The sequence below is a fragment of the Anopheles bellator genome, chromosome 2 (assembly GCF_943735745.2).
Source record: "Anopheles bellator chromosome 2, idAnoBellAS_SP24_06.2, whole genome shotgun sequence".
Classification (NCBI taxonomy): Eukaryota; Metazoa; Arthropoda; class Insecta; order Diptera; family Culicidae; genus Anopheles; species Anopheles bellator.
In genome coordinates, this window is record NC_071286.1 from 30,037,974 (window position 1) to 30,323,808 (window position 285,835).

The window sequence follows — 285,835 nt, forward strand, 5'->3', positions numbered from 1 at the left end:
TGTTGTAGACGGTTTTGTTTCTGCGTTTCTCCAGAGGAGGTTCCCGGAGGACTTTTGAAGGCAACTTGTTGTGCTGTGCTCTCGCACGTACTTCGTAGCTGCAATTTTTAATTTCGTTTTACTCTCCATCAAATCGAATTACCGTTAACACCGTCGAGTACTGCGCCACACCGCCAGATGTAGTATGGCCCCCGGTCGGCGCACACAGACCGGATGCAATCGTTAAGTCGCCCGAGAGTGTTGATTAATTTAATTCGTGGGTTGCGTTTTACGAAGCACTGTTTTGTGGCGAACCCATTTTACAGCTCCGTCCGGGGCAACAGAACTGAATGCTGTGCCAAACGATAGCGCAGAAACTTTGCTATTTTGCACTATCGAGCATCAAGCGTACGCTTTTAGATGAAATTTAACTGTGGGCAGTACTTTAAAAAATTACACCACGTTTGATAGCTATAAACAACATTTGTATAGTATTTATTTTTTACGATACTAATTAAAATTTCCATTCTCCACACTTTCAGGTAAGGCACAGTGAACGGGATGTTTTATGACTCGTAAGTAATAGTATCAGAAGTACCACAGTGCTGTAAGTATGCACGTAATTTTAATCCACCACTACCATACGTTGATTGCATTTTTGCACATGGTAATTACGCCAAGGCCTGGTGTTTGGCCGTTTCTGCAGAATGAACATGGTAATTCTCGGTTAGTTGTATTGAACCACGGGTCATGGTTTCCCATCGTGTAACTTAATGATTGTGTTATCCTCTTGTATGACGGGAAAAGCCGTAGACCCGGGAAAGGCTGGTTTGCGACCACCGACCGGCAACATGGCTGGATAAATTCAACCTTTCTCAAGCATCGCTTTTGCGGTTTTCCCATTGCACTGGTTGCCCAACTGGTTTATTATTAAACTTGTCGAATGAACTATTAATTTTATTGCAAACTCCAATTAGCAAAGTTTAGTGGCAGGAGCCAGCCAGCCATTGAACATTGATAGTAGAATCGAATATTGATCGATCGTACGTTACTAGTCCTGGTGGTTGGAAAGGCGGCTTTGGCAAGACAACGGCGATGAAACCCTTATTCCCTGAGCTGAACACTTAATTTATTTATGCGTCTGACCATCAAGATTTTTAGTACCTTATAGGGGCGTTATGTAATTTAGCTTTCACTGATCAGTCTTGACACTTCTTGCTTCTTCTTTCGTCGGTTGCTTAATGACTTTTATGATCATTGCTCTTCTTTGTCGCAGCGTGATCCGTGATGAAGCCTAATTTTATGATCATGTACCATCGTGTCGTGCCGCTTTGTGTCAAGTTTCTTTCAGCCTTTTCTTGTTTGTTCGCTGCATGCCTCATTTTATGACCGATGCAGGTGCACATTTCGTATTCAGCTTTCATATGCACGAGGTTCCCTCGTAGTTGGGATATCGTAGGGATACCCAATCGATGTGTTCAGCACTTTCGTGTGAATTAGTGGACGCCGGAATACAGGATGAACTCTGACCGAGATCCCTTCTCGCGGAAACGGATAGAGAAAGTTTCGAGATTGAAAAAAAAAGTCTGCACCAAGATTACTGTCGTCAATGACTGCATGCATACGCAACAAAGACGGGTTGCTGTTCTGTCGAAATTACCCTAATTATCGAGAATATGCTACCTTCCAGGGGGATGCCATGACACGTGACCTGGGGCTCGTAAAGGAAAACCCATTCTGGGAAAATAACGACAGAAACCCGTAATGATGATCGATTGTCTGTGTTTTATTCTGCCGGCATCGGAACTACAGTAATTACGGGGATTGTGATCGCAATTTACTCCATTGTTTGGGACCGGTGTACTCCTTGCATCGTAATTTTATTCGTTTTTAATGTGGTGATTTTTGCATTGCTGCAGAATGCGTGCTTGGGAAGTCCCATCACAGGATTCGAAGGGGACCCACCATCAACCGACGCAAGACGAACACAATTATCGCTAGATACAGACCCGAGGGCAGTGTAAAGTGTGAGAAATAACGCAAAGTAATAATGCGTTAATAGAATCTTTTGAACCTCGACAAGTTAAACCAATTTCCCAAGTTCCAGTTCCGGCACACCCGGAAGAAAGGATTGGAATCGGAAAACGGCTTTCCTGTTTGCTGTTTCGCAAACTTCAAATCTTTGATCTGCGTTGGTTTGCTATGTTTTTGGCAAGTCTCCTGGCAAACCAATCGTAGCAACCCAGCAAAGGAGAACGAGTGCACTTCAAAAGAAAACTTCAAATCGCAGGCGTTGTCGATAGAGCGACGCGCGCTCCGTCGCGTTTTCACCTTCACGTTCCCCCGTCGAGCATGGCTATGTCTGCTGCGTCATTTGTGGTGATGGTGTATGTGTGGATGTGTGTGCTTCGAAGCTGAAAGTTTTAAACCCGGCAGTGGCTGTGAACAAGAAAACTCAAAACGTAAAAACAACCGCGCATAATCCTCCCGTCTCGGTGCCGGGCGAAGTCCGAGGGAGCATAACTTGCTCTTCTTGCCAGTTTGCAGTCTTCATCGGGGTCCGTGTCGTGCAACGTTGCCGTTGTCGAACGATGCTTCTTTCATCGCGGGGCTGCCTGCTGAGAAGTGAGAAAGTCGGTTCGTTAGCGTAAAAGATTTAACACAGGGTTACATACATCGTTGTTCAGCGGAAGGGCCATTGGACACAACATAATCACGGGCTCAGCTTCCTGGCCCGTGGTAATTACATTCGATTTCCTTCCCGAAGAGAATCTGTGGCGCGCTAAGCGGAAACATAACGTCCGGCTATTGATTGTTAATTTAAAATTCGTAATACATGAAACAGGAAAAGAACCACCCAATATTGCCGGAAATGACCATGCGGAAGTGCCGGGGTGAAGTGGTGCTTAGTGACCCACCCACCCTGCCGCCAAAGGCAATCAAACCTTTTGTGAGGCAGTGTAATTAAGAGTGATGTGTGTCTGCAGTGAACAAGCGCCCCCACTGCAGCTGCCACCTTCGTCAGCTTCGTGCCAACTTAATGGGAAAATAACTTTAGAAAAATCGCTAACGCCCGACCCCATTCGGTAGCAATTCCGAAACGGAAGCGAACTAAAGTCATCATAATCATTGTAGTAGCTCACGCTCACACAAAGGCACAGATAAATCTGGCTCCGGTGCTCCGTGTATGGGTGTGCCTGTGTTGACTGTCCATTGCCGGAAAGCTGGGAAATGGCGGAAAATGAACCTCCGGAAAAAGAACCCGCCCGGGGGACAATGGTTCTTTTGTTTTTTGGTTGTGTGAGACGCCGTAACAAATTGAAACTGCTGATCCATCGTCATGTGGCACGATTTTTATTACTCGGTTTCTTGCAACTCAACATTTTTCACCTTTGTATTGTCGAGTGCATGAAAATGATAAAAGCGTCTTTCCGTTACTTTCTTTTAGGCAAAATGGTACGTTTTTAGAAAGGTTTCATGCTTTTCAGTGCAACGTTCAAGTGAAGGTACTCGACGATTCGCGATCTTAGCCCGAAATGGCATTTCGCTGTCACCTGAGTCGAACTGAGCCTTTCAAATCCCGCCCGATGGCTGCTCCAGGTGGACTGCGGAATCTCGAAAGTAACAAGACCTTTACACTTCGACGTTCGTCATAACAATCCTCTTTTTGAGTTTATTTTCTGTTTATAGTCAGATGCCGATTCCGCGGCTCATACATACCAATGAACTCTATTCCAGCGATAATGTATGCGCTAGTTTTAATTTTCCTTATTTGAGCCGAAATTTCAGATGACTTGTCCATGTCTCGTGCATGTTGGCGATTCCGATGCTTTATCATTCCAACAAACTCCTTTTTCTATTTTTCGGTCGTCTTTATCATACTTTTTTAATGCGACCGTATCTTGAACCCTTATCGGGTTCTTCTTGCCTTTCGATTCATTTTCCTCTGATGGGTTTTCAAGTACAGGCCGATTTCATGTCCGGTATCCTTTGTTGCGTTGCCTTTGAAGCGTTTGAATTGCAAACAGTTGCATTTGTTGAGTGCGTCGCCGTTTATCCCTTTTAGCTCAATCGGCGTTGAGACAATCTTGCTAACTGATAACGTCTTCCGAGAGCAAGACGTTTTTATGACCGCGGGTGGTTTATGTGCGGGAAATTCATGCGTTCCTTTGGAGAGTTGGATTTATGACAACTTCGTTATCATGTTACCCGGTACCTCATGCTGGCCTGGTTTTACGAATCTGGTTTGGGTCACATGGTGATAGCGTCTTAGGATAATGATAATGATCAGTATCCAGCCAAAGGTCCTTTCGCCCAGCACCTTGATGACCGAATTACAGAGCGGTCAGAGGGTTCTACTGTGCGGATGTATATAAGCTTTCGACACCGGGAACTGAACCGAAGCTGATGTTGCTCTGCGGAACCTCGGAAATAAAAAGACCTTTACACTTTGACTTTCGTCATATCAATCCGCTTCTTAAGTGTACTTTATCGGTTCTTATTTATACTACGACGTTTATCTCGCGGCCTGATCAATCCACATCGAATTTCTTATCTTGAGAAGAATTGGGACCGATCCCCGCTTTGAGATGCAGCTGAGTAAATAACGTACTTCTGGTTTCGATGGTTTTGTTTATGTTGTTGCCGTTGTTCCTTTGCACCTTTGCTAGGGTTCAACTTTTTACTTTCCCTCCGTTAGAGCGTCGCTTTGCTTTTCATGGGATGCATACTTAGGAGACTGTTTTTCTTATCATCTGGTTTCTTTCATTCCATTCCTTTGGGTCGCTTATTTAAAATTCGAATTTTTAAGGACACTTTTTCTACGTATCGCGTTTCAAAGAGCATTGAGTTGTGTGTTTTTCCACGATCCTTTATTTGCTGATTGATTTTTGGGTCCTGAGAGCCACCGGCAACCTTACTGCCATGCGGAGCGCATGCGTCTCGCAAAGCTTTGGTGGGCTAGTCATGTCATGAGAATGGCGTACGTTGTACGTAAGTCCGTACCGTCTCTTCTCCCGTCAGTGGACGCGGTTGATCCCACTCGGGATGACGGGTTATGTACAAGAACGAGTCGGCGGGCGAGGACACACGAGGACACTTTGTTGCTTCTTCTTGGATCCTAATCAGCACAGAATTTCCAATTTCCGCAACGTCTGGAATTACTCGGGGCTTTTGTTTGCTGAACGTGACGATGTGGCGAAGCGGGACCCGTTCCTGTTGTGGAGCTACCGCACACCCAAATCATGTTCTCCCACGGGTCGCCCATTGGGCGGGTTGCCCTGTTGCCAGTTTTGGCCTCCACCTCTGGTTCCAGTTGCGTTTGTTTACACTTGCCGATCGGAGCTTTTAGGCGATTTACGTACGAAAGCGCACGGCAAGTGTGTATTTGTGCTGTTTTGCTGGATCGCGGACGGAGCGTGTTTGTGTGGGTTTTCGTATCAATCACAAAAGAGAAAATGAACGGAAAGAAAAGCCCACACGAACGCGTGCTGCCGCCGACAAACGTGGCAACGTGGCGTGCGCAGCGTGGCGTGCTGCTGCTGCTGTTATTCATGGGGCCGGTCGTTGCGGGAAACGTGCGCAGCCGTCCGCAAGTTTTAGAAACGCGTTGCTGTCGTACTATTTTTTACGATGCCATTCCCCGCCAGCGTGCTCGTGTGTGTCTGTGGTACGTGCTTGAAACGGTTTTGTAAGACCATCGCGAGGAAGGCGATTTTTTTATGAACACCACTCAGAGTGCTGCGTTTGAAAAGGGATCGTTCAAGTCCGAATGTCGTCCAACCTCTGGGTGGACGCGGGACGGACGGCTACACGACCGCTGTCCGTCCCTTGCGTGTGGAATTCTATCTTTACGACCCATCGGCTGCTGTCCTTTTTCGAAAGACATTTTATGGGTTCCTTCGTCTGCTGATAATATGGGTGTGTGGTCAAGATTTTTTTCCTTTCAAATTTTGTTTCAACTCCTCTACGTACGAACTAGCCTTTATTTTATCGTTTTTACTCCTTTTTTTGTTTTGACTGAAAATATTCAAACGGCTATCCTCCGTGTAGCGTTGGCCATCACTGGTGCCAAGTGAAGAGGTAGGGAGAGAGAGAGAGAGAGAGAGCGCGAAGCACATGGTTTTCAGAAGTACATTTTTAGAATTCCCTTTTCCCCTACGCCACGGACGGACAGTGGCCACATAGCAGAGAGGTGGAAAATGTACCGTTTGGGGTAAGCTTCTTCTTTCGTAGTCCCCGGCCATAGCCATAGTTTCCCCTCTATTACAGCACCTACAGTCACGACGGTCGGTCGATAGAGGCCTGAAATGTGCCAAACTGTTGATCATAAATTGGTTCATTTGGCAACGCCAAAAGAAGAACGATGGTGCGGGGCTGGGTTCGGCGTCAAAACGTCAAAGTCAGAAAATAAGGAACCTAAAACCCCCGGGGGGGTTAGGTTGGGTGACGTGCGCGCGCCGTTCGCTCCCCGCGCTCGCTTGTTAATAAATCATCGTGACACGCAGAACGGGCACCGACACCACCACAGTCGCGCAAACATTTTGACCGCTTTCGGAGTTTCGTGTGTATGTGTGTCAAGGTTTCCGTTTCATTTCGGCAAAGTTGTGCGTTTTTTTTTATCAAACTTTAGCCTTCGGTTTCGAGGCGTTTGACTTGTTTTTTTGCCACAAAAACGATCGAGTTTAAAATTCATATCAGCCTCACGCGCAGGACCGTGCGCTTGTGCGTGACCAATAAATTACATACAATTACTACCCCCACGGGGGAGGGGCCATTTATAATATGCTGCCTTCCATAAAATGTTGGAGGGGCCACAGGGGACGGCACGCCGGAAGACTGTTCAGCGGACTGGAAAAATAGCCAACTGAAATTGAAATCGCGCAAAAGAGAAAGAGACATGCGCGCGGCCACGGCTAGGGCCGACTTGGCAACGTTGCACAAGTTGCTCGTGGTTAATCTACGCCGGGACGGGAAACCGCCAGAACGACGGGGGAATGAATATCTGGTGGTCACGGTTGTGACCTTCGTTGCTCCCGAATAAATTGAGGCGCTGTTGAAACGAGCATAGATTTTATGAACCTGTATCCCGTTGGGCTAACGTTGTTAATTTTGAATAGTATTCAACTGAAAAATAATTTGAAAACTGTCATGATGTGGTCATGTTCTGAACGGTCTATCATGAAAGCCATTCAATAAGTTACACCAAATTATTCTTGTAAAATCATATCATATTGTATTGTTCGTGTAAATGTATAGTATTCTCTTCCCGATATGTTCCCCTGTTAAGAATGCAAAACGAAGTGATCCGGTGTCGTGTACCGCACACAAGTGGGTAATCGTCGGAACCTTCCGAGACCCCCGGGAGAGAAGGGCTGGCCAATGGATTGGTTAGTGTTTTTTTTCTTCGCCCAGGCGCAGCGACCCGTTGCGCCGACGGCTTCATGCTCCGTAGTTGGCATTTTTCGCTTTTTACCAATCGTTTGGCTCTGTGTGCTGCCAGCGGCCTATGCGCAACAGCATTCCCGGCGCGCACCGCGCAACGCCATGCCTGGCGGTGGCGGCTGGTCGATCGCCTATCTCTCTCACTCGTCTTTCGAGTCTCGAACGTCACGCTTGATGCGCTGCTTCGCGTTTGTCGTCCTACGCGACGCCACAGTGCGCTGTTGCCGTTGTCTGGCGCGTTGAGTTTCTGTTGAGGTTTGAAAATGCGTCCCGTGTCGCGACACTGCCCCGTTTCCTCGCTCCCGTCCGAGGACGGTAAAGCGAAGCATAACCTCTAACGTTACGACGCACCGGACGGACTGTAAAAATCCCCGCAGAGAGAAGGGAGGGGAAGAGAGAGAGAGAGCGCCGAAAGCCATTGAGGAACGCCGCAGGCAGGCGCACCGCATGTGTTCCCAGCGGCAGCGGCGCTCGACTTTGCGCAGCCCGCCGTCGGCCATTATTAGCTGCGCAGCTGTCGTTTTTCCGGCCTCTCCGGCGCTCCTGCTCTTCTGTGGGTGTTGGGTGTCTGCAACAGGCGGAAAGGCTTACCATTCCACGGGGTGTCGATGTTTTATCGACGGCAGGGACACTGTGACCGTCGGTGTAGTCGTGTTGCAGCTTTCGTGCGATGACACCAATACAAAAGCGAATCTTGTACGTTGTCGTTTTCATGTGTTGCTTGGCTGGTGTTTATGCAGTTTGATGCTGTTTATGCTATGCTGTTGTATCCTTTTCTTATTGGTTGTGATTTTTCAACAAGGGAAGCTATTTTCTACATTTTCCGTTTCAATTAGTATGATTTATTGTACGTTTAATTTGAACTCTTAATTATTTCTTTCTTTTTCACTTTTACGTGATGTTTTGATATTTTAGAGGTTAGAATGTCTATCGATCGAGGCAGTTAAATTACATTTATTATTTCACACTTTTTACACCCTTCTCACATTTCGTATGAAATGAGGGCGAGTGTTTTGTGGAGATGTGCGTCAAGTTTCGCTCCACAGAGCCTCGCGATTAATTCTGTAAACATTATTATCTTTTTATAACCCAAATTAAATGCCGGCCCCAATTAGACGAGATTCGACGTCGTGCGATTGCCGGCTGCGTGGTGGTGTGCGTGTCGTGTTTCTTTCCCCATAAAATTTTCATGTGCGCGCTTGAGTCAGCATAAACAAAAGTGGAATCCTCATAATGCTAAGCCGTGCGGATGAAGGACGCCACAGAATCGAGCCTCTCGACCAGCACAGCCATCGCGCCGCAGCGTTATCGTTAATCCATATTCATGAACTTAATTTGCTGCTCTCAGCTGCCTGTAGGGAGAGAGTGAGAGCGATTGATGCCGTATAGCGAATGCTGGCTATTGTTTATTGTTAGCATAATCTGAATTGCCCGGGGTTTTCGAACCGATGTTGGATTAAATCAACAAACAACAACGCAGAAGAAGACGCTTATGCTTGCGTGTGCCTCCGAAACCGGTGGAAAATGTTGGCCTTGTCCCCACGTTTATGAAACGATGTTGGGACGGTTTAAGCCTCCACTGGGGGTTTTATTATTTTAATACTCTCGCCGTGAGATTAGGCTTTGTCACCTTGCGGTTCGCTTCTGGAGACCTGGGTGAGCGATTGAGTCAGCTACATTATTCATCGATCGGTTGGATCGGGTGACCAACTAGACGAGCCTGTATCGTTTGGAATGGTGTAAAACAGGAAACACCAAAGTTTTAATTTTTCAGCATTTCCAGACTGCCGTAAACCACTTTGCATCGTAAGTTGATACGGCCTGATTTAAAAATGGTATCGCAGCATCGGCTGCTGCATCGTTTGCATCACAATGCGTGCCGCGGTCGCATATCCGTTGTGCATAAAAGAGTCAGTGTCCCTGTTGTTTCAGTCCCAAATTAGCATTTTTGTCATTAGATGCGACATTTTGTGGTGCGACACATGATTACAGCTCGAGCCACGTGCTCGAGGATGGTGCTGACTATGGCCATTGGAATTATGCTAAAACACTAACAAGCGGCGGACAGATAGAGAGAGAGGGAGAGACAGCGACCTAGAGGGCCAAGAGATAACGAAACACCAAAAAGCCGCACGTTGGAAAGTTGGAAAACCTTATTTTGTATTCAGAATTTTTATTCATTGGGTTTGCTTGGCACGAACACCAAAATGGCATACGGTAATGGCTATTCATCTCACTCGCTTGGTGTGGCGCGGCGCCCTGTGTGGGTATTGGGAAATGCTAATCGGTCGCATCACGAGGCTCTGCAGTTTGCATAAATTTCTACAATTTGTTTGTTTCTTCTACGGAAGAAAAAAAAGTGTGTTTGCTTAACGGGGGTCTGATATTATGCTGCAGGACGAAACACCAGTCCCTCGGAAGTAGTGATCTGCAGTTCGGCGTTCGTCCTTCAACTGACCTTCTGCCTTACCCTATCGTCTGTTGGATACGATAAATAAAATTATGTTTCCTGTTTTTCATAGACCACCTATTGTGGGACTTCTTTTTCTCGCGCAAACGCCATTTAAATATCAAATCAAATGTCCGCCTGCCAATTTGTACTATTTGACGTTTCGCCATTGCGCACAAAATGAAACCGACCGATTGATGAAATTTGCACTGGCTTTTGGTGTGGTCGGTTGACTCCTGTAGCCGTCAACCGCATCCGATCGATGCTGGGATAATTCAATTTTATCCCATCAAAAAATCGACCTCAAGTCGAGGGGATAAGTTGGATGGAAATGGATTTATTAAAAGATTTCTTCATTCATCCGCCGTTAGGCCGTAGTACGAGAAATCGGGGAAGCATAAAATGGACGACAAAATAGGATACTGTTTCGCGGCTTGAGGATTGTACATTTTTATGTTCTGCTCTTCGCGGGATGGAGGCGCAGGATTTATCGTTGTCCTTACTTCCCCGGCGAGTATTTCGGGCCAACAATTGCGTCAATGGCCGTTTAATGATCCGTGCACAGCTGTCCCGTTCCGCGATTGCTCTATCCAAACCACTGCAAGAGGGCAACAACGAGGCTCATTGTATCCATTGGCCCTGCTGACCTTAGCCGTTACGAAATGTGGCCCGCTAGTGGGGTCGTTGAAGTCGTAAAGAACATTCAGACGTGATTCTTGTTATGCAAATATCATCAACCGGCTCACGGGGCCGCGGAGCCATTGTGTGGTCAATAAACGGGAATGCTGATTGAATGTGAAAGTGTTGCGCTACGTTTGCATTCGTTCAATTTTCCAAATCCCCGAATGCTACGAGAACATTAGAAAATAACGTTGAACAATTGTTCGTTAAAGGGGCCCTTGAAAGGCTAAGACTATTCCATTATATTATCAAGTTTTGTCTGGAAGCAGTTTTGCTTTAGTATTTATTATTTAAAGCTTTTTCCTTCTTTTTCACGTTTTCTGTTGCTCTTTTCGGCTTTGAAAACGACTATAGTTTGTCTCTTGCCGTTTTAGTGCTTCCTTAAACTTGCGCTGACCAAAAGGACGAACAGAAGCGGTGTCCCTATTTTCTTCGTTCGTTCACTTTTCTCGTAAGACGGCCATTTTTGAACCCTCCGCGACTGCTCCGACATTATAATCCATTATTTCAGACTGCTGCCTGTTTTCTTATCTTTTTAGCGTTAGCTTCCCGGCACAGGCTGGCTGGCTGGTTAGGGAATGATGAGAAGATTTCCCAACCCTAGTCGGGAAAAGCGTTTCGAAAAGCACTTCAAAACAATCCTCGGCCCGGTGCTTGTTTTTCGTGCGGCTTCCTTTCCGCTTGGTGCTCCATTTTCTTGGCTTTTGAAGTAGCTCACATAATTTAATGATAAAGTCGACGAAGCTTGGCACAGACACAGGACCGTTCACTCCATGTTGGCGACGCCACTGGAGCTGGAGCGAATAATGGCAGCATGATATAAAAACATTTGATTTGCCGTTCCAGTGCTTGGGCACCAGTGCTACCACGTTGGCGTAGTTGAGAAAGTTGAATTTTATTTTAAATTCGTTTTTAAGAACCCATTAGGCGGGCGAGCGAACGAGATTGTCTAGCATCCAATTGTGATTCACGGTGGCCATCGGGCGAGACGACAGGGGCCGCAAAGTGGTCGAATTAAATCGTGTGTAAAATATTCAAAGTGTAATTTTCAAAAAAACATAGTCCCACCTCAGGCGCTCCACCAATTACGATCAAGCGGAACGGCGGCGGCGACGGCGAATGGAAATGATTTAAATTAACGAACATCCATGATTTATGCCAGCGGCGGGGAGACTGTAGCAGCCTACCGCCGCCCATATGTGACCACATCATACAGCATTTGATGAATAATTTCAACCTGTACAGGGTCCGAGTGGAAAGTCCGGTGCGCCCGGAGGACCTCACCAAAGTACCAAGTTCAAATGCCTGGCTCTTGTATGGCCCACAATCACGGCGAAGGAGATGAATTATTTATTTACCGTACACGGGATGAATTATTAATGCCATCGTCCTGTGAGCCGCCCCGGTTAGAGCGAGAATTGTTGTGTTTGCCCCGTGACCCTTTTTTGCACTCTCCAAAGTCATTTGCGTGGCACTTTCCGGACCCGGAGGCACCCGGAGGTGAGTGCAATAAACATCACGTCAAGGGAGCTAATACTGAATGCAATTTACATATAGTCCTTTCCGTTAACGTGTCCAGCAACGGCGCGGACGGCTCGGCTTTTCAGCAATAGTCGCGAAGTCCAAGCTTTTTATTCGGGTGGCCTCGGAGTTTTTTCTGGCTCTGGCAAGCCATAAAATTGGCGAACAGAAAATCCAATCACGGCGCACAGGAATATAGGCACCCCACACACCATCGGAACCAGAGCGGGCACCGTAGTTTGGAGTTTGGAAGGAAATCCGCTTATCGGAAGTCCTCCTCCAGAGCCGGTGTTGGGGGAACTAATCGAATTCGGTACTCCTCGGTTCGGAGCATAAAACAGCCTTATAAACGAAAGCCCGCGCTCGCCGCGCGGCGGTTATGCGCGCCTCCAGACGTCCTGGTATCAGAAATGACGCGAATCTGGAGAACCCCCAATCTCGTTGTCGCACTGTGTAAGAGTATAGAAGTTATGGCAGGTTCACAATAGTTTGTGTTTAACAGCGAACCATTCATTGTTCAAGATCTAAGAGTACTTGATTGACAGATCAGAAACTTGACAACTGCATTCTTTGGCTACGAGCGTTTTTACCGGACCCCCCAACCGAACAAGGAAACCTTATTAGTTGAAGCTGAAATTAGAATAAATTTGCATCATCACTGCCGTTTTTTTACCACCATTCGCGAGGAGTGTCGTTGGAGAACGACAAACCATTAGCTCAACTGAAACACATTAGTCATGGTAAGCCCCCAATAAAACAGGATTCCACTGAGTGATGGGTTTTTTTTTATTGCTGTTGTTGTCGGATCCTCGCCTAAGTGAACCGCCCATCAGGGAAATTGATGAAACGTTAAAACCATGTCCTCCCATACCTCAATTAACTTAGAAGTAGCGCTCGGCACGTGTCTTTGGCTGTGTTTTTATGTGCTTGTGTCTGTTTTTTCTCAGAATGCCAGTGATGCGATACGCATCACGAACACATTCCTCCAATTGGCATTTTAATTCTATTCTCGGAATGTCACTGAGTAAATGTCACAACAGCAGCACTAATCCATCCATTAAATTGTCAAAAAAGTAGACAGAAACTGATTGGTACATTGCTCGGACCCCGCAACGCAAAGGTACTGTGAGAGAGAGAGAGAGAGAGATGGGAAGATTAGCGGTTGATTGATGTGTGTAGAAATGGACACATGCATTTTACATAAGAGCCTCTCTAAGCGTCCGTTGGCCTTCACGAAGCCGTGACTCGTTACGGGTACAATATTAGTTGCGTGGTTAATAAATTATGCTCGACACAGTTTTTATTATTCACAACAGCACTCAATTGCCCATCGAAGGATTCTGGGTGGGTTGCTGTAGAAACGCGGATTTTTTTAAGCGCAAGGGAAACGGCCCGAGCATGACATCACTGGCCACGTTGCCGTTGTTTGGCGGGCGGTGGTTCGTGATGGCGTAGCGATTGCTTCTCCCTGGGCGGTTCCGACATTGGCAACGTCGCAAGCACGTCGTGTTGCGTCCCCGAGTAAAGCGGGAGGAATAAAAAGAAAAACATGGCCCCTGCCTGTTAAGTGGAACACTAGTGTCTTGTGTTGTTAGCTTGGATGTCTGCTTGAAGTTGCTTTTCTTTTTTCGTTCGCCTCAAGGCATTTAAGCACAAGATCGCCGCGAGGCAATAATCATTTCGCCCGCCACACACGTGCGTAAGGGATGCTGCGCATGCGCCTTTAACCTAACGTATGGCGGCGGAGTCGTAAAAACGAGCCGTAACTTCTGTCCACCTTCTCGCAGGACTGACCACAGGCCACAGGATGGTGCCACCCACGGAGACCGCCGCGCGGGGACAGGTGGATCTGTTCGTTTGATTTGTTGCCGTTTGTGGATGTGTTGGTTTTGTGGGAATTGGTTTTGGATGTGTGGTGCTGAATGTCGAAAGCGATAAAGTGGCGAACGGGATCAGCCGTGTCGTCCCCGGCGGTGGTAGTAGTGAAACCCGTGTGTCTTTTTTTGGGGTTAATGCTTGTCATTTATTATTATGAGTTGTTGTGTTATTTATTTTTATGTGCCGTGCCGTACTCCCCGCGACCCCCTTATTGCGTGGAGTTCGCGTTTCTGGCCCGTCGCTGATGAGATCGTAAAATGCGATTTGCTATGACGTGTTTACCTCTTCCGTGACGATATTTTTGTCGTTTTCGCTTTCCGCTTTCCGGTGAGCGATTCCGTTTTGTGAACGGCAGAAGTTTGCATTTTGACGGTGTAAGGACACGGCGCGATCCGTTTGTAGCCGGGTTTTCTACTCGCTGGGAGCAAAACACATTTTGACGGCACCATAAATCATTATTTTATGTTTCTATCGTGTTCGTGTCGTAAGACACTACCTCGAAAAGGGGAATATTATTAAAATAATTTAAATTAATGAGCATCATATCTTACGTACCACAAGTTGTTATAATATTGATCATAATAGTTGTGCCATACATCAAATCGTCTCAAGCTTTAAAATACTATTTATCTCATCAGTAAGAGAACCGCCATAGAACCAAATAGAGAGAATGACTAAGTCCTACACGTACCAAGGCACGTACAGTCCCAAAATATTGCTCCATAATGAAAGTACAAAACTGCATTGCCCTCTTCTAAATTTTAATCCCAATGAAATATGACCAACTGAAAACCTTCTACTTTCAACATATAAATATGGTTCCGCCTGTCTCTCTGTCTATCGGTGCAATATTGATAGCCTTCCAGTAAATGTGCACGGATTTAGCAAGATTAAATGGGCCGGCAAACGGTACGTCCAACGTATGCGAGAACCAAAAGGGATTACAGAAACTTACGCGAGTTCGTAATGTATCTCTACCCTCGTACCAATTGCTTATTTTCGTACGATTTTTCAACCGAGTCCCACATGTCCGTTGTCGGATTTGATTTTGACGATTATTGATCGACGCTTTATATTTCAGTTGTGTTGGGCAGGTCGTTAGAGCCACTGGAAACATTGATTAACTATGCTGCTTAGTGGGGATTAAAAAGGAAACCGAACGTTTATGTGCAACATTCATACGATGTGGGGATAGAAAAACAATACAAACGATCGATGCTGAGGATTGGAATGAATCATTCTATTTTATTCGCCGTCGTATCGCACCACTGTCAATTTTGCTGCACAATCACCACTACCATTCGTAGGGTTTCGGATGCTTCGCTGAACAACGCCATTGTGTTCGAAGCTGATGGACGGCGGACTAAAGCGGTCTTGCGCCGCGCCAAAGGACACCAACATGATGTGGGAGGGGAGGATACACGAGATGAGGCCATACATCACACGGTGCTGCTATAATAACGGTCCAGGAAATTGAATTTGATTAATCGGATGCTGCTGCCGTGTCAACAATGGCGGCAAAATCTTCAAAGCAAACATTCTGCATTCTGGGTTACGGTGGATTCTCGGCAATCCAGACAAATGTTGTCCAGAGCGTATGGAAGTGAAGTCCATTCCGGGGCCATAAACGAGTGAAGGCTGATGGATAATCGAGAATCTACTATCAAATGTTGGTTCACGATCGATTTATGATTAGCAAAGGATTTAGCCGGCCTATTGCAATCTGGCCAATACTGATTAACTTGATTTTCGCACGTTCATGGGATGGTTTGGGTCTCTTACAATCTTTTAGAACTGGCTTGAATATCTCGTAAGATTGGAGGTGTAATATGATTTGAAATCTCGTACAAACATTATCGGCACAACGTTTGATCTATGTTTATAAAGTGCAGTATCAACATTGGTTCCACGTTATCGCAACCAGCCCAACCATGGCTGGTGTCTGGTGTGGTGTATTTAAGCTTGTTATAACAACCTTTGACCATCCCCGAAAACCCGTGTTCGTGTGTTTTGGAAGAATTTATAATACCCTTTCGATTAGATAACGCCAAGGTATAGGAACCGAGTGGTTGGCTTTCTCAAACGGCGATGGTTTACGACGCCGCAAACCGTAAATCACGTCTACTGAAGAGTTTGGTGCATATGTATTTTCTCTATTTGTTAACTTCTAAATAAATTTTTTGGAATAGTCTTAATTTTTTGTATCTTTAGCCCATTTCTTGTAAAGATAAGAAAACACATCATCAGAATGTTGAGAAAATTTTGAAGCGGTATGATTAAATGTTTGCTAGTGTCTGTGGTGCTGTCACTCGCAAAGCCGAACGCCATCCCATCACCGCCGTCAAGTCAGCGCTGCCATTAATCCGTGGATAGAGCTTCGGCGATGAATTGATTACGGCACATTCATCGAAGCATAATGTTTCGCTCCGTCGCGCTGCATCCACAACACAGCTCTTCGCTTCCATTACCATGAAGTTTCCGTACACAATCTCCATAATCCGGTTATTTATGGCTGCATCCTTGCGCGCGAGGCACGCCGAACGGCAAGAATCTCATTTCAGTTAAAAGGATTCCGAAGGACAGACGGGTGAACAGCTCTCGGTGCGCTCAGAGGGTGAGAAAATGCAGCAAATGTTGCGCGCGCGCGTTTCGCCCTCCTGTGTACATAAAATCCAGGAACTCTACTACTCGCCACAAGCCCCGGCCGTAAGAGGATTTCTTTCTTCGAATTCCGCTTTAACTGTTACCTTCTGGGGAGAGCATAAAAAAGCTGATGGGAAAAGTTGCCAGAAAAAAAGATAAAGAGAGAACCGTGACAGCATTCATTTTCCGAATGCGTACGGGGAAAATCTGTCAGTTGACGGCAAAACAACTAGCGCAGGGCGGCCGGTCGGCCATTTGTAAATATTTTACCTAAAGTTTTGCGCTATTTCAAACCGTCTCCCAAGACGGCGGTGGGTTTGGGTGCAAAACTTTTCTCGAAATCTTCTCCGAGTCTGTCGCGGAGGGGGCTTTGTCATCGGTTCCGCTCCTGTTAGTCCGTGCGTTTGGCCAGTGTACAGAAACTAATAAAAAACTTGTACCTGTTTGCACAAGTCGTGCCGCTTCGCTCCGGTTCGCAAAGTATGACGAGAAACTTTCATACAATTGAAATATTTTCTTTATGATAATGTTTCTCAGCCTTTTATTAGAGCGCTATTGTGAAGGGAAACCCCGTTCACAGAGACAGCTGATGGGAGTTTTACTATGGGGAACACTGTAACAGATAGTAGCTGGTCGTGGAAAATGGAAAATGCATTCGAAACGAAATTGTACATCCGTATTAATTACAGCGGCCGGTGTACGGTGCCAAACCGGATCACAATATTTCAAGCTCAGCCAAGCAGAATTTTAACTTTTTCCATAAATTCGGTCCCCCGGAAGCGAAGGCAGCGGTTGTCTTTTGGGCGCACTAGACGCCCGGTGCGAAGATCATCTATCCGAGACTTCTGTGCTTCTTCATCGGGGTGCGCCTCCACTACGGGCCGGATGAAGAAGCAATTTAATTTCGTAATGATAGAACATTAATCAGATTATGGCACTCGATTTTTGTGCAGCGTCTCATTGGCCCGAAGGCGCCACATTTTATGTTTCGCATTCCAATTCGACGAACTGTCGAAAAGTTCGCGAAAAGTTTGTTCATCGCATGGCTATTACTTGGGAATAGTTGAAAATGCACTTAACTCTTTCCATAATCAGATTTCACAAATGTGCCGTAGGGCCACCCAAATGTTTCCCAATCTGTTTTTATTACTAAAACTCTGCCAACTAAGCACCTTTCTAATGGTTCGTTTGGGGGCGCAAAATTGAAGTTATCTTTCATCGCCAACACGAGACGCTCTCGATCTCCGGAGCGAAACGATCGCGACCCAGAAATGGAAAGTAAAAAATAGCATGCGTATCCTACGCTACTCCTCGTTCAATGGAGAGACGGAATGGCGCGTGTCCGACGTACAGCTCAACACGTGTAGGCCGCGAGTGCCACGACACTTGTCTAGTCCTCTCTGCTGTCAATTGGTGTGTGACTTCCGAACAAATTACAGAGGGACCACGGCGGTACAGCAAGGAAGGCATATGATCGGTTGTGGTGGGCAGATATCCGAAACAGAAACTCGACCTTAACGGTCGAGAACATTTTCGACGTCGGAGGTCGGCATAACCTCCGGTAGTACAGAGGCGTAGCACTGGCATAGCGTCGATTGGAAGTAACCCTGTTGGCTCGGGACACCCACGGTCACGTTTCAAATTTGGCTGACACCACCAGCACGAGCAACGTGCTCTGGGTAATAGCAGATTTAGTGTAGTCTTAGTTTGGAGACAAAAAGCGGAAATTTCCGGTGCATTTCCGGTGTTCCATCGCAATACTAGGTCATTGGGATGTGTTTGCTTCCTTTAACGTTCTTTGCGTAGCAATTCTGTGGAGACGCCGCTCAAAGCAAAGAGATCCCATTTAGTAGTTTGGTGGATCATTTGGAGCGAGGTACTGCGGAGGACGAGCTCCTCACACTTGTCAACCTTTTCGCCACACGTCACATCAGAGTCGCGACCGTTCACTGCCCTCTGGTGACACTACTGCGCCTTGGCGTGCGCGTGGGATATGGATGCTTGTGTCTGGATGACGCCAACGTCTCATATTTTCCCGGTGGTGATCGTCACATGGCGACGATCCCACGGCGACTTTGTGATGTTTGATCGTCGTTCGTCGTTCCCTCACTAAAAATCCCACTTGACACGCGCTCTGACACGAAATTCGGATTTAATTCGTTTGAACGTGAGTTGGGTTTCGTTTTCGTTTCCCCCGCGCCATAAACACGTCCAGGCGATGGTTCCAGCGTGGTGCGGGGTGTGGGCTGTGGAGTGGTTTTTAGAGCAGTCATCGGAGACACGTTAAAGCACTTGACTTTGTGCACTGCACAACTGCGTGTGGAGAGCCAGGAACCTGTCGCTGCCCGAGAGGGCAAACCTTCTAGTAACTGTCACGACGACGAACGTGACGGGGAATAATCCAATTTGGTACGCCGCTGAGATTGTTAATGGAGTGCGCTGTGGTTAAATTTAATTAGCGGATGTTGGAAAGGGAGTTTTAATATTATGTGTGACACCGAAATGCATAACGTTGGGTAAAGATGGGAAAGAACAAAATAATGTCATCGATTGGGTACCTACAAACAGCTACAACTACTCAAAATGAACGCTATTAGGCTATTAGGTACGAGAATTAGTGTTGTACGTTTTCGGGTAGTTCAAGTGTTTTGAAACACTGTTAATTGACTCGAATCGTACCACTGGAAATTACCAAAAACATTAGTTTTTTTTTGCATAAACGATAACGAAAAGATAACGGAAGTTCAAAGAAAAATGAACGGTTCAGCTAGTTGGAACTGTAGGGTGTGATCTACAATGAACTACATACTTCTACTGGTTGGTTGTGGTATAATCTTACAGCATCATTTTTCTCTCAGCTTCAGGAAGACTTTTAGCGGAGAGATCGATTCTAACGATCATCATTACACTGGCGAACATAATTTTCAACTAAAAATGCGTTTCGAAAACACAGCAACACACAACAACACAACAAAGTTATGAAGTTGGTATACAAATGCTAGAAATGTATTTACTAATGTGTCTTGTCGAAACTTGTTTGCTCACTCAATGATTCCATTTCAATCAATCAATCATTAGACAAAACTATCACAAATGTCATAAAAACTTATAAAGTTGAGTGCGAAACAAACCAATCACGCGCTAGGCGACCTTCACACACCAATCTCACGAGTGAAAACGATAAAAGGCTGTTCGGTAATCGTTTTATTACAGAGCCACGTAAGTTGTTAGACATTTTACAGCTTTACAGCAGCCCATAAATTATGCGAACCCATCCAAATGCAGCCTTTAGAACTTGTCGCTCTAATCGCGAGTCCTATGTGTTAAAACAGGCCAAAAAAGGGGATTTCCTATTAAATTTGACATTCGCCGCGATGCTCTAACGTCGTTGATGTCAGTTGATTGCAGTCAATAATGAACGGAAAAGTTTTCAGACAGCATTTCTTAATTTAACCTTAACGACGTTGGGGGGGCGCTTACCAGTAAACCCAGTTATCGCAGGTCTCATGTTGTCTTTCAAAATTACGTCGATTAGTTCTATTTTCGCGGTCGTATTTGGCAGTTCGCGACCGGTATGCAAATGAATATTTATCACACAGACCGACGAACGGAGTGAACTTTTGTTACCATTGCTCCGCTCGTTCGATGGTGCGCTGCCTGTCTCTATATCGGCACTTTCGACTCATTGGGCGCGGGTTGATTAAGATGAATGATGATTGATGCGTGTTCGAGAAGTCATTGTTGCCGTGCGGCGTTCCGCGAAGCACCAGCTGCCAGACGCTGTTTAAAGACCTTTCGCACAAGATGGCGCGAATGGGCGCTGGTGCTTTATTGCGATGTGCTTCCTTTATGGTTCATAAATTTCAAAAACTCCTCGGAGTCAACCGACAATAGTTTAGCGAGCGATAGTTTAAAGCGCGCACTGCATAACATTAATGAACATTTATTATCTGTTTTAGTTTGGGCTGTTTAGGTTTTGGTTGCAGGTCCGAACAGCAGCGTGTCAATCGGGGAAGATTCGCCTGGAGGATGCTGTCGACGCGTAAAAAGGGTAAACAAAGCGGAGAAAGATTGATTGCTGGCAGGCGTTAACTGAATTTGGATCAATCTTCATTTAACGTTGCTGCGTTTTCGTCAAGTAATTGTGTGTGCCCGGACCGGACCAGACAAGACCTCCCAAGCGTTGTGATAATGAACCGGAGAGTTTGCTGATTGATTTAATTATTTTCTCACTTATTGATTCGCTCGTGCGCGAAAACACGCACGTTGTTTGGTAACATGTGCCATTTGTCGGTACCAAGAGGCGTCAGTATGATTAGATTTGTAACGTCGTTGGTAACGCAACATGCAACGTTGCCAAGCTGTGCCTTGGGTGCCTTTCTCGGTGGACTAAGCCCTGTCGTTCGATCGCATTATCAGCAATCGTCAGTAATTGCATCGTGCTTGGAACGTTTACCATTCCTTCTCCGCTGTTACTGATAGTTACTTTAATCCAGAAATCAGTAACAAATATTACTTCATCGCTTTTTGTACGAGAAATGCCATAAAACTGCAGCTGTCAACTGCAGAGGATATTGAATCACACCGGATATCAGACCCTTATCTTATCGTCTATACTATCACTCCACTGACGCCAGCTGGCTTAAGTTGGGAATTAATGGAATGGGCACGGCCACAACTCCCCAGAAATCGTGCTTTGTGGATGAAGAACTGGTGAATTGAATTGGGCGTGGCGCTGCAGGGAATGTATACAAGATCATTTATATTAGGCGCATAGAATGTTGATACCGTGACCAGCTACCTGATCAATATTGTCAGACACTAGAGCAACGTTGCAGCAAAAGAACTGCATTGAAACACGCTTTTCTCGTTTTGTTCAATCATTTATATTTTTCAATATCGGGTTTCGGTCGCCTTTGTGGTGGATGCAGCCCCAGCTTAAGTTAAGAGTTACGTTAAGTTATTTCACCTTGGTGCGCCATCTGTTGATGGGTTCCACTATTCTGCGACTGTTCGACTGTTCCCTTTAATTTTTGGGGTTCAATTCGTATGGTTGGTAGTTCCAAACCGTAGTCGATAACGGGGTTCGTGAGGATCTCCAATTTAAAACGCCCATTAAATTTATGATTTATGTCTGGTCCCATTTTATTATGGACGTAATTGGCGTTCGGATGGGGGGCCCAGTCGTAAATCTGCGCCACAGAGTACTAGGGGGCACCTTCTGAAGTTTTACATGTCCCACTGGAGCGTCATGTGTGGCGTTCCGGAAATTCCTTTGAAATACCCGTTTGTTGACGTGGCTGACAGCGATTCGTCCTGGTATCGCAACGTGCGATGATTTTTTAGTCACTAGGTGACGTGGCGTCGCGAGTTTCTCATGAACTACTTTCAACGCAGTAGACCAGTGTGGATTCCTCGGTGTCGGGAAACCGTTTCAACAGCTGCGACGCTTCCCTTCGACTACGCAAATCACCTTCCGACGGGAGGTCAAACGGCGTTTCGTTCAGTACCGCGAAGGTTGACCCTTGGCCTAGGTGCACAAATTGAATTGCAAAACCAAGATGAAGTAACGGTTCCTGTAGTAAGTGTTTTGGTCTTAAAATGAGCCATTAAGTTAGATTTAAGGCATGGCTCGTGATGGTGGCTATGAGTTGATAGTTCGTTTACCGGCCGATGTGGGGTATGCCGTGATTTCCTTGGTGCAATCGGATGATGTAGGCAATACCAATATATTCTTATCTATTTTGTAGTAATTTCGGAGTGTCTAATTTTTTTAAACCTTTCCCTTCCCACAGATTGATGCACCAGAGACGGCAAACCAATCACCGGCGCCTACTATGTGCGTCTGGTGTTCGCAGACCCTCACGACCAACGATCGGCCGAAGCTGCTCGAGTGTCTGCACATTGCCTGCCACGCGTGCGTCAAGCAAAAGTTCACCGATCAGCACGGCAGCTCCGCTCTGGTGTGCCCGGTGTGCAAGATGGAAAGCCGGCTCGACCACATCATCGACAACGTTTTCTTGAGCGAGACGACGACCGCCAGCAGTGGCGGCGAGGACAATCCGGGCAGCGTCGAATCGACCAAGGATCTCATTAAGTGCGGTTGCTGCACTGAGGATGCGATCGCTACGTCGTGGTGTGTCCAGTGCAGCGAATTTATATGTGACAGCTGCGTGCACGCTCACCAGCGACTTAAGATTACCAAGGAGCACACGATCAAGTCGAAGGAGGCTGCTTTCAGCGAGCAGTCAGGAAAGATAATGTGCCACGTGCATCCACAGGTAGGTGATCGAATTCTGGCAAAGCAGCGATAGTGGTCCACTGATAGCGACTGGATCGATCTCTTGAATTTTGTTGATCTTTCCATTACCGCCGTTTATTTTGTCGTTATGCCCGTACGTCCACCGTGACCTAGTTATCAGATTTCCTTCGTGATTGACAAGTTGTGCAACGGGAGACATTTTTTATTGGCTTCACGAACGATACTTTAGACAAGAGCCTAATATTCCCCTGAGCGGGTTTTATTTTTATTCTATGTTACTCGGTTGACCTTCGGTTTCAAGTACGATGCTTTTTGATCTGCACTAAAATTTTCGGTAAATGAAAATTTCTTTTCCCGCAAATATTTTAATCCATGGGCTGTTTCCATTTGCGTGGTTCCCACATATATTTTTATTATTTTCATTTTCGTCCCTTCTATATGACTTATTGGCTAAACTTTGATAGAACTATAATCGCGAGCTGATATAGGAAAAGTGCATTAAATCATGTAGCTAAATTAATGAAATTAAAGCATTTAATTGTTTGATATAGAGATCAATGTAATTAATATAATTACTCTTCTCCCAAACAAGTATTGTAGAAACAAGTTACACAGAACGCAACCCATATTTAACTGTTGGCCATGGCTCAAGTGGCAGACTCACAAACCAGACTGCACCCCAGCAATCATGGGTTCGGATCCTCGTCGTAAACAGCCAACCTGCAGCTGTCGATGGGCTTGTGGTTGTTGTGTTTGTTGATGTACGAAATCGTGACCAAATGGTCCTTCGAAGTTTTAAACGCGGCGGCGCTCCTTTGTCGCTACCGACAGCGAACAATGCATCCTTTTGTGTCCTGTCGGTCAGTAATCGAGGTTGTCGCGAATGGCGGCCCACTACACTGAATTGTGGGACTTGTGGGTTTACCATCAGCGACCGAGTGTCATCGTCAGCATAATTATCACCATGAAACGAACTTCATTGTTTGACAGCTTTCTAGTGCTCCAACGGATGCACCCGGAAAGTGTATAATAATACATTTGCAACTTCGGTGGCCAACAATGCGCTACATTGTGGTGATCCAATGGGAGTTCATCGTCAGGCAATATCGTCAGTTCGTCCAGATATTGGATGTTGGGGACGAGATGCTGCCGTTTCACCCGAATGAGGGCACGTTTTTATTCGTTGTCGCCTCGATCCGTTCACTCCTTCGTTCTTTCATTAAGCGCGTTTAATGAACGCGGTTAAGATTGTGGTCCATTGTAGCGGAACGGATTGTATCGGCCGATGGTTGGATGGTATGCTGCAAGCATCATAAACATGTTGACGTAACAATGGATGCTTCCATAGCGTTGCGAAGTAAAAGTCAAGAAGGTACCATCGTCTCGTATCAAACCAATCTGAGTGCCCTTCAGGAAGGATTCCTTATGTTCGGCATCCATTGTGCCCTTCATGACGTGCAGTATGTGGAGTGTCATTGTGGCATACGAGGTAATCATATTCAGCCCACCGCAAACCCCACAAAAGCTTCGATGGTTGCAGCTGCGGCAACCAAAAAGGTGATTCGTTGTACAAAGCCCACGTTCGAGAGTCCGCTGATCACAGTGATGTTGTTGTGGTTACGTTTTGTGGTCCTTGGAAAAGAAAACTAAATCGCGAACGAGGAGGAAGTCGCTGTGGCATCCTTTCGTCATTCAACAATCTCTCGTTTGGCTAACATTTTACAGTTGATTAGAGATGATTTAATCATCGGGATCGGGCTTGCTGAGGTAGGCAACTCAAGGTAAACGGCATCCTTCCCTTTTCGTGGCTTTCCCTTCTCACGATCGATCGATTGATTGGATCCGGAAGCTCGCGAGGCATTGCTGCTGCAGCGTGTTTGATGAAATTGCAAAAGGTTCACAAAACAAGTTGTTTTGATTGCCCCTGCTGAAAATGGGAGAAAACCGTGCAAATCTGCCATGTTGCAATGTTCGCTTTCGGGTCGGCGAATCGTAAACGGAGAGCTTTTTCTGCACTGTTTATTCAGCAGTGGTGGCTGTTATTGTTATGGTTCGTCTTGTTTTGGTTTCACAATCGCTGTTATTTGCGTTCCTCCACTTTGTAGATCGTTTCATTTTGATAAAAAGCAATGGGTTTTGCTTTTTGTAGGGTATTTATTTGTATTTGTGAACTCAATGGAACGAAATCATGCCCATACTTCGTTCCTATTATCCTTCTAAACAATGTTTCATTATTTTGGAAAACACTATAAATGGGAGTTTTTAAATAACTGTGTTTCCTCTTCAGCAAAAATCAGTGCCACTGAGTCGCTGAAAAATGTGTTCGGCATTCTCGACCGATTCTGCGACGGAAAGGACCCTTCCGATGCGTAGAATTAGAAAGCGGGCCCCAGCGGTGTGTTTGTGTCAATCATCGGGCACATTTTTGGGGAGCGGCTCCAAACCGGAAAAGGAAGCTCACCTCATGCGGGTCAACATCAATATTTATAAACCCCTCCCCGAGCTTACCGGGAACACCATATCGTTAGGAGCAGCAGTCTGGAAACGTGTTCCGGGCGCGAAGCCGGCAGCAAAAAAGCTTTCCGGTTAGCAGCTGCCGAGTTCCTTCGCGCCACGGGGTGGCCGCAGATGGATTGGAAGCTGCACTTGAACGGTGCACGCCGCACAAATCCTAACCTCACCACCGTGTCCGTTAGCTTTTACGCGCCCTCTCTTGCTCCTTCAGTCGCTCTCATCTAAACTGCATGAGTGTCGAAAAAAAAGTGCAATTGCAGCTGCAGATGTGCATCATGCTGCGGCAGCGCATGAGAGGCACACACGGAACGATGGACCGACAGCTTTCATGTTAAACGAGTGCGCAATGTGTACCCTGCCCTGCCCTGTACCACCTGCCGTCGTCGAGAGTGCCGCAGCAGAGGATGGAAGATGTTCAACAACACACCACCTGCCCACCTGCCGTTCACTACTGCTGCGCCTGTTCCGGTGCTGTGTGAGACGGCACGGTGAGCTGGAATAAATTGGATTTCAATGAAATTTATATGCTACACGCCAACCAAACCTCCGCCATGTGCTGCTGGGCCGTGGCCCGGATTCGCCGCGGGCGCTGGCAACATGGTGCGCGCAGCATCTCCATAAACCGAAGCGCAGCGCACACCCGCAGCAATAATCCTTGCCACCGGTGATCGGTGGTGGTTTCGCATGGATAAGGATCTCGGGTTTGCCGTCGGTAGTCCTAGTCGACTGTGAAACCCGTGCCTTCTATAACTAGTGGGACCCCTTTCAAAAGGGGTCCCACCCTTGTTCCCCTCAGCAAACGACGGACTTTCGAAAGCCGCGACTTTCCGTTCAATAGCCGGTCAATAGTTCAATAGCACATCTCGATTCCGTTGGAAAGCGTTTTTCGATTATCAACAAAACTAGAAGCAAACTTCTTTCGACATGCGAACAATCGCGGCTAGCAGTCGCGTTATTAAAAAGGGAATGGATCACTTTTCCAATCAGGAGCGCGCGCCGTGTATCAGGAAGCGAGAAAGAAATAATTCCGCAAACTCGCCCAAGCCCCAGTTTTGGTCAGTAGCAGTGGCAGCGTGATGCAGGGAATGTTTATTGGCATCCTGCGTCCTTTTAGACCCGACATCCCGACGGTGGTGTTTCCTTCGGCGGACAAACCGAACCAACCTTTTCGTGGCGAAGGGACCTTCTTACGGTGAGGTTCCAGGCCCCCCCGCAGAGCGAAACATGTTGGTTTGTGGTGGGCATTCCTTGGATAATTTCACTTTGGTCTTCGTTTTAATGTCTGGTCTGACCACCGCTGGTTTGGGTGGCCGGTAGAAAAGAATTCCAATTCCACGAGGGTAGCATTCTTCCATTTCTGGTTGGAGTTTTGTGGACATTCCACAAACACAAACCTGGAGGCCTGGGTGATTGTTTTCGTGAAACCCACACGAGAAAGCCTTTGAATCGGCAACACTAATTACTCGAAGTAACTTTCAAATTTAACTTTCCAAAACGCGGAATGTAAAAAGTGAAAATGGACTGAACCCGTTAACTGGTAATTTCATTTGGAGAAAGCTATCGCTTGCCGGAGAGCGCCTTTATAGTCAGTTACACTTCTACTCGATCTTGTCTCTTTATTTGGCAGCCGCAACAGATCGCGGTTTCGTTTGTTTAAGATTAAGAAAGCCACATGCCGGCATACGAACCGACTCGCCTTGCCACGTTGCCATGTTTGCCATTTGCAGCTGGTTTCGCGTGCACCACTCGGGCACCGGAGGGGCAACTCAGACCCGCGAATGTTGAAGGAATTTGTCGGGTGATGGAAAAAAGATGTTCGCGCAGGGCAAAGACGTTGTTGTACCATGCGATAAAAAAGACGCGCCATTAACGCCATCACCACTCCATTAATGGTTGAAAAACGGAGAGCAAAGAATGCTCGGTTATTTTTATTTGCCCTTTCTAGGCTGACGATGTGGTTGTATTTGGAGGTTTCTCGTGACTGTGGTTCTTTCTTACTATTGTCATGATGATAAGATGATTCGCTACATTTTTATTGAAAGGGTTTATTTAAAAATCATTTTATTGCGTCTCTTCGATCGCTTCGATTCGTCAATAGCCTTTTTTCTGTTATAACCACATATTTTACATTGCCTCCTCCTTTAGGAACAATTATCTCTCTACTGCGAAACGTGTGATCTTCTAACGTGCCGGGACTGCCAGCTGGCAGATCACCGGGATCACAAGTACAAGTTCGCGCACGAAATAGCGAGCGAAACGCGCGACACCCTGAGCGGGTTGCTCAGCGAGATCAGCTACAAGAAGGTGCTGCTGTCGAGCGCGATGAAGGTGATCGACGACCGGCAAGCACTGATCACGGAGAAGAAAAAGGAACTGTCGAAAGAGATCGCCGACCTGGTGGTGAAGCTAACGAACGCGGTGAACCAACGGGGCAAGCAGCTCGTCTATCGGTTAAACCAGGTAAGGCGCAATCCTTTTTGCGGCGCACGCCGCAATCGACCGCCAACTAATTGCTGTTCCCTGGCGTGGGTTTTTGTTTTAGGTGTGCGACACCAAGCTGCAGGTATTGAACGAGAAAAAGGAAGCGCTACAATTACTGTCCGGTCACACGGACCACTGCATCGAGTTCGTGCAGACTGCGCTCGATAAGGGCAGTGACAGTGCGGTGCTGTACAGTAAGAAAACACTTGCCCGCCACCTGCAGAAAGTGAAGAGTCAGCGGGCGGACATTCCCAATCCGGAGATTCCCGTGCGCGTCCAGCTGTTGCTGTCGAACGTGCAGGACCTGCAGAATGGTGAGAATCAGCTTCGGAGTGCCCAAGCGCCGCACGATCCGCGCAAATTTCTATTCCACTTTTTTACATTTTAGTTATTGCCCGCATCGGCACCATTCTGGTTGACGGAAAAATCTATCCGCCTCCGCTGTCACCGGCCAATGGTCCACAGGGAACGCCACCCAGCGGTGGTCCCAGCGGCACCGGTGGCCCGGCGCCGCCACAGAGTCGCAGCAAACAGCCCAGTCCCAACATAACACCGCCCCTGCGGCCCGGCATGCCCGGACCGGGCATGACGACACTCTCTTCCAACGGTCCCGGTCTGTCATCGAGCGGGCCCGGCTTCTCACCGGTACCGCCGATGTACAACGGCAGCGGGGGGGTTCCGGTGGGTGGACCGTTTCCACCGAGCCACCCGATGAGTCGATCGTTCCCACCGGAAAACGGCCCGGGACCTGGATCCGGTTTCGGGCGGTTCCCGATGGGACCACCGCACGGAATGCCGCCTCAGCAGCACGTCAGCTCTTCGACGCACCCCCAAAATATGGGTAAGTTCCCGAGAGTCGACGGCGGAACATTCTTCGGCCAGCCACAGCTTCGTCATTTCGCCAACTCATGACACATTTTCCCGCCCTTTTTTTTTTTCTCACTTTGAGTATGGTAGAGTTTAGTTTGGTCTTGGTTCTTGCTGTTTTTTCAAACGTATCCTCGAACGCATTGTTATTGAAGAAGGATTCATTCAAATTAAATGGGCTCGGAGGATTAGCTCGCCGCTGTTTTTACAACTCCTTTGAGTGTCTTATTTAGCTTTGATTTAGCTTGAGTGGCTTTATTAGGGTGACAGTTTGGCGTAATGTATTTCTTTTGCACAAGCTTAACTCATAACGTTCGATTCTTTTTTGCTTATCACACAATTGCGACCCGGATGCGTAGTAGTAAATGCATTTCGAAGCTTAGTTTGATATTTTAGCAGTACTTTTTAGCTTTCTCGCGTAAATAATGTAGCTGTAGCTGTAACAAACTCTATAGCGAATATTAAACCATATTTCATAGTTTTTGTGGCTTAACTTGTATTTATTAAAAGTATACCTTTGGTTCGGGAACCGCTGTTTTGATTAACTGGTTTATTTTTGTTTCATTTCTTTTTTCTTTTTTCTGTCCTAACAACCCTCATCGACCGCCATTGATTACTTACAAAATTCTCCCTACCGTTTATCACCTTGACACTACCTGCCATCTCTCACACACATCCCTTAAAACCCTTTTCGCTTCATCAGACCTGAGTTTACGCAATTTGTTGAACCAAAAGTCCAGCGGACCGCCGCTGCCACCACCCGGCATCGGTAGTGGCAGCGTTGGTCATCTAGCTGGTCCTGGTAGTGGCGGTGGTGGTGGTGGGGTTGGTGGTGTTGGTGGGGGGATTGGTGGCCCAGGGAATAATGCTGCCGCTGCCGCTGCCATTGGCAACAATAGTGCAATGGCTAATAATCAATTTACTGCCGCAGCGAACTTCATGGCGAGCGTGCCACCGCCCGGGCCCGGCGGGCCATCGTCGCACCGTATGGGCGGCCAACACGGTGGACCTCCCGGTAGCTTCCTGGGTGGTCCCGGAAGTGCGCATCAAAACTTTGGCCAGCAACCACCCGGTCCACCGCAGAACAACAGTGGCGGCGTGATGGGTATGGGACCGGGCGGACCGGCAGCCGTTGCGGCCCGTTTCCAAAGCTTCCAGCGCTTCACGATGCTTCCCTCGATGCGGCACATGATGGGCAACGTAAGTGTGTGGAGAGGCGTTACAGTTTCCCGATCCTGTTACTGATGCCTGGTTTCTCTCTTCCAGAACTCTTCCACATTGCTCTCTCCCAAGCAACAGTCGATGCGATGCCCCCCGCCCGGATACAACCCGAATTCGCCACAACCACCGCAGCTGCCACCGCAACTATCCGGGGGCTCGGGACCGGGACCGGGGGTCAGCGTTTCCGGTAGCGCTGGCGGAGGCAGCAGTGGAAGTCCCATCGCCAAATGGCATATTCCTCAAAATATGCAGTCACAGCATAACAACGGTACGTTAAATAAAAAAGAATACCTATTTCAATTGGACTTTCGAAAGTACACTAATTGTCGTGTTGTTCCAGGCTACGGTGGACCATCAGGATTGCACCTTTTTGGCAGTGGATCGAACGAGTCGTTCAAGATTCCTCTCAAATCACCGGACACCATCCGCAACTCGATGTTGCAGAACGGTGCAGGCAGTTCGTCCGTCCTAGGGCTCGGTGGAGGATCGTCTAGCTCTGGTCACGGCTCGCACGGCAGTTCCTCAACCGTGCACCATCATCTTCACCACCACCATTCGTCACACCAGCAGCAGCAACAGCAGCAGCAACAGCTGCAGCAACAACAACAGCAACAACAGCAGCAGCAACAGCAACAGCAACAGCAACAACAGCAGCAACAACAGCAGCAGCAGCAGCAGCAACAACAACAGCAACAACAACAGCAGCAGCAACAACAGCAGCAGCAACAACAGCAGCAACAACATTTACAAAGCCAACAGCAGCAACAGCAACTGCAAAACCACCTGCAGCAGTTACAGAATGCACTCCCAAACGTAACCTCTACGAACCCCAAGACTCCGAGTCCCAGCACGAACGAGGTATATCCTGCGGTGGGACAGTGTGTGGACAACGAACGACGCATAAATCTGGTTAACTATTCTTGCATTTGCAGCCTGGCAAAGATTTTGCTGAATCGATCGACAAAACGTGCGAAGACTCGGTGAACGATCTGATGGCGACGATCGCGAAGCTCGATTCGAACGGCGTACAAGTGTTGCCGGAAGGTCACAGGGGTAAGACGACTTCACCGCAGGTACACAGTTCTACCGATCTCAACACAAGCGGTGGTAGCGTTCTGGGTGCAAACACCAGCGGTACAAACTTGAACAACATCAGCAACAGTAGCTCCAGCAGCAGTGGCAGCAGCGGCGCCACCGGTACCGGCAGCAGCAGCAGTGGAGTGGTCGTACTGGACGACAAGAGCATGCCGAAGGAACTCGACCCAAACGAGGACTGGTGCGCGGTGTGCATGGACGGTGGGGAGCTGATGTGCTGTGATAAGTGCCCGAAGGTTTTCCATCAGACCTGCCACATACCCGTGATTGATTCGCTGCCGGACGAGAGCGAAACGTGGCAGTGTTTGCTGTGCTACAACTTTGCCGATCTTCCTGCGGGTATGTCAGCGATCTAAGCGATGTTTAAAAATGCATTTCTGTTTATGCGTTACGATCCTATTGGATTGCAGAGCCAACGGGTGAAAAGCGCAACATTGGTATCACGCCTCTGGAGTTGAAGATTTTGCAGCGAATTGTGTTGGAACTGTTCTGCCAGTACGAGACCAGTATGCCCTTCCGGCATCTCGAGCCGGAAACGAACAAGGGCTATTATGATATCGTACAAAGGTACGTTCGCGTCGACCGGCAATGGTCGTCACCTGACGAAGCGATTCAGTTGAATAAAGCCGTTCTTCTCTTTCGCAGCCCCATTTCATTGACGATCATTCGCGAGAAGCTGGAAATGAGCAACAATGATCACTATATTGACGTAGCGTCATTTATCGCAGACGTTAAACGATTGTTCGATAACGTCTACCTTTTCTATCAGGTATGTTAAACTCAGGAAGCTACCGATCCTAGGTGGTATTTCATTGATTCTAATGTGTTACCTTTCTCGTCATTAATAGGAGGACAGCGCCACGTACAAGAGTGCGCGAAAGCTGGAGAAGTTCTTCGAACAGCAGGTGCTGAAGTGGCTACCAAAGTACCTCGAGATGGATTGCTTCGCCGACGACTATCTGCCCAAACCAAGCAAACGCTCCAGGAACCGCCAGAGCGACTAACAGTCCCTGCAGCATGCCGCCGTTGTCCAGAAAGGCACCGAGCAGCAGCAGCAGCAGAAGCAATTGCCCCTTAACGACACTCAACCGGAAGATCTTTCGTTTCATTCGACTTCTAACGGACGATCGATGAATTCCGCCAGCGCCGATGGGCGGTCATGCGAGGAAAAATGCTTGAAGATGAAATTGGAAGAGGACTCATTGTCAACGCATGGTACGGAGTTGATGGATACTGATGTGAGTGCTCCTAGCGATGCTACTGCTGCTACTGCGGTGCGCTCCATCGACGACAGTGTTGGTGAAGGAAGTAGGAGGGAAGCTGATGATCCTGTCGCCGGTAACGGGAGGCCTAGTGCACGGGAGACCGAAACGGAAATGTCGACAGCGCGGCGGGTTTCTAATGGATTGGGACTTGCTACTCATGTTGCCACCGTCGCCAAAAACACGTCGTCCTCGGGGACGGAAACGACGACGCAAGGGGAACGATCGCAGCGCAGCACAGTAGAGGTCGAAGGCGCTTCGAAAGCATGAAATATCGTGGCCGAAACAGTGCCACGAACTTCTCGTGCTGGATCGTATCGTTGGAAGAATGTGAATGTGTTTAATTCAATTGTTTTAAAGTTTTTCAAACAATTGAAAACATCCGGCTGTAAATATTAGGATTTGACAAAAAAGCCCTTCGCGGAGGGAGTTCAGGAAGCAAAGAAATTCAATGGTGGCAATCGGAGGGGAATTGATATCGTGGCGAATAATGGCAAAATTGTACCATATTCGTCCACATGGGCACATGGTTTTGATTACACAATTGAATTACTCATTAGAAGTAGATATTTGCTAGTGATAGAATATGCAATTAATCGTGAAGTACCTCGACGGTTCCTAGCGGGTGACCGTTCAATATGCACACGAGGACAAACATTAAACGGTGATGAGGACAAAAGCAAAAAAGTGTTAGAGAAAGAGTAAAAGTTATAGAAACTCGTAACGTTTTGTACCGCAATAGAATCGACATTTGATGAGTTTAAGATTTGCTTTCTTCCGGAAGGTTTTCGATGCCAATGATTGCGTCTCAGTCATCGATTGCGTAAATGCGGTAACAGAATGTACGATTTGCGAATGCATTCAAGTGTTGTACAGAATGTTCAATAACTGAACACTATATTTAAGTGTGGGTTCTTCTGTTCGTATGCAAAACGAACACATTACAATCGACCTAGGGAGGGCACCTTGGTCCACCTTTGAGGAACTTAAAATTGGTAGAGTTATCTTTCCTAGCGAACGCAATATAGGGGTAGAGTACTCGTTCGATACGGTCTTGCGATTCAACTCTAATGTAGCAATAAGTTTGTGAATATTTATGGTCGGCCGTCAATCGTCAGGATTCCCGTGTGCAAAAGTATACGAACGAAATGAAATATGATTCAATGGTCGAGTTTTGGAAATGCACAAGGACTTCAAACCTGCAGTCGTTACGGGAAGACGGTGGTCCGCAGGACGTGTTAATGTTTAAGACCATTTTGCACCAGAAGCCGAGCACAGCTAGAGGAACTAATGACTCATTCTGTGAAGCGAAACTTGAGTGCCGGAGTGGTGTGGACGGAAGCTAATGTAGCTGATAGGTTATGGATCAAACGCAATCAGCGCCAGCATACATTTATACATACTTATACATACTTCCACTCATTTGTACACCGTAAGATGATGGCAAGCTCTCTGCGTGTTGCGACAAACGGCCAGATTGATTGAAAGAAAACCCACACAGTTGTAATAATACTTGATGCAAGTAAAGTAACTCGAACAAAAACCTACTACCAAAAGTGTGCTGTAGGAAAAGGCGGCACGGGTTAAAATATTGCAAGCAACTGAACGATAGAATAAAAAAGTATTTCACCAACAAACTATCGTGGAGTCAATTTGAGCTTTATCACACCTACTTCTAGTTGCGTTCTAATTTTCAATCCTTAACGCCCAATTAAGAGCCCAGTTTTCCACTTCCTCAAACGTTTCACCTGCCACCGGCGACTTGAATTTGAAAGCGAACGGTCTTATGGCCGGTCTACACGCTACGACAACGATAACGATATCTGCGTAAGTGACGTCTCCGGACACGTCATTAATGTCACTGACGCAGATCTACAAATCTGAACAAACGAGCATCAATTTGTGAACAAATGTCAAACAAGTGCCAGTTTGTCGGTTGGACATGTTGGAATCAGCCATGGAAGTAACACTGTGTTGGTTTGCCTTAGCATTGTGCTTTTCGGTTAAAAAGCGAAAAAGAACGTGCGAAGAGGTTGCAGTATCAAGGAAATGGCTTTTAAATGGCATCGTATGCCTCCGCCTTTTTATTGCGATCACTATATTTTCTATTTTTTAGTTGCCAAAGACATGGCAGACTTTCGTAAATTTTTATAAATATTCAGTTAAAAACTTTCACGAACGTTGACGTAGCGTCCAAAATATAAATAAGAGGCCAAAACAAAACATCAACAAGTCAACCGACAAACTGGCACTTGTTTGACATTTGTTCATAAATTGATGCTCGTGTGTTCAGATTTGTAGATCTGCGTCAGTGACATTAATGACGTGTCCAGCGACGTCACTCGCGTCGACATCGCATCGGTATCATAGCGTGTGGACCGGGCATTAGTTCGACTCGTTTCCGCCAGAGCTCTTCCGCTCGCTTGAAGGGCCCGCGCTTTGCTTTTCTCTTTCGTTCTCTCTCTCTCTCTCTCTCTCTCGTGTTCGTGCCGTGGTGTGCGTTGGCATGCGTTCGGACTTGCGTTGCATTGCCATGCATAAAAAACGTAAACATGGCAACCCATGTAGCGTAGTGTGCGTGGCTCCTGTGAGTGCCGCGTTTTACGCTGTGAAATCGCACCGCGACCGCTCCGGCCAGTCACTCGCCGTCAGCTGCCGCGAGTGGAGCTACGTCCGACCCGACTTCCGCTAAATTCTGACACTAGTGCGGCGTGTGCTGTGCGCGTGTGTGTGTCCAACCAGGCTCGTGTTCGCGATTCCCGTTGTGCTGAGATTGTTTCGTGCGGACCGCGTTGTCTCTCGTAAGTGCGTGTCTGTCGACGCTGGTGTGCAAGTGTTTGGCCGGAATGAATGGCGAATCTGCCCAGCGGAATCCCGTTGCGAATTGTGTTTCGTTCGTCGGTGAAGGGTGAAGGGGTTAAAGAACCCGACGGACGAGCGAGCCGCTCTCTCTCTCTTTCTCTCTCTCTCTCTCTCTCTCCTGGGACGTGGTGGCGGTCAGAAGGAACACTCCTCCTGCTTTGCATTCAAATCGCTCTGCTTGGGTGTGCGTGTTTTTATCGTCTCTGCCGCTTGACGGCCGTCTCTCGTCCTGGTTCCGTTTGCCCGCATTCCGTGTTCTGGGGAATCGTGGCCCCCCGGTGGTGCTGTTCCGAGTCAAAGTACACATTCGCGGAAAGTGCGGAACATCGGCATGCTCCCGTGATGATCCCGTTTTTCCCAACCAAACAACAAGGCCTGCTGCTGTGGGGTCGGTGGGTGAAAGGTTATTTTTTGTGTACATGCATCGTTGTTTCCACGGGAAACAGCGTGATCCGCGGGAGATAGCGAGCGCATGTGCATGTGTGCGCTTGAGTCTGTCGGAGACGCGTACCTTTTGTATCGCGTTTCTCTTTTCGTCCAAGACGGAACGATTGTTTGTCACCTACAGAAAGGTGGGTGTGTTTGTGTCCATGTGGCGCGTCGCTCTTGAAGGTTTGTCCCATTTTTTTTTCTCCGGTGCCCCTTTCGCGTACACTTGCTACGGCCACGGATTTGTTGGCCCTTTTTGTTGCTTCCCTTCCCCGTACGCTTGGCGCCGTGTGAGTGTGGCTGTGTGGCGACGTGTGTGGTGTCAACTGGCGCCACCGATGGAACGGGACGTGTTTTTTGTGTGTCTCTTTTGTCTCGGACCTCTCTCTTCCTGTTCGTTCGCGACGACCGTCGGAATGCACGGAACGTGCGGCATAGTTTTTTATGTGTAGAACAAAAATCAATGCTTACTGAGACGGCAATCATGCTGTCCGCTGTTACTTCGCGAAATCGTGTCCGAATGATTCTTTTTGCTCGCCTCACGATGATGACTGTCGTAATCAGGCACTGTTTGGCGATGACGGCGCGAATACTCTCAGCTGAGGGTGTAAAAAATCGGTAATATTTTTTTGTTTGTTCCGTCGTATAAAGGTAAAGTGGATTGTATGGGATTAGATAAGGAGCTGCTCCGTGGTCTCGGTTGCTTCGCTTCCTCATCGCTCACTCTTTCGCTCACTCTCTCATCGTAGGATCCTACACAAACACACTCGAACAGTGAACAGTGTATGTGTTGGTGTCGCCGAACAGGACAGGTTGAGAGTGTGTGCTGTGGTCAAGCGGCGGCGGCGGTCTCGATGAGTGTCTCAGGCGATGGAAAGAGGTTTTTTGGCACGCTGACCACACACAGCCTCGAAGAATGTCCGTGCTGAATGAATTGACATGGTTCCTTTTTAGCGATGATGTTAGTTTGGACGCCCCATTGCCGTCTACCGGCTGTGGAAAATTCCTCAGCACCCACGACTAGGCCCACAAATTGAGGGTGGTCAGCAATGCAGTTCGAGCCCGACGGGTTCTGACGTTTACGGATTTTGTAAACAACTCGAACCCTTCCCGTGGACACTCATCGCCGCCCGATTTCGCACGCGACACCGCCACTCAGCGCGATGACGGTAGCCACTCATTCGCCACTTCGGTTTTGAGAGGCCGAACGGCACTCTTCTTCTTCCTCCTGTCTTCCTAACAGAGACTAGGAACGCAGAAAGAGAGAGAGAGAGAAAAGTTTCTCTCTCTCTCTTTCGTTTCGTGTTCGGCATTTGCGAAGGTTGATTCGGGTTTTTTCGGGATTTTCTTGAATCGGGTTTTCCTCCCGTTGATCTGGCTTTGGCCGTTTTCCCGCTCGGAACCCGGCCTGACGATCGCGCGTAAACTTCGACATTGTGTGCCAACTAACCCGCTCCACGTGGGTTTTACTACAACCATCACACAGCTTCAGGTTTTCGATCCTGATCTAGGTTCTAGGATTTTCTCAATCACTTTTCCGCTTGACACCGTGTGCGTGGAAAATTAAGAACCGGTTTCGTGCACGAGCCATACCGGCGAAGCAACTGCTGCACCGCAAAAAACATCCTTAACGAGGTCCGCTCAGCTAGTGCCGTGAGCCACGGGCGAAAGTGGCCAACGCCCGTTCGCCCCGTAGCTTCATGTAAAGGGTGCATGAGCGAAACAAAAACGAAAGACGACGGGAAAGTAAAAGAAAACCCCAGTTTGCCCGGGGGCACCGGCAGCGAAAAGTGGCACAAAACTAAGGGGGCAAAATAGTAGCAAACGTGTGTGTTTGTGTGTGGAACAGAAGCGCGATAGGCCCACCTCTGGCTCATGGCTGGCCGGCCGTGCCGGGCCTGGTGGGTTCACCTTTTCCCGTCGTAGGTGTTCGGGACACTAACCGGGTGTGCGTGTTGCTTGAGTGTGTGCGTTAGTTTGGCCGGAGAAGAAGGAAACGGGAAGGAAAATCGTACCCCATAACAGCCGCGGGAGAGGGCTCGAAGGAAAAGGAAAAATGAATGCCTAGCGCGCGACGTGTCTCTGCCAAGAACTCGTGCCGGCGGAAAACTCGACTCGGTGGAACCAGGGGGCACCGGAAGAAAACTGGTTGTTTGTCAAATCGAAAGCGGAAAAGCGGGAGAAAATAGATCAAACCAAGGCTCGACTTCGTCGTCGATGGCATCGCGGAATCGTCGGTGCCCCGCGTGGAATGCAAACGTAGAATAACGTTTTCTGGGCGCATGGGACAGTGACTGCCGTTAAGGGGTCCATAATTTCGGAAGTGTGAAGACGAGCGGGTTGGGAAATCGGTTACCCAGAAAAGGACGTTGCCAAAGCTGTGTGCTCGGCTGAACTGTAGTCATCTTCGATTTTTGGCTTTAATTTTCGTTAGAAGTATACTCGCGGTCAATACACTCGCCGTCGGTGCATCCTGTGTGTGTTTGTGTTTATAAAACAAAAATGATGCTTGTGCGAAGGTGACGAAGGTGTAAGCAATAGAAACGAAGCTAATGGAACATGCAGAACGTCCTGGGGCGAATTCTGTGCTAGTGACACGCGCGTCACTCATCTGACGGTGCTGTCACACCTCGGAGTGGTGCTCCGGCTTCGATCGTCCCAGCCAAACACACTCTCTGGTGGCGAAATATCATTGGCGACAAGATTTCCCATGGGGTACGCAACGGTTTTTTCCTAAAGGTAAGTCAGCCGCCAGTTTCAGTTCATTATCTATATTTAGTTCGTATTCATTTGTGGTTAGTACATTTGGTGGCAGTTCGGAAATTTCTACAGTTTTGGGGGAAACAGTCTTAACAAGTCGATGCCGTAGGAACTGTTGTGTTGTTTGAGTACAATGTTTCTCGCGGCTCCTGCAACATCCAGCCCACGGTGTTGCTAATGTTGGCCACTAGCTGGGCGTTAGAATATCGTTTAACCTGTCGCCACTCGTTGCTTGGGCGGGGGGCAGTTTTATGGTGTGGTTGGATAGCGATTACTGCAACCACACACCGTATTCAATTTTCGCTTAATCCCTATGATGCGCTTATAGAGTTTTTGCTATTCGCACAGTGCCCTGGCAGTGTCCTATTCGAAATTAGAATTTAATTGTTGAACATATTGCTGCCCCTAGAACACTGTAATCAATTTGCCATTTATTAAGCGCACCCAGCGACACAGCAACCAACATCATCCGCTGGTGCGGTCATAAAATGCACAAATCACCATCAGAGTTCCGCCACCATTTAGCGGTGGTTGCGCTTTTGCGGCCTGCTAAGACCCTGGTCCCTGGTTGATAACTAAAACAACAAAAAAAGATCACCATCAACATCGAGCTCTGGCAAGTGTCCGTTCCCGTCGGCCATCAGTCCGCACCCCCTGATACCGGCGCGTTCCAAAGTCTGGCGTGAATTTTCCCCAACCCTGATATTCAGCAGGTGTGCATGTGTGTGCGCTTTTTGCCACCAGAAACTCGTTGGAAAAATGGGGCCGTTCCGTCGGGAAATTCGCTCCCGTTGGGTTTCATTTGTTTCGTGTAAGAACGTTAGAACGGCAACACAGAAAAAAACCCCGCTTTTGTTTGCCATGACGGCGCGAACATTCGTGTCACATTTCGAGCGTTGACGGGGGCGAATGCTGTGACGGGCAATTGTATTGAGCATTTGAGAATTTTCGATATTGTCCAGCGATTGGGAAATTCTATCTCGCCGAATGGGCGCTAAACGGAGAATAAATGCGTGATGCCGGTTCGGTACCGCGGGCTTTCTGGGCTTCATTGTTTTGTAAGCCCTGGCACGCACCACGTGCAATTCCGGTACGGGGAAAAAATGGGAAAAATGATAAAAAATAGCCGACCGCCGCACATTTTCATTTGCCATTCGGAGCCATTGGAGCTGATATTTGAAATGTTTTTGATGGGGCGAACCTATATTGGGTTTTTTGAACTGACAGAATGTTGGAGTCGGAAAATTGATATCGAATATTTCACATCACACGAATCCTTTTTCATCCATCGGAACTCGATTGAGTGCGATATCGAACGTCATTCCCGTTTTCCTTTGTTGTTTCGCGCCGGACTGAACCAGGTTGGTGAGCTAACGGATTCATCAAAAGTATCCTCTACACCGTGCGTTTTTGTGGGCAAACTTTTTTGAATGTAAAAACTCGTGTTGATGCTTGGTATAGCAGTATCGCGTTCCACGCGCAGTCAACATTGGATCACCACCGCCATGTTCTCCGGTGGCTTATCGTGTGGCTCAAGGAGCCTGCGCCCCAACATGTCGCAAGATTAGATAGGGGTTCCCGATTGAATGCCACTCCAGCGGTACCGTTATCTTTACCTTAAGCTTCTGCGCACGTGGTGTATCTGCGATGGTGAATCATCGGAACTGGAGGACCGTGTTGTTCTACGTGTCTCGATTGTTAATGTGTGTTTGCGACGGCTAGAAAGTTGACTGCTGAGAGATTGGTTGTGGCAACTTTAATCCGAAGCTCCACGTGAGCTTCAGTTGGGCCTCAGCGTTTTGCACAGAAACATGTGTTCTGCCACCGTGCGTTGATTTAGTTTGCCCCCATTTAAAGTCCATTATCCACGCGTGACAATTTCAGCTTGAAAAATGTGTAATGTACGCCACGGCAAAGCACGGCGGCCTGGCATAATTGAGCAACAGCTGCTCAATGTTCGCGACGATTTATGTTCACCGTTTTCTTTCCCACCCGCCGCCGTTGGTGTTACTTTTTGTCGGGTGCGAATGATACCTTTTCCGTGCTCCCATTAACGTGGCAGCACCAGTAGCATCACCCAGCCCCGCGAAGACCGGCGTAGGTTCTGCGCGCGGCCCCGACAGTAATAATCGTGCAGTGCATCGTAGGAAAATTACATAACTTGATAAACATAAATCAAACCCGCCGGCCGGTCGGCTGAAGCCGAGAATCTACGCTGCTGCCCCCTGCCCGGTCGGTTGAAACGTGTGTGAATTATGATCTTTCTTGACTGGTGCCGCGGAGGCACAGGTTGCTACTCCTCCGTGACGCTACAACGGACGGAACAACTTGCTACTAGGCGCTTACCGCGCGAAATGGAGCAAAGTTCATTGTGTAATATTTCTAAATACAAGAATCTTCTGCTCTGTCTCTCTCTCTCTCTCGCTCGGGTTAGGAGACTGTGATCATCTTATCCCCAACAGCGTTCGGTGGGTGGCCGCAGCACCCCAGCCGGTTGAGTTCTGAGAAATACTACCGCATAATGGATCGTTTTATGAATTTCGATTCGTTTTCGATTCCGACCAGATTCCGATCGAGTCACGACCGAGTAAAGAAATCGTAAACAGATTTTGTTTCGCGAGGGCGGATTGTGGCTCCGTTTGTAGATGATCCGTCTGCGCTGTAGTGATTTTCCGATCCTACTGTGCCTTTAGCGGCAATAAATAAAACATAAACTTTTCTTAACTAAACTTTTCTTTAAAACTAAAACAAAACTGTCAAATCATAAAAATGCATTTAAAGTTTGATCGGAGAAAGGTAGAGACGATTGTTCATTCGAGTAGAGTTTCCAACTCCTATCATCCGACTCCGATCATCAACGGCAAGAAAAGGGACATCATCCCACGCTCTTGCACCACCGTTCTCTGGCCACCGTTCGGGTGCAATCTTTCCAACACTTTCGCTTGCTTCCCATCACCCAGCACTTTGGCCCCAAAACGTCAATCCCAAGATCAAGTGTCAAACGGCGTCGACTTCATCATCACCGCCGCCGCCAGCACTGCCATCGGCCACCGTCACTGGGTGGCTCGGTGACCCATCGACCCATCGTTTACAGAATGTTTGTTTTTCTTACTCGTTATCACACCCCCCACGCCCGACAGCTTCCCTCGTGCCTCAAGACCGCGGAGACACTCGACGTTGGGGAACTGCTGTAGGTTTTGCCTCATTTCTTAGAGCCGCGTGAAGACGCGTAATCGGACGTGTGTGAGCGAGAGGACATTCGCTAGTTTCGCCCCCCCATCCCGGCGGCGGTAGGCCAAGCGTTTCGTGTTGTGTCGTGACTCTCTGCAGCGAACGCGAAAGGTCAATCGAACGATCCGACGTGCTCCGTCGCAACGACGAAGCCGATGACGATGACGATGATGGCAGCGCGATGATGAGATAGTGTGCCGCGAATCGCACGGGAAGAACTCGCCTACTCTAGAGCGAGGTGGAACAGCATCTTTCTCGTGGTAGGTTCTCTTGGTGGTGGTGGTCGGACGTCTTGGGACGTCTTTACAAGAGCCCGTAAGGGGGCAGTGTTTTTGTTTCTGCGCCCTAATAATGGGCGGCTGGAACTAAGCGGTCAAAGAGACAACGACCCAGGGGATCGTCGCTGGGAGCGGGGCCGCAAGCTCCCATTATGTCGGTCAAGAATCTCTGCTTCTTGGACGTCGCCTTCGTCGGGGCGCTCCGATGCTGCGATGGACTTGTTGTTGTTGTTGCTGTTGGGTTGGAATCGGTGTTTGGCTGTGGTTGTATGTGTGTGGTTCCTTCTTCGTGCCGCGGCTAATCAAGATCGACTGGGAGGGCGCCAGTGCTTCGTCGTTAGCCGGTCTCTGTCTGCTACCTTCACATAGACATAGGGTCACTCACCTGCCCGGGGTAATCATAACTCCCGGGGGGGAAGCTCCTGGGTGTGGATCTATAGGGGATCTAGCGGAACCCCGGACGAAGGAGGAGTATCTTCAAACTGATTTAAAGCACGCAACATATGTTCTGGCTTTCGCTGTTTCTTTCTCGCTCAAGATCTCGCGATCGCGAGTCAAGTGCCAGCGTTCACATTGGTTTTTTCTAAGATGAGTAATCTAGCGAAGAGCTAGCAACGAGAAAGAGAGAGAGAGAGAGGGCGAGAGATCGAGCGAGACACAAGAGCGACTAAATTTAAAACTATTTCGGGACCACGTCATATCGGCGATGTGGCGATCGTGTGCGTACGGCTTTGATTCAATTGCGTACGCAATCACGTGATTGCGGCCGGGTGCGACCGTCTCTGTATGTTCGGAATGAGAATTAATCATCTCCCACATCTTGGTGTCAACATCGTGTAGTCGTGGTGGGAACCCTTTTGGTGGGTGGTCAGCCCGACCCTCCTTTTTGTCAGTCGCTTTCCATCAACTTATCAATCGGCAAGGCTCATTTCAACCGCGACCGGTGGCCTCGATGAGTCAACGTGGCCTGGTCACTTACCAACCACCAACACGTGTGCGTGTTTGTGTTGGTGCGTCTTCCGTCAGGTTGTCGGATATGTTGCCGGGTGGTGGTGGGTGGTTTGCGTAAACAATCGTTCATTTCTTTGCGATTCGCAACATGCGAGCGTAACGACGCCCCATTGGCTGCCGCAATCGCCGCCGCAATGTAAACAGCGCCCATTGTGCTCGGCCAGGAGTATGCTGCTCGGCCAGAAGTATGTGGTTTGGGCGTGTTTACATGTGTGTGGCGTTTTCCCACCTCCCGCAGCAAACGGTTTTCCGTTTCGGCGCCGAAAGATTTGTTCTAGTTTTCTCAATTTTTCGGGGTTTGGGTTGATTTGCGATTTGTTTTTCGCCTTTCGTCGCTCGTCCGCGGTCCGTTTCATTCACCCGTTTAAAGGCGCCACTGAACCAACAACCAAACGGGATTCAGGCCTCAGTCGATTGGTGATCCTACAGGTTGTTTATAGTATTATTGCGAAATTCAAAATGCTGTTTGAACATTCCCTTTTGGGGCTTACAAGAATTTATTCACCCCCAACGATGCTTTGTAACACTTGTTCCGAAAACGTAGTAACATGTAATAAGTAATAGTCAATCGCACCCGAATCTTTATTGTTTATAGCACTGTTTTACGAAGTGTAAATTAAATACTAAACAGTTCAATCAAATGTAACTAAAGCAAACTGATTGGCCAACATTGGCAACATAAAAAGGTCTTTGTTTCCTACTTATGATTCCTGACGACCTTATGAGGAGAATCGATTTTCGGAAACTTTCGTTGACCAACCGTATGCAAATATTGTCACCGTGGTGTAGTTGTCTGCATTTGTACTCCACACGCGGCATTTGTACGCAACCGTCTCACGTCCCTGTCTCCGGCATCGAAACAAATCGAGTTGGTTAAATATTTCGTTTCAAATGACGTGGAACTGTTTGACTTTGCTTTCCAATCCGGAATGTGCGAGACGTTTGTCGATGTCGAGGAAATTCTAGCGCTGCACTAGCGACCAGTTTTCCTGCGAAGGACGAGCGTGTCCGCTTTCCGGTACCTCCGGTTGGTTCGGTCGTTTGGAGAAAGACATTGACAAGTCCGTTGCCGGAATTTGGCTGGAATAGTTGATCCCCGCCGGGCGAGTTGGCACTTCACAAGCCCTTTAAAGGAAATGAAAGTTGTGTACAGCACCAGCAGGTCGGCCGCAGCGATCGTAGCTTGGCCGGGGCAGAGTTGTTTGTCCTTTTGCGCTGCTGAACCATTGAATGCATTCCTTCGATCGTGGTGCATTCAGAAAAAAATGCATCCCTCTGCATTCCGTGATGTGTGGCTCAAGGGAAACAAAGCGAAGTGCAGGAGATGTTTTTTTTCCGCCGTTGGTCGATAAAAATGCACACGACCGCAATCAAGCAAGTAGGGAATGTGCAGTGTGCAGAGAGTATCATGTAAAGGGAAAAACCTGCGCATCCGTAAAGGGAGGGTGCATTGTAGAGAGTGGTGAATCGTTGAAAGGAAAATGCAAATTACTTCTGTTACAGATTCTGACGCTGTACATATTCGACGTTCCGGTCGCGCCAGTTGTTTTTTGTGTTTCTGGTGCCACTGCTACTGTTGTCGCCATTCTTAGCACAAAATACTTTAATTTAAACTGACTTCTAGTCCGATTGAGTTAGGAATAGTTTTCGGAAAATATTTACTTCTCCATTCGAATTGCGCTCCGTTCCACTGTCATAACTAATTTGCTTAGCGGAGGCGCTCTCTTTTTCTCTCTCTCTCTCTCTTTCTGTCCGACAGTTTTAGCGTTAGCCATCATTCCGACAGTTCGGTAGATGCAAAAAACCTAATGAATTAAATCTAGCAAATGGAAGTCAAATAGAGCGAAGTTCTCGTAGCTCGCCGTAGAGCTACGGCCACGTCGTTCGGAGAGGCATTTTGAAACAAATTTAATTTAGACACGACAAAAAACGAACGAACAGAAACAAGTATCAAAAACTAGCCCGCGCGCCGAAACGCTATCGAGACTGGCGCAACTTGTTTGAATAATTTGCCTGATTGCATTTATAAAATTGGATCGATGGAGCGAAATTGGCGAATGGCGCGCGCGCGGTGGCCGCGGATAACTTTTTCACAACTCTTGTTGCCGCCTTTTTGACGGCCCCGCTGCCACTGTTGACCGAAAGCACGCGCACGGGCCATTTTGGCCGATGGAAATCGAGAGGCCCTTTCGAGGTTTTGTTTGTTTCGTTCTGGAGGACGTTTGGCGTTTTCGTGGCGGCGCGCCAAGGGGTTTTCCCGCGGGAAATTCGTCCACCTCCGGCCCAGTCGGGGATGCATTTTGTGCACCAAATTTATGGGTGGCCCCTCAGCGGGCGCGCGGAAGAGAACAATTGAACACCGGGAACCGGCGGTTGAAATATGTCGGCGTTACTTTCGCTCCGAACCGTCACGGGGCCCTGGGACTGTCTTCGGGGTTAGTTTCCTCGCCACCCGCCATATTAAGGCTCGAGCGATCCGTCCCGACTTCTAACGGTCTCGATTTCTCACGGGATCGCGGGAGCGGGTCGTCTTCAAGACGCTATCGAAACAAAAAAAAATAAAACCCCAAGACGGAGCTAACTTTTGCCGACGTAGTAGTCGCGCTTCCCACCTGCGAGAGAGCGGATGGCAGGAAAGTAAAATTTGGTTTTTTGGCAACCACCTTCGCCGTTTTGCGGAGTGGCACACCAAAAACCTGGCACAGAAGTCGATGGGTGCCAGCTCACAAAACTGGGAACCCCCAAAACAAGATTATCCATCCATCTGGAGAGTTGCGCGAGATATGCGCTGTAAATTGAAAATGTGCTTTTAAAAGTTGCTTTTTGCGTGCGATGGTTTATATGTTGCCATTATTCTCTGGAGATCAACGAAATAACTTTTGCTTGCCCGGCGGAAAGAAGCCTACGCTCGATGCGAACGTGTTTTTTTTTGTTACCAGCAGCATGAAACATGTTAGCACAAGTTAAATTAAATTATCCTACAACCATCTAGATAGGGAACCGAAGGGAAAAAGACTTAACGCTGTTGTTGTAACTTGTTGTAACGCGAAAACAAATAAAAACACCTTAACATGTAAGACCTTATTTTTGCTTGAGTCTGAGCCTTGGGTCAAAATGAGAAAACAAGTAAAGGAGTTTCTTTTAGTTTGATGCCAGTTTTGTGAAGGTATCTGCTAGACTATAAATGTTAATGTAAACTCAGTAGAGTTTCTAATTGAATTTAGACAGTTTATGTTAATTGCACACCACCGTGGATCCGGTTCTCTGGCCCGTGCTCTTGGTGATCTCTGGTTTCTTTCGGTATTATCTCCGTTCGCATTAAGATATGGACTGGGGTCGTAAGCATCGATTCTTGGCCAGACGAGAACTAAAAATAAAGACAAAAAAAACAAGAAACTAACGGTAACACGTTGTGCCGTGGTAAAAGTTTCTGCACGAGCCACGGGTTTTTTACCGCCACTGTAATCGCAGCCGGAAGTTACTGCTCTCCCGGCCTGCGGAAACGGTTCGCGTAAATCCCGTCCTCGAAGATAAAGCCCAAAAGCGCCGTCACTTCAGGTCACTGTGCAAAGTAATACACGCCTTTGGCTGGCCGCGCGACGCGTCCTGGTCCTTGTGAAGTCATTTGAAAGTTTAAACTTTTATGCCGGAGATAAAAGTGAAAAGTGGGGAGAGGAAGTGGAAAGCACCACGGCACCCGGGTCGTGTCTCGTGGTGCTCCACGGGAAGGCCGGACCCTACCGCATGCGCCACTGACCCCCTCAACGGGATGTGCCCGGGGAAATCAGTTATTCTCTTTGGAAGCTGGTGCTGGGAGCGTACCATCCTCGAAGCAATTGAAGTGTACGGGAAGAAATCGCTTGCCATCGCTGCTACTGGAACCAGCCCTTGTAAGGGTTCTTGGTCCAGTCAACCGAGTGGAGTCACTTTTGTGGACTTTACCCTTTACCCCTGAAGCTTTTCTTAGCCGTTTTGAGGGCAGCTCCCTTTGGGTGGGTCGCAACTATAGCTTAAGCGCTTTCCGCGTGCGTGACCCCCATCAACACGAGGGACTTGATTATCGTGAGCTTAAATCAGCGAGTTTACGGCGCGATCGCTGAAAGTCGCCTGGTCGCCTTTTGGTAATTTTATACACTTTGTTGCGCTGATCGTCAACAAGTTTTTGAAAGCAGATAGCCATCGTCGGTTTCTTTTTTTGGTGGTTCGTATTTCGTACCTAACGGGTTTTATGGCGGATTTCATCACGGTCCCCGCTACATGGATTTTTAGGCTTTATGAATACGGATAAATCATAAAATTCAAAGGACTTTTCCTAAAGCCTTTTGCATTTTCGAGGGGAATGTTTGAGGCAATGGTTAAATAATTTAAGAAAATTCATGGGTGAATTTGGTCATGTTTTTAAAAATTGTGTTCAACACCAAACTGTGATATTGTACATCGAGCTTGACGTTCTAGGGCTGTTTTTTGAATAAACATGTACCAAAAAAAACATTGCCACCACAGAACAGTGCCAGAATTCGATGCCAATGTCTATGTCGAAGCCATGAATCCTAGCATCGATTCTAGAAACAAACATACACACAAGGACGACGGCGCGTATCGGGAAAGCAGCGTTTCTGAGCCGTTTCAAACGGTCTCCGTCATTGTTGGGCCCGCTTCCCGGCGTTGTTGTGCCAAAAGCGCGCTACAAATGCCCCGACAGCGGCCCTCTCGGTGTGTCTGATCTGATTTGTTTTCGTTGCGGTTGCCGGTTTCGGCGGTTGCCAAAGTGCAATCGCCAGAACGTCAACGCCAACCGTCGGTTTGGGGCACGGTTTTTTCCCCCGTTGAAATCGTCACAAGGTTTTATGTGGCCAAACGGGTAAATAAAAAAGACCGCGTCAAGTGCATGCTGCATGCTGTGTGTTGTTTCACCTCACCGCTGATGATGCTGGTGCCAAATTGTGGTCTCCTGGAATGTTCATGACATCAACGCGCCGTCGCCGTCGTCGTGCTTCGTGATGGATGTTGCCAGTTGTCCGTTCCGCGCCATCCTAGACATCCTTTTCTCTGGGTGGAGTGATTAAGCCCGAAGCGGCTTAAATCGCCCGTGCTCTGTTTCGTCCGGGTTTTCGGAAGCATTTCCAGTCGTCCGATCATGATGCTGTGTGATGCGTTGTTTTCATTCCCAGCCCCAGTCGATGATTTATGCTGCGGTGCATCACGCGAGCCGCGTTTTTCCTCCAAATCGACATCTGTCCATCGTGTGTGTGGTTTCGTTGGCAATCAATCGCACCCACTTCCAATGGCCACTGCTTCTCTGTTGCTGCACTTTTGCAGTGGTCCGATCGCTGGATCGGATCGAAATGAGTGCATAATGCGATACGCCAAACATAAAGTGGCAAAAACCGGGCATCGGGCTTAGTTTGCATTCTCCGGCAGAACAAAACGCCTTTTTTCGGTGCCGCGTCGGCGCGTAGGATTTCAATTTGGCAACATGATGATGGCTGCGCAAGTAATCAATTTTTAATTAAACTCTTTTTATGTGCGCATTGAGCGAATGGGTTGAAACTAAAAACCAGGCTTAAGAAGACGTAACAAAAAATGAACCATAATCCCTCTGCATTTGTGTACCATCAAAAAGCTTGCGCCGGCCAATCGTTAAGGTTCAGTTGCGCTTCATAGGCGTAAAAAAGCTGATCAAGAAACACAGAACGACGCAAAATAGGCAATCGGCAAACCCGCAAGGATCCGTCCGTCGCTAAATCCGTCTCCATAGACAGCTGTTCAGATTCCAATATTCGTGCCATCGATGCCACTCCACTACAGTTTGCCAGTTTCCCGGCTCCCGGCAGGAGGAGACGCTGCTGGGTGGGCTGCTTTTTCCGTTTTATTTATGCTTCCTTTATGCACTTTTCCAATTCTTGCTCCCGAGTCGCCAGCTAAAGCGGTAACGATTCGGGTACTTTTATGTTGCGCAATCATCCTTATCGTGTTTCGGGGATATTGTGCCAGACCGGCTTTTTTTGCTGTTTGCTGGTCACCAAACGCTCAAGAGGAAGCCATTATGAAGAGCATGAAACAATCGTGTTCCATTAGCCGTCGCTGTCGCGTGGGCGGCCAACCAGCCAGGAACCAGAGCGGTAGCGGCTCTGGCGATATGATCCTCGAGAAGCCACGCTCCTTTTCCGATGCTTTTCGTGCCGGCTCATCTGTAACGGTTTTCGGGTTTTTTTCGATTTTCCTGCACCGAGTGCGCTGTGTCTAGCTGTCACATCTCGAGCTTTTTGATAATCCGGATCGAGATAAACACACGCGAATGGCGTCCCCGGTCGTACGGGGACAAGATTAGAGCGGCTTCTTCGGTGTATGGAACAGACCACCAGATGGGAGCCTGGCCAAAAGCCGATTGCGGATCGGGACCTCGGTCCTGTATGAACCGTTTGGCTCTTCTCCACATCCGCGGAGAGTACTAGGGGGCGCAGGTTAAATGCTGCTTTTGTCACATTATCAGATCGAGATCGAGATCACGAAGCTTTTCCGGTGCTCGTTGGCAAGGAGCCACTTTATGGGCGCCAGGAAAAGGCGAACACACTCTTTGTGAGTCACCAGGGAGGCGTTTTAAGATATGATTAGCGATCCGAAATGCTCTCAAAAGTTATGCTGAACAATGAAAAAATGGGGAGCATGTGGATTAGCTTAAAAAAATTTAATTTAATTTAAGAACTTCAAACCTTTTTCACACCAATTTTCATTAGGACCCTGATATATTCACGATTCGGCTTTTCCTTTATTATGTTTTAAATGTTATTTTTGTAGTGGTGATGATTCGGCCATCCCATGCCATTAGATTGGTTTCGGGGATGCGCACCAAATTAGGCCGACATGTCAGTGGACTGCCATCATTGCAAACGATTCAACCAACAAGTTAACGCACGTGTTATGCACGTGCAAAAAAACGCGAATACGGCTGGCTGACTGTGCCGTGGACCTTTTTTGACGGACCTTTGCAATGTTTGTCGCCGAAAATCTTTCCCTAACGGCCGCCGCTGACTGATCGTTGGCCAGCTTGTCTCCGGAGTTGTTTCGGTTTATCCTTCGCTGTGTGTGGATACAGTTTTCACGGTACGTGACTTCATTTTCTCCTCACTGCCCGCTGGATGCTGCCTTTTTGACCGGACAGATTTTTGGGTTTAGCTTGGTGCCCTGAATTTTTGCCGAAAAACACATTTACCGCGTGCGTTGTTAGCGCGTGGTTTGGGGCTCCCCAGCAAAGCACCCAGCGACAGATCGGCAGAAGAAATATGTTTCGGTTCATTTATTTAGGGCCACTGCATCATCTTCCGCAACGCGAATTTTCGGGAACCCTCGGTTCTGGGGCCGTCCGCTGCGTAGTCCCTTTATTCGTCCTTGTGTCCGCCCGACCAGAATAAGCAAAGCGAAAGCCATCCCCTCCACATGAGCCACATGAAAGTGCTGACGACGACAAGGGGGCAGGTGCCGAAAAAACGGTCTAAATTCAAAATCAAATGCTGTAATCTGGCGCGTCATTTTACATTCCTCATCCGGCGACCTTTTTGTACCTGGGGTTTGAAATTAGATTTCCTTCTCGCTGCAGCAGGACATCATTAACGCTGTCGTTGGATCCGCCGCAGGTTGGTTGTTGTGCGACGAGGGACTGTCGGTCTACTTTGGTATCCTTCTTGAAACGCTGCTCGTCCATCCGGCGTCCTCGTTTATGATCCTCCCGGGAATCCCTGTGCACACATGTGCTGACCATGCCGCAAGGCAGGGGTCTTCCGCCGGAAGGAACGAATCATGTTGGGTATATAAAAGGTTATCGCTATGCGATCTGCAAACGATCTCGTTTGTTGACCTCGGGTGTAAACTGATTTTAAGGGCAATCCCCGTCGTAGCAGCTTACTCGGGATGAGCTTTCGTGGGAGTCGTTGGACATGTAAGGAAATCGTCCTAAAGCACCGAAATCGATGCCTTGCCATTGTTTGTTCAGCTTCTTGTGGCCTTCCCGAATCATCGGCCTGGCGCCACACCCGTGTGTTGTAGCGGAACGAAATAAAACACACAAAAACGGAACCATCATTTCGGTAAACGGCAGCATATAACGATAACCGTTAGCGCGAGGTACTGGCGAGGTGTAATGAGCCTTTTTAAAAGCGGTATTGCTTCGCGTTATTGCCCCCACCGGAGGGGGGATCATCATTCGTGTGCAACAACTACGGTTGTTTCCCGATTGCTCCATCTTAAGATCCTAGCGGGAATTGCGCTGTTAACGTTGATTTGATTTTCCGATTGTGTTGCGCCAAATGTTTGGCGCGTTTAAGGCGATAGCTTTAAAATTGTAACGGGATCACCGTGGCCGTTAAAGATTGTAACACTTTCATTGCTCGTTAATAGTGATTTCGTTTTTTTTTATCATTTATTAGCATTTGATTGTAGTTTTATTTGTCACTCGAAGTTCAAAAAGCTCCTTTGCTCCTTTTAATATTACATTGGCGAACTATACATTTTACGCGAAATTTAGAACTTTTTTTATGTTGTTTGAAATTTAGAATTTTTTATGTCGGCATGTTGCGAAAAATATGCACCGTTTTGTTGCATAATTTTGAGTCGAGTCACTACTGTGTTGCCTTCCGATGTTCTGATTGAACACAACATCCCTTCTGTGGGCCAATTCTGTTCCAGTGGTTGGCGATCCAGATCTGAATTAGGCGTCTTGCCATACGATAGCAACTCATAATAAATTATTCTTTTCATGTCCCACCAAATACACTGTAGAACCTTCCTGGACCACAATCGTTTTCACACAGTATCGTCGCACTCATTTCTCATCGACAATCACCATCTGTTTACGAAATGGGTCGATTGCTTTGCATAAATAATTTGTTGAAATTATTTGATCGATTCTTTACGTGTTATCGATCACTACAGCCTTCTACTGACAAAACAATGGATTACTTTTTGCTCGACCTAACATAACAATACATCTGTTGTAGTCTGACTGCTTGATCCATTCGCTACAAAGTAATAACACCAGACCACAGTATACTACTCGGAACGACCGGAAGCTGCATGTTTTCGGTGGCCAAAAGTAGCATCAACCATTCGGTACACCTGCGCAGCGCTCGTTTGCCATTGTTTCGTACAATGCCTGTGCTGTTAAGGATTAATGTTGAAAGTTATTAAAAGGCGCGTGAACACGCCAGCGCCGAAAAACGGGTTCCGGTACACCGCGATGTTGGCGGCACAGCAGAGCTGCCACAAAACGGTCCAATGTTTGCACTTTCGCTTCGTCGGTTCATCCATCATTCGCGGTTTGATTGCAAATTATAGGCGAAATTATCGACATTAATAATTACGATAATCATAAATCGGCAGCACTGGGAGGGGTGGGTGTGTGTTGGTGTGCCGAATGTGCCTGGAATTGGTAAGCTGATATCGATAAAGGGGACATTCGTCTCCGTGGCGTGCCTGATCGTTCATTGATTGTCGGGGTTCGTTGGGTGTTGCGTCAGGGCTGGAGGACTGGCAACATTAGGCATAGGTTTTTGTTGGCCACACAGCTCACCACGAGGCATTTGGTGAGCAAGCATAATTTACGAAAGTGAGTAACATTGTGCACATCAGTGTGTGATGGGTTTTTATCGACAATGTACCGTTTGACATAACTCTTTCTGCGGTCAGAAGCCAGCAGCCCATATGGCGGTTCGTTTGTGTTGAGGCAATTTGTAGCATATATAATTATGTGCATGATCGATCGGTGGTGGGCGGCTGAGTTAGTGAAGTGAGCGTGTAAATTAATAAAGGGCACTCCATCGGGTGGTGCCCCTTGTTACTGGTGGAAGCGTCGCTGGTCAGGCGAGTTCCGTCCGCATTATTGTCCCCGCCGGATGCGATCGTCCGTTACGGTCCGGAACAGGGACAATTAATTTTACAACGCATTCGCGGGTACCTGCCGACTTCATCGATTGTGCGTCCGGGTTCGCTTGCGCTGCGGAGTGGATCTTGCTGGTTTCTGGTCGTTGGTTGGTTGTTCCAATCGATTTAATGATTATTTTTTGCCTCTTCTCATAAATAAGCTGTTCACAGTGGTGATGTAAAATGCTGCGGTCGCCTCCACTGGTTATGTAAACGCCAGAGACTCGTTCGATTTCGATGCACTTTATTCTGTTTGGCGTGTGTTTAGCTGTATTGTGGTTCCGGGCCCGGTATTCGTCGCGTTAAACTGATTTTGAGCGCGAATTAAAAATTATTGGCAATTTAAGTTTCAATTAATTTTAAAAAATGATGAAGAATTTCAATATCTCCATTTCGAATGCAACGCCAACACCTACCGAACCGAATGAAAGAGTTCATGCGACGTTTCGAGGCGAATTCTAGTGTTCTCGTGGAGCGCGATTTTTTCATACGAGCGTCACTATTTATATTTCGGGAATAGGAACAAAAACAAATAGTGAAGCTGCGAATATATTTTTATTGTTTTTCAAAGTACTCGCCACGATGATCGATACACTTTTGCATGCGCTTAAACCAATTTTCAAAGCATTTATTCCATTCCGAATGAGGTATCTCCAAAACATGATTTTTGAACGCTTCAAGAGCTTCTTCGGGCGATGAAAATCGTTGACCACGCAGTTTATTCTTCACGGATGGGAACAAAAAGAAATCATTGGGTGCCAAATCAGGGCTGTACGGCGGATGACCCATCAATTCGATGTTTTGAGTGCTCAAATAGTCTCTTGTTTGAGCCGATGTGTGAGAGCTGGCATTGTCATGATGAAGAACAATCCGACGTCTCTTGTTTGTTTTCCTTATTTCACCGAAGATTTCTGGCAAACAGATGGTTGTGTACCACTCAGAATTTACTGTTCTACGATCCTCTAGAGACACTGTTGCAATATGACCAGTTTTTCCGAAGAAACAGGCCACCATTTCTTTGAAGTGCTTCGTGTGCGAACAACTTTTGTTGGATTTGGTTCATCTTGGAACACCCATACAGTCGACTGCTGCTTACTTTCGGGCTCATACGAATATATCCATGATTCGTCACCTGTCACGATTTTATAAACGTCTTTTGAAGCACCGCGATTGTATTTCTGAAGCATTTCTTTGCACCAATCGACACGAGCCTTTTTTTGAGCGATTGTCAAATTATGTGGGATCCAACGTGAACATAATTTTCGCACAGCTAAGTGTTCATGTAAAATCGCATATATGCTGGTGGAACTAATGCTTAGGGATGCCTCAATCTCACAATAGGTTACATGACGATCTTGCTTAATCATTTCGTGCACAGCATCGATGTTTTCTGGCACTACAGTTGATTTTGGACGACCTTCACGAAACTCGTCGGACAGCGAACTACGACCACGATTGAATTCACTATACCAGCGATACACAGTGGTTTTTGATGGAGCTTCATCGCCAAAAGTCAAATTAAGTTGATTGACGCACTCTTGTTGTAATAATCCACGTCGAAAGTCGTAAAAAATCATCGCTCGAAAATGTTCACGATTCAGTTCCATTTTTTTGCCGAGGCGAAACTTTCAACTAAATATAAAATAAACAAATAGCGTCCGTATGACAAAATGTTCTGAGTACGTATGTCGTCAAAAATGTCAAACTTTACGATGGAACCATCAGATGGACTCACATGACATCAGTGTTGCCAATTCCCGAAATATAAATAGTGACCTTCGTAACAAAAACAAAATCGAAATATCATCATTTATTATTACGGTCGGTCGATTGAAGCCCCATCGACGGTTATAAATTAATTTTTAGCACCAGCTTCACACAGACCCACCATTCACCGGTGCAGTTTATTGATAAAACAACGCTCGGCGCTGAGTTCGTCCCACGGGTCCGATTTTTGTTTCGGATAAACGTCCTGCCGCAGCTCACGGCGGCGCGTTGACTGATTGCCTTTTTCTCGGATCAGTTTGAAAATATTTTCACCGAAACCCCCCCCGCTCGGGGAGTTCCGAATAAAAAAAAAAGGACCATTCTTCTGTCGGGTTTTCCAATAAAGTAAAAAAAGGGAAAAACATCCCCGTCACAGGAAATTTCGCTTTTCGGGCTTCCGGTCGGGTGCGCTCGAAATTGGACTTTTCGCAAAGTTTCACGCTCACTCGTAGTGGTGGTTGTGAAAATTTGATTAACATCGAAACCGTTGCCCCCTGAATCGCGCGTAAGGCATTCTGCATCGCCCAGCCTCGGAACCGTTTGGTCCGCACGATTCCGTGTCCGTGTCGATGACCGACCGTGGCTGACCAATGGACAGGATCCAGCCACTGACCACACTCACACACGCGCGCGTACACTAGGAATGGTCACGAATTTCAGGGACGGTCAGTAAGCAGAGGCAAAATGGCCAAGATCGCGCCAAGATCTCACCCCGTCGGGGGTCGAGCTAAACTCGGTGCCACCATCTGCGCTGGCAAGGATTGCTCCTCGCCAGGGAGAAGCGGGATTGGATAGGGACGAGCAGGCTGGCTGGTGGCTGCTGCGGCACGAGCAGGATTTGCGCTGCGAGCTGCTGGCCGGAGCGAGAACTGGCGACGGATTTATTGGTCTGCCTGTGCGCCGGGACGGGCTGAACTGAAGCGACAGGCGTTTCCGCTACAGAATTTAGAGATAAAACACCCCCCGCCGCCCAACACACACCCCCACACTCCACACAGTGCCGTGCCGGACGGAATCTGACACTCCCGAATCCGGGCCCCGACGGGTTCCGAGATTGTACGGTGGGCGCCCGCAACCCCCTCACACCCGGATCAAAACGGAGTCAATCGAAAATCAAATAAAATTTATAGCATAACATAAATATCGATAGAAATTTATTCGTTAGAGCGCGCTCGGTTCATTTTAGCTGCTCGTTCTCGCTGGCTGGCTGCTGCTGTGCGATGTCGGCTCCATCTGTCGCTGGCGGCAGATTGGCCATCCGGAAGTTGCGGATGCGGAGTTTCATGCGGCAACGGATTGCTTCGAGAATAAAAAGCCTCTAATGGGTAGCTGGTAGCTATGGCTATCTCGGTGAAAATAAAAACACAAAGGGGCCAATTATTGTTCTCCCCGTAAAGGGTTCAGGGTCTGGTGGCTGCACTTCCAGAAGGAGCCAGCCAGCTAACGTGGTGCCGCTTTATCATCTCGGTGCACTTTATGTCGCCAGCAACTCGGAATGTTACAATGTGCTAGACGGCGGGTTTTATATCGATTTTTCTCAACACAAATTGTATGCTGTTGCAGAACGGGGACTAACTGTTTTTAACGATGTGCTTACCTTTGAAAAGAAACATTTTTAAATCATAACTCTTACAATATTGTTCTTCCAGCAGTCCTCCTAATTTGTGTCACTTTTAAGTACATATGTTGAGATTGATTGATACTTCTCGATTGCTACTTAATTTTGGATGAGTCAACTTTCGGACAAACTATTAAGGTTTTGCCAACCAAAAATACACACAAAACCCTAAATAATTCACTACTTCAACATTATTACGAATCAAGGGGAAAGCCCAACTAGCTAAGACTTTTTAATTTCAAAAAGAATTCTGTTGGCAGTTTTTGCTTTTTGTTGTCAGTTTATGTGTCCTTTGTAGTATCCACCACATTCTTGAGGCCAAACCGACCTAGCTAAAGTGCCGACTCTCTGATCGGTTGGGATTTTCCCCACCACAGTGTGCATCCGAGAACCGTATGCTCTAGTTCTAAATGGCTCGTTTCATTTCGCTCTTGGCACCGAATACCGGAGTGAGGGAGCTAAAGACGGCCCGGAGGACTATACGTACATAACTTTTGAGCCTTTTCTTACGGCGTGTCCTCTTCCTCGTTGCGCCGTAAAATTTATGAATACATAGATTGATATTTCGCCTTCGAGCGCGCCTCGTCTTCCGTGGCTTTCGGGGGTCGCCTTCGAAGCCGGAAGGACGCTATAAAAATCGCATTATCCGAGATTCTCATTTTTCCCAGATGATCGGTCGGTTCCCTTGCTGCCGGAAAATGGCTGGCGGTTCACTGCGTTGGCATGTCCGGAACATTGGGCCGGCGGCCGGTCACCAGTCACCGTACTCTTGTTGGGGATTTTTCTTTTGGGTCGTACGGGGTTTTCCGGCTTTTTTCGATTTCGGATGCCGTTTCCACATGCTGCCACCAGCTCTTCCCGCCAGAAATCGGGTCTTGAGAATGCAGTTGAATGGAGGCTTTGGCAGAGAAAAAGTTGCTAATCAAGGGTCTTCTCAATGAACCAGAGCGATGGAGGTTTTCGGGGTACAAAAAAACCCTAGCATCTACACTCCATTAGTGGTGCTGTATATAAATTAGGTTTCTAGGTGTGGTGCATTGAGGTTGCGACTCTGTGACCTGAACTGGAACAGATTTTGTTGCTAGTCGCTGTATGATTTGGCTGGCTTCCCTTCCCTTGCAGGGTGGTAGAGAATCGATCGCAAGCATCAAATATAAAGTTCGAGAATCGATTCCCGGTTTCACTGCTTGGTTCGTCGTTGAGACACACAGATAATTATTACAATTATACAACTTCACCTACAATAAATCTAAAATTTCACAAACACGGCCAATAAACCTATATTTGGCGGCAACATCAGAATGGATTGCTCTCCTGTAAACCGGGGCATCATTTTCAATTATACATGAACCGAAGTTGGATCAGCTCGCTTGAAAGTGGAGAACCTTCAATTTTGGCCAACTTTCCCGGAGCACCGGAGGAAATGATATTCCTCCGCAGCCGGAAAAATATGAAATGCATCGAATTTTCCATCGCCAAGAAAAGGTTTCGGAGCAACTTTTCGGCGCGTCGCTTTTCACCGTTCCCCTGATGTATTGGCGAATGGAACGAGATGCCGGCACATCCGGTGCAGTTTTGCAGCTTCCAAATTCAGCGCCAGCATCAGCTGGCGCCACGGTAGTTCTACAAATTGCATTATATGCAATCGATTCGTTCCAAAGCCACTCACTCTCGTTCTCGCTCGCTCTGTGAAATCACTGTTCGCCGTCCTTTTCCAACGGAGGACGTGTCGAGAGCAGATATACAATAACAGTACGCCGGTGGATCTCCACTTTGCCGGTGGTGGATCCACTCCACTCAAGAGTTGCCGGCGAACGCGCGGTCGCCGTTTTTGATGCCGCCCGGGGAAATGTGTGTCGCGCGCAAAAGGTGATTTAATTTTCTTCCGCAAAATAGCTTCTCAGTTGAGGTTTTTCCTGAGCTGCAAAGTTCCAGCGACAAGAAGATGCAGAAAAAGGGCTCGAATCTTCGCCCCTTCGTTGCTAGCAGCGTATGTATTGAATTTGGCGCGAACACGGGGCGCTGGAGGGTTGTCGTCCTTGACGTGCGGAGCACTCGACGCTCCTCGACACGGGATCCGCGCACGAGACTTCTCAATCTTTGACCTTGGCGAGTTTCGCGAAGAAAAGTGTCTAATCGATTCAAAGAAGTGAGACAGAGAGAAAAAGCGTAAGAGAGAAAATGAAGGAATGTATGTGTGCTTTCTCGGTGAACTTGTGCGAGGGCAATAATTTGATTGAATAAAATTCAATATTTTTCAATATTTCTCCCACCGGGGTGCCATTTGTTTGTGATTCAAACGACAGGTTCCGCGGCTGGCCTTCGCAGCAGATGTCTGAAATGCTACGAAGATACGCGATTTGCGATTGATAGAAATTCCTCTGCCATTTTTCCCACTTGGCCGTGCGCTGCCAGAAGTGGCGGCCATTCTCGTCGTGAAATTTGTACAAAAACAAAAAAAATTAAAGATAAGATTTTTTTTCTTATTTATTAATTTGCGGGATTTATTTATTATGGGATGATATTTTAATTACCACGTCAACGTACAATTTCCGGTGGGCACAGCGGTGTGGTCTAATCAATGTCCGTAACGCACGTCATCCGTACTTTCCGCGAAATGCGGAGAGTCTTGCCGAAGGTTGTATTTTTCCCGTTCCGTGGCCTTCATTTGGTCCATACTTTTCCGATCCGATCGATCGAGCACCGAGGGTCCTTCCATTATTGTCGCCCACCGAACCGGAACTGGTCGTGTTAGGCCAGCCCATCTGTGGTGCCGTTGGTGGGTACCGGAGCCCCACTCCCCACACGGCCCTCGGCAGCCTTGACTTCGAAAGCCGGCCTCGACCCGGTGTGTCATAAATGCTTTAATGTTGCCCTAATCTTGTTTGCTGGCTTCTTTAGGTGGTGATTTTGTGCCTACCGTTCGTCACCATCTTCTTGATGAACCCTCGTCATTGCGCGGTCATCGATAAGATACCTATCGCCGGACACCATCGCCGAGGGTCTTTTCTCTCCAAGAAGCGTTCCCGCTGCTTCGCGTCATTAGCTTAGACGAGCAGTTTCTTCCATCACGTTTTATTTAAAGCTACACAAAGCCGGTGGCCTTTGAAAGGCACGCGATGGAGAAGGTTGCAAGATTCTCAGGAATGCCTGTCCCGGAAGTCAACGACTTTTGAGCCAATGTGACTTATACGCACGATTGGGAGTGCGTGCGTGGTGCTCACTCAAGGATCGTTCGGAAAGGATTCAAATAAATAAATGGTCCTTAAAAACTATGTTTTTACAACAAAAGCTTCTCGAACTGTCAAAGCCTTTTTATTTTTAATAAATGCCAGGTACCCAAGTTCATGAAAATACGGTTTATTGGAGACTTTCTTTCGGGCAATATAAACAAGTGATTGATGCAAGTTTGCCGCAGCCTCTCCGTAACAATTTGCCGCTCTATCATTTTTCGAATATTCCATGTTTGGCGAAATAGGGCAATTTTTACTGTGAATAAAATTTCTCCAGCAAATTCGCTCTAACGTTGGCTTCGTTAACGATTGCGGCCCGATGCTAATGATTCAAAGACTTCCAATGTCCGAATGGTGCTGGAATGCGATCGTTGGAATATCTGGCTGCCTATTATTTCCGTTGGCTTTCGTAGCTTTTCGTAGCACTCCTTCATTTTTCCTTCGCCTCGGGACACGGAGCATTCTCGGGGCCCACCAACGACAAACCATAGAACGGCGCTAAACGGATGCTTCGGAGGTTTTCCTTCCCATTCCCTCTTGCTCCGAACTACACTCTACTGTACGAGATGAAATGCAGTGCGAAGTGTTTCGTCACCCGAAGTAACCTTCTCTCTTTGGGCTTCTCCACCGGCTTCTCGAACTTGGACCACTATCGTCTCGATAAGGCTTCACGAAGGCCACTGAGTGGCTGGTCGTCAATGGGAGTAGTGTTTATACTTTTTTTGTGTGGACCGAACTTGTTTTCCGGATGGTTACCAGCGATGGATGCCGCCGTTCCGAGTTCGAGCGGCGACAAATAGGGCACTAGCGGCAATCTTTCCGAAAGGAAAGCTCGAAGTTAGTTTTCGGTTTTTCCGTTTCATTTAGAAGGTGAGTGTCGAAGGCTTTCGGTGAGTGTGTGAAGTGTCGGAAGGAAAGCAACGTTTTCTCAATAGCACACAGGGCAGGCGGAAAAGACAGGCAGACGAGTGCTACGGTAGGATCCCTAACTCTAGTCACTTCGAAGTTGAAGAGCGTTACATGTTTTCTCTATAAATTTTTCAAAACATACCTTTGCCATATATTTCTCGGGTGTCTGAAATTTCTGTTCTGTTCTGTCTGGACTGTCGCTTTGATCAATTTTCCAGCACTACTTCATGACGTTTTCATAATCCTTAGAGCGTGTTCTACTCAAGGCTTTTGATGAATTTTTTGTCTCAAGGCTCCAATTTTTTGGTAAATTTCTTGCCAATACTCATCACTTATGCAAGCCACACACCACCGATTATCTCATTCCTTAGCATTGTCGGTAGAGCAGTGCATCTATCAATTTCGCTCATTATTTGTGTGAAGCTTTCGTTGTATCCACAATTGGTCACAATCATTCCCCGAAATCAGGGTGCACGGCACCGGCAACGAAATTAGACTTCCGCTCGATAGTTCCGTTGTAGCTTCCGACGGTGGCCGGTTTCTACCTCTTCTGCACGTGTGAGCGCTCTGTTGGCAACAATTTCATTTCAGGAAATGAAACGGATTTCCCATCCTACGTTTGCTTTTCCGTGTTCCTGCCCTAACTAGAGCTCCGCAAGAGCCATTAATTACCACCTTCGTGCCAAGGTTGATCCTTCTCTCGATCTCGGGTACTGCCGACAGATGAGGCTTTGCGATTGGGACGGAACATAATTTCCATTGGTAAAGGGATCACGAACGGGCGCGCAAGATTATTCTTTGCACGCAAAATACGACAACGGAGAGTAGCTGGCAAGCGAGAAAGCGAATTAGTAAAGTTCATTATTTCGTCTTCAAGATCTTCATGTGGTTCGCTCCTTTCCGATTATGGTCGCCCAGTATGCGTGATCGGCCAATTTTCTAATGTTTTCACTCTCAACAATGGATGGCTAATCACCTGATTGTTGCAGCCGAGAACTACCGGGACTCTGGCACGACGCGGTGTCTTAATCTTGAGGTGTTATCGTAATCACCCTCACAAATTGGAGGTGAAACATGTGGATTCGATTATGAGCTATCTGCGCGAACGTGTTCGACCTCGGCTACGACCAATAAAAAGGTTCGCTATGACAGCAAATCATTTCCCCGGGGGGATTAACTATACCCTTGTTAGGTAGGTAGCAGAGGGCGCACAGATCGTTGATAACCACCGGGCCACGACCGGGCTGGGGGCCAGCCTTCCCCATAAACCACCGACGACCGATGACAAAACAAAGCGGATGAAGGCGAAAAATCTAATCTCATCAAGCGGAAGGCAGCAGTGCCCTTCGTCTCGAGGTCAGCGAGAAGTAATTTCGCGTAATCCTATCAACTTTGATTGACGTGTGCTGCTGCACGAATCGGATCGCTTCTGTTCCTGGTGCACGCTTAGGAAAGAGTTATAAATGTTCGATGGCAAAGTAGATTGGTTTTCTGCTGTTTGTTGTTTTTTTATTTCGTTGTTCAGAGTTACGTGCAAACATCGTCGAAGAGCTCTAGTGGTCGGAGCTTATCGAACGGGTGATCGATTTTCCTTCCTGTTTTGTGCCACAACTTTCCCATTTTACTTCGGCGTCTTTTCTGTATTTGTGTTTGCCACAAGTTTTCAGAACACAAAACCGTTTGCCGGTTTGCAGGATATTTAATTATTTCTTTTCTTTGCTTATGCCAATTGATCGGCTGCGCCGAATCGTCTGTACCACCACGACATGGCTGACGGCGGCATCGGGGAAAAGTATTGGCGTGGTAAAAACCACGAAGCGGAATGTGACGTACGCTGTGAAAAATTGTCCCTCGGCCTTTTGCCAGGTGGCCGCGACACCATTTGATTTATCGCACCACGAATGGTGACAATCGGGAGCTTTCTACGTCACGGAAACGCCAAAGTATCAAATCCTTTTTTTCTCAAGGCTCGAAGCCGCTTCGAGCACTTTACATATTCGTAAGAAATAAATTGCTAACACCGTTACGGAAAGTACCCGGCCCCGGAAGAGGATGATGGCCCGGGGGTATTTGTTTTCAATAAGATTGTATGTTTTCATTCGCTTTCCAGCGAAGCACCGAAGGAGACGCCTGGTGCCTCACGAGGCAAGAGCATTACATCGTTCCCTCCGGTGCGTGCAGTTACTCAAACGGTTACGGTTTTTCTCTTCTACCGGCTTAGTTGATAATTCGATTTTCTCCCGCAACACACATGGCACCGGATTTCCGAGAGAACAATGATGCAATAAGAGGTTTATCGAAGATAAGGTGTAGCAGAGTAATAAATTGATAGATGGAAAATTGGCTCGGGCAAGCTTCTATCCGCTCGGTCCTAGTTAAGGATACAACACTTCCTGGTAGAATAAAGCACACAGTTCAGCATGTTAAAGGTGGTAGCTCTCCTTTGGGTGGTTGTCGGCTGTAGCCGCCAGAATGATCAGTTTAACGAGCAAAGCTGCCTGCATACTTTAGTGATTCGCACTTCATTATTTGCAATACAAAGGACAATAATTTGATACAAACTCTTTTTATGTAGCGAAATGCAATGCGGTGAGATAAGGTGTTGGTGTGTTGATTTCCTGTCGGCACCAATGGTTAGTTATTACCCGCACGCCACCTAAGGTGCGCACCTAGAACGATCTTTTATCGATCTTTTGAACGGAACTAAACACCCCCCGTATGGAAAGGACATAGGCCAATAAGGCGTGCGTGTTTGTTCTTTGTTTGTGAGCAACTGTGATTGAAAGAGGCCGGCAGGCGCGTAGGAGCATATTCGTGTTTCGATTGCACAAGGCGTCGCTTTTCTGCGATAGGATACCATAGGATGGTTTGCCTTGCCGAGAACTGTGTTGACTTGACCCATTTTATCTGTTTCACCAGAGAAGAGTATCATTTTCGCACTACGAACTCCTTCTATTCGTTAGTAACATGTATGCTCTTTCATCGGAGCGGAAGGAAATAGTAAATAGATGCTGCGCTTGTCAAGATCGCTCTAATTGCATGGCTTTCGGCTGGCACAGGATGTTGGTATGGGTTTTCTCGGGCAGGGCAATGGTTTTATGTAATGATTTGTTATGCTTCCGGGTTCGCAGCTGTTACCGGCTAGCATATTATTGTCTTTGCAAGTGTGGTCACCACACGAGCAATCATTTCACGAGTGGAAAGTACGTGGACATTCCCGTGGTTTTGTGACAGATTCACACATACATGGCATCTAGAAATAGGCTCGTACTCAACTTTATTCTGGCACACCTTGGACTTTGTTGGAATGGAAAATTTTCCTCATCACGACCCTTATGGGTGGGGCATTGCTAAAGATGCGTTCATTGTGAGACATTGAACGAAAGACGAAATAAACATTTATTTATTATATCAAATTAAGAAACGAGGCTGATTCGACAAGACTCTGAGCTATTAAAATTAACGAAGGTTGCCTACGCGTGTTCTTAACTTAACAATAGCACACACTATTATGGAAGCAACAATAAACTTTATAAGAAAAACTGGCACAACACACAAGACTTCCAGGTCAGGTCAATTAATTTCCCTAAGACCCCATTTTTATGCACAAAATTTATCGTCCATCTGCCATTTGCTGTCAACAGACGGTGCTGATTTGTTTTTCTTTCCTTCATTGTTTCGTTGCAGGTTAGTGTCAACAGAACCCCCGTACAACGAACACCATCGCACCCGCACGTTCGGATACCGAATAACATATGCTCTGCGTGTTTAATTTTTGTCACCACACCATTTACGGTCAACCGTGGGGCTGACGTTGAAAGATGGTTGCCCCCTTGAATCGTCATCTTCCCGGCAACGAAGCACAGGCCCGGTAACCATAATGCCCGGAATAATCCCTTTCAACGATCGTGAGACACAACGGCGTCGAAGATCGATCCTCCTCACACAAGGAACCGTGCAGAGACCTCCGCGCGGGCCATAATCGAGCTAAGCTATTCCACAAATTACTCCGCACTGTCAGGAAGGCTTCACATTCGCCATAAACATGCCCCAGAACATGCCGTTATGCGCTGGTCTACGCTGGCTGACATTGGTGGACCACCACATTATCGATCTGAGGCATTGTTGACGTTTTTGTGCGCCCGTGTGCTTGTTGTGCGGGTTGTCGGCTGTCGCCTCTGTTGTTTATTATCTTCGAGCCGCTTTTTGAGAAGAGAAACTGTTGAAAACACGAACGGAGGAATTTTCCGATCCCGTCATTTTCACGGGGGTCTGCAACATCACGAAGGTGCCACCTGTCGTTGGCGTATGAACCTTTCCAATTTTAATGGACTATTCGGGGGAATCTGATTCCTTGTTTCGGTTCTGTTCCCTTCCGTTTGATTTTCGGAAAAATCGGTTTGTTTTAATGTATCCGCACTCGATCGCCATAATGTGTCTCCTTCTGCTGGTTTCTCCGCAGTGCATATTCCGAAGCAAAGGAAATGTTTCACTCGTCCCGGCCAATCGGGAGGCTGCGATGTTCCGAGGAGCAAACATTCCTCGTGCGACGTCCAAGAAAAACACACAAACCGTCCGTTCAACAAACGGTAAAGGTAATCTCCCAGTCCCGGTTTGAGGCGATGTCACTTGCGTTCTTTGCGCAGGGCACGAGTCCGTTTGGCGCTAGATAAGTGTTGTTGCTTGCATCGAACGTTGTTGAGAGGTACACCGTCGTGCTCACGTTTGCTCACGAGCTGGCAGTAAATCATCGTGCACCGACGACACGGCACGGCACAAACGACACACTGTCTTCTCGGTTATGTTTGTGTCGCCGACGAAGTCATATGGATTTGACAGTAGAACAGGGGCCACGGTTTTGTGATTGTTTTTATTTATCGTCGAGGAAAGAAGTGCGACCTAATTGAAAGATGTTACCATTTTTTGGTTCTTCATAATTGACGGAAAGTGTGGTTCGTCTCCAGTCCTTAGGAAGCTAGTACCTAGGTGCTATGGTTTTGTTGCCCACGAGGATGTTCTTTCAGTAGTTTGATCTAAAATGCCAGCCAAAGATGTGGTTTACAGAGTGCGACTCTCTACAATTTTTGATACGATGATCTAAAATTCTTTATAATTCTTGTACATCAAGATGCTAATTTTCTTTCTATTAACTAACTCACTAGTCACTAGTTGCTTCGTCCATCTTTCAATGTCTGTTCTACGCTGACGTTTTACATCTGGTATACAGCAATATTAAAATGGTGCAGAGACCTTGGTGGACCTGCGATTACGAGGGAACCAATCAGCCCTTATGCCCTCCGGGAAACGGTTCCTCCAGTGCTAGTTGCTTTCGCAGAGCACCATTTAACCTAATGAAACCAGGACTCCTGCCAGCCTTTTAAAAGGTTGTCTGTCTTCCTCCTGATGCTCCTGAGGCTTCCTCCTTAATGAAGTGTCTTTTGTCAAGTGCGGGCTCGCGCTCGCACAACGTGCATCTCCTTCGTCCGGAACGTGGATATGTTGCTGCGTAACAAACAATTTCGCGGAAAGCGAATTTAAACTACATTACCCTAATTACGGTGCTCTATTTCAGTGATCGTCATTTCCATTTCAACCTGTCGCTCGGTCGAGTTGTAATTGGTACCATCACGGCGAGAGAGAGAGAGAGAGAGCATTATTTTGCGACAGATGATAACACTATTTTCGCAAATGATGGAACACAATAGGAGTCGGATTTCTCCACCGGCTGCCGCCGAGCTCACCAACAGATGCCGTTCGCATAATCGTTGCAATCATTATACCGATGATGATGCTGCTGATGATGATGATGGTGATGAAATGTAGCCCTACTTTCCTTGGTTTACCGTCGTCTACCTTCTTGACAAAAGTCGTCTTCTTAATGAGCTCGACTTTACGCTTCTTATGATGCGAACACCCACACAGCCACACTGCGATTTTGGCCGCCCTTTTTCGTGGCTCGGGCGGTTTTAAAGCTTTTACTCTCTCTCTCTCTCTTCCGGTGGTGGTTGTGAAGGGTTATCTGCGATGCAAATCGGGACGAGTGTGTCTTCTGGGTCTGTGACTGCGTTGAAGGGTATTTCCATAACCGAGAGATGCAGAGAGCGTCAGCAAAAACGCCGTCCGTGGTCGCGGCCCGTCTTCTGCAGCTAAGACATTACTCACCGTGCTGGGGATGCCGCCGAGGCTTGGAAAAAATGCCACAAAACTTTGGCCACAGTAAAACGCAGCGAGCTGCAGCTGCTTTTCTTTGCAACTTTTCCGTTGCACAACCCAACAGTGATCCCGTTGGGCCGCGGCCCTCTTGCGCTACGCGGCTTATCGCATTGTAGTGAGCTGAGCTGATTTACCAGCAGCGCTGAGCAGCAGCAGCCTACACAGCACAAGGGATCAGCAACGTAACAGCGCATCTGTGGACGGTGCTGTCTTTGGCCGGCTCTAAGGTTTTGCGCTGCACCACGCAAACGGTTTGGCTGGTGTTTTTCTTCAGCAACTTCCGAGGCGGGCAAGTTTACAACTCTTACTCCCTCGAGAATGGTTCACGTTGTTGTAGCGCTTCGTGTAGCAAAACTTTGCCACTGTGCCGTGGGATGGGACGGGAACGAGTTGGCAAGACGACGACGACGACGACGATGGTACAACTGTTTTGTCGCCTTGTTTCCTCTTGTTTGAATAACTATCCGTTAATTTGAGAAACTGATTAACATTACAGTGAATTTGCTTTCATTAGCGCATTAAATTTGGCTGCAAGCGACCGCGCGCGGCACAAGATTGGAGATTGTGTCGTAACGATTACAACTTCGGTGTAATTAAATTCGCGTGCGCTTCAAGTCGCTTCGCGCTTGTTGCCGTTTGGCTCCGACAAAAGTGACAGTTTTCTTTCGGCCAAAAGCGGGACCCACTGATTGCTGTTGAACTATCGAATTTTCAACGCCCCTTTTCCCGTTCGTAGCGTGAGCTTCGTTATGGTTTTTGCCAAACATCATTTCATTAATTTATGGCCACGTTTCAGTTTTACACGGCCCAGTCCATTATTATCGGTGATGGCGAAACGTAAACAACGTCCACGGGGACATGAATTAAACCCTCATAATTCCCACGGATATCCTTGTCCGTCGGGGGGCGGCTGCGGCATTATCGATGTTGATCCTTCTGATTCGATCGCCGCCAAAAGTTTATCGTCCCGCCGATGCGCGCATATTGTGCACTGCCGTCGCAATATTCTCATTCCGGGCACACAGGATAAAAGCATACTTAAAATAATTCATAACGAGCTGCAAAGAGAGAGAGAGAGAAACAGAGAGAAAAAGAAACGCGGGCTTTATGATATTGGCTTTTCGGTAAATCCGTGGCCAAAATAAAATTACCCATCACGACGATGCTTTATTAAATCGAATCACCCTCCGTTGGACCGGTGGGACTCCCGCCGGCAGATGGCGCTTTTCGTGAATGAGAGGAAACGAAAAAATAAAAAAAGAGTGGAATGGAACCAACCTTCGCCAGTCAAACGGACGCCACCACTGGGACCATTTTTGTTTTCTTCGGGGCCCCCGAACTCCCAAACGCGCTGCGTCCCAGCGGAGGACGAGACATCATCGTGACCGACATTTCCATATTTTTTCCATGTTCGCATTTTATTTTTAGCTCCCAAGCGAGCGTCCGCATCGATTGCTGAAATGTCAATTGTGCGTCAAACGGGCGCAACGATTGAGAGGAAAAGGTACCAAGAAAACAATGGAAAATGCAAACAAACAACACATTCCGCCAGGGGAAGAACACACAACGGTGCGCGGTGCGGTGCGCGGACACCAGGGGAGTTGTTCATGGTAACTCCAGCAAGCACTCGAAACACAAGGAACGAACAAGGAACGGCAGAACGCGCGCTGCGTTCTCTCTCTCCCACAATAAACAAATAATAAAACCGAAAATAATGGCCACGATAAAAGGCAAAGCAGAAAGAGGCAGAAAAACGGAGAGAGAGCCAGAAACAGAACGCGACCGTGAAGCAAGGACAGTAAACGGTAAAGAAGAACAGCGGATCTCATAATATACGAAACAATAAAGCGACAGAGGCGCGTGTGCGCCTTGGGGTCCTCCGTGGCGGGTCGTAAAATGTGAATGTTTATGAAAATAGGATTATTATTTATTGATTGAAATCAGGATTATATGATCGTGTGTGTGTGTTTGTGACCAGACGACGTCCGTAATGGGCTCGCGATGCGTGAGAGGGTGCGATAGATAGCTAGCCGGGGACCAAGACAGACAGCATAGCCGAGGAGACACTGACGATCCGGTTCCCATAATGGGCGCGGACGGTTTTTCTCATTGCGGCTCGGCCGACCCGAGCCCACCAGATTTATGCAAACTTGGCACACACTCATGTGGGGCGTCCTGTTTTGACCAGATTCTCCTTCGGAAGTGATGAGCTAAAATGGAGCTTCGATCGATCGAACTCCGAGGAGATATGCACTCATATGCTCTGAGCGCTCTTCTGACAAAAGGATTTTAAACGACAAAATAATATATTCTTCGCAGTCTTCTTCCGGGAGAAAAGGGACACACTTTACGCTTGTCGGTTCCGGAAACGATCCCGAAAGATTCTCCTTGAGCTATGGGCAGCTCGTGGTTACGGGCCGTGATATGGTAAACAACCAACAGCAGTTTTTGATCTTGTCCGGCACGAGCACACAGAAGGCACAACGGTTCGTTCGGTCGGTTTCGCCATTAAACTGTTCGAATTTATGAAACTCGTCCCTGAAGGCAGGCAAAGATTAGCCAGAGCGGGAAAAGAAAAAGGTTCGGCGACGCAACGAAAAAGAACACACCGGCGATTGGAGTGCAGTCCGAAAGGAGAAGGACAGAAAGAAAGAAGCGCCGGGCAAGATTGGGAGACGCCCAACACCACCACTCGTTAGGCGCAGGCATCTTCGTCAAGTAATGATCAGATCATGGACGTAAGAGGAACCGAAACAGCTCCGCTGGGCGAGCCGTGTGTCCGAGGGCGCAGCAAATGAGAGCAAAAATCGGCGCGGCAAGATTGGAATCTCCTCTCTTCCTGGAGGGTCTCCCCGAGACATCGGTTCAGATTTTAGGAGCATCTTCGCCCGGCTGACCTCAAGAATCTTCCGGACCCAAGCATTCCAGGGCGAAACGAGCAGCAGCTGCTGCTTGCTGTGATCGAGATTCCGGAGAGTGCTTCCGATGAGGTTGGGTGCCACCACCAAGAGTTCGGTGTTGTCTTTTTCGGGACCAGCTATGTGCGCTCGTGTGTGTGCGGCCAACATTTCCATAACCGGCGAGGCTGAGTACGTTAAACATGTATTAAATGGGTTTGATAGCGAAATAGAAAAAGGGAACACCGCATTTACGAGACAAGAATCTGTGGGGTTGCTCTGAACTCTCTGGTAGGGACATGGAATGTCAGCCATCAGCACAACGGACCAGGAAATACATTTATAATGTGGGGGGTGTGCACGGAAGCGGAGGGCGACTTCTATTATGTTGTGCTGCGCAAACTAATGAGCTGAGCGAGATCCGAGCTACTAATCAGAGGCTAAATTTCCGGTCATAAACGAAACGCTAAAGGGGGTTCCCCTTACAACAACGCATTGTGTTCCGGGGAGCGATATTGGATTTAACGACGGGTCCTGGGACAATGGAGTATGAATTGTGTTTGAAATCATATTTTACAACGCTGCTCTCTCGGTGGTATCGAGCAAAGGGATCTCGACTCCGTGATACGATTGCTCCTTTTTAAAGAATCCCCAGCATCAACGTGTGGTCGCTGTTTCGATGCTATTCGAACCCACGAACTGGGTTGGTCCTTCCGTTCCGTGTTAAGTCGGCACGGCAGAACCCGACACGACCTGAGACGACGACTGTCGATTTCATCGCCATCCGTTGATGGCGTCCGACGAACGACGACGATGATGATGATGATGATGGGTTGTTATGAGCTGGCTGGGCCAGGCTAAAGAGAGCGCAGAGCAGCAGGAGCATGATTAAGAAATCGTGACGGCTGCACACCGCACGCCACGATGGGAGAGGAGGCCTGCGTCCCGGCCGCCATAATTATGGGGGCGCATCGCAAGACATATTTCGTTCCATTTGTTGTCTGCGAAGTATAATTTACTCCGAACTGTTGTGGGGGGGCGGGTGCGAGGCCCTTCGAAGGTCCGGGAAGAATTAGACCACGGACGGCGCTGTCGGAACGCAATGATGGAACCATTTCTTTTTTTTTCTATAATGCTAACTCCCTATTCGCCCCCGACGATCGCTTTGGGAAGCACGGGAACTCTTCCTTGCTGACCGTGGAGATTTTAGAGACATACCTTTTACTCCGCTTCGAGAAGTGGTCATTGTGCCGAATTTTGGACTAGATTCGGTAGGGAAGTTTCAGTTAAAAAAGGTTACAGAAATACCTTTGGTCTGGTGGCAGCCGGGGAAGCAGCTTACCAGAAGTTGGAACAGTGTACAAAATAACCAAAAGATTTCGGATTGGCGTGGTCTGGTCTCCCGTCGAGAATTGGTTCATCAATTGTCCACCATTTTGTGTTGGCTTAACGCTCCGGCAGGCCGATCCCTATCGGCTGGGTGCTGGTGATACCGGGCCTAATTAGCGAACGTTTTCGGTTTGGCCAATTCTCGGCTTGTGACCAATCGTTGTGACGACGTTTCCATAGATTGGCAATCGAATGTTAATCGAAAAAAGAAACGATTCAACGTCCATTTTCGCTTCCATGATCGTTACGTTTAATGGCGCTTCCGGTTCCGGGTGGGTGGCGATAAACACACGGCGCTTACGGCGCTTTATGGGCGGGTGTCCCGTTGAGCGACCGGTTCCCCCGGGGGGACTGGGGTTGAGATGTTATGCGCCGAGTGTGGGGAAGGTTTAATGTGGCGTTGTTTCGGTAGCGGCAAAACGGGGGCCACGCCGGATTAGTTGCACCAAAAATAGATTCGCCGAGTGGACCATATTTTTGGAACGGAATCGTGGAAGACGTGGTGCCTGCGGTGGGCACGCTATGGTCTGGTGAGGACTGTTTATTGATTGCGGATTGAGCATGAGAAGAGGGGCGCGGAAAGAGGTTTTTTTATGGCAAGCGGAAGTGGAGATTTAATTGTGAATTTGCTGGACCACTTCGGGCGCTTCTCGATATTCAGCAATATGGAATTATGGGTGCATATTTATCTGTGTTTGCATTACGACGATACCTAAAATTTATGTTCATTCGTTGGCTACAAAATTGGTCCTTAGATAGGATATTTGACGAAAATTTATCTAAACTTCGTTCATTTTCGATACTGCCGAAATATCATCGATTAATCGAAATTTCTATTAATTTTATGCTATGTTTTATGAGTGTAATTGACAGATGATAATGAATGAGTGTGAAATTATAATATAAATTTTACAAATATTTTCCAATAAAATAAAACACAGAAAAATATTTCCATTATCCGCTAGACGTATGTCACGTATAGACAAGTGCACTGTTTTGGTTTGAGGCGCCTCAAAGCTTCTTTTAGTCGATGGTATGGGTTCCTGTGGAGTGTGGCCATCTGCAATCCTCCGGACCACATAGGGGTGCAAGTCTGGAATTGTTTCCATTCCAGCCATGGCGTGATTACGGAGAATGTCCTGAAGTTTTGGCTATGCGGACGTTCCCTCAATCCCATCCGCATATTGCTTGCATCAATCTGACATTCTTCAGCCCACCATGTGCCCGGGCAGCGCACGGCAATTATCAACCTGTAGGACGTGGAGAGTTTCGCGTCAACAGGACAACACTATACTGGGGAACTCGTGCTTGAACCTGTCCGTGTGCTTGACCCAATTCCATGGCCTCAAAACAGGCAAGTCCAACGAGGCTCCATGGGGGTGGGTTTTAATCTACGCTGCTGATTGAATTTTAGACGCGACTCTAGCAACTTCTTGTGGTTTCGGATGATGGCGAAACGTGACGTACCGAGGCGGTCAGAAGTTGCACTTGGTGGCTAGGCCACATCGCCGACCCATCCCGCTAACGAAGTGACAAGGTGGCGACGCTGACACACTACGTCCGAGCAACACGGGGCAAACAATTTCCTTCCCTAGTACAGCGTCAAGGTTTTCCGGGAAGCTCCAACAAGTTCCAGGCAGTTCCAGAATTGTTCGAGGTGTTTCTTGCATTTCGCCACTGCGGCTGACGTGGAAGTCGTACGAAAGCTCGAAGCGTATGGTTCGCGCGGAAGTTGGCAAGCCACCGTGATTCCTGCAGCAGTCCGCCGGGAGTACGGTCACTGTCCGTCAGTGTCCATGCCTGCCGGACGAGTCGGACACCTTCCGGAAGCATGCTTCCGTTCCGTTCGTCCAAGTTTTCGGCCCGTTTGTTGCCCTCCAACTTTCGTAAACGTAAATCGTTGGAAAGATATTGGATACCAGAGCAACTTTTACTACCATCTTACCCGCTCGGCCAGTGATTTCTTGACGTGCTCGCGCGGGCATCGATAGCTGAAGCGCCCGGGAAGTTATCAAACAAAATGTTTAAACGCCCGGCAGGAAGGCGAAGCGAGAAAAACACGTTGGACCAAAGGAGCAAAAGTTGCTCCAAACTTGTTCCAAACAACGGGCTACGAGCTCTCGGTGGCCTCAGTGTTGCGCCAAAGTTTCTCCACGGATCATCTCACTTTCTGAGCCTTGCCCGAGTCGACCCCATTGGCCCGAAATTGAAGTGGTCAAAAGTGGGTCTCTCATTCGATGCGTCCCGCGCCGGATTGGCCGCCCTGCCGGAAGTGGCCTTCTTTTATGGCGCAATGCAACTTCTTTTGAAGTTAATGACGCTCCGGTTTTTTTTCCAGTACGAGTCGCGGCGACCACCTTTTTGCCCGGGTATCAAGTGTGTCACGGTCGGGGAATGGGGATGCAAATTTTGTGTGCAAAACTGGGAACGTTGCGCGAGCCAGAGCGTACAGTGCTATCCACTTTTAATTCTCCACTCGTCGTCGTCGTCAGCGTGGTTGTTGGCTTCGTTGGCCGCCAAGAGGTTTCCTCTTGAGTTGGCGACGCGGAGGCGATGCCAAGTGCATAATGCGGCTTGGGTGCTCCGTTGGAAAATCACGGCCCTCCGGTGCCCTCGGCCTAGGCACGTCGCACGCCATTGCATTAATTTTCCGTTAGACTTGCAAATCTAGTGGCTTCCCGCCAGGAGGCAGCGCCAATTTTTTTTTGTCGAGCACGTGCCGCTGAGTGTGGTGGGCAGTCTTCAATGGGCGTGGGAATAACATTATTTTGAGGGAAAATTAATTTCTTGGTTTGGGTCGTCGCCGAGGCCCGTTGTTGTGGGCGGTTGCTGTGACTTTTGTGCTCTCTCCTAGTCTCTTTGCTTTGGGGCGGTTTCCCGGTACTGGCACGAGAGTTTTTTTTGCGACCCGCCCTTAATAACGCAGCACTATGCGCCGTAGTGCCGATGTCGCCATTGGCCACCCTGGTCCAGTGGCTCCGGACTGGTGTCGTCAAGTCCAGACATGAAATGGAAAACAAAGTCCCAGAATCGATTATCGCAAACTTTGTCCGTATTTTCTTTCAATTAGGCGCTTCGTCGTGCCAAAATCGATTCCCTGCTGGGGTTCTCCCGAGGAAATCAATCGCCCAATCACTGACAGCTAGAGGGAGTTTTCCGGGTGTGGGCTGTGAATTATCATAACTTTTTATGTGCGCAATCTCTTCGCCGGGTACGCCGCTCCTATCGACTTGGGCGCTAGTTTCTGGCTGCTAGGTTACAGGTTACGATATGTCGTAAGCGCTCACCTTGCCTAGGCTGCCATCACGGCTTCTCGCCGGGAGCAACTTGATGGCATCCCAGCAGGTTGGAGCTGGGATTTGTTATACGGTCCCGATGCCCAAGGCGGTGGCTTATCGCGAGGATAGAGGCGAAGAAAGAGAGGGACACAATTAATTCCCGCAAGCTCGCACGCTGGAGCGTCCTTCCGTCGACCGTAGGACCCGTCGCACAGCGCTTGTGGTAACTTTTTTATGATCGTTGCCCTCGAAAGAGCGGGGCATTGGACGGACGACAAAGTTAGGGCCGCCGGGCGTTTTTCCACGCGGTGCCGCTGGAGGTGGATACTTATGCCGGAGATGTGTAGTCAAATCTTGACCTATTAATTTTCGTTCCCCAGGACCCAGGTACCGTAGTGAACTTGGTACGAGATTTGTGGAATCGCCTGTGAGGGGACGGAAGTTGCGCGGTCCAGCAGAAGTGACTCTGCGCTTGTTTCGCTCCTCGGTTAAGGTTTTACGGACCATCATAACTCGGGCGTTTGGCATAATTTTTCAATAGAACCTTTTATTTGTAGTCCAGTTTGTTGTACCTTTTTCGGGATTTGGCCTCCGGCGGCCGATGTCTGTTTGGGACGTCTAGAGCACTATCGAAGTGGACCAGGGATATCCAGCTACGTAAGGGAGGCCGGCGGTGTAGGCAGCACTGACTGGCCCTGCTGTGTAGACGGGTGCCGAGTAGGATGCGACGTACGGCGAGGCCAGCGATAGGGCCGGTGCGGCGGCCACATAGGGCGACGCTAAGGTACTATAACCTAGAGGAACCAACGGCTTGGCGGATGTAGCAGCAATGGCTAGCAGTCCGATGAAGATCTGGACGGACGGACGAAGCACAAGGAATGAATGGACTGAAACTTTGCAAGAAGCTAGCGGAAGGCTCTAGAGCCTGTCCTGACCACTTACCACTTTGGTGAACATTTTGGACGTTTTTGTTGGGCGTTAGCTTTCGGGCGTACTTCGGACAACAACTGACTGTACCTGGTCTGGCAGGTGTCCACAGGTTTTTATATCGCACTTCGGCTGGTGGTCATCGCAGTGTCATCACCACAAATCCCATCGGACTTCGGTGTCGAAGTCCCCCACCGGGGGCACGCCAAGGCGGTGGAATCTCCTTGACCTTGCCTACTTGACAGACGGCGTACCGCGTGTGTCGAAAGTGTCACTGGATAGCCGATGTGAGGCACGCGCGACTCACATCTCGCTTACCCAATCCGACGTGGCCGACGTGTGGCGGCTATCTGGCGGGTGTGTGCTTCGAGGGTTGGGATGATTGAATTGTGGTCAATTGGGCGATCGCATTCTCGGCACGTCCGAACCAAACCCAATTGGGATCAAAATTTGCATATTTGCGCGGGTGCCAAGCCGCGGCTAACGTACCGCGTGGTAAGGCCGGTCAGCTGCCGGTCCAATGATTAGACAATTTTATTGCCGCCCTTGATGAGTGAGTGCGCAAAATTTAACATTCGTCTGACATGCGGGAGCAAATTAAACCCCCCGGCAGGCGACAAGTCTGCTCAAAGTCCTGAGACTGTTTTCGTTAATCGATCGTTTGCAACAAGCTGTTCCGATGCTGAGTGGTGGGATCGGATAAATTTGTGGGATTATAAAAAAGCGTGGTCAAACCAAGGGAAGGTATCAGTCAGTGTTGCCTCTTCACATCAGCTAGTACAGTGTCCGTCTGGTCCGACCCTTCAAACATCTCCAAAATGTACTCCAAAGTTGTGGTAAGTCCATGCCACTCGGTCTCCTGTTTGGCCTAACCAGCTAACGAGTTCCATCGTCCAGCAGATTGCCGTGGCCCTGTGTGTCCTGGGCACCGTTTCCGCGGGTGTTGTGCCAGTGGCGGCCCCGCTAGCCGCGGCTGGAGTCATCGCTCCATACGCCACGTCCTACAATGCGCACACGGTGAACCACAACATTGCTGCTCCGTACGTTGCGGCCGCTGCTGCTCCGGTAGCCGTCGCCAAGTACGTCGCTGCTCCGGCAGCCTACAGTGCAGCGCCAGTGCTGCCAGCGGCCTACACCTACGGTGGAGCCGCCGTACTGCCAGCGGCTTACACTGCCGCTTATGGTGCTGCCACCTATCCGTATCTACTATAGACAACCCACAATAATCCCACTGCCATCCGGATCCGGACTGTACTGAAAGTCCTGCCAGGTCTGCTCCGGTTTAATCTCCGTAATGATGTTTGTTAGACTGAAAGTTAAACGAAATACATCAATATTTTTCTCAAGTTCCGCCACTGTGGCCTTTGTTATCCGCTGGAGATCGCTAAGAACTCTGCGAAACTTTGGAGCCGTTGCGCTAGTGGAGCATCGTCGAAAATGTAAACATACAAAGTTTCGAACGATTCCTATCAAGTAATGGGAGACGTTTCCCGAGCGAATGTTTATCGCCAGCGTTTCCGATGGGGCCATTACTGGAATAGGTGTAGCATAATCGGGTGCCGCTATCGAGCAATTCTAATAACTTCGACACCATCTCTTCTCCGGCCCCTCGGGCGAGGTGTTCTCCGGTTTTCGGCGAACCACAATCACCAGCCAAGCCTGGCCGATGATCCGTGCCGATTTCTCTGGAGGGACCTCGACCAATGGCCGTGGAATTGGGATCTGGGATATTCGTCGAATTTGTTTTCCCTCCCCCGTTTGGAGATTGGAATTTCCGACGTTACCGGGCAACCCGGGCATGGCTCTGCGCATCTGACGGCGCATTCCCAGGAAGGACACCACTCATTATAATAAATCTGTTTACTTTAGTTTTTTGCCCTCCAGGTCCGGGACCGAATTTGGGCTTGATTCCGCTAGCTGCCTCTTGTTAATTGTAGCAGCGCCAGTCAGCTTGTGACAGTTTCGAAGGTATATGGAATTGATATTAGCTTTCTTGGTACCGCCCAGATTGGATTGCCGCCGAAATGACTTTTTCACGGAAAACGGAGATACGGATAGTAAATTAGCTGTGGGAATATAGCCGCTAGTGGAGGGATCAACGTGGGGGTTCGTTGGATTAATATTTGACGATTCACATCCAGAGTTGGTCACCACGGTGTTGGTGTCCAACAAATGTCTCTCGAAGTGCTGCTAATCCGGACTGCGATGCCACTAGTTGTGGTCGTCGTTATGCCGTACTTCTGTTTGAAGAATTGGAAGTATTTACTTGGACAAAGGAACTCCAGTTTGCTGATGTCCCTGGCAGACATTGTGGTCGTGATGCAGCGTTAAGATAATTCGTCCCCCAATGAACACCAGTAAACAGCGGTAAAAACATCCAATTCTGTTGTCACGGATCTCCAGATGAACTGTCAGACCAGTGGATAGTGGCAAAGTACAAGGTGACGACGGTCTATATCGCAGAGAGACGGGTTGCCCTGTCCGCGCAGTCCACTGTTAGCTTGGAGACATTTTTTTTCGCTTCCTTTCAACTTATCTTATCCCCTTTTGAAGCACGGCGCCATCACAGGGTAGAAAGCAACAAGGCACGAAGAAAAAACGCACTTCCTTATCGTCCATCGTACTCGTCCGGTGTACTGCGTGTTGCGGTTTGCCTTTGCCCGAGTAAAGGGATCGTTGAAAGGAAAATCAGAACACGAAACACAGACCATTTCTGACACTTCTCGAACGAATGACACTTCGCTTCCGGGCTGTCAAACGAGCTGCCGGGCCGGAGACGGGGCATAACTGCTTCCGGGGAGAGCACCTGCGATGGGAAGTGGGAAAAAAATTTCCCAGGATTTACTATTTGTTTGGTGTCGGAGTGCCAGTCGCGCTCCGGTGGTTGCGAAAGACACCACGCTGAGTGACACTATTGTTTCGCCGTCGTTGTGCTCTGGTGGTCTGGTATGTGTGCGTCACTTCCGGTTGCGTCACTGGCTGGGCTGGAGTTAACTTGTGACCTTTCTTTCTGAGCTCGCGAGGGCCGTGACTTTGCAACTCCGCTACTTGCATTGCTAGGGGCCAGATCAGACCGTTGGCAGGTGGCGTCGTTGCTGCAAGTGAATTTTTCAAGAGACATGCCAACGGAGCAGGCGGATCGCGATCGAGAGTTATGCAAACGGGGGCTGTGGGGCCACACTCTGCTCCCGGAAGGGCAAACAATGCACACCGAAGAAGTACGCCCGGCTGGCTGGTTGGCTGTGCTGCCAAACCGCGATAACATTCCTTCATCACCAGTGTCGTTGCGCCAGACTTTCCACCATTTTCCATTCCATCCCAGTGCCGTCGACGACGACAGACGACGTCGACGAGTTGAAACATTGTTTTTTCATCGTCGTCGTCGGAGAGAGAGAGCCCCATTCTGTTTCGATTCCTGATTTTTCTGGCCTCCTTCGGGTCGCGAAATAACATCCATTCATTATTTGTAGTGCGCCAGTTCGCTGGTGCTGCTCGCGCTCAGGTCTGCTGTGGGCACAGCAATGGCGGGCACTTGGGCTAAATTTCGTTGCAACTTATGAATGGTGCACGTTATATGCATTTTTGATGTCTCCATGCATCGCTGACGGCGGCAACGGTTAGACGAGGTAGAGCGGTTCGAGCCACACGAGCGAATCTTGCCTCTGGTTTGCTTCTCCATAGGGTCTCCGGAGCTCCTTGTCAGCTCCCCACAGGTATGATCTGTACATTGTATGCAGCGGGAGTGAGCGTTTAATTAACATGTAATTATTGCGGATGCGAATAATGCGTTGTGCACTTGAAGCGCGCCCGACCCACAGTTTGAGGGCTAGCTGTTGGATGCATTCTTCAACAGTGGGAAAGTTTAAAACCGAAATTGTGTGGTGCAACAGTAAAAAGCCCTTCGTGATGGTGATGATGATGAGTATTTTCATCGTTAATAATTAGAGGATCATTTTCATTAAATGTTGCTAAGATTGCCACTTACTCGAGACTGGTGTGTCTTCCTTCTTTGTTGTAGCTATGGTCTTGTGTACTTGTTACCATTTTTATTTTATTTTTATTTTTTACGGTTTTTAAAATTCTTACTTATTTATTGAAGACTTCCGCTCCTTTTGTTTTATGAATTATACTTTTGGCTCGTTTTGTTTTATACTTTTATAATTTCTTCTTTTAGCTTTATAAACCCATTCTTATGAACAATACAAAACTACGATTGATTGATAGTTACGTTTTGGAGCAGACTTTACTCTTTTCGGTCTTTTCTCTATTAAGCGAAAGGAAACTCTGATAAAAGTATAATTTCAGCATTAGATGAGTCATTGTAATGAATCTGCTAAATCAAACCTAGGAAAACCATTAGCAAAACTCTAATTTTCATCTTCAGACTGGAACCTCTCAAACCGGGGTTAGGTCGTGTGCCGGTCACGGGTGTCGGATACTGGTTAACTTTACCCATTAGCAGCCAACTTGGTCCTGACGCGTCATCGGATTCTTGCCGAGTGTTGATTATTATAGAAAACGTTTTCCCGCAGCCACCAAACGGCTTCGATGGGGATCTATTTTCCGGTGTTCCGAACCGGTAGCAGAACTCATTAGAAAACTGCACAACCTGCCGTTGACTAATGTCGTCGCGAGGAGCGTCGCGCTATCATTTGATTATTTGAAAATTTGGAACTTTCTGTTCGATCCCGCGCTTTCGGAGGGCAGCTGCGGTTCGCATGCGGTGCAGTGTCTTCGATTCGGGTCACGTTATGCAATAGGAGTATGCTATTTGTTCTAGATACTCATAGAAGCGCCCCCCATATCGATTTCATTTGGAGTTTGGAACGTTTACCCTACCCATGGTTACATTTCAACTCTGATCGTCCATGTTTAAAGTGAGATTGCGTTCACGCAGAGTTGGCATAAAGTTTCTCGAATCGAAATACCATTAAATTCAATGTCCAACTCTATCAGCTTTAATGTAGAGATGGTAAGAGATAGAGTTCCTTTTACTGTTCGCTGAACATTGTCATCTTGAGAAGGGATCTGGTTGGTTCCGGTCGATAGCAGTGCGCGGTTGCCTCGGAAGGATTTGGGTCGCGCCAGTAAGGCCCCCGGGCCGGACACACCTTCTTCCTTCTCCGAAACGTGCTCACGTCGGGAAAGTCAATGAATTATAATTATTCCGACTCATCATAATCTAGCTCGGCTGTGAGCGTTGTCAGGTTTTATAGCCACTGACCCGGCCACGGTAGTTCGTCCTGGCTCCAGCATTCTCTCTGTGGGTGGAGTACCTGCAACGTACCCTCCCTCGCTGGTTATGTTTATTGATGAGTCTCACTCGGTGAAGCGCTGGTGCTCCCGTTTGTTTTCGAAGCAACTCTCTTAGTCGCGTTGGACCCGCGACTTCAAGACCCGCCGTGCCATGTGCGCCGTGGACGACTTTCTCTCCAGGTACGGTCCGCCCTTCTGAGGTCCATAAGGGTCTACTGGGCAGAGCCACAATGGCGGCACGGCGAACAAAGGTATGATATTTTATCACCTGTCAAGCTGTGCAGAAGCAAAATGGATGTGGAGTCTCGTAGTAGAGCTATCTCTAAGCACTCTAGCCAGCTAGCAGGTACGGCAAACTCCTTTGCTCTGCATCGAAGTTGAACTTATGGAGCGTAGCTCCGCCAGACACGTCTTGCTATAACCGCTGCGGTTGTTTGGCCAGTGAGGCTGGTGGCGATGCGCACTTTCGCGGCCTTGCGGCTTCGAAGAAGCACCTCATCATAGATAACGTCCGCGGGCTAATGTTTATGGTGGGCCTTAACGATAATGATTAACGGAACCTAGTTCCGTCGCTGACGAGAGTAACAGGCCGGTCTCTGGACGACGACCGCAGCAGGAACTCTCTGGAAGGCCAACTCCGTTTGTGGAAGGGAAAGTGCCCATTGCATTGGTAGGTTTGCAGAGTGGCTAGGTCTAGTTCTAGGTGCAACTGTTTCGCTCTCAGCACTGCTAACTGATTAGGTTACGCAAAGGAGCACGGATTTGTGGGAGCCTTTCAAATGACAGGTGAGGTCATGAGGTTTACGTGCAGTAGAAGCGTCATTCGGATCAATTTCGTTTTAATTAAATATTAGATTAATTACGTTTGGTAAGGTCTGATGGGATTACATGAATGGATGTTGCTTGGTTTGGTTGCTTCCATTTTTCCGATGTGGTGATAAAACTATATGATGTGTTTTAAACAAAAATAATGTGGGCCATGTGGTCTTGTAGCATAATAGACTTGGCTAAGCTCGCAAAAAACTCGTATGTGATAGTTGTGGCTTTCTCTTCCACCGTAATAAAATCAGTGCCTTGGATGTTGGAAGTAGCTTGGTGTCGTTTATGTCGCTAATAAGGTTACATAAAATGTAGAGGCTCTTCGGCTTGCGCCAGATAAAGATCCTTACATGTACGCGCCAGACAGGCATGCGAAGCTTCTCGCTGCCGTGGGGAGTAAGAATTCAGATGCTCCGCCAGCCGTGTGAACTATGTTGTTCCCCGGGCAGCAAGCCTCGAATCCGGAATGTCGGATGAATTTCTTTTTTCACACTTTCCGCCACACATCCGCCACGAGCGGGCGCGCTGTGTTCGATCCGCGTGCGGAAATTGCCGCATACCGAAGCGCAATTGCTGCTGCACGCCTTGCTGTCACAGCCCAGGACTTGCGGCGTGCGTCCGTGGGTCTCGTTCCCTCGTCCTCGTTACGTATGCGATCATCGTTCGACGCACATTTATTATGGGTGTGTGCGTGTTTTTTGTGTGTTTTCGTAGCACAACCTTCATCGCGGCTCGTATTATTAAAATTCATCACGTTCCGTGCGCGTTTGTCACCGACAGGATTCCCCATGCTTGCCAATTTTTTTCTTTCTATTTATCTTTCCTTCCTGAAGTGCTCAAAGTTTCTCATTGGCCCGCGTCGCGCGCGCCAGGATAAAGTTGTGACGTGTCATGTGCTGAACATATGTTATCCGAAAACGGCTCTATATGGATACAGAGCATTGAGTTTGTGGATATTTTTGTTCTGGGATGCTTTGGAAAATGGCTCAATCATTTGGTGAGCTTTATAGAGTCGGAGATATTTACTTCAATGTGCAGTGTGTGGAACCTGAACACCACAGAAGCTTTTGTTTAATAAACTTGTGTTGTGTGTGGCTTTTACTTAATTCCGATGGCCTTAGAAAAAACAGTTCCAAAGCCCATCACCAAGTTGTGTGAGAAAATTAGATAACGGGATTAGAACCGCTGGACTTCGGGTGTGCCGATGGCACGGTTGCTACGACCTAGACCACTGCCGATTCTTGTGAACTGTATGGCAAAATATAAACTTAAAACAAGCACGAAATGCTCTGCCATTTCTGATGCCATTCCTATTAAGGCGTAAGGCGTTCGTTCGCTCCACTGCCCGGTAACATTCCGGATATTCTTGTCTTGTCTGCCAATCCTGCCAAGCTTAGCTTCAGCGGGAGATCTGGCGCGAGCTAAAAGTTTTCCCGTGTTTTGTTTCGCCAATTACTGCGTGTGGCTGGAAATGAGTTTTAATTTCGGTTCGAACCGTTGTCGCGCGCTCGCTTCGTGAACCTCCCTTCGCTCCGATGGCGCTTTCGCTGCCGGAAATTAAATTCGAAGTAAACTATTGCCGGGCGAAGTGTGTCTGCTGCTGCTGCTTCCTCTGGTGGTGGACCACGCGAAGGGAGCGCTGTCAGCGCGAAAGTAAATTGGGGCCATTCGTGTGTCGGCCCGGTATGCTGTTATGCTTTGATGAAAAACACAAAAAATGGCGGAGGTCTGCGCTGTTGCGCGAGTAAATTTTTCCACTTCACTGTCGCCGTCACCTCCGCTGCCGCGTGTTCCTTCGCTCCGAGCTTTTCCGCGATTGCCATTTTCGTTCGACTGTCGTGGCTGCGGCTAATTTCTCATTAGTGTGGACGCAACTTTAATGACAGCAAAATTCCCTCCTCGCGGTAGGTCGGGAGTTTTTCATTTTCGACTTATGTGCGCCCTTCGCGTTTCCGGGTGTGGAAAACCGCGGCCGCGAGTGGTGATGTCACCGAACGCGGTGTCCTATAGTGTCCGGTGGTCTGGAAGGTCGATTGAAGGTCGGCCGACGGGGACGAATCGAAAGCGGGAAATCCCAGCGGGATGGCCCAAGAACGGGTCTTCTGAGTCTTCCGTGCCGGCGAGCGGCACAGCAGCAAAGGAAAACAATAATCGCAACGGCGTGCCGTTGCGGAAGTACTTCCCGCCAGAGCCGGAGCGAAACCGGCGGATCGGCGGCTCGGTGCTTTATCGGACAATTGTGGGGCGGAAAACTCGAGCGACGGTTAGCGAAGGGTTATTTTAATTGAGTTTTCAAATAGTTTCCCGCACCCTGTGACCACCACCGCGACCGGTCGGACTGGGTTTCGAGTTGGTGTGGCTATCTCGCCCCGGGAATTTCACCAAACCCGAGGCGCAAAGTTTGGCGAGCAATTGCGTGCAGGAATTTTCACTTCGGCAAGCCACACATTTCCGGCGTTTTTCGGTAGATTGGCTGCGATTTGTTTTTTCGTTCACATTTTTCCCCAGTTTTTTTGGGCAACTAGTTCAGCGTTACCACAGCATTGATGAAGCCCGAGAAATGTTCATTAAAAAATTAAATGAAAAAGTCATAATAAATGTACTAAACCAATGGACGAGTTAACGTAATGATAAGTAAGTAAAACTAATAGTGATCGTAATAATGAATCATAATGAGTACTGATCATAAGTAAAACGAATACAATGTTACGATAAATGGTAACAAAATAACACAAGCGAAATAAAAAATAAGGAAACATCAACAAAGCCCCTTACATTCTATGAAGACGTGTAAGGAATACGCAAATAATCATAGAAGACGTTGCTGCGTCACATAGCTGAAGGTTTGTTTGATTACCTCATCACTTCCGGTGGCCATGCAAAAACCTAAACTCGCCCACGTATTCCGGCCCGTGGCCAACTCAACCGATAAGTCGATCGTTTGGATTATTTATCTCTACCGAAGAACAGTGAATGGAGCGCTTGCGAAGAAAAACAGAACCATTTTGTTGAGTCTTTTGTCCTCCTCTCTGCCGTGCCGTTTCGTTCCAGCAATCGCACTCGTTATCGTAAAACGGCCCTCTTCGGGCGTTCGATTGTGTGCCCTTTTTTAATGCCTTCATAAACCAGCCACTGTCTGCTGATGCTGCTGCGTTGGTGCTGTACCGGTCATGGTTGTTGGTTTCCGCGAAGTGGACCGATGAGGACCGATGATACTGATTGCCCGGAATTTTGCAAACCTTAACTGCGCCAATGGCGCAATGTAGCCAGACGCAAGAGACGATGGCTCATGGGATGCTGTAAGACTGGCCGCGCGCTCGTTGAAAGTGAAAGGAGCGAACGCGGCCGGCTGGGTACCGGAATGCTTAGATTTTCATTGTTTTTCCGGGTAGCCGATGATAAATGTTTCCTTGCGCTGGAAACGGCGGACGCGCGATGGTACACGCAGAGCGCAACGTAGCGCCGCAGCCAATCGATCGATCATTTCCCCAGCGGGCAAAATCGCGCGACTTTTCCCCGTTTCTCCCTGTTTCTTCGTGCCTCACCCCCCCTCAGGTCCACAATCGAGTCCGGATTCGCTGTGTCTCGCAACTTCATCGACTTGTATCAACCGGCATCCTTTTTCCACGTGAGCGAGAGGATTTTCGTTCTCCCTCTTCTGGGTGTTTGTCGATATTTGACTGCAACATTAGGACTTCGACGATTTCAGCGAAAGTTGCACATGCAACGCTCGGTCCCCATCGAGGTGGTCAAATAAAAAGTCTAAACTTTGTGAGTTCTTTTTTTGTAATTTGGCCACCTTAACGCTCCTTTTCGATCAAAGTTAGTCTTAACTGTGATCATTGCAAAATATAATAGACCGTTTATTACTGATTTGAGAAGAAAACACAAAAGTAGAAACGCTTTTTGAATAATAATTTTGGTCATCGTAATCGCCTCAAATTCTACTGTGATTCAGCTGTTGTGACTGAAAAATTTTTGACAGCTCGTTTGTTTTGGTTCAATAGGAGCTGTAAAGTGCGTAAATGTGCAGGTGGAAAAAGGTAAGTTTTTCGGTGTTTTTCACATATTTGCAGTGAAAAACGCACATATATATTATCATACATTGATAATTCTTTGTTTTTTCAGTTTGTAGCAGTGCAGCGCCGAAAAACTTTCGCGGAAGAGCCGGGGACAAACTTTCATCGGCAGCAGCACCAACGAGGGATCGCAGTGATCGAACGTTACGGAAACAAATTACAGGAAGAGCAAGAATGGAATTGTGAAATCGTGCAGTTAAGTTGAATAAAATAGTTAATATCGTATTTGCGGTGTGAGTTGAATATTTTTTCGCACTGGGATAATGCACTCCGGATGTTGGGATTTCTGGAGTGACAACGAAAGAAAAATAGAAAAAGAACATAAAAGTCACACGCGACATGCCCAAAAGTCACGCTGCGACGTTACACTTTTCGGCTTAGATTGGGCTTGAATTCATTGAATCTAAGCCCAATCTAAGCCGAAAAGTGTCGTGCGACCATGCGATTTTGCCCGCTGGGTCTGCCTCATTATGTTTTATCTGTTCACAGTTCGATTCGCTGCCTGCCTGCCAGCACAATCTGCTCCCACAGCAACCAGCTGAAGAGTTGGAGGGCGGGCTCCACTGCAGCTTGACCTGGATCGTTTGTTTGTTTCAGTTTCTCTTGAGCTAGAGATTGTTTGAGTTCGCGCTTCCTGTTTTGAAGTGGTGTTCTTTCTTTTGCTTTTTTCTGTTTTATGCTTTGTGGTGCAAATTGTTTCATGATACTGCATGTTATTTATGCTTTCATTTTGTTTCTCATTATTTTACTTTTCCAAATGCCTCGCTTCGTTTGTTTGAACCAGGTTTGATTTTTTATAACCTTTGCTGGAGTGGTTTATTTTGGCTCCTTTTCAAAAAGTTCCAAAATCTTAAAAAATGACGTGTCTCAGGGAATGCCTGGAGCTTTGCTGTCAGAGTTTTTAGGTCACGTTGGGGGGATCATATTAGGGGCATGTTTGACGAATGTTACGCTTCTACCAAACAGGCATCAAAATCTAGATCCTGTCCCAATCATATTCGCTTGCCTTATCAGGCACGGCCGAGAGCAGCACATTCCACATCAGCCTCTCACACTCGTCGCTCGTCGCTGTGCCGAAGTTCCTCCGCGGCTAAAGTGGTAAATTTCATCCATCGCCGCCAACATACTTTACGCTACCGCAGCACCGGCAGCAGCATCCGAGCAAATGATGGGCTCGTTACGGAGCGGAAGGGTTCAACAGGACGGGGAAATAATTTTGGTTGGACACACCGCCTGTGTCAGCTGCTCTGCTCTGGTCTGCTGTGATGGCTGTGTGTGGGGTGCGGTTGATGCGCCGCTGAATAATTCAGCAAACGGGCCACGCCACGAAACGGTGCCGCGGCTGCAGCTTCGGTGGGCTCTGTGGCGTGGCTCGGCACGGTGCTCGGTTCTCCGCAGCTCCATCAACCCTTGCCAACTGCTTTGATGGAGACGAACATACGCGACGAAAGACCACCGCCACCGCCGGCACATTGGTCCGCGGCATCTAATGGAGCACAATGGCCATCGCAGGTCCTGCAGGTCCTGGCCCTCGACACCGGAGACCCACTAATGCCAACCAGTTAGCCCGTGTTTCCATGGGCTGAGCCGCATGAATACAAGTCACCCTCGGGGTGCAAATCAATAGTGGTGTGCTGTCGCGTTAGCTTTTCGGTCAGGATGTTGCTGGTCCTGCGCTGCGCTCTGCTGCGCTTAGACTCTAGATCAACAGCCCACAGGAATATCCTGGTTTAAAAAACGCCTGGTTCTGTATTTTCTTTTCGTGTAGTGGAGCGTTCTTTAAAATAAACTTCACTACCGTGGGACAACTCCGTCACAGCGCGTCCTGTTAGAGCTGCCGGCCAAACCAAGCTTTTAAATTAATTATTCTCTGGTTGCCAACAGCGCGACGGGGTTCGCCATCGGCGGCGGCAGGTCAATTGAGTTGTGCTGGTTGTTTATCAAATTGTGTGTGGTGTTGGCTTCCGGGCTCTCCGGAAACTAGAAGTCCACGGCTCGCCAACGGAGTAGAAGCCTACTCCGTTGGGCGCATCACTAATGGAGTAACGCTTCGGAAACGGCCGTTCGGTTGTTTTATGAGCCACGGGACGGCTGCTGTTGCTGCTGATTGCCCGCCGACCCACCAGTCAACTCACCGGCGCAGCACCATAACTCACACTGCTTTCTAACGCACGCCTCTGACTAGCGTGCGGGAACCACTGTCAATACCGGGAACTTGACTACGGAGCCCTCACGGTTCCCTGATGACGTCGAAAAATGACTCCAATTTGGTTGTTGGGAAACCATCGGTTTTGTGGCCGTTCGTTTCTCTGCGTTGGTGCCGACCACCACCCAGGCTGGTGGTTGACTGGGGAACAGTAGAAACCCGTCCCGTACTAGACTCATGCTCTCGGTCGACAAACAGTCCTCGTTTGTTGTCGATGTGTACTGGGTTAATTAGGTGTCTTCTCGGGTGCCCTGCATTCCTTCAACACCGCGTTGAGCACGACCACTGCATACTGTACTGGGTTTTAGGTTGAATAAAGAACTGCCACTGTTCGACAGTCGACAGCGAAAGCTGGGCAAATGATGGCTCGCATTCCACGATCAGATGAAATCACTTGGCGTCCGGGAAATTAAGGTTTTGGGCACACTTCACTGATGTTGGACGTGAAACGAATGAGCTCAAGTTGAAGGCAGATTTGAGGAATTTTTAAATTAATATACGTGCCAACGCCAACTCACTTCTACCGATGCATAGTTGTAGATTTGTTTTCGTGACGGTCATAAAGTTCTTCGTGCGACGATCCACTAAGCTGCCGTCGTCTCCATCGGATGAATGGATTGTTCGATTCGCCCTCGCGAAACTTGCTTCGTAAGTTTTCCATAAACAATTTCACGCTCGTTGGTTTGCTCCGGTTCGGCTAATGGGCGAAACAAACTTTACGCCCAAACAACAACCGCAGGACCGAATTTTAATCGTCGTCGGTATTATTACACAAATGAGCACTTGAACTTCCCGACAATACACGGGAAGCGACTGCGGCCGTTTTGTTGGCAAATAAAAGTTCCACCGCATCGCAATTGGCGTTGCAAATGGGAATTCCACCACCGACCAAGTTTGGTTTGTGGTTTGTGCGTCCTTTGGCGGTATCTTGCCATGTTGGATGCATGCTGCAGGACATCTTTTGTCACTTCCGTTCCAATTTTCGGGCCGACATTGGGAAGAACCCCAAACCCGGAGCTTAAACTACCCGCACAGACCCCGAGTTTCGTGAGGTCCTCTGGTACGAACCGTGCGTAGCTGGGCCGTTTGATCATATCTATGCTAATTTGTAGCAGAGAGCACATCGCTACCGAGAGAGGTCACCTTTCGGTAGCAACCTGCAACACGTACGGAAAATTCTACCCTCTCGAGAATGGTGTTGGCGCGCAGAAAGAGAAAAAAAAAAAACTGAATCTGCGTTTCGCATTCTTCAATTATGTCCTTCGCGCGCCGGTTCATGATTTCTCGCAATATTGTTTTTTTGTGTTTGTTTTTGTGAATCAAGGTGGATTTAATTGGCTTCAGAATCTCCGGCGCCTCCGGTGTGATTCCCGTGCTTATCCTGCCGAAAACAACCAGTCTTTTTGGAGTCCTTGCGGCCGGATGAAAAAAAGGATCCCTATGTTAAAATTTCATTCAAAAGGAAGTGACTTCACCAGCCAGCGCAAGGGCTTCCAACTGAGTGCCGCGCGCCTTTTTAATGACTTGCTCCGTCTTGTCCGACCTTCTCCGGGGGTCGTCCTGTTAATGCTTTTGTCCGCAAGCATCGACTCCAAAAAAATGTATACTAATGAATTGGTATTTTACTTCTGCTTCACAGGTATGCACACTGCTGCTGCTGTTCATAAACGTTTTGTGTGGCATTTACGATGATGACCGACCGGACCCGCAGCCCCGACCCGAGGCAAATGATGAATTTTACATTTGACAGTTCGAACGTGCAAAAGGTGCGCTATGAGTTATGCCCATTTGTCACCCTACGCCTGCCACCCCACAGCCCCATGGATCCATTGAAAAGGGTTATTTTGTTTCGGTGGGCCCAACCTACACCACTCGGGGCCCGTTGCACGATGCTATCTTCCACTAAATAGGATCCTGGGTTCGCCTGGGTGCCGCCCGGAAGAGGAATAATTAAATTACTACGTGAGGTAATTTTGCCGGCTCATCGTGTGCGCGGTGGCGATAGCCCGCTACAAATGTTTGCCAACAAATGGCGGCTACGGCGGTGGCGAAACACCATTGCCATATCCCGGTACCCGGCTTTGCGGAAGGTAGCTTCCTGGCCGACGCGATGGCCGGAAATCGGTAGCGCGGGCGACGGGGTAGCGCGGGCGACGGGGTAGCGAAGCGGCGTTGGGTGGTCATTCTGGGTCGGTGCCCGGTGGAAGAGGTTGCATGTTTGGCCAACCCATTTTCTTGTAAGTTTACCCATGCTCAGAAGGCATGAGCTGAGCACAACCCCTTCTTGTCCCGGAACGGCGTCCGGGCGTTGTTGCCTATGCAAATACCTGTCGCAGAAGTGCCGAAACGAGCACACGGGACCTCCACGGAGTTGGGAAAGAGCGAGCCGTCCACGGAAAGTGTCTGGGGGAGACCCTTTATTGGTTTTGGTTGCAAATATTCGTTGGCCGCTTTTAACCGATATGGGTTTCAATGAGGAGGTTGTTCCGTTTGTCGGCTTTTAGCTTCCATTCCACAGAGCGGCCGGTTTGTATGATCAAACACGAAACGAATAAAACAACGAAACTGATTACTTGAAACGTCAAACTTCATTCTGGAAATCGTAAAGATTTTGTAAAAACCTTGAAGTTTACAAAATGGGACGCTATTCGCTTGCAGAACGATTATTATAAAATTGTCAAATATTGAAAACTTATTTCCAAAGTATTGAGCCTTCAACTCAAACTGTACGAAATTTGAAAAGCTCATCGGTGATTGTGTTAATTAGAAAAATTGTTGCTTTTGAGGCTCAGAAAACCCACACGTCGTGCAAGAGAAGCCAATGCAGCCACAACGAGTGAGTAGTGGGCCCATTTTTCTTCGAAAATGAAGAAGGAGCCGTAACCGTCGATGGTATATGCTACCGAGAAATGTTTTTTTTCCGATTGGTTCTTCGGCAAAATAGAAGCTGAAAACTTGGACGACATTTGGTTTAAACAGGACGGCGCTACGTGCCATACAGCGACAGCTACAATCGATATGTGGCGCCCTATCTTCGGAATCCAAACACCAGTTGGACCAGCCTAAAAACTAAAATCGTCAAAAGCGACCAATATCCACATGAAAAGGCACGCAAGAAAATAACACTTTAAAGCTTTAGTAAAGAATGGGTAAATCCTGTTGTGAACCACAGAGTACTACTCAACTTTCGGTCAGCACAATGGACTTGATCATCCTTAAAGAGAATCCGCCATACGATGCCCCATATTACCCAACTTTAAGACCCGCCAGTACTGCCACATTAAATGATTTAATGGTAGATGCACACGCGCGGGAGGCCACGCGATTGTCAAAAGAAAAAAAAACACAATCTTTAAAAGGGCAATCAAAAAGGGCTTCTAAAACTCCGGTAAAACCATCCGCCTCGCTAACCGCAGGCTGTTGGTCTTGGCGATGGGCGGCTGTGTGCACATGATGGCGGTTTTATGTCCCGCGCGCTCGAAACCAAGCATTAGCAATGGGACCGCCGCCATTTTCGCATTGTTTTTAATACCGCCACCGGGTGCCGGAGGTTTTATCTACCCGTTGCCGGTGTCGATCTTCCGAAGCTCCGTGCGGTCCACGGTTTTTGGCGATGCGCGCGTGCGAGATGATCCAAATCCAGACACGATTGTTTTTTATCGCCATTAAAATCTCACGGTAGGTGGTTTGGGTCGGAAGGCGGCGGTTTGCTCGGTGCTCGGTGTGGCCGAGTCACCGATTTTTGGGCATTTCATTACCTCCAGCCCGTAAGTGTCTGTAAAGTATCTGATGTGACGCGCTCCGGTGGACAACTTGATCGTTTTATCGCCGCCGGCAAACGGCGAGAAATGATTGACGTTTGTCATCTCGTCATCTCGGCTGGCAGGTGTCGGCTTTTGGTGCCGACGATTTGGGAGCCAGATACTCGTTACTCGAGATGAAGCAATCGTGTGCAAGGATCGTAAAAAAGTGTTCATTATCACTGGGATGTGATGCTGCACCGTGCGAAGGGATGATGTGAAGCGAGGTCCTCCCTCTGTTGTCTGGCGGTTCACCGGTGAATGAGATTTGCCTCATCGAATATGCATGGGTTCAACTCTTGGCAGCTCTCTCGAGTTGAAGCGAACAACCAATGGAATGGAAAGCATGCCGCTGTGGAAGTTGGAGTTGATGTTGGAGCTTCCAGAAAAATCCAGATCTTTCGGAGCGCATCCAGATTCTAGCGCGGGAGGCGGCAGGGTCCATGTTAGTTTTGCCTGAGAGCCAGCCAGCCCGCCAGGTTATGAAGTGGTCGTCGGTAGACACTTGACTGGGCCCGTTGTTCTACACGGGGCAGATTGGGATCGAAATCTATCCACAGCCGGCGAGAGAGCTGTCCGCAGCCTTTCCCGTTTGTGGAACCTCTCTCGTCCGAATAGGCGGGGCCCCAAACACCAACTTATGGCCCACGCACGACCTGACCCTGGAACCCAGCTTCCCTACCGTGGAGAACTCGGATGCTATGTTTACCCATCGTCGGTTTGCAAAGAGGCAGCGTGTTTGGTGTGTTGTTGTTTTATTACGTTTATGTTTATTTTTCTTCTCGTCCGCCCGTACTCACTGTTGCCATGGCGTTCCGTGGTGCTTTATGGTTTTGTTTCCGTTCGTTTTTTTCTCTCGAATGTCTTAAGCACAAAGCGCACAAACATGCCACCTCTTCTGGTCTGGAGAGTGCCAGAGAGTCGTGTCGAGTTGCATAAACCGAGGAGAATCGCTTCGGTGTAAAGAGCATTATGTTGGGTATCTTGAAGTTGCTGTTGCGGTTGGTCCGGGGTCCACATGACTGGCATGCATCGTCGGCGATTAGCGGACCGCCCAGGACACGCAGGGCGATGGTGAGGCTCCCAGTGATACTAGTAACTCTCCTCTACGTGATGCGTTATAATCCTTGGTTGGTTGGCTGTACTCTCATAAGTATTACCGTCATGTTTTATGTTTTAAAACATTTCTCTGGACATGCCCCGAGCTGAAGTTACACACTCTGCAAACGTAAACTCGTAGAGGAGGTTGGATGAAAATGGAGGTTGTTTTTACATCGTTTCGTTGTAAACGTTTTTCCGAACTGTTGGTGTTTTACGTCCGTTGGGTATCCCCATCATCCATCCAGCAGACGATGTTGCGGGTTCGATTCTCGTTTTCAATTCAATTTGATCAGCTTCTACACACTCTTGCCTGTCTACGGACTACGACACACCTTGCAAGACAATGTCGATTTACTTTAGCAAATACACGACGCTCATCGTACCACCCGACAAAGTAACGGAGAACCGACTACCGACCAAACTTGCGAACAGCTCTAGCCATTTCTTTAATGGTCATTCCGGTGCTATCGATTGGCAATATCCGGCTTCGTAAACTACTCTTCTCACCTTCTCACCTATGACGCGGGCATGAGCGAGGCGCACAGGGTAGATGCTCTTACCGGAACCGAGCCAACACGCTGTGCCAGATGCAATCGTCGACGTTCCGGAGTCGAGAGACAACAACGTACTTGACTTTTGAATCTGCACTCCATGCTCCAGCCGGCCAGTCGGCAGGCTACCGGTGTCTCTTTAATGTTTAACTTTAATTTGTTTTAGAGCAATTCTGGTTCTTTTCTGCATATTTGGTGCAAAATGTTTGAACATTTTAGACAAGACTTTATTGATAAAATACTTTCAATGAAGACAACTAATGAATCGAACGGAATTAAAATCCTTTTTATTTTCTTTGCATAGGATTTTTAGTATTTATGTTAAGTTTACCAGATATGGGTTATTTGTGATATTTTCTATCCATTCTATTTCTTTTTTAGTATCATTTGAAATTTTTATGTAAACGTCTCGTTTTGTTCTCAACTCAAAGGATTGAGTTTGAACAAAACAATCCTGGCAGAATAATATTGAGTCGTTGAGTTTACACGCTTGTGGAAACTTTATGGCAAGAAATTACCTAGTTTGTGTTTCATATCCTAACGAATCCTTTGGCCAAATTCCTAAATTCCCAAGCTCGTGAGCAAAAAGTTTGGCCCTTCGGGAGTTTAACTAAACCGAAAACCGTTCGCTTTTTCTGCACCTTTCACTAACTTGCGCCAAGGTCCGGACCTACCTCGGGGGACACACTAAGCATTGTCGTTCCGGTTAGTGCCCGAACGCGCTATCTTGTGCGGTGCTTTACGGTGGCAGCAGCTACCGTATTAGTAGCCCTCGTGGTAAGGGTTTAGCCCTCGGCGATCGGGACAATAACGCCACCGCCATTTTTCCTTCATCCCATAAAGAGACAGTTTACAGTGTCGAGACTAGCGGCGAAGCAAACCAAGCCACCGTTCTTGTGGTGGGGACCTTCTCGGACGGATTCTATGCTGCCCGAGGACCTTCGGCTGAGCCAGCGAGTGGAGGTCTTTTCTAGGCCCTACCACAGGACTCGCGCTATAGGGCAGCCGATAAGGTCGGTGGTGGAAATTAAGCGCGTAATTGATGACTACCACTTCACACAACCCTTCGAGCGGGCCTTAGAAGAGGTCCGCGTCCTCGTCGCTGCGACTACGGGCACCGGCACCGGTCTTCAGGTCGCTCGACCTCACATGTCAGGGCAGACCTTTCGCTCGCAATAAATTGTATTGAACCGCATCGACCGCACCGCAGCCAGCGCTGGGTTGCGCTGTCCAGATTCCGCTGCCTGAAGTCTGCTGGCTGAAGGCGGGCAAAGTAATGTGTGACTTGTGACCGTTGACGTTTATCTTACGGTTTCCCGAAAGCGGTGCAGTTTAGCCGATGCTTGCCGCTGGTCTGATCCTTCGCACAGACCTCTCTACCACGACCCGTGCGCTGATTAGGTTGAGTATGTTTGAGTTGTGGAACTGTGTGCTTGTGTGTGATGTTTTATCATACCACCCGGCGTCGTCGTTGTTGGTGGTATCTGATCGAAAAACATTTGCCATGCTCTCTGCTCTCTCTTTCGGAACATAGGTTTTCGAACTCTTCCAAGAGCCGTACCTTGGGATGGCGTGCAAACGACTGTGTACGACTTCCAAGTGCATCACAACTTGAGGACCTCCAGCACCAGCTTATTGCGCTTTGGAATCTACGGTACGACGAAGTGCACTTGTACCATGTGCCGTGCCGATAAGAAGCAGTATTTTGCGCAATCACGAGCTGGTGCGATTACTTCTAACTCACTACTCATTGGTGGTGCACCGTCATAACACGCATTCCGGTGCAGGGAACATCAGTTTTCATTTCGATTCCAATAAAACATCGCTTCGAACATCAAAACACACATTCATTAGTCGGGACATTCACCAAACGCGCATTTTCTGTGGTGGCAGGCGTTTTCGAATAACATTGCATAACTAGCACATACAATCGATGGCGATGCTGATAGAAGGATGTACTCAGACTTGTCGGTTTGCTAGTCAACTTGTGTACAGTGGGTCACTTCAATAAAATTGTGTTTGCTGACGCAGTTTGCTCTATTCAGCGCAATCTATGTGTCGAAGCTTTCATCGACTCAAAGTTAGACACTTCAATTTGTGGAAAGGTTCAGTAGCAAAAATGCTACTTCGTTTACATTTGTTTTTCTCGTATATCTGCTCGTAGCTCAAGAGCGATGCGTGCTGTCGATAGTAGATAGGAAGAGATATAGACAGGTGCAGATGTTCCTTTTATCGGCATCCAGGTGGTGGTGTGTTTCATGGAGTTCCAAACCTTTTGCCAGTTTATTTACCTACTATTTTGGAAAAAGGTTTTCTATTGTTTGCAAAATTTGGGTACTCTTTGCTATGTGTAGGAAAGTTTACTCCTTTTTGTCGCGTTTGCAGCGTTTATTGTGCTGACCCAGAAAGCCACGGGATCGATTCGCCTTACCAGTTGGAGATATCGTTAAGCTATCCAACTCCTCGGTGGACAAGTGTCTGAGTATAGTATCCACGCTTTACTAAAATCTTGTTGCGGTCCACGATAACAAGTCCAGTTGCGGCAGCAACTAAACAACTAAAATGTTGCCACGGTGCCGGCGTTAAACTTAGACCGGTGCTAACTCCCTCGACTGCCGTCGCAGTGCACGCAAATACTTGCCAACGGCAACATCAATGTTAACTTTAAATGGGTGTGGATTGCTCACACGACAGTTGCAGGCGGCAGCTGGTACATGCGACCCGCGGGATAATGTTGCCCGCGGCATCCGTTCCGACGCATTGTCGACAAGTTTTGTAAGCACCTGTCATTTATGGGTTCTTGTGTTTTCATGTTGGTCATTGGCGCGCCCAATTTGCCTTTCGGAGCGGCCACATGAACCGCCCCAACCGTTCCGATGGTCCCAGATGGCGTTTTCTGGCTCTTTGCTTTGTTGTTAATGTTAATGTTCTTCGCTATCGTGCTAGAGCTGCAGTCAGGACTCTTTGCTATCTGCTCGGTCGTTTCGAGCGAAATCGGGGATTGCATCGGCTTTATGCGTTTCCCAAAGGGTGAGCTCGTCAGCTTTACCAAATCGTGCTGGAATCGAACCTGCAATGGTGCCTTCCACTATATTGCTTCTCTGTTGCTGGTTAATGTAATGGTTTTGTAATTTTATGCCCACTGGCGAATGGATGCGGCGATATCGGTTGGCGCATCGTGTAGAAGAAGCCACGGGTTCCGGTCGTACGGGTTCCTGGTGCTGCATTTATAGGTTTGCTGTCGCTATCATTTTTGTATCGGATGCTGAGATCAGTAGTTGCTGATTGTTTCAGTCTAACCAAACTAAATTCTGATCTACGTGTTGTGGGTTTTTTTTGGTAATGTTGTTCCAAGACAATGTTTCTGAAAGTGGATTTTCTTTTTAATCGTTCGTTGGAGCTTAGTTGAAAACTTAGTTTTCCCCAACTTGAAGCCAACATGATACAACTGTATAAAATAATAAAACGGGAATCTGTCACTCATATGAAAATGGACGACCTTGGACATCTGCTTTTTGTCGTTTGGAAACGAACAAGATCGCTCGTAAAAGCGAAACAAGTAGCTGATCGAAATTACTTCACGCACCGAACGCAAATAGCCCTTCATCTTCATTGTCGCATATGTCCCGCCGGTACTTCGGCGGGAGGCTCATGGAAGTATTGGGCGGTTTCTGGCCACCGCCACTGTTCTAGGCTATTGCCTGCCTCCGATTAATGCCACGAACCTCCACCATGGCCGAGGCTCCACTTTTTTATGCTAGGCTATTGTCACATAAGCGCCCGACGACTTTACTACCAAGCTTTACGACCGGTACGGATTATGTGAAACAATCGAACGACACAAAAGTCGCACGAAAGTCGTGTTTTTATTTCGCACCTCTTACATCGGGCCCCTAAACAAACCGAGTGCTCCGAGTTTTATGCTACGTAAAAGCGTCGTTTTCGGTTGGTGTATGCGTCAAACCATGAATAGAAATGGGTCCAAATTGAAACGTAAGCCGATAACATGCCCCGATTATTATTGATCGATTATTCGAACCGACGGCTACTTTCAGTGTACGCACACTCTCCTTCGGTCACTATTTCAGCAACGAATCACAATGGTGTTTGATATTCTGCAAGAATGTTTCATTCTTTGTGAACTTTTGCCATTGGGCTAAATATTTGCAGCCGCGAAATATTGATTTTTTGTTTTCCTTTATGGGTTTGAATCGATGGAAAACCAGTTGATTAATTGAGCTGTTCGTACTGCTCCGTTGGAAATACTCCCCCACTTGGCTGGTAAATGATACATGAAATGATCTGCGCAACATTAAACACGAAACATGATAGCCCTTTTGTTCTGCCCCGGGGACACAACGAACTGGATATGCTCCCGCCGCCGTTGCCGCGGGTGTAAAATGATTGATTGTCACTATCAATTACAGCCAAATCCACAGCCATTGTGGGAAGTTAATTCGATCGGTGTCGTCGTGGTTCCATTAGGAGTGTGTTTACCTTTCATCCAGGCGAACAGATTGTGTAATCATTTGTAGCCCCCGGTCTTCTCTACAGAGGCCACTGCCGGAGAGATGCGGTTGCCATCCACTTGCCACGCCGAGCCCCGCCGAAGGAAGTAGACCACCGACCACCACCCATTTCCCATTAAAACTAAAATAGAGCTACATAAACTATCATTTTTCAACATCCTCCAGACTTCGCACACACCCAAGCACAGACACAAGCGGGGGAAGCCGAGGAATCCCGCCACTAATCCGGCAGTCAGCTGTCTTTCGAGCGCTATCGAAGAAAGGGAAAACCCTTAGCGCGTTTAGCTGTGTGGCCCGGGAAAATTCGGGCGGAAAATGCTCTCGGGTTCGTGTTTGGTGTGTATACACGTGGCCCGCTGCCGTTTCGCGCTCTGGAAAAGCGAGCCCCGTTCTTCGTACCGGCCCACCCAACCCTGGCCGTTACTGTGATTAATCGCCACGGTGCAAAGGGAAAGCGTAACGCTCTAAGTCTCATTAATTCCATTTTCCCGTTACCCGGCCACCGTAGTCGATGGTGCGCGTGTTCGGGGTTTTCGCGGGAAGTCGCTTGATGTCGGCTTGTCAACAGAGGTTACCAAACCGTTTATATCACCTCTCTGCCGCCGCCGGCTCCGTCGCGGCAGCAATCATTTTCCGTATGGATCCGCTGGTTGTGAAAGGGCTAGGGTTTTCGGGCGCAGGAAAGAACTGCCGGCGGAGTTAATTAATGCTTTCGTGCCATTGGCTAACCGATGCAGCAGCACTTAAGGAAGAGTTCAGTGAGAAAGCTATATTAAAAAGAAAAAAAACACAGGGTTTTTACTGAAGGGCTCGCGATTCCGATTGGAATTACTTCCACTCCATCGATCTCGCCCGGAGTGGAGATTGGTTTTTGGGATGAACCAAACAAAGAACAGGCCAGACGGGGCCGCTACTAAGAAACAGCAGTTAAACATTGCTACCCCATCGAGAGGTCAAACCTCTGGTCGGGTGGTTAATTTCCAGCATCTATCATTATGCCAACGGGGACAGTGGGGGGCAGCACTTGAAACGACTGGCTGGATGTTTTTTTTCTTCTGTAGTCCTCCCTAATCCAGGTTAAAGTTGGAACAAATCCCTGCCCGTTTATCAACGGTGGCCCTGTGAACGTGGACGAATTTAATATTCGCTCGCCCGATTCCCAGGACGACAGTTCACAAACCATTACACTAGGCCCGGCCAGCCTGGCCTCCAGCGATCCCACCGGTGGTACGCCCGGTGACGTCAGAGACGCGGATGAATAACTGATGGAAACGACGCGTGCTGTACTTCCATTGCCGCGGGAAGTCCTCCGGGAGTGCGTACCGCGCATGCATAATGAATCGAAGAATTAATTTTTAACTGCCACCAATCCTAAAGTTTCTTGCCGAGAGTCGGCGCATCCTGTGAAGTGTGAAGTGTAGCAATTAATAGCAGAAAAATTGGCGGACGTCAGCCCGTTCTCATCGAAGTGCGCCCATTTCAAGCTCAATCAATTGGTGAAGAAAGCATCAATATCCATTTACCAGCCATTTAGAACGGCTTACGGCAGATTAGTTCGTCACCAAACGACGTTGGTCGGATTGAATCTCACCAGACGTCGTCGTCGTCCTCTTCGATGGCGAGATACGGCACAGGGTTTGTTTTCGCGCGCAAATCTCTAAGGGAACCAAACCAGATCAGAAGGAAAAAGAAACACTGCCCAGTTGGGGGGGGACCTTCCGACCAGAGATCGCGCTGGAAAACTGGGCTGTGCGATGGAATCGGTCGGTGCTCGCTGGAAAAAAAAATCGTTCTCTCTCTCTCTGAGCACTCGTCGTCGTTTTCCGCTTCAAGTTTTGCATCCTCCGATCGGAGACTCGTCCCCGAGAGACGTCCCCAAGGAGGTCCCTCCTCGACGGAGGATTTTCTGCTCGTTTCGCCAACAACAGCTGCAATGAAATTTTATAGCTCGTCACGTACTCGCTCTTTTCCGCCCTCCGAGGTCGAACTGGGACTCCCATTACGCCCCACCGGAGTTTTGGTTTTATTTTGACCCTCTTTTCCGCGAAACGCGCGCGTTCCAGTGACGTGCGCGAGCAATTTGGTGAGGCCATCAGGAATGGGTTCGGAATCTTTCGGAAGGCTCGTTTGGGGCTTAAGCGGATGGGTCATAGCTTTAGAAGTCCCGGCAAGAGACCCGGCAAGAGAAGGGCCCTGCTAATTATCTGTCATCGAGTGGTAAGGCGCCGATCACTGTGAGTCCGTAATGGGCTACGATGGACCGCCGTGCAGTGCCGTAGCCGAGTTAAAAGCGGGTTAAAAGAACACCATTTGTTGATGTTATCGGAACGCTCGAACCGGAGCTACGATTAATTAGACCATCGATGGATCACTTCGAACAATTAGCTCTGCTATGCCACTTTTTTGGTGTAATCGGTACAATTGCTTCTTCTGAATGGAGAACTTTGTTAATTACGATTTCTTTGAATTTCGTTGGTCAGACACAATCGCCAAGCCGGTTAATAAAATAATTTAAGACTAGATAATGATGCTGGAAAACTCGACGTCTAATGATTTCTTTTTCTAATAAAGTCGTGCTCATCATAGTCTTTTGGTTGAGCTCCCTCAACATTGCTTAACTCAAAACAAAAGTTACGTCGAAAGTATTTTCATTATCAGCACCCGCGGCTCGCACCGTTGGATCCATTACTCAATCTTCGAATTGTCTCAAGTAGATGGGAATTCGCTTAAACTTCCGCGAAACAGTGACTTTGCGTAATGCTTGTATTCCGTGAAAATCACGCGACAGAAGCGAAATGCTGGCCAAAGCTAACAAGACGATCTATAAAGAGTCCTCCTTCAGAAGGCTGCCTGTTGCTGCTGCTGCAGCGTTTACGAAACAGGTCAGTTGGCTTGAAAATTTCATCGAAAGAACTTATTTTACGCTCATTTCCGTTCGCTTCAACAATTCTTAGCCCCTGCTCGTTAGCGCGATAAGTAGCGACGGACGACGTCGTCGTCATCGTCATCGTCAGTCGAGATCGCTGCCATAAAGGATTGCACTTGAAGTGCGCGAGCGCGACATGGCACCTCAATAACGCGGTGGGCCAACTATCGTGACTTTCGTGACTCCGCCAAGACGATGACACATTTATCAGGGAGGAAATATCATCTACCATTCGCCGGTCGACGCGGTCTGTCAGAGGATCAAGCACCAGCATCCAGCGCCCGTCACCCAGCGGAAAGGGCTAATGCCGGCTCCAACTGTCAACTCGCGCTGGCTGTAGATCAAAAGAGTCGGAAAATGGTTTCCGGCTGATTTGAAAGTTCCACAGCACGGGCACGGGCTCTGCTGATGGTGGTACCGATTTTGGGGTGTATCCATCCATCCAACAGGTCGGTGCCGTGCGATAGGGATCAAAGAAGGGACCACGGAAAGCCCGGCTCAACCCTTCGACGTCGTCGTCGTCGTTGCGATGGATGCAAAAATGTCGAAATAGATTTCGAAATGGAAGGATAGGGTGGTCGCGCTCGGTCGATTTCGTTGACTGTTGTTAATTCAATTGAAGTATCAAGGTTCCCGGGGAATGTCCTTCGGGCATAGTTTTGTATAATATAGGGGTTTAGCTACGACCCGGTTGTCAATTATGAACGTTTTACGGAAGATTAGTGTAAGCTGTCGACGAAAGCTCGGTTGAAGAAGGTTGAAACTGAATTCGTTAATTACCTCAAGTCAATTGCGTTGACCATACTCAATTGAATTGATTTGATTGAAATGGTCCAATCTTAAGTGGTGCACAATTGGGTGCACTTTTTAATCGCTAGTCGCTGAAGTTGAAAATCAATGTTCAATATTTTTCATTGAATTTAATCGTTTCGATTACTGTTTAACTAAAATGGATGAAGATGTGGCAACAACAACAACAACAAACCTGGCATCAATTTCGTAATGAGCTTTAACGCGAGACCGCTCTAATTGCAATCGATCCCGGATGGGCGGCGGCGTCCTAAACCAACAAACTTGCCGCGGCCGTAAAAAGTGCGCTCGTCGCCGTCGTCGTTTCATCGACCGAAATCAAACCAATAGGTCGCCCCATTAACGACGACCGCGGGCGGTGCTCTGTTTGCGAAAGTGTCACCGGAAGGTGCTTTGCGCGCCGAAAGAGCAGCTTTTTAAAGAGCCACGCCAGAACGCCGCCCGCGTGATGAAAGTATGGCGGCACGGACACATAGGACAGGAGGCGAAAAAAAAGTCGCCTGCGAGGCACTTTTTTCATCATCTGTTTGACCAGCTTATTCGGGGGTTATGTAAATTTGCTTTAAACGACCCGGACGACCGGCTGGGCCCGGCTGGCCGCAGCGCCTGTCTGCTGGTTTGATGATGGTCGGTGGAAAACTTTGCACCACCACACCTCGGCGCGCCCGTCGGGAGGCCACTACACCGGTTGGGATTTCCGTGCTGCTGTGACACCAGCTGCCGAAATGGGCGTGAGGATCGTGCACTCGGTGTCATCTGTTTTTTTGTTTCTCGGTTGTTGATTATGAACCCCGTACTTACGCGGATGCTGTGCCGCTGGTCAGTACCGGGAGTGGTCAACACTGCAAGGTGCCAGTTTTCGACCATTCGGCTTCCCTTGAACCGTGTTTGGCTGAGTCAAACACAGTAACAAGCTACATCGCGCGTTTCTCTTTGCTTTGATTATCTCATAACTATGCGTTGACGACGGTGCACGGTGACTAGTTTTTGTCGGGGTCATTTTTCCAAATGCAAATCTCGATTACTTTTGGAGACCTATGGACTGTGAGTTTATTTTGATTCTGTCTAAGAGTATCGTATCAGTCGACACAGCTTGTAACGAGTAAATGGATTAGTTTTTTACAAAAAACCTAATTGAAAAATATCTACAAATTCCTGTTTTATATGTCCGTTATGCGTTGTGCTTTTGTAGAATTAATCGATGGATTCAATCAACAAATGAATTTAAAAAACAGAAATCACTGGAGCAGAATCATTACGATAAGTACAACACAGTCCCGTTCCTCTAAGATTGAAAAAGGATCCTTTATCTGTACATAATTCTGATGGTTTTTTATTCTTTCTCGATTTAGTAATTTTCCCACGTAACCGTTCACACGAAAGGCACGAATTTCGTTTCTCCAAAGTTTTGTTTCCAATTCGAGTTGTTATGGAGTTTAGATTAACCCGGTCTTGATTATATGGGTGACAAACTATGATGCTTTCGTAGTCTACCCAAGGCACGAAGCCATTGGCTTTAGTTGCTCCGTACAACGAGTACCAGCTATCTGCCTTTCTAAGCAGAGATTTGGAAATTGCTTTTCATCCCCAGTTCAGCGCCAGATTAGATTGCCCAAAGCTCATTCCACACATTTTCCAAAGACCCGACCCGACCATACAGACACGGTAGGGCCGTGTGCTCCATTCGCCTGCCTGCATACGCCATATGGGATAACTGCACCTTCCCGGGCACCTGAGATGGACCTTGCCCCAAGTCAAGCTTGCAGCGTAATTTTTATCATAAGAGGCCAAAAAAAGTTCACCCGAACCAATATTGGCTGCCCGAGAAGTGTACACCGACACGTGAGTGTCAGGAGATTACTGGGGTCCATAATGGAGCGCTCGGTTGGCAGCCGGTCTGGCTACTAGCTTAGCATACTAAACAGTACGTCACAGCGGGTAGATGGACACACCACCACCCTAGTGGTGGTCCTTTCACGGACGCTGAAGTAAGAAATCACGGTGTGCCGGACGCGCTTCCGGATGCTGGATGTAAACGTTCCGCCACGTTTGACAGTGTGTCGGGTCTTGGCTCGATTGACTCCTCGTTGTAGCCGCTCCGGCACTAGTAGGATGTGCGAAGGGTTAGCGACGTTTGACTTCCGACCCATGCGCGACGGCACATTTGTTTGCCATTGGGGTCGTTAGAGTAGATTTTCGGTGATCCCCGGACACCTTCGCCCGATGGGGGATTGAACTGGACATTCTCGGACCCACGTGTGTGCGCGTGGCCTACCAGGTGGACCAGCACGTCCGCAATGTCAACTCATCAGCGATAGAGAGAGAGAGAGAGAGAGAGCGTTAGCACGAGATGGTGGTTCCTTTGCAGACGTGTAAGATTACTGGTGGGGGTCCTCAGGTGTGCCCTGCTCAGCCGTAACGGATGTCAATCCTTCCGATCGTGAAGCGGAAATGTGGAAAGTTCATCGTCCTGAGCCGCTCGGGACCACCGCGTGGATGTAATTTGAATACTCTCCTGTCCATTAATTTTCTACGTGCGTTGCATCGTAATTCGTGTCGGTTTATTTTATTTCATTTTTTTTTGCTTCCATTGAGCTGCATTCCTATGACCTCCTTTTCGCCAGCCTTCGATTAGAGAGCCACAGCAGTGCGCAAAAAGAGCATAAATAACTCGTTTTGGCACTGGTTCTGTAACTCCAACAAAGCTGGTTGTGGCTACCGATCGGATTGGGCATCGAATTGGGGATCGAACCGTCGCAGGATTATGTAGCACTTTTTATGCTCCTGAATCCGTAGAGGACCCAGCGTTCGCATAAGAATGCGTCGAATTGTAACATTTTTTGTAGCGATAAGCATCAATCATACAATGTATGTTTCGGTGTACGAGTAGCGCGAGCACCACCGGATTTGCATCGCATCGATTGGCAAACCCTCGGGCTAGGGGCCCATCTGCTAACCGCCATTTGTGGGCCGCGTTAGTGTACCATTCAAATCGCGAACACCTCTGCGGCCGTGTGGTGGCAGCACCTGCAGCAAAAAAGGCAGTGTTAAACATTGCTATGCTTGCCATCACGCCGGGGACCGTTTTCATAATTTTCACATTCCATTTCTCGCGGGTCCCATCGCTGGAGGAGGGCGTTCAACCAACCCTAGAGCACACCTGTGCGCGCCCGTAGCACTAGTGAGGTGTAGCTTGCTCTCCGCTCTAAAGTAAATTTGGTTTTCGGCCTCCGCCGCCACTACCGCCACCGCCGACGACGTAGTGTTTGCCTGGCGTAAGATAATGCTGGCGACGATCGGGGGGCTTCGTCGTCGTAGCGGCCTTGGTTGGTCGGGAACGGCGGCCTCGACCGCGCGAGGATGCCGGTCGTCCGTGAGCTGCATTATGTACGGGCACGACGCCGATGATGATCATCATGATGATGGTGCGTGCGTGGGGATGAATTTCATGAATTTTCTAATGTTTCGCACAACATCTTCACCAGACCACCACCGTTAGCGCGCCCATCGGCATCGACATATTGATAATGTTTTCCCACTTTTCCCGCCACGGTAAACGCCATTTGATAACTCAATTCTTCGCCGGTCGGATCCCTGCGGACCGGCCGGCGCGTACCGGCGAAGAAAAGGAAGGCGTTCTTTATGGGTCGGGGTTTTGGGTGGTTCGAAACTCGTTTGCATACTGATGGGACCGATGCGTTGTTGAGCGGTTCACAATGCCAGTGGTGTGACGGCGTCCTGGGCGCCGAGCCTCCGCGATCGGCAGAAAAGGGATTCCTTTTTCACGCGAGAAGAGTTGCAAAATTTAATGTTGCTTTATCAGGTACCGGCAGGTGTGCAAAAGGTGAATCGATGATTGCGGAAAATTATGCCTAATGACAGGCGATGTTCGGAAATGTTTCATCAGCGAGAAAAAGGTGCCGTCTGTCGCCCCCCGAACGGTCGAGGTTCGCATAAAATATGTATTCGTGTTCCGGTTTATGATGATAGCCTTGCATACGCAGCGATTGAATGCATTGTGGCGTGTTCTCGCCGTTTTACGGTTCACATTGTTAATCACAATTATTTATACACATTCCGACAGATTTTGATTTGATTGAGCATTCTTTTCATGTGTTATTTTTTCCTGAACCTCGATGGAATGATTTTAAAGTGTAGTTTATGTTATAGCGATGTTTGTAATCGATTAAATTGTCATTAAACTCGGATGAAACATTACACTTCAAAACAAAAGTTAAGATATGTTTGGATGGCCATCATTCGTCTATGTTTAATCGCCGTTAGCATTAGCTTTCAGTACCATTTAACTTTTAATGCTGGTAAATGGTTTTCAGGCGAAAATGTCCTCTTTTCCATCAGCTCGCTCTGTCTCTCTGGGGACGACAGCACGATGTCAGTTTGTGGCTCCCAAACGTTATTAGCAGGTCCCTCGGGCGGATCCCCCTAACGCATCACATCCATTAGACCGTCGCAAATGGCCCCTACTGGCATATCATTCTGGTAAAGTAATTAAATTTTTAAGGGCGAACCAACAGGCTGTCTAGGCACTTGAAAGGTAAACTGCACGACGGCGGATACATTACACGCGCCAACAACAAACAAAACACTTATGCTAATAGAAAACGTGCCGCTGCGAGCATATTGCCACCCGCCGACCGACGGACATGGCGAACAATTTGCAGATCGATTTTAAAATTCAATAACATCATCATCACCATGTACCGGGTTATGTTCCGCAAGTGCCTGCGGCTAATAATCGGCGCCCGTTTTGTTTGTAGAAAACGATCCACCACCTTCGGGGCCGGCTCGGTGGCGAATAATTACATTTTCATCTCTGTCTTCGATGCTTTTGTGAAGAGAGAGAGAGAGCCATAGTTCGGAAATGGTGTGCGTTCCAGTACGCGTGTGGTTATAACAAACATGGTGCAACTCGAAGTGGTTGACGAACAAAGCCAACAAACCGTTAACAACGATCCGATGCATGTTGCTGATACGCAATAGCCAGAAGCGCAACATATTGTGCAGCGTTTATCAATAATCATCGAGCAACAACATGATATCGACAATGTTGTTTTTGGTGGCCATGCTGCTCTCATCACGGCTCGAGTGGGTTTTGCATCCGACCACCGCTTTACTTTGGCCATATTGTTTTCAAAATCGTTTATATGATACGCAATTCAAAATGCTTCTAATGTGATTTACACATGATACGCATGCAATGTGTGGTTTTGTATGTTTTGAGGCTTCAGAAAATAGCTTTGCCGTTTGTAATCAATCCTCATTTAGGTGTTGTTTTTGCTTAATAATTTCAATGTGTTGCCAGGACATATTTTCCTGATGGTGTAACATAATACATGGTTGCAGAAATTTTGCGATTTTCCATTGCCACTAAGTTTAGTTGGAAACTATCAGAGCGATAAGATATCAATTTTCACATGTCATCCTCATCATAAAGAGAATTAGGATTTCAACAGCATGGCACAACGTTTTTTTAAAATAGATTTTGTGTTGTGAAGTGATCAACCCTTAGGAGCAACAACATATTGAAACATGCTGTCACTCCTTTTAAACGGAACTTTTATAGAAAGTTTAAAGGAACTAAAGGCGTAAGGGGGTACGAATAGATGGAATATCAAATCAGGCCGTAGTTACCATTTCGATTGCGTGACACGATCCACAATTCAGCATGTTTGTCCCGAGTTTTTAATACCAAACGTGCCAAGAGATTTCCGTCGATTGGGTACAGAATTTAGGAAACAATTGGTCTATGTCTTGCCTAAACATAGGATTTAGATATTTGGCACTAGATCAGTACAGCTCTTTAGTTCCAAGACGGACAATCTTGATTTGATCCCCTTAAGCATCGGAAGAGCAGGAAAGGATACGTGTGGGTAGAATATGGTGATGCGTTTCAAATCATCGATATCGTACGACGGGACAATCTGGAGCCATTATTTCAATTAATTGCATCATGTCCACGTTGTGTGTAGTTGATCTTCATTCCGCAATCTCTTCATTCATATTGCCTCTTAATGGCTTAAACAGCCGCCGGCGGGTTAGCTGAAGGTTTTGATAAACCTATCAGAGGCCACCAGCGTTCGCTGTCACACCAATCATCGCCAGCATATTATGCCCCAAATGAACTTATCTCTTCGAATTAATCATATGACGTGCCGCTATTGACGCACCATTGACGCACGGAGCTGTGTGCATTAGTGAATTACGGCCACAATCTGATTATGACGTTCTCAAACGGTATTATGACGTAGGTAGACCCGGCGGTCGCCTATATAAATCCCCAGATGGACATGACAATTCCCCGGAAATTTGATTGCGACAGGACTCTCTTCAGTTCACCGGTTAAGCCGAGGCTTACAGGGGAAAACTGAACCCTACTTAATCGATGGAACTCTGTTCTTCGATAAGTACCGTACCCTTTGATACAATGGAATTTTCATTGCTTTTCCCAAACATCAAACGCTTGCGCCGTTATTGGTATAGCCAGTTCCATAAACCCATTCGTCTGACGTCTGCGTTCGGCTTGGGAGGGCTGGACATATTCTGACAGTTTTGGGGATTTCATTCGCACAAAACAAAACCACGCTGACCCGCGCCCCAGACGTCAGAGAAGCGCGTGACGCCCGAGCGTTATGACGACGCTGAGTTTTGTGGATTAGTTTTCGCATGATTAAAATCCCACGGCGAGTCAGTCAATCACGACGGTTCTACTGATGGCATCAAGCGCGTCAAGGGCCGGCCGCATATGGGAACCATGCGCCATAGGTGTGAGGATTTCCCTAACTCTCCCCAAAAAAAGAACCGGAAAAATATGTCATAAATAATAATCCGACTGATTTTTGGCGCAACTTTTCCAATATTCATTAACAAAACTTTACCTGTGGTATGTTGTGGTGGTGGTACCCTATCGCGTCCTAACGTCCCAAATCTCTCCATGGGATCTAAAAAGGTACCACCAGGGAATGCGTGGAGGTGCCGATAAGACTCACGGAGGCAGCTTGTGGAGATTACGAAGGGCCAAAAATAATCCCACCCACCCGGCGGATGCGAAGGATTTATTAAACCTCCATACGAGCTCACGGGAAAGCTCACTCAGCAGTGGAGGAAAAAGTTCTTGGGGCATCCATTTCTGGGTCCGTGTCGCTTGGTGCTCCCCCCGATTGTTAACCACAGTTGATGCTGGGCGAACAAAGTTGTTCCGTGCTTGATTTGCCAATCATTAGTACGTGTGTGGACCAAGTGTAGGTCGACTACCGTCGGGATACCGCACGTTACCTGACTTTTGTCGGATTCATGTAATAGGCTTTCGTATTTGCTTTGCCGCCTGTCATTAACAGCATTACGGAAATGACGAGTACGTGGCCTCTACTGCCACTTATTAATCTCTTGCCATTCTCTTTCCCTTTCGTTTCAGATGGCTCCGAACGCCTCTCGCTAATAGGAATTCTTGGGAGACTTTGTGGCACACTCTTACACGGCGATTGCAGTTAATACATTTTAAGCATTGTCCATAGGTTACTAAAGCGACAGATTTTCTTTATCTTCCGTTTAGTAGCTCATCGCAACACGCACCTCGAGAACAAAAACTTTAGTGTCACTACGTGCCCGGCGCTGACTGGAGAAGTGCATTACGGTTTTGCGTTCCACACGCTCGTTCAGAATAGTGTCAAGTGAAACTTCGTTAACGCTAACTGAGTCGTTCCGGCCTGGCGACTACCTGGAAGCTCTCGGTAACAAACGGTGTGTAAATTACTAGCAACCCGGGGAGTGTCCATATCCTCCGGCAGCAGCAGCAGCCAGCGGCTTGGATTTTGCATCCCGACGAAGAAGTGCAACCATCGAGTTCCAAGAAGGCCACCGGAAGCGGCATCGTCGCTACGAGAGCCCACCCAAGGGTTGGCTATAATTAATTGATTGATTATGAAAAGGGGATAAGGATCGCCGGTCCGAACCGGAGCCCTGGATCTCCGGACGAACGCCGGAAGGTAGTGCAGGAAGAAAAAAAAAACGGCAGAAGATAACCAGTGCGTCGTCCCGGTGCTGTTGATGACTGCCGGAGGGCAAACCGCTTCTTCGTGCTAAAAAAGCTCACCAGTCTCGGGTTGCCCAGAATCTCCGAGGCGCTTCCGGAGAGCGTTTTTGCCTTGCTTAGTACTAGATCGCCTCGATAAAGGAAAGCCCAAGCTCCGGGGCCGAAGCGATGCCTATCCAGCGAGACCCTAGTGCACCCTGACGGAGAGAAGACCACACCGGGCCGGGCAGGCGGGCGAGTGTTTGGTGAGAAAAGAAATTAATAATAATTATGTTTTAATTAAATCATCATCACTATCCGTACGATATCTGCCTTGGCCTCGGAAAGGTAAATGCTGTACCCGGCGCGCTACTGTAAAGCGCCCACGGCCCAGTGGTCAGCGGCTTAGTCCTTGGAACCCTAATTGGATTGGACGGCTGGGCGGCGGCGGATGCTGTTGTCTGTGAACGAATCGGCACTTGTCACTCCGTCCCGTTGCTGAGCGGAGGCTAATTGGACGACTCATCGGAGAAAGTGGTCCCGGAAGAAGCTCACAAGACGGTTCCGCGGACTACTGCAACGGATACGACTTCGACTCGACGTTGACCTTTTGCCGCCAGTCCGGGTTTCCTATGCCGGCAAGTAGCGGGAATTTCCAAGGTGCCTGTGCCGTGTGCCGTGCCTCGTCCGTGAGTCGTCCGGAGTCGTCCGGTTTGATTGGTGTACGGGTGCGTACGCGGTTCTAACTCCCCCAGACGCGACGCAACAGAATGACTAAAGTGCGGGGGACTTCGCGAAAGTTGGTACTGCAATGTCGTGAACCGGACCAGTGTAGTGTCACGGAGCTTGCCCTGCCCGCCTGCTCCACGCTGCTAACCTCCGATGAGGTGCACGACAACACTACTAGCCACGGGGATGCGCGGCGGCTGTCATCGTCGTCGTCGTCGATGAAGCAACGGAATGATGTTCCCCAGTGCAGCACAATGCCGCCTACGGACTGCCAATCGGTGTCTGCGGCGTCGGACCTCTGGTGGCCAGAAATGGTAGCAACAACTAGTGAGGCCGTGGTACCTCCTGCCGGAACTGGTGATGGAAGTGGTACCAGCAGGTTCCAACGATGGTGCCGACAGCCTCGGCGGACTGGAGTCACCGGCAGCGGGCTGTGGCGTAGCCTCTTCCAGCAACAGTTAGTGCTAGTGTTAACGATAGTAGTATTAGTATTCAGCGGTATCGATTCCGTGGTTCACTGTGATGAGAACGTGACGGGTGGTGGAGTCGTGAGTGAAAGTGGTCCAGCTGTCAAAGCCAGCCCGGACGAGAACTTCCGGAGCGCGGAGCCAATCCACCTGCTCAGGGGCGACACTGTAGTGCGTGGCTCGAAAGCAGGTGTCAGCGACGACGACGATGAAGGCGAGACGTCATTCGCTGTCAACGTCATCGACGATGGGCTCGACGGTGCCAGCCATTTCACCCATCACTGGGCTGTGCACATACCGGACGGTGATGGTTCGGATCTGGCCGATCGGGTGGCCGCAGAGCACGGGTTCATCAATCGTGGCAAGGTAGGTGTCCGATAACACTATTACTGGTTCTCACTTTGGAGCGCGCACTATTGCCGGGGAAATTCCCTGTAGGTTGTTAAGTTTTAGATACTCCAACGGTTCTAGTTAAATGATCTATAGTAACCCCCCCTTGATAGAGCTGTCGGTCGGTCGATGGGGATAGGTGATCGTAAGCTAACAGAGCAGGACCTTCGATGTCGGCACTTATTAACAAACAGAATCATAGCTGATGATCATCTGTTATCTGAATAGGGCAAATTTTATCTAGAAAATGTGAACTCAACACTGACTAATCTGGAAATCATTACGTTACTCCAAAACAAGGTCGTAGGTTTTCACCCTGATCTCCGTACAGTGAAGCCAGTTTTAGGAACTACAGGAAGTCATTAAATAACAACCATGATGATTAAACAAAACGATAAACACACAGTTTCGCTAATATCATAATAACTCTATGAAAAGCTGTTAAAGTCGGTCAGCGAACTCTGCACTCGAATAATGGTTCGAAAACATCCAGTTTCTGTTGAAGTAATCAGTCTCTTGGGTCCCCAAAGGCCAGGCGACCCATCAGAAGGGCGAACTTCATTTTCCAGTTTTTCCCAAAAGGTTTCTTTGGCAGTCCTTTGGGGGTAACAATTTATTATTTTTATTACACCCTCCACATCATTTGATCCTGTTGATGGAGGTTGATGAAAAAATGCAATCATCTCTTCTTCGGTTGAGATAAAAGGGAAACGGCAGTTCAAATTATGTTCAACAAATCCACCGAACCCGTAAAGCGGCCCCGTTCCACTAACTTTAACATAACCGCCCTTCAAATGTTTTGTTTTCGTTCGCACAATTGGCACCCGGTCCTAATGTTTCCATCCACCGGCTGCAAAGGATGCACGGTACTGGGCACGGTATCCTCGCGGTAGGAGTCCACCCCTCCGGGTCGTGTCCAGTAGCGTGTTTAACTTTATGCCGTTAAAGTGCACCCTTTTAGCTGGCCATCGGACGTGCAGACACACACACACACACACACTGGCCAAGCTACCAACAACACGCGAACTCCATTAGGACGTCCCAAGTTCGCGCTTCGGCTCGGCCCTCTGGCGGTGGCTCGCTGAACTGCAATTGGCGTCCTCTGGTTGCTCCGTTGAGCATTGAATTTGGGGCAAAGTTTTTAAACCAGAACCAGGAGTCGCAGGAGGGGAGCGACGCGGCCAGCAATACTGTTGCGAGGAACCGGTTAGTCCCGTAAACCGAAATATCCCCGTGGGAGGGTTGCGATCGGGGATTAGGAAGTATATTGCTGCTGGCCAATACAACAAACTCTAGGGGTCGGTCGGCACGCTAAGCCATCGTATAGTAATTATCCTCCGGTGGAAAATAAATCCTTCGGTTGTTTGGCGCCCTCACCTCCTGCGGAGTCCTTGTGGAGGTCCATTCGAGAACCGGGCGAACGTACCGGGCTTGCCAATGCTCGAGTGCAATTGAAGGCTGGGGTTTTACTATAATAATTGTAATAACTCCACCCGAATGAAGCCACTACACGCTAACGGAACTAGCTATTGGCGGAACGTGGATGTAGCGCCACTTCCATTTGAACCATACAGGACACGTAGGAAGCACTCGGACTACTTCCTGGGGGGGCGCCATGCCATGGGAATGCGGTTGACGAAAACGATGGTTAATCGTGGAGAGAGTTACGTGTACCGAGTTAAGCTTGGCTCAGCTAATGCTGGTGGGCATTTGTTTTTATGCTTTTGCCCTGACATATCAACTGATGGAACTCATCATCCGGCGACGTTTTCGCCGTGGCAGTCTATCCCAGCGGAGCTCATGAAATGCGCCGGCCGTTTGGGTTTCGAATTCGTGGTTCCGGTTCCCAACTGTAGGTAATTCATTTTCAGTTGGCGAGCCGCTCTAGCTCGCTTTTATGGGGTTTCCGTGCTCCAGGATTCCAACTGCGCCTCACTTCCGAGGGCCTAACCAGCGCGCACCTTGGTCGTAGCCCGCTATAAATAGACGCTTCCATATAGGCCCATTAAAATAATTGCTTCTCGCGTATGATAAACCAGCCTGCCGGTCTCCGAATCGACCGGAACCGTCGTGTCCTGCTCGAACGTACCGTCGTCGAGTAGTATCATTCCGGTCGGTGGCTCTCAAACGTCACCGGAATGTAGGTGAATCCGCGTAAAAATCGGCCCTTTTTATGGCACGCTCCCCGGCCGGAACTACAAAATTGCGGACCTGAAGGAACCTCGCGGAATCTCGCGTGACCCGCTCGTTGGGTGCGCTGTAATTGTGATAATAACTGTAATTAAACGACATGGGCGGTGACTTTGAAGCCCGCTGGTGCCAGGTCACTAATGGTAACTGGTAGCTGGTTCTCGCGTAATGGTTCGGTAGGTAATGGTAGCTGGTTCTCGCGGCCCGGCCAATTGGCGGTGCATGTGCAGTGATTGTGGGGTTGCAGTGTTGCATCGCGATTTGGGCTCGTAAAGGCTAGATTTGTTTGTAATGCGGTTTATCAGACACTTACGCGTGAAGTGGCACTGAACGGTGCTGAGAAGATCTAATTGAGTGTTTACTACACGATAATCTATTTGTTGGTGGCGATAGTGTGCTAACGGTTTCCGGTGTATTACCATACATGACGGTGTATGAGGGCACTCTCTTGACCTGGCACTGATTTAATTTCCCAACGTAGCACACCACTCGGATGGCGATAGAATTGTAGAAACAGATGTTACGCTCCTTCTATGTAATAGATCTGAAGACTCGAATCTGTTGGTAACGCCCAAACCGCTAACCGAGATTAGGACCATTGGACCCTGTACTGTTCTTTAGGAAACCCAACTTGGCAAGAATCGGCCGACCAGCTTAACAAATAAGGATGTAGTGTAGCATAAAGTATTAGGAGAAATACATACACTCTGGGTCTAAAAGTTTACTGACTTTGATTATGGATTATTAGGCATTATGATTTGTGCTCAATATTGTGCCAGTTTGTTATTAAAAGCAATAAAAACATAAGGATTGCACCAAAGCGATAAACCGATTGAATCGCATAGGCTTCTGTTTAATAACTTTAAAACATTTGACTTGACTGCTCATTGGCGCGCCTAGATAGGGCCTACATCATAAGCGCATTACGATGGACAAAATATTATCGCGTGTTTATGGTACCAGATTTAAGAAGCTTTCCGAAACTGCAGTCAACAAGATTGCTGTCGAACCAAGGGGACGGTTCTCTCACGCTGTGCTTTCTTCACCGTCGCTCGCAAGTTTTACGGTGCCGGGCCTCTGTCATTTGCAACTTCTGGCCGTAAAACCTCTCCGCGACCAGGCCTCGGCTTCTCCAACTTGACGGGCGCGCCACACGAAGCAAGAACTTTATCTTTTTAACGGCCGCAAAGTGAGCTGTTAACGAACGCGATCGATCGGCCGGTCGGTGATGGTCGTGGAGCGCGGAAGCAAGTCTCGCCCCAGCGAGTCCTCGCCCTTACCGGTCTGCAGCGTGTTGTTGTAAGGAAACCAAAAAAAAAGGATATCATACCAATTGTGGTTCCACCAAGAGCCACCCCTCGAGAGTTGGACTGACGACCGGGTTTATGCTTCATTAGCTATCGGAGACGCTAAATCTTCCGTTATCCTCCGGTGTACAGTTCATTAGGCTCACGCCTCGGCACGGCACGGCTAAACTCAATGATTATGGCGACGTTGTCGATGATGAGCGCGAAGTCTTCTTCTGGTCGTGTTGAGCATTATTAAACCATTTCGTGGGCCACGGTGTTCTCAACCACTTTCTTTTTTTTAAGTTTTGGAACTCGGCAAAGGTGAACCCATTTTTGGGCTCATCTTTTCAGATGCGGCAAGTGCCGTCTATACTTCTATCGGTTCGCTGTTTAACAAATTTACCGTCAGCTCTACAAACAGTGCGGGACCATTAACGCAGCGAGGACTCTTTTTAGGACTGGCTCCCAAAAAAAGGATCTTCCCCGAAGTCGGGCTTTAGTAACAACTGAGTGCGAGTTGTTGTCGAAGGGCCAAAGTTTCGGACAAAGCCGACGAATCGTTTTCTTGTTGCCGTTTGTTGTAGGCCGTTGATGTTTGTTTGCGATAAGTGTGCGGTTAACGAGAGGCAGAGAGAGAAAAGGAGGGATTGAAAGAAAGGTTGGAGGGCGGTTTTTTTTAGTCAGGTCCAGACCCTTTTAGTTGTTTTTGCAGTTTTCCCGCCCGAACCGCCTAAGTGGCCGCCTTGTGGAATTGAAACACAGAAACCACAGTGGAACAATGCGGAAACCAACTTTGGGTGCTGGTCTTCTAGGTGCGCGGAATCGGATTTGGCGATGGTTGTTGTGAAGGCTTTTTAATGCGGCGGCAGCATCACCCATTACAACGGCAATAATCGAGGATCCATTTTCTTTTTTGTCGGTTTCGACCGTACCACTGTGCGGTCTCTGAGTTTGGCAGATAAAGCGGCTGCTCGACGAAAGTTGATTACTTGACGCAACCCGAATGTCTTCATTCTTCGTTCTAAATTGGCTACCAAATTAAGGTTGGTCTGCGGTGAGGACACATTTTGCACACAATTAAAGCGGCTTAAAGTTGTTATTTTAAATCCCGAGACCATCGGCCCCGAGTGTCTTAAAGACGTTTCAGCTGCCGGGTGCAAATGTTACTCGCTTAACCCTCGCCCGGTAAAGCTTATTTATTGTTCTATTTAAAATCCGACACTGGGGGAAAATCTGCCGTCAGTTTCGAAGGGACTGCGGACGTATTGGCAGTAGCCTTTCCTTTAGCTCCGACAGCCTACCGTAAGTTCCCGAGCAAGGCCAGAGGAATTACGACGAGAGTTTACGGTAGAAGTTTCGGTGGCATCGCTCTGGGTTAGCTGCTAACCAACTGAGTGAAACTTTACCGGTGCCGGTGGGTTGAGCTTTGCCGGCTTAAGGTAGTCTCCCCGGAGTTTAGCACCGTTTAAATCTAGTAATCATCTGCTATTGTTCTGCGAGCGTCCGATTCGGCCAGTCCTCTTGCCCCTGATCGAGTTTTCTTTCCACAATGTGCTTCATTCAAACCCAAAAAATGGAAACCAACAATCGTTACTGGCTGCGCTCCCGGAAGTGTCCGTGCTGTCAATCCGGATGCAGACAGCATATTTTACCGACCCGGTTTGCAGAAACTGACCACCGACATTCCATTTCCCTGTGGAAGTTATGCGGCCATCACAAAAAAAAGGTGCACATGCCCACTGTCCTGTCCGGAATGAGGTTAACTTTTCGATCCTGCACCGCGATTCCCTCCCACCCCCACAGATGGACGGTGTTCACATGAATACACACGGCACTTCCGTTTCCCGGCGAACATCAAGCACGCGCACGGGTGCGATAATTAACATTTTAATTAAACTGTTTCCGGAAACCGCCCCGTTGCATAAAAGAGCGGGTGCACTACGCGATGCACTTGTGTCTGTGTGGGTCGCTTCAAGGACCTCCTCGTGAATTGGGAAGCTGTTTTTGCGTGTACAGCTTCTCGTATCTCGAGGGAATGCCTCGTCATGCATGTTACGACACCTTTCATATGCCCTGTTGGGCGGCGAGACCACCTGGAGGACCAAAGTTTCCACGGAGTAGTGCATCTGTTACTGCACGCGTCTGCCTTCCGGGAATTGCTGGCCCTACGTGGTGTACGATGTTCTGTGGAATGATGGGCGCCTCAGGTCGTTAGACGAAAAACTCAGCGTTGAGTGAGCATGGTGGTTGTTGAACATGCACATCGCTACGTACATTTCTGTGGGGTTCGTTAGTTGTAATTGTGGCATCAGTGTACGAGTTGAGGCTCGTCCTTTTTATCTTTTCCGTTTTCTCTCTTTCTTTCTGTATCATGAAAAAATCCCACTTTCATGTAATTCGGAATGAAAAATTCGGTTACTTCCTGACGGTTGGTCTACACCAAAGCTCTTACGGTTGTGATTAGACATGAAGAAATATATTTTGAGTAACAAGCGAGTTTCCGATATTTTTGCCCACAGCACTACTCTTGCGATACGTTTCTTAATTCATGTTTCAGTTCAGTGCCAAAGATTTTTTTCAATTTTTTTTAAAGTCCAAACATTCTGAGTTGTTATGACGTGCTGTCAAGAATGTGTCAATACCACTTTCAACTGATTACCGGTTGCGGTTACTATTTGCAACCACTTGAAAATCCTGATATGTGGACGCGCCAAAGAAAACTATTAATCAAACAGGCACTACAACAGGCGTTGTTGTTCGGGACCAGTTTTGGGCCGGCTGAAGGTAAGACATTAAGTGCACCGGTTGCTCCTGATCGCTCCCGTGCAACGTGGCCGGGCCTTCAACTTCAATTGCAATCTGCAATGTTTTTGTCGGCGTTTTCGAGTGGCGCACAATTCTGCGCTCTTCATAGCTGGATTCAATTCTAACGCTTCATATCTGGCCATTTGTGGTACGAACGCCCTCCGGGCGTTCATCATACGACCGGTGCACCGAATCCTGTCTACGTGCTAGTGCTGCGAAAACACACCACCAGCACTGCAAACGGATGATTGATGGTCAAGAGCAGGGTGCTTCTGCCGCGCCGAACATGTGCTTCTCTCAAACCGCAAGAATAAATAAAAAATGGGATTGATTCGGACATGTGCTGGCCGCCGCTGCCACCATGTCCGCTAATCGAACAACGAGGCCGTGCTGCCGAAGGTTCGTGATCTGCCTCTGACAACTGTATGACATGAGCCATAAACCACCCCCCCAATCCGCACGGCCCAAGAATGATCCTTCTTTGTGGCTAGCAAAATCGATTTAAAATTGTATCGAAACTCGCGTTCACGTGGTGCCGCGGGCTTTGCGAGCGCGGCTCGTAATGAAATTGTACGCGTCTGCCGTTTGTTTTTGTACACCCCAGCACCAGGGGTGGCGGTGCGCATCATCTCGGCGATGCTTCCGGGTCTCGCGTGGCATAAATTTACGCCTCAGCTCACGTGGCGTGTGTGCGCCCCGGTCGATCCGTTTCTCGGTTGCTGCGCGGCCAAATCCGCCAAACGCCGCCGGTGAACTTCACCGCGCAAACGTGAGATGAAAGCGGAACCGAGCCGCTCAGAGGCCACTTCAGAGGCAGCGTCCTTTGAGCGATTCCTGTCGCTGATAAGGGGACGCAAATGAAAATCATCCACCGTTAGCCGGGCGCAGCAATTGGCATGTTTCGGAACACGGTCCAAAGCGCCGTTGTTGGAGAATACTTTGGAATGGGTTTTTTAATTTACAAACATACATGGCTTTTGGATTAAAATTTTCGCAGTCCTGTTTCTTTTGAAGGTGTTGATACGTTGGATTCTAAACGATTGATGTTTCCGTACGCAATAACTTCTCTTTTCTTGAAAACATTGTTTCAAGTGAAAGATCAGGCGCCTCCATTAAGGGGGAATTCGATGGTTTTTTTTTCTTTTGTATTATAGAGCCTTTGAGCTGCAATCGCCTAACATACGGCTCTTTATGGAATCCGATGGTGTAATGCCTAAAAGTTCACATTGTGAACAAAAATAATTAAGGTAACTTTTTGCGTAAGTAGATTCGACCGATAAACGAACGGCAACGTTCACATGAGCGATACAATCTCGTTTCCTGTATTATAATACTTTGTGATTATAATAATTACCGTATTTTTCCGTGTATAACGCGCACTTTTTTCCCAATTTTTTTAGCTCTAAAATCTGGGTGCGCGTTATACAAGGGTAGTAAACATTTTGTCTCCTCCAAGCATACAAATGTGCCCTTTTAGGTACATATTCTATAGTATTATTGGATAAATTGTAAAATGAAACACTTGTTAGGAATATAATTATCCATACAATATCGTTTTTAAGTCATGGCAGGGAGTTAAAACAGAAGTTGTTGTGAAATCATTTAAAAAATGTGGCATCAGCATGGATCTGAAGATGTCGCAATTTATGAGGACTCTTCAGAGAGTGACAATGAGGAGTACATTGAACAGCAATTAGAGAATATCAATTTCTCAGACAGCAGTGAATATGAGTTTGAAGATTATTACGAAATATAAAATACTATTATGTCTTTTGCAATGTATACGCATTTTATCTGTAGTCTACTTTAGAATATTTATAGAGTATTTAGAGTAATACATTATTATCATTTGATATTTGTTGGATATCACATATCTGAAAAATGTAAAGTAAAAAATTTGTTTTCCAATTTTGTTCTCGTAAAATATGGGTGCGCGTTATACACGGGTGCGCGTTATACACGGAAAAATACGGTAATTATGCATCAAAATGCAAACATGAAAGTGTTCGGTGTGCAGCATTATTTTGTCCATAGAAACAGGCAAAAGACCAAACCAGCTTAGAAGTAACGAGCCTTATCAGCAACTCCGACGTTTCCCGTCTCATAGGAAATGAGGTTTGATGGCGTTGAAGTATTTTTATGTTCCCCTAGTAAAGCTGACAGAGCTCATTCGCTCGTTCGTCGCGAGTAAAATAAGCGAAACAGCGCCAGCAGATTGCTTTTTTCACCCAACACCGTGTGCTTCACATTCGGGTTCCCGGAACCGCCGGAAAAATGTTGCAAGCGAGACTTTGCGGGAAGGCCCGACTCCTAGTCCCCGTCGGTCGGTTGCGCTAGGCTGCTGCAGAAGAAATTTAATTTTAATGCTTAACTTGTATAATCACTGCCACCGTGTGCCGCGTGTGAGAAGCAACTTCCAAAAACCGGCGGAAATCTTTACATTACGTCCAGATTGTAAGCTTACGGGAAACTTTTTACACCCTGTAACAAGTGGGAAGCGTGCCCCTGTCCGCTGGGCTGCTCGGAGTAGAAGCGCAACTTTTTTTTAGCCAAACAGTTTGGGAAGAGTTTTCGCACAAAGTTTCTGCTCATCGTCCGTGACCAAAGCCATTGGCCACCATATAATGCACTTGTTCCGGTGTGTGTTTAACGCAAAAACACGGATCTTTTTTAAAAGGCGAGATTTTAATTTTTGGTTTCAATCATTAAATTTCATTGCTTAATGGGTTTCCCCGTCGCTATCGCCGAATCCGATTGATAACCTCATAATGGAACCGTTCGCGGATGGCCGGATTGGGAGTGGTTGCGTATTTTCTTTGCGTTCGATTTCCAATTACAATCGATTTGCATTGTGCCAAAGAGAGGCAAACCAATATTGACGCTAATTGATGGCCGCCGCCGCGCCACGGAATCCCATGCGCGATACGATGCTCGGCGCGGAAATGAAAAGGATTATATGATGCCTTTTTTTTTTAATGAAATGTTCCTGCCTGTATCGAAGCATCGAGGAAGCAGCGAATGGCCACAGTCGAGGTTTTCGTAGGTTTTAAAATGAACCCCGGCAACTCGGCACCGGGGAAGAATGGTCGAATATAATCGATCTGTGACGGTGCTCTGGCGGTGTCCTGTGACTGATGTTATCGACAATTTACGCATTTTCCAATATTCTGATACACCGAGTCGGTGCATCGGGTGCACGGATGCGATTGCAGGATTTTTATGTAAAGAGGAGATTGAATTGAAATATGTTAATAGTGGGTAACGCTCGAATTACTGACACAAATATTCATTTCTCGTGTAAAACATATGTTACATTCGAAATAATTTTGTTTTGTTGCATAAAGTTTGAACGATAACGTGAACGATATTGATATGTTTATAATATTCTTTGTAGTTCTTGAAACACCAACAAATCCTGGCATCCCAATTCAAGTTCAAATTCCCAACAAGTTGGTAATTATTGTTTAGAAACTGCTTGTTCAACCGATTTCGGTTGCTTTAGTAGAAAAATATGCAATCAAACTGAAATTGAAAAGCTGCTTCCGACAGCCAGTTAAAGCACCGGGGTGCACCCTTGCCTCAGCTCTCATTCGCAGTTCCGAGCCGAGAGGTAAGGCACCTGTTGTTGCGCTGCAAATTAGTTCGTCAGTCTAGCGGTTTGTTTCGCGCCAAATCAATCCTAATTACCGGCTCGACTTCGTAACACGCAAACGCCCAGCGAAGCGAAGGGTACGCGAACGCGCTCGGAACTATTCCATGCCAGCCAGAAATTTATCATGCACACAGAACGTTCAACCTGCTCACGACACCGCTTGCCCCACGTATTACGGTGCTCGGGTTAACCCCGTCGACACGACAGCCTTTTTCCCACCACGTCTCATATTTTTTGTTTTTAGCTTGGCCTTCCATAATCACTCTGACCGACGCATAAGGTTTCACGAAGCGCCAACCACGCCTATGTTAAGCAACATGTTGCTCCTCACGCCGTTCGGTGCTTATGCACGTCCACCATCGGGGGCCATTGTTGTGGGGGAGTGTTTTTATTTTTTATTCTTCAAAATTTAGTCTGCCAGTGACAACCACCGACGGTCTCCCACGGTTCGCTGGATATCGCGTTACGTATCGGAGGTTCGTGCCGCCTGTCAACGATGGCCCCTGAATAGTCCGACCATAATCATAATATCCTGCCTGCGTTCCGGCGGTGCTAAAGATTGTGACCACGGCTGGCGCTAGACTCCGTTGTTCGGTGCTCCAATGGGCAAGAAAATCTACTTTGCCCGAGTGTGTGCTGAAGTAGTCGCTGAATGCCATTAAGCTGAACAGAAAATGGGCTTTTTAAGTTAAAAAAAACTTCGTCACCGTAACGTTCAACAACTTCCGCACCATACTGTTGTACGGTGAGAATGGCTTAGACCCTGGCCGACGCAACAAGTGCAATCAATATCTCATTTTAACTTTTAAATAAAGCAGCCGTTGTTGGCGTGCCAGACGCCGACGTGAACCCCGTCGCTTCCCGAGCTCGCGCCAGCCCTTCAACGGTTCACGCAGCGGGGTCACATTTCGTGGCCCCCAACCGCACACGGGGATCACATTTCACGAACCATACTGTCATACACATGTTGCCGGTGCCTCCAGGCGCCCGGTAGCCTCTTTACCGCTTTCTCCGCTAGGCATCCACCGAGGAAGCGGGGAAGGTCGAGCCCGAGGGGTGCCGTCAGTTGCACACGGCCTTTTGAAGGGCCCCCTTGTTACGCAAGGACAACCATTGTTAACCTTCGGCGATTACCCTTTAAACCGGAGTTGAAGGATAACAATGATGGACGTGAACAGTTCAATCGTTGTGCTAAACTACTCGAATATTTCTATTTAGTTTTTTCGAAATTAATTTTGTTATCTTTTAATGATTTTTTTTTTGCTATGCTTTTGATCGTTCATCATGTTTGATCGACAACTACTGTCAAAAAGTTACGTCTGGTCGCCATGTTAATCCGTGCGGACTCTAGCACCCAACAACAGGTCCCAAGCACGGGACGTAGAGTTGGGGTCAATTTATTTCGCTGGCGAAAACTTTGGAACCAAACTTAGTGCGAGTATCGTCGCGAACTTCCTTCCTTCCGACGGTGGCGTCCGTTTCCGACACTGATGAAGCAACCCACGGGTTGAACTCTAAAGCGATCAACCGTAATCCTTGATTTCGCCATAGACCGTCTGGTGGCTTATCGTGTAAGCCTTCTTTCACTTTCAACGGATTCGCAGCACATTTTGATTCGATTTTTGTTTTCGTGTAAATCAATTATGCTTCTATGACAGAGCCAGTGTTATTCCATTAATGTCCTTTGTCAGGTTTTCAGATGGTTCATTTATGAACGATAAAATATTTTAGCATGTCCATTTTTGGGTTCACATTTTTCGTTTCATTTACCTCTTTGTCATTTTATTTATTTTGCTTTTCTTTTACATACTTTGAGTTTGTTGGCTCACTGTTTTTCTCTGCCTTTTTGATTATAGTTTTCATTAGTTCCTCTACTACAAGTCGAATCTTTATTGATTTTTATATTGTCCTATTGTTTTTCTGCATTAAATCTGCAATCTGCACCATTTCGCAAGTGTATTTTCTACTCTGTTATGGCGAGAAAAGGCGTTAATCGAAAGTGCTGATCAACTGTGGACAAACTATTTGTTCGTTTCCGTTCGATCTTGATTGTGCGCAAAGTTGCGGGGCTTGTGGGATGTCTGCGGAAACACCGTAGGAAAACGGCACCGACCTTACAGTTCGTTAAGCATGCATTCGGCAAGCGCTCCGCCACGGGATGCGGGATTGAAAGTTCTTCAACTTCCTCTCACGCGCAAACTGCAAACGCAAGCAAGCAAACCGTGTTTGCCCGACGCTGCAGCTGCAGTTTCCCTTCAGATGCACGTGCGGTGACGACGATTCGATCGATTGCAATCGACACACAGTGGAGTCGTTTACCATCAGCGCCGGCCATTGGTGCTGGGTAGGTGTGAAGTGACTGTCAATTATTCAGAATGGGAATAAATTACTGTTTGCTCTGGCTCTCTCGCGGGGCAGCAAACTACTGCCTGCTATAAGCGACGCCATCACGGCGCAATCAATCTCATCAATCTCGGTCAAAAAGCGGCCCGGTTTCCGAAGGACGGAAACTTTCGGGTTCCGTGCGGCGTCGGAACCTCGTGTGTACTTTGAATCGAATTGAATCGCGCACCGCGCTGTCAAGAAGAGGCCCCCCGAGATGCCAAGACGAGAAGAGTTATTCCGTGGCATGTGGCAGGCGGCTCACAGCTGTGGCCAGCTGCCAGCGAAGACACAGAGACGCGAATTCGAACGCCCCGTCCGAAATTGGAACGAATCACACAAATTAATATTCATTGACACCCATTGTCAAATTTCTCCAAATCTTTCGACCTCCACGGACGGTCCGTTCGCCCGAACATGGGATTGCGTACGACAGGCTGTTGTTTTATGCATTCAGTCGCGTGGCCAAAAACGGAACGGTGGGGTGGTCCGGATGTTTAAGAATCCGCGCCGGTGCCATGAATTGATGATTTATAAGCCGACCGCGCACTAGAATTCCGTTTTGCGCGAGGGGTTCCGAAAGCCCCAAACTAGCCCTAGTTAGTTCAATTCGATGAAGGGGATCCTCGTTCGTATTTGGTAGTGGTTTGCGTATTTAGTGCGCGTAAATAAACGACACAGGGCTTAAGGAATATTTACCGCGAGCCCGGCTACGGTGGTCGCTAACCTTCGAAGAAATACTATGCGCATAGTTTTTAGAGGCACGTATACATTGCTCACCATGTTCTCGTAAATTCCCTGTGCCCAGTAACGCCAACGAAAGAGTTTCATAAAATATATAAAACTGCTGTTTGTTTCGTGGATTCTTATCAGTTATCAATAATTGATTTAGATATTAACAAAAATTGCAAAAGGACGATAATACTTAGCTACTGTTTAGAAATTAACTACGCAAATTCATTGCATTGCATAAAACACGGATATACATGATAAGTCACATGATACATGATGGGTCACATGATAAGTTTCCGATCTTAACTAGTAAATGAATGCTAGTGAATTTGGTTGTCAATTGTTTGAGCTTCCATTTACTAGTGCTGCCAGCGTCGAAAACTTACCAGGTCACCCACTCCTTAAGTCTCCTTAAGGATCAGTCAACTCACACGGAGTACGTTCGTGCCAAGTACGATGCAGAAAGATGGCGAAACACCGGAAAGACAACCAATTTCCGGCGGCTTCGACACTCACACCCATACCCGATCACATTAATGCACTGCACATTGGCACACGGGGTGGCTGTTTAACCCGCGCTTGAGAGTGTCTCCATCGGCCTGCGCTCGGTCGTGTAGAGTGCATATGTTGATCCCGAAGAGCTCTTCTCACATTTGCTGCTGCGACGCGTTCGAGGCCGCACCGTGGCGCATGCAAATTGAATTGTTTGCCGCTTCTTCAATAAGAAAATTTAATTTGAATATTCAACAGCAGCTCGCGCAGCAACTTGCAGCCCCAGGTCGTCGTGCTTGGTTGGGCTGTGAAGGAATGTGAAGGTCCGCCTCGTCACGGGGCAACAACATCACGAACGATGCTTGCACCGGGCGAGTGTCTGTGTGTGTCGCCTCTTCCTTTTCCGGGATCGCTCGTACCGGGCAGAACGGCGGGTCTTCACACGCTTTTAAGGATTCATCAGCAGTGCATCAGCTTTCTGGCTTGCATTGGAAAGAGAGGCGATTGGAAAATTACCAGCAAGGGAGGATTATTTCATTTCGAGAAGCTTGTCGGAGTCTCTACCGGTCGGGTGAGCTTCCTTGGCGTGTTGATCCGCCGATCCCCGGTGCTTCTGATTCGTTAATGTGCAGATCAAATCGGGAAGCCTTCGCTGAAGTGGAGCTGGTCAGCCGGTCCCGGGGCGTGAAAGTGATCTCCGTTTGTGGACTTCAAAGTTCTAATCTAACACGGCGCTAGGTGCATTTGTTGATTTTCATATTCTTCAATTTACGATGGACCTTAATTTTATTGCTTTCGTTTTTTATTGTGATCTACACATTTTCCATGATGGTAACAAGGGTCAAAGTTTGTAAAAACAAAAAAACAATTACTTTCATCAGAGGTTCAATGAAGCTATGGAACGGTAGCCCAAACGAGGGTAGGGCTAGCAAACTTCCAAACTCCCAAACTAAAAGCACAGGAAACCGCAAACTCGGTGGTTCGCTGACTTTTCCGGCCAAGTGGTCCGTCGCTGTCGGCGAGTTTTTAACGAACATAGCGATGCCCTGCCGTGAAATGAAACACTTTCCGCTTCTTGGCACAGCATACAAGAGTGCTCTTTGACCTCGATTCGCGAGCCCTTCGAAGCGCCTCTAATGAAACCGGCCGCGAAGATGGTCGACCGGTTGGTCAGCCAAGGCCAGCCGGATGGATCAAGGCTTCTGATGAGTAATTGGCGGTACCGAACAAAGGCCGGAAGTTTCGTTCCTCGATCGCTCCTTTCGCCGGATGTGACGGCTAATGTAGCAGCGATAGGCCCGGTCGCTTTGAAGCTGCTGCCGGCGACGATGTGCGAGGCGGCTATCGGCTTTGCGCGCGTGCGGTTAGAGAACCAATCCGTGTAGGAAACGGAACCGGAAACCTATCGATGTTCTTCACCGAACTTGCACTTGCTCAAGCGGCACAGCATCGTTTCAGGCCTCCTGCCGTTCGATCGGTGTTCATTGTGGGGAAGAGACTGAACGGATTGCCGTGCCGAGTGCCGGCCACTGTCTGATGGGCGGCAGCTTTTTGGAAAAAAATAGAACCCGCTTTGCAAAAATAGAACCCCACGGAGTGCAGATGTTGTCTTTAATTTTGTATTTTGTGCTAATTATTTTAAATATCAAATAACCAGATGAAAGGAGGTTAGTGCCGTCCATCGATTGCTTCATAAAAATAATGCCTTAAAAGTGTCCGGCTGATGCGTACTTTAAGACGCACTGGGCGTCTCCTTGAAGCGCTGTAGAAACGTTTTGTTTGGAGTAAACGAACCGTCTTCACGGAATCAGATCCTCCACAGCATTTAAAGCGAGGATAAAGCGGTAAAATGTTGGTGTGTGTCATCGTGTTTCGTCTCGTTCTCTCTTGCGCTGCCCGCATTTCTTCAAAACCTTCCAAACCGTGTCTTGCGGGCAAGATAATGTCATGGTATTTGAGATATTCGAAAGAAAAAACATAAAACGAACGACAAGAATTCTCCAGATTATTTTCTCGGCAAAGAGAGAGAGAAAGTGAGAGAGAGAGAGAGAGAGAGAGAGAGAGAAAGAGAGAGAGAGAGAGAGAGAGAGAGAGAGAGAGAAAGGGCCGGTCGGCTTCCGAGCGGAAGTTCGTCCTTTTCGTCAGCGGAATGGTATGTGTGTGGCATCTTTCCCGCCCATATAGAGTGTCTCGTGTCCTTTACGCGGCGAATAACATATTTACCCAGCGAATGTAAATCGTCTAATTCAAAATATAGCTCCATTCGGTGTCCTATTCGATGAGGGATGTAATGCGCGTAAACATCCGTGATTGTCGAGTGGCACACAACAATCGTTGATGTTTGTCCTTTTCCTGTTATTAAATTTTTTTTCCAGCTGTTCCGCAGCGCACATTCTCCGTGTTTGCGAACATTTAATGAGGCGTACGGCAGCTCTGGGGATACGTTGACGATGGCGGCTCTGTGGGGACCACGAGTGAAGTGCCTATTATCGAGCCCGGCTATGTTGAAACTTTTCCAATTAGAGCATCTTGACGAGAGAGTACGTTTGTTGGGGGGGGTTTTAATGTGGAACTGGAACCATAAACCAAACACTCGTTCGCGTCAACCGCGTAAATGCTGAATTGTGCGTCGTCGGTCCAAAGATATTCCGATCGGATGAGAGTGCGATGCGCTTGCCGTTCGTCACTGGAAGGCGTACGCACCGTTAATTTCAATTTCTCTGGTCTCGCTTCCGCGAAAATTCAGCCAAATTGAAACGTATCAGACGCTGTCTCCATCTTCGGCCGCCGCCGACTTGCGGGAGCAGCACGATTTATGTGCGTTGGATTAAAATTGATTTACACTACTGCAGCACACATGGACCGTGTGTCCGTCTGCCATTGGTAGGGAACGATAAAAAACAATGGGCATACGCCGAGTTATACGTTATACGTTATACGGCGGCGCCTAGGAATTAAAAGAAACATAAGCGCAGCAGCAGCAGCAGTGAGTAGAGCGAAACTGGCGGCTGTAAATCATCGTTTCGAGAGGGCAGATGACCGGTCGGTCGGTCGGTCGGTCAGTTCACAAGCACGCCAGTTCATGATGGACGATCCGCCGGTTGTTGTCCACACGCTAAAACTGCGCGGAAATTCGGAGAGGCCCACGGTACCGCAGCACCCTACATCGGGCAGCGCAGAGTGGTTGCCCTTTTCGGCCTCGTCGAGGTGGCGTAAATTTATGGTTTCTTTTTTATCTCACACTGAACCTCCAATTGAACTCTCGCATATATGGTCTGTCTCGGGCTGGTGTTGTTGTGATTCTCCTGCCTCATCGTGCTGATTCCGCTACCGATCTCGCGTCTGTTGTTTACTAGCGAGTTTTTCTCCAACGGCTCGTGTGGGTAGTAGGCCCGTTTTCCACTGTTCGATCGGGGATCCGGATTTTCCAATTTCTTTTTTTTGCCAAACGAGTTTCCTTTGCCTGACCGTTTCCATTCGGTTTGCGCCACGCCATTTGTCAACAATTAGGCAGCGCATTCAATAAAACTGCCTCATCGTGTGCGTGCGTAGGTTGTCCGTTGGCAAAGATTGCGCCAGTGAAAAAATATGGCACTGGCATGCAAATACGGCACCATAAATTTGGCTTAGGAGGGCCTTCCGTGGAGATAATTCTAAAACATTGTGTCGCCACTGAATATTCAACCGATGGTGCATGAAAACACACTCGAGGAATACATTTAAATGTTGCCATTTTGTGTGAAGTGTCCTGTGATGGTATCAAAGTAATTATTTTAAATTTGTCATTTCAAAGTAAATTGTTAGGTTGAGGAAAATGAAATTTATTATTTCTCTCAGCCAGGCTATAGTTAGAGGGTGTTAACAATGCAAGTGAATAAAGAGAAAATTCGGTACATTTTACAATTATAGAAAATAAACGGAATAAAATCGACCCATTTCTCAAGCGGATGGTGACTGGGGATCAGAAGTGTGTCCCATACAACAATGTTGGGGAAAAACGATCATGGTCAAAGCGTGATGAAGCAGCTCAAACGGTGGACAAACCAGGACTAACGTCCAGGAATGTTTTACTGTGTATTTGGTGGGACATGAAAGGAATAATTTATTATGAGTTGGCATGGCATGGTGTTCTTTTCCCCCCAACCTCATCTACCAAAACTGTTATTCTGATTTTCAATGTAAAATATTTTCGAATACATTAAACATAACAGACCGTGCTGTGCCGGCCAGCAATAAGCGAAAGTGATGTAGGAAAATAATAGACACTTACTTCCGATTGGAAAACCCATTCGTTGGCTCCGGAGAATGCCTGAACGAATGTACCCACAGTCACCGGAGCTGTCTGCAAATTTAATTGCGTTCTTACGCCTTCATCGTCAAATGGCGAACAATTCAATTAAACTCCCACAATCTACTCCCGTTGATGCTCTCGAGGTCCGGTCGTGAAGGTGCCTGCAACCACGTGTGCGAAAGACCCCACGGTACGCAATGTGATTAGCACGAGGACGAGGTATGCACCGCACCGAACCACCGGCACGGGGACGTCGTTCCAGTGGACAACGGTTGGAAAATGAAATTTCCGTCCGCCGCGAGCTCTCCTCGTGGTAGAAGAAACGAGTTTGTTTTCTTTTCTGCGCTGCTCAATGCGAAGGATATAAGTGCCCAGTGAATAGAGTCTGTTTGGTTGTATAGTTTCGCTCTTTCGCACGCCATTCGTGTTTTTGCTCGCACTACTCGTCAATGGCCACAGGGTCTCGGCACGGGGGAAATGTTTCCTTCGGCGCCAATCTGGAAGCTGGAAGAATTAAACCCACCACTCCCGGTCACTATCTATTATCATCAATCTCGGTGGGAAAATGGGAAAATTGGAAACCAATTCGTACTTTTGCCGGCGTATTTTTTTTTCATTTCATTTCGTTTAACCTCCATCGAGTACTTTTCGAGTGGTTTCATTTCAATTCAGCGCCACTTTGCTTCGGCAGCTTGCCCGGCGGGAACTCCCGAGGATTTTCTGTGCCAATTTTCATTCGCAAACTACGCTTTTCCAACCATTTTATTAGTTTCCCGGCAACGCGCGTACGCGGTGATGGTGAAGCGAAAGGCAACCGCGCAGCTTTGTGGTGCGGACAATAAGGTTAGCAATAATTGGCTCGTCCCGCCTGCTCGCGCTCCATGGAGGTTAATTAATTCGAGCAAACCCGAAGAGAAAACGGAGAAAATTCTATTTTTCTCATATTTACGCTCCGTCGAATAAAAGGATGCTTACACCGGGACGCGCGAACGCCTACAGTCCGATGCTTTGAAGTATGCTTCCAATTAGTGTGGATTTTTATTACGCGGAAACAACGCAGGTAACGATGGTGGTGCAAAATGGTTACCGACCGTTTCGGGTCCACATGTAGTCCGCATCCTCCGGATGGGATAACTGAGGTCTTGAGATATCTTCAACAATTCTATTAGAATGTGTTATGATTCTTAAAGTATGATAAAGATGTTTACTGCACGAGCTCTTGAATGTACTGTTTAGATCCAGTAACGGAACATGCTCGTGGTTTCACAAAAAATACAACGAGACGAACCCTTTCATCCTAAATAAGTTGTAAACATCGTTTGTTTCCACCCGAGGACTATTTTTAAACGTGCATTTCTCAACCTAATCCTTTTATGCTGAATAGCACCGAAAACGTCCTCAAATTCGCGGCAAGCAAAGTACGCAAATTTTCGATTCTTTTGCGTATTTTCCGAAGAGGATGGGGCATAACCAACCGAAACGTAAATGAGGTGAAATGAAAGGTAAATAGCAACTCTTTCGCAAAGCCATTTGAAAAAAACACTGCCCAAATTGCGAACTCGCGCTTTGGTTTGATTACGGGTACAACCGGTTCGGTCAGATTGCAGTATTTTTAATTCCATACTCTTACCGTAACCAAACAACCAAACAACACATTAAGGTAGGCCTCAGTGTAATGTCTAATGCTTATGGCAGAGTGTTGTGGCAGATTCGCGAAAGATCGCGTCCTTGAAGGTGGCGACGCGTGTTGAATATGCGCACACGCTAGCCGGTTGCCGGGTAATTTGAGCTTTTACTGTCGAATTTAATTAGTAGAACGAACCCGCTCGGGTTGGGTAATGTTAAACCGTTGAAATTGCTGGCTACAGGGAACAGAGAAGAGATGGTGTCTCACAAAAAGTTCGCCATTGTTTGCCACTAAACAGAAAAAACTTATACCAAAGAAAGTAGCGGCCCAGGTTTCTCGAAATGGCCCCAAGTTCAAAGCGAGAAATTCGAGTAAAGTTCGAGGAGCGCCCGGGTGGCTTCGAAAAACAACAAAAGTAGAACTGTTGTTACATCCCGGGCCGCATCTCATCGCTTTGTGGGGGGCTCCCCACGGAAAAGTTCCACGAAGGAATGATGAGCCTCTCTCGTGACTTTCAGCTTAGCGTGTCCCAAATTTCTAGGTCAGCCTGCGATTATACGCCACGTACTAACACGGCTGATAGGCAAGTTCTCCGAACTGTCTGGCTACAGGGCGCGAACGATAGAAAGTTTGTTGTCGAACGCTTCAAAGCAATGTAGAAGTGTGGCCACCCCGATGAAGAACCCTCTCCGGTGTGCACCACTTAGCCACACCGCACTAATTGACATTCTTCGTTCTCTTCTGTATCGTCTTTTGCAGGTGAGTCTCATCGGGAACGCTTCGAAATTATCAACTCAAATAGCTTGCGGGCGCAAACTTCTTCCTGCCACCGGAACGAACTACTTCGAGGCGGAATTCTAGATGCCGGCGGGTGCGGTCGACAGGTAGCAACTAGCTTTGATCACGCATCGGCATGACCGCAATCCCCGGTGAAAACCTACATTTCCTTCCAGCAGCAGCCAATGGTGCTAATGAGATTGTTTACAGCTTAAGGAGCGGTTCACGGGCATGTGAACTAGTTCCACAAATCACGGATCTTTCACTGCCACGACGGTGATGGCTGGCCGGGATAAACACCGTTACTTCATGCAGCGAGATTATCCCGTTCTTAGAGATTGCGTCAACCGATCACAATCACGTTTGAAATCGGAGTACCCGTCCGGGAGGAACCACGTCTATCACGAGACCAAGTCGGGCCTCCCGCGTGACATAAACTTTTAATACTAAAAGCCTACCGTAAGCCGGTCGTTTCTGCGGACTTCGGAGAAGTTGTTACAAGGGGAATGTCTTGCCAAATGCGACCCAACTGATGGAGGAATAATGATACCTTGGTCCTTTTCGGGGGTGTTCAACCGACTTGACGTTCCAGCAATTACTGCCAAAGGTCTCTCGGTCGTCGGTGTAACTTGCCATCGAAAATCGATTCAATTACCGTCCATCGATGGTCATCGTCTTGGTCGTTGTCGCCGATGTCATCATGCTGCCGACGAGCCGACACTTTGTCTGGACAGCATCCTGTGGGCCCACAGCCCACATGCAGTCAAACGGGAGGCCCCGGATCCGGAGACCCGGTCCAATGGTGTCAGTTTTCAGCTAATCGGCTTACAATCGTTTAGGACCTCGGGCGTTCCCGGGAGACTTTTCGTCTCGGTTTTGGTCGCCCGGTTTAGAGTGGATTCCCGGTGGTGGAACATTTAGAACTCCACCAAACTAATTCTCATATTTTCTCTCGTGAGAGCTGCCATACGATTGAAATTATATTATTTACTACCCATCTGGACAGTATTCCGTAATACTGCGTGCCGCAATGGATCGCACCGAAGTGTGACATAATGTTGGAGTATGCCGCCCAATTGGGGAGCCGTTGGGCTTGCGGGGGAAGTTTGATAAATTTATAAACTCTACTGCCGCTGCTGGCGATGCTGCGGTGCCCACAGTAAAACACACAGTGCGGCCGAGAACCACCTCTCCCTACAAGGACCACGGCGGGAGTCCCAGATAGTGACAAAGCCTATGATTTAATGGATATACGGGTAACGGAGGGCCGGCTATGATGCTGCTGTTGGCCAGTTGCCAAGTGTAAATAATTAGATCGGGCATCGCTTTCGGGTGGGCTCTCGGGTGCTGCATTATGCTCCGACAGTCCCGGTCCAGGTTTTCCTGGAATCGGGGTACCATTGCAGGTGGACGATAATTAATGATTTAGAGGTACATGTCCCTACTGTCCCCAAAGCGATCTATTAAAGTCCGACCCCTGGCCACGCAATAAACTAACATATGCGTACATGTAAATTATATTTTTTCTCACAAAACGTTGAGTTGTTTTTTGTGGTGTAAAATTTATCGCCACGCATTCGGTGTTTAGCAAATTGTTAATGACAGCAGTATATTTTATTACGGTTTTTTTGTGTGGCAAATTCCAATATGCTAATTCCACACAAAGGGTGTAATGTGTAATGCCATAGATCCGAAGCAATGGCCCGTAAATGGCCCCCTATCGGTTAAACTGATAGCGGACCATCGGAAACATGCATTTTGGTAGGACCAAACACACACTAAACGGATCACGGTCGACGATAATTAACATTTTCGTACCATTTTAGGCCCCACTGGAGGATGCAAATTTTGCGACTCAATTAGTACGCTGCCCACCGAAACGACTGGTGATGACTACGAGGAATTTCGTCCCGGGGTGCGCGTCCCACTGCGTCCTGCCATATCCCCGGAGACACTGGGTCGGGTTTAGCTCAATCCGTCACGCGCCCCACGACTAAGCGGCCCGGTGGAGGCTTTCGGTTATGATCTGGCCAATTTTCGAACATCGTGTCCGGCGCTGCTATCAGTATGATTATGATTGATGGCCGTTAGTGATGGTGAAGCTCATCGATCGATAAGCCCCGACATGGTGACACACTTCGGCGAAACCATTAGCGGCGGAACCCCAGTCGATTGTTGGTTGTTTTCGGCCGAATGACACTCGTGGGGTCGCTCCACGAAAAAGATCGGTAGAAGGGAAAATCGATCGATCGGCTGGCCGGTATGTGACTGTAGTTTGTCATCTCGCCTCACAAATTACCACGGCCGGCAGTGTGAGGCAAATGACATTTTATTTCGCATTACGCCACCCCCAAACAGACGACGGTGGTGGCAGGCGCCCAATTAGACGCTCATTATCCAGGACTAATGAGCTTTGGATACGCGTACCAAGGAGCTGGGCGTGTTGGGTGGTGACAGTGGACGAGGCCCTAGTGCTCCTTTCTGCCACACGGGACAGTTGCCATGCGACATCAAGCAGCACTCCGATCGATTAGAAGAGGGCACTTTCTGATTAAGTGAAACATCTTGGAGAAATGATCACAACCCGGTTACGGCGATGCTAGTTCCTCAAATCTCGTGATGTTCACGTAAAACTCCTCGGCTTCATTTATCTTCTCGTTACGCCATTTCGGATACTGTTAACTTTCAACGCCATGCAAGGCGACTGCACATATTTTCTGCCAGACCATTCCGGGTTGGCCTGTGCGATGCTGAAGCACTAATTTATTAGACCTCGATCCATTAATTTCCGCTTCCGCTGTGCGCGGGGGCTGTGTGCCCACCACAATGAATGCTGACTCGTATTTTATGCTTCGACGAGCGCTCAACGTGCGCCAGGACTGCCAGCGGGTGCTAGACATTCCTTCGGTTGGGTTGGAAAATTTCCGACTGCCACAGATTGGATGGCGCAAAAATTGATCACGCGCCGCCGGCGCCGTCGCTCCGCATCACACCTCCGTAGGCGGCGGCGGCGGCGGCGACGGCTTCCGGTGATCGAATCAAACGAACGGGGCAAAGAATTAAATCTGGTGGGCCCCGCGGGTTTGGCGCGCAACGATTGCCTCGTTCCGGGTTTTGTTTACTCGCGGAGGAAATTAATTATCAAAGAACGAAAGTTTCGCTGCACCGTGTCCTGTTGTGCGGGTGCGGGGAGTGAACTGCAAACGGGAAAGAATGGGCAACAGCCAAACTCCTCCGAACTGCGTCAAAACGGATGGTATGCTGTGAATGTGGCGTCCCACGGGAAGCGCTGCTTAAAATATTAGCAAGCAATTAAAAATCTCAGCACTTCACGGACTGGTAAATGTGCGGGCGCCCAGAGCACGGTTATCTAAATAAATTGCTGTCAAACGGATTGGGCGCGCCACACCGGAAGGAGCAACAGAGCCAGCCAGGTTCCGCGTTCCCTCGCTCTACCAAGCATTCCATAAATCGGCAGATGTCGTAAATTGGTTGAATCTGTTTTGCTAATGGCGTAAGCGTAGCTCCGTTAATAGTGAGTTATCGGCCAGTGGCTAATGATAATTGTGAAGAAATGTTTATGCCCACCATAACCCATTTTTCTTCCCTCAACAAGATTGCTGCCAACGCGAATTGAGGTAATTTTGAATAAACCTCGGGCAGAAAGGAAAGCTATTCGCTTTGGAGGCCCAGTACCCGGCAGTCAGATGGTTCCCATTGCAGAAAATCATTTCGTTGTTGCCAATAGTTGTTGTAGCGTTAAAGTTGTTTCGAATAGTTGCAGTGTCAGTGTGGAGATTCGCCGAAAAGGGAAAAGTTCTGCTAACATAATTAACATCGTTCACTCCGTCTCTACTTGTTTGTCGCAGGAAAGTTTCAGACGCTGCGTGATTTATCAATACTGATCGCTTCGTCTCCTGACGACTGGAGCATCCACTTCGGCAGCACTGCGATGCCGGATATCAAAAGATTCGCCAAAGCGGAAAGAATTACTACTACGAAAGATACAGGACACGTTTGTGCCGTGTTACCCTGGAACTGACCTCCTGTCGTCAGCAATCCGTTACAGAGTCTGTTGGACTGTCGCTGTGGTTGTCACCGTACGGTGTATACGTTTTCAATCATTTAGCGAATCCCATAGGTCCTCCATGTGGTCGAATTCGGAGGTCTTCAACTCCAACGACGAGTCAAAGGCGAAGGACCCGATCATGGTCGCGTGGAGAAGAGCGATAAGTTCGTGATGGGAAGGCGATTTGAAATCTTTCTAATCTTTCGCGTGACAAGAACGCCAATGGTGGACTTAATTCTTGGCGTCTGTAATAGCCCAAGAAAATTGATTACCTTTCAGAGACCGATTGATGGAGAGTCAACAAAATGGAATTTAATCAATATTAGCAGTGCGAGCGGTGTACACCATTCGCGGCTAATGTCAGGATAACAAAGTGGCACTACGTTCCAAAGTTCGAAAACTTCAAACTTGATGTTGACCATCGAAGTGAATCTGGCTCAAACACATACAAACGCACTGGCGGATAGCCAGACGACATGGCCTGTCTGTCGGTCAGTCAGTCGCACGTGCTGACACTTTCAAACATTGCCACCTATGACCATATGAGCCCCAAAAAGCGGCCTTCGGGCCGGCTACGGGCCGTGCTGGACCGCTGGAAGCTAGTCAAACCGTTAGCCGATGAACAGGAACCTGTCACGATGCTGCGCAACACGGCACCGGGTACGGCCACTATCCTGTTCCTAGTGGCTACCCTTGTGACCGGACATCGTTGAGCAATTTTTCATCAAGTAGCGCTATTTAGGAGTGTCCCCCACTTTATTGTTGACACTGACGTTCACCACCGTCCAAGCCATATTCTTCCGAAGCGCTCGGTTCAGCGAACGAGACATGTTCCGGGAACGACATTCTCAAATGGGGCACCCTGGTGGGTATCCTGTTAGTATCCAGCCGAGCCATCGTGAACCAGTGCGCCGGTTTATTGGAATGCATCTTAATCTGGGTGTGGTTTAGTGCTTACATTTTGTATCACTCCGTTTCAATTATGGCCCACAACAACAGGTTGATGGCGCGTTTGAGTGTCCTCTCCCATCGTGCATCGTGGTTGTGATGAGCACAATGCGGTTGACTGCTTTGTTATTAATCCTTACTACGGCACGCAGCTTTGAGTGCTCCAGAATTTAATAAAGTAGAGTACGTCTAGTAAAGTTTCCCAGTTTTGAAAAAAAAACCTTGTTTCTTCATCAATGTCTTAAGAGGTAAACAATCCTCTCTCGACTCGTTGGAGTGCTTTTGGAACATTGCAAGAAATTAAAATTGATTTTCTACGACCGTGCTTTTGAGGTGCAATGAAAGCCAAACAACTCAAAAACTCTTACTCGAAAAGTACTTCATCCGAGCTTAATCCTTTTAAGAACCACCAACGCTTCCGAAACGATAAGACCGTTGCATCGATGTTTGTGTGGTGTCTCCAAGCAGCTCCAGCCAACCATCGGTGGAGGATTGCAAAACTCATCATTATCCAACAATCAAAAGCCCGTCGAAGAGTAAAAAAAATGTAACGACAAACCACAGCACAAATTGCTGCTTCGAGCGTTTCCAGTAGCATTCTGGGCCAGCGAACGAATCTATTTAAATGCTTCCGAAACGCAGAGCCCGCTTCAGTCGGAACCGCTGAAGGAGGGAATCCAGCAAAAAAGATGGACACTGCGAGAGTTGGGAAAAATGGAAAGCCAACAGTAACCCGCGCGCCCGCGCTCGGAACACTCCGGCACAAACTACTGTCTGGCAAACGACCTACAGCCGCTGCGAGGCTGGTAAAAGAGGGGATCTTTTTTTTTCAGAAAAGATCATTTTGTACGCTAAGCAGCAGAATCCTTGTGGCGGCGGTGGCGGCTGGCGAGTGCGCGCCCGCCGAAGCCCGGGGATTTCTGGTGCTGGAGAGCGAAATTGATGATCCAAGAAGGGCGGAGCTTTGTTAAGTCAACTTGCACAAGCACAAGACTTCGGCGAAGCCGACGAGAACGACAGAGTCTGGACGATGGATTTTGGTGCGCTTCGCTCCTGTGCTGCAGCTCGGCGGACGTCTGAAGTCGAACGGGCGGAAATCTAGGGCCTGGCCTGGCTCGCCCGCGCTCCGCAGTTTTGGCGGCGGTACCCGGCGCAGAAGACAAGACGCCCGATTGTCTGCCACAATGTGTATCTAATGACTGCGGGAGTCTGCGGGATTTGTCCGGAGTGCTAAGACACACATTCGCCAAGTTTGGCGATGGCACGGTGCGGCTGAGAGCAGTCGGTAGCAGTCAGTGTTGGCGATGATGTGTCGGCAAATGGACGACGTCTGGCACCTCGCTGGCTGCTTACCCACGAAGACGGCCCTGTGAACTCTCTAGTGGGGGCCGTTTGCATGTTTCTTTCCTATACGCTGCGTGGATGGTGGATTGGTCCTGCGATGCTTCTGGCCATATGGTGTGTTTGTGTTGAATCCATGTCCGAAACCGTGTCGTGCAACTATGATTTGTGCGATGTGGCAACATCGATGACAAACAAGACATACAACACGAGCACCGTAACATCTCAACTAGGTTTAAAGAGGAGCGCTCCTTCGCTCGAGAGGTAGAGGTTATTACTAAGATTGATTTTGTGATGACAACATCGATCATCGGCTACCAGATCCACCTCGTACTGACCTTATTCAACTTTCCGCTATGGTCTTAAAGCCCATAAGTCCAGTGATTTCCAAAATGTCTATAATTAATAGCAAACCATGTGGTGATGCCAGTATGTTAACGTTGCGGATAATTGATTTATTTAATTTGGCGTATCAATCTTCAAATGTCGGTCCTTTCGGCCGGGAAACCCACTGATGGGTAACAGTTTTTTTCGCAGTTCGCTGGTGTCGATCGAGTCAGTAATTCACTTATGCCGCCCGTTTTGCAATCCTCTTTTGGCGCCTCCAGTGCGCTCGTGCACACACTGATTAATTGTGTCATTTTCGACAACTTCAACAGTTCCTCGTGCGCCAAGCGGGAAATGACGGGTCCGCCGCGATTGCGCTTGGTGTGTTTGTTGGTATGAAATCGTATGATAGGGAAAAACATTAATAACAATACTGTTAGTGCTGGTACCCAATTTCGCGAAATTTTTCGATCAATTAAAGTGAACCAAATTAATCACAAAAATGTTTTTTTATTCGGCGGATCTTTTGCAACATTCACCATTGTCCCAAACAAGTTAATAATTGAACGAGAAAATTTATTTTTGGTGGATCGTACGTAGATCATCCGTCTCACTGCGTCGATTAATCGGCGACGAATTAATAAGTAACGACAAAATAGTTGCTGTAGACCACAACTGTCAACTAAAAACCGCATGAATTAATTCAAAAGTCCCTATAAATGAATAAATAAACAGTTTGTCAGTATGGTTGACTTGCTAAATTTATTTACTATTCAAAGTCGATCACATCTATCACATCATCACCAATCTCCGGTCGCTGACTGTTGACCTTGCGAAGTTGATGATTTGGCGGTGGCCTTTCAATTAGAGAGGGCCGGACGAAAAAAGGAACTTTGCGCCGGCCGGGGGCGCACTAATCTTGTTACGACATAATTTGTAGCTAAACATGGTTTCCTCTTGTGGAAGCTGATTATAACGAACCTCCCTCGGTGGTTCATGATAAAAAGCCGCATCCGTGCTCGTGCTTATCGAAACGGATCGTGTCCCGCGCGTTCCAGTGGGACACGTGCGCCGGTCCAGCACCGTTGTTGTAGGGGACACACATTCTATTGTGTGTCATCGGTCTACTAAGCCGCACTCTTTTTCGGTTGGTTCCAATAGTGTTACACGCCGACACCGATGGTTCAGCTACGGTCTTTTGCAGATACATATGTACAAGTCATCGTCATCGTTAGCCGAACGAGAAGCCTACGCTACGGCGTAGGGTGGTCGGAGCCATAGGGACCGTGGAACCGACCGACATCCTCATCTTTCTTAAGCGCCTTCGGTATCCGGCGGTGTGGCTAGACGCGGGCCGCTTTTCGGTTGGCGGTTCCGCACGGGCGCCTTCATCGATTCGCAGGAAAAAACGTCTTGCACTGCGTGCCACAGTGTACGGATCGACCGGCGGAAGACAGCGTAATGAAGAACGTATTCGCTGTGTGTTCGTTTGATAAATTATTTCCCAATGTGCGGGGCGCGAATCCCGTCCCGAACGGTGGCCACCCCCGAAAGACCCTCGGAAAATCCCTTCGAGCATCCGCACGAACCGCACGAAAAATGGTCCCATTTTCGATAATATTCACCGGTTGCCTGGGCACCCTCGGTTGCCAGCGGGGAAAATATTGTTCTCCGAGGCGCTAGACCATCGTGTCTCGTCGCAGGTGAGCCGGATAACGGTCCCGAGAAGCTTGTGGTGGCTGCCCGAAGACGGACGCTACGCTGCGGGACGGCTGGTGTCCTTTCGGGGCGGCGTCTGTGTTTACTGTCCAATATTTTATTATTTCGTTGTACCGAAAACAGTCGGTCCCCCGAGGGGCGGAGAGTATTCTGCTGTGCGCTCTGGCACGATCGTCTGTCTCGGCTCGAGAGCCAAAGACGACCCCCGGGGGTGTGTCAACAAGTATTGAGAAAATTGCTTAGGACAATCAGTTCGATATGTCAGTTTGTCGTTCTAGTTGAGCAAATAATTCCGTTCGTTTCTTATATTTTTAACTTATTCTACTACATTCGATTTATTTAATCGTTGATAACATGGGTCTGGGGCATGGCTTGGGTCTGCGACATGCTGCAATTTATAAATTTACTTTGTAAATTTTTTTTTTCGAATTATTTTAAACATCTATAGCAACTTTTATGGATGTCGATGCTCAGCTTAGGCTCAACATGAAGTTTAATTTGCTGTAGAAATAAACGACCTTTTTTCGATCAACTTTTTGAATGACCCGCTAAACAAGGGCCTGCGGACTGCTGCTACAGGGAAGCAAACGGTACTTCTTGTGGTCGGTCGGCCGTGTTCCGGGTTCAAATCCCCCGACCCTTTGCCACTGGGGGCTGCGAGTTCCGTTTGCAAACGGATCGGAAAAACAGAACACCGCACCAACGCGCCCTCGCTGCTCCCGAGCGTCGGCGGCGAGGTCCATTATGGGTGGCGAGGAAAAATTGGCGCAAAAGAAAAATTGGAAAAATAATGCAGAGGGGTGCGATGGCGAGCTCTCTCGGTCCGGTTCGACAGATGAGATGAATTTCGATTATTGCGAATAAAATCGGCATTCGGCAGCAGAACGGGGGCCGTCCCCGTCCAGGGGATCGTGTTTGCTATAATTTTTTTTTTCTCCCTCTCTTTAGGGCCAATGCTGAAACCATTTTGGCAATATTGGTTTCCGGATGCCGCCGGGTGAAAGTGGCCGCACACTTTCCACCGGTGCGCTGAAGCCGAAAAGGAAAGCAATTAAACTAGGGGGAGTTCCGGGCGTTCCGTGTTAAGGGCGCGTCCTCGGTGTGAAGTATTCTCCCGGGGGAAGTGCGTAGCAAACAGAGGCCCGTACTTCACAAGTATTTTTATTTATGCTCTGTGTTAGCTTCGTTAGCCGCCGCCGTGTACATATGCCCTTCCGGCGAGCTCCGTAACGAAACGAAATGGGGTTCAATGGATGGTTGACTCCGGTTCCGTTTATCCCTACAGCGGCCAGGAAGGGCGAACGGAACGGTTGTTATTACTACCGAACCGGACCGACACCTAACTTCCCTCACACCACACCGTCACAGGTGCCGGTTAATTCAGCTCGAACGAGCACGGGGACCAAACGGACGTAGAATTCGCCCTCCGGAGAGCCATTTACGAGGTAGCTCTGCATCCTGTGCTCGAAGGATGTTCATCTATTTTGATTTACTATCTCTCCGCCGGAAGGCGTCGGCAAACTACGCGCCACGTTGTTTGATTTCATATTTCTTTCCCCATTCGTTGTGATGTTACCGTAAATTGGGATCTTCGTTTACCGTCGTTTGCATGCGACGTGGCCTCCACCGAAAGCGCTCGAGCATATGTTGTTGCGGCAAAACCAACCAGCGCACACTGGTTGGTCCCGGCAAAAAACCAGAGTCCCGCCGGCCCGACCACAACACCGCACTCGCAACTCGCTCTTTTCGGCTTCCTGGTTTCGGTGGCCATTTTCTTTGCTGTTGTCGGGTTGCTTTTTGCGACCGAGCGAAAGTGCCGCTGACAAGCGAGCTGTATCTGCCGCAGGCAGATAATTAATTATTTCAAATGTATTCCAAATTACGCACTGTCGTCAAGAATGGTGAGCCCACCTTGGGGCTTCGAGAGTACTGCGGGCTGTGTCCGTAGCCATGCTGCCGGGGAAAGACGTACCCGGTAAAGCCGGCCGGTCGGAAGAACAATCTGTTGACGGTTGTGATGCCGTGATACGCATCTCTTTTAATTCACTTTTAAATGCTGCTTGCCGTGGAAGTGGTTCGCCAAAGTTTAGAAGGATCCCCTACCTTGGGCACTAAAGATGGCCGGTGAAAACAGAACCATCCGCTTCAGCTCAGTTACTCGGGGCCTCAGCTAAAACGTCAAAATTCAAATAATGCCCAATACGCTCTCGACGTAGGACCACTCGGCACGGCGAAAAGGACATAACGGCCCCAAGTCATGTGGTGTGCATCGCATCATTTTTGTGCGCTTTCCCAACTCAGTCATGTTGGCGTCTAACTCCCGTTGGGACGTTGGCTGTACTGGAACTAATTTCCACACAAATGGACACTTTTGTGAGTGACCTCCCGAAACGACTGGTATCGGAGCGCCGGCATGGTAATGTGTCGTGCCTGCCTCAGTCACAGTCAGCAACACCGCAGCATCTTCTTAGAACTCGGGGCGCTAGAAGCTAGAGCTGGTCACTTGGGGAACTGCGCGCGACACTGAAGGACACCCTCCCGAAAATGGGCAGCATATTTATGTTTGTCTATGGATGCTCTGTTTTTTCGGGCGGGCCAGATTCTCTCTCTCTCTCTCGTTCTCTCCGGTGCAACGTCTCCATTTCTGGCGTCGACAGCCGGACGCGCAACGGTGACAGTTCCGTAGCAAATGACTGCCCGAATTTACATACCAATGCACTTTGCGTCCGAATGGCCGAGCGTGTACTCGTGTGTCCTCCGGAGTACGGAATCGCTTGCTCCGGTTGCCGAGTGGTAAGTTTTCGCCCTTTTCCGAGATGAATTTTCTTCGGGCAAAAGAACAGAAAAAACCGGGCCCTTTTTGCCCGTCGGTCTGTGCGCGCGCGATGTCCCGTATCCGGGCTAGGCCGGCTTTATTCCAATTTAAGATGCGTATTTCCGGCCGCTCGTTTGATGTGATGAAATTTGACCCACGCAATTTGGCGATTGGCTGCTTTCGGAGCGAAGCGGTTTTCTCTGTTCTGTATCGTTGCTTGCTTTATTGTGTCGGACCAATCTTCTTAAATCACCTTACGTACGCGATGTCCTTCTCGGAATTATGGATTCGTATTTTATTTTTTGTGTCGTCCGCCCGTTTTTTGGTTGCCAACCCAACGAGAAAGCCCACGATCATCATCACCCCACGAAGGATCGCGCGAACCCCAGTGCGTCATGCTGTTTGACAATTCGATGTTTTGATGTCACTTTTTTATCATCAGGCTCAGCGCATCGAGGACGACACTTCGACAAAAGGCCCTGCAAAAGGACGCCTTTTTTAGCTGAGAAGAATGTGTTTTTGTGTTCCTTCCCTTGGTTTGCGTAGCTCCGAGGCTTTTTTCGTGCTGTGCGCCATTTCGGCCACGGTGCACGGGTTGCGGATTCGGTCTAATTTCCGGAGACTTCAAATTAGACAAGCCGTTTCACACAGCAGTCTGTTTCGGTTTCGTATGCGGGTAAAATAAGAAAGGCATTCGAACGTACAATTTAAGCAAAATGGAGAACTTTATTCGTATTTTGATGTGTACTGTGGGTAGTAGTCGTATCAAGGCCTTTCGGAGGGTGATTTCGATGTACTACTGTGCCCAAAAACAAACGGGAAACAGTTATTTTATTATTGAGATAGAAGTCGGAACGAGGAATGTGTTGAAATAAAAGTAGACATAGATATATTGCATAGAACAGAGATTTTTTTTAAAGGAAACGAAGAATAAAGAAAAAAAGAGTTGTAAGGGAATTCCCGATATTCCAGTAGAAGTATGTTGGCTGAAAACTATCCACCGTACAACGTTCAATAGGACAGATGTATTTTCGCCCAAATACGTTAATTTTTTATACCAACATCGTTTTCATGAGCGATCAGCGCTTTGGTAGATTATGTCTGCTGACGGGCCTTTATCGATAGGTAGAAAATGCACACACGCCACAAACAGCTCGTGCAGCTCAGCGGATGTCCAACTTGACCGAATAGCATGTGACGGCAGCTCGACCAAACTGTCAAAGCTTGTCATCGCTGGTTCCATCATCCGATTGGAAGCCTCCAGATGGACCGAGAGCGCTCGGTCAGCAGACAGAACGGATTGACCTTCGGTGCCGCACTCTGTGGTCAACACGTTGATCCTGTCACTGTTGAACAACCGATATGTCAACCCGTATCTTATGTACTTATTTCGATACACTCTACTTACTTCCAGAGGAATGTACAGGATATTATAAAAATGCGGACCACAGAGATAAGCATTGTTACAGAATTACTCATAGTCGTTGTTTATTTTTTACCTTCAAATGTGCTGGCACCGGAAGCGATTCTTTATTAAAGTTTAATTTCAAAGGTTGTTCCAAAGAAAGGTCTCATCATTTGGCGTTCTTTGGCGAACCATTGTCCAGATTGCTAAAAAAGACCGACCCCAAAAATGAGGGTGCAAAAATTGAATTTCTTCTTCATTTCATTTAACATCACTCTTCTTGTCGTTTTCTTGTTTTCCCTTCCACATTTTATTAAATCATGCTCGTCGACAAGTGTGGCAAGAAAGGGGGCTCGTCACGTTTCAGTGAGGGTCGCTGCGAGGGATAAAGAAAAGGCGCTCCAAACGCAAGCAAGCAATCCACAGAAGACGACGGGCGATCCTTTTTGTCTGGGAAGGTTGTGGAAGGACTTCGAAAATGAAATACACACAACGGAACCGACCGTAACACAAGGTACTACAAGGAAATATCCGTGCGCGGGGTTCTACACTCTAACTACAACACACGGGGTCAACCCTCCCAATTTCGCGAAACCCGAAAACATTGGGGTGGACAGCCGTTTAGTTTCCCGGTGGGATTTAGCTTCTTCCCAAATGCGGCTCTCGTCGCCCCCAATTCGTGGGCGCACGGACGACGACATGTTGCATCTGAGGCCAATTGTTGGTGTGTGGGCGCCCTTGCGAAATGCTTTTTGCCCTCCTGCATTTTTACTACCATCATCATCACCATCCATCGTCACCGCCGCCGTCGTCGTCGCGGTGGGTTTCTTATATCCTTTGGCAGTTCCATTTTGCGAGGCAGAAGTTATAAGTGGACGATGTTGCCGTTGCCGAGAACGTACCAAAGAAACCCTGTAGATGTGTTGTGTCCCTTTTCGGTGGCCCTCGACGACGACAGCAGAAACGCAGGACAGTCGTGTAAAGGCGGCATAACGAGATTATACATCAATTCGGTACCGCACATGAAGGCGTTCATTTGATTGATTCGCCCTTCGGAGGGAGCGAATTCTTTGGCGACGTTTTAAAGTTGATACCTCGCGTGGGGTTTAATGTTTAATGCGGCGAAGGTTCCTTCGGAATCTTTTTCCACCCGAAAAGGACTTCCGCAATTACCGGCGCGAGCTTCAAGAGGCAAAAGGGTAAACTTTCAGATAAAATTTGGTCATTTCATTCGGTCATCCATTTGGTTTTTTTTTGGGTGTTCTCGCTCCAACGACCGTAGCCTCTCCGTGTTTCGCATGCAAGACGAAGCTCACACGTGGGCCAGCTGCAACACGTGTGTAAATCGTGCCTTCACTACGACGGACCCGACGGAGCTCGTAAAAAAGAACGGGAAACACTTCAAGGGTCGGTCACGTTTTGCATGATTTGTTCGGCGGAGCACACCACCGACACGTAACCGGAACCCGGAAGTCAAAGTGTCAAAATCGCAAAAAAACATCCAAAATCGCACCTCGCCAAAGAAAAGGGTTCGTCGTGGTCCTTCCGGGAGAAATACAAAAAACTAAAATCACTCACCATGAAATAAGCGGATTTGACTTTTATTTGCTCACTACAATCAATTGGGGGAGGATGTGCAGTCTGTAGTGGTGACACGTTGCTGGAGGTTTTCGTTTTTTCGGGCGAAATTGAAATCAAATTTGGCCATGTTGTGTTTTTTGGGGTCCTCCTCTCTCTCTCTGAGCTGTGCCCTGCGGGAGGACATGATGGGTCTCGCACGTGTGGAATATGTTTGATGTTTGTTTCCGACGCGAAAGGAGACGCCGCTTTCCACCTAGGACGCGGAGGCGTATTAAATTGTGAACACATTTGTTCCACTCCGTCGAACGTGGAGCGTTTTCGATAGGGCGGAGGGCGTTTCGTATGCGTCGTTGTCGTGACGGATGCCAGCCCTCTTTTGCCGGAACATTGCATGTCTGTTTATTGTTGTGATTTCCATCATGTACCATAGCATTCCGGAATGGCTTATGCCCTGGATGGTGAGTAGCTTGTTTGCAGTAGAGATCAGGCGATGCTTTTATTAGATTCCCCTTTATCGTGATATAAACAGTTTTTGAACAGTACAATTATATTAGGTAAAGTTGCAATAAACAGTACATTAACAGTTCGACTGTCAAACGATGGCCACGGTTGATACATCAAAGCTACTTATGAATTAAACTACGCCTACCTTCATACGACCTTCGGCTACCTTCGACAAAATCTCATCAGAGTTTCAAGATAGATCCAATTTAAAGCTGTTCAGTATGAACGTAAAAATGCGACAATAATCCCCGTTCGCAGGTCCGCTTCGTTCGACACAAATCTCGAATACAAATCGGGCAGCCCTAGACAGGGCAAGGCCCAGAATGATGAGAATGCATATTTTCGTGCAGTTATTTTCCTGTCATTACAACCGCCACCGGCAGAGGGGTCGGAGTTACTTCACCGTTAAGCTCTTCGTTCCACACCAAAATCCGCACCGAAAAAAATTTATCAAACAGCCAGTAAAAAAAAGAAAAAAAAAGAAAAAAAGAAGAAGGCCATTTATGGTGTGTTGTGTTTGGCCAACAAAAAAGGAGCGGCACGTTCACTTCTTCGTCAACGATCACTCACGGCGACGGTCGCTTGGTTGCATAATTTTCTGCGAAACCCGTGAAGGGAGGCCTCCGCAACAATAACTGGTCGTCCCCGGTTTCGAGGGCGATGGCAGCATCTTCCCGTTTTCTCAGGGCTGGCAAAAAAAAATAATGTCCTTTCCTTGCGTTCCGAACAAAGTAGAAAGGACCTTCCCCAAAGAGTATGCGATCGCGTTCGATAGGATGCCACGGAATGTGGGCGCTAAACGGGAGCATCCATCATCGGGCCAACCGCGCAACGGAACAACAGTAGAGCGGGCTGTGGCACCAAGGATGTCGTGATAACACCGCACGGAAGTGTATGAAAATTCGGTGGAAAATGAGAAAAGCTCTCGACGCGGAACCGATCGTGCTCGGCGTCATGTCGTAGCATAGAATCTTCTTATTTTGGGGAGAAGAAAAAAAGAACACCAAACAAGCGCAAGAATCCACATGCCGCACGGCCACGTTACTGAGGGTCGTGTGGGGTGACACGCGGACCCTGATGTTTGCGGGGTGATTGGTCCCAGCAAGCCAGCCAGCGCGACATGGACTTTCGTCGCGTTTCGTCAAGTTTCTGACCCGGACGAGTTCGCCCGGTGGCGGCAGCCGGTATTAACTCTCAACTTAATGCTACTTGATGGCCTGGGCCAAGTGAGTATCATCCATCTTTCGGCACTGCCCCAGCTCTAGTGGGTCTGGTGGAGTCGTTTGGTCCGTTTTTTACTTTGGAGCTCTCTGTTGTGTTGGTTTGATCACTTTTTTGTTGTTTTTCTCAGCAGCAGCACCCCACAGGAGCATGATGAATTGTTCCAACGTGGGCGCTACTTCCGGTTTGCTTTTCGTCTTCATTTATGTCGTTTTTCGTCGCGGACAAAGTTTGTTTAACATTTCGGCGGGTACTTCATTGATCTGCTTGCAAGCCGTCCAGTCGCGCCTGCAGCTCTTGCGCTAGGAAAATGCATCGTATGCACTTTCCCAAAACGGCACTCACGGTGATGCATCAACGGGGATGACGCTCGTGCTTCAGTGTGGCTTACTATCATTTGTCACCGACTTATGGTTGGTTCGTCGTCCTCGGTTGCTGTCGCCTCTCGGGAACCACCGTTTCAAACCCGGCCGAGAAGCTTCAGCTTCCGAAATGATGCCATCAAGCTTCTTAGTTTTTCTCTCTTCTTACAAACCGGAACCACGAAACCAATGCCAGGCGTTGTTTCGTCGTCGCTGCAGCATGCAAATGATGACTTTCCTTTGAATTTATGATGAGACCACAATACCTCCGGGAATTTCTCCGGAACAAGCACAGGGAGGGTAGCAAGAAGCGTTCGGTGAGTGGCATGCCATGTGCCGCAGTTCCCAGGGATGCACTACGGGATGTTCTACTTTATAGAGCAGGCTTTACGTCTCGCCAACGGCATCAAAGTGCTGAGCAATGTTACATAAGCGGCAGGTCCGGAAGAAGAGTTTAATGACGAGTCATCCAAATGGAGACGCATCGTTTGGCAACGTGGCAGGGGAGGTGAACAGAAGAATACTTTTATCAAATGTCGGCGCGATTTTCATATTTGCTTCAAAAAACATTAATGTTCTCTAATTAATAATTTATATTCATTAACCATTTATTCTAACCACCTACAGCGCGGGACTAATGTCCATGATAAAGCATCAACTGGTTGGCTTGTGCTTTATTTGACGTACACCGCTGTTGGTTTCAGATGTCATCATTTTGAAAACGAAACCCCCATTCTGCCATGGTTGCCTAGAACTCGCTCGATAGCGTAACTGCATTCCGCCGTCAGGGCTGCAGAAGCAGAGTCTTCTTCGGAAGCGATGTTCAGAGGATCCTTCAGCGCTGCACTCGGAAGCGCTTCCGCATCCGGGTGCTCCAGTGTCTCCCAGTGCTATATCGAGCGTATCGTTCGTTGTTTAGCGGCAAATTGCTCGTCCTAGACCACTGCGTCCGGTTATGACTTTCTTCCCAAACCCGACAGCTTGGTAGAAAGTGCACACCGCAAGAGCTCCACTGTTCGTTCGCCCCTCTCCCAACGGAAGGACATCCGCTAATTGTTATCCACTTGAGGTAGATTAATGACCGCATGCAGAGGAGCGGCGGAGTTGGCCCACAACTGAGGCTGAGCGCTTCAAAACACAATGCACAATTCTAACGGTCGCGTCGGCTCGGTTTCCTCAAGGATGCATCATCATATTCCCGCATATTCGCGCCCATTGCACTGCGTCCGCTCGCATCCGGTGTTGATTAGCGGTAGAGTTATGTTGCGGAACTAAGCCAGCATTAGAGCGATGCTGCCACTTCCCTTTCCACTGACCGCATTGTGTGCCAATTATTTTCATCGCTCCCGGCAGCCCAGCCAGCCAGCAGCAACCCAACCGCGCGGTTTGTTGTGGTGAACAATTGCTCTGCAGTGCCGTTTTCCATTTTGCTGCGTTTAATATCCAGACGACGAATCTGCGTTGCTTATTTCCTATACTTCATCGCAAGCGAATCGCATTTTGTAGACGTTCAAGTATTTGCATTTTTGGATCGTGTAAATAGTTGGTCTGCAAACTTTCATCGTTTTCGCGTTTCGCCGAATATGCTCGCTCCGGCGATCCGGCCAAATACGGTAAAAAATGGAATCTTTTCCGTGTACTGGCTGGGTGCACATTGGGGTTTAAACTTTACGAAACACTACAAAAAGGCGGGAGAAAACACCCAAATCAATTTGGTTTGATTATGGTTGCCGCTCTCGAGAGGCAACCACCGGCGACCCCATGTGTGTGGCCGGCACGTGTGATAGTTTGTTCTAAATTCATGTATTGAAAATCATCGTCCGCGGGAACTTTTTTCATCATTCACACTCCTTGCCCGGTTCGAAACGGCGATGGTTGAGAGAGAGAAAAAAATGTTTCTAAACTTTTCTACTTCTGCAGCACATAACGCAGCGTGGTTTGCGCCACATGCAGACAACTTTTCCGATTCCGGCATCCCGGTTCGACAGACGATTGGGTGGTTGGTTGCGAAATATGAAATGAAGTTATTTTTATCACTTTCCGAGAACGTTCTGTTACAAGTTTCACTTTCACCGGTTCCGATTCAATTTTTAACCCGTTCTTTCTTTCGCCCATCTTTTAGAGTGATACCTTGTAGTGATGCTATGGACCAGCGTGTTCATTGTGCGTACTTTTCCAATCAAACAAAATGGCTAATAACAATCAAATTATTTTCTTTTTCATTTCAGGTGAGTTCTTCATTATCGGCTACCAAATACTCAGGGGTCCGATGACTTGTTCGCATTTTTTGCAAATGGAAGCCGGAACTAATGTATGTTACTACTGTAGTTAACAAATTACCGATAGGTATGCTTAAATGTTTGAATAATAACACGCTCAATGGTGGTCCCTTTGCTTTTCAGTGTTCACAAATCGTTCAAATGCCGTACTACTATGTAACCAACTCACTGGTGGTCTGGTGCTTCGACGAAGGATCGGGCTGGGGACTATTTTTGTTTTTACAACATATTGCTGTTTGCGAACAAACTAATTCAATCGCGATCGGGAACTAATTTCCCCGTCACTGCTTCCCGACAATTAGCGCCCATGGGTCTGTTGTTGCAGGTGGACGCAATAAACATGACCAATCGAAGCAAAATTATCCCAACATATGGCTCTTTTTGAGGGTGCTGCATGACGTCCACCGAGCCCGCTAGTTCCGCGTAATTGCGATTGCATTTTCAATGCCGCGCTGTGGGAAGGTACGCAAATTGTAGTTGAACACGAATTGATATTAAATTCGTGGTTTCATAAACAGGCGACATATTCTCGTGTGCACCTAGACCACAGCGCACTGTTTTATGGTTCCCGGTGGGTTTTGTGAAGGTTGTCCCCGAGGCGACCGGGCGCTGCCTAATCGAGTTTGAACGAACGGTTGCATTCCGGAGTCACACGGTTATTTGACCGAACCATGGCTGGATTAGCACCGCACGGAATGGGGTAAGCCTTTGTAGTGACTTATGGACACGGAGTGATTTTTGGCTTTGACTGCCGATGAAATGTGGCATGCACCAACCATCATGCCTGTGGTTGAAAATTGCAAACGTTGGGCTTGCGTACTCGAGTTTAATGCTGAAATTTTCGGACAAAGCTTGACTTAACATTCAATTCGCAATTTATTCAAATTTCAAATCAATGACGGGCCAATAAACTCGAATCATAAAATTCGGCAAGAATTCCTTTTGAATTGATTAAAACATTTTGCAATAGTCCAATGCTCTTTCCAATGAAACTTGAAATGCTCGTTTTTTCTGCTTGGAATGTTTTTCCAATAACTTGCAGCATTTCCTAGGACATGGTACGTCGTTCACGTGGCTTTGAAGTTTACAGTTTCGGGCAGATCTATGCAAAGTATATGCAATCAATCGCTAAACAAAAATTTCCATACAGAATCAATTTTAGATTTTTTTCTCTGTTTTACGGGAAAAGGAATTCCTTGCTTTTTTGAAAAAGTTCATGCTTCGAAACAGTAAGATCTTCGTTTACATGTGCATGAAGATAGTTGAAGTGTTTGGACGCTCTTTCGCATTTTAGGATCCGGAATTTTACTCACACGAGTTGCGGTGTAGATGTGGTAGGTTTGCCCGACTAGTGGATCCTTTCCAAATCAATTTTCCTTTCCTTCGACTGTTGAATGCGACTCGTCAAGCGTACAAAAGACGATGAAATCGATGTACTCGTCCTACCAGAAGCCGATTCGTTCGATGGCAGGATTCGTTCGAGTTTCGCAAATCTCCCAAGTGCGTGCTTTATCTCGATACGGACGTTAACGTACGGCGGTCGGCCACACAACCGAAGACGTGCTCTATGTCCGTTTTCTGGCATCGGACACACTGCCAGGGGCGTTTGGGTTGCAAACAAATCTTGTCTGAACCCCCCAAATCCAATAGTGCTGCTGTAATGAAAATGAATCATTTCGTTTGATAAATCACGCCCATTATCGGTGCTTCAATAAGGCATCATAATGCCACAGCTGCTGTGTGGATAGGGCATCAGATTAAAATCTATAGCCACATCCTCTGAAAGGCTTGAGCCCTAAAGCGCCTAACACACTCTGGGGTAAGAATTTCGTGCTGCATTGGAGCCTAGAAAACTCTCTATTGGATCCGCTTTACCAGAGTTGTCAAACATAATAAGAGAAATATAAAAAATTTAATATAAATTCCAATTTACTTGTTTTTTAAACATTGAGGGATGTTGAAAACTCCGTTTCCTTAATTGAATTCAATTAAATCCCGCATAATGTTGAGGGGCCGCATTTGCAATGCCAGCACGACATAGCCGCGAAATCGGAATGCCGTATACCGCACTCAAGTAACTGCAGTGCCCGGGAAGCGTAAAGAACAACAACAACCGTGTAAATTACTGTTTGCTGCAGAGCTGCAGCTCATTATTTATGGCGATTGGAAGTTGATTAAATTATGAAACCTGAAATTAACATTAAAAATTGACAGCTGGGAAAACACTTCCACTTCGACGGTCGCGCCCGGCAATATGCTGACTTTAATTGAATTGTAAACCGGAGTGTCCCCCGGGCCGCCTCTTTTGACCTCCTCTGTCGCCTCCCGGGATCCAAATCGGCGTTAGGACGCCATAGGACACCGGTGCACAATGTTAATTGATTTTAAAATAATTATTATTGCATCATTTTTTTTTCGATGTCGATCGGGGTCGTCGTCGGGGTCGGGAGACCGTTATCGTCGAGCGTCTGTCCGGTCGCATTTCCGGCATCCGGTAGCCCTTCTTGCCTTGTCGGCGCTGACACACTTTTCCCATCGGCCCCAGCCGCGCGGCTTTCCCAATGGCACGCCATATTCATCAGGTCGTGCCGGTGCTCGATTAACATAATCCAATTTCCTTCATCGATAAATCAACACGTGTCGCCCGGAGGGAAATAAGGGGCTCGTTTGGTTGGCTGCACTAACGGCCGAGGGTGAAATATCGATTACTGTGGGTTGAAGAATTCCTCCTCGCATTCTGTGCTTGCAACCCTTTATGTGCTTGCTGCTGCAACAACTGTTGCGTGCATCGCTGCAGTTCTAGCAATCGAGTTAAGGGTGGATCTCCTGTCCCCGTCCGCTTCCTTCACTAACGTGCAACATACGTCAGAAAAACCACCCTTCCGTGATAGCGCGCGGATGCCGTGGAACCACGACAGAGTTAATCTTACTGTCAAGATATGATATCCTCCGCAGCCGAGCTAACGGGGTTGATAGGGCGATTGATTTAAACCACTTGAAACCGCATCTGGGGCGCGCACATTTGCATATAAATCTCACATTAGCAGCCTAATTTGTGGTTGTGCACTCGTGGCCCCAGGGCGGATGCCCAGCCGGGTGGCCAAAGTGTGAAACTAACCATTATCTTTGTCGGTGTCGTGGAAATGGTTCCTTAGGGCGGTTGGTCTGCCGATGGTGAATATTTACCATGGTATTTGGGAGCCACGTGTGTGGGTGCAAATTATACATCACGCATCGGTAGACAGCGATGACCTCAATTTATGGCTCTATTATTTGTTTCCAGCTAGTCCCGGTTCATGATAGATCGTTCAATCCGAAGTGCTTTACTAGTTAATTTACTTCACACGCCATTTTTTCTCTATCATTTTTTTGGTCGCTACTGGGCACACGGTCTATTAGTGGTTAAGGACATGATAGCTTTTTGGTGGTACATGCGTAAAACTGTGTAGTTGTTGAATATAGTATCGACATCAAATTGAGATTTTAGTTTCGATGATATTAATTTTAAGGTAGTAGTTATTAGGAAATATTATTTGTTATTTACCTCAACTCTCAATGTTCTTGTTCTCGTGATTCTTTATTGTAAGCATAGTGGATCTTTACATGTTTACTTTGTTACTTTGTACTTTATCATTTCATTTACTTATTTACAAATCTATATTTGTTTCGCTATCATTTTTAGTTTGTTTCTTTGTTTTAATGCACAGAACACATTTATCTCAGTATTTTCTTTGAACAAATAAATTCTTTCTATCGTCATCATGCATTTAACCTTTTCGTAAACCCGGCCACTGTAAATCTGTCAACAACCTTTGATAAGCTTTGATGTTGACCACTGAAGTGCGGTCGATAGCTAACCGGATGTAACCACACGAACACAGAACGTATCCTACGCTAGGCTCTGGCGTTATGCAGCGTGTATGTCTGTGCCGTTTCCCTGTTCATATCCGGGACGGAAGCGGACCGTGGTGATAAAATGCCGGAAACGAAGCCGCTCATAATGCACATTACACACTTGAGCCTGACGCTGGTGGCGGCAGCCCGAGCCCGGCCTGCCCCCTTACGATAGCGCATGGCAATCGGGCACGCGGGCCTGTTCCCCGTCATTTCTGGGCCGATGTTTTCTTTCCGGCTTCCGGTTCCCGGACGCGGCCGGTGAGAATCAGCGGTACCGTCATCCATCGGACCTCCGGTTGGTGCTATAAATTTCCCGTAATGGATGTCGTTAAAATTGATTCATGGAAGCACTTCCAATGCCGCCGAGGCTTCACGCCGCAAGTGTTTGCGCTAACACTACGTTTTTGGGGCGGAGGACAATATTTGCGGTCGGCACACCCAGTATGTCGTCACGTGCCTTTTTTCTTCCCATGCCGGTGACCACCTAATCCTGTGAAACGAGAGTGTGAACGAAAGTAATTTATTGTCTGTGCACACAGGAAACGAAAAAGGCCCAATCATTGCACAAACGAAGAGGGCCCACAAGGTGTGCACACGCTACCGATAGATAGTGTCCCAATAGATCAACATCTGTTTAAATCCTCTTACGTGACAATAGAGATTGATTAGCAGCCAAGCATTAGCGCAATTAGAGCCGATTGCCGTCGACATAACGGCCCATTGATTATCATTGATTCGCCGGCTTCAGTTAGGGATGATCCGGTGGTTTTTGCGAATGGTTTAAGTGGCCTTAATCACCTCAAACGCATCAAAAGCAACATATTTGTGAGTACTTTAAACGTTTTGTTCGTTTGTTTTTGAAGGGCTTTGAAGTAATGGCTTTTTAAAGCTATCGCGACGTTGATGTATGATGTTTAGAAACCACCAAAAGCACCGTCTCGCAACGAACGAACCGTTCCATAAATCCTTCCCATCCCGGCACGTTCCCACGAAAGCCCAAAGCCCGGCGCAGCGACCAGGTGCGACATGTTCCAGCAGATTTTGTGCGCCAAAAGTCCCCCATTTACACGCACAGTTTTTCACAGTTTAATTGGAAAACTTTATTCCACCTTCCGGGGGTATACCGTATTATCCTTCAGCTGCTAAGTGAATGCCCGAATGGATTCCACAGAGTGAAAGGGATGCAGAATCATTTCCAATCGTTCTGTGGTCGTATGGGTCGCCTCACGAAGCAATCTACCGGTGCAAATGAAACGTCAACGAAATCGGTGGCAAGGCGTACGAAAATAATAAGGAACAATTGTAGCACGCTTTCGAGCAGAATTTCCCGCGTGTCGCTGCGGTTAAGAAAAGTTAAATGATTTCATCAAAAAGTCCGCTAAAGAGGCGTTCGTCAGAGGGGAGGTCGTCAATCAGCGTCGACGTCACGCCCTGGCCGAACGCTGAAAGAAAACGCCCGGAATTTGGACGGCAGCAAGCTTCAGTCTCTCGGCACACCGGCACCCGAGCAGCAAAATTACATCCGGCCGGTGACAGGCGCCAGTGAACCACGAACACCTGACCGGCGGCCGGAACAGACGGAGTAAACGTTCATTCCGGCCCTGGCTTCGAGGATCTTAATGCAGCCACCGAACGGGGAAAGGAACCGAAACGGAACCAAGTTTCCGTCGTCCCTTCTAACGGATGGGCGGACGGATTTCTGAAGTCGGCACGGCCCTATATCGAGGCCCAAACCGCCGCTTCCGGAGATTTGAACCAACCCCAGCGAACGGACGCCGCTTGACATCGGATGCTGTCTGTGTGGGGCTCATCCTCGGGACTGGCTCAAAGTTAGTCGGGCCGCGGAATAAAAGAAAACTTATGCTCTTTACTTTTGCCAAAGCGCCCCTTTCATAAGTTGTCCTTGCGTGCGCGCAGGGCTTGTGTGTGCTGCAATGCGGCGAAAGGCGCGCATCCTGCACGGTTCTGGCACATACGGGGTCCACGGCGGCACGGCATGTGATACTCGACAAATGTGTCTCGTAAACCGTAAAGTGAGCTTTTGAAAATTGGAACAGAACTCTTGACTGTCGGAAATTGAAATAAAATGATGCCAATGAAAAAAACGCGACTCGGGCGCATGATCCTTACTGTGGACGTGGCTACGATTTGGGAACCATGCAGGAAGAGGGAAGAAGATAGACACAAGCAGATTCCTTAAAGAGTGTCTCCATTCCCGCCAAATTTTGTTCACTCACTTTCACAAAAGTACGGTGGGTTTTTTTGTACGTTCGTGTACATAACGTAGTTAAAATCATGCATAATCTTCAATATACTCACAACTCACTTTTTAGCAAAATCACCAACAAAATTTAAAGCGAATAGTTGTCTCATTGAAACATTTTTCAACGTTTATTTGTCGTTGTCTTTATATGAACCTAAAAGACCAACGGCGCCCATTAACTCATGTTAGAAAAAGTACTTAAAACAAGTTATGAACCCCACCGACGACCAATCTTGTTAACTAATTACAGTTTTTTTGCGTCTGTTCGCCCGAAGTTGAAATAATTTGTTATCCGTAGTAAGTCAGATAATTTAACAAGTTGTGTTCATCGTGGAGGAGTTTGGTTTAGTTTAGGTCAAACTCCTCCAGGGCTAATCCTTGACTTCCACAGTGTTTCTTCTTTCAAGCCGCTGCTTATAGTCCTTCCCTTTCCTCACCGGCAACGGCCCTTGCATAGACGCTTCTGTTTTTTCCTTCTTTAAACCTGCCGCCATGAACATGAACGGAGAACCGAGTGTACTCCCGTAATTGGAAAGAAGAACACTTAATGGTCGAAAGATATTAATGTGTCCTGGCCTTCGCTCGAGCGCTGAGTTGTGCCTCGGTGTTGAGTTTCGCAGTGCGGTGCGTATAACTGCGAAGAGATTAATTACCCATTAAGCGGCTACGAACCATGATCCGTGGATGGTCTTAGCGAACCGTGTGCGGGTCTGATAGTTTCGCCTGCGTAGCTCTGCGTAAAGAGCATGTTCTTTCTGAGCATTTCGACGTCTAATAAGATGATTAATTTTTCATGAACACTTTCTTGGCATTAAGTGGGGCTTTCATGGTAAACTCATGAATGCAAATGTACACTGACAGATGCTTGATAATGATCAAGTTTCGACGTTAATGTAATAATCATAATTGATGTAAGTGCAAGCTGGAAATACGTGAGCTGACGTATGATATTCTTTTTTAACGATTTTGATAAGTAGTTTTTCTGTTTTATATTGAACTATAACTTTTACTCTTTTATGTGTAAATTCGATAGCTTTTTTTGATCAGTATCCAACTCGACAAGCTTCACCCAACACAGGCTTCACCCTTATTGATTTATACCTCTTCAATAAATAAGTAACGGCAAAAGGGGGAAATCAAATGCAAGCTGAGATTGTTTTACGATGCAATTCCAGTTGAAAGAAACAAGGAAAGGAAAACAGAAACATGAACCGGAAATGAAATCTGAAGGAGCCACTCGTCCCGCATGGTTCAAGATTTTTCAAGAACCAGATTGCATTTCGCTCCCTTCGATCACCTTGGCTAGTTTTGCCGGCTGGCTTGTGGCTACCTTGCCCGTCGATCGCCACTCATGCTTTGGCGAACAACGTTCCGATAGGGGTTCGTAAGTTTCTTAATTTTCTCCGTCGCTTCCTGCAGACTTTCTTTCTTGCCAACCTGACAGATGGTGGTGCGCGAAAGATCCGGTTCCGGTCCAGTCCGAGCGTTACAGTTACGCCAGAAGGGGGCAACTTTGCCAGTGGCGGCTGTTGGGTTCTTAGCGAGGGTAGAACTTTTTTCCGAGTCTTTCCGAGAAAACGCTGTCATAGAGTACACTCCGTCCTTTTGGTGCGCATAACTTTGCGAATGAGACGAAAGTAGTCTGCGAGATTGGCGAGAGCCCTTTGGCGGACTTATTTTGTTTGTTAAAGTTACCCAGAAGCTCCTTAGTTTGCTGATACTTAACCTTCGATCGGGCGGGCGCCAACCGGTATTGTTCGACCCCGTAAGCAAGGTCGTAGAGTAAGTGCCCGTGGGTTCCAGTCTTGCGAACATCAACTGCAGTTCGTTCATTAGAGTGATTAAGTTCGGGGCACATCAAATGTGAAGCCACAGTTCATAACAAAGTTACGTTGAGTGCCACCCGCCACAGGTGTGCTGGGATAAAGTTGGAAGCAAATCGTAACGATTCAACCCACCGGGCGTGTGGACGTGGGCTTCGTTGTGGTTTTGGAACCCCCTAAAACCTTCCCCAAATCATATTTCATTCCTTTTTAAGCACTTCTTTTCTCAAGAGGTGATGATGGCAGCCCAGCGTCACTTCATTAGGTGCTAGAGTTGTTGCTGATGTGTTCTGTTCTGCCGTGGAGCGGCGGAGAGTACATAATTGAAACATAACCACCACGTCTCGGTGGACCTAAAAACGGAACCGGTGAAGGCAGAGCAAAAAACAGAGCACACCTAACGGGGTTTCGGTTCGCAACGACATCCTTTTCGTTCTTCATCCTCTCAAGCAGACCAAGCACGACGACGGAGCACGTTAAAATTGTGGGGTCGGGAAATTTTTCACTCATTCAACGTCCATGATTTATTGGCAGCCGGAGGTGGGTGTGAATGTGCGGCTAATGAAGCCATTTTTCACAATTCGAAGGAGGATGTTAAGCGCAGGAAGGTGAGAAATTCACCTTCCGCTGTGGACTAGAGCCGATGACTATAATTCAACATTGCACGCTGCGGGCTTTGGACGGAGAGATGTGTTGGGTTTATCGGAAAGTTTAAATCCGTTTTTGAAGGACCTAAAACAAAATCACATATGTTTTTTATGCTTTGAGTGATGTTGGTTTAATCATGGTTCATATTGGGTCTAATTCATCCTGTTAACCTTTTGTAAACATATTTTGCATTTTTATTTAAATGTTGTACCATTTTCATGAAGTTTATGCTAATATTTTTCCTATCGAAATTATTTCTTTAATAGTTACACGATTGCGTGGCACTTGACACTGTCATCAATCGTTAAACGTTCTGGCGAATTTGTTGATCCGGTATGCTTTTGATAAGCTAGTGGTGAAACGAAAGAAATACTCACATACATTAAGGATATTTACACATGAACGAGTCGAATGATACGAACACAGAACTATCCCGTAGATCTAATGTTATTTATAGGGCAGCAAATAACTCGACATTCTAATCACAGTTCGCATTCTGTGTTATGTCTCTGCTTCGGAATGCGATTTGTGTGTGGCTGTGGCTGGCTGGACCATTCCAGAGCTGTCTGCTGATGGCTGGTACCGTTCGGATCAGAAGGAAATAATTTAAAACAGGTCGCACTTTGCATAAAATAAGCTCCTCCCAAAGCAGGTCACGTGAATCGATACACAACCCCAGAATGCCTTATCCCGGAGAATCCCCAGTTGTAGAGCGTGTACCGTGTGTGTCTGCCATGTTTCCTGCGAGGAAATGGCATCGGACAAATCAAATACATACGGTACTTCCGGTCTCCTGCTCCCGGGGGCTAATTCTTGGGGCCAAGCTTCCGTTTCTTAATTTCTGCCAATGCGATGGCTGTGCGGAGTGCATAATCTCAGGGCGTGACGGGATATGTTTGAAGACGTTTTACACATTACTAACGATCCCATCCGGCTGTGTTTGGTCTCTGTGGTTACGTGCCACTGTGTGTTTGTATGTATGGTTTGCATGTCCTGTCGGGAAGCAGTGTGCAGATTACTGTGGCCCGAGAACCACACGAAGACAAGGTACCCTAGCGAACCACTTTCAACATGTGACACTGTCAAACGCAACAGAATGCATACCACACGCCTCCTGCACAAAGCGACAGGCAGGAAGATGTTTTGATGTCGAGCACGGTTCCACCCTGGCCTGGCCACTAGCTGCTGGCTGATGGCTTCTGTTTTGCTAGTTTCTCGTTGAGAACAGATTAAATGTTAATTTCATTACTCGTTCGCCGCCCCAGATCCGTGGTCTTCCCGGAATCTTATACGCTGTGTGCCGAAGGCTGGAGCTGCGTTAAGGCCTGCTTGACGTGTGACCTTACAAGATGAGAACCCCCCTTCGAGAACCCCATGAATTACTTCCCCGCTGGTACGTGTGTCGCTCGGGCGCTCGCTCCGATGGAGGCGCCTGGTGCCGCTCGTACTACTTCCGGCAGCGTTCTTTCTTGTTTTATCTTTCAACGCGCGCTCCTTGGTCGCCACACGTAGGTCTGTTGTCAGAGATGACGACCGGTGGCAGCAGTCACGAGCGGCTGTAAATTGAAACGATATCGTTCGAGATTGAGGACGAGGATGGCTGGTGAGAACGATGGAAAGGTTTTCATTATCGGCGCACGATCGTCAGGTGCCGGGAGGAAAGCTGATTTATTGTTTTATGTCCCAACTGTGCTGGACCCGTTCAGTGTTCGGTCCGTTGTTCCGGCTTCGTGACCAACCGAGGGCGCTGCTGAACGCAAACGCAACGCTCTAGCGTGTACTCATGGCGTCATAAACTGTGATACGGTGACGGAGACAAGATTGTAGTTATTTGGATTAATTTGATATGTTCGTGATTTGATGATAAATTATTTTACGAACGTATTCAAATGAGTGTGTATTGCTCAATAAATTGTGTGGATATTTTCCAATCTCAAATCCTTTTCCTCACAAAGTTGTCCCAGTTCTTCATACCAAATGCGCCATTTGCCCTACTTTCTTGGGACTTATTCCACTAGCTTCGAGCCACAGCTTCGAACACTAAAATTGATTACCGAGCACCCAGCTCCAACGCCACGGTGAGCTTCACATTAAATCCACGAATTGCAAGAAAAAAAAATCCCGGCCCGAAGCTCTGCAATTCGTCGTCATAATCCCGAAATCGATTTACTGAAATTGCGAAAAATGGAAATCCACGCTTCCTTCGAGATGCAGTCGTTGCAGAGACGAATCAATTTCTGGTGCCGCAATTTACTTTCCTTACGCTACACCCGTCCCGTTGCATTTTCTGTTGGCGTCCTCCGAGCTCCATGCTCCAGGCTACAGAACTGGGCAAAAAGTTCCAAACCCCCATGCCGTCGGCATGGAAGGCAGGGAACGCCACGCGGCGCCGAATTATGACCCAATTTATAGGCAATAATTTTCCGCAAAATTCACTTCGCCTTTTAACTCCGCACGCCTTGCACCGCAACACCGCTCCAATCGGGCACGTCCCATCGCCGGGTGTCATTCCGGCCACCCGACCGGTAAGACGCGCCGCGCAACATAAATGACGGATCCATCGCATAATTCCTCGCTCGAGCGCCACACGCCACAGGGACCTGGTGGACTGGTGGACGGTGCATAATCAACGTCGTCCTCGTTTCGGGGTCACCGGCGCGCCGCCTCAAGGCGAGCATTCGCCCCCACCGGCGGTGTTACTGCACTCCTCTAAGGGTTCGAGCCGGTTGGTGGCGTCATTTGCTTCTTGGCGCAAATTTGCTGCTTCCCTCATCATCATCGTGGCACTGGAGAGGCACAGAGCATGCAGGGCGCTGGGAGGAAAATACGTCCAACCAGCGCAGAGGATATATTCCCATCATAAATCTTGGGCTTCCAGACGTGCCAAAACGTTCTTTGCTGCCTTGCACCACGGATTGCGCGCCGTCGCGCCTAGCTTCTGCTAACTTTCCGTAACTTTCCGGATTGGAGACCAGAGATTGTTTTTTTTTCGGGGTCTGCTTTCTCGATTTGCCGCAGAACTTCCGGCGCACGAAGCTTTTGCGCGGCGAAGGGCCGGCGGTTTGCTGCAAGGGATGCTTCCGAAGCGGCTTAATGCTCGATCCGCGCCGACTGCGCTGCGGACGTGCATCGTCCCGGCGTCTGTGTACCGGCGAAGCTACAAACAAACAAATTAATCCATCCATGCTCTCAGCACCGACCGCTACCTCTCTAGACTTCGTGCGACTGAAGCAGGAAAAAAACGGGCACGGACGGTAGGTCACAGTGCAAGCTCTCTGGGAGTTTTTTTCTCTCCCCACCAGACGCACGAAACGGACCCACAGTGGTAAACCGGGAAGGCTTAGCCCACGTGCTACACGGTGTCGTTTACAGCGAGTATTAAATTGAATTTAGATAAATGTCCGCGGCTCGCTTCGGGTGCAGCAGCACATGGTGTGTACAGAGTAACGCGCCAGAGATTACCCTTTGAACCGTACGCGGTGACGAACCTAGAGATATGCGCCACAACGGTTGGACATGGTTCGCCCGATGATCCCGAACGGCTCCGGAAGTGCATTCCAAACGACAAAAACAGAGGATGTTGACAAAAACAGGACTGAGGATTGAACGGCTAATGGAATTGACACGCTTGGGATTTAGGATAGGTGTTGCAACCGGAACCAGCTTTTTCAGTTCGGAGAAAAGGAATCGAAATTTTAGCTCAGGTGCCTAAAAGCTTTGAAATGATGAACTCAATTTTAATTAAATGGAATATTTGACTCGCGTGACGTGAATTTTAAAAGTTTGATATTTTTATTATTTAGTTTAAAATTACTTTTAAATTTAATATTTTTCAATTAAAATTTACCAAAATTATGAAACTAAACCAAAAATTATCAAAATGAAAATTAAATTAGCAGATTACACGATGACCATGATTTTACTAACAACAGTTTTCACATACAAGAATTAAAACAGAGAAATTATATTTTCTCGTTACTTACGCTTATTTCTTTTTATTACGCAAAGTTTTTAGTTTGGTAAGTTCAGACAAAAAGTTCCAGTTTTATACTGCATCTAATGGCCGCATAGTACGTTAAGCTTAAGGGCAGACACTAGAAGAAAAACGAAACTTAATCTGAATTTGATGTTTCGTGGAGCAACCTTATCATGCATGGTTCGGAATGGAGCTCATCCTGCGTGGTGGTACTGTAAACTCTTTTTTTTTCGTTGGCCCGGACATTTTGTAACGATGAAAATTGTAACGCTTAGCGCTTCCACCTGCAAGGAGAATTAATTTTCTACTTCTGTATTTAATCTGTGCTTAATATTTAATATGCGATGGAATGATAATTTACTTTTGATTGTGAACATTTTTTTAAACATCTCAGAAGCAAATTGCTGCCGAACGGGCGGAAACGTGCGTTCTGCTCCCGAGGCTTTAATGTGTTTATGGCACATTGCACATTATTCCAACCTTCCGTCTTCCGAATCCGCAAACCACACGGCGACAGGGAACGAAAACGGGAAAATTTGAAAGTTTAGTTAATGATTATCCGCTTAACTCAACCGAAACCTTGTGTCGATCGTGCCAGTCCGCCCCTTGGATGGACCCGTTAAACAGTCGTTTTCAACACGTCCGTTAAAAGGGCAAAACTTACGAAGGCAGGAAATTTATGAAGGGATTCCTTGTGTGTGCGTTGGTTTAAGAGATAGTCACTACCAGGCGCGGTCCCGCTGACACAGACATTTGGCCTCTCGTGTTCTGTAAGCTTTTGGGTTCCCGAGGACCCTCCATCGGACGTCGGTCGGATGTGTTCCGAAACAACTTTCCGCACGGCGTTCGCCACTTCGCCCTTATTACATCCACAAGCGTTGCCGCCGGCTACACGGTATTCATCTGTTTCGGTCCGAAGGAAGCCCCGCAACTCGCGTGACCCTAGAGAGACCGACTTTCGGACACTCTAGTTCTACGGACCCGACCCGACGCTGTTCCTTCGAAGCGACCCTTTCGCTCCGGATCGGATCGAGTTGATGTGGAAGGGTTCGACGGATTTGATGACTTAAATTGATTAGAGACAGCAGAGAGAGGGTGTTTTGGGGTTTTCGAGACCCCCGTTTTTGGAAGTCGATTTTGTTTCCCGAAACAGCAATGAAGCGCATCCCGCCGGATTTTAGCACGGGTTCCTTCCGCTCCTTCCGGTTAAATACTTACTTCTCCCGAAGGTTGTGTCCAGTTCGGTAGCTCAGACGATGAGTTCATATCCATCCTATGCGCGCACTTGCTCACCCAATCGGCTTTCGAACAGCGCAGTTTCACTGCGGTAAATGGCTGTAAATTGTGTTGGGGTTTTTAAGCGCTTGGACGGCTGGCACCTGCAATTGGCAGCTGATTGATGGCGATCAATCGCTTTTGAATTGACGTTGACGTGGCATATGTGGCCCTGGTTCGGGTGGTACAACTTTTGGTACCGCTGCCGTCCCGGAACTAGGTCGACATTATTTTATGAAGATTGATAAAAAGCACTCCCTGCGGCACGAGGAGGTTCCCTCGGATTTACCGGAAAGGATGCACAGAGTGTGAGAGAGAGAGCGAGAAAAGGCGTTGGGTATAAATTATTCATAGGAATCGGTTTAGTGAATGCGATTGAAATCGTTCGAGAAGGACGAGCGCGCGCAAGGATCCTTGTGCTTTTCTGCATGAGCAGCGTTATTGATTGATTTCCTTTTGGCCCGCTGTCTCGCCGTTTCTTTCTCGTGCTACGGGTTACGGGGGCTTCCGGAAAGCAATACCTTACACCAGTGAGTCGATCCGGGATGCCATTTCGTGTGGGCTTTAAGTGGTGCTTTTATGCTCTGTCCCAAGGCCCATCGTGACGGCGACAATACTCGGCGATAAATATCCGGTGAGCTTCATCTGTGCCCCGGCATTTGATTTGATTGGTGAATTGATTTTGGCATTTGAAATGGAAACCATTTTCATTAGAGGCCCGCCGCTTCCGGTTCCGAGGAAAGCCGAACCGAGCTGTGGTGCTGGAAATCATGCGATTGATTATTTATTCGCAAATTACGTTATCGCGGTGTTACGGTAGAGTTACAAGTGCTTCGCTTATTCAAATGCTGGCTCTCCGAAGGATGAATTTTTTATGCGGTTAATCCTTCAATTGCGTTCAAATTAGTGTGGTTTTATTTTATAATATGATATAAACCGCTTGTTGGGATGAGGTTTTCCATTGAGGGCATTGGCGAACGGGAAAGAGATGACTACAAATTTAGACGGCAAACGGCGCATTTGTGTCGGCAAACAACCCTGTGTTCCTGCGAAACGACTGCAGTTGTTTAGATAACAGACGCGACAGCGTCAACAATTTATGCTCCTGGAAACCCATTTCTTGACTTTCTGCATCGCAAACACACAGAAACTTACTCTTTGTTTCACATTCAAAACAGAACTCGCTTCTCTCATCCCGCTTCCTGTTGAAAAGCAATAAAACCCTGGGCTGCTCTTTCCGTGCCACTGTTCCGCCGAACTTCCAACTTCCGGTAAACTGTTTGTTAGTTTTGGCTGTTTAATATGTCTTATGTTTGTCTGGGACCCCCTCGGGGGCTGGGGTGTGTCTACGATGCGTCGGTTGCCTGCCGAAGTGTTTGTGGCCTCAGTCTATAGGAGACGTCGACAGCAACAACCTAAAGACCGGATTGGGATGGCGCAATGCACATGTTTTACGACTTTCTCCTGCGGTGAAAAGAATTTTAATGTCCTTTCGAAAGATAAAAGCTCTTTAAAAATAAAAAACGTTGAGTCGACATCCATTTTTGTTTCAGAGTTGTGGAAAGAATTTTGTAGAAAAAACAAAATATTCCAATATTCATGTTGTCGGTTTAACAAAGGTTTTTGTAAAATAAAATGTTTTATTCCTGCTCAAAGCATGTCTTGGTGTCTTATTCGGTGGCTCAGAAGATGTCGAGAGTACAGATACATGTGAGATGGGCTTCGGGTAGCCATTGCCGTTGGCTCGTTTTCAAGACACTCGAGTCCTTGTTGCTTAGGCCTAGTCTTGGACGGCTAGACAACGGCCATTGCGACAGACGTAGTGTGTCCGACCCTACGATTCAATTGTCCCCTCAAAATCTGGGTGTCTGGCAACAGCAGACGTAGCAACACAAAGTCACTGACCCCTGTTGCAGTTAGTGGAAGTGACTACTTCCTGCTTCTCCATTTGGCCACTCCCTAATATGCTTTGAAACACAAAATGGGCCCCCTGTGTCCCCGAAACGGATCCGCTTGCATCAGCAGGTCCCCTAGTGGGCCCCACTTCTGGGATGTTGGCCCGCAAAAGAGTGGACTCGCAATAACCAGTTCCAAGAAGCTGCGTTCCGTCGCTGCAGGAGCCTCTGTCCGGTGGTGGGGGGCCATTCGAAAGGACTCTATCAGCGCAGCAGCAGGCAGTGTTCGGTTGCCAAAAATTGTTATCATGTCATTATTTTAATTTTTTTAAACTGAAAGTTCTGCTCTGCTACGCGCGCCTTGAAGTCGGACTCTGCAATGTCTGATGGCCCCCAGCGTGATGGCCAGCCCAGACGTACGGGGTGCTGGAAAATTGTAGACCGGACCATGGCCGGTTAAGCGGTCAGTGAACTGCAATATAAGGATAGTACTTTTCGGTGTTGATTCACTCGTTCTTTTGCGCTGATCCTAAGCGTTGGACAACAAAAACGCAGTGCAGCTTTTTGCACGAAAATACATGCTCTCTCCAAGGGCTCACTTCATCACACTTACTCCATCGGGACCCGCTCCATAGGGCTCCCGAAGTGGTATGTCGCCCGCCGGGCAGCCACTAAGGGAGCATAAGGAGGTTCGAAAAAAAAGTCCGAGTGGCGTCTGGCCGGATTCCGCACAGGATTGCTGCCAAATAAATTTACGCCGTGCTCCACTTTAAAATCTCATCCCATCGCACACTCTGCGGGCTGTCGGGCTGTAGCCAGACGAATTTACTAGACGGCAATTTCATTTTCCAATTAAATTAAGGGCCGATAAAAGTGCGACGATGATGATGGCGTGATTTCGGCGAACAGCACACTCTGGAGCTCCCCGATTCTCAAATGATCATTTTCGGTGCGGGTCTTTTGCAACATAATGACTGTATTAAAACTAGTCCATCCTTCACTTTGCTCGATTCCAAATGCAGATGGAGATTTGCGAGATAAAACCCATTTCTAGGTCGCCAATAAAGAGTAATTAATGAATCCAAAAAAAGCTCAGCGAACCAACCGATTGAGGTTATGTGGGGTTTTTAATGTAAGGAAACACCCAAACAGTCGTAAACGCGCTTCTAGGGGCGCACAGGGCCTGTGACCAAATCCTTGACATGCGCTTGGAACTGGAAAGCGACACATTCGAGAAACCGGAAGCAATCCGAGCCGACCGAACCCGAAACCCTTTTCAGGCGCCACAATACGTAGTAAATTAATTTGAAAAGTTTATTTCATATTTTTTACAACAAAAGCTGCCGCCGTCTCACTGCGAGAGGAGGTTGCACATTGATGAGCTCTCGGGTAGGATAATTCAAGCACCCGAAAGTGGACGGAAAAAATCAGATTTTATGATAAGTGAAAAAGGCTGACACCGGCCGGTCGGGAGATGATGTAGATCGATCGAGAGGCAAAAAATGGAAAGGATGGAAAATGCGCTAGCCAGACAGAAACCCAGGATTAATGAGTGTCATAATTTGTTTGACTCGTTGGAAGCGAACCTGGGTAAAGATTGGCTGCCGAAACGATAAGGAAGGGTGCGGCTAAGGCTTCGGCAGGGCCCTTTTGTCTTGTTTTGGGGTCATTCTGATCCGATAAAATCTGACAGGCGGGTCGTGCAATAACTCAAATTTTTTTGGAGGGCCTAAAAAGCGGGCATAACCCAGAGAGGATTTAAACGGCAGAAAAACATTCCGTATTAACATTCGTCACATTGGACTGCTAACTTTAAGGGGCAAACACGCCGAGAAAGGGTAACGAGTTCATTCGTATGGATTCGATCCGCTTGTTGTTTGTTGTGGGCCAAGAATGCATTTTACGATAAAGCAAAAATGTAATTTTTAATTTCTGTTGAAACGCCCCTACGTGACCACGGATAGCTCCGCTGGATCATACTTATGCTTGGGTTTTTTTTTGTTTTTTCTAACGCTTTACTAAATTTTACCGGGTTTTTTTTCTTAAGCCTTCTGCAACCCGGCAACGTGGCTGTGCATTAATCAAGGCACATTCGTCCTTCTTGCGCAACACAATACTGGAGCAAAGCACAGCCCGCGCAAAGATGAGCATTATTAGTATGCCAAGTCGGTGCTCAGCGAATGGGAGGAAAACCAAGTCATTTCCGCGTGGGTCCCGACAGCCAGAGGATACACACCTCCCAAGTGTCGCACGGACACATTTTGCTCGTTTATAAATAGACTGCTACGTGAGGTGATTCTCAGATAGAGCAGCAGCGGCTTAAGTTTATTTTGCTTCTGCCCTCTTTTTATTCTTCAGCAGCGGGAAAAGGTAAATTTCCGCCGATCCAAAGTTCGTTCTGCGGAACAGGCTCCGGAAGGATGTACAGAAATCCGTTCTAGTGGTAGACAAACAATCACATAAAGCTTTGCAGCTAAACAGCCGCTAACGGTGGAGCTCTCGATATTGGCCAACTATTACCCCGCCGGCATGCTCGCTCCGCACTTTCCGCGTAAAGGTCTATGCCTGACAGAAACAGCAAACAATCAATCATCATGGTACAGAATGTGTTTGTGCTTGTGAATACCGATTTCGGAGTGATTCAGTTGATTTTTCTACATCCCGTGGAATTCACTACACAAAACGATGCGATGTAAAGTGTCCCCGCAAGCCGTTCGCAGTTCGCTTTGATCATTACTCATACGGTACACAGCGCTCGTTGTGAGTGAGCGACCATGCGCCTCCATCATCGGGCTCCTCCATCGCGCCACCCGCCCTGTTCCGGTTGCTCTTGAATGAAACGGTTCCCGATTTCTATGATCCGTGGGAATGGAAGTAATGTTTTTTTGCGCACCGCTGTCCACGCCACCAGCCGTGCCCAGAGAAAAGGTTTATGACGGGGAAAGGTTGTCGGAGCGGAGGATGCTTTCAACACACAAAAAAGAGCCCGGGCATTCCACAAAAAGTCGTGCACACATGGCAAGGCGGTTCTTTGGCCAGTTTAAAGACGCAGCACAATGTGTGTGAAGAAAGCGGGTTTGCTGGAGTGGATTGGGAAGCAAGCAGCATGTGCAATGCGTTGGGTCCTTCCGAACCGAAAGCACACACCAGTCACGGTGGCTCTCAATAGCTTTTTCCTTAAGTGCAACAACATGTGTAAACAATAGCTATGTTGTTAAATGGGTGCTCGGAAGACCGCAAACCAAATCTCTTCTGGCGCAACATAAGTGTGTACTCTTTACAGCGCACCGTTCCGGCCGCTTGTGCTATGTGCACATTGAAAGTTGCGGTAATTAATTTTCTTTCCCTTACCGGAAAGTCTCTCTCTCGCTGTCTCTCTTTCTCTCTCTCTCTCGAAGCATTACAGTGCAGTAATAGTTGCCTTCCAAATGCCAGTGAAGCTTCTCCTCTTGGGAATACTTCGACAGTCGGAAGCCCTTGTGTGCCTGTGTGGATTAAAATCCGCGTCGCAAGATGTCCCTTTTCTCTCGAGTGATGTAATAAAGCCATTTTCAACCTAATAAATTCGGCTAACAAACCTAGCAGCCCCGAAGGAAGGCAGGTTACTTCCCTGCGCGCAAGACGAGATGAAGAGCAAACAACAAGAATTTTCCGTTCTGCTGAGCTCTCAAACACGCGGCGGGAAAAGGGACTGAAATGAAGATGAATGTCTTGTAGGTTTAGTCCTGTTTCATCATTACTTTCTCCGCCGGCTCACCGTCGGTCGGGAGTCGACAATAAAACGGAACGTTGCTGTCATCGGTCGGTGGAACCTGTGGGCAACAACCAGACCGTTGACGGGAGCGCGTTAAGCATGAAATATTGGGCATTTGAACACCACGACGCCGGCCAGCCGGAAGGATCGAACGACGGGACGACTAAGGATGTCCGCTTTGTCGTCGGAAGTGCACACGGGATCAGGTTATTAGGTTTCATTGGCCCGCTTATTTCAGGTTCGAGTGGAGATGGGACAAAAATGCTGACCAACAGGAGGTCATACACGGGTTACCGAAGGTGCCCAGATGGTTCTCCGTAGCCGTCTGCCACCGCCAATCCAGGAATTCTGAAAGGCCTAAAAGACTCCTTCGCAGAATGCACAACCCCGAAGTCTTGACCTCTCCGGTCTGGAGTCTGGAATCCCTTTCAGGCATAACTTCAAGAACCGCTCGCTCGTTTACTCCTTCCCAGAACTAACCGTTGCTCTTCGGCATTCGAATAAACAGTGAGGGGCGGGAGAACTCACGCGGGGGCAGAAATAATGCCTTCCGACACTTGGGGTGCCAAATTGAATTTGTTTTCGAAATAATTCAGTTGCAGACTTGGCTGACCGGGCCTTGAGAATCCGATACCTTAGGTAGAGTGGGCCTTTTCGGCGAGATGCTGGAAAAAGGCCCTAGCGCATCTTTTGCTATAGATCGGTTGACCCGATCGTATTACGTTCGAAGCTGCATGAATAAAGCAACAGCTTGCTGAACCTTAAAAATGAGTAATGTTAGTGTCGCACTAAAAGTTGAGAATAATTGCTCGATGTCACCGGCCGGCAACAAATTGACCCCAGAACCTACTTAATCTCGAGTTGTGTTGCCACACGTCAGCATATAAAATGTATAATTTGTCCCCAAGGCAGAATCGGTGGGTGACAACTGGAGCGCGTGTGTATGTGTGTGTCCTCAATCACACTAACATCCCTCCATCATCTCGACACTTCACTCCAGCTCATGAAATCCTTGGCCTGCAACTGAGAACGAGAAATTGTAGTGAAGCACCATTTTCCTAAAGAAAAATCACCACACACCCAATGGTTTTGGTTTTCTGGCGAATCGGTCCGATCCTGCAGCCGGCACTAGGGAAGAAGGACAAACTTTCACTGGATTCACTCTGCACATATACACACTCCCACAGTTTGTGGGGGGTTTCGGCGAGGGCACTGCGCTGTGGTGGTGTGTGCACGAGGATGTAAATTCCCGAAACATTGCTTTTAAATTAAATTCATTAGCAACAGACCGACGCCGAGGCAGCCGCCGGTGTGCCGGAAGTGTTGGGCAAAGAATTCCAACCTTCAACCCTTCTCTTTCCCTCTCTCTCTCTCGCCAACCGCAGAATGTAGGCAACCCATTTTGGGACCCGAAAGAAGTGCAAAAACCCGTGTTAAATTCTTTCTTTATTTTGTGCGCGATGAGTACTTATCTTCCGCACTTTAAACTACGATCCCGGAGCTGCGGACGAGGAACTGGAAAAAAGTTTTTTACGGGTTTTGCGTGTGAAATGCTTCGGGTTAAGGGTTGTCACCCTGTAGCTCCTACTGATAGTGAGCGAGGAGCATATGGCAGCATAGCTGACGTTCTTTTTTATGGTTATGACCAGTTTTTCCAACAACCTCTCAAAAGTTTACCCAAACCGCATGCGCTGCTCCGAAGCACGAAACGCCATCATAATTTAGCAGCACGTGGTACGTTTCCACGAATCCATCTTGATTATACGTCCCGGTGAAAAATGTACATGCCCTACTTAAAAAGAAAAACTGAACCAACTCTCTCAACAATGGCGGCTAATATTGTAAAAATTAATTTCAAAACTCGATTCAGTAAGCAGCAACAACAAAAGACTCCGCTTTTCCAACAAGCAACCACGGTTTTTTGGGACTGCTGAAACGCTTCTTGAAACGCTTGAAATAAATTTCAATAAAAGCAATAAAAGGTAATTTTTTTCAACAACACTGCCTGCCAAATAATATCAACAAAACAGCGCCGAGAACAGAAAATAAAAATGCAAAAGGTTACACCAACCTGGGTGTTTGTTTGCCAATTAGGCTCTTTTGCGTTCCACGCATCAGTGGCGTGGCAATTTTTTGGCTTGATTTTGGGGAACTTTTCTATTTTTTTGCAAAGCTAACTTCAAACTCCACTTGCGGGGTTTTTTATTTACCACCGCGCTTAGGGTGCTTCAGTTCGATTGTACTTACATTCTCTACTTTCAACCCACAGATTTTTCACGACCACTATCACTTCGAGCACGGCCGGCTGCACAAACGCTCGCTGAGCCCCTCGAAGCCTCACCAGCGGCGGCTGGAGACTGATCAGCGCGTACGATGGGCCCGGCAGCAGCGGGCCAAATCGCGCCAGAAGCGGGACTATCGCCCGCTAGGGAAGCTCCCGTACCAGCTGTCCTTTCTGCTGAACGATCCGAAGTGGCCCGAAATGTGGTACCTGGTAAGTGGGGAGGTCGGGCGACTTCTCGCCGAACTTTCGCCGGGGTGGACTTTGTTGGCCGCGTAGCTCAACAGCTCTGACATCTGTCGTTTCAGAACCGGGGCAACGGACTGGACATGAACGTGATTCCGGCGTGGAAGGAGGGCGTTACGGGGAAGGGTGTCGTGGTGACGATTCTGGACGACGGGCTGGAATCGGATCATCCCGATCTGGAGCACAACTACGTAAGTAACGTCACATCCTTTGACGCGAGCAGTTTGATAGTTTTGTAGCCATTTGGAGGTGATTTTTTGAACATTATTTCTTTAGTTACATAAAATAATGTTAGTGAAAGACGGTCACTTCTCTAGAAACTGTTAGTAAAAAATGAACTAGGTCTTTTATATAGTCAAATTGAAACAATGTAGATTGAAACAATGCTCGTAAATAGGTCCCCTCGTGGGAAGGACCTTCTAGCTCGCTTGGTCGCTCGCAACAACGAAAATAAGGGTCTTTGCCTCTGTGTTCTGTGCACTTTTGTTCTTATTTTGCTCTGTCCCTCTGACCTAGATTACGAGCATTTCTGTGCAAAGTATTATCAATTTTCCCAAAGTATTTCTTTAAATTTTCAAGGCTCGTCTCAAGCCCGTCTGGTCGAACCTTCTAGTGTTCAAATTTTTTGCGTGTAGAATTTACCTGGTTAGTGCTGTTCAAACACGGACAGCCAGACAAATTAATTCCCATTCGGGCTAACCTTTTCAATCCTCACGTTAACCGTTTAAAATTCTGTTGAAATTGCAATTTCAATTTTGCCATTGCTAGTACCGCGGAATGCGATTATCTTCGTAACTTCACCACTTTTTTCCCGCCGGCGATCGAGAACTGGATAACCGAAATCGATAACTACTTTTCCAGCTCCCAACCGAAGAGCGAGCGGCTCAAGTCAAACAGAACGCAACCTAGGGCAGCGCAGCAGGCACACAAAAAAGTTCCCACCAAATCCACCGGACATCCGGTCGGCGGACTCCCGGCGGGGTTGGGATTAGGGAAGTGCAAAAAATCCCACCTCTCGTTGGCGGCCACCAGCGGGGCTAACAAAAAGCTCACTTAAGTACTACTCCAATACGCGTGCCACCTCTTTTTTATGCCTCTCTGGTGCCCCCTGTGGGTCCAGGCTCGCCGGACCATTGCACACGCTGCATTTGCATACTTACCGTGTGTCGGTGTGTCCGTGTGTGTAAACTATTTCCTTCGCTGAAGCATGCTCGCCTGCCAGCTGGTTCGGTCGGTGCAGGATGGCGCTCTTACAGGGGTATTACGTGTGCCTTGTGAGCACCCTTTTTCTGTTCTGCGTGGCGGGGCGCAGAGAACGGGATGTAACCGGGAAGAGGGCGTGTGCAGAATTTTTAATTGCGCAACCACCAGTTCCACCGGTGTTTGCTCGGCACTCGGCATCCAACAACGTCCCATTTCACCGTCGTCCCCCGCCGGGGGTGCTTTCGCGTGTACATGAATATTTATGCCTATTTTGACTTATTTGTGTTTTCATCAACATCACGGTGCGGTGCGATTGTGGCCCACGAAGAAGCAAGTTTTCGCCGCCGCTACAAGCGGCTTTCAGCGGCACTATGAATTGAAAATAAATCCCAGTGTCGCTTCTTGAACGCGTTGAAAAAGCTATTAAATTTGGTCCGAGGTCTCGGAAAAGTGTTACGCGTGAATCGAATTACATTTTCGCGGATTCGTTGTCCCCGGTTTGGTGAGTCATTGTTGCACGGCCGGCCGATGACAATGTGGTTTGCTGGTTACTTGAGCTCTCTGTGCGCGAATTAAAATGCTTCTGAATGGACATCTGTTTGAGACAGAAAAAAAAATGATTGATTCGAGAGGAACAATGTCTTTTAATTACATTTCGAACTTCCAAAACGCACACTGCGGAACAGCAACTGTCACTCAGAAGGTTCAATTGTGTTGTTTAAACAATGTTAAAGTTTTTCATGATGGGTGAAAAGTAATTACTCCGATCAAGTGCGTAGAGTTGGAAATCTCTAATATAGGAGTTTTTCAAGTTCGGTCTTCGGACTAGAGATTTATTTTACAGTTTACAGCCTGTTTATTGTGACGATACTATTGATAGGTCTACTGTGAATCGATGAGCAATAAAATGTCGTGTTTGCCATCCTGGAAAAGCATTAATTGTTGACAAAACACACAGCGGTCATCCATAAATTGTCTCAGGCAATAATCATCGCATACTTGCCGAAGACTTGATTAAAAATTAGTGCCACCATTGTTGGTTGGTTTCAATTTGATAAACAAGAATCTTGCAACATGGCGACGCTTTGCCTGCAATTGAACAAACTACAAAAAACCTAAACCAATTCCACATGATTCGTATTCTCGTGATCTTGCACCTTTCGATTTTTTTTTCCTACTCAAGAGACCTTTAGGATAATGAGTAGAGCTCGGACAATGAGCTGATGGCAGCTATCGCGTTCTGCGTTCGAGTTGCTGAAAGAAAGTTACGGGCATTTTGTTTTAAAAATCTCCGACGATATTACTGCTGTCATGGATTTAACAGTCGATTATATTTAGCAAGCCTTCCCATCTGTGGCTGAAAATCGGTATCACGGCATTCAATAAACTTGTGGCCCGCCAAGTTAACTTGGGATCCGTAATTGGTTACCAAAACTCCAGCACATCAAACAGCAAACTCCCTCTCTACCCGTTGACATCGATGGAGCTGCTTTTATGTACTATCAAATTATGCCCTCCAGTCACCAGGGGGCCACCCGGGCGGGGTCCTGTGTGTAAAATTTATTAATTAAATTAACGGAAAAAACGCGAGCGCGAGTCATAAAGTTTCACCGTCCGCCCGTGTGTTCTCCGCAGGATCCGAAAGCCTCGTACGATGTGAACAGCTCCGACAACGATCCGATGCCACACTACGACCTGACCGACTCGAACCGCCACGGAACGCGGTGCGCCGGGGAGGTGGCGGCCACGGCCAACAACTCCAAGTGCGCCGTCGGCATCGCGTTCGGGGCCCGCGTCGGCGGGGTGCGTATGCTGGACGGCGACGTGACCGACATCGTGGAGGCCCGGTCGCTGGGCTACAACTCGCAGCACATCGACATCTACAGCGCATCCTGGGGACCGGACGATGACGGCAAAACGGTGGACGGGCCGGGTGAGCTGGCGACGCGCGCCTTCATCGAGGGCGTCCGCAACGGGCGGGGCGGCAAGGGCTCCATTTTCATCTGGGCCTCGGGCAACGGTGGCCGCGAGCACGACAACTGCAACTGCGACGGCTACACCAACTCCATCTGGACGCTCTCGATATCGTCCGCCTCGCAGGAGGGTCTGGTGCCTTGGTAAGCAACGGCAGAGCCCAGAGCCGTCCGACCATTTCATTTCCGTAGTGCGTCCCTAATGACGGCCATTTTTCGCGATAGGTTTTCGGAAATGTGCAGCTCGACGCTGGCCACGACGTACAGCAGCGGAAACACCAACGAGAAGCAGGTGATCACCACGGACCTGCACCACACCTGCACGTCGTCCCACACGGGCACCTCAGCGTCCGCTCCGCTCGCGGCCGGCATAGCCGCGCTGGTGCTGGAAGCGAACCGGAATCTGACCTGGCGCGACCTGCAGCACATCGGTAAGCAGCGCCCCGGAAGCGGTGGGCGACAAAAAAACGCTCAAATAATTTCTCATTTCACGTTCGTCCCGTCACAGTCGTCCGCACGGCCAAGCCCGGCAATCTGAGCGATCCGAACTGGTCGGTGAACGGTGTCGGCCGGCGGGTGTCCCACTCGTTCGGCTACGGGCTGATGGATGCGGCCGCCATGGTCCGGGTGGCACGCAACTGGAAAACCGTCCCGGAGCAGCAGGTCTGCGAGATCAACGCACGGCATCTGGACAAGTAATTTGACCCGTCGGGCGGACACCAATGCCTTATAATCGAAACTCTCCTTTTTCTCCGTTCATTTTTCGGTTCGGCCAGACAAATACCTCCTCGCACCAAAGTCACGCTACAGCTAATCGTGGAGCACTGCATGGGCGTCAACTATCTGGAGCACGTGCAGGCCAAAATCACACTTACCTCGCAGCGGCGCGGCGATATCCAGATCTTCCTGACGTCACCATCGGGCACGCGGGTCACGCTGCTCACGCCGAGGTAAGCGCGCGATCGCCCGCGGATCCGTTTTTGTACACCATTTAATGTTGGTTTTTTTTTCGTCCTGCCATTTTCCGTTTTCTCGCCCACTCGCAGATCGCACGATTTGTCTCGGTCCGGGTTCAATCAGTGGCCGTTTATGTCGGTGCACACGTGGGGTGAAGCGCCCCACGGTACCTGGCAGCTGGAGATCCATAATGAAGGCCGTTTGTTAGGTAGGTCCGAAAGAGGCGCACAAAAAAGCCAGCTCGCAGCACGTGATGTGTAACAGCTGTGTGGAACGGAGCATATCCGTTCGATACGTGGATAGCGTCCCGCCAGCTGCCGGCCCGCCGTAATGAATACCGGTATCACCGATAGCGCCGGAACAGAACCGGAACACCTTCGCTCGCAGGCGAAACGAGGCGAATGACGGTCGCATCTTATACACGCCCAAGGCGCGTGTGTCAGTCGCTGAATACTAATGATCGACCGCTGATTAATGGGACGCCAATTTGAGGCCAAAGTCTGTTTCATTATGACCGTGCCGTGCTTCCACCGATTCGTGAGAGCATCCAAGATGATAAATTTAGTTCGATTAGTGGCATTCGAAGGACGCTTGCTTAACGGTGAACCAACGCAGGATCGATACGATCCTTCGTGTGGAGCGTTTCAAAGCTCGTTGATATGCATCCCGTTTTCAGCTCACCGGCGGTTCGAAGCACGGTACACAGAATTAGTCCCTACAAGTAATGTGCAGCCGTCTGTTAATCAAATAAACTCAATAATCCCGCCGCCTGTGAGCCTGCGGGCATGGTCCAGGTTTGCAATCGATGGCAATCGGTGGCGGCTGGCCATTTTCACCGCACCATCGGCCGATCCTGTGGCCCAAGCCTGGTCCGGAAACCGGGCTTGTATAATAAGCATATCATGTCGGGGTCGGGTTTAATTAAAACTAACATTTGAAGCACGCGCGCCCGTGTCTCATTCGCAGCAGCCGCCGGACAGTCCGTCGGTCGCGCTTAACCTTAATCGAATGCACACCTCTCTCTCTCTCTCTCTCTTTCTCCCTCTCTCGCTCTCCGCACACGCTGCCTTTCCCGGGACGGGATCGATCGGTTCGATCGGTTCGATTCGATTCGATAACATAACCTTTCACAACAGGATACTCGGTGATACGCGGTTGGTCGTTGCTGCTGTACGGCACGAGCGTACCGCCCGACCCGACCGATCCACCGAATGTGCCGAGAGCCTTCTCGACACCTCCACCACCGTTGCCCCCGATTCTGCCACCGTCCGGTTTCAACAGTTACACCGTCAGTGGGGCCTCGAAGAACTACTACTCGTCCGCCGTCGGTGGCACGTCCGTCGTCTCCTCGTCTTCCCCATCGTCTTCATCGGCCGCCGGTGCAAAACCGAACCGCAAACAGCAACAGCAGCAGCTCCAGTACCCGGGCCAGTACGGCGCTGGGCCAGTCGGACCCGGAACGTCCTCGATTACCGTGCAGTACGGCATGACACCGGCTTACGGCAGTAGTAACAGCAACAGTAACCGTGGCAAGGGCAAGAACAACAAGAATAAATCGAACAAAAACTCCTCGAAAGCAACAACTGCACGGCCGTCCTCGCCGGGGGCGGTGGACGGCAACAGCCATCAGCAACAGCAATCGCCACAATCGAGTATGAACATGTACCTCAACAATTATGGGCCAGCCAACGGTGCGGGGCGAAAAAATCCTTCCTCCACGAAGCAGAAGCCACCTCTGCCGCCGCCGCTGCAGGCCATAAGCTACGGCAAAGGAGACAAGTACCACGCGGCCAGCTCCAGCCTGCAGGACAAACAGATTGCCATCAAGGCCCCGAAGCAGGTGAAGCAACCGAGCGGCGGCGGGTACGGCTCGACCTCAAAGTCATCCTCACCGGGTGGCTCCCCGTCGTCGCTGGGTGGCACAGGAAGAAAAACCGCAACCACTTCCGCTGACCTGGCCTCCGCAGGTGCCGTTGGTAGCACCGCGGGCGTCGGATTAACCACACTGTCATCTTCGACTACCGTGCACCAGCCGGCACCACCGGCGCCACCGGTCACGCCCGTTAGCCCGTCGTTTAACGACCGCTACCCAGCGGCGTCCTCCATCAACGCACGCATCCCGAAGGTGTTCCAACAGTACGACAAAGTACAGCAGTTCTATCCGGAGCTCCTGCCGTACTCGTCGGTGCGCGATGAGCATCCGCTCCCGCCGCCACTGGTGGTGAAGCTGCCCAATCCAGCAGCCCCTGCGGCCACCGGTAACGTCCAATCGGTTGCCAGTAAATCCCCGGGAGGGGGGCCATCATCGAAACAGTCGGGCGGAACGGCAGGCTTCATACTGCCGGTGGCCCCGGTCGCCTCGCTGGGCAAACCGTCGCGGGCGAACGCCAAAATCTTCTTCCCCGATTCCGACATCATCGACGCGATCCCGCGCAAGATCTCGTCCAGCCTGCAACCGATGCCGCCGTCGTACGTGTCGTCGCCGTACCTGCCGAGCCGCACGCAGAGCTCCTTCATCTCGTCCTCCAACGACCAGCGACACGGCAAGGGTACGCGCCCACGGTTGCCTCCGAGTTTTGTGCCCTTTTCTGCTTCTGTTCGCGTTGCGTTTCTTTTGTTTGTTGTTTACTCTTTGGAATGTTTTTCGTTTCCCTTCCGTTCCGTTGCGTTGTTTGCGTTCAAGACGTCGTTAGATAGGACAGCTATTTGGACACTTGGAATTCGCGTTAGTAATTGTGTTGGACCGACTTTATCATGGGATGTTGTTTTATGCGTTGTGATTTTTTTTGGTTTTTGTGGTCTGTTGAATAATCACAGCCCGATCAGATGAAGTTGGCCAAAACTGTGTCTTCGTCCTTCGCACACAGCGTAAGGCCTCATAAATCGCGTGTTGAACTTTCCGCTATTCGCAGTGAGCACCCGGATCCGGCTTTTCCGACAGCTTTCTTCCTCTCGGAGCTTCCTTCCTCTTCAAATTTTGGAATCCCACCAGCATCAAGAACCGGTTGCAACCGTTGTGTAGCTAACATATTAAACTAGGCAAAGTTTTCGACGGCTTTCCTACCGGGGAGTTGCACGGATCCACGTGGACCTTTCGCCACCCGGGTACACCTGGGTGTCGGATGGCGGACAGCGACACTTCAGGTCCGGGTGCAAGCCAAAACCCGTGATAAATCCCGGCTCTGGAGGTCTGAAAGCTGAAAGTTCCAGCATTGGTATGTGTCCAGTTGGAGCGAGGAGTGTTACAGCACTACAAACCGGCAGCTCCGTAACAACCGGAAGCACCCGAGCCGTGGCGAAAACTTTTGTACCCTGGGAAACCCTCGCCACCCAGCCAGCGTGTGTCCAGCGTGGTTCTAACGCTGCACAGCACTTGCGTGTGTTGAAGTAAGTCTCAAGTGACAGCCGTGCGCACCGGCAAGCGTTGGCAAACATTCCGAAAAATGCTCCCAGCCGTCCACGGCCGAAAATGCAATCCGCAAACAGGGCCATGGGTTTTTTTGTGTTTCCGCTCATTTTTCCCTCGGCCCGGTTGGACGTGCGGTGGCCCTTTGGGTGGCCAACCCAGAGTGCACCCGGTGGGGAAACATCGAAAAGCAAACAATCGCACGATGGGCCCATCCTCACGCGCGTGACAGGCTCTCGCCGCCACACCGGAAGTGGCGTTCCTTTGGCTGTGGCAGCACGATCGGTGGTTAGCACACCAAAATGGCCGCCACCGGGTGATAGCTCTCCTGCGTTCTGAGCGTGGCTCCGAGCGACGTTACGTTCTCGTTGATGCACTCGAACGCGACGAACGAACAAGTTTTTGGTTTGCACCCACACCGACGTGCGGGCGCGCGAGAAGATCATTGGCTAGAGTCCGGAGTGGAAACTAACGAAAGTGTCCCAATAGTCCCCGTCCCCAGCAAAGCTGGGATGACATAAGTCGCCGTCGTCGTCGTCGTCGTCGCCGTGAGATTTGCTGCCACACCAAAGATTGCGCATATTTTCACAAGACATTAACTAAATTAACTAATTATGGTGTGCTTAGCAGATACTTTACGACCGCCCCTGCACACACCTGGACAACGTCCCTCGCCCGGAAGTCTTGGCCAACTGTGGCCACACAGTGGTCCGCCGGTGTTGGTCGTAAATTTAGAGAAACTTTCCGTGGCCTGCACCAGAGACCGCTCCGGCGAGGCGAGGGCCCGAGCTTCGAGTGAGGCAGGAATGAATGAGTGTTTTATGTCCAATCCCTCGTACGTGATTCAGTGCATTTTTCTTTGCCCAGGGATTGTTTTCCACACGGAACATGGTCGACGGGCGAACAAATTAAAATAAGATTGGAGAAGTTTTTACACCGCAGTTTCTTACGCGAAGCGAGGACGTTTCTTGCTTCGTTTCCCATTTCGTTTCAATGTACTTACGCTGCTCGTTGGCGTGAGTGCTCCAAGTTCTTGCCGTATGGTTTCTAAACCGGAAAAGTACAGTACAGTCGTGGAATGATATTTTATTTATTTAAATGTTTATTGATTCCTAAAAATGTAGTTTTTGTTTGACAGACGAAAGCGGTTCTTTGTTCGATCATTTTCTGATGTTGCTTCGTTCGAAATTTATGTCTTCAGTAGGCTGTTGGTTGACTGCAAATGTCAGTAGGCTGGAAAGTGACTTCATGTTTTCGCTTCTGACTCTCATTTATTCGTTTTATTTAGCCCGTGACCCGTATTTTATTATCATTTTATCTACTCCTTATTTATTCTTACTTATGTTTAATCTCCGTTAAGTAACCAAGGATTGCCATTCGCGTCACCGATTCCCGCGGTGGTGGCCGTTTTGAGCGATGCGTTTGATTAATCCCTGCCGTTCGTTCGTTTCGCTTCTTTGCGCCAACAGCACAAATCACCCAGTGGGACCTCATCTTCTACGGCACGGAAACGCCCGTCCAACCGAACGATCCGGTCCGCTTCGGGAAGCCAGGCTACGACAGTAACTTTGGTGGCGAGATGGAGCATAACGCGCTGGAGTTTGACAGTGGCGTCACCAGTGATCAGTGGAGGGATATGCAGCAGGTAAGCCACAGGAGCCACAATAATACATTGAAAAATTGTTAAAATCATATTAATCATCAAATTGCATTAACGTTACTGAGACATTCAATAAGTCGATGCTAAATGCATAATTCTGGTCAGAACATTACGACGTTTTATGATGCCCCGAACTTGCCTTACAGAGGGGCCCTATTTCCGCGTTTGTAATGAATTGCGCCAATGCACTTAATATTGTCCATCCTCAACTCAACACTCCATCACGGGTCCATTGGGCCGACGGCAACGTCCTCGCCCTTATGGAAGCAGCCGTACCGTACCAACGAATATTTATGATCCGTAATTTTTATGCCTCTCATAAACGAAATGGCCATCTCTTATTGTGCTGCCGAGCGGCCACCAAACTTAGTTCCTATTGACCGTTTCTCATGCTTGTGGGTGTTTTTTTCTTTCCTTCTACCACCCTGCACAGATTGGCGAGGGACACGGCGAGGTCCAGCGGACGGCTTCGAATGACGTGACGGCAGTATCCTGCGCCCGCTTCGTCGACGCGGCCAGCTGCATAGGTTTGTCCCTGCTTGTTTCGTTCCTATCACAGTTTTACTCCGACAGACAAGTAAGCTCAATCAGTAGTAGGTAATCGTAAACGATTGTCCAGCAAGCTTTAAGAGTGCGGCAAGAAACGCAAGAAAAACGATAAACGAACAACAACGGAGCGCGGACGAAGGACGACGCACGTGTCGTGCCCAGCTTCCGGCGGAATCCGAAGAGCCAGGAAGCGAAACGAACGAACTTACCTGGTGCGCCGCGAGCCAACCGGAGCTGTCCGTCGTCCGTCGGAACAGCTACCAGGAGCGTAGGAAGTATCAGAATCGGAACCAAAAGAGAAACCACTGTATAGTGAGTGTATCGTGAAGCCAATGGGGCTCTGTACAGCGAAACATGCGAAACATTTTACCGGACTGATGGCGCACGGTCTAGAAGAAGAAGCGGCCAACGGGCAAGCTGCCCTACCCTACACGTATTATATACATCACCTAACTAATCGGGCCGTAAAGTTTTTTGGATACGGTTTTAAAGCTTTAGGCAACCAATTACCGCACACTGTGCTAGTGCGGCAACAGCGAAAAACGCAAGAAGCGCTGGAAAATCGTGTTCCAAATTTCCCGCGCGGCGCACCACCAACCCTGTGTGTCTGGTACCAGCCTTCCGCCGGGCGCTATCCGGTTTCGAAACAACACGCGCGTGTACAGGAAGCAGCCGTGGACCATTGGTTTCGGGTGTTCGCAATCGATATTGTTAAATTGCGATCAGTTTTTATCAGTTACATTTACCTTTCGTTTGTTATAGTTGGAAATTTTAGGGCGTACAGTTAAGCATCATATTTGGCAACATCCGTAGTAGTGATAAGCGAGTAGATATTGAAGCTGGCACACTTGTCTCTGGCCACGGCCGAGAGGTAGACATTGAATCGTGCGCCAGTTTGCAGCATATTGAATGAAATGCTAACGAGGAAATCTTGTAGTCATCCAATTTTTTTTTTCAATTCCACCAAATCGACACCATCCTGGTGCTGCATTTTAGGCTAACCCCCCCAGGGGAGGTGCCCATTAGGTCCCTCTCTCGCCCTAGTAGCAATAAAAAGAAACAATTGTCTCCTCAACCACACCCACACACACGTCCTTCCAAGTCAGCCTGTGGGCGAGACAACAGTTGCTAAATTAATGGGTCACAATCCGGGCATATTATTGGTAAACGGTTGAGTGAAACAGAGCGCGCCACCGGCACTCTGTGCTCTCTCTCTTTCATCATCTTCCGTCGGGACACTGTGGATACGCCTCGTTGCCAAGTGGCACGGGTTTTCCACTTCGCCACAACCGACGCCACTGTGCCGGACGGCACAAATTGGCACAAAACCCCCGTGACGGCGGCGGAGACAGCATTATTATGCTCCGTACCCTACTCAATATGCAAACAGGGTCACCCGCCCCGAAAAAGTCGAGACCGTCGTACGTTCGATAGTGGAGCCTGTTTTTGGTTTTCCCCTGGTTCCCCAGGAAAACCCCGGCGTCACTGATCCACTTTCGTCCGAACTCAATTTGCATAGCGATTCCGATTCTGCCTCAACACCCCGCGCTCCGAATGTTCCCGCGGCCGGATGCGGGAGACTGTGCGCCAGCCTCTCGTCCTTAAAAGGGCGCGCGTGCGGTCGAAAAGTTCGGAAACAAATTTCGATTCTTTTATCATCGCATATCGCAATCGTCAGGTCGGCTCCTCTCTCTCTCTCTTTTGGCTCGGGATTAAAGATGGCAACGATGGCCGACACCACGGAGCGGAATCATTAATGCATTATGTGAAGAAAGTAGCGCAGGAACGGGGGAAGATCACTTGTGACGGCGCGGATGGCGGATGGGACACACCCCACACACAGCCAGAGAACCATTTTATGCTCTCATTAAAATTCATTTGTGTCGTCGAAAGTCAATAGCAAAAACTGGAACCGGTGTGTGGACCGGACGACGACGGCAGAGCGCACGGATTAGACGGACGAAAGCTTCGAAGCAAACAGAAAAAGTACGAACGAGTCGCTGTAACATGACACACCGTGAAGCCGCCCCGGGGCTGTGACCCTCTCAGGCACGATGTGCCGCTGCAACTCCCTAGTGCACATTTATGCAAACGATACAAAATCCAGCCGCTGAAATGGCCGATGGTACAAACTTTCATCATTTTGTTCTCTTTTAGCTGGGGCGCAAACCAAAACAGGAAAAAACTGCAAAAAAACTGCATCCTCTGGCGCGTCATCGAGCAGTCATTATTAATTCACTCGCGGCACCGTACGCCGGTGTGTCGACATACCGATTGTTCCGAGGGCCGACCGTGAACCATTGGCCTCTCCGACAGCCGCCGATTGCTTTGTGATGGGAGATTGTTTTTCCCGTAATGATGACTGCCGAAGGATCGCAGGGGTTAGATTGGCGGTGGCCACGAGAACACAAGCCCAGGATGGTGCCACATCACACCGACGGATCGATCGCTTGGAAATATTGATCGGTGCCGCCGGAGTTGGATGCTGCCGTTTACAGTTCTACTCCGAACGCGCCGGGACATAATGCCGCAGAGAGGGCTTTCGATTCGATTCCGATGGCTTACCGGATTGTGGTTTGTGTGCTGAGTGTGCGTCTGTGTGCAGTGCACCGCATTTTAGAATTGATTTTTATCAGTGTTCTCGACGAGAGAACCCGCCACGAGCAGGGCCACCACGATGGCGTAGCGTAGCGAACAGTCATTTATTTCTCATTCCCCGCACAAAACGCTCGCCGGAGGAACTGAGTCGACGAAGGACCTTTTCGTTTGGGCCACCGAGCCACGGCGTGATGCCGCTCGGTGGGAGGTTTTTGGCACAGTAAGACGGAGGCCAACGCACGAAGTGATTTCTCATCGATATTTTATATGCTAAAAAGATTGCTTTCTGCCAAACAAAAGCTATCGCCTCTTCTGTCTTCGGCACCGGCGTTCGGGTGAAGATGATCTCACCAGCTGGGTTGTTGTGTGAAAATGGCCTCCCACTTTATGTTATCGAACTTCAATTTACCCTGTGCCTCTCGCATTCGGAAGCACGATCCCCATTATAGTGTCGATGTTCTCGGTTAGTCGCGTAATGGTGCCATAGCCATGCCAATCGTTCGATATTCGGTTACTTATCACTAATCGTGCTTTGATTATGCTACTTGCGCTTACGCTTTGCTTGATGCCGATGAAAATGGCCAATAATGTGCCGCGAAGTTTTGAAACGGTTTACGAACTTTTACGTTCGAAACTCACTCACACAATGAATAGTTAGACAGAGCAGGTTGGCAACAGAAATGGTGAAAAATTAAGGAAAATTATTTTTGGTCGTTTGTTTACTAAAACATGTTGAGTGGGGCACGAGTGCGTGCCTTTATTTCAGTCCGGTCACATCCACTCCTGAATCGTGCTGCCTCCAACGACGATGATGATGGTAAAAGGACGATAGAAGTCAGAGGCCGCTTGGAAATCGATCGGAGGCTGCCCTTCATTTATTATTGACCGCCGTCAAGAAGAATGATAGTGAGAGAGTTTAGCTGTAACCCCGCCAACCGCTCAACGCTAGCCACAACCGGACCGGAATCGGACGCTCAAGTGGTTTTTTGTGAAATAAAGAATGAATGCAAAGGAACGTTTGAAACTCCTTTTGCTATGACCGTGGCAGAGGATGGGGAGTTAAAATGATAATCGTCCCGACCGAGGAGAGCGACGAACGTCGGGATGAGTTAGCTGCTGCAAGTTGACACTTTCCCCCGGACAAGGGTCACCGGCGTTGAGTATACGGTTGAATGCCTGAGATCCGTTCGGACCGGTTGGACCCGAAGCCAAAGATTCAATCGATCTTTTCGAAGCTACGGGGCAAAGCTAGCTCATGAAATTCGAAACGGTATCAAAGAAACTTTAAAGCGCCGCGGTCAGTCTGGGTGAAGTTTTAATAAAGTTCTTCGCCAACGCCAGAGCCAGCTCGCCGCTTTGTTCGGTCATAAACAGGCAATACAATCAACAATTCAACGGGCCCAGGATTCACTTCAGGAATCCTTTTTCTCCAGTCCCAGAAAAGTGGTGTCCGAACCCACGACCTGCGTTATTAAATTAAGTCGTTTAGCGTTGGCGTCCGGGGCGTCCGGGGTGCAGTGCAATTTTCCAGCGCAACGATCGTTCGACTGTGAACTTTGTGAAGCGCTGTGACACGGCTCGACTCCGGACCAAAGCGAGCGGCCAAAGCCAAATTGAAAGTGAACGAAATTTATTCACGCTTCAAGCTTTTAATCTCGAGTAATCAGGGGCGCGTTGCTCGAGCGTCCATTATGCAAATGGTCCGTCTCCGCAATGAGGTCGTCGAGTAAGAAAATGGGTGGCCAGGCGATGTAGGGGTGGAAAATTGGGGGTCTATCAGTGGCGCTCACCCAGACAAACATTGCCCGACGACGTGGAAAGTGGCCGATAAGCGGGGGGCAAAAGAAGTGCCACGCCACGTCCGTGCTGCTGACTTCGGACCAGAGCACGGGCCGAGCGTAATCACGTGAACCCGCCTGGCGGCTGGCCTGGCGCTCGTGGCTCGTGTTTGACTTCGAAAAGTACCCTACAACAACCGCGCACACGTGCCGCCCCGTGGAGGCTGAGAAAAAAAAAAACAAAGGATGAGTGCAATTTTTCGTGCTCCAAAGTCGGAAATTAATAATCCGCCTGCAGGGGCGAAGACTTCAAGTAAATGTTGCTCGGCCGGAGCACACTCGCTCCATGAGGTTTTATCCAGATTAAGCGATTAATAAGCAAAGAGAATTTACAACATCATTATCAATGCATTACTGGCGAGGGCTTACAAGATGGCCCACCAACTGTACGGCTGCTTCAATCAATGTCTCAACAACTTGCCGTATATCCAACGTGACCTCGTTTAAACAGCGTATGATTTGTGTTAAAGATTTCCTCAAAACCCCAAAGTTGCCATGCTCACTGGTGACGGCTGCGTCCGCCCGAACAATGGTCCACGGTTCCCGGCTTCTGCTTATTAAGTTTAAGGACACTCTATGTACTCTATTAGCGATCAGTTCAATGTTTCAAACTCCTTATGCTCAACTATCATATCGCCGTTCGATTACTTGGTCGCGCTTGGTGCAAACAAACAAAATGGTGCAAAAGTAAGGTTTAGAATATGTTGCATGTCCCATTATTTACGTCTATTTAGGTGTACTCTCTCTCTCACATATCTGCTCGCCGCACATCATCATCAGCAATCACACACTTAGCAATTAGTTAGTTGAAAACTATCCCTGCGGCAAAGTTCCGCGCGTCGTTCAGTCTGCAGGGCTGCGCGTGTTTGTTAAGTTTTTCTTTTACTACCGTTTTTATTTTATCTGAAGACAAATCGACACATATCGCTGTCAGCGGAACGATTCTTGCTCCGGCCCCCACCCAGGGAGGAGCCCTCGCGCTTAAAACAATTTCTCCTTTGTTCTCGTTTTTTTAATTGAGAGATTATTAAAGCTAAACGGCTTACACTTGCGTTTATCTGGTGTACTTATTCCGCGGTATCTACCGACCGCCTAATCGGAACGAACGCGTTCGGTTACAATCCTATGCGCTCCTGTCCGGGAGATTGCCGCTTCGAAGGCGAGATTTAGCACCTTCATCATCATCACTATCATCAGGTCATCATCCTGGTCATCATCATGATCATCACATACACACTGCCAAAGGTTACGAGAAAGGAAACAAGGAAGCTAGCACTCCACACGTTAGGGCACCGGTTCTCTCGGACCGGGACCACACCCTGCCTAGACACACCGTCCTTGTGATTACCGCCGCCGGAGAGGATCCGGCCTCCGCTCAGTGCCCTTCACGCGTATGAAGCGATTTCTCTCGGGTTGGAATGCCGCGTTTGTGTCACTTCCTGTCCAGGGTCCCATTTTTCTAACAACTCCCTGAGCTACATCACAAACGCGCACGACGCGCGCACTGGCAGGGTTCTGGGCGCGTCTAGTCTAGTCAAGAGGATAGCGCTTCGATGATGTTGTTCTACGGTCCTACGGCAAAGCAGCCGCAGCGGCACTAGCACCTACACCCTGTAAACATTATTTAACTACGATAGAAGCCGGCCAGCCGGCGGCAAACTCCCTGAATTCTCGTGATCCTGGAATTTGAATCTTAAATGCGCTACTTTTAAGAAACACGACGAACGGGGCGTAATGAAGAAAGTCTTTCCCTCCCCGGCAATTAGAGTAACGTAGAGCGGGGGGTTAGTGTACTGTAGTAGAAACCACCACAGACCACAGAACTGTAAGTAAGTAGTAAACCGAAAAGCCGATCGGATCGCGCAGATGAAGGCAACCCAAATGAACTTAACGTAGGACCCGTTTTTGTACCATAAAATGTTGCGATGGTCGACCGTCTCGGACCTGATCTGAGTCGCAGCGAGCGGGAAAAATAGACAAATTTACAAGCCCCGAAGTCCGGCCACTCTTCCGCAGTGAGGTAGATAAACTAAACGGAAACGGCAGTAAATCCATTACAAGCAGCCCGGAAAACATTTAACATAACGAAAAAGTAACACAGTAAAAAATGGCCGCACAAACACAACTAGGAACTATTAAATATTAGGGAGCGAAAAACCGCGCGAATTCTAGGAGAAAAAAACACGTAACAAATTCAACTCTTTTAAAAATCAATTGTAAAGTACGGAACACTAGTAGCTGTGCTGTAACACAGAACGTGTTAAATTGAAATTTTCGCCAGCGAAACAGATAAAGCCGGTTCCGGGTTTAGATAGGTGTAAATGAGAACGGCGGTGTAATGTGTAAGAACTCATCCATTATTTGATAGCCACCCCCACCCCGGGGGGTAGTATAAATAAGCCGAAAAGGGAAAACGAAGCAAATTCCTCGATCTGTAGGGAGCGCTTGTACCACATTTTGATGATCCCCGGAACACCTAGAGTGTAAGAAGCCAAAACAGTTCGCGCGAAACGTGTGCGTACTGCTGCTGCAGACCACAGAAAAAAAGGCGCTAAAACTAATCGACCGTAAAACTATAAACGTAATACCGCACCCTGACCGGCACCCAGCGCACTCCATTGGGTCGTCGTCGTCGTCGTCGTGGGTCTCACGAATGCAAACGGAGAACGGTCGGCCGGCCCCGGAGAAACTCCGACAGTTTCTTGTGGGCGAACCCTTTTCGGTTGGTGTTTTTTTGTTTCACTTTCTTCCATAAAAAAAACGCAAAAGCGAACAAATGAAATGAGGGTTACGCAGAAACGATACGAAACCAGACACTGTGTAGGTGGGATTGTGCGTAAGAGGAAAGGAGCAGCAGCGAAACGCTGATAAAACAATGACGGCGAAATAAATCGCGGATGAAACTCCAACAAACCAAACCATAAACCAACGCGTAGCAAAGAAAAGACCCACCCGCTGGGGGGCGGGCGGAAGATCATCATTTCGATTCGCGCGCGTGGGACCCCACAAAAAGCGGCGGACATCGGTTTTCATTCCTTCCACAGGCTTCGCCGCCAAAGCGAACGCTACTACCCTTAACGGCGCGGGGCCGTCTAGTGCGAACCCCGGTCCGAACATCTACGACAGCTGCTACCCACCGCGACCCCCGAACGGCCCGAAGACGCACCCCGTCATGCGGACACCGAAAAAGGTTACTGGTTCTCTCTGTCCCTCATTCTCTCTCTTATTTGCTATTATCCATTTAAGTTTAAGTGCAACACCATTTGTATTATAATGGGAGTGTAATAGTTTGTAATATTTTTTGTCCATAGCCCCCGCCAACCCCAATAGTGTTAGTTCGGTGCGATTGTGTTTCTCTTTTTTTTTTAGTAAAACATCCTTTTGTAAAATAATATCTGTACATTTGTAATATGCTGTGTTTCGTTAGGCTTCTTAGTATTGTTTTAGTACACTCATCGCGGGTTCAACGTTTGTTAATAAATTGATTCACAAAGCAGGGAAAGGCTCCAAAACATACACACATACGCACACGCGAAGCATGATCGCTATCGAGGGACACACCGACACCGAAAGTACACTACAACAAACAGGCGAGACCCAAACAACGTGAACAACACATGAGTTTATGTAGTTACTTTTTGGCAGACTGTTGTTTACTTCTCCGTTCTGTTTCAAGCGAATTAATGCGTTTAGTTTGCTGCGAGTATTCGCTAATGCTTTGTTGGTTCCATACTTTAAGAGTGTTAAGTTGAGTTCCGTTTATCCGTTTTGTTCCGTTTTGTTTTTCTTCCTTTTTACTGTTTCCAATCGATTAGAACTTACTTGTCTTCGAGTTATTGATTAATGTATAATTTTAGCATAAGTTTGGACTGCATGTGACTATTGTTTCTAACTGCTATTAATCTGTTGCCTTGCATGAGTGCATGATACTAATTTGGATATACTACCTTTGATTTGAAAGATTTCCTAACACAAGTCCGGTGAATTAGTTTCCGTTAAAGTATAAACCGGCGAGGGTCACTAATTTCAGTTTGGTTTTGCTAGGTTAGAACATTCGATTGGTTTACATTTGTATGGTAATAGTATACTGTCTAACTTGAGAGGTAACTGACTAAACTGGAAGCATTAATGATTATCTGTATTATAAATTTATGATTAGTGAAAAAACAAACCTCAAGATATGGGTCCCTTTTTTAGTTTGTCGATAATGCGTCTGGATGATAACACATCGAAAAGGCGGTAAATTTTAAAATTATTCTCTTTCGTTCTCTCGTTCCTTTAGCTTGCAAGCCCCAGTCGTACCTGTACAAAGGACGCTGCTACCTTCGGTGTCCTCCAGGGACGTTTTCTTCCGTGCCACCACAACAACCGAGCGCCGCGGACGACGATGAGAGGCCAACGAACATCCAGCAACAACCGCTGCCGGCGACTTCTCTACGCAAACGACGCCGCCAACAACAGCCGCAACAGGTGTTCGACGAAGCTTCGCCGTTCCAGGCGATTGGGAAGGAAGCTTCCGCTTCCCCATCGAATCGATCTTCCGACGCGGCCGACTGCCTCCAGTGCCATACCACGTGCCTCAAGTGTTCCGGTCCCGGGCCAACCGAGTGTGTCGAGTGTCAGGCAGCTTTTCGCTTCGAGCCAGCGGCGAACGGAACGCGGAACGGCAGCAACGCGATCTGTGTGTCAATCAACGCAAAACGTCCATCGTCGGCCGAAAGTGGCGGCCGTCTGAAAGGACTCGTGCGACCGGGAACTTCGCCGCCGGCGGCCACATCACCTGATGCCGGAGCGAGCAGCGGCAAGCCGTCATCCTACTTTGTGCCGCTCCTCTTCCTGGGGCTGGTGCTGACCGGAGCCTTCGGTGTAATTTACTTGCTGTGGCTCCGCTGCTTCCAAGGATCACCCGGCGGGGGTAGCAGCATGCTCGAGGAGCTCACCAGTGCGGCCGACGGTGGTAGCTCCGGGTTGGCCAGCATACGTTACGATCGCGTGCAAACCAACGAGGACGATGACGATGACAACGAACAGGAGGTGGACAGTGGGGCCAGCAGCGGGGACGACGATATGTTTTCCATTTCCACGGAAATCATTGCACCGATCGAGCGGTAGATCGGTAACGGGGCCAGTAAACTTGAGCCAACGACGAACATTGTGAACACATTTTAGGGGCAGCTAGTAGTTTTTTGAAGAAGCAATATCCGCATTAACACTGTATGTTGACAAAAGATGGCAATAAAATGCAATATTTTAAAGTAAATACGTGTGTCCTTTGCGTGTGAAGTGGCGCTTGCGAAAGAAAGTTGAAGGATTTGTATGCTGAAAGAAATCGAGTCTGCCAGTTCAATCAACCGTTGGAGGAATGTTACCCTGCACTAGAGACAATGTTAATATCTCTGATGCTATTCTGTACCAGTTCATTTTTACGGGCGGAGTTAACGTCAACCCCCCTATTATAACTGGTGTCCCGGGATTCGAACCCAGACCAGCTGCATGGACGGCGACGAGCGTTACCGACTGCTCTATCAGCGGGGCTAAGTTAGAATGTTACTACGTTCTAGAATTGATTCAATAACAAGAAAGAAAAATTATCAAAACTACAGGCGCAGGCGCCTCTAATTCATATTCACCACGTTCTCGTCATTCATATTCACCACGAAGAAACAACTCCCCACTTGCTGCGCCGCTGCTCGGCGACAAAGATCGGCCGAGCGAGAAAAAACGTCGCCAAACGAGTGCACCAAAATTTGGCCGATTTCTAACAGGAGCGCAGACCTTGGTTAGAGGTAGCCGGAGCTGGTACCGACAGTAACGGCAACAGGGCCCCGATCACGCCCCCTTTCCGGAACGCAGCCGATTGGTCAGATTGGCCATTATCGGACGTATTATCAGTGAAACCGATAACTATTTCGCTCTATCGTCCGTAATCAATCGGAGTGTCATTGCTAATCTGCACTTTTCAACACTCTAGTTATGGCCGCTTCCCCTGTTGATTTGCAATGGCGGGTAGTGATTAGCTTGCGGAGTGATAAGTGGAATATTTATTGATCTGTGGTTTGTTTTGTTCCATTTTTCGCAGAGCTTGCACTGAGCGATTGTATCTTAAGGTAGCTTCGTAAGGTTACACGATCATCATAACTAGCAAAATGCATAAACATTAGCATTCAATCGATTAGCAATTACTTTTACATTCTAACACTAGTTGGTCACATCGTCAAACGTTGACTTATTTCCTAAAGTCCTATAAGGAACCGAACTACCGAGGAGTAATGAAAACTCGTCCGATCTAATCAACTAACTGGTGGCGACCCGCCTTGCGAGACACATTAATGCCAGCGTGTGGAAGATGAAGTACTGCCCAACGAGCGCCAACAAATCCGTCCGTAGATGGGTGCCGCTGAACGAATACTGTGCCAGCACCTCCTCGCCGTTGTGCAAACACACGCTCGGAATTATGCTAGAACATTCTGCAAACAAAAAATTTAGGCTATCGGCCGGTTCAGCGGGGCCCTTTACCACCGACAATCCTCACCGATGGTCTTTACTCCGTCCCACTGCGCAATGGACACGGCTTCGCTGGCAAACATCATCCACGAAACTAACGGCATCCAGCGGAGGTACTTCGGCATTGACCTGTGGCGAGTGAAAATGTTACAATTTTAAATCCAACTGTTCGAACTATTCAGCCACCGAAGCAGAGTCGTACCAAATTTTGATGAATATTCCCGACGTGATCATGAGGATGTAGTCGAACGGTACCAGGTACGACATCGCGGAAGCAATCGAGGGAAACAGGGTGGAAAAGAAGCATCCGCAAGCGATGGAAACATTGATGACGAGCACGGACACAGCTACCGTAACCGCTAGGGCGAGGAGCGTTGGTCTCAGGTTCGCAAGGAAGTACACGATCAGTATGAAGGCACAGGTTTCCAGCAGAATGAACGGGGTCTAGATATGGGGGTCATGTTTAAACCGTCTCATGAAAAGGATCTCCTTCGGCTGTTTTTCCCCTTGACCTCACCATCGACAGGATGTGTGCGATGTAGAACTGAGCCGTACCGTACAGGTTGGCCTTTTTCTCGCGCTGAAACAGTGGAAAGCTCTCCGGAAACAGTGATAGGGCCGCGTACATCGGCAGAAACGTGTTCTCGGAGACGATCAGAAATATGACTCCCTGCATCGCCTGGACACCCTTCTGCGTCAACTGGATTGAGTTCGAAAAACAGGACCCCACCAACAACGCGATCACCTAGAAGTATCACAAAAGTTAGCGACTACCCTAATCTAGAGCCGTTTTTTGTTCATTTTCTAAGCAGCATCCGCCACCAATGGCCACTGGTCGGACCCTAACAATGATAATCGCGCTAACCTACGACACTGCCTCGTGCCATGGGGTAATTGCGCTTTCAAAACACACCAAAACGGTTGCAGCGGCTTATCAAGTTTATGAACTCGACGTCAGCCGTCGAGTGGCCGGAGGTCGGACGAAAAAGAGCCTGTCTTAACCAACCCCAAGGCCTTCACCAATGACGGTGGTGGCACTGAAATCCGCACTGAGACACTGCACCGTACTAACACCACACTGGCCATCAACGACACCGTTGGTGGGACCTTAACAACGATAATCGCGCTAACCTACGACGTGCCATGGGGTAATTGTGCTGTCACAACACGCAAAAACGTTGCACCGGCTTATCAAGCTAATGAGCTCGCCACCCGACAAGTCTTACGTTTGGCGAAAAAATGCGTCCGTTTTTACCAACCCTGAGAACTTACTATTCGCTGAACAACCTTGTAGTACTGAAGCTTCGGGTTGCGGTGCGACTGGAGCATATTCCGGTACACTAGCCACAGAAGCGTGTAGAACCACCGGCGGTCACCTTCTCCCGCCACCTGCAGCAGGAACTGGAGGTTTCGGCCGTCGGTCGCACACCGATACAACTCCGCACTGATCAGCGCCTCCTGGGACCGTGCCGACTCACTGGCGGCGTAGCAGTTGCAGATCGCATTCGGACACATACCACCCGTCGTGAATCCGTTGCCCGTGGCCGTGGTCGGCGTGGCGAGAGCCTTCACGAGAACGTCGGCCGTATTGTAGCCCGGGGCGCACTCGAGTCCGAAGAACTGTACCGCACCAAGCGGTGTACCGATAAAGCCGGTCCTGCCCCCGGTCAGCAGAATGACGCTATCGAACTCGAAAAATAGCTCCTCCGAGGGCTGATGGATACTACACAGCACGGTGGTTCCGGCACGGGTCAACGTTTGCATCATGGCCACCAGCTGGCGGGCACTGTACGAGTCCAGACCGGTCGTCGGTTCGTCGCAGAACAGAAACCGGGGCCGGGACAGCATCTCGACGGCAAAGGCGAGCCGCTTCTTTTCCCCACCCGACAGCGTCTTGCCGAAACCACCGATCCCGCCGTCGATCCTAGTTCCGGCACACTTCTCCAACCCGGTCATCGACAGGAGCTCCCCGATCATGGTACGTTTATCCTTCGATGGAACGCGTGCCCCTAGCTTCAGGTTCGCCATCAGCTCCAGGTGCTCGCGGACCGTGATCGACGCCGGCAGCAACTCGTCCTGGTAAATGTAGCCACTGATGTTGTACATGTACGGACCGATGGGGCACCCGTTCACGCGGACATCACCTGTAACCGTCATTTTGCCTGCAACATCAGAAACCAGGTACTGTTAGCAAACCCAATGCAACCATGTTCTTCGCTGGCCCACTCCCAGGAACATACCACACTTCCGGTAGGCCAGGACGGACATCAGGGTGGTTTTACCGGCACCACTCGGCCCCATCAGTGCTACCAGCGTTCCAGGCTGTAGAGTTCCCGTGATATCGTTCAGCACCGGTTGTCGGTTGTGTTTGTCGGCACTCGACTCTGGGACTACGGTCAAGTTTTGCCAAAACAGGGTCACCCCGCCCTGATTCGGTTCACTCTGCCGTGTCGTTTTCCCATTGGTGCTGCTCCCAATTATACCATCGGCAGTTTCACTGTTTTCGCCACCCATCGTTTGCTGAAGTGAACAAAAATCAACGACTTGGCCGAGCGATAAAGGTAGTATCACCCAAGTGCGAAATTCCGTTGTTTAAATCAGTAGCTAACAGGTATCAGTCAACAGTAAACATTTCGAAGATTGATGTAACGGAAAAACAACCGGAATATTGCCGGGTCGGAGCCCTGAAGACTGTTGATGCATGGAATAGTCGCGTTTCACATCTGGTTTACGTACTCATACGGGCTGGGGATACAATTTTCGATTTACTAGACTGGATCGATCTTACAGCTTTTGTCAATCAAAGATGGCGATCGTAAAATTCGGTTTCTATGCATCGAAATCGTGGACCAGCATTACGAAGAAACTTAACATCCAGACGCTACACTGATGTACGCCTTAGAATATCTACTATTTGCCACTGATCACACGACCACGGATAAGAAATAATAGATCAGCGCAAAAAGATGCGTTCGAAACACCAGACCTAAGCAGGACCAATCTGCTGCGCTGCTGGGCACAGACTGACGAAGATCCTCGCCAACGGTGCTCATCCTGTAATCTAGCATTAGTCTTATCATACAGTGTTGCCGAATTGCGAATGCTTTCGTTTTTTAATGCTACTAATAACAAAGTTCGGAAGTGTGGGCCTTGCCTAAGCTCGTTAGAATTTAAATTAGGATCGATCATTAACCCGTTTGCCAGACAAACTGGCGATGTTTTGCGCTTATTATTTTTAAACCTCAAGATAAAATAAAATAATAGAAACACACAGATTACCTTAGTTCAAGATCGATAGATTGAAACGATCAATAATACGATCGAACGATCAGAGCACAATTTTATCATCCGCGTTTGGTGTCGCATCTTCTTGAATTCAACACGACCGATCTTAGCCTGTCGCCAGTCGCCAGTCGCCAGAGTTCAAGACATGGCCGTTGGGAACATTAATAAGATGAATTAGTAGGATTAGCAAGTAAGAGGGATGGATCACATATTTTGATTAAAAGTGGCATCTTTCCGACTTGTTGACCCTTGGGAACGGAATTTACTAGACATGATGTGTTTTTTCAATTCACGTCCCCATTATATACTTATCAGACGGTATTTTTCGGCGGTGATCAAATTTTGCTCTTCTTTCGATTTCGTTTTGTTACGTTCCCGATTGATCCCACAACCATTCCAATGCGCTTTGCGGTACCGACAACTAAGTAACAAATCATTTCCAAACACGTTATCACTCCCAAACACGCGCTGACGTACGCCGAGGAGTGCGCCGCGCCGCTGCCGCTAACATTAGAAAGTTAGAGGTTCGAATGATTAAATTGTTAGCCCGTCAGGAACGGAAGCCGACTCAACTCAATTAGTCGAGGAAAAAATTAGACCAGGCGCCGATTGGCTTTTGCAGAAGCTGATAAGACCATCCCGTGACCTACGGTACACGAGGGCGACACGCGTGCCACGAAAAGCGAAAAGCACCAACAACGCGAAGGCGAAGGAACGGGAATGAAGATAATGCAGGCACCAATCCCCCGCAGGCCAATAACTACGTGGACATACAAGGATGCTAACCGAAGGTTTCGGATCGGATAACTAAAGGTTTACCGTTACTTAAATGGGCAATAACTTTATTGTGTTCTGTAATTGATTGATTCACTCACGTTTTTCTATGTCCAGTCATGCCAGGCACTCGGTATAGGAACTCTCCGTCATCGTCGTAAAAACAGTCATCCAGCTGATACGTGGCTCCTTTTCTGTAAAGTTTTTTGGGAATCTGGATAAACTCTTTGATGTCTTCCTTCTTCGCACTGCGTGCATCGTACGATGAATCCGTCAGCATCACCGATTCGTTACGATCTTTCTCGAGCTTATCCACGAATCGGGGCTTTAGGGCTAAGGGTGCTTGATAATCAATCCCATCGCCGTCATTGGTGGCCGTTGGAAGACCGCTCCGTCTCTTCATTTCGCTAAGCGTTAGCAGCTTTGTGTTTTTAATGTCTCCCACCAAAAATGAGTCATGTTTGGGAGCTTGTGAGTTTAGTTCTATCTGTTCAACTTTCTCTTCGGGTTGCGCGCTACCATCCAGCAGCATTTGCTTCGATTCATTGTCTTTCGCGGTACGCGATTGGTACGTTTTGCAACTGGTAATTATCGCACTAAACGGTCCCTCCGGTAGTGGGCGAAGTTCCTGCACGCGTTTTGCCGGCGTCCTCGGTGGCACACCGTCGAATATGTTACGCTGAGCAAACTTTTTCAAATGCTGCGCAAATCCGGGATCAATGTGCTTGATGCGGCCACTGCAAAACATCTGCCAGTTTTCCTTGACCACTGCATCGTGCCGCTCGATCCGCTTCTCGTCCTTCGGCTGCCACTTGGTCTTCACGATTTTCGCTATGGTGTAGCGATCGGCCGGAAAGCTTTCGGTCAGCTTGTCGATGGTCCACTCGTCCGCATCGTGCCCGTACAGGTAGCGGATCTGTTCCTTCTCCGACCAGGAGAGGAAGTTTAGTTGTTTCGATTTGAAATACTTATTGCCCACGATCCACGTCTGCAGACGGTCGCGATACTGGGCCTGCTCGGCCTCGTACTGCTTATGGCTTCGGTGCACGTCGTAGAAATTGGATTCGCTGTCCTCCAGACCAGCATACTCCTCTGGTTTTGCGTCATCCGGCAGCAGTGCCGCACGTCGATCGATTCCGGGATTTCGCGCTTTGCGGACGTAGTATCGACACAGCAGCTTTTGCTTGCTGTACGCTAATCTAAACATACTCTGCAGCATTTTGCTGGTTACTTTGAGTTGAGAGCCAATACCACGAAATTCACTGTCCCCGTGCACCGTTTCATCATTGGCTATTGCTGGATTGCTGTGATTTTGCTTTGCCAAAGTGACAGCGACCAAAACAAACACGAGGACTGAGGGGTCCATCACGAGCACTTTAATCTCCTTTTCGATGCATCATTTAAGTTATGCACCATTTTAGGGCAGGCTGTTTAGCACTTTTAACCACCTACTACAATTCTTGCAAGCAGTGATTTACCTCAAACGAAAGTACGAGATTTGAAAAACATGTTACAATTCAATTGCTTAAATTGCTTGAATTGTAACTTGATATGATCGGTTTTCTCGGCGCGTCAGTGGCTCAAAACGTCAAAAATTTGCCTCTGCTTGGCGTCCATTTTTCGCTTCAGTCACAGTGCTTGGAGTGTTTTTGGAGTTGGGTAAACTATTTTTCAGAGCGTTCGCAACGTACACAATTTCGGTGCCCCAATAGTGCGTTTTAGTGCATTCGCAAAGAGCCTGGTCCGCGCATACGTAAGGTATTGCAATGTTTGCTTAGGTCATCCGGCGGCTTCGGTCTCTGCCGCGCAAATCGTGCTGACAACGCAGGATGCGATGCGGTTTTCCGCCATGTTGTGCCCAGGCATTCATCCGCCGTCCCGTGGCACGGAATTTCTGCGAACCGACGGAACACAGCGTTCTGGCCGGTGCTGGAATAGTTTGACCGGCAGTTTTGTTTCCCAGCATCTTGACCGTCCTCTTGGTCGTCCTCTGATCATCCACTCTAATTGGTCGTTTTTCTATTACCGTTCCAGCGTTTCGGTTGCGTGTGTCTGTGTGAGTGTGTTTACCCGTTTCTCGTCGTCTTGTCGCGAGAGGGCGAGCGAGGTGGTGGAGAAGGAAGGTAGCTCAGTAGTGGGTCACTCAGCGTTGATTGCTTGATTGTCCGCACATTCCGCCCGCATCGCGTTCTCGGGGGTCAATCATCGGCGGTCGGCATGGATAACGACAGTGATCAAAACAACCGCGATCGTTCGCGGCGAGGCGACCGGCGCGGTGGTGGCGGGTCGCGCTTCAGCAACGACCGCGATCGATCGCGTGATCGCGAGCGCAGCGATTGCCGGCGGATTTACGTATCGAACGTACCGTACGAGTACCGCTGGCAGGATCTGAAGGATCTGTTCCGCAAGGAGGTCGGCGATGTATCGTTTGTTGAGCTTTTCCACGACGAGAACAGTAAACCGCGAGGCTGCGGCATCGTTGAGTTCGAAAAGGCCGAACACGTCCAGATGGCGCTGGAAAAAATGAATCGCTACGACATTAACGGACGCAATCTGGTCATCAAGGAAGATTACGGTAACGAGCGGGACAAGTTTGGCCGCGTGGTACCCAAATCGTTCCGCGGTTCCGACAGCGACAACCGCCGACGTGATCGTGACGACGATCGAATGTTAGTGCCGTTTTCTTTTTACATATCGGTTCATCTTCTACTTTCACATCTTTTTCCTGTACTGTACAGAGCTCCATCTGCTATCCTCCCCTATCCCACATTTGCACGGTGTTGTACACACGGTTTTTTTTTGCCATGTTCCCGATAGATCATCCGCAACTAGTCTGCGCTCGGCGTGATCAGTTTGTTTGTTTAGCAAGTTCCGTTGCTACGCTTTTTCTACACCTTTTCACTTTTCATGTAGCGTTGTTGTTTTACACTCTGTAACACTGCTGTCCGAGGCGCGGTGACAACCCCGTTATGTTGGGGCACCTCTTCTCACCCGCTCGGGTGAATCAACGCGCGCAGTTGACTAACACGTTTGCTTTATTCTTCATAATCCATTCGATATACTTCAAGTATTGTTGGCTTGGCTCGTATGCGTGGTGGTGCTTTCCATGTGATTCCGTGGTCCCCGGTCCCCGTGGTCGCTTCGTTCGCTTCGAATGCGTTTTCCCATGGCGTGGTCCTACAAATGTGCTCCCTGTGTACATGGGCCCATCCAGAACCTCCCGAACCTGTTGATCTGTCTCTCTGCACTCTGTCTGTCTCGTTCCCTACTATGCTCCCTTCTGTCCTAGCCTCGAAAATCTCATGAATTACGTGCGTAGTGTTTGTCGGTAGCGCTGCTCGAATGTTTGTCCCAGATTCGTTGATCCATTCGTTATTTTCTTGTCCTGTTTCTCTCTTTCTCTCTCTCTCTCTCTCTCTCTCTCTCTCTCTCATTCTCTTTTTCTCTTTCTCACTCGTCGATCGTGGCGTTTGTTTCTTTTTCTGTTTCTTTGCGTTTCTTCGCTATAGGTCCGGACCGTCCCACGGCGGTGGTGGCGGTGGGACCGGTGGCGGCGGGACCGGTAGCGGTAGCGGCGGTGGTGGCGGCGGTATTGTCGGTGGCAGCGGTTTAGGTGGCGGTGGAGTGCTTGGCGGCGGCAATCTCGGTGGTGGCGGAGGCAATCTCGGTGGTGTCGGAGTAGGTGGTGGTGCTGGGGGAGGTGGTGTCGGTGTAGGTGGTGGGGTCGGTGGTGGGAATGATTTTCCCCAGGACTACAACACCTACGGTCTCAGTGTCAAGTTCTTGGAAGGGTTGGGCATTCAGGGCCCGTTACACACGAAGATCTTCGTGGCGAATGTGAGTATCTACTTCATCCTTCCTCTTGTAGCGTTCTGCTTCCTCCTACGAATGAGTTTCCTCTTTCAAACCCCCGCAACCGCGCGGCGCCTTATTTTGTTTCAACCGTTCCGTTCGAATTGGTCCCTTTTTTGCGCTTATCATACACACTCACACAAACTCTGCCTCTCTTCTGCTGGTTGATAACTGGTCAATCGCGGCAATAGTTTGCTGGTCCTTCGTCGATTCTACTAAATTTGAGTCCTTGAGTATGTTAAACCCAACACGCGCCAACGATTGTTAAGAGAGAGAGAGAGAGAGAGAGAGAGAGCTATTCATTGGCCTCCATCGCCCCGTTCCAAGGGAAGCACACAGTACAGAGGTCCTGTTGGTGCTGGCGTAGCATGGGCCGGTTCTTGTTACTCCGAATTACTTTGCTTGCGAGTTGGCCATCATCTGAAATCGATCGAATTAGACTTGTTGTGCGATTTCCGTTCCTCACAGGGTGCACCATACAGACCGACGGTTTTTGCTCGAATCGATCACGTCGATCAGTAGCCCCAGTGTCCTTTGTTTCAGTTTTACCTCAGTTTCTCACACTCCCAGATCATAGTTTGGCGGCTGGCGGCAACGATCGCCACGCACGCTAAGCAGATCGCCGACGTTAGCTGGCGGTGTCGCGGCGCAACAATTTCCTCACTTACAACGGGGGCATCCTGACGATCGTTTCTTTTTCTTTCTTTTCTTCTTTTCTCTCTACTCCACAATAATCGATCGCTTCGCCCTCCTTCGAACTTCTCCGCCGAACACTCTGCTGCCGATGTTTGTGTCTGTGTATCCGCGGGTAACGATCGTTCGATAAATCCGACCACCTCTTGCACCGTGGGGCTTGTGTGTGTGCTTGCGTGCGTGCGTGCGTGTCTGTCCGTGTCCGTCTCCCGCGCACGCAGCTTGACTATAAGGTCGACGCGAAGAAGCTGAAGCAGGTGTTTAAGTTGGCCGGCAAAATCCAAAGTCTCGATCTGTCAGTCGACAAGGATGGCAACAGCCGCGGCTTTGCCGTCATTGAGTATGACCACCCGGTCGAGGCGGTCCAGTCGATCTCGATGTTCGACCGCCAAATTCTCTACGATCGCCGAATGACCGTTCGTTTGGACCGGCTGACGGAGAAGAGCGAAATGAGCCGGCTACCGGAGGGCCTCAAGGGCATCGGCATCGGGCTCGGTCCGAATGGCGAACCGCTCAAGGACGTGGCCCGCAATCTACCTTCGCTCCAGCAGCAAAACACGGTCCTACAAAGCACGGTCATGCAGAACGCGGCCCCGACACCGGTGCAGCCTCCGCTGACGGCCAGCAATTTGCTCAACTCGGCCGCCACCAGCAGCCTGCCCGGGCTGAACTCGAACCTGGCGGCGCAGCTGAGCAACGTGGTCAGCTTGACCAATCTGACCGGTGGGTTGCAAAGCTCGTTGCTCTCGAACGCGGCCGCCGGTCTGTCCAATCTGAGCGGTCTTGGTGGTCTGGGTGCGGCGGCAACCGGTGGAGTCGGGGGCGGGCTCGGCGGAGCGGGCGGTGGTCTCGGCGGCGGGCTCGGTGGTGGTCTCGGTAACAGCTTATCCAGTGCGCTCAGTGGTCTCGGTGGTGGCGGCGGCAACGACGTAGGGCTCGGCTCGAGCTTCAACCAGAACTACTCGTCCGGCTTCGGTAACGGTGGGTCCAACCGGGGCAACGACTACGACATGGGCTCCTCGAACGTGCGCAACTACAGCACGGCACCGAACGATGACTACAGTCGTAACTACGGGGGCCTCAACAATGGCAACCGGAAAATGTCCGACACGATCGTCATTCGCAATGTAAGTACCACCTCATTATCGAGTGTCCTCTCCGCCACTATGACCGACTTTCCGCACTACAGATGCCCTCTTCTTGGACGTGGCAAACGCTTCGCGATAAATTCCGGGACGTCGGCGAGGTAAAGTTTGCCGAAATCAGAGGACAGGACACGGGTGTCGTGCGGTTCGCTAAGGAACGGGACGCCGACGTTGCCATTAGTAAGTTTCCGCCGGAGTCGCAAGCCGGAATTTATTGTGAGCCTAACTCGTGGTTTTTTTTTTCTATTTTTCAGAACTTATGGATGGGTCAAGATTCGAGGGACGGACGGTGGACGTGACATTCTTTTAATTGCTAACGAAAAGGTCATCTGCCCACTTTCTTCTTTCTGTTGCATTTCATTGGGGGTCTTCCGGTCGGCCTTGCTAAACTCGAAAAATTCGAAGATATTTACCCAACTTTTTCGCTCGTACAGGAAACAAGAGGGAAAACTCTCTGGTAGTTGTAGGGAAGTCGACAGTTTTTTTTCCTTTTGTTACCGCGTGCCCCATAGCTCTTAGGTTGTTCTCTTCGTTCCGCCACGTGTGCAGCGTCGATTTTCCGTCCCGATTCCGATTTTTCCGGCGCAGGAGTGACCGCAATAGTTCGCGACATGCAAATCGCATTGCGAAACGACGCACTCGACAAAGTTCAGTACAGTTTGTAGCTTGCTCTGATCGATTTGATACATTTGTCACAAGGGACGTGTGGTTTTTTCCCGTATTGTTCGCAAGGGCGTCATGAAACTGTGGCTCTTTTAAGTCGATTGAATTTTGCTTCCGTTTCCATTGCAAGCAGCAACCCCATTCGTTTGCAAATTTTGAAGTGGCCGCTATCTAAATCAACACATCGAAAACCCCAGAACAACCGATAAAACAATCAACCGTTTTTGAACTAGCGAATTCAGCGTTAGAGAATACTCCACGTAGTAGCCATAGGTTTCGGGAGTATAATATACATTATTGTTCGCCATAGTAACAAAGCACGCCCGGAAGCAGCGCACCAGTTGAAAGCATCCGAAGCGCGTGCTGTGGTGTGTCACGGAAAGAAGGCCGGCTAATATTAAGGGTGACACGCAGTCTGCAGAGCGTGGAATGCGGATTGCCAGTGCCTCGGCAACCGGGAGCGATCGATTGTATTCTAGTAAATTGACACAAAGATACCATCCCGTCAAACTCTCTCATACCCATAGACAGCAGAACTATGCTTAGTGTCATAGTGTTTCTATGTAGGAAACATTTTAAAACTTCGTAAGCAAATGGAATATTAATCACACCGGAAATAATCTTTCAGTTTTAATAAAGTACAAAACTATATGACAGTAACAGTGCGGCAATTCTGGAAAACTCACTGTGTTTTCAGCATTGAGAAACATTCGGACGCAATGCAGCGACAAACGTTGGTAAAACCTAAGATCACTCTAATACAGGTTGAAGCAAGTGATCTCTGGCATTGACCAGGTTTGTTAACGAATTTCCAGAAAAATGACCAATTGATCAATTGATCAATTGATTGTTTACATCTCGAGGTAGTGCTTGGAATTGGTTAATGATGTTTCAACAAACCTGGCTCAAGCCAGTCATCTGTTGGTTTAATCCGTATTACAGTGACCATAGTAAAGTTTATAAAATAACATTCACCAAACGATTCATTGGTTTAAACTATATTTCAAAACACTAGTAGGCGTTATCCAAGCCATCGAAATGCTTGTTTGATTGCAAAAACCAAGGCATTCTATGTAGGCTTTTACTAAATCAAAACGCTTACTAAGTCCATTGCTAAATTGGGGTTGAAAAGCCATCATATTATCGACATTAATCTAAATTCGGGTTTGCCCAGAATCAAACCAGGCGTCGATCCAAAACGCCCAACTTACACAGACATAGTTTACTAGATCACAGTACACTCAGTACAGTATACACATTGCTTCGCTTCCGTCTTCACGCAGAAGATGGCACGCTACGATTACTTAAAATTATCTGGATGAGTGTATTTTGCGGTAAAGATGTAAAACAGCGCCGGAACCGGAACGAGCAACAACGAAAAGTACGATATATCGTACGGAATCGACACAATACCGTACGCCAGCAGCACCCAGTGTCCAACTGGAAAAAGGAACACGAGAAGAAACCCTTTGCCAAGCTCGAAACATAATTCTGGTGCCCTCGATGGGAAATCAACTTACGTATAATGGTCGCGTTTCGCATCTGCGTGATAGACGTTTCCAGCAGCGACTTCATGGTAGGGTCAAGTTTAAGAGAAAAATGCAGCGCATTCGAGACCACCGAAATTACGATACTGAGGTAGGGGAAGGAGTAGTCTGAAAAGAGGCACCAAGCAACCGGGTTCCAGACGGACCGTTTTCTGCATCTCTCATCGCGGGCCGTGTTTTTACTTACAAATGAGCCCTCCGGCGACGGCATGCAGCAGCGCCAGGATGGGAAAGATGTAGAGCGCATAGTAGACGGCCAGTTTGCCACGGTACGGTAGAAACTTTACGTTCAACCCGGGCCGTATAATCATCATGAACGTGACGCAGAACAGATAGAACACGAAGATCATCGTCTGCAGCGGGTACACAGCCTCTTGCGTGCAGTATAACGTCGTCTCATAGTTGGGTGTTGGGTTGTGGAACAGCGTGTACCAGTCGGAGAGCTTGCGAACGCCGCATGAGTTAATTCTCAACTCCCAGATCGGGTCGGTGAACAGGATGGTGAGGAACGCGGAGAGCAGCACCTCAATGCAGGCGCTCGCGTGCAGAATCAGTTCACCCTTCGTAAACCTGCAACGGAACGTATGAGCCTAAGCGCCCGATGTTTTTCCTTCGTTGGCCCGACCGGTGCTTACTTGCTGAGGTGGGCGTTCAAATCGATGCAAAACCAGTGGATGATCAGTGGCAGGATTGCCATGAATCCCAGGTACAGCCAGTCGTGTGATGTAAGATCATTGTCGCAAGGCGAGCAAACGTACCGATCGTTCACTCGGTACCCCCGCAAACAGGCACCACAGTCACTGAGCGATCCGTTCGCAAGCACCGTGCGTCCGCAGTACAGTCCCGGGCATTTATCTAGCATTTTCACCATCACGTTCGACGATCCATCCGAATCGCTTATATTACTTCCATTATCTTTGCCGTGTGCAAAGGATTACAAGATGTTGTTTCGGTAGAAAGCAAAACAATAACATTGGAACGTCACTTCTCGAGTGAAGCGACTTAGTTGTGCCGAAATCCTGCAGGTGGCGCGCACAGCTGGCATAGGGTGGATCTTACAGTTCTTAGTTTTGTTTTCTGACTATTGACGATTTCCCGTTTTGGGAGCAACACCGATAAAAAAGGAGCAAGGACTCTCTATAATTTGGTGACTGTAATTTAAGTAACACTTTGGTAACTCTCTTCGTATGCTTCACAAAGGAGCATTCATTTATTCAGCCATTTTTACTAATACTAATGTCATTCAAACAAATCTAAAAAAAATATCAAACACCTTAAATAATGACTTTGGATGGCAAACGTTTTGTGCTTTTAAGATAACTCTACCGTAAAGCCGTAATGGAATGGTAAAAAAATGTGGTTTTTCAGACTGCCCATGAGCCATCACTAAATGGCACTAAAAAGGCAACACGCTACAGGAAATAATAGTCTTTTCAAGTCTTCGTGTCGCTTGCGAAAGCGAAACCGCATCAATCGTCGCCAATTTCTACAATATCGAAATCGTCCTCGCTCTCGGTGACAATATCGCACCGGAACTGCCGATAGATATCGTACAGCACGTTCTCGGCATGGTTGGCCAGCTCTAGGCGGTTCTCGATTTCGAGTTTTCGCTCGAAACGCTCAGTCAGCTCACTGCCGATGGCGCGCTTAAAGTCGATAAAGTTAATACTGATGTCGATGTCGTCCGGTGGGCCGTCCGCCTCGTCGTCCGTATTGGAACCATGTTGTGAGGAATTCGCTGCAGCCTCGGCACTAGTGCTCGTTCCGTTCGCATTCGACCCGTTGTCCGATGCCTTCACCCTGGTTTCCGTGGCCTCCTGCTCTTTGGTTTGATTAGTTTCTGCTTCCGCTGTCGCAGCGCTCGTGCTGGCCACTACCGTCGTTGGTGCCACTTTTTCGTTACTCGTTTCGGACAATTTCGCGACCTGCGGCTGTACAGTAGCCGGGGCATCGCCCAGACCTTTTCCTTCATCATCCTCACGCCCGTAGTCATCGTCCTCGCCGTCGACAAAATCGTTATCATCCAAATCTATGTCACCCTCTTCGCCATCTTCCTCGCCATCCCCGTCCGACCAGCCGTCAACGTTTTCAAGGAAACGTTCAATTTCCATTTCCATCTCATCATCATCATCATCGTCGTCATCGCCGTCGTCGTCAAGATGGTCCTGGTCACCCAGAAACGCATTGCCGGTGGGAACCGTCGTACCATTCGCCTCGTCGCGGGCCGGTCGATTCCACGGGCACAAGTTGCTGGCGCTAAAGTCTTTGATCAGCACTTCCGGCTTGATGTAGCGCTGGTTAATTGTTTGCATCAGTCCGGCACAATCGGCCAGCGTAAACTTGCGCCCAGTTTCTGTCTCCCAGCGGGGTAACTCTTGTTCCCAGCCGGCGCAAATGTCGTTGTAAGCGTTCGCAGTTGGCTTAACCACCTGCGTCGGGTTGATGCCCAGCAGCACGATACCGAGCCGCTTGCAGGTGTTGTGTAGGTGTAGAGTCAGGTCCACCTGCTGCTCGTCTACGAACACAATCACCGGCTTGGCGATGCCGTTCACAGACACAAACTTGTCCACCACTTTGTCCAGGTACGCGGCAAACGTTTTCGGCGTCACCTGACCGTGCTCGTGCGCAACGATGGCACAGTTTTTCGGGGCCGCTTGCACTATGTCCTGCGGAATGTCCCGCAGGTACGGATAGACCACCAACGGCGACAGATGGTCGCCGGCCGCCGTGAACGTGTACAGCATGGTCATTTTCTTCAGCACTCCCCTCACGCTCTCGGCCATTTCTACGTGTTCCCGGAATCGCAGCTCATCGCATAGGAACACCCGCTTTGGGTGCTTCAGGATGTCGAACAGGTTTGCCTCCTTCAGATACGCTTCAATGTGCAGGAACCAGTCCGGCATGGTGCTGCCGAAATACTTCCGATCCGTCACCGGGTCAACCGAGAGCCACCGTTTGACAAACTTTTGATAACACCGACGTCCAAACTCACTGTCCTGGAATGGGTGCGTACGGATGGGAGCACTTTGCTGGAGCAGCGCTTCGGCCGCCGTGGCAATGTTACGCTTTTTGATCGCAAACCCACGCTTGCAGCAATCCGTCATCCACAGGAACAGAGCCTGCTCCTCCTGCGGGTGCAGTTTACTGACTTTGCCTTGCTTGATCGATCGCAAGTACGTTGAGAGGGTGGTTCTGGGCACGTTGCACACGAACGCTGCGCGGCGGATCGAAACGTCGCGTTCCACGATCAAATTGATTGCCCGCTTCAAATCCTCTCGAGTGTACGTGACGGACGGTTTGCGGCGACGGTTGCCATTGCTGTCCTCTGTGGACAAAAGGTGCCAATTCTGTGAGACGCACGTTTGTGAATGTAATTACGGCCGCTTCTGCTTACCAAACGCACTGCTCATCGTTCATTGAGAGGTAGATGAAAAAAACCGTTTCACTATTCGACTCCCCTCAGCGCCAGCTTTGTTGCGGAGTAAACAACCATAGTTTGCTTGGCATCTCTTGCTTCGGTTGACAGTCTGCGCCCGCCAATGACGTTCCAGGGCTGCTTCAACTGCTACCTGCATTATGTTCAGCCAACATGCGACCCTGCAAACGCTTTTACGCTCTCACAACGAAATTTTCACAAACAACCGAATTAACAATCACAGATTTACGTTTGAATCGTACAGAGCAGTTTTCCATCATCAGTAGATTGGTAAATGATATTTAAAAACCACATTAGCTATGAGCCCCTTCGCTGTGGCACCCTGTTCGATTTCGGTTTATTTACTTCCCGCCCGCTGCTTTAGTAATGGTCGAACGCAATTACCGGTCCTGCGAGATGGAATCTACACTGCGAGGAAAATTACTCGGATTTCGGCAGATCGCACAGGAAAAACTGGCCCATGTATTCTATTCCATTCCCTCCGAAAAGGATCTCATTATCGAACAGTCGCTCATCAAACCGTTGGAACACGTTTGCGGTGCATCATGGTTAAGGTAGGGGGGTTGCGAATTGTTACATTGGCCGAGTTATCCCTCATGCGGTGTTGTCTGTTTGTAGGAAAAAGGGTATTGACAAAATCTTCAAGTTCGACCCGAAGAATCCACCACCCAAGCGGAAGCAGTTCGTTTACTTCATCGACTCGAGTTTGCTCACGTTTAAGAGCGTACTGGACCAGATCGGGGGCTACCAGAGTCAAACGAGCAGCTTGATGGAACCGGACATACGCAACAAACAGTACCACGTGCTTGTGTTCCCTTCCGTACTGGCCAGCTTCGAGGCCCTACTTGAGGAAGAGGGTCTTCACGGGATCGTAGAGTTGTACAACTTCCAGTGGGATTTTTTGCTCCTCGACGATTCGATCCTCAGCCTCGAGCTGCCGACCGTGTTTGCGAACGTGTTCGTGCGCCACGATACGACCCTGCTCGGCTCGATCGCACAAAGCATGCGCATCTTCAATCTGGTAATGGGTAAACTGCCGCTCATCTTTAGTATTGGCGAAAATGCCGAGAAAGTACTTCAGATGGTGCAACGGATAGAGACAGGTGTTGGCAAATCTGTGCCCAATTCCGTTACGCCGGTGGAAAAGGAACCAGAATTCGCCGCGATGCTGATCATCGACCGTGATCGGGACTATCCAGCGTGTTTGCTGACTCCCGTCGTGTACAGCGGGCTGTTGCTCGAAATTCAAACGCTCCACTCGGGGTCACTAGTGGTGGACGGTGACACTAACAAGATCAAATCCGGCAAACTGGCCATCCTGCAGCAAGACTCGGAACCACAGGCCGCCACAAAGCAGGAAGTGGCGGCCCTGCGCATGAGCGGTGCCCAGGATGCCATCTATCTCGAGCACAAGTATCGACATTTTTCCGAAGTGATCAGTCTGCTGAGCGCCCAAGCGAAAACACTCGGCCTCGAAGGGAAAGCGTACTCGCGCGAGATGAAGCTAAGCGAAATGAAGGACTACGTCACGAACAAACTGCCGAAGGTGGCCGCGGCAAAGAAGGAACTGTTCAAACACTTGCGCCTCTGCGAGACGATCGTGGAGGAGATTGGAGGCACCTTCGAGAAGCACCAGATGATCGAGGAAAGCATCCTGACGAACACGAACCGAAAGCAGATCATGAACTACATCATGGAGCTTCTGAGCAGCGATGCTCATCGCTACAACACGCTACGGCTAATCTGTCTGTACCACGTCACCATCGGTTTGACGGCCGAGGACATGACGCGGCTGATGACCGGGTATCTGAACGCTTTCGGACACGGCCACCTAACGGTGTTCCATCAGCTCTATCTCGCAAAACTGTTTCCAGACACGACCACGCTCACCAAGGGCAAAATTCTGTCGCAGATATCGATTCCCACACTGAAGTCTCCATTCCAACTCGAAGCTAACAAACTGAAACAGCTTCCGACGGACACGATCGAGGCGACGGGTGGCACGACCACCCCCACTACCGAAGCAGTCGGCCTGGTCGGTGGTGCTTCGGGAGGCGTTACACCAAAGGCAGGTGCAAAAGCATGTCCAAGTTACGTGTTCAATGGGAACTACATTCCGCTGGTGGCGCAGCTCACGAACATGATCTTCGGTGCTTCCAGCTTCGACAATCTCAACTCCAAACTGGGCCATCTGGAGCGGCTTAAGGTGTCCGGCCGTGCGCTGAATGGTGTGCCAGAACCGCGCACAATCAAAGAATTGGCCGCCAGCAGTCACAAAGCAGCGTTGAATCAGTTGCTTCCGTTTAAGGAGAAAACAATGTTTGTGTTTGTCGTTGGTGGCCTTACTTACGCGGAAATTGCTGCCTGCCACCTGCTGGAGCGCACGAGTGGAGCGAAAATTGTCCTCTGTTCCGATCAGATCATCGCCGGCCATGATTTGATCCAGAGTGTGGTTCATTGTTGAATGTGTGAGGCCGTAATAAAAAGTTCGAAAGCCCCATACCGGATTCGAGACACGGTTTCTGTTTCGGAAGTTACATTTAAACAAAAATGTCGCCGAACGCAGCAATGTTTATGTACATTGATTAATTATTTAACTACGCCGTATAGGTTGGTAATTGTTAAATGATTATAACTTGATGGTATGCACTTGAAGAAGTAGCGAAAGCACCGAGAGAGGAAAGCAATCCTTTACACAGTTTACGGTGGTGCAGTTTTCATCCAATGTGTGCTGTGATTAAAGAAATCTGTCTTCCACGGTCATCGCTCATAACCTCACAGGTTGCTATCCGCAACCATCAATCATTCGCAATCGCCGCCCAGCGAACGGTGGCCTTTAAACCCTACAATGTGTAACAAAAAGCGAACAGGACGAGTACGAGGATACTCGGCGAATGCTAACCCAACTTCCTAACCTAGCTACAAATCTAATTTACCCGGCAAGCTGTATATGCAAAAGTGCCTGTTTTCATTAATTCGTTCGCGTTCAACATTCCTTGGTGCTGGCACGAGTCGGTGCAAAGGACTATCATAGAGCGGTAAGTAAGGGCTAAGGTTTTTATCCCATTTTGCACGCAACAAGCTCGAAACTGTGTCTTAATGCTTAGAAACAAATGAAGCTAGCGAACGTGAACGAAAATTGCACAGAGAATCGTACATCTAAAAAGCTTAAACACGAGGAAAAGTGAAGTAATAAACACATTCGCTACACAATAAGGTAAACAAATACAATGGAAGTTAACGATAGTTGCCAAACGTAATTGAATGGTGAAGGACTTTCGGCGTTACTCAAGAAACACACTCACCTACACTGTTAACAAGGAAAAAGGAAAACCACATTTGCTCTTAAGTCGATCTAATATGCGTTACAATACTTGAATGTAGAACAGATTTCTTACGAAACAGCTTTCATTAATGCTAAACAAAGTTAGATTGGGTCAACAGCTAGCTTATAGCCCATTCCGTTGACTGGCTTCGGCTTCGGGATAGCCCTTTTGAACGGTGTTAAAATGCATCTTTTAGCGCCAACCATGCGTCCCGCCGCTCACACATTGTACCTTAAGTCTACGCAACAAAGAACCGTTTGCCGATTCATTGCCTAACGGAATCTTTTTCACACGCACACTATTTACACAGGGAGTTCATCACTCAGTTCAAAGGGCCGTTCGGTGGCCTCTGTTGGACCGCCAAGTGATGAATCTAACAGCCAGCGTCTTCCGCGGAACTTCCGGGAACAGTGCAGCAACAAGCACACAGCCCGAGGGGGCTTAGAGTAACAACTTGCGTTTGTTGTTTTGCTGCTGAATTTGCTGCGAAGCATTCAGCTTCCGTGCATCGGAACCATCTGCGCCGGGTGAGTTGCTTCCGAGCGTCGCTGTCGGTACGTTACCGACGAGCAAATTGATACCATCGACATGTTCGACGTCCTTCCCTGGCATCGACAACGCGTCCAGATTCAGGTGTCCGTACAGCCCGTTGGTACCCTTCGCGGCGACCAGATCGAGCAGATCGCGATCCACGATCAGCTCGCTGATTGGCTCCGAGGATTCGGCTTTGCACGTAACGTCACTGTCGTAGGCCGACTTGTGCAGAGCGTCCTGAAACTCGCGCACCTTCTGCTCAAACAGTTCCGCTGATCCACCGGTACTGCTAATGGTGACAGCTGCCTGTTCCTGTTTGATGCGTATTTTGTCACCACCGTTCCACACGTCATCGTCCACATCGTAGTCGATGAGCGTTAGGGGAGCAATCTTTTGTCGCTTCGCCATCGGTGGCTCGCCGTAGGCCTGTCGACTGTCCGCCTCGGTGAAGTAATCGTGCTCGTTGGCGATCAGCGAGTTTGCGTTGAACGACGACATGATCTCTTCAAGGTTCATCTCCTCATCGGCCACACTTTCCTTGGTGTCGAACAGTAGCGAGCGACGGCTCTGTTGGGCGGCTGTCGCCACCTGGAGCTTGTCGTTGGCCGGTTCCTGCATCAGCTCGGACATTTCGAGCGAATCCTGGATGTTTTGCTGGGTGGTCGTGTTACCAAGCTTCAGGTTCGGAACAGCCACCAGCGCCATGCTGATCAGCAGCACCATCAGGCAGGTGGCCGGCTGTGTCGTTTTGCTCGTACCCTTGGTCAGCAGCGACTGGATGCGTTTCATCTGGCTGACGAGATCGTGATTTTGGCTCTGCAGAATCTTGATCCGTTTCACCAGATTCTGGTTCTCCTCGGTGCACTGTTTCACGCTGGAAGGATATGAAAAGAAAGTGGCTCGTGACGCGTGACCCCCTTCTTCTGTTTTGCCATTCTCTCTACTTACCGTTCCTCCAGCCCATCGACGTACTCCTTCTTGCGTTTGCGAGAGTCCTGGGCCGATATCTTGTTGCGGATCTTGCGCCGGATGCGCTTCAGTTCGCGCTCCTCGTGCTTGGTCAGCGGGTAGCTCGTTGGCAGCGAGATTCCCTCTTTCGCCAGCAGCCGTTTCTCTTCGGGCGTCAGCACGAGCTTCTGGTAGGTGCCGTTTCGGTTGCGGCCCTTCCCAATGTCATCCAGTTCCGTGTCGTCATCGTCGTCCATGCAATCGTCCCCGTCCGGTTCAACGTCAGAATCGCTGATAATGTGCTTTTGCTGGTGCCGTTCGACTTCCGCTATTACCGAGTTGCTCTGCTGCATAATATCGTCAAACACGTAGCTCTCGGAGTCCGACGAGCTTGGACCACCCGCATCGGACAGGCCACAGTCCCCGACCACGTCGCCTCCATTCACGATCAAGTTGCTCTGGACAAAACTCTGTTTCGGCTTTTGCAGCAGGCTCGCGGGGGCCAGCTTGAAGTTGGCCGATTTGCTGCCCTTCAAGTTGTTCGCGTTCACGATCTTGATCGTACGAAGGTCCTGTATCGAGAGCGGCAACAGTATGGGGCGGCCATTTTGCTGCGATTGTTGCTGCATGCGAATGATTTTACGCACTCCGGCGACACCGGACGATCCGTTGACCGTGGCAGGGGCCGATGTAAGCACAACGGTCTTCGGAAGCACCGTTCCGGTGGCAGTTCCTTTCGGACCGGCCGTGCCTGTGGTGGTGATCGTGGCGGTCGTGCCGTTCTTCAGCTGAAGCGTAAACTTCTTGTTGCTGGGAGCGGTTGTCGTTACCGGCTGGAGACCATTGGCCACCGCTACCGTTTGACCGTTTTTCATCGTGGCCATACGAACGATCTTTAGCTCCTTTCCAGTGGTAAATCCGTTCGGGAGCAGCTTTTTCGTTCCACCTGCTCCGGTGGTAATGATCGTTTTCACTCCCAACGGTTGCTGCTGCTGTTGGAGAAGAGTGCTGTTGGTGGCAAATTTCACCGGCTTCGGTTGCGTTGAGGCCACATTCGCCACAGACGGGTTGCTGGTGGTGACGAGCGTTGCCTTGGCCATGGTAGTTTGTGGCTGGGTTTTGATCACTGCGGAACGAGGCTGCGATTGTTGAGCTGCGAGCGTTGCAGCAGATCGTTGCAGCATAACCTGTGGTTGCTTCGGAATCGATGATAGGTCAGAACCGGAAGGAAGAACCGGTGACTGAATCGTCGTCATGGTTTGCTTCATCGTTACCGGTACCGGTTGCTGAATCGGGTTCACGTGGTGTGGTGGCGAATTTTGACCGCCACGCTCACTGATCGAGGGACCAGGTGACGATAGTGCCGGACTGAGGGCTTCATATTCAGTGTTGGGGTCCCTGAAAGGAAGGTGGAGAGAAATAACCTCTGTCAAATACTGCAAATTACAATGCTAGTGAAGTTGAGTTTCAAGCCGATAAAAAAAAGCATCAGGACGCAATATTCAAAATGCAGTAGGTCAAGGAGAAATTTAACACTAAACGTGTGAGTTGTATTCAAAACTGTTGAGAATTTTCGCAAGTAAACACACTTGCCTAAAACAGCTATTTATGTTAAATTTCAAAAATTAAACAATACCAAAAATATTTGTAAAAACTTTAAATGTTTTCGAGCAAACCACGCTAACCGATAAATGCAATTGTCACGCAGTCATAGCGAATAGCGATAGTTCTTGCCAGCGAAGGACACGGTTCCTCTATATTTATCGAAATCGGTATCTAAATTTGACAATCGTTTTTGGACGCCGGGCAGCTGGTGCCCCGGCTTCACGTGTGCCACTTCTTGTTGCGCTGCGCCGTAAGAGAACACTCTTGACGAACGGTCTCATTTTTGACCTGATTTTTGGTTGCGGCCCTCTGGGCATAGACGAGAGATTGCCGGCAAGTGATGTCACGACCGCTGCTATGCACCACTTGCGGCGAAGCGCAAACCGTCTGCTCAACGCATTTGCGATCTATGACGATGATGATGATGATGAAGATGAAGTTAAATAAGAAAGGCCCGAATGCAGCTCGCGCGAGCACGCAGTGGAACCCGGCGCGACAGCACCATTCTCAGAAGACACTAATTCCCGAAGGGCTCAGTCATGTAAGCATGTGCCTTCTCTATTAGCTTCCTCGTTCTAAATGCTGATGATCTTCGTTTACAGGTCCGACATGTTGCCGCTGGCTGAATTATTTATAATGTACGCCATGCATCGCGAGAACGGAGATTGTATGCTGCGGGAACGCACGCCACAACACAGTGGCCGTCTTTCGTTTCATTTCGTTAGCCAAGCAGTTCACATCATGCTAATATAGGGCGAACTGGCATTCGGGGATGATGGCACAGACCACTCTGGCCCACTCTGGCGCTATTGTTGATCACACAACGCGAATGGAGCAGCAGCGCAAGAGTAATAGGCGGCCGCGACATGAGTGAATGTCATTCGCTTCATTTCTTTACAGCCAACGATCGCGATCGCGCTGCCTTTGGGTTGCCTTTCATTACTCGAGGAACATTTTCTGGCAAGCCGGTTTCATTTCATGCTAGAAACCGGTCGGAGGCCGACGACAGTGGAGCAAAAATAGCAAGGGCCAGACAGAGCCCGTGGTGTTTTTCGTTATCGAATGGTACAGAACCGGGACCAAACGGGCCGTTTTGTGATAATTTCATCCGAAAGTGAAACCACTGCACTACAACCGACCGGAACAACTTCCGGGAGATGGAACGGTGGAATGCTGAACAAAGCGTTAACTTACAAGTCCAGATGGTCGCTCGAGAGTCCACTGTCGGAGGCGGCCGACGAGATTGGCTGATCGACTGATACCAGCATGTCTAGCATGTTGAAGTCGCCATCGTCCAGCAGTTCGGACTTGATCGAGCCCTTCAAGCCTCCGGCGTCGCCAGCGGGATCGTCATCGAAGTAGCCATCCAGGGACGTTCCGCTGCTGCTTCCGGTCACACTGGGGAACCCGTGGAACTCCTGGTCCGATCCCGAGTGCGACGAGAGCGGCGACATGACCTGCTGCTCGCCCCCGAAGGCTCCGGGTGCGGCATAAGTGTAGCTTAGGCGGCTCATAAATTCGTCCAGCTCGTCCGTGCCACCGGATTCGCCGGTGCTCGGCTCATTGAACAGCATCGTCGTGTCGTTCATCTTCAGCAGACTGTCCATGAAGTCGTCCGTCGCCCAGTCATCTTGCTGCAGAAACGGAGAAAATCGGAAAAGGAATTAGAATATTTTTTTAACCCGGAGTAGTGACTGGAGAAGGTTGTTTTTCGCAGGATTCTCGCTGACCACCATATGTTACGCAATCCGTGTGAAGCCATACCCAAAGGGACAACCGATGCATTACGTTGGCTTGAGTCTCACTCAACTGGGGGGTGTTCACAAGTTGTGCAATATTAAATTAGTCGTTGCTTCCAAGCGACTAATGGCGGTTAGAAAAAGGCCCTACAAAAGGGCCAGGGTCAGAATGACGTGACATTGTTGTAAAATTAGCAACAACAAAAAACAATCGCCCAAGGTGGTTGTTGTGTAGCTTAGTTCCGAGACATTTAACCCAATTTAGGCCACTCGCAGGTACTGTTTTCCAAAAACTGAACAAACACGAAGCATATCGAAACGATCGGTACACACGATCGTAAAATATAACCACCTCTACAACTTGGTCAAAAACTGTGATGATTATTTTCACTTCCCGGTAATTCGCGCGCAACGGGTTCGTTAATTAAAACAATAGTTTTTGCACTGGTAAAATCAATGCTTGGCCACTTCCGTGGAAAGGAGAGTGTATGGAAAGTTTGCAGTGGAAGCGAATCAGCAGATATACACTCACAACCCGTAAAACGTCTGATTCGCCAGACAGGGCCCGCCACGAAGACAGAGAGAGGAAACAACCGAATTTTTAGACAGGACACATGACATTATACTTTTTTCCTTTCTGTAACCACTTTCTCCAAGGAATTGGAATGCACCGAACAAGTGCTCCGATTCCGAGTACGCTACAGCAGCACGCGAATGTTGTGCAAAAATCGCCGACAGTAGTGTTTAAACCCGACCGTTACGCAAGCCAAGTCGCATGGAATCGCTCGGTCCGCAGCCAAAAACCGTGCCCTTAATGCTTTGAACTTTTCAGCCTGTATTGCCAAATTTGGTTACCGTAAATCGATCAATATGCACCGGCGACCGGCAAAACCGGAATGCTGGCCCCACCGAACCGATTCGAGGGTGAGAACCGGTGGACCAGTTTTTGGGGAACTCGCAAATCTCGTCGAGAAGAAGCACGTGGCCGGTAGCGGGCCCCGGAAAGTGACGCCTCGGTGGTGAAAGGCAATTCTTGGTCGTGCTTGTTTCTTTGAAAGTTTGGTGCAAAAATCCGTTCACGGAATTTGGGACCATAGGTCACACAAACTGACAGTCAATGTGACCGATCACTGTATTAACAATTAAGAGTGTTTTGAGCGCTCCTTAGTTGAGTAATAATTTGGTTCGCATATCACAAAAATGGGAACCACTGGAGGCAGAAACTAAGCACAAAGTACATAACGGTGTAACGGGGCACGCTAATGAGGTCAGCAGTGTACCGTCCAGGTGAGAGCTGACTCATCAGGCCCGTCAGAAAAAGAACATTAAAATGCACGGCGCATACGTGCACATAAATGTTTACCCCGAGAAAAGGCAAACTTTCTAAACGGTGTGGCGACACACACGAGTCTGGGTTCTGGCACACGAAAAGTTCTGGAGGAAAGGCGACACTCTTCTCGTGGGGGTCGCCAGTCGATAGTAACTTATTGTGTTTTACTACACTTCAAGAAGGGTTTCAGTTTCATGTACGACGTGACGATGATATCAACATTTGGGAACTCACAGTTGATTCACAAACAGAAAAACCCATCGACACGAGGCTGTTGTCGATGCTCCTGCCTGGACAGAGTCCCTGCCTTGACCACCTATCGGAATCGGAAACGACAAACCGTGTCTCCACCAAACACAAACAGCAAGCATTCCGAGGTGTCCCGTTATGGATATGCGATGCGTTTGCGTTAACGATCGGGATGCGGGAAAAAGAATTCGAAAGAATTTCCTCCGCCCCATTGGGGCGTCTAACCCGTTTCGGGTCCATGTTTTGGGACCTCAAACCTACCCACTTCAACGCCGTTTTGATAGAAAATGGGTTTCGATCGACACACAAAAAAGGCCGATCGATGACGCGACGGTACGTCATACCAGTGCCGAGATTGAGGTCAACAATGGCGTCGGCAGAAAGCTCGCATAACCTCGTGCCGGTCGTGGTGGTGGTGCTCCGACTTGTCACGGCCGCCGAATGTTAACCACGGCGAAAGAGTACGCAGGACACGAGCCTGGTGGGGACGGGAACGAGAATTTGTAGTCTGCGGACGGGTTGCGTCATTTTGACATTCTCATCCAACGGAACACCGCTGCTATCCCTCCCCGGGTTTGCCGGTTGGCTTGGACGAATATGATAATTTTTTGCACATCGCTGCAAAAACCGGTACCGCGGCGTCGAACCTTGAGCCACGAGGTCGATCGATACGCGATACATGTTTATAGCGCGCGGTTCTGGGAAATGGGTTTTCCATTTTTGGCGCCAGCTTATGCGATAGGACAACGCTGGAAAAGCTCCGAGCAAACGGAGCACGCTTTGCTTACGTCGGCAGTTCTACGCGACCACAAGCACGTGTTTTGCTTCGCTCACCGTGACAGAGTGTGACACGCACACCCACACCCGCCCTGAAGCATGGTGGACAGACCGGCTGTGAAAAAAAAACCAGTCGTGAACCGCGAGCGAGAATGGATGCGTGGCATAACCGCGATACGGCGCGCTTTGCGTACCGCGCACTCACCAACACGCACGCAATGGGGGAGGCGCGCCGGAGGCCAGCAACAGTCCCCGCCCGGCACGATTGGGCTGCCGCCGGGAGCATCCCCGGTCCGAACAGGTTGTTGACGTGGTGGTTAGCCGTAGGGCGACCCCAACACATACCACCGCACGAATTGCCGGCTTTTTCGTGCAGGTTCCAGCGCCATTGTGAAGCGAAGGCGGTGGAAGTGGTTCAACATTTTAGATGAACACTAGTGTTTTGGTGTTACAATTTACATGAAGCTTCGGGGCACTGTGTGGAGCATCATAAAACACTCGCAATAATACGAAGAAAGCAGAACGGAAAGAAAGTGAAGTAACACTTGGTCATTGAAGCATGAACAGTCCCCCTCGGCAGATAAGACGTGCCGGGTCCATTGGGGCCAGATACATAAGGCACCAGTCAGAGAGAAAAGCGCTTGCCGTTAACAGCAGCTGTATGCATATTTGTTCTTATACCATGGCCAACAACCACGTATGACCAATCCAATCTGCCGATGTGGAAATACGCGATCGAACGTTGATCATCCCTGGAGAGCGGTAGGTCCCTCTCCTTTAACACTAGATATACCACCGTTTTGAATATACCTATTTATACCAGACCAGTCAAAATGACTGGTCGTATGAAAAATCGCTTATTATGACTTCAAGTGTTTATTCACTACATAAAAATGATAAAACAAGTTTAGTAATGTTAATTGTGAACGATAAATGGATTTGTATACATTTTTATATAACAAAACACTTAATTTTTATCACTTTGTTGAATAATCTATATATTAGTGTGTGTGTATCGCATTTTCTTTAAAACTACTGAACCAATCCGCGTGAAATTTGGCACAGAGTAGTTTTGTGACCCCGGATTGTGAATAGGAAAGTTTGACCCTCCCACACCTTCGGGGAGGGGGGGCTCCCATACAAACGTAACGTAACGTAACGCCTCATACGTAACGTCTCGTGCGTAACGTCCCATACAAACGTTTTCGAGCAAATCGAGCCGAATTCGGCAGGCGGGGGTTTAAGGGATGGGGAAATGTTCTGGTGAATGTTTGAAACCCCTCCCCTCTTTACAAAGGGGGGCTCCCATACAAAATCTGGGTAAATCTCAGCAAAATTCGGATAGTTTTCAAGCAGTTTGAGCCAAACTCAGCTGGTGCGAGTTTTGACATGTATTTGGTTCCATTATAAAATGATACAGTTTCAGGAAATTTCTTAGAAGGTTTACCAATTTTTACATGCTTATGTCTTGTACTAAGTATAAGCACTTTATTTTTTAGTTTGCTCTTATAGACAGTAAGCGAGCATCCATTGCAAGTGTATAACAACGTTGAGAAACGCGCCATGCTGTCTTCTTTCAGTTTGCAACTTCGGCAGTTCCTTCTTGTTTGCGCGTATAGTTCCAACCAAAGAAGTGTTTTCAGATCTTAGCCCTATTGCCAAAGGAATACTTGTAAAGAAATTATCGGTTGTTACAGTTCTTCCCTTCATGGTATACGGCTCAAGAAGTTTCATTACCACAAATTCGCTTAGGGGCGTTGAGGCATTTCGAGCCTCCTCTTTTCCTAAATACAGAAAACCATACCAAATCACGGTAATATAAGCTCCCGGTTTGAAGCAGTTTTGACTATTTTCAAATTTTTTTTCTCAAACTGTTGAAACTAAAGCGAATTCGTCTGTTTGCAAACGTTGAATCCTCTAATTTTTATTGTCGAAACGAATGTGCTGTAGGATCTCGGTAAAATCACGTCGACTCACAGCACTGGAAAAAGGATGGTCCCCATTTGTTGCTCCACAAATATTGAAGTCTCAAAGTATTTCCTTCGTATGCTCCACGTGCGTACAATATTGCAAGAAATGCCTTCAATTTTGCTTGCGAAATTGCCCAATTTTACCCAAAAACTGTAGAGGCTTCCAACCTGTTGACGATCATGGGTACATCAATTGGGATGTCGGCGGGAGGAGAAGGGAAAGGGGTGGGGGTAAACAATTTTTTTGTTGCACACACCAACGGTCTGGAGTGCCCAACCTACGATTCAGAGATCAATAGATCATATTCTGAGCAAAATTTGCCGTTTTGGCCTAAAGTTCTTCATAGAAACAAGAACCAGTCATTTTGACTGGTATGGTATAAATCTCCAAAAAAAAAATTATTTTTTTTTCTAACATATATAAATTTTTTTTTTATTATCAAATGTTTTCTTTACTTAGAGCTATTAAAAGTCATGACATCATTTCGGAAAAAAAAATTATGTGTAGTGGAAATTTGCAATTCAAACTGCCCGACCAGTCAAAATGACTGGTGTGGTATATCTAGTGTTAAAGAACTCTATCAGATTACGCCCGGCCGCACCGAAGACGATGCGCAATCAACCATCGACGACACGCAAGCAATCTGAGGATGGAAAAATATCCCTTCCATTGATTGGTTATTGAACCCCCCAAAACACGATCACCCCCGAAAACCTCGACGAAGGAAAGGAAAACCACGATCTCTCTGCAGTAAACATGTAGCGAAGAGAAGTGCCCCCCGGGTGCGATCGGATACGTACGCCAAAGAGAAAATTGTTCATATCGCCCTCCATTTTCGTCGATTTTCCACCGACCACCACCGGTCGGTTAGCTGGGGTGTATTGGTGGCCTGGGAACACCTCGCTTCGCTGCACTATCTCCGCGGTAAATCTTGGCGTTGCTGCTCCTTAATTCGTTTGTGGCAATGGCGGCCACCACCGAGAGGTCCGCTTCTTTCACGACAAACTCAATAACCCGCACAATCTCCACGCGGGCGTTGTTGCTGGGCGCGCTTCACACAGCTTCACACAACACATACACAACAACTCTCACTCACTGTTTCCGGTCGAATGGTTTTTGGATTTTTATGTCTTTGGGCAGGGGCCAGGCAGAAAAAGAAGAAGCAGCTGTGGATGGTGCCTGACTCGAACCGCGAAACATTAGGCCACAACTGTACTGCTCGCCGGATGGCACTAAAATGTCTGGAGAACTGTAGTAACTGTGCCGGTTGGGTTCCCTTAATCACACAACCCAACCGAACCAACGCACACAGAACATCTGGCTCGTGTCACCACGATCCTGTCACGAGTAGTGGCATAGAGTGGAAAGTAATGGAATTTTCATCTGCAACTCGCACCCCGGTTCGGGTATGTCCACGATAGCTCGATGCTGCTGGTGGTGCTGCTACTCCGAGCAGCAACTACCACGCCGTAGGCCATCATCTCCCCGTCGGCCACGCAACACTCGGAATGATCGTTCATGGTTGAACTGATATTTTGGTTTTAGTTCGCTTTTCGTTCAACTATTCCACTTTCGCCATACGCGCTCCGTGCGCACAGCTTGAAGTTTCCGCCTTGGCCGCACCAACTACTACCAACCACTGCATCCGTTGGGCGATCGAAATCTACCACTTTTGGCCCACTGATCTTGGGACCACCTCGGGTTGGAAGGAAGCAGAGTTCCTCCGGAGAACTTCTCGATCGCAGAAACACCAAAGATCACATCACGAGTTCCCCTTTCGGCCGGCAAATTTGCGGTCGCAACCGGCTACACAGCATAATGGCCGCGGCCGTCGAAAGCGGGAGAGCTCATCACACACCTCAGCACGGTGCGAAGTCTCAACGGTAACTGTCGACGAGCGGAAGGCCCGCTCGCTGATTGCTATACATAGTGCCACGACGACGGCGGGCGGCATCAGCGACTCCGCAAGCCATTAGCAGCCGCGGTGTTACATCGTCACGGGGTCTCTCTCTCTCTCTGTCGCTCCGTCTGGCCGTACCTGAGCGCGCCGAGGATCTACTTCGCCTTCTTGCGTGCCCTGTATTGCCGTTTACCCGCCATATTTTTCGCGATCACCGATCTCATTTCTTTCTCCCTTTCACTCGCCGGCCGCTCATGGGCGCTTTTAATGATGACGTGCCTTTCTCTGCCTGTCACCAGCGCGCAGGCAGTACTCTGTCTCTTTCGGACGGCCGGTTATTGTTGGATCTCCTGGTCGCCGATCAATATTTGTCAATATTTGAGGATTCATTATCCTTAACAGAGTGGCAAAACTGTGGTCACGGCAGGCAGGCAGGGAACGATCGACGATCTTCAATCAAGCTAAAGGGTGTGCCGAAGGGTAGATGTTCCTCCCTTTAACGGCTTCCACACCGGCGCACTGACGAATGGCATTAAAAAACCATTCTAATGCAATTATAGGTTCCCAGTGCTCGAATCCGGAGTCGAACTAGGCGGACTCCGCCCCGGGGGACGGCGCGGCGTCGTTCTCGGTCATTACTTTACCGTGTCCGAGGGTTGCTCGGTCCCGCCGTCCACTGTGGCAAGCGATAAAGCGTTTTCCCTCCGCTGGTGGCAGATAATTGTTATCAGTGGCAAAGTTGCCCAATATAGAGAGCTCCGGATTTAGACGAGGAACATAACCACACACAACGGTTGAGTGTGATGCTCGCGTACTTTTCTGTCATGATAACGGGCATGAAGCTGTACCGAAGCTGTATGTATGTTTTGCGGTTAACGAGAGCCTAATTTCTCAATCATCTTACCGAGTCACGTAAGGATCGATAAATCGTTGAAAGGGAATTGTAGAGCACACGCACGGCAAGTGGAGCCCGTTTATGATGAGTACGCCATAAAGCCACGCTTGGCACGCTCATGGCACCGCAATGTAAACAGCTGATAAGATCTTATCGCACCCTTCAAAAGCTCTTTCACTTGCTCACCAGGCCGTGTGTTCTTGTTCTTCGAATTTGAAGGACATTCAGAGCACCGGCAGTGGAGAGCAACAATTTGATAGAAAGAACACAATTCAATGTGTTTTCTTGAGTCCCCGCCATTCCGCCAGGCCCCAGTGCAGCACGCCGCACACGCTCGCATTACAATCTAGTACATTATTTTATTGCACAACCTCCGGCAGCTTAGAACAGCCTCAAACCGGTAGCCATCCCGGAGACGCGCACATACACGGGCGGACGGACGGGCGGAGTACTGTGTCCTCTAAACGACTCCCGGCGATAAGATACGACGTAGAAACGATTCCTCGACCTCGGGACTACATCTGGATAAGCCACCATCCATCGGAACATATCGGCAGCCCCCATCCGCCGATCATCGCGCACACGCTCCCGACACCCCTCGCGATCATATTGCACGCACCAATCAGCATCATTCATCATCATCACCATCATCGCCGTTCGCAACCAACTAAGGCTTTCGGATTCCGTTATCTTTTGCCCGGCCCGGGAAGTACCGTTCGCCACCGTGTTCTGGTTGTTAGCCGCTAACTGATTTCCCAAACAGCGATGGTGCTCCCGATGTTGGCAGCGACATCGGATGCGCAGAAAATGGATCTACAATTTTGCGGGAAGCTAATCATCTGACGGTACTTACGTAGCGTGCCATCCTCCGGATCGAGTGTCTAGCGGAGGCCCTTCTCTGCCCCGCCGCTTTCCTCTCACATATTACCGAAAATCAGTCACAAATGGTAATGAATTGTTAGTAAATCACTTGCAGTGCACCAGGCCAGAACATTAAACGATTCGATCAGCGCGCACCAACACGCAATCGACTTCTCCGATCGACAACCGACGCGCAACTGAAGATAACCTGTTGGAGGGCACGGTTTCGGAATTCTGACCAGGTTCTTCAACTCTTCCACCAACTGGGCCCCCCCCTCGGGAGCCATCACATGCCCCGGTGGCGTCCCCCGGGAACGCACCCACGGAAATGAAAACACGGCTTTTCACGGGGCCCAACGAGGGGCCAGGAATTAATCAGCTCAGCAAAAGGGAAGCGCGATGATCACGATGAAGGAGAAATTGAAAAATCTTCGTTATTTCCTTCGCTCGAACACACTCACACGCAAGGAGTAAACGGCCATAATGTTAGTGGTGTTGCGTTGGTTGGTGTTGGCTGCTCACCTGTGGAGCCACCGAAAGAAGGAAACAAACGGGTAACAACGACGGACGGGCTTCAAAACACGGCAAACCACAAACCGACACAGCGAACGAAGAGTAGCACAACAATGACGATCAAGAAGTCACAAGCCGTGGCGGGGAGAAAAAAGAAAGGTGAAACGCATGGCACGGAACCAAGAGAAAGAAGAACCACCGATTAATCCACAAAGAAGCCGAGCGGAAAGGCCGAAAGGAGGAGCAGAAGAGTAATAAAACGGTTGGTAAATAAATTATGAAACACGAAAACCACGAGCGCAAGAATTATGGAAGGAAAATGAGTAGAGCTCGGAAGAGAGAAGCTTCAAAGTCAGCGTATTTGTGAATCCTTTCAGTGGAAAGAAAACGCAAACCACAACCACCGGGCAGCAGCAAGATCGCGGTAGAGGAAGAAGTTGTACGCTAAAGGTATCACCTCTTCTCTACATTGGCCCGAAGAATTGGCCATCGTCGCGCCTTGGCGATGTTGATGATGATGATGTTACTTTTGGTTTTTGTCAAGGGTTCTTGTTTTCTCCTTTCTCAAGTCCTCCTTGTTGGTATGATGCTGGTTAGTTAAGACTTTTGCATCATGTTTCTTACGAATAGGATTGTTTGACTCAATTTTGCTATCAACATTCGATTATTGTACATTATTAACAATTTCATTCCATTAAAAGAAATAATGTTCAATTGTACGTAGAAAAAATTAAACCGGTTCACAGAATCATCTTCGAAAGGAACGAAAGGATCGCTGAGTTTCAAACAGGTTCTAAAGATTAGGGTGCATGAAAGGCATATTCGAAAACCTCCTCTGTGATTGTCCTTTTTCCATCCAGCCACCATAAGATAAAATCATTCTCCAAGCCCATTTGACGGAAAGATCGAAGATCGGAGTAAATAAACTATTGTTGCTCACACGTTAGTTTTAATGAGTGAAGGTGTGTAATAAAACATCATTCATCATTCAAGCTTTATGGCCTACGTCCGATTCGCCCCCAAGGCTTATCAAAATGAGTTTGCTGCCTTCGGGAAACTAGAAGATGATCACTGAGTCTCTAACAGCATCACAAGTGAAGATGTTCCCTTTTTGGCTCTTGACGCCACCAACTAATGCGCTATAGTGACCTTATCTCTCGTGTATGATGAAAGTCACCGGACGGCAAATGGCTGCTAAACTGCAGCAGCAAACATCCTTGAACTTGGCATGTTTTCGAAAAGGTGCAATGCTTCGCGATCTCGGCTCTCAGGCTCGTGCATGGGATGAGCTCAGTGATAAGCTGTTTAGCAAGCAAATCAATACCGCGGGCCACACATCACAGCTTAGATCATTAACCTTCTTTGGCACGAGAACCAAACACAGCGGCAACGGCACTCGAAATATACGCCACCAACAGTTCTTTTCTTTGAGAGAATGTAAAAAATAACTGCGCAAAACCGAAATGTCGCTCCCCCGGCTTCTGTTCCGATTGCGTGAAAGCGGGAAAAGGCAGGTCCAACCGTTTCGGTGGGATGGCGTTATCGGAACACTCATGCGAATTGTTTGAGCAAACCTTGAAACGGGCGGGCGAATGAAATCTTCCTTTCTGGCCTATCTCATGGCACCAATTTCCTAACTGATCTATTCCCAAAGATCTTTGTTTATTTTATGTTATGTTTTCTGCTTTTTGACACTTTTTAAAGGAAAGCTGTAATGTGGAACGGAACAAAAATGATTACAGAGTGTTTCTATAACAGAATCCGGTCAAGAAAATTTGAAAATAAGAAGTTGAGGTTTAAGGGAAAATTTCTCGTTACTGTACAACCTTTTTTCCATAATCTAACGTAGATTTGTATCGTTTCGCTCAGCGTCAACGGTCAGCGGTACTCTTTAATCGCCCAGTCGCTAATGATCCTATACTTTCACAGAAACAGCCTACAATACCCCTTGGCCGACTGTAAATTAGGTCGACCGGGGGTCATGCGGGTATGCGGGGCGCCGGCTATTCATTCAAGTATGCAGGTCTGCGGATACTGATAGCGTTATGCATTTCATATCGGTATATCTCCTCTTCCCGTCCGATAGGACGTACTCAACAACGCCATTGTTTCTGATGCAATAACAGGGGTACCAGCAATAATGCGCCACCCATTAAGGCCACGTCAGAGTGCGCGGTCTTCCATTGCCATAAATGCAACCGAAATGGAAGAAAGAAAAGCATCCAAAATAACGAACCACATCAACATTCAGACAGCAGCGAACAGCGTTATTAACGTGCGCTGCGGATCGGGCATCGTTTACGTGCCATATGCTGTTGACGCACAGATTGTTTATCAGCATGGCAAACATATTGTTGGCGTCCTTTTGGGTGGGGGAAATCCCGCGGGAATGCAAAGTGCAAAGTGAATGTAGGACTTACCAAATAATTATTCTCGTCGTGTATACTCATTTTGAAGTATTTGTTTTCATTTGCTTCCGGGTGATCTGCTTTCTTGCCCGAACCGTGAAATGCTTGGGTTGTCGTCGATCTGCTTCTTTTATATTTTATTTTTTTCACAAATGGGATGTCCCACAACAAACTGGATCGCGGGAGCACTTGACACCGTTGCACGGAACAATCTGTAAACAAAGCTACTCCAACTAGTAGGCCTACTCTCTACGAAAGAGCCCGAAGCACTTTGCACAACAATGAACGACTAGCAAATGCACGCACACTCACCGACGCACGTTAGGATCGAAAAGCGAGAATAGATCCTTGTTTACGCTTCCGAGTCCTTCCAGTTTTGTTCAATGATGATGCAACTCGTTCTTTTTCCCCTTTGCTTCTCCGAACTTCGGGTGAGTAAGCAGATCGAAGCGCGAGCAGTGATGGTAGTGGTGCTCTTTACACACAACTTTTCTGACCTGGTATCCCGGATAGATTAGCACGTGAAACAATTCGCTGCGCCAGTTAGCTCTCGGAACGGCTTTGCAACCGACAACAGTCGCGGTAAATGATGCTCGCAAACACAACGCACTGATGACCGGTAAGGTTTTGCACAATTTGGTGTTTTTCACACGCAAAATCTGCAATAACAAAGACGAAAGGACCAAGCCTCGCACCGAACGATAAGACGGAATACGGAATTCACCGAATGACAGTGTGTACGCCGCACATGCAATGAATGACCACTAGAAAGTTCCAACGTGTAACTTCGACAAACGTCAAACAGCTCGATTCGAGCAGTTGGGCTGCGGCGACGATTCGATTCAGATTCGAGATTCGTATTCAATGCGCTCGTTGCAAACCCCAAATAGTCCCAATCCGAGGAACACAACGAATGATCAAATGAAAGCTCGTACTATTGTTGATGAATGATTTATTGCAAATTATCAACATTATTGAAAGACGTTGACTTCTAGGTCACTCTTTTCCATTTTTCCATACAGTAAACATAACAAATATTACAGTGGGAACCAAACAACAAAATGCCTTTAGCCACGGTCGATCAGCAGCGGCTAGTAATCATCCTCTTGATAGATCTGGGTCAGCTTCTCGTGACTGCTCGGATGGCAAATACGGCCATTAATTAGGCACTGGACCACCCAAACGGTCGACACCACCAGCAACCCGATGCGGCTTGCTTTAATTTTTATTTCCTCCGGGAATTCCTGATCGGTTAGGAGGTAACCGGAAAGGGTTTCGGTGACATCCGACTCCCGCTTTATTAAACGCACCGTGGCACCACCCAACCGGCAGACGCGGCTCCAAAAGTCGTTGAAGTCTTTGTTCAAGCTTGCCACGTTGATTGAAGTCGATGAAAGCGGTGTCGGTGTGGATCGCTTATTTTGTGTCCTTCCAGCACCCCAAGGCATGTACCGCTGCTCGAGAAAGGACCAACCGGAAGGTAACGTGTAATTCTTATGGTCTAGCAGAGTTTGCTCGTGGCAACACTGAGCTATCCACTCGTGAGAAACAGCCTACAAAAACCGAAAATCAGACCAACGTGTCGCTCCAGATCGCCACCTAAGCAACTTGATCGCTTACCACAATATTGCACGCCAGGCACTGAATATACAAAGCCGTCGTCGAAGGACGGGGAGCAATCAGTTTGCAGTTTTTGTACTTATTTTTTGGAACATCCTCGAAAAAATTGTACACTTTTCCGCCACCGGCCTCGATTTGCCGTCGCAAGTGCTGTTTCACGAACGGTGCCGAACTAAACGTGGCCCTATTGAGCTCATAATTGTCAGCCTGCAAAACAATGACAATGGTTCAGTATGAATCAATTCCTTACTTCTGCTGCTGAACGAAATTACGAACATTATTATATACACTTTTCGGTGGGATCGTACAACTCAAGAGGAAATGCTTGTTTCGGAACAGCGTTTTCGCGCTATATGGAATCGCACCAAGCAGCTGAGCAGCATTCTCTTCATCATAATCCGCACCAAAGTACTCCGCGATCAGATTGATTTCTGAAAGGTGCAAAAAAAGGAAACCACATCTTAGCGAACTCAGTCCACTAAGTTCCTTCAATCGGCTCACTTACTAACTAGCTCCGATTCCTGTTCGGTACGTTGCAGTTCTGGCTGCACACCGTCCACTGCGTCTAGTCCCGCTTCCGGACTCTGCGGCACCGATTGTTCGTCTTCGTAGGTGTCTGACCCTTCGCTACACTCAGATATGTTTGAACCAGGGGGTGGAAGTTTGTTTCTGCAAAGATACGGATGCCACCTATAACTCAAAGCGCGATTATAAACATTCTAGCAACAGCAGCCGCCTTCGTGTGTCGTGTTGCACATCCATGGAAAAAAATGCCAAACATTTTGCCAAGCATTTAACGTCGTTCTTAAACTCTACAGAGCATGTGTATCGGAAAATTCGAAGCTAGTTTTCATTTTCTCCTAGACCCTCACTAGCCGTTGTTCGTCAAGAGTCATCTCGTCGTCAACATGTTATTTTCTTTTGCGCCGCAAAACTTCGGCTTCAAAAACACAGTCAAGATGTTTGGCATTCCTTACATTAGATACATCGCAACACTCGCATGAATCATTCGCTCGGTAGCTGTTGCTAAGAAGTTCTAAATGCTTAAATAATCAATCAACACTCTCTCCTGTTTCCGATTACACTTCTATTGGATACCTCTGCCCGATGCGTAAGTAAGTAGTTTGATGCGATATCCTGTTTTGTCGCTTGTTTATTTTTCCATAATGAGTAAAGTTTGCGTTTGATTCCATTTGCAGCACATCGCCTCACGCACTTTCATCAGCAACATTTCTTCAAAAAAACTGCTGGCACAACGTTGGCCACTCCTGTCTGCCTGCCAAATCTGCTGCATCTGCGCTGATGACTGCTGCATCCCTCGGCGTACTAATGGGTGCCACTCGATGTAGTTTCCACTATGCGCCAGGTAATCTTCGTTTTCCATTCCCCTGTGACGATTGCCAATTTACCTTCCTCGTACAAGTTCGATTGTGGCCAAAGGGTGGCGCGGACCATCTCCTTCATCCAACGCTAAAATCTATTACACAATTATTCTTACGATTCTCTATCGATATCATGAGCTAGCCTGATATTTGTATTACTTGTCCATATAAATAAGGTTGGCCTTTCGCAGGGTTTCGACGGCGAAGGAAAGGTCGAGATGGGTTTTTACACGGTTTTTGATATCTTGTTTAATGTTTTGTCATTTGTCCTACATTCTCTACAATGCGCGGGATGATGGGTTTCATGGCATTAATTATGTTTCCACGATTGTAACACTCATTCCGAGTCCAACTGTGCCCAACATACTCTCGTGGCTATAGCAAGGCTGATTTTCGCGGCATCGGCGGATTTACGTTCACGATTTCACACCCAAACTTACAGGCTATTATTTGTGTACGTTAATAATTTGTCTCATAAAATCTTCTTGCGTGATTGTATCGAATTAATACAGAATCGTGGGCTTTAAAATGCAGTAAAGTGACAGGGAACGGAAGCTATCATACAACTTGTGACTAATCGATGGCGCACCGTTGCTACTCTTCGTGGTCATTACACTGCTACACCGTTTTGGCCGGATAGTATTGAACTAAAATTTATCCCGTTATTGTGCCCCCAATGCATTGCAAGATTGCCAAATGATTTTGCGTACTAAGCGCTATCGACACCTCGCTACATTTGGCTCTGAAAAAACGGAATCGAGAATCGAGCGCTGGAAATAGCATTCTAAAGCTAAAGCTACGCCTAATCGGGGATGTGACTTTTACTGAGAATCAAATGTGAAACATGGTTCGAAGATCCTTCGTCGTTTATGACGGCGTGTAGGTGAATAAAATATACACGGCAAGTGTACTACTCTTCGTATTCGCTTCGCCAGCTTTTCTCTTGACTGCGTGTACTGATGACGTAAAAATTGCGACCGCTTCCCATATCATCCCACCAAACACGATGCCAATCGTCTAGCAGTATTTTGCTACTCTATCTTAAACACTAGTACAACTTAAGAGATAATTCCATCTAGATGATCTACTCCGCTCTCACGGACCACCGTCTCATGCTCTTACTATCGCCTTTATTTTTGTCGCACCTTCTACGTAGAATCTAAAAAATGGTCGTATCGTAACTTTCCCGGCCACTAAAGACTACTGCCTCAGGGAGAATTGTTGGAGACCCTATTTTTCGTCCTACTTCCGGAATGCCAAACAATTTGACCTGTGTGTGCAATGTATCTAGTGTAGCTGTTTCTGGTTATGTGCGTGTGTTTGAAGGAATTGAGAGTTTGCATCACTGTGTACCGCCAGAGTACGGCGAACCCAAATGGCGCTGGGTCTCTTTTTGTTCACGGCTTTCCCTGTGATCAATTTTTAACAGATGTTCGATGGATTGGTTTTCAGTTTGATATGGACCCATTGGACCCTCTTTTTATGCCTATCTCTCTCCGGTGTATAGTGTTGATTTAGTTGATGTTGAAGCACCACAAGAGGGCTATGGCTAAGCTAAAATGCTGTTTGCATAATAATCGCGAGACGAATATGAAACGAGCCAAACACTTGCAAAACGTTATCAAAAACCATTCAAAAATAAACAGAAGATATAAAAAATTGTCCTCATGGCTTGGGCCCCACTTAGAAACTGCGTTCAGTTATTAACAGCAGTAACAATAATCGGGAGTAGACAATCAGAAACGGTGCGTATACAGAGACGCTGTTGAAGGTGGTATTAAAAGAAGATTTAGCTTTTGGAATGGCGTTTTGGAAGAGAAGATCGCGATTGCTGGCTGAAGTGTGTGTTCTTACGAAAGCCTACAAGTACACGAAAGCACACGGAGAAAAAAGAAAGGTATGAACGTAATATCGCAACACTCAACACTGTCAACGGTCGTTCTAGTTAAGGGCGAACGGCGTTAGGGTGTTAGAGACAGCGTTTGCCATTCCCAGTCCTACTACTACTTCGATTTCGAATCTCTTACCTTCGTCCGCGACGCCCCTTTTTACCGACACCGCCCGAGTAGCCCGCTTCCGGTGTTCCAGGAGTAATCGTTTTGTCAAAGCCTCGTTTGCTTCGCGTTGATCGTGACCCCTTATCGCCACCTGCTTGATCGGTTGCGGTTCCAGCTCCACGAGCAGCACCGCCACCCGTTGTTGCACCTTCACCATCATCTCCAGCGTCCGCAGCCCCAGACTGTAGCAAAAGTTGTTGAATCGGGTCGGGCTTGTTTTTGCAAGCGTTATGTATCCACTTTGCCTGCTCGTCGGTTAGATAGATGCCACTAGCCGCGATCTCGAGCGTACTCGATGCAGTTCGCACAGCGTACACCACCTCGTTCGACGAATCATTGCGCTTAACCTCCTCCACAATGGCGGGCTCATAGGTGTCACCACCGGTCAGGACGTGGATCGAGTGATTCAGAATGGGAAGCACACCGTCCTCCCCGAACACGATGACATCGCGTGCCAGTGTTTTCGAGCAGCCGTCTTCGAACATGACGACGTACTTGTCGCCCCGCTGATTTGTCACGCGCCCAGCATAGTACTTGCGGTCAGTCCACCGTGCAAGGCAGCAAATATCGAACTGCTTCGGTTCGGGTATCACCGATGTCTTTGTTGCGGCCGCGTGACTGGATGATACGCCCGGTGATTCGGGGGTTCCCTTCGACCGTTTAGTCGCTTGCTTGGTGGCCGGCGAACCGGAGGAAGCCTTCAGTGTGAATAAGTCAGTGTCGGTGTCCTCCTCGTCGCTGCCATCCGCCATCTTTTCTGCGCGTTTCTGAGCGCGGGATGCACTTTTTTTGCCAGACAACGCATCTTTACGTTGACCACGCGAGCTGGTAGGCGTTTTGGGAGTCTTTTCTAACTGCGCATCTAGCGAACGACCATCGTCATCGACACCGTGCGGTGCAAATGTTCGCTTCAACTTCTTAAACTCGCCGATCATCAAATCGCACAGTGCACTCGGTCCTATGACCGTTTGCTTAACCTGTGGCACGTTGGGCTTCACACTCGACTGGTGAGTGATCAGACTGGCAGCCACGGAGCCAGAGGAGCTATTCGAAGAGACGGTCGACGCCGTGAGCCTTTTATCTGGCAACGCAAACGGGCCCAAACTGGTCACGCTTCCGTTGGAGGTGGTGCTGGTGGTCGATTGTTTCAGCGAACCATCGGTCCCCGAAACATCGTTCCCGATGCTGGCTGCGTGCATAGGAGAATCTCCTACGGGTGTGGTGCTATTGGCTTGGTTGCCAAGTTTCTCTATCGACAGAAACTGCAGATCTCGTCCTTCGAACCATATGCTGACTTCATACTGCTGCTGGTGCGAGGTAGTTGGCCGTATCGCACTGACCAGGTCAACTTTCGTGACCGGTGACGAGCTGAGCGCTGAGTTACTCTCTTCCTCCTGTTTCATGGTGACGACGGGCGTTTTCAGAACTTCAGCTTTTGCTGCACCCAACTCCGATACGTCCGATGAAGTCGACGATATGCCATTGTATTTGCGCGCATTGTTAGCGTACATGGCGATCTCTTCGGCTGTATTCATTTCCGATGTCACTAAAATGAAAAAAATGGACATTATTACTAACTGCCAGAATTTGGAAGAAGCATTAATATAAAGTATCATCTATTGTAATCGTTGACGTCACCGTTGTAAGTCTATCATTTTTTTATTTTCGTCTGATGTCTGATAATTCACTAGGAATTAAGGTCACACGTCACTAACGTGAATGCCTGTCATGGTCATCACTATTGTTCTCGGTTTGTACCTGTGCATGAATCTACTTCCGATGAATCGGTTGTCTTCAGGCTGGTGCCACTGCTCGAATGTTCGTGCTTTAGTAGCGGATCCTTTTTAGGCGGGGTCAATCTGGCACTGGGTGACGTTGAAGTGGAGGCTGCCTCCGTGCTGGGGGATGCCGTTTCGGTATTGGAGGGTGTTCCACCTGATGCTGACAACGATTTGGTGGTGGAAGCCGTCGCTACACCGGTCGTATCATTGCCTTCACCAGTGGTCACAGCATTAACTGCCATGGACGAATGCTCGGTAGCGTCGTCCGCTTCGATTCGACTGGTTTCAACCGAAGAAGGGTTGGTGATTTTGCTCACGTTTCCGGAGTTCACCGGTTTGTGTTCGAAGTTTTTGTGGATTGGCGTGGAGCTGAACACGTTCGATGAGCTCACAGCTGACGCTATCACTGGATTCGGCGTTGAAGGATTCATTGACGGGGTCGCTGCGGGGCTACCGGTTGTGCCGGTGTTGGGCGTGCTGCTTGCCTTGGCCAGCAGTGCGCTACGGTGAACAGTAGCCCGTAGTTGTTCATCCACACCCTTGTCAGATGCTTGTTTCTTCGAGTCGCTACTGGAGGATGGTTGTGAGCTTTCAACAACATTTTCGCCCAAAACTTTTGCTGTGCTGATGGCGGACGAAGCGATCGATTTCTTGCTGGTTGCCACTACGGGCTCTAAAGCTTCCGCAGCGATGCTGCTATCGACAACAGCTTCAGCCTGTAGAGTTGCTGGTTTTCTACTCGTTGACTTGGGCACCGAATCAACTTCCATCTTTCCCTCGTTCGCAGACATACTGGGGGCCACAGCCGATGGAATGTTTGTGGGCGTTTTTGTGGATGTACTAGCGACAGGTGTGGATTTTCCCGAAGACGGTTCAGGCTTCGGAGCCGTTTTCCCATCCGGGTGCTCATCATCGTAACACAAGTATGCCACCTTCTTCACACACGGTGGTTCCACGACCGGTGGACCTATGGGTCCCGACGGCAGGTCACCCTCATCCACATCCGCTTCCATATCGACATCCATGGCCTCTACTTCCGAGGGGGTCGGCAATGCCGATGCAGAAACCTCGCTGTCCGGGGGTTTTGGTTGCCCTACACTTTCCGTTGCTCCCGTGCGCTTATCATCCGAGCTGGACACATTCGAATTGCTTTCAAGCATTTCATCGTCACCCTTTCGCGTCGATTGATCAGCCACCGATGAGCTTATCTCTTCCGTTTTCTCTTCACCTTCCGTCTCCGTGTTCGGCTCCGTGTCGGGAAGTGTGTCCACGTTTTCGCAGCAAGACGTTTCAGGCTCGGGCGACGCGTCCACGTCCATCTTTTCAACCGAGGGTGGTTTTTCCATCGGCACGTCGCCAGAACTCGATTCGGACACTGGCGCAGAAAGACTGCCAACGGTTACCTTTTGTTCTGTATCGACGGTAACAGTTGTCTTCCTTCCGGTGCTGTCGATAACATCTCCGATGTGAACCTTTTTCGTGTCTGGCTCATTGACCTTCGGAGTGCACTCGGAAAGCTTCCGTTTTACGCTGGAACTAGCAGTTTCTTGCTTCGGTGGCACTGTCCCTCCGGAGGCCATGGTTAAATCTTCTTCTGCTGGCTTTGCATCGGACTTGCTGACAGTCGAGCCAACAAACGCACTGTTCCCACGGACGGAAGCGTCTTTTTCGGTAGGTAGCGGCTGTTTTTTCGACTGACTCTCCACTGGCAGCTTCCCGGGGACATTGTCCACCATACCATTCTGATGGCTTGCATCGTCGGCTTTCTTTGTCACTTTCACCAATGCCGGATCTTCTCCCTTTTCAATCGCTTCCAATCGTTGCACCAGCTCATCATAATGCTCTAAATCGCCTTCCGCCTGCGGGGCGACGGATTCGCCGCTACCCCGGCCTTCTGCGGGCGTCTTTTCTGCGCTCTTTACTTCGTGAGCCGAGCCACCAGTTGTATCTGACAGTTGTTTGGCGGGACTTTTGGAATCCACTACTTTTTTATGTGATTCAACGGACTTAGGGACGGTGGTAGTATTTGGTGGTGTAGCACCAACCTCGGTAAACTTTTTCGCAGGCGATGAAGCATCATTAACCTTTTCCAGTTGTGCACCAGCCAAAGCTTTGTCTTTCCCCGTTCCGTCAGTTGAATCGGCTGCCGAACCTGCCCAAGGCACAAGGGGTAAGAAACAACATTAGCAAAAAATAAGCAGCGACAAGACGTTTGTTTTGGTGGACAGGAGAAACAAAGTGCGAACATAAACAATGATCAGCATTCCACTCGAATTTTTAAACAAAATTGTTTACCTTTCGGTTCGGGTGAAATGGTTGGAAACAAAACAAAACAATAGTTTGAGTGTGTGTGGATTTGTGGCCACCAACATTCGAAGCACTGGTCCGGAGAAAGCATATAGCAGGAATGACATACCATTTTTACCAGCCACCGTGTCTTTTTCGCTCGCTTCCGGAGTGACGCTAGGTTTTGCTGCCAAAAGTGTAGCCTCCTGCGCTGCCGCGCCCGCCGTAGTTGTCGTCATCGTTTCGAGATCCATGTTTGTTTCCGGACTTGGACTGCTGCTGCGGTTCGCGCGTTTGATTTCGCTATTACGGTCCCGTTCGCGAAATGGGCACACACTTACGCTTTACTAACACACTCCAACTGACGGGCACATAAACATACACAGTCTAAGCCTGCTACTATGCTCTGTTGCTGCACCTTCTTCGCACTCGGAGCGTCTTGTAAGCTTTTCTTTCCGCAAACTGTCGGTCCGATACGCACTTGACTGACGCTCCTCTTGACGCCTCCACTTCGATGCCTTCTTTCACTGCTGGGTAGGCGGCAAGGATGGGCGAATCACGAATTAGCAAGCGAAGCGATACTCGCCACAACACGAAAGGGCTGCCAACTGCGCGCCGAAAACTCGCGGCACCATCGATTGGCTGCAAAGATGCTTGTGTGCGCTATGCTCTTCTTCGAGAATCCTGTGCCTCGGGCACCGTGATGAGGCTCTGTTCCCCGGTACTGTGCGCGCGCGTGCTTCCGCGTGAACGCGTGTGTGTGCGTAAGCGTCGAGGAGAGCAGGGAAAAGTGGAAGCGCACCCACTCCTGGCAGCAAAGTGGAACGTACACTCGTGCCTTTTACTACGCCTACTGGGCACTGAGCAGGCCGGCTTTCCTTTCAAATGCATCCATTTACCCTTCCAAGCGGACTTTACTCACCACGGAACCACTTTGGGATGAACTATTTTACGAAACAAACGCCGTATTTCCGATTTGCCGCCTTACCGAACGCCGCGTTCGCGTCTCGCTTCAGAGGAGGCCAGATACTTTTCTAATTTCGCTGCTTCCCCCATGGGAAGATGCACGCACACATGCGTACGCCGGCAGTGCTGCCAGTCTGGTCCCACTGTGAAACCGATTCTCTCGACCAACATAAAAAATGAATCATAAACCGGTTCAGAATTTGTTTGCTGTTTCGCTTTTACATTGAACTACGCTTCTGACGAAACGAAAAGGTTTGCGTTACTCTAGGAAAGTGTAGCTGAAAATGTGTCCCAGTCCCAGCACGACCGGCTTGTGGGGGTTTGACAAAGTTGGCAACACTGCCTTCGGTTGCTTCGCTTTCGGGGCGACATTTCGCCGCGCATCTTGAACTGTTGCTGGTGGAAACAACTTTCTTGTAAATCGTTTTGTTTGAATTCGTTTTTCTTATGCATATCGTTAAAAGAATTTAAAACAGCATTTCCAGAAACCGTTCCGCTTATATGTATTTATTCATTGTTTGCATATGTACACTGCTCTGTATTTAAAATACTTTCGTCTTAGTTATGTCACCAAAGAGAACACAACCAATTACAATTGGTGTATCACAATTTACGCCCCTCCCCAACGTGCATACTGAGAGTTGAGTCGCAATCATATTCTATTTGAGCGATCCTACTAGAGATCCGATCCGTTTAGTTTGTATTTCTGATCTCCGATAAACGAAACCATTTCCGTTCCATGGTAGCCCTTCTTCTCGGGGGACGGATTGTTGTTGATCGTGTTTAGGCTGTTCAGCGACCCGGTATACGGTGCCGGCCCAATCAAGCTCAGTATCACCGGGAGCAAAATTGTACCGTGAAACAGCCCGTACGCAATGACCAGCAGGAAAATTTTGAAAAATGTCCTATAGGTGTATGCCTGCGAACCGGCCAGTATCGACAGGGAGAGGATGGTCGAGCCTCCGCCATAGAAGACGGCCGCACCGATATGCAGTACCGTTTCCAGACTCCGGGAGTTTCTGTCCCCTTTGTTGATCGTCAGAAAAGTGTGGCCAATGTGCGCCGCATAGTCCACGCACAGTCCGACGGCCAACTGAAGGGCTATACACGATACCAGATCGAGTGTTAATCCCCAAACCTGCATCAGTCCACCCACATTAACTAGTGTTAGCAGAACGCAGATAAAAATCCAAAAACAAATTTGCAGGTTCACAATGAGCACCACGGAGCAAATCATAACCCCGATCAGTGCCAGCGCGATGTTGCGATAAATTTCCGTATCAATGATCTCATCCGTCACCCAGTTACCGAATATTTTAGCCCACAGCGTCCGAAATTGGTCTCCGGAACTAATGTTGCTCTTCTCCAGTATGTCCTCGACTGCATACTTCGCCGGGAGATACTCTTCCCTTTCCTTAAACGGTTTGAACTTAAAGTCCATCGTGCTGACGGTAATGTTTGGCGCTGGCTGACCGCACTTTAGTTTAGTGTTGAATTTAATGTTCATCTGAAACCGTCCACCCTCGTAGCTGAACAAGAACTTCGATAAGTAATTCCGGAAGTCGCGATCACTGAGCACATCGACCGCAATGTCCTTCCCGTAGTGTTTGCTAACAAAGTCCCGGAACGGATCCACCCAAGACGACACGCTGTGCAGGATGTCGGTGCGATTTTCCATTTGGCGCGAAACATTGAGCAGATTGGGTAGCTCTTGGGTGTAATTGAGATTGCCGAACAGGAGCAATGCCTCGTACCCGACGTTCGGGTAGTGTTCGTGGGATTTAACAACAAATTGATTGTAGTACGTTTCCTCGGGGATGAACCAGTTTGGGTCAAACTTCTGGCGTAGCTTCAGTAAACTGCGTACGTTAACGGTGGTCATGAGGATGACCGCTGCGATGACTAATGTTTTACCAGCAACCGTCAGCAGCACCTTGGAGTAGAGCATCTTGACGAATCGATGCATCAGGTTGTACTCGCACCAAACACCGGTAGACTTTTCATCGTGCACTATCCATATCAGGAATGCGTTGCGCCGATTGGCGATACGGATCTCGTCGAGTGTGAAGATTGCGACGAAGAACGTGATCACGAATAAGAACATCATGAATACACCGGCCGCAGCATAAATGCAGAAAGACTGTAGAGATGGTATAACTGTAATCGAACCCACCACGAACGCCACGATGTCGGTCAGCGATGTAACGGTTATGGAGGCCCCGGCATGGTGCAGCATTAATCCCATTCGCTTGGCTAACGGTAGGTCTGGATTGGCTTTCCGCACCTTACGGTAACAGGCCATCATAACGAACATATCGTCTACACCGAGCCCCATTAGCAGGAACGGCAGTGATGTATGCACCGGTCCATAGGACACACCAAGGGCGGCCACAATGCCACAGCCCGAGATGAACCCCATGCCAACGCTCATCAGACCAACGGATCCAAGAATGACCTGAAACATAAGCATTCCATTAGTACAAATGCCTTCAGCTTTCGCATCGCATCGTAGCTTACTCGAAACTCGGTCCAACTGAACTTTGATAGCACCAACTGCATGTAAACGAACATGATGATACCACCGTAGATCAGCTTATCCATATCCTTGAACATCGATTCCTCGCTGATGTCTCCGTAACTGAGTGCAGAAAGCAAATTGAGATTGACGCGCGACCGACTCGGGGCCCATCCACAAGTACTCACCTTCTACCGGCTGCATAGTAAATGTTCGTTTCGTTCGTCGAAAGCTCAGCCTTCGCCTTGGCAACGATCTTCAGAAACTTTTCCTCCCACAGGACGGCGTTCTCCGTGACCCAGTCTTCCGTACCGGCAGCATTCCCGCTTACATCCGCATTCACCTCGGAAAAGTTGACGTGTACGAACCAGTGGGTCACGAGCGAACCGGCCGAAACTATTCGGCCACTCCAGTCCCGCTTAACGTCACCGAGCAGTTCGGCAAATTCTACCGTGTGCCCGGTCACAGGGCTTATCTTGGTGCTATTAATTCGATCGACGATCTCTTCCTTCGACAGGCCCGCGATCGTGTCCCGGTCGTACTTCCATAGCTCGAGCAGGCTGCTACCGTAGCACCCCAGTTGCAGACGTTCCACGATTGGGCAGAACAGAAACGAAGGCACATCGACGGCAGGCGTAAAGCTGGAGCCGATATCATGTGAGCTGCCAGTGTAGGACGCAATCAAGGGAACTCTGTAAAACAAAGCATTCGTATTAATCTTCCTCTACTTCAGGACCACATAGATTTACACCCGTTGGCTTACTTGTGACAAACATCCGTCCAGCCCAGGTTTTTCTCTTCACTGTTCTGGAACTTGAAACGCTCCACTTCCTCTGTGATAGTTGCAATCTAAGGTGGAAGATAAGAAGCATTAGTAGACGAGCGTCAGCAAACCAGTTTGCAGTTAAAGCGGATCCCGAAACCTACAGTCTGCAACACTTCCGGTACCAGCACGTCCGGCGCGGTGATCATAACCGTTTCTATGCGATTACCCTCCTGAAAGTGGTCTATCATCCAGTTGGTGTCATGTTGGAACTTTGACCCGAGCGGTATCCACAGCTTCATCGGGCTCTTTTCCTTGTGAAACCGCACGAAGCCAATGCTGCACACGGCCACCAGCAGCCAGCAGAGGCCAATGGTTTTCCACGCATTTTTTGAGATCCAATACCCGAGACTGTGGAAGATATCGAACAAGAAGGCCATAATATCCGTTACTTTCGTCGTCGCTGCTAACTGAACCGCCCATCTGCATTTCTTCAAAAGCAGCCAAAAAGCGAAGTGGTTGCAATAATTGTGTGAAACCATCGGTATCGATGCGGAATTGTGATAAGCCTCGTACGGATACTGTCGCCATCAAAGCCTATGGAGCATGTCGAGGTGAGTAAGTGGAACACGCGTTGGTTATTCGTGAGTGCGACATTTTGAACGTCAATGTTTGTAAGAAGCTGAGGCGAATTTCAAGAAAAAATAGGTGAATGGACGTTCGAAGTTTAACGCACCGAATCCAGCAGCGGTCATTTGTGCTGAAGAAATACACGATTAGAAAACGACTGGTTACATTCAACGAGGTGATAACGAGATGATTGCAGAGAATATGGAAAAGGTGGCCTATAAGAAGAGGATTTTATTTTTATTGCCGCAAGTTATTGCTATGGCTCCACACGTTCTCTCTTCTTCTTTGTTGTAGTAACAATTGCCATTTCGACCTGAGTTTGTTTATGTTCTCTATAGCCGTTGGTTTGGTTCGAAAGAAATATTAGCACACTATTTTGCTGTTTTGATAACATTTCAATTAAACATTCGCTCTCGACACGTTATCACCAGTGGGAATTCATTTCGTTTGAATAACGATGGTTCTTGCCCCATGTTGGGATTTGTCCGTTTTGTTAGCCTCAAAGTATACGGGAAAAGTATAATCTCAACAACAAGAACCGTACTCTCCGCAGGACTTGTGAAGGTTGTTTTGTCATTGAAAGCAAAAAGTAAAATAGAAAGTAACACTCATTTTGAGCCCTCCCTCGTTACGTTTGCGTACTCAGCAAAAGCGGCCGTTACATCGTATCGCACGCAGCTCCACGTTGCCGGATATGACTAGATAATTGAACGTTAAAAAATCCCATCATTAGAGGCCACGTTTTCGGTCAGTGCAATCGAGAAATGATGTAATTAACATCGGCGCAACCTTGCCGCAGCGCGTCGGTTCATTGTCAACTTCGCTCGGCTGAGCAGAAAGGGAAACAAAAATCTCACCAACGCGCGGTTCCTATAAAAAAACATTATGCTGTTATTGCTACAGATGAACGGAAATTACAAGTAAACAGTTACAAATCAATTAAAATCGACAAACCGCACCCAGGCGAAAAGAAATAAATCTATTAGATGGGACAAACATTTAAATAAGGGTTCAAAAGTTGTAAAAATGCGCTTAAATGTAAATTTGAAGCTTTCGCAAGCAACTCTTGCCCTATTGTTCTTCGAAGATACTGCCCGCGAACCATCAGGACTGAGTGGGAACCTAAAGAATAGCCAGACATTGTGCTGCCACGGCCGCGTTCAGAGTGGTGATTAAATTTTTAGTGATGTAATAAAAAAACCACTAAAATTCCGCAATTGTCCACACGGATATGTGCGCAACAAATGCATCCGTTGTCCATTTCTCATTTGTCTTTGTCCGCGGCACTGTTTCACCACTTGGAATTATTTATGGAAAGCATTTCACACCACTCCGGCGGCCGATACATTGCTTCGTTAGGAGGAAATAGAAAACAAAACAGATCCGACGAACAAATAAGCACCATTTAGCAAGGATTTTCTGAGGCAGTGTGTGTGGCCGCCCGTCCGTCACCCTAGTGGACCGTCGTGTACTGTGTGTCATCGGGCAATGGTCCGTCAACTTTCGCGGTCAAGGTCTCGATCCGCCACGGCCGTGCCATGAAAACGAAGCAACCCAAACCCAGCGCACGTGGTGAGAAAAACCACACATGCAAACTATTACGCAAATAACAATCGCAATACGCACAGGCAACGACCGGGATGGCACAGCACAGGAACCTCCACCAACGGGTTGACACTTTTACTTTTTCAAAGTAAAACGTAAACTTCGTGTCTAATCGGCGATTAAAGCTGAGCCAACGTCATTCCCTTTTCCCGAGTTGAGGCACGAGTTGGGCGCCAGTGCCGTTTCGGAAGGTTGCGCTGTACACAGTAATGGCGAGACACAATCGAATGACCCCTGTTGCCATTGACATTCGACGCTGCTGGCTAGCGTACACCCAATCTAATGTGTATGATCCTCTCCGGCCCGGTGAACATCGCGCTGAAACATGTCCGGTATCCACGAGCCACTGTGGCAACAATGGGCAAGGGTGCGGAGCGATTTTTGGTGAGCCACTTTCATGGTCATCAGCTATGGGGGCAACCGCCAGCCCCGTGGCTCGCATGCTGATGGCTGTTTTTGGATGTGTTGACGAATGATATCGAACTCCCTAGGAGTCACCGAATCTCATTAGGCATGGGCATTAAATTAGATTAACTTTAGATTGGACTGTACAAATAAAAAGAAACGATTTTTTGTCTCTAGACGATAGCGACATTTAAATTAGCATCAGCATGATTAGAATTAACAAAGAGGGCACCCTTTTACAAGAGAAGTTCAATTTTAGTATTTAATAGGATCCGTCTAATAGTGTTTTTTCCCCTTTTGCTTCAAGTTTGAAAGCGCTTTTACGTTAAGGTTCTTATTATTGTTTTGTTGTCGCCGTTGGAACCAATCGTTACCAAACACCAAAAGGCAGCTACCTGCTGAAGAAAATAATAATAATTAAGCTTCCACAACGACCTTCAAAGCCCTCATTAGTGGAGCATTTTCTCCATCAGCCACAGTCTAGTCGATAATAATCATCAAGCACGACAGCATCGTATCAATCGAAAGATAATGCAACCGAGTAAATGGGTTCTCTTTCCAAGTACAAAGGCAAACATTCTCTCTTGTAACATAAGGGAGAATCGAAGTCCATGATTAGTCACAAACATTCGCCACGGCATGACAGCTTGCAATCGCGTGTAGTCGCGCCTTTTTTCCTTATCACTGCTTATCACGTTCACGCACTTGGTTTGGCCAACATATCGAAACCGGTACGATCACACTCTGCGGGGTTTATCAATTGCTGACCGCCAAGGTCATTTCTCAAATGTACCCAATCGTGACCAACGACTACAGGAATAATGAATAACTACAGAAAAAAACAGCCACATCGGGTTTCGCCAGAAAACTGTAAGAATGCAGTGTGAAAACCAGGAATGTTGTTGGTGAAATGGATTGCAGCAAAAAAAAAAACCGTTGAATTTAAAGCGAAGTTCGCGATCTCTCTAATTCGATTCGCGAATTCAAAGTTCCATTTAAATCTCTCTCGCATAGTGCAAAACGAGGAAATGTTTAATAATGCGCGTTCCAACTCGCAGCAGGAAGATACCGTTTCGGCGCCAAACCTAAACCCGTTTGATGAGGGGCCAGTTTTCGAAGAATTTCACATCTTTCCGGGGCGGGTTTTGCCGTTTGCCATTCGAACCATATTTTCCAGATGTCCGAATGTCCTCCCGAAGCCTGATTCAATTCGTATGTAGATTATCGAACCGGTTCGATCGTATTTTCGATCGTACCCCTCTTCCATGCGGTTCCGAGTTCGCGCGAGGCCCAAACGTCCAATGTCAAGGTTAGGTGGTGCACCACATCCCCATAAGAGGATATCGAATAGGATTCGGGCGGAGAGCAAAGTGTGGAGAAATATTTTGCATAAATTTGCATTCCAGCAAGGGTCGTTAACTTTACCGTCGACGATGATGCTTACCTGTAGAAAAACGATCCGATCAGCATCGACACGCGGTACGACAGCCGTCCCATGCAGTCCAATCGATTGAGGTTTTCGCTGCCATCTTCGGGCCGCAGTGACGATGGTTTGGGGAAAGATTCTTCACCGTCCTCCCGGACGCAGTGCCCATTGGTGAAGGGGTCCTTAGCACCGTTCGCTTCGTAGGTATCCAACGACTTTTTGGACACCAGTGGACTCGATGGTTTCTCGTCTACCTCTTGGGCCATTGGTCCTCGTCAGCGTACGCACGTGCGTCCAGTTGGGCAAGGGAAACAACGCGATGCACTCGTTTGCAAACAAACAGTTAACAACGGTCGCCTCACCAGCACTAGCACACCGACCACACGTTCGTTCTTTATCGTAGCATTGATTGCTATACTTTATCCGGCACTTATCGCAATTAACTGGCTGTGAAGGGAAACACGCGATCAGTACATCTCGATCGGGACAGTGGGACGCGACAAACACACTTGGCGTATCGATGAGGGCCACTAAGACACTAAGAATGTTGTCACTTAGGTTGGACAGGGTCACTGCATCGTTTCTAGTACACGGCAACCCTCTCTCTGGCGCTGTTGATTATTGTGACAACAAACTGCTGTAATCTGCTTTACAGTAGCTATCACTAAGTAAAGCCCAATTAGTTTACGTCTCGGACAGCCGGAAGCACGTGGGAACCGCACCATTGATGGGAACGCAATTCACTGGACCGGTCGTACTGGGAGTGCTACCTTCGCAGCGCAGTTATCGCCCAGTAATTCTCTCATGTGATTGCATGACCGGGCGAAGTGAAATTCCATTCGCTTCATAATGGATCGTAAAATGCTCCACGCAAATTACGTCCACGGCCGGTGACCACTTTGAAAAGCGAGTTTTCTTCCGAATCAAGCATCATATGTTTTATGTCCAGTTTGCTTCCCAAAAGCTGCCAGCATAAAATAGTGGGGTCCCTTGCTTATTTGAAGTTTACGGGTTGCTTTGGGTTGGGCCCGCCACATCTTGGTGGCTTTTCGGAAGAGCAAACGCATCGCTGTTTGCATCCTTGAACTTTACGATCCCTGTTCCCATATGAAGCTGGGCTTGGGCGTCGTATCGTGATCAGCACCGGTTATTTTTATGCATACACCTAACAGCGATTGCGGCCGATTATAGCTCGTGCACGTGAACCGAGCTTAGATTGAGGAGGTTGAGGCGAACCGGCCACAGACGACCCTCCGTCAAAGGTTTGTAATTGCACGGCGAACACTTTCCCAGAAACACGGCGACCCAGTGACGCGGGAGATCAAGCACGGTTTGTTACGAGCGTAATTAAAACTAGCAAACGCCGTCTCCGCCGTTTGTCGGAGGGTTCATGTGATGCCACCATCGTCTCATTCAACCCGGCGGCGTGTCCTCGCTCGTTAAGGAGCAGCGCAGTTTCCTACGGCGCGTGAGCGAATGTGCGAGAGCGATTGGAAGTGATCGCGGTGAATCACGCGAGCTGTGACGCGAGCGGCAACGACCCATCGTGAGAATGTTTACGCAACGCACCGGTCAGTCCCTTGCGCAGTGGTCGCTGCGTTGAGCTGCTCATTTTGCGCGACGCGGCGACCAAAGGGTGCTCGTTCGATTCAATTAGACTCAATCATCTGAATTCGATTGCTCTCGCACTCTCTCGAGGCCGAGATGGTTCTAAGCCGCTTGCCGGTCGCCTTGTGCCCGTTACGTCCAGTGACCCAAAACCGGGCCCGAGACGATTTGAAGCTGAACTTTCGCCAAGCAATTATGCGCTGAAGTGCATTCGCTAAGGCGTTGTTTGCAAACGGTAGAAAAAACGGGCCTGTACTTTCTTTTAATTTAACCAATGGGAAAACCAGCTCTTGCTGGTGGTGTGCCATTTTTTCTGGCTGGCCCGGTGAAGATCGCGGATTGTGACGCAAATGGCCAATGGTCGGACCGCACATTTTTGCCTCGCTTTTGCCCGATCATTTCCCGGTGGGCGAAATCTGTTTACGCTTCACTTCCAGAGTGATTTCCCACGTCCCGGTTTTGGTGCAATTTCGTTCGCTCGCGAGTCACCCTGGGTTTTGGGCCGGTGCTAGGAAATGAAAATCATTCGTGCCCCCCGGCGGTAGAGGCCTCCGGTTTTGGCGTCGTCTCAACCATATAAAATTAACCAAATGAAAAAAAAAAAACAATATAGTCTTCGCCAATAACCGGAATGACTAAAAAAGTTACGGTTAGGGCACGATCAGATCAGACAAAGTTCGTCCGGCCGTTCATACCGCCTCCAGCTAAACCGGTTTTGCCTGAATACACGGAAATGTTCTTTAACCGGATCAACCAGATGAGGTTGGAAATTAGCGGTTCAATTTAGGCACTCTTCAGAATCACCGTTCTAGAGAATTCTCCCGATACTGTTTCTCATTAAAAGCTAAGTTCGTTCTTCGTAGAACCGATTTAAGTTCCCTCCTTGGCTCGTTTTGGGTGGAGACCAAAACTAATCTTCTTACAAAATTAGCATCGCCTCGTTCGTTTCTAACCTCATACCCGATCGCGTCAATTCGATCGAAAGCAAAAGTGCTGGATTACGATGTGACGGGCTAATGGAAAGGGGCGCAAGGTCAGGGTCGTCGAATGTCACCACCAGGGACGGTCGTCTTCCCCACCAACTTCATTTCTGGGACCAACTTCGTGGCCACGGCGGTCGCGGCAAAGCCAATGCCAATCCCATACTCGTGACCGTTAAGTGGAACCACAAACACTTGACCACCTCCCCGAGCGCCTTGCAAGCGATGTTCCCCTCCGTTTTCGGTGCAAGCCATCAGTCCGGAGTCAGTCAGGTTGATCGCAGCAGCAACAGTACAGGAAGTAGTGTTGCCCGTGAATGGCCGCGAAATATGCCATGGGAGTTCCATGCGGCTAACCAACACCAGACCTGGCTGGCTCTGATGGTTGATCAGGCGTGACCATCACGCCAAATATTTGCCCAAATGACTGTATGAGTGCATTTGGAATTCCCTGGTGTGGCGGCATGGAGAGGTCATTACTTTCTGACTACTTCACCCCGGAACACGCTCCTCTTAGTGGCGGATTCCTCGGAGAAGAAGACGAGAAAAAAAATCAATCAACGTACCAATGCCACCGATACTCTCTGCCTCTGCCCAGAGTTATCGCTAATTGTGTGAAAGCCATATTAGGCCGTAGCATCACCTTGGCGCAGAACGGATCTGATTGACGGACTTCGATGTCGAGCAGTTTGCGGAGTGAATGGTACGGGTCAGGTGCTGCTGCGATCGCTAAACTGAGCGCGATCACTATCGATCACTATCGCGGTCGTTTCGGGGATGGGGCTTCCTTTCGCTGGCCTTGTGGCATCAGACTGGAAGAGGCATATTAACCTTCTATGTAGCTCCCTCCACAGCCGTCAGCATGTCGGGGAGACGGATATGACCGTTTCGGAATTGGCCACTAGACACGGCGCTATGATTTGTCTCCTCTCAACCGAAAGGTCGTCCCAAGGGACAGACAGTGCTTAGCTGCGGATCGGGTGCCTGAGAAGCAAACTTGAGCAAAAAGTTCGAAGGACATCGAAAGCAGAGAACCGTCACCATGGCCGATTTTGAAGTACAATTGAATGGGGTTTAATGTAAGGTTCGTTCTGACGTCGCATTTCCCAAAATGCTGGTTGACAATTCAATCAACGTGGGCAGCCACCGCCGGCAAACATTTGTCGCATGCCATGGACAGCGTTGCGTAAACACAATCGATGTTCAACAAACAATGCTCGTCGCAAGTGAGGACAACCATTTCGCGCTTGATTTTGAATTAAAATCAACGAACCGCAATGTTGAAGGATATTCGAAACAATTTCGATGCTGCGTAGGTTATGTGAGTCGCGGCCCCGGGACACGATGCCTGAAGTCTTGCATCCGAAGGCCAACCGACCGGCTCTTTGGTGCGTATTCGCTGCATATTGCTGACCCATTTCGTAAGTAATTTCTCTTCAGGCACGAAGCCAGAAGAAACTGGTTTCTGCCCGGTCCGCAGTCGGGTTCTCCCGGTTTAAAGAAAAAGTGCAAGCCAGTCGGCATAATATCCACAGCGTAAACCGAAGCGAGCGGTAATACAGTGGCCCGGCCACACCAGGACCCTTTCGAGGTCACGTGTAAAGGTCACGTCATACATTCAGCATTGCGAGTGTAATCAGAGTACAAAGAACACAAAAAAAACGCACCAGGATCGCTCCCACGGATGGCATTGCACAGCGCCAAGTGGGGCAGAATGAAGTCATAAGTCATACGACAACTGATAATGTGGCCGAAGCTCTTTTATACAGCAAACCGATTGAAAATGATGTTTCAATACAGCTATAGTCTGCCGCACAACGCAGAAGAGCACAATAAAACTGAATCAACAATAAGCCCACCGTATTGATCCACAAAGCGAGCGAAATGACCGATTTAGTTCTCAAATCGGAGAGGTCAAATCCCAGCAGTACCCGCAAACCCCAAGCGTTGCTGGCACCGTTTGCATCGGCGGTGGTGGTGCATGGTGCAATTGCAATCGCCTGCTGTTTACTGTCCGGATGACGTAGCTAATCTATGGCAAAGGATCTGCAGCGGCCACCATCGTCGTATCAGTAGCGGAAGTGAGTAATGCTGCGCTTACGGTCACACATGCCGCATTCTGCCACTTCTGCGATTCACACTCATTCGAGCGTTTGTGATTTCGTAACATTCACTCGAAGAAACTACTCACTGAAAGGAACTTTTAGGGGAACTATCACAAAACTAGGCCATCCGGGACGACCGCGTGGACGCACTCACATCCCATGCGGCCAATTTATGATGATGCTCATTTTCTGTTATTATTGTGCCGGGGCGTAGCGCCGGCATTGGTCAGCTTTCGAAAGAACTGTCACGGAAACTGCGTGCGACAAAAAAAAACCGGAGCAGTCTGCGGCAGAACACACTTGCACATACACAGCCATCAGAGCGAGTTTAATCGGGCACGCGCAGAACCAGGCGATTGCGTTTCCAACCCACCAACAACACAACCCACCTCACACAGCCGGCAGAACGGAACGGTGGACTCAGAGAGCGCAATACGCGAAGCGCGATACGCGAAGCGCGGCACGCGAAACCTTAAACGAAACCGTTCCCCTAAGGGGAAAAGGCGATCATAAATAAACTTTAAAAACTGAGGGTAAAATCCTCAATATATTTTATCTTAAAATAGATTAATTATCTACGACATATTCGAGTTTTTAGCCTGCCATGTGGCGTTGCGTTAACGCGATCGCCAGCACAGTTCTGCAACGGTAGTGTATCGCGTTCAGTTTTTCTGCGTTCAACTTTTCGTTTTCTGCACGAAATCGCTCTGCGAAGCGATAAAGCGACCACCTTCATACCGCAGCACAATTCAATAAAACTGAGCAGATAATAGATAGTTTACCGCACGCACGTCCTTCCCCGACGAAAGTCAAAAATGTTTTAACAAAAGACGTTCACTTTACCCTTTACCGTGAAATGGTTCAAATTTGATTTCCCAGTTTACTGACCAACTGCCTTCGGACCTGACTTTGATTTGCGAACCTGACTCTCTCTCTCTCTCTCTCTATTTCTCTCTGTGTTTTTCTCTGACTCGCTCTGTTTTGGTACTTGGCTCAAGTACACACTAGGGGTAAAAAGGTGTTATCGGTCATAAAACTATTTAAAAAACGTGACAATTTTAGTTATATTTTCGTAAAATAGATAATAAATATTCTATCAAACGTTTAAATAATAGTCCAGGGGTTGGATACGCAATGGGTAAAGCTCCTCGATCATTTCATATCCTTTTTTACATTTATAAGGCATTCGATTTGAAGCAGAAATTTGTCATTTGCTTTTACGATTATGCATTTAAACATTTCATTGTAATGCAGATTGCATAGCCCAGGCAACTCTCAAAATAGCGATAAAGGTTATTTGTTGTACTTGAACCCGTGTATTACACATACAATGTTGATTTTCATTCAAACATATGCATAGAAAACAATAAACTTGAAAAGAGTCTGAGCGTTCGCCACGAGCACCTCGGAGAGACGGAGCCAGTCGAAAGATCAGAGTTTCGCTCTAACAATTTAATGTAATCAAATTTTATTTAATTTCATAAAAAAAAGATTTAAAACCATGATAAAAAGCAATGAGCATTTTAGCTACTGAACAGCTACGGAATAATAGTGCCTTTTGTACAAATACAAACTTTTGTTACATACTGTAACCTGAATTTGAATTTTGTTGTGAAAAGTGCCACCTAGTGCCATCTTGTGTGCGAGATTGTGGCGCGCAAGGTTGGTTGCGAACGGAGTTTCGAATTCGAAGCTCCGCACCCGCGTGACGATTTGAAATTCGGAACGGCGGCTGAAGAACTTGATCGGTTCATGTCAGTAGTCTTTGATCATCATCACTGCAGTATAATAAAACATTTCTAAATATCGGTTTTGCGCTTTCAATTGTCAACTATGCTTTCATGGACTCAGCAGAGCAAAAGATGACTATTCTCACTCACAATTTCCGACCATCGGAAATAAATCGAGACTTCGGTTTGATAGCGCTATCAACGGTGTGCTGGTGGCCCCAAAATGCTTTTTTTAAAAGAATGTACGCCATGCTAATCATTTGGAGTTAATCTTCCCAAATGTGCCGCCTAAATAGAAGATTCATAGTTTAGAACATCGGATGGATTGGCTTTGGCGATGAATGGACGGAAGCGTCCACCGGGTCAGAATGATAACGGGCCCTCCCAGGGTAGTCCCGTACGAGCGCTGTTCTGGTGATAAGACTGCCACTGGCTCGTTTTTTGGGCTGCCAGCATAAACTATGTTCTCTCTACTGTAGCTGGCTGAGTCCCTACTACCTTGTGCTCGAACAATGAATCAAATTCCTGCGCCCCATAATTCTGCTGGTGGAGTCCACTGTTTTCGTTGGGAGCTCTTTCCCCCAGTTTCGTCATCGGCTAGTAACTGGCGGAAGTGATGCTGCGTGGTATCAGCAAGCAAGAGGTCATCGCAACGGATGGCCCGTGGACAGTTCAAACGATGAGGCAACCGTTCGATCGTTGGACTTATGTTGCAGGGCGAACGCGAACATAATTTTATTGGCGAAATGGTTGGCTTAAAAGCACGTAGAGTGTAAAGATATTGGTAGACATTTTATCACCAAACAACCAGCATCGCTGTGCGGAGAAACAATAGAACACTTCCTACCAGTGGTTATTGCAACTAAAAGTAGAACACCAGTCAACGGCGCGGGTTATCGCAGGGCGTAGTTGAACTGACGCTTTTCGACGGGGACCCTTCGCATGAGGCTACAATGTACAATGTATGTACGAGGGTTTGCCCATTGGGATGGGGTGTTTATGTGGGGAAACTGATAGCTTCTTGTTCACACTTTCTGTACTAAGAAGGAGGAAGTACACGCGGTTCCGTCTACATACTTCCCGTCGTCGAACGACTGATAAGCCGTGCGTGCCATGCCTTACCAATACAACCAGCGTTCGTGGGCAATTAATCACGAAGCACGTTAAATTCGCAGAGTCCTTACGTGTGATTCGTGCCGATGCTTCAAATGTGTTTTTAAAATGTTACCTGAACCGAACCGAACGTGATGATCGAAAGCATGTGTGCCGAAGGCGATCATCGAAAACAGCATCCGATCGGACCAACACCAGTGTGTGGTCCGGTTCCTGCGGATAGCACTCACACATCCATACAATCGCGCTTGTGAGAATGGCACTTCACGTCTTGTGAGAAAATCGGTTCGACTCAGTTCGGAAGAAACCGTCGGAACGATCGGATTGCGTTTTCAGTGTCCAGTGGCGCGGCAAAGTGAATCTGTTTTCAGGGTACGCTGAGCGGCCTTTTCCATTTATCATAAGGCACAATTAGTGGGCTCACAATTTTACCATTGCACTTGCGTTTCGGGCCTTTCGCAGAAGCTCGGTGTTTCTTTCGAGTGTTGTTGATCGTACCGTGTGGACGGAGAGACGAAGTTAGACGTGCGTAGCGTCCGTGGATGACATGTAGCCCGTTTCTTTCTAACATCTCGCTCTGGGGTGCTGTTTGCTCTATCGCCCAGCCTGCTGCACTCCCGTGTCGGTGGGTTTTCTATTTGCGTGAACCGCTTGCTTAAGGTGCCCACAGCATGCAGCACCAATCTTGAAAAGTGTTAAAACCGTCGATCTTACCGTCGTTAAAAGCTGTACGATCGCGATCGTTCGCTCCTGGGTTAGAAGCGTTGCCGCACCGAATTGCAGCATCTGCAGTTTTTCCGCCGCACTTCTGACAAAATGGTGAATCAATCGTACTGGAGTGCCGCCACCACTGCTGGAAGAAGAGATGAGGAATGCCCTGCGTGTCACAGAAAAGTAGCACTTTTTCCCGTGAGGATCGGATAGTCGTGCGAAAGGGTGAAGGGCACGCGGGAGATACACAAAAATTCAGCGATCGCAGCGAGCGAGAGCGAGTGACCGATCGGATGAGTCGCAGGGCGAGAGTGAGAAAGAAAAGGAACGAATGAGTGTGGTGGTGAGAGAACAGAAATCACAGCTGCATTTCCCGAACTCGTCCGCTGCATTTTTGAGCATCGATCGATACCCGAAAAGTGTTGATGCAGTTGATGAAGACTACGGGTTTCGTGACGGGAAAATATCGACCATCCGATTCCAGGAAACTCTGCGCAGGCGATCGTGAAACGCCCATCCGTATTTCCAGATGCGGAATGTACGTACGGTTCGGGTGGCTCATGTGAGGAAAGCGACGACGAGGCGAGAAGTGGCCACAAGAAAACTCACATCAGCGGATTCCAGAAGCCGTTGAGCCGCGCGCCAGATGGTCAACCGATGATATGTTGTTCAAAAAGACGGTGTACCATTTCTTGGACCTAGAGCTTCTCTTGGCGCAGTACGATCCCACACCGCAATCGACAATTTAGGTTTCGTTCTTAAATTTTAGCTACGTAATTCATCTTGGGCGTGTTTGCTAAATATCGTGTCAACATAGGCTTCCATCGAGCGCTCCGCTGCTTCGGTTGCTTTCTTGCCGGCTTAAGATGTATTTTTATGTCTACTTCATTGCCCCATCTTGCAACCATTTGTTTCTCCGTTCTCTCGGCTCCGGCAAAAGTCGTGAAGTGGCACAGCATAGTGCAGCATATTGGAGATTCCGCGAAAAGTCTAAATTTGCTCAGCGATCGTTAAACCGTGCTCCGAGTGGAAACTGCAGTGAAGATCGCCGCTAGTTCTGTTTCGAAACCCAGGGAATCGGGGTCTAGCTTTAGATTTTCGTTTGTTTCGTTCTAATGTTTTGTAGTGGTGTTGTTACAGAGGAGTGAAGTGTAGAATTTACAGTCGCAAACGTGTTTGCACCTTTAAATTTCCGCAGAGTGTGAAAGACGAGCACGATCTTGCGTTCAGCCGAATTTTGTTCATCGCTTATGAGTATCTGGTGAACTGTTGCCTGTCGAACTGTAAGTATGTCCGTTCGTAACGAGATTTAGTGGTTTTTTGCCCAGACTTCCGAGGAGCAAGGAAGAAACGGACGACCGTAGTACGGTAGTTTTGGGCGGTAAAATCCCTTGAAGACTTGACGTGATCTTAAAAGGGCATCCGTCGTCCCCCTTTAAAGGGATCTTGGATGCCGTATCGTTAGCGGTTTGCTACCGATCGATGAAAACTGGTTCGGTGTCCGTTTTAGGACGGTAAATTAAATCCGTTTTCCTTCCATCGCAAGAAGCGACGTACGCGTTGCTTACTTTCTTTGCCGCATTTCCGCCCTTCCCTGGGATGGTTCAAATATGTTACAAATATGTTACGTTCCCGCTGACACTCTATAGAAGAACAGTAATAGAAGAATGTGTTCACAACTTTTTGTACAAAAACCCTGAAATCGCCGTAGAATCAGTCGTTGATTGAAATTTTCTACACTGAAACGGATGTCGGTTGTATGTTATGTAACCTTAAATCCGCTTCAACCTCGGGCTCGTGGAGTGCCTGAAACATATCATCTTATTGTTGCAGTGCACCGTCCACTAGTACCGCCTGTCGCTTAATTGGTAACAACAAAACAGGATCGTTTATGTGGAGAAGGTGATAACATCTGATGAAAGTCTTACTCATCCCCACATTTACCGAGCATGTCCATGGGCAGAGTAATAAGTCTACATTAGGAATGCATCCCTTGCAAAAACGCATGCTTCTCATTAGCATCTTGCTACTTTCGCGGCGTTGATGGTGCTGATAGAAACCGCCCACAGGAACCGTCATGGCCGCACTAATAAAATTCACAAACCCTGGAGACATTGTTGCAAGATCAAACTCCTGTGCAAGTTGTCAAACTGTTGTCTACCTTTTTCAATGCAGTAATAATATACTCAAAACCACGTGCACCGTAGCGTGCGGTTTACCTTAAAGAACCGAAGCTTGGCCATGAATGACCACCACATATTGTACAAAAAGCAAGAAAACTATTTGAAAGCAACCATTGGAGGCATTGGTTGTTTTGGCGAAAAGTGCTGGTGTTGTGGCTTACTTGCCACCGAGTGGTCAAGTGGTCAGTAGTCGTCGCCAGTGTCAGGTTTCGCACTGGAAAGAAATAGCTTAGACAGAGTGTTTTCATTGTGCCCGTGCTGCATAGCTCTGTAGGTTGTTCAACTGGATATCAGTATCGCATCCGTCCTGAACTCTGGTCAGTGGGAGATGAATTTCTTAGGAATGTGGAACATTAGCGCCTTAATTAGAGCATGGCGGAATTTTGCACCCACCGAGTCTCAAGCAGTCTTATTGGAATGCTTAGCATAATGTTATTAACTGAACGTGTGATGGATTTTATTAAAAACCTTACAGTAATTTACAGTTGCCTAGTTCCTTTTCAATACTTTTGCCGGCGAGCAAATCGAGTGGAGTAGCATTATTCCACATTTATCTCACCACTGGGAAGGTTCACAAACTTCGTGTCCAGACCTCCGCACTCCGTGCAGTGGGTTTCAGGAATGGTCTGTGGAGAGAAGTAAAAACCATTCTTCCCTGTTGGTCTGCTGTGCGCGCCTTGCGTCTCCGTTTTATCAATCACAACTTGTTTCCGAAAGCCGTGGCGCGCATTGGCCACTTTTAAGCGGGCCAGTGTTCGGTAGGAGGAACAATTTCCATTCCCAGCCTTCGGCACGAAGCAGTTATGAAGCCGGCATGTGGTCTCTTATCACCGGATACGGATACAGTGGTCGCTATCGCTGCGGGGTTGTTTCAAGACTGTATGTAAATGGTTTGATTCTAAGACCACTGCCTTCATGAATTTTGCTCCGAAGTATGGCACCAGTGCTTATTTTAAGAAATGTAGTTATATTTTCAAAGAAAACGCCCATCTTTAATATCGTCTCCTTTTTGCAGCCTAGGAACGTTATATTAACGTTCTCCTCATGTATATCTGGCCGCGGCAGCGATGGCCAAAGTAGGATTGTCATGTATAGGATACGTAGCTGTTAATTTATTTATTTTTCATAGTAAGTATCAACCGTCGGCCATGGCCAAATCGGCTATCCAGAACGCACTGTCTTCTAACGCGCTGTTTCTTTTGCAGGCCTAATTTTAAGTAGCAATGCACAGCGTCGACCCTATAGCAGTAATCGATGTAAGTTTTTGCAACATAAAATCGTTTTTACTTATGACTAAAACAACGACCAAAATTGTCTTCAGAGCGAGGGGAAGACTTCTTTTTTAAACTCGTCACGACACACGTGGCTGTTGATTGTTTTCAAGTATCCGTTCATCGAGTCTAGTCATTTTGGCTTTTTACACTTTTGGCTGTCGAAATTTCAAAGCTGGTGAATTGCTTCATGAATGTGTGTGTTTTTTGTGTTCTAATACCTCATTTTCATCGTCATCACCCTCGTAACATCCATTATCTCATCGCGCTGACTGCTTTCACCGTGACCCAATCGCACAGCTCCGGCTGTGGTCGTGGCGCTTCCTTACGGGAGCGATTTCAGCGGCACTCTGCATGCACTTCCGGCCGTACTGCGAGGCGATCAGCAACCGATCGATGATGGTGGCTCGATGGAGTTCGCGGACGATGACGATTCGGCAGGGCTGAGTGAACCACATCCTCTACAGCACGTTGGCATGATCAACAATCACATCAACTACAACAAGTACAATTCGATCTTCTATCCGCCGGGAACGATGTCACGCGCGGATTCGGACGGATGGCTCTTGGGGCCCGGTGGTCGAAGATTTTCATCCGTCGCCACAAACAAACAGCGTTTCCGCCATCGAACGCATCAAGACAATCACGTCCATCGATTCCAAGGTCTATGGTCGTAGGATCGGCGAAAGAAGATCACTTAGTGTGCGCCCTCTCCCACATCCAGTGCTATGGCCTGGACTCCTTCCACCCCTAGGCGACAGACGCTCCGGTTGCCACCGACTACTGCCACTCCCGAGCGTTGGTCTTCCTGTGGGCCTGTTAATTATCCCTCCACGGTTATCTGGTTTTCTCGCAATGCTTATACCGAAAGAGAACACGCTTTTTGGACAGCACAATTGCGTCAGCGCTCCGTACCCCACAAAAACCTCCACCAGAGCGGAGTAAACAGCGGACAAGCGCAAACGCATCTGCGGTCGTACAAATATATACCTACAGCTGAGCTGTAATTCGGTTTTTCGTGGACCTTTGGCCACCATTGACCGAAGGTCCCATGGCGGCTTCCAAACAGGGTCATGAGTAGCACCCATGGCGGTCGCCATGTTTGTGACTAACGATTTAATAAAGTGCTCTTCACCAAATTGACTGATCGTCCAAGCTGCTATCCGAGTCCAAACTTACCGTACTTACTTAGAAGGGGCCACAGGGCTCTCTGTGGGAGTTTCTGCCGAGCGGTTCGCACATCCACACTAACCTGTTTCCTGCTTTGCCATATCTATTCCTGGTGTTCCTCCTGGTGGGTCCAGCGGTGCCAGACGAAATACGGAGCTACCGAATCGATGGCATCATGCGGCACACGCATTGTTTATTCTGGGCGCATCCAGATCCTCCGCTTCCCTTCCGTCTAATATTGAACACATCATCTTACAGCTTTCTTGGTGCCGATATCTTGGTTGGTTTCTGGGGTTCCTTCCTTCGCTACTCGTGCCCTCCTTTCGGTGGATGTGTTTTTATGTTCTGTTCTAAATTTAAACATGCTCACGAACCACTGTACTGACGAAGGCGTTGCGTTCTATATGTTTTTTTTCCATTTCGTCTGAATTTTGTTCTGACCGTCCCGTGGAAACGGATGTCGATAACGGGCACGAACCGCACGCTGTCGCCGTCCTTCCCCCCCGCGCAGTAGCCAGTAGACCACCGATCCATCGTGTTCATCCGTGCGAGCAGAGCTCATGCTACCCAGCGACGGGAAATCTGCTGATCGGGCGCGAAAATCGGCTCGAAGCGACATCCACCTGCGGCACGGAGCGGCCGGAGCGTTACTGCATCGTGTCACATTTGGAGGAGAAAAAATGTTTCCTCTGCGACACGCGCCCGGAGACGGACAACGATCCAATGCGAAACCATCGCATTGGCCAGATTATCTACAAGATGCAACCGGGGTAGGTATGCCGTGCCGCCGGCGGACTAACGTAAGGGGACAATTCAACCGTATAGGGCAACGATTCAGAATTATGCTTTCAAAATGCTGAAAGTACTGCGCACGGTATGCATTGAGGCCGCAGATAAGACACACGTTACATACAATGATCGCCCAATGATGGCCGGGAGACCAGCGATTGTCTGGGGAGTGTAAGCTGTTCGTGCTTAAATACAACCATGTGTGGGCTGTGTACACAGCATAAACAAACATTGTGCCTGTAAAGATAATATTTCTGCGTCTACAGCCGCCATCTGATGATCTTACGGGCACTTTTTTTGTTCTGGTTTTATGCAAACATCACCAGTTCTGACAAACGGTTGTGCAAGTACAAAGAAGATGATCGCACACATGATCACGCAAATCGGCAGCTTGCGGCCGGCATTTGCGTGCACGTTTTGGGTTCGGTTTGTGATTGAAGACCAGTCATTTGTGACCGGCGTGCATGACATCATTTCGTACCCATTCGCACACTGCTAACTGAATATGCACATTTGCAGATGTGAAACAAGGCATTTGAAAGTCTTATGTACTCCGGAATTCGGTAGGTTTGAATGTTTTTGGTGACTGGTTGGCTGTTGTAAATCTTATTTTCTTTATCGGCGAATGAAAAGAACGATCCTTATTGCGCTCCTAATTTCGTATCAATGTTCTACAGCACCGTGGAGCAAACTTGGTGGCAATCTGAGAACGGGCGCCAGAACGTCACCATCCAGCTAGACCTGGAAGCGGAATTTCACTTCACTCATCTGATCATCGTGTTCTCCACCTTCCGGCCGGCGGCGATGTTGATCGAACGGTCGTACGATTTCGGTAAAACCTGGCACGTCTACAAGTACTTTGCGCACAGTTGCCGCGAGTCGTTCCCAGATGCGCCGCTGGTCGCGCGCAACATCACCGACGTGATCTGCGACCATCGCTACTCGGGTGTCGAACCATCGAAGAACGGTGAGGTCATCTACCGTGTGCTGCCGCCGAACATGAACATCGAGAATCCGTACGCCGAGCACGTGCAGAATATGCTCAAGATGACGAATCTGCGCATTAACTTCACCAAACTGCATTCGCTCGGCGATAATCTGCTGGACGATCGGCACGAGATACAGGAGAAGTACTACTATGCCATATCGAACATGATCGTGCGCGGGTCGTGCTCGTGCTACGGTCACGCGTCCCGCTGTCTGCCCCTCGAGGGCGTCCGGAACACCGTCGACATGGTGCACGGCCGGTGCGAGTGTACGCACAACACGAAGGGCTTGAACTGTGAGGAGTGCGAAGACTTTTTCAACGATCTACCCTGGAAGCCGGCACTCGGGAAGCAGACGAATGCCTGTAAAAGTAAGCTTGATTCCGGTTGCGTCCTGGCATCCCGTTTCGCTTGTAATTTCAACCAATCATTTTAAAATGTCCTTTCCGTTGATCGTCAGAATGCAACTGCAACAACCACGCCACGAGCTGCCATTTCGACCAGGCCGTGTACGAGCACTCGGGCCGCGTAAGTGGCGGTGTTTGTGACAATTGCCAACACAATACGCAAGGCTATCACTGCGAAGAGTGTGCACCCTTCTTCTACCGCGACCCATCGGAGGACATTCAAAGCCCGTACGTGTGCAAAGCTTGCGACTGCGATCCTCGCGGTTCACTCGATGACGGTATCTGCGATTCGATCGCGGACGAAGAGAACGCGATCGAGGCCGGTGCCTGCCACTGTAAGCGCAATGTGAACGGCCGACGCTGCGATCAGTGTAGGGAAGGATTCTGGAACTTTGACGAAAGCAATCCGGACGGGTGCCAGTCGTGTACCTGCAATACACTGGGCACGGTCAACAACTCGGGCTGCAACGTGTACACTGGCGAGTGCATCTGCAAGCGGTTGGTGACGGGTCGGGACTGCAATCAGTGTATGCCGGAGACGTACGGGTTGTCGGAAAACCTGGAGGGCTGTACGCCGTGCGCGTGTCACGCCGGGGGATCGCTTGACAACAGTTGCGATGTGATCACAGGCCAGTGTCGCTGTCGACCGCATATGCAAGGCCGGGACTGCAGCCAGCCGAAACAGCACTACTTCATTCCGACGCTGCACCGCATTGTGGAGGCCGAAATCCCATCGACGGTATGTGGAAGACTGAATTGATTTGACATGTACATGTGCACTACATGCTCCGTTTGCTTTTGTTCCATTTCTTTTAGCAATGTGAAACCATCGGAAGGGTAAGTGAACGCTGTACATACCGTAGGCTGATGGGCACATTCTGATATTCCCGCCCCGTTTGTGATTCTTTCGCGCAGCAAAACTGCTCCGTGGTCGTACGTGAGCGTGGCTACGACCGGGGCGTGGAATCGACCGGTCCAGGCTTTATCCGTGCATCGGAAGGAACCGAGCTGAGGTTCACGGTGGATGATCTACCGAAGACGATGAACTACGACGTGGTCGTTCGCTATCAGCCACAGATGAAGGGCGATTGGGAGAATGTGCGTGTTACCGTGGTTCGGCCGGAGGTGTACGATCCGCAGGGACCGTGTGCCAACTCCCATCCCAACTACGAGCGCGACATCCACACGACACTGTCGGAGTACGAGACGAGCGCGGTGGCTCTGCATGATATCTGTCTCGAGAGTGGCAAAAAGTACAAGTTTATCGTTTCTTTCCAACGCCACGAACCGTACGATGATAATCCGACCGCCCAGATTCTGATCGATTCGATCGTGCTGATACCGCGTATCGAAATTACGCCGATCTTACACGGCAATCCCCAGGCGGATTTCCGGCAGAAAGAGTTCGAGAGGGCCGGCTGTAACCATACGTACTACGAGGTGAACTACGAAAGTAGCGCACCGAACGAGTGCAAAGATCTGCTAAAGGCCGTCAGCGTGTTCATCAACAACGGAGCCATGCGTAAGTGTACCGCAGTGACCGGTGCAATCTCCCTCCCTTCAGAAACACCTATCGATTGTAGCGTCCTAATTCTAAAGAAATTACGTTTAGCTTTAATTAGTGAACCTTAGTCACCAATTTGCGAACGCGAACGCTACGACGTGTTCGCGTTCCCTAACCGATATCTTATCACAGTTTGTGTCTAAACATGAGGCCATGATTAGATTCATGATCTAATGGCAGCCGCAGTCGATTGGTGAACGGTGCGTAATAGACATTCCGTTCGCACCACGCATGTGGATGATGAATATTTCACTGGAACGATTTTTTGCAACCGTCTTGGTGGTGCTTGAGTTACTTTCAACGCTCCCCAATCCATGCACTGGACAGGACATCGATCCTGGCGGGGTAGAGTTAGAACCATGTTAGGAGACTGCCCCTCGCTTCTGAACGACGTGTGTACTGACTCTGGTTTCGATTACAGCGTGCGAATGTAACCCGACGGGCTCGACCAGCAAAGCGTGTGCCGAGTCGGGTGGCTACTGTACGTGCAAGACGAACGTGATTGGCCGCCAGTGTGACAAGTGTGCCCCGGGGACGTACGGCTTCGGACCCGAGGGATGCAAGGCGTGCGATTGCAACAGCATCGGTTCGAAGGACAACGACTGCCACCTGATCACCGGCCAGTGCAACTGCCATCCAAATACGTACGGTCGCGAGTGCGATCAGTGCCAGCCGGGCTTCTGGAACTTCCCCAACTGTCAGATCTGCGAGTGTAATGGCCACACACCGACCTGCGACTCGAAGAGCGGCGAATGCGTGCACTGCCAAGACTTTACGCAAGGCTGGAAGTGTGATCGGTGCCTCGACGGTTACTACGGGAACCCGCTGCTCGGTTCATCGATCGGATGTCGGCCCTGCCGCTGTCCAGACACGGCGGCCTCGGGTCACTCGTACGCCAACGAGTGTTACCTGCATCCGTCGACGAATGACGTGATTTGTTCGTGCGACCAAGGCTACGCCGGAGCGCGGTGCGATGTGTGCGCCGACAATTACTACGGTAATCCTGAAAAACCGGGCGGCGTCTGCCAGGAGTGTGACTGTAGCAAAAATATTGATCTGAAACGGGCCGGAAATTGCGATTCGAAGACGGGCAAGTGTCTCCAGTGTCTCTACGATACCGAGGGCGAACACTGCGAGTATTGCCGCGACGGATTCTATGGGGATGCGCTCCGGCAGGACTGCCGGGCGTGTGACTGTAACTTGCTCGGCACAAACCAGACCGTTGAACATTGCGATCGCTACACGGGCCAGTGTCCCTGTTTGCGCAATGTGAAGGGCCAATACTGTGACGAGTGTATCGAAAACCACTGGAAGATTGCTAGCGGCGAGGGCTGCGAGGCGTGTGACTGCGACCCGGTCGGTGCGCTTAGTGAGCAATGTAATCCGGTAAGTTACGGGTGTGCCGTTAAATTTCGATCGTGTGTTTGAATCATAGTCCTGACAGAGTTATCATTTAGTTTGTAAACGATTTGCTTAGTAATAGTTTCGGTTATATTTTTCCAGTACGATGGACAATGCTCTTGCAAGTCGGGATTCGGCGGTCGGCAGTGCAACCAGTGCGAGGCATTCTTCTGGGGTGATCCGAATGTGGAATGCAAACGTAAGTCTCGGTGTGCATTTTTCTACTTCCGTGAACTAGTTTTATATTGCATCTGCCTTTTTCTCAGCTTGCGATTGTAACGTGTACGGTGCCGCTACGCAACAGTGTGATCGAAGTACGGGCCAGTGCGTTTGTAACCCGGGCATGGGAGGCTACAAGTGTGACCAGTGTGCCCGAGGCTACCTCGGCCAGGCTCCATACTGTTCACCGTGCGGCGAGTGCTTTGACAATTGGGACATAATATTGGAGGAGCTGCGAGAAAAGACGGAACGCACGATCGAGGACGCTCGATCGATTAAAAAGCTGGGTGCTACGGGTGCCTACAAGAAGGAGTTCGATTCGATGGCCAAAAAAATCGCTCAGATCGAGGGTCTGCTGAATAACACCATATCGGACCGCGAAATCGAGTCGATCGGTGGCGAGATCGATCGCATTCGGCAGCACTTGAAAGAATCGCTGCAAAGCATGGACGACTCGGAACGCAAACTTCAAGAGACGGACTCGGGCATAAAGCTGGCAAACATTGAAATCGTGAACCTGGGGCGGCGGGCAGATGAGGTGAAGCAGAAGGCGGAGTATCTTCGTGACAATGCGACCAAGCTGCAGGAGGGCAACATAGAAGGTGCGCTCAATTTGACGCGTGACGCATGGTACCGGGTCAGTATGCTCGGTGAGACCAACATGAATATTACCGCGATCAATGGGCGGGCAGAGAATTATTGTCGGCGAGCGGAGCACCTCATCAACATGCACCAGGCCGACGTAAACCGGAATCATGACAACAACGAAGCTGCGTTCGTCCGTTACCAGGAGGAGCTTAATGTGCTGAATGCAAACGTGCCCGACTTGAACCAACGTATCTGCGATCGACGCGGTGATCCGTGCGATGAGTTCTGCGGTGGTGCCGGTTGCAAGAATGGTTGCGGAGGGCTGCGGTGTGAAAATGGAGCCTTGACGCTTTCGGAAAGGGCACTCGACTTTGCGAAACAAACTGAGCAGAACATCAAGGAGAAAGAAGAGCTGGCGGACGATATCATACGATCGGTAAGAGTAGTTGGTCTCTGATGGGCCTTTTTGGTGAATTTTAATCTTTTCCTTTCTCAACGACACCAGATGTCCCAAGCGAAAGCAAACGCCTCAGAATCGTACAAGAAGGCGAAAAAGGCGCACGATGAAACCGAGGCCCACCACGAACGAACGAAAGCCCTGATTGACCAGGCGAACGTGCTGGTCCAGCGGCTGACGGACATGATCGACAACACGACCGCTTCGCCAAAAGAGATGCAGGCGTTGATCGATCAAGTTATGGGCTACACGCTGCAATTGGATCCGGATCAGATCGATGATTTGGCAAGAAAGATTCAGGACGCAGTGTCTCACCTGGTGAACGTCGAATCTATCATTCGTAACACCGAGGACGATCTGTACCGTGTTGAAGCGCTAAAGAGCGAAACGTTGGAGAAGAAGTACGTAAAGGTTTTGTGCGCAAAATGAATCAGATTTTTTAATTTCTAAGCTATTCTGCAGGGAACGTGCCGAAAAGGTGTTGGCCGATGTGCTGAACATAACGAAGTCGTTGGACGATGCGGATGACGCACAGCGGAAGGCACGGCAATCGATTAAGCAAGCAAACGCCGACATAGCATCCGCGAAGATTGATCTGGAAGAGGTAAAGCTCGGCACTGTGGCTGAGATCGTATCATAAAACGGTTTTTAAACTTACACCGTTAACCTTTGCATGGTAGATTGACAAAGAAACGGAGGACGCCCAGAAACGTGCAAATGCAACTTCGAACGCCGTGAATACGCTGTTGTCACGTCTTGAGCAACTGCAGAAGGACAACATTCGCAACGAGCTCGATGCGAAAGACATCAACAATCAGGCAGAAATGGTGAAGGATTCGGCCAACAATGCTCACGAGAGCGCAACTCGGGTTCGTACTCATGATAAATCGTGTTCCCGACAATTTTTAAGTACGATGCCTTTCTCGTTTGACTATTAGCTTAAGAATGACTTCAAGACAGCGAACGAGTCACTGACGGTTCAAGCACGCCGCTCGGAAAACGCGCGGGAACGGGCTCAGAATCTGCTGAACCGCGCTTCCAAGATCACCGTTGATACGAATACTCAGCTAACGGCGTTGCAGAGTAAGTATTGCTTCAACGATTCAGTAATCACTAATTGACGCCTTTTACTCTCTTCGCAGCGATGGACGACATCTACAAATCTAACGAGAAGGACATCCAAAACCTGGAGACCGAGCTGAATGATCTAACCGCAAAGATTACCATTTATCTGGAAACGATTCAGAGCAATGCGGAACGCTACCGCCAGTGCACGTAATTTGTTGTGCCAACATATCGCAGGCAGTTGCTGTTTGCGAGAAAATATCAATTTTAAGCCATGTGTTCATAACGCTAAATAGTAAGACAATTTTTGTTTTTTGACTGCGCAGAGTTTTTGAGCTGGTTTTTCTCCGTTTGTCGGAAAACTTGTTGCGTTTTCGAAAAGGAAGATCACTAGTGGGTGAAAGTTATTGCCAAAACGGATTGCTTACTGTACGTTCACGTAACAATTCAAACACGTTTTACAGCTTAGTGGTTCGAAGTGCTAATGAAAGTGTTTGCCTTTGAGTTGTTGTTTTAAACTTTCTGTATCAGTGATTTGAAGACGGCATAGGGCTAATCACGAGTAAGCAAATTTGGTAGAAAGTTAACAACGTATTTCCTCCAGTGCATTTAATATGAAATGACTATCTCGCAAACAGTTGAATGGCATAGGAGTGTAACCTTTTTATTTTCAATAAATCCCCGAAAACTAAAGCTAAACAGCATTTATGAGAATACGCGCACAAGATTGAGTGAAGAAAACAAGAAGCCAAAATTTTACGGTTTACATGCATTAAACTACAGCTTTTAGCGTATAGTTGTTAGGTAACTGAATTAGATAAGTACGACACATATTCATCAGCAATGTTACAGTGACAACAACCCGTGTACCTAGAACAGTTCGCCATAACTCGAAAAGAATCTTTGAAAAGCTAATATTTTAACTCTCGTTTTAAGCAGGATCAGTTTTACGAAATGTAACATGTCGTTTCTAACCAATCTATCTTTTGTTTTATTTACTACATTTCCAGTATGCATGTTTGATCAGAAATACATTAATTGTGTCAGTTTCAAATAAATATGAACCACATTTTGGGTTTCCCCATGTTAGTAACGGAAAGCGTAAATATGTGAACATGTTTTCAGATTCATGTGAACATGTACAGTAACAAAAATGCCGCTTCCGTTGGCAGGCTAACACTGCTCCCTTCAAAATTGATCTGATAAAGTAGGTCAAAGTTTGATGGTCGTTTCTCGAGATAAGTTATGTTGGTAGCACTTGTTCCGTCCTGTACAACGGCTTTTTTAACAAAACTGTTCATGAGAACATATTTGAAAAAAATAGCTTTTCGTTGAAATATTTCACCTCGAAGGGAAAAACGTCAAACGACAGCGTTCGTAGTGAACCCTGGAGGTTTTGCTGTTGTCAAAGTTTGTTGTCCTTTAAAAGGTAGTCGCGAAAAAAGGTCGAATACCACGCCGTATACAAAAGCGCAATATATTGTAAAAGAATTTCGTGTTCCAGTTTTCTGTGGAGCTCCAGCAAAGCAATATTCCACAGCAGTAAGCGTGATCACATTTCAACAGTTATGGCATTGCGCGCTCAGTTCGAAAACAATGACGATATCGGTGTGTTTAGCAAACTGACCAACTCGTACTGCTTGGTCGCGATCGGAGGATCAGAAGCTTTTTACAGGTGAGCTTCTCATTCTTCCAGTGCAATGTGTATTCAGGATCGATACTAGGCAGAGCAATAGCAGATGTACAGTAAAACTATGGTATTATTGTTCGATCGGCTAAACGCGTCTTAGCGACGATGAGTCAGAAGCACATTCTTCGATTTATAGGTTATGTAGTACTGCACGTGTTTACATAGAAAAAGCGTGACTGCGGGGCTACATCAAGCGTAACGTAATGATTTTGACATTAACGATTAATGCCAAACTGCTGCGGCGCTGTCAAAACGTATATGTTTTGGCCGAGGCGTAAACAGTTTGGCATTAATCGTTAATGTCAAAATCATTACGGAACACCTCATGTAGCCCCGCAGTGACAGAAGGACCCATTTCATGTTGACTAAACCATTGTTGTACTAATTGTTTCAGTGTCTACGAATCAGAACTTGCGGACGTTATTCCTGTGGTACACGCAAGCATTGCTGGATGCCGCATAATAGGCCGGTTGTCGGTTGGAAATAAGAATGGGCTCGTTGTTCCAAACAGTACCACAGACGTCGAATTGCAACACTTGCGAAACTCCCTCCCAGACTCGGTAAAAATTCATCGGGTTGAGGAACGCCTTTCGGCGCTGGGAAATGTGATTGCTTGCAATGACTACGTAGCTTTGGTGCATCCGGACATCGATAAGGAAACGGAAGAAATCGTTGCCGACACACTCGGCGTAGAGGTTTACCGCCAGATCGTCGCCAACAATGTACTGGTGGGAGCGTACTCCGTGCTGAGTAATCAGGGCGGGTTGGTGCACCCCAAAACACCTAGCCAGGATCTGGATGAGCTGGCGTCGTTGCTACAGATTCCACTGGTGGCTGGCACGGTGAACCGGGGCAGTGAAGTGCTTGCAGCGGGCATGGTTGTAAACGATTGGTGTGCGTTCTGCGGCTTATCGACGACATCGACGGAACTGTCCGTGGTGGAAAGTGTGTTCAAACTTAACGAAGCGCAACCAACCAATGTGACCAACAACCTCAGGGCATCACTAATTGAAGCGTAAGGCTTTTGAATTCCTAATTCCTGTTGATAATCCGCTCTAATTATTGTGTAACAATGTCTGTATTTCAGTATGTCGTAAAACTGCAACCAGTTATAGAGAAGCAGAAAGAGAGACCAGCCACCATCGGTTTGGCTGGCGATCTAATTCTTACGGTGAGTGGATGAAAAAGCAGAATGTTAAAACTAACCACGAACACGAAAACGGTGGCGAATTGCAAGATACAATATAAATGTATACAAGATATGCAGTGTACCTTTCGAATGTTTTTTTTAATCGATTTGTGAGCGAAAAAGATAAATGGTGAGTAAAACGTAGTTTGGTAGTAGTAAATAGTGGTATTTTAAAATCAATTCATTTCTACAACTAGTCTAACTTCGTCTTCCTTATTTCACATTGTTTCTTTCCGTTGTTTCGACGGTTTTCGATTTGATTTTTTATGATTACGCTAAGAAATTACCGAACGATGGCCTCTTTTATCAAAAAACACATTTGTTTATTTTCGAAATTATCGTTACGATGAACAATTAGTTATATGAAAATACATCTGATACGAGATTCAACTTTAAAAGTTGGTATAAATATGATCGCTCATTTGGGTTGTTCCGCAAATGGTACCCCCGATTTGCTATGCATGTTAATAATGTTGGCTGTAGAATTTTAAATATTTGATTACGTTTGACGTTCATTTTCAACTCGACGGAAAATATTCGTTTTGTTTTATTTGCTTATTTGCTATAAATTTCCAAAGTGCCCAATATTCCGAAGCGCATGTTTAATCGCACCCATTACTGGTCGGGACTACGATTGCGACCGGCGCCGACATCGGCAGACGAATGCTGGTGCAAGGTTGCCTGCCGTACTGGAGCAAGGTATGGTGCCGATTGCTGTTGTTGAACGATCGCAAACGCCGCAAATACATTTCCTTCTCGTCCATGCGCCCTACGGTGGTCGGCAATTCCCAGTCGTCCTCATCCGCCGTGCAGCAGCTGTGGAAAAGCTTCTTGAAGCCAACCCGAAACTTGCGGTTCATGAACGCGTACAAAATGGGATTGATGCAGGAGTTTGATGCACCCAACCATTGCGCTATGGGCAAGATAGTCAGTATGAAGGATTGGACTGGTGGGTTGTCGTACCGATGGGAGAAGATATCATGTTGAAGGTTATTACATTGGTGGAACTCTTCGGTGGGCTGGAAGCCCACTTGCTTATTTACCTGTCTCATCATACACTAAATCACCACCAAATTTGACGAAACAAAAAATCGCATACAACGGTAACCAGGAGATGGCGAAGGTTATTATCACAACGAACACCATCTTTATGACCTGTAGGAGAAGCGGGAACAGTACGTTAGGGCTGATGGTAGGAATGCTACGAAAGCACACTCGGTCTCTTACTTTCACTTTGCTACGGTTGAAGACGTCGTTCTTACGATTTATTATCATCTCACGCGGCAACTTACGGTAGGCTACATTCTTCCAAATGATGACATAACAGATAGATATCACAATGAGTGGACCAAGGTAGCAGAAGAACAGATTTGCGAAGAGAAAGTACCAACTTTCCGATGCCGGCGTAGGCCAAAGTTCGGTACAGATCTGGAATGGTAACTGGATTGTTAACCTTTATCCAAACATGCTCAGATTGTACGCGCAATATTTAAATTCAATTTTACTGTTTTCTCATCCACATACTGTGGCAGTACGCAAAAGATTCCTTTCATACGCGTAACTGTTGACCATGAGTATGCAGAAACGACCTCTAAAAATAGAGCGCATTAGTGGAGGGTATTTGGCATTTTTCGGCAACTGATTAATGGATTTTATTGGACGGTTAGGGTGATGCTATGGTATTTCAAGGACATGCCCATACCCAGTAAACAATGGTTGGTTTTCTTCCGAACGAACATGTTACCCCTGTAGGCCGTACACAGTGATAACGGATCATTTCCGGTCCCCAAAATGACTTCACAATATCATTATCATCGACGCCTACAAATTCGATGCCTAGCCTGAAAGCTTACCGGACCGTATCGACCGTTGAAATCGAGCGTAAATTTGCAACATATTATGGTTTGCCACCGGTCAGGCGTCGAAAGATCGAGACGATTGTACGTATTTCCATCAGGTGGATGCCAAGACACTGTTGGAATCAGTGCCAAAAAAGAGTCGGCGAATATGCCAAAAATCTTCAATAAAAGAAATCAATTCAAAAGAATATGTTTTTTTCACACTTGCTTGCCGTTGTACTTTAATTACATCTTTCATGAAATTTTTATTTGCCATACGCACATTTTATGGGCCTGTGGGTTAACGCGAGAAACCCTGTGCCCATCTGCGGTTAAGCCCGCCAAGCTGGTGTCCTTTCTTTACTGTGTTTCATCGTCAAGTGGAGAGTGTTAAAGGCGTTATGCTGCAATGAACCGTTTACACCGGTGTCGTGGCTCAGGTGAGCATCAAACACACTTCTAACTCACCTGCGCTATGCTGCCCGGTATTCCGATGGGTCGCAGCGTAAAGACGAACAGCCACGGCAGGTTAATGCTCAGCGCTATAAACCAGATGATGGACACTATCATACGATACTGCCTGGGGGGAGAAAAGGCGGGTCACCACCGCCGGCCGGTATGAAGAGAAAAAGTTAATCGTTCTGTAAAGGGACATGGGTGGCTTCTGTTGCCGTCGGTACATACCTCGTCGTGATGGTACCCGAGATGGGAAATGATATCGCGACACAGCGTTCGATCGAGATTGCCATCAACGTGTTGACGGAAGCGGACACGGAAACGCCCTGCAGATAGGAGACGCTCTTGCAGAAGAATACTCCCAGGATCCAGGCTGCGGAAACGACCAGAACGAAAGCGAACAAGAAAAGGACACAAAACCGTGTGGAAGACAGCGCGTCATCATTTTCCGCAAAAAGGGCTCTCCACGTGACAAATATTATATTACCACCGACCACCGACGGGGGTGCGAGGCGCGTAAAATACACGCAACCAAATTTCGAAACATGGCACCGCTGCACCCCTGGACCTGGACCTGAATCTGTGGGCTGGCAAGCGAACAATTTTCATTGCTGGCTCTCTCCAGACCCAGTCTGCCTTGGGTGGTGGTCCCTTGGGAAAACTAAACGCATAGCGGTGTGGCCAACGACCCGAGCTGAACAAAGGAAAATATTGTCGCGCGCGCCGCCCGTTCGGTGAAGGCGGCGTACCGTAGCGTTAAGATAGGACTGGAAAAGCTCCCTAAAACGGGCGAAAACTTCCATCAAAGCTCCGTTATCATCCCTGAGACATGGAGTGGTATCATCGAAAAAATTACGCTACACAGACGCCGGTCCAAAACATCAAAGCGGCCACTTGAAATCGTGGCCCTTCTTGAGCAGTGCCGTCTAACGCAACCTGCCGGCACGTTGTCGTCGTGCTTCTCGGCGCGCTGGCTTCGGTGGGCGTTTTTTTGATGATGTCGCCGTTATTTATGTAGCGTTGGGGTTTTCATGGGTCGAGTGGGACAACGGAGCACCGCCGGAAGTCGGCCGGGAAGCCTAGGCCCCGGTTAAAGTGGTACAGCACAGCCAGTGTGTTTCGCTGGCTTCTCTTTCTCAATTGGGTGACCCAAGCGTTACTCGCCACTCGCTGAGATATTGAAGAAAGGGCTGAGGGTTTTATATTTTGAACCTAACAAGAAAAGGCAAGCCTTACGCCGATTGCTCTATGCATTATTATTGCCCAAGAGAACGCGTTCTATCTATTGTAATGTGTGACGTTTACAGCAGCGGCGCATAGGAGTCATTTTTAATATGGCTTCAATTGCATGGCAAGGCGGGGTTTCATAGGTTTTCCACATTCTCGGCGCGAGCGGCCCTCGGAGGCCGTTAAGTGTGCTTCTTCTTCTGCTAGGTTCCTACGCGAATTGTGGCGATTAAATATTCATCAGATTCAAATTGTCGTTGATGTTTATCAAAATTGTGTTAAAAAGTAACGATTCTGTAAATGGCCGTTGGATAAGGGCAGTTTTGTTGGAACATGTTTTATAGTGACCACCTCATCTGTCTGCTGTGATGGGTGAACCAGGGAATAGTCTAGTCTTTCCCGGATGGTTCTTAAATTGATTATTTTTTAGCATTTTATACTCGAAGAAAGTTGCGCTCTCGAAGGACAGCAAGAGAGGCCAAGCCGAGCCCAGCCGAGCCGTTGTGTTGAGAATGGCTACAGCGCTTACGTGTAAATCAATCTCTTTTCACCAGTGAACTCAGACAGTGGACCTGTTAACACACCGCCTGAGCGGGGTAGTAGGACCCCGATGGTGTCACATGGCCAAGTGGGAAGCTTGTCAATTTAAAAGTTAATAAATATTTCAAACTTAAACACCCAACGCCCGACGGCGTAGTTGCTTTCGCTGCTCCGGAACGTCTTGATCGTTGGCAATGGCTGTTGAGTGGTGTGTTAACCACAGGTTTTTGGGGTCACGTAGCCATTAAGGCAGTGGGCCCTTTTTATCAGTCAAGCAGTACCATAAATCTGCCCGGCTTCGTTGCTTGGTTCACGGCACGGTGAGTCTTGAAGTGTCGATCGATGTCGAAGACTTCCCTTCCCGCGGGATGACGGATTAGTGACGGAGCCGGCGGCTTTCACCTACCTGGATAGAGGTTTCCGATCAGCGTGAACGGGAGGCAAAGAATATTGACCAATAAATCAGCGTACGCCAGGTTGACGATGAATCGATTCGTCGGCGAGCGCATCATGGTGCTCTTCTTTACCACGATCACGACCGAGATGTTCCCGAGCAGCCCGACGATGAAGACGAGCGCATAGGCCCCCCTGTAAGTACAGAAGGACGAGACAGGATTAAGCGGTTCCGGCGTTTCCGGTGCAAACCTCGGGACACGATCAAATAACCACGACTTCGGAGAACCGTTCGGCAGGGGTTGTGTAATAAAGCTCTTTTGCAATCTATTTTAGGTGTCACCCTCCAATAATGTGGAGCGTTGGTAATGAATGAGCAGCATTATGCCTCCCGCTTCTTGGTTTGCTTTCGTTGGCCAAAAATATGTAGGATATGCTACATAAATTATGAGAGAGCGCGAAGGGAAAAAGAATTGGCCTAACGATAATCCTGGTCTAGAGCCAGAGAATACCAGGACTAGCGGCAGAGATCCGGCACTCATCATCGTGCTTCTATTTTTAGGGCAGTCGGCTAACGAGGAAGTGGATGGTTGACGTCGTCTATGACAGAGGGCTGATCTTTATTCCTTTGGATCCCGTTACTAGCGTTTTGATGCGTCGTGAGTAGCGGTGGGCAAAACTGCTGACGAAGAGGAATCCACCGAAAACAAATGATGCGCGATGGCTGGTTAGAGGAATCGGTCTATCAGCGGATACGGTTGGTCACATTTTACGATGTGACAAGTGGATTAAATGAATTGATTTGTTTTCTATTCGGACCCATCTATGCTCAACAGCGATGATATGTTTTAAGGACAATTTTAAGCGCAGCGCAAAGAAAGTTGTATCAGAGGCTTCTAGAAAGTGTTGCGTTTCTCCATTGCGAATAGCATAATCAGTATGTCTAGTCAGTTAGTTTAATGGAATATAATTCAATTTTTATGGCCTCACTAGAGGCTAGTTGCATTTAGAAAATATCGATAACGATCGTCGATCTCGTTTGTTATGTAAATTATCTTTCAACAATACATTTTCCCATTAATCGAAGCCAAACTTTGCGATTCGTGCTATTTTCTGCTTGACTATCCAATCCGTATGGCCGATGGCGGAATAACGGTCTCTTTTGTCGCGGTGTATCGGACAAATTTTGCTTTCGCAGCCAGAGAGCCTCTTTTCTGTTCCTTTTTCACGCGTTTCAAACCCAAAATCTATTACTTATCCTGTGCGCGAGTGAAAACTGTGACATGATTTATGAAAAGCTCTTCCAACCGAGTCGAGGGTTGGTCGGTCGGGTGGTCGAATTCCTGGCGGGGACGTTTCCGTCGGTTTCGAAGCGGCAAAAAATTAATTTGTTTGCTTTCCTTCGGTTCTCGTTTTGGCCCGATATTGCTGTTTGGTTCCCACGCACTCTCCAGGAACAACGCGGATGTACTCGAGACGTTTACAATACCGATACACGTTGACGATCCCAAGGGAGACATAACCACCGAGCGCTCAATCTTCTTTCTGCCTTTTTCGTCATGGACGGCCACAAGCTGTTTACTTGGCTGTGTTTTAGTGATTCTTGGATCTTTTTTTTGCGTCCGGCGGGGGACTGTCGAAGACGCCCATTAATCAATTCCGAAGTCAATTATCAATCGTCTAGGCTGGGGGGCAGTGAGTCCTGCACATAATAAACACCAACAGCGAATAGCGCAAGAGGCAACCTCGCAAACGGGATATCATGGACGGGACCGTTCAGCTGCCATTAAACTGGATTTCGAGATACTTACGAAAGTAGCACCGCGCCGAGCATGCTGTAGCGTAGCTGGTAAGCCGGATCCATCTCGTACAGCGGAAAGTCCTCCTGGGCGTCGAACGTGTCGTACTGGGAGGCCGTAAAATTACTTCCCAGTTCGTACGGATGTACGGCCTTGCCTTCCTGGAAGCTCCACGTCCAGTTGCCGTGCGGTGCGCTCGGGTCGATCGATCCGAATGTGCGACGGTCGGCTCGGGCAGTTTCGGGGCCACCGCCGCTGTCTATCGCACAGCCCAAGCAGTGCGTGACAAACGACTTCACGGCTGCGGTTGCCGTAATAATCGGCGGCGACGTGGTTGCCCATACCGGCTGCGGTGGGTCGACCATGCCGGTTCCGCCGGAAGCGATCGCTTCCGGATCGTCGACAGCCGAAGGCTGCACGGCGGCGTCGGTGTCGGCGCCGGCCATCGCCTCCAGCAGGCGACGGGCTACGAACATTATGCCGGAATGCGTCGCCTTGCTCAACGGGGACAATTTCGTACCGTCGTCGGGAACTGATTTATTGTGGAGAACCGAGAGCTGTCGGCCGACGGCGAACCTGCAACGGAGAAGAACAACCAGAAGTACAGGAATGATAGTCCATGGTCCATGATCGAAGGCGAAACCGGAGGCGAGCAACGAACTGGAAGTGGCGTTAACGAATGCGTGCAGCAATGCCGAAAGTAGTGAAGAATGTTTCTCGTCCCTCTAATTCGTTGCCAACAGCGGCGCGTTGGCGTATCTGTCTGAACCGTTCAATATTCTGGGCAAGAAAGAGTTGTACTCAGCGTCTCTTAAAAGATGGCGTGAATGTCACAATATTGAAATAGAAAGCACCAAAGTTTCCGAGTGCAGTAAAATCATAGCTTTTGATAGCGAAACTGATTATAGTAAAACTCCTAGCTCCACATGCCGGTATTGTTGCGAAATTAAATTTTATGATGGCAATTGATTGCTCTCACTTTCGAAAGTTGGCCGCTTGACTTGCACAAGTCGTGCACGTTTGTTGATTAGAGTGAGTTAATGTAATCCTTAACCAAATAACCCCTTAAATCGTGGGGCGCCTCAATTGGAACTGCTTTGTCTTGTGGATTATTAGCCTAGGCATCTGAGAAGTATGCCACCCCTGTCCGAGCTTGCGGAGGCTACATTCGGTCTCTGTCCTGATACGGCTAACTGTTCCCAGGAGCATTCAGCAAATCACCGAAGAAAATCATTATCATCATTCATGGCGTTACTGGAGTATCGGCCGTCAGACGGTTGCACACCCCGACGGTCAGCGTGGCCAGCATAATGGGCCTCAATTTGTTGGTTCCAAAGATCGAAAATAAGGGCCTCTCCTTGGGTGGCACGACTCGAGACATCCCACGACCGCACTCCGATCGTGATTATTGCGCGTCCGTGGAGCAAAAAAAACGGCCGAGAGAGAGGGGCTTTTGCGTTTCATGGATCGTATTAGACACTCAGGTTTCTTCTTACGGACCACGGACGGTTCGCCAGGAATACATACACATATTTTGGAATTTCTGGCTTCCCAGCATCTTAAGATTAGCCCGCATGAAATCCAGTGATAAGCACAACAAGACCTAAATCTGTGCGCTCGTCGGCGAAATCGAGATGCTTCGGTGCGTCCTAACCAAGCCTGCCTTCATCGGGAACAATGAGAGAGTGTCTACACCAAGGAAAACATGGTTGGTGCGGAAATAACCTCCAAATGTGATAGCATGAACCGATAGAAGTGGGTTGAGAGAGTGTCGGCAAACGACTTTACGGAATCTCTCGGTATGTCGCGGATGGTACTAACAGGCCAGGATTCCGTTGGTCCGTTTTTCGAGGTCGTAAGGTGTCAGAGCTGGGGGGCCATTTTCGTTAGACCAACAACAAATGAGCCTGATGGACTTACTCCTAATACACGGTCGCAGCGCCAGCAGCAAGAGCTTACCATAACAACCGGTACTCGATGGCCGCCTGGGAGCGAGATGCTTCTCCCTCGCCGGGGCCTCTCTTTCAAGTTCAATTAATCTTTGCCATTCCGGGACAAAGACAAGTGTCAGTCAGTGGCCACCCCCGAGGACCTAAAGAGTGAATTTTATCGCCACCGACGATCGCCAACGGCCGACGGGTTTCGTCCATCCATTTTCCCTGACCCTGCCCGACGGTTCTGATGCTGTCCGTTGATTATGGTTCATTTTTGACAGCACGGATTTTCCCAACCATTTATTTTTTGTTCACCCTCCGTGGTTTTCCCCGTTAATTTTCGGGAATCCGGTTCGAGCTTGCTTTGCGGTTGCGGTCGTGAACCTTCCATCAACGCCCCATCGCCCCATCGTGCTGAGAGGACATTCATTGGTTGGCTTTCCGGGGGCGCACATTAAAGTGTCGTGGCGAGTTCTTTGTTGCATTGGGCGGCTGCCACAAGGGCCGGCGGGTTGTTTATGGAATGTAATTTCGGTTGCCGCAATTTAGGTCACCAGCGGCATCGGCAGCCTAATCGGTGGTGACGGATGCTTGTTGAAGCATGAATTTAAATTAACTCGGGTCGTGTCGGGGGCGTGTTCCGGTGGTGGTTTGAATTTAGTAATTACAGTGCCATCGGGCTTTTCGGAAAATTGTTTCAAGGGTCCAGCAACGGTTTGGGGAGCGACGTGTATCTATCTACCATAAATCGTCTATCACCACTTTCTGCCTTGAAAAAGCTGACCCTAAAGGGTCCGCAGTACCGCCTTTAGTGTCGGTAGAGTTCCGATATGGCGTTCAATTGGTGGGGCAAAAATGAAAGCTCGTAAAATGCACGCGGGCAAAGGATAATCGTAAGTTATAGGACAGAAGGAATTGTTCTGCTCCGATTGCTCGACCCATAAAAAGGGTGTTCGTGTATGTGTATGGCATAAAGGAATCAAACGTATGAACCCCGCACGTTATGATCAATGGAGGCTTTCAGCGAAATGAAAATCTACCAACAGACAGAATGGGCAAAAGAAAGATGCTGGTAAATTGTCGATATCTTATCATTTATGTCCGCGCGCTCGCGTTCCACTTGTGGCCCTATCACAAGTGGCAGGGTCAATGCCCAATAGTTGTAACGATTAGCGTGGAAGATTTAATGATCATTTTCCTGTCGCACTTCTTTTCTTTTCTGGACCAGTGGATTTTCCCGGTTCCATTCGGGGCTGATCCGTGGCAAATGCGCTTTTACGGTCACGCCCATATTTTTGGTGCAATATTAGTTAACTGAAGTAGTTAGTATACTATATTGTTAAATATTGATCAACATTGCATTCTGCAAGCAAATTCGGATAGCTTTAAATGATTTAGTTTGCCTTTTGACATAACTACGTTTAATGGAGACGCATGGTGCTTCACAATCATTCCTTATGGAATTATTGTCCTTCTAAAGTTATTTGTGTTATTGGCCCTTTTTTCGGGCAAAGTATCGTAGCAAGGGACAGCTTTCACATTATCATCATTTCTATGAATCGAACTATCTTCGTTCGCGATTCTTATCACCTCAATTTATTGACCTCTTGCAATGCAAACAGAAACGTGACCAAGAGTTCACCCTAAGCTAGACACTCGCGTTTTGAGTGTTTTTATTTTACTTTATGGAAATGTATGTTATCGACAGAATCCGTGAGCATCAATCATTTCCGCCACTTCCGGTAGCCTTGACCGTGGCACCTTGGTGGAAAGGACTCGCCAAACAATCTCCGCCTCTGGTCAAGTTCAATGTCAGCCAATAAAAGCAGTCACTAATTGAATTTCTTTTCACGAACGCCATCGAGTGGCAACGCGCAAGGCCAAACGCGGAACTGAACATCGGGGTTGGTCCGAAAGCAGCCGGAAGCTTGAAGCCGCTTCGAGGGTGCGCTCCGTCTTATTCGTCCTGGCGTGCCGCCTGTTCTGGCCGATTAATCCTCGGCACGCTTCGCGCACCTTCCCGTGGCACATTTCAATTATGGCCATGCTTCGATTGCTATTACTCACCACACTCGTCCTTTCAGTGCCTGGAAAGGGGCGTGCTGAGCGTTCCGCCCACCCGGAAAGAAAGTGGTCGTTAGATGGCGTTACGGCGACCAGAGATCTGTAGTGGCCAGAGCAATAGTACTCTAGAACGCCCTCGGGCCTTTGGCCTGCTCAGGCATTGGCCTGCTGTGAACTCACAGCGCTGACGGAGCCCATTTGCGAAGGGTTTTGGGCCACCCCGAATCGGCATCGGTTGACTGATGTTTCCGGGTTCCGTGCACGGTGAAGGTATCATCCCGTGATGAATGGTTCGCAGAGGTCGAAGAGCATGGCGGCCGAAATCGGTAGGGCAAAACATTTGTTCATCCACCTCTCTCGCCAGGTTTATTTGCACCGAGTTCGCGCATCCCTCGCGCGAAGCTAGGCAAACGATGACGAGTATTCTCTGGGTCTCGGGGTTCTTTGAAGGTGCCTGATTTACGGTGCAAACGCTACCGGGACTATCCAAACCCGGACCGGCTGAAAAGGGACCGGCCCAATTTACCGGCCCGGTCAGTGGCCCGCCGCCGTTGCCGGACTTCCGATCCCGGTGATAAGCTCCGACGGCACGTCCTGCACATTTATCAACGGATATGATCGGGCGGTTGTCCAGGAATCAACAAAGGAATGCGGTTGTTCGCCCTTCGCCGAAGAGATTTTCGGCGGTGGGGAGCGTGCTTTGCGTGTATTTGAGTTTTTTTTTTGGTTATTCTGGGAGACTTGTCGAAGGCATTCTCGGTACCTTTTTCTTTCGGGTTCGGGCCCGTAAATGGCGCCGGCAAAGGGCAATAAAGGATGTTCGTTGCAGAACGCTCAAAAATGGACCCGGCCGGTCGGGTGACTGTTGAAAGAACGGCCAACGAATTGAAATAGTTGTACATTTCACAGTTGTGTGTCGAAATGTTCGTCCCAGATCTCATAAACTCCAGACAGGGCGGTAGATTCAATCGGCCGTTCCATTTCGTGTTACTCACATACTTCGGCTAATGCAACCGTAACAACCGGAAGCCAGCTAAAGTAGGAAGCTAATACATAATTCATACGGCAAGACGGTAACTGAGGTGATTCGCCGAAGCTGGACTCTCGAGAAAGCGCCACTAAGCACGTGTAATCTGAATGATTGTCCTGCTTACGGTGTGTCGTTTGGGCGGGTTTGGAAATCAACAGCCCGAACAGATCTGGTGGTGTGGCTTGCGGCTGACTCGCTTCTTTAATCCATCCTTGGTTCTGGGAACCAAAGTGGTATCTGATTGTCCGACTGAGCCTGTTGATCGTTGGGTAATTTTGCTTCGTGATGGCAGCCACGTGGCACGTGCTAATTTGTTGCACGCTTCCAAAATGGCGCATAATTGATTCAAAGCGCTAGCGGCATGCCACTACATTTTGCTGATAAGCAATCGCCGAGAATGTCCTTTTTTCTCCTCTTCTGTCCTTCCCGAGCAGGGTACGTTGACCCAAGTTGAAAGTGAATCGCGTGAGGCCGATCACAGGACCACGCGGTTGTGGTCGCCGTGCATCGTAAGGTAGCGTTCCATTTTACGCGCGCAAAAGGAACAACCGATATCAGCCGATTGAATTGATTGCCGTGGAATGGTTGGAAAATAAATTATCTTAATGTTTATGGCTAAACAGTTCGATCGGAGATAGAGGCCGGAGTATAAAATGAAACGAGCCCACATTTACTGCTGCCGGCACGGTTTATCACACCATCGTCCTGCCGGCATCGGAACGCACACAACTGAAACCGGAAGGATCGATCGGAGGTGATAAAAAACCGGAAATGGAATCCTTCAAAATTTACATCGGACACTTGGCGGGAGAGTGAATTTGACATCCTTTCGTCCGGCGGGGCTGTACGGTTCCACGTTTGACAGTCATTTTGATTTTGATGGGCACAGTGAGCACCAGGAGCAGAATTGGTATGACATTGCCAAACGGAACCTATTAGATGGACGAACCTTTTCTACCGAATCTCGGTCGTCAGATGGCAATGAATTTTGATGGAACTTGTTTCCCGCTCGAGACATGAAGCCCACGCTACACCGTTGCCCAATGGCTTCTTTTAGGCTGAACCAAAGTCAAGAAAATCGAACATTGTTAAAACTTTGGTACTTTTCGGGGATGCCGCCCTACTTTTACACACATTCTATTTTCTCAACCCAACCGGAAGGCGTACTTTTGGTTCGGATCTCCATCCGTAGGGTGTAATTTCAATGTTGGGTAGAATACAGGAAACGCGCGATGAAATTGAAACAGTTCGCTGGCAAACGGAAAAATGGTTCTGGTCTCAATTTCCCATCCGACACGGGGGTTTGATTTTTCCTAGAACGATGGCTGTAGATCACAAATTACGCAGCGGTGGAAGTGACCAACGCAAAAAAACGCCTTCCGACATCTCTCTTAATGGGTCTCGACCGCTCGAATGGTTCAGGGAACGACGACGCGACAAAAAAATTATCAATTTAGAAAATCTGCAGCAAAAAAGTGGCCCCAAAATGGGAAAAATAGTCCCAAAAAAGGGAGTTTTCCATGACCTGCGCCTAGTTAAATGTTTCCTTGACACTCGTGCTTTTTTTTCGAACCACTGGTCATTGGTTGCACTTAAGAGTAATTTATGTTAAAACCGTGGGTGTCGGTAATGGGCCCATCATGTTTTGCGTTTATGTTGCCCCGCACCGTGCGGGTTTCGGAAACATTTGGAACCGGTTTGGTCCACGCCTTCGCCAGACGGTGACATTCGAGTGACAATTCAGAGGTCGAATACTTTTAGGAAAGCGATTGGAATGATTGCAAATGGAATTGTATTTTTTTAAGTTCTTGTGCTTATAAAAATACGCTAAATTCTTCATTATAAAACTGTTTGATTGACTTCATTTTTTTCATAGAAAAATGCCGGAAAAATTCCAATGCCGTTACATACCAGGGTGCTCGCTTTTTTATTTTACTAAGATTTATTGCTTTCTGAGTCATTTTGATGATGAAATATGATTAAAAGAAGAGGTCTTACGTGACCGTTAAGAGGTCTTACGTGTACGGTTGGATTGGAAGGAAGTGATCCATCATGAGATGCTTCCACTCGGACTTGGAACATGCATCGTCGGCCCAGAAAAACCAATTGAAAGATAGTGACTTTAAAAAGTCGATAACTTATGAGCTGCGGAAGATCTAAACAAATAAATAGATAGATTCAACATTCGCTCAAAAATCGACAATACCTTGTGAACATACTAAAATTTATTGAAATGTATTAATCACAAAGAACGACAGTCTCTACTCAGGTCAATAAACTCTCCACAATTGCTCGCAACCGGTAAAAACTTGGTGGGCTCCATTTGGTAACTTGGTTTCTTCTGGCGTGTCATTCACGCACCGTTTATCATCGTCACAACCATCATCGGCGGAAGTATCTTACCGGTGCAGCGGCCACTACCGTCCCGCATAAGTCATTCGATAGTTCCTCCTTCTTGATCACTGGAAAGTGCAATTTCATCATTGGTCTCCTGTCTGCCCAAAGGAAACCCCCCCAACCATAAGGAATCGACTAAAGTTAACGCTTTTGTCATGTGTTTTGAATTTGCCCATGAAAACACCACAATACTCGCTTTCTGGGCTTTGTTTCTGTAAATTTTATCACAACCGCCCGAAGTGACCGACCATAGTCGCGGGACCCCAGCCGAAGAGGCCGGAGCGGGTCGGTGTATATCCGTTCCGTCAGCTCGATTGCTGTTGCCGAGTAAATGAATTACTTCTGCCCGATCTCGGGCTTTATCTAGGCCCCGCGGGTGCTTGGGCTGTGGTTACTGTGCCAGTAGATGGCGCTTCGCCGGGTGGCTTGGCGACTTCCATTTCGTTGCTTCCGGCGGTTAGCCGTTTGCTGCTAAGCGAACTGTAGTTCCTCAACAACCACAACCATTATGTGGCTTGGGGATTTCAGGGATCAGTGCACGAAACAGGACGAACTTAACCGTTCGGGTGATTCAGGTTTTACACACCCACAAGATGACGAACGATGGTAGAACGGCTCCGTTCCATCCCTTTTTTGGCTACGCTGGCTTATTGTCGGTGGCGTTCGGTCGGCGACGTTACTCAATGTTGTCTCGTAATATTTCTAGTTTCCTAAACGTATGTGCGTGTGTGTGTGGGAAGGATCTTGATAATGAACTTGTTTCATGGTGGCATTGACTTGGCCACTCGAACGGAACCCGTGCCATGCCCTGTTCTGTTTTCGTTTGGGGTTAGCTTTAAATTTGAAGCTTCGTTTCGCCCAAAATCTCCAATTCGCCCTGTCACGGCCAGCGATGGCACTTTGGATGCGATTTCATGGTGCGATGTTTTATGGCGGAGTAAAGTGTCAATATTTTCGAAACATAAAAAATGGAAAACTCTGCTCAGCGAATGGTCACTTCAGACTTTCATTACCATAAAGATTTTTTCCTCATTTTTCCGACGCCTTTATCCGATGATAATACGGAGTAAGGGGCATAATTATCGGCTATATTTATTGAATTAATTAAGTCATTTTAAGGAATATACACTTGTGGAACAATGGACGTAATCTGTGCGCGGGTGTGTGTTTGAGAAGGATGGTTAATGTAATTGATAATGCTAGTAATCATCGAACTATTTATGTTCTCTCCAGGAAACCGCCCTTAATAGTGGGAAGATAATGTTGGCGAGCCAACCATAATTGGGCGACTCTATTTTCGTTCTTCGGACGACGCAACGCCTGCAATCATTAGGCTGCCCTTGAAATCGGATCGTTCACCGACCAAAAAGTAAGCTCTTCCTCCCGAGAAGAGTGCGAATCCGTGTTCAAAAATTGTATAACGATTTCATCGTTAAGGATTCGAGCATCACCCACGGGAAGTCCAGGCGCCTTAGGGACTAATTATGGAGTCCCTCCAAGTGACACGCCAATCGTCCATTTTGCGTGGTTGCGTGTCAGGGAAGATGTAAACATTTTTTTAAATCTTTTTTGGACAAGGCGTTTGTGAGATTTTTTCCATGGCTAAGCAAAACACACAACATTCATCGGCGCACAGGGAAAATTATCCAGAATAGTGGATCATTTAATTAAGCCCAAGTCCAGCCGGCGTCTGCCGTGAATTGTCAGACGCGGGCATCCTCGTCCTGTCGAAACACGGAAAAGGAAGTGCCCGTGGGAGGCTGTTTCGTTCGTCTGTGGCTCTGATAGCGGCCCACCCGATAGACTGCCCAAGGCAGCCAGCCAATTTTATTTATGGTTGTCCTTTTTCCGGCAGTTCATTTTGCGGATCCCACGACACGAGGTGAGAACATATGGTGACAGACTTGCTACAAGCTTTAAGCCACAAAGCGGGAGGATTTTAGCAACGAGAATCGGAGGCTTTTTCGAACGGCCGAAATTGAATGTTACAACGGGGTAAGAAGATTGTAATTGATTACTCTAAGCTCGTGGTATTCATCAAAATGCTAAACGACTTTATTCGACAGGGTTCGGGGTTTGGGTCCTTGGGTTTGAGATAATTTAGGTTTCACTGGAAAATCGCCCAAAAAACACAATTCAAATTATTCGCCCCGACCGACAAGCAGATATTCGACTAAAGCTTGTGTAAAGCGTGTTGCGTGTAAAGAAACTTCATTTCCTTAGCAAACATCCCAAATCCAGTCGTCAATTCGTGGTCTCTTAGAGCGGGAAACACTGTACGGAAGGCTTATCGGCGGGGGCCGTGTATTCATCAAACTGAATGCATGGTAACTCCTCCTCGTAATACCCATTCCAGTGTTCTGCGACACCTCGAATGGGAGTTTTGAGACAGCTCACAAGAGACTGGAGTCCCACTCTCTGCCCACGCATGCATAAGTTGGCAAAGTTTAGGGTACGGCGGAGTAGAATCTTCTCGCGCAGAGTTGGACCGATAAAACCGACTCAGTCCGGGGGTTACCGGTTTCGTTCGGAATTAAAGTGCAAATCAAATCGCTTGAAACATCTTCTTTCTTGCCTTGTTTCTTCCATGATTACGACGGGCTGTGAAACGAAACGGTCTAGGTCTACGAAATACGAAAACGGAATGCTAAGTTGGGGCTACAACAACGAATACTAAATTCGATTACTAAATTTATGTTTGAATGGATTTACTTAGACTTATATTAATTATATTACAAGCCTATGTTCCTATAAACTATGGTAACTCGAAACTTTACTGAAACTACATTCATAATATTCTATGTAACAAATCGTTTATAGAAAGAAAAACAAACGAGAGCAAGCTACTCCACATAGAGAACAGTCCACAGTAATCAGGATTAGGACCCGTATAAAAAATCGATATTCGCCGTATACGCCAAATGTAGAAATCAAACCAATCTGTACGTCACTTCCGATGTCAAAAAGGTCCTTCAGAAAATGATGCCCAAAGAGGCCCTCGAAAAATCAATCATCCTTCAGCTACTCCGGAAGTGTTCATCTATCTCTTGGTGTAGCGTTCGAAAAGTCATCACCAGAAGCGACCGTGTGTGAGATTGAGATATTGTCGAGCTGGGGCAGAAAAAAATGACAAAAAAATTGAAAGATATACGACAAATGTTTCCGGGAGCGTCATTTTTGTGGTAGATTTGGGCCGACCAGCAGCGCAGCCCGAAGACACTTGCGGCCGAGCGAAAGGTCATGACAGAAACCGGTCATCATAAATTGATAATCAAAAAAAAAAGTCGACTTCCACGTGTCGGATCCGAGTGTTGATGTTACATTTCTCCAAAATGGTTTTACCTTTGACGCAAAGTTAAATAGACCCACGCCGGAAACGGTACGCAGAATTGTTGTGGTGCATAAAATCCTCGCTTGGAGCTAATTCAGTGAACTTAACGAAACATTCTTCAAATCGTAATAAGCTCCGTTGATGGATCCGGTTCCCAGCCCGGCTATGTTCCAACAAACAAGGGGAACCCTGTCCGCTTTGCTTTTACAAAAGAAGTATCCTTTCCAAGAGTTTCCCCAAAGTGAGGGAGAACTCCGAACAACGGCGAAGAATTTCTGAACCCACGTTTCGCCAAACCGTTATTGACGCAGCGAAGACGAAGCAGAAGTGAATTTAATTAAAGCGACAATCGGCGTGCGCGCGATGTACGGTTGTGATGGAACCGTCGTCAGGAAAAGTTTTGCCGAGCGAGGGCGGTTTGTGGCCGGCAACATCGATATCCAGCTGCCGATCATCTGTCGGTATCAAATGCTGATGAAATGGGCAACTTTAATACCGTGCTACAGACCGCAGACTGCCTGGGCCCACGAAAAGGACGTAGTACCGAGAGGCCAAAGCCAAGCCAGTGCCTCCTGATTTTCCGTCGGTTGTTTTTTCGGCCGCCTATTGGCCAACCGAACGTTTTTTACTGCCTTTCGGTAACTTCCGGAATGTGCGGCCGCGCGATGAGATACAGCACCGTGGGGACGATGGGCGTTCGTTTCTTTTTAGTGCCAGCAGCTAAGTGTGTTTACTTGACAGTATAAGGAAGGTGTGAAAGCATCAATTCGTTTTTTTGTAGCTTCAGTTCGGGCCAATTTTGGAACCAGCGAGCGAGGGAAAACCAGTTTCCGCACTACTTTACGAGATGAGGCGAGGGCAATCTTTTTTTTCTGGCTCGAATACTGCATTAGATGTAAAATAGGCGCGAAAAAACAGTGATTTAATAGTGCGGTCTCTGCAGTGGAAAGTCTTTGTATACTCCAATGTGGTGAAGATTTATTGTAGTTTTATTCATACATTCGCCCAGGGAGGCAATTCCATCAAAAAACCATCGGTCTAGGGCACGGGCCAGATTCGTCCGTTCCAAGAAAAAGAAAAAAGACATCGCAAAAGGATATCGGCTCGTTTTATATTAGGATAACCTTCGCCACACACAAGCACACGGATAATAGTGCGTATCGGTTCAGAAAGTGTGCTATCGGGCGTGCAACGGTCGCGGATGCTCGGTTAGATTTTGGTCGGTGGCCAAGATTTCTTCCCGCGTAGCGGCCACAGCTGCCAGCGAAGCAGGATGCGATTAATTAGACTCTTTGTGCTGCCCAGTAATTGAATTATGGCAAAGCTGTACCACTGAACATAACGATCATTAAGGATGTTTTCTACGACCCTTTTGTGTCGATCCCATGATGCGAATCGGTTCTCGTTCATAGAGCAACATTAACTTGTATGGTTTGATAGGGAGAGAGAAAAAA

The 285,835-nt window shown here is 48.3% G+C and overlaps 15 protein-coding genes across 16 annotated transcripts in view; 7 read left to right on the forward strand and 8 right to left on the reverse strand.

Annotated features, from left to right (window-relative positions):
• Positions 1-33,921, forward strand: part of LOC131208567 (transcription intermediary factor 1-alpha) — a 43,028-nt gene extending 9,107 nt beyond the window's left edge. The window contains 10 exon segments of the mRNA XM_058201358.1: positions 22,390-22,875; positions 27,516-27,830; positions 27,913-28,165; positions 28,240-28,692; positions 29,422-30,207; positions 30,280-30,797; positions 30,872-31,373; positions 31,445-31,601; positions 31,680-31,803; positions 31,883-33,921. Of these exon segments, the coding sequence (XP_058057341.1) occupies positions 22,390-22,875; positions 27,516-27,830; positions 27,913-28,165; positions 28,240-28,692; positions 29,422-30,207; positions 30,280-30,797; positions 30,872-31,373; positions 31,445-31,601; positions 31,680-31,803; positions 31,883-32,038 (3,750 nt within the window). The 3' untranslated portion in view covers positions 32,039-33,921.
• Positions 33,922-75,831: 41,910 nt separating this feature from the next.
• Positions 75,832-76,225, forward strand: LOC131207350 (cuticle protein 76-like). The gene is made up of 2 exons (XM_058199960.1): positions 75,832-75,849; positions 75,914-76,225. Exons 1-2 carry the CDS (start codon positions 75,832-75,834, stop codon positions 76,223-76,225), a joined length of 330 nt encoding a protein of 109 aa, XP_058055943.1.
• Positions 76,226-109,889: 33,664 nt separating this feature from the next.
• Positions 109,890-190,978, forward strand: LOC131207351 (furin-like protease 1, isoforms 1/1-X/2). Its single transcript, XM_058199961.1, has 13 exons — positions 109,890-110,409; positions 110,488-110,681; positions 171,314-171,538; positions 171,634-171,762; positions 174,410-174,891; positions 174,973-175,178; positions 175,256-175,442; positions 175,524-175,697; positions 175,794-175,912; positions 176,841-178,253; positions 180,580-180,755; positions 181,204-181,297; positions 190,038-190,978. Exons 1-13 carry the CDS (start codon positions 109,890-109,892, stop codon positions 190,865-190,867), a joined length of 4,749 nt encoding a protein of 1,582 aa, XP_058055944.1. The 3' UTR covers positions 190,868-190,978.
• Positions 190,979-192,049: 1,071 nt separating this feature from the next.
• Positions 192,050-194,773, reverse strand: LOC131207353 (protein scarlet-like). Its single transcript, XM_058199964.1, has 6 exons — positions 194,500-194,773; positions 193,532-194,421; positions 192,777-193,004; positions 192,462-192,703; positions 192,288-192,388; positions 192,050-192,222 (listed from the first exon to the last, which is right to left on the reverse strand). Exons 1-6 carry the CDS (start codon positions 194,771-194,773, stop codon positions 192,050-192,052), a joined length of 1,908 nt encoding a protein of 635 aa, XP_058055947.1.
• Positions 194,774-196,381: 1,608 nt separating this feature from the next.
• On the reverse strand, positions 196,382-197,615 carry LOC131210015 (uncharacterized). The gene has a single exon (XM_058203197.1). It carries the CDS (start codon positions 197,535-197,537, stop codon positions 196,416-196,418), a length of 1,122 nt encoding a protein of 373 aa, XP_058059180.1. The 5' UTR covers positions 197,538-197,615; the 3' UTR covers positions 196,382-196,415.
• Positions 197,616-197,975: 360 nt separating this feature from the next.
• On the forward strand, positions 197,976-203,213 carry LOC131208606 (myelin expression factor 2-like). Its single transcript, XM_058201404.1, has 6 exons — positions 197,976-198,076; positions 198,353-198,987; positions 199,828-200,155; positions 201,085-201,990; positions 202,053-202,188; positions 202,263-203,213. Exons 2-6 carry the CDS (start codon positions 198,536-198,538, stop codon positions 202,316-202,318), a joined length of 1,878 nt encoding a protein of 625 aa, XP_058057387.1. The 5' UTR covers positions 197,976-198,076; positions 198,353-198,535; the 3' UTR covers positions 202,319-203,213.
• A 285-nt stretch (positions 203,214-203,498) lies between these two features.
• LOC131210174 (JNK1/MAPK8-associated membrane protein) lies at positions 203,499-205,153 on the reverse strand. Its single transcript, XM_058203383.1, has 4 exons — positions 204,854-205,153; positions 204,406-204,788; positions 204,192-204,326; positions 203,499-204,111 (listed from the first exon to the last, which is right to left on the reverse strand). Exons 1-4 carry the CDS (start codon positions 205,087-205,089, stop codon positions 203,972-203,974), a joined length of 894 nt encoding a protein of 297 aa, XP_058059366.1. The 5' UTR covers positions 205,090-205,153; the 3' UTR covers positions 203,499-203,971.
• Positions 205,154-205,505: 352 nt separating this feature from the next.
• Positions 205,506-207,728, reverse strand: LOC131210169 (uncharacterized). Its single transcript, XM_058203376.1, has 2 exons — positions 207,613-207,728; positions 205,506-207,543 (listed from the first exon to the last, which is right to left on the reverse strand). Exons 1-2 carry the CDS (start codon positions 207,626-207,628, stop codon positions 205,688-205,690), a joined length of 1,872 nt encoding a protein of 623 aa, XP_058059359.1. The 5' UTR covers positions 207,629-207,728; the 3' UTR covers positions 205,506-205,687.
• A 322-nt stretch (positions 207,729-208,050) lies between these two features.
• Positions 208,051-210,118, forward strand: LOC131210388 (vacuolar protein sorting-associated protein 33B). The gene is made up of 2 exons (XM_058203630.1): positions 208,051-208,208; positions 208,273-210,118. Exons 1-2 carry the CDS (start codon positions 208,051-208,053, stop codon positions 210,116-210,118), a joined length of 2,004 nt encoding a protein of 667 aa, XP_058059613.1.
• Positions 210,119-210,238: 120 nt separating this feature from the next.
• Positions 210,239-227,130, reverse strand: LOC131212087 (uncharacterized). Of its 2 annotated transcripts, none has more exons than XM_058205822.1 (4): positions 226,723-227,130; positions 215,262-215,701; positions 212,463-213,860; positions 210,239-212,388 (listed from the first exon to the last, which is right to left on the reverse strand). In XM_058205822.1, the coding sequence occupies exons 1-4, from the start codon at positions 226,750-226,752 to the stop codon at positions 211,422-211,424; spliced, it is 2,835 nt and encodes a 944-aa protein (XP_058061805.1). In that variant the 5' UTR covers positions 226,753-227,130; the 3' UTR covers positions 210,239-211,421. The 2 variants fall into 2 exon arrangements, with proteins under 2 accessions (XP_058061805.1, XP_058061804.1); XM_058205821.1 differs by lacking the exon at positions 226,723-227,130 and adding an exon at positions 220,934-221,985.
• A 596-nt stretch (positions 227,131-227,726) lies between these two features.
• LOC131207354 (mucin-2-like) lies at positions 227,727-235,130 on the reverse strand. The gene is made up of 6 exons (XM_058199965.1): positions 233,528-235,130; positions 231,740-233,315; positions 228,836-228,999; positions 228,619-228,761; positions 228,331-228,537; positions 227,727-228,263 (listed from the first exon to the last, which is right to left on the reverse strand). The coding sequence occupies exons 1-6, from the start codon at positions 235,128-235,130 to the stop codon at positions 227,802-227,804; spliced, it is 4,155 nt and encodes a 1,384-aa protein (XP_058055948.1). The 3' UTR covers positions 227,727-227,801.
• A 2,213-nt stretch (positions 235,131-237,343) lies between these two features.
• LOC131209428 (patched domain-containing protein 3-like) lies at positions 237,344-244,641 on the reverse strand. The gene is made up of 6 exons (XM_058202499.1): positions 244,165-244,641; positions 240,245-240,491; positions 240,081-240,166; positions 239,506-240,009; positions 239,320-239,440; positions 237,344-239,257 (listed from the first exon to the last, which is right to left on the reverse strand). The coding sequence occupies exons 1-6, from the start codon at positions 244,410-244,412 to the stop codon at positions 237,479-237,481; spliced, it is 2,985 nt and encodes a 994-aa protein (XP_058058482.1). The 5' UTR covers positions 244,413-244,641; the 3' UTR covers positions 237,344-237,478.
• An 8,967-nt stretch (positions 244,642-253,608) lies between these two features.
• Positions 253,609-265,577, forward strand: LOC131212658 (laminin subunit beta-1). The gene is made up of 16 exons (XM_058206601.1): positions 253,609-253,676; positions 255,592-255,704; positions 255,782-255,832; positions 257,529-257,787; positions 258,484-259,163; positions 259,253-259,938; positions 260,016-260,036; positions 260,115-260,721; positions 261,185-262,149; positions 262,267-262,363; positions 262,431-263,407; positions 263,477-263,829; positions 263,891-264,032; positions 264,109-264,297; positions 264,367-264,511; positions 264,571-265,577. The coding sequence occupies exons 2-16, from the start codon at positions 255,644-255,646 to the stop codon at positions 264,705-264,707; spliced, it is 5,370 nt and encodes a 1,789-aa protein (XP_058062584.1). The 5' UTR covers positions 253,609-253,676; positions 255,592-255,643; the 3' UTR covers positions 264,708-265,577.
• Positions 265,578-266,014: 437 nt separating this feature from the next.
• Positions 266,015-267,443, forward strand: LOC131209172 (eukaryotic translation initiation factor 6). Its single transcript, XM_058202171.1, has 3 exons — positions 266,015-266,168; positions 266,578-267,198; positions 267,271-267,443. Exons 1-3 carry the CDS (start codon positions 266,062-266,064, stop codon positions 267,278-267,280), a joined length of 738 nt encoding a protein of 245 aa, XP_058058154.1. The 5' UTR covers positions 266,015-266,061; the 3' UTR covers positions 267,281-267,443.
• A 531-nt stretch (positions 267,444-267,974) lies between these two features.
• Positions 267,975-274,101, reverse strand: LOC131207355 (neuropeptide SIFamide receptor-like). Its single transcript, XM_058199966.1, has 7 exons — positions 273,638-274,101; positions 271,840-272,021; positions 269,895-270,039; positions 269,679-269,790; positions 268,600-268,800; positions 268,416-268,527; positions 267,975-268,318 (listed from the first exon to the last, which is right to left on the reverse strand). Exons 1-7 carry the CDS (start codon positions 274,099-274,101, stop codon positions 267,975-267,977), a joined length of 1,560 nt encoding a protein of 519 aa, XP_058055949.1.
• Positions 274,102-285,835: the final 11,734 nt, after the last annotated feature.

Coding starts and splice junctions, on each gene's coding strand:
- LOC131207351 (XM_058199961.1), top strand. CDS start 109,890: ATGACTAAAGTGCGGGGGACTTCGCGAAAGTTGGTACTGCAATGTCGT. Junction 171,763..174,409: donor CCGATCTGGAGCACAACTAC/GTAAGTAACGTC, acceptor TGTTCTCCGCAG/GATCCGAAAGCCTCGTACGA. Junction 175,698..175,793: donor GTCACGCTGCTCACGCCGAG/GTAAGCGCGCGA, acceptor GCCCACTCGCAG/ATCGCACGATTTGTCTCGGT.
- LOC131207353 (XM_058199964.1), bottom strand. CDS start 194,773: ATGGGTGGCGAAAACAGTGAAACTGCCGATGGTATAATTGGGAGCAGC. Junction 192,704..192,776: donor TCGCACACATCCTGTCGATG/GTGAGGTCAAGG, acceptor CCCCATATCTAG/ACCCCGTTCATTCTGCTGGA. Junction 192,223..192,287: donor GGACGGAGTAAAGACCATCG/GTGAGGATTGTC, acceptor TTTTGTTTGCAG/AATGTTCTAGCATAATTCCG.
- LOC131210015 (XM_058203197.1), bottom strand. CDS start 197,537: ATGCTGCAGAGTATGTTTAGATTAGCGTACAGCAAGCAAAAGCTGCTG.
- LOC131208606 (XM_058201404.1), top strand. CDS start 198,536: ATGGATAACGACAGTGATCAAAACAACCGCGATCGTTCGCGGCGAGGC. Junction 200,156..201,084: donor CGAAGATCTTCGTGGCGAAT/GTGAGTATCTAC, acceptor CCGCGCACGCAG/CTTGACTATAAGGTCGACGC. Junction 201,991..202,052: donor ACACGATCGTCATTCGCAAT/GTAAGTACCACC, acceptor TCCGCACTACAG/ATGCCCTCTTCTTGGACGTG.
- LOC131210174 (XM_058203383.1), bottom strand. CDS start 205,089: ATGGTGAAAATGCTAGATAAATGCCCGGGACTGTACTGCGGACGCACG. Junction 204,789..204,853: donor TTGAACGCCCACCTCAGCAA/GTAAGCACCGGT, acceptor GTTCCGTTGCAG/GTTTACGAAGGGTGAACTGA. Junction 204,327..204,405: donor CGTCGCCGGAGGGCTCATTT/GTAAGTAAAAAC, acceptor GCCTCTTTTCAG/ACTACTCCTTCCCCTACCTC.
- LOC131210388 (XM_058203630.1), top strand. CDS start 208,051: ATGGAATCTACACTGCGAGGAAAATTACTCGGATTTCGGCAGATCGCA. Junction 208,209..208,272: donor TGCGGTGCATCATGGTTAAG/GTAGGGGGGTTG, acceptor GTCTGTTTGTAG/GAAAAAGGGTATTGACAAAA.
- LOC131212087 (XM_058205821.1), bottom strand. CDS start 220,966: ATGGAGGGCGATATGAACAATTTTCTCTTTGGC. Junction 215,702..220,933: donor TGAACAATTTTCTCTTTGGC/GTACGTATCCGA, acceptor CCGTTTCTGCAG/CAAGATGACTGGGCGACGGA. Junction 212,389..212,462: donor GTCGATGGGCTGGAGGAACG/GTAAGTAGAGAG, acceptor ATATCCTTCCAG/CGTGAAACAGTGCACCGAGG.
- LOC131207354 (XM_058199965.1), bottom strand. CDS start 235,130: ATGGCCTCCGGAGGGACAGTGCCACCGAAGCAAGAAACTGCTAGTTCC. Junction 229,000..231,739: donor AAGGGGCGTCGCGGACGAAG/GTAAGAGATTCG, acceptor GTATCTTTGCAG/AAACAAACTTCCACCCCCTG. Junction 228,538..228,618: donor GTACGATCCCACCGAAAAGT/GTATATAATAAT, acceptor ATTGTTTTGCAG/GCTGACAATTATGAGCTCAA.
- LOC131209428 (XM_058202499.1), bottom strand. CDS start 244,412: ATGGCCCAAGAGGTAGACGAGAAACCATCGAGTCCACTGGTGTCCAAA. Junction 240,492..244,164: donor ATCGGATCGTTTTTCTACAG/GTAAGCATCATC, acceptor TATCTTCCACAG/TCTCGGGTATTGGATCTCAA. Junction 240,010..240,080: donor TGGACGGATGTTTGTCACAA/GTAAGCCAACGG, acceptor TTTGTTTTACAG/AGTTCCCTTGATTGCGTCCT.
- LOC131212658 (XM_058206601.1), top strand. CDS start 255,644: ATGGCCAAAGTAGGATTGTCATGTATAGGATACGTAGCTGTTAATTTA. Junction 262,364..262,430: donor TCCGAATGTGGAATGCAAAC/GTAAGTCTCGGT, acceptor CCTTTTTCTCAG/CTTGCGATTGTAACGTGTAC. Junction 263,408..263,476: donor CGGACGATATCATACGATCG/GTAAGAGTAGTT, acceptor CAACGACACCAG/ATGTCCCAAGCGAAAGCAAA.
- LOC131209172 (XM_058202171.1), top strand. CDS start 266,062: ATGGCATTGCGCGCTCAGTTCGAAAACAATGACGATATCGGTGTGTTT. Junction 266,169..266,577: donor GGATCAGAAGCTTTTTACAG/GTGAGCTTCTCA, acceptor TAATTGTTTCAG/TGTCTACGAATCAGAACTTG.
- LOC131207355 (XM_058199966.1), bottom strand. CDS start 274,101: ATGTTCGTAGCCCGTCGCCTGCTGGAGGCGATGGCCGGCGCCGACACC. Junction 268,801..269,678: donor TACCGGGCAGCATAGCGCAG/GTGAGTTAGAAG, acceptor TTACCATTCCAG/ATCTGTACCGAACTTTGGCC. Junction 268,319..268,415: donor TTTAGTGTATGATGAGACAG/GTAAATAAGCAA, acceptor ACAACCCACCAG/TCCAATCCTTCATACTGACT.